This window comes from Epinephelus fuscoguttatus, linkage group LG5, assembly GCF_011397635.1.
Source record: "Epinephelus fuscoguttatus linkage group LG5, E.fuscoguttatus.final_Chr_v1".
Taxonomy (NCBI): Eukaryota; Metazoa; Chordata; class Actinopteri; order Perciformes; family Serranidae; genus Epinephelus; species Epinephelus fuscoguttatus.
The window spans coordinates 20,087,322-20,374,676 of NC_064756.1; the positions used below are offsets into that span (position 1 = coordinate 20,087,322).

Here is a 287,355-nt window from a genome sequence, read left to right on the forward strand (position 1 = left end):
GATAAGACGCTGTGACCATAAATGTGCTCCATAAAGATAAAAAGAAAATGTGATGAACAGGAAAGTCATTAAAATCATAACTAAAATGTGGTGTTGTAACTGGATTTGGTCTTTTTTTCTCTTCTCTGAGGTGAGAAATGGACTTTAGCACCTCAAAGTCTGCTTCATAACCTTTAAACCAAGTGTGTGTTAATCATTGTGTCACTCCTCTGTGTACAAAACACTGTGTTTCCACTTTTTGATGAGTACCAAAGAACTTGTTGCTTATAGGCAGGAGCAGGACACGCTTAACTTATGTTACCCAGGGGAAGAAAAATCATCGATACGGAAGTGTTTGTCTGAGGAACAACACAGCATGTACTGTTGTACAGGCTTGACCTTGAGGCTATCAGGCTACAACTCAGCAAGAAGTTGGGATTACGTTTATTGGAAAGCACTGAATCAGCGAGATGGGTTGTCACGGGGAGCAAGTTATTGACTGTATCTCAGAGTACACAGAGAGAGGACAGGCGTGCTTCTAAAACAGCACTATCGTCTTCATGTGACAGACTTAACATGACACAAACATAAAATGTGATGCATCAGTGGATGAGCACTTCCACTGTGCTGTCCGGACGTGCACAGATACAGCTGAAAAGAGATCAACATCCTGCCCTCTTGCTTCAACATATACAGTACGGTGTTATTTCCTGTTCAAAATGCTAATTTATGTATTTTTTAATCACAATTTTATTAATGTTGCTCAAGAAATGACAGAACAAACATGAAAATAAAGATATACCACTTAAATTGGCACCAAGGTTTTATATGAGTTTTAAAGGGACAGTTCAACCCCAAATCAAAAATGTGTTTTTCCTCTTACCTGTAGTGCTGTTTATCAGTCCAGATTGTTTTGGTGTGAGTTGCAGAGTGTTGGAGATATCAGCCAGAGAGATGTCTGCCTTCTTTTGCAGTGCTCAAAGCGCCCACAAAAAAAAATCAACATAAAACTCAAAAGCAATGTTCAAATCATGGAATCACAGACCTTGTTGTGAGCAGTTTCATGTAGGGACTATTTTCTTTCAACCAAACTACACCCACCAACTGTATCACTGTGCAGGAGGGGGCATGAATCTACTGCTAGCTCACCTAACCCCACTGAGCTGACTAACGTTACAGCTTAGCCGAGGAGGACAACATTAATGGTTACATCTAATACTTTTATGAGCATAAGCCTCTCATCGATGAGTAGATGCACACTTCCTTCTGCACAGTTATATGATATGATTATATGATGATGATCTTGAGTAACCAGGTCATGATTTCTGGTCTAACAGAGGGCAGACATCTCTACGGCCAATATCTCCAACACTCATATCACTACAGGTAAAAGGACAAATATGTATTTTTGATTTTGGGATGAACTGTCTCTTTAAGACAACGACAAACACTTTAATGTCTTGGTTTTCTGAATCTTAAAATATGATCCTCAAAAAGGTACATTGTTAATTTGTTTATATGCCTTTTTAAAAGTAAGATAAGTATAACAATGCACCTGTTGCACACACAACATCATCACGAACATGCCAGCTGACCTACCATCTTCAGAATTCCCCCAGCATCTGGGCAAATTGGACGGGATGCAGAAGAAGAGTGCAGACATCAATATGGCCACGGTGCCGTCTGTGACATACCTGGTGAGAAAACATAGATAGAGCATTGATAGAAAAAGACCCTTCCCTGTTTTCTCCTCCTACATTTGTTCATTGCTTTGTAAATTCTTCACTTCCTTTCTTACCTAGGAGTCATGAAAAGCTGTGTGACAAACAGTTGTACTCACGGTTTGTCTTTGTTGAAGAGCACAGTGGCCCAGCCGGGGATGAACCCAGGCTCCCTGGTGAACCACAGAAGAACCAGCAACGTGAAGATAACCAACACGCAGCTCTCAGCGAAGTTCATTCTGCCCAGCTTCTTGTACTCGTCTTTGATTACCTGGTACGCCTCCCTGTCGCCATCTTTCTGTGAGCCACATCCAAAGGATTTTTTCAAGCTGGAATTACAATACATGAAAAAGATGATGTTATAATCTGGATGCTTTCACAGCAACAACAAAATATCAGAACAGAGACTGACGTAAAACTTACTCAAAACCCAAAAACATAAACTGCAGCCACAACCAAGACAGGGCAAGCATCAGTATCATGTTGGGGAATGAGAAGCCAAACCAGCTGGCAAAGTTGATAATGCCTCCGTTTCCTGGGAAAAGTCTGTTGATGATAAAACATTGAGATCAGAAAAAAGTCCACAACTGTCAGCAAGTTACAGATCTTTTTGTCTTCATAACGAGGAAGTTAGTCTTGTGATTTTGGCCATCAAACCACTTTTTCAATAATTTGGAATATGGCATTGCCCTTGTATGGCGCCCGTCTAGCCTTCCAACCACTCAAAGCACTTTTACACTTCATGTCACATTCACCCACTCAGACACACACATTCACACACTGGTGGCCGAGGCGACCATACAAGGTTGAGGAGGTGGGAGGAAAGATGGGGGACAAGAGAGACAGACAGATAAGAAAGCATATGTGCAGGTCATACTCATCAATCTGGCCTTTCATGATGACATTGGGTGTGGTTCCAGTGAGGGTGGCCGTCCCACCTATGCTGGCAGCGTAGCAAACGCTCAGACTCATGCCCTTTGTCAGCTTCAGATACTTCTGCTCCCTCGTCAGTCTGCGCTGCTCGGCCTCTGGACTCCTGTCACAGATTTCTGGAAGGACAGAGGCAATACTATCAGCATTGCAAAGACATTTTAATTGTTGGAGTGTCAAATGAATTTACTGCTTGGGTGTCAAAGCTTTACCAGTTTCTGTAATTGCTTAATTTAGTGACAAGTTGTTATTGGATTTCAAGAGTTTGTGAAAGATTACTTTGACAAATATTGTCAGAAGCTCATTTTTTTGCCAAATAAAAACCTGCAGTACTTAAGCTCCTCTACCTCTCTGTTCTGTTGACCTTTTATTATTGTTTTCTAACCAGGCTGTCACTTCAAAGACAAAGTTAAAAAAAAAAACTTACTTGATTCAATGTCTTTTTCCTTGATTTCCTTCATGTCTTTACTGTCACCATCTTTAACTGAAAAATACCATCAGAACAACAGTAAAAAAAATGGCGCCCAAAAAGCTGAGAAATATTCTCTTCAATTAGTTCAATGTAAAATTTAAAAAGAATTTAAAAACGATCACTGTCACACACAGACGTTGATGCTGCTGTCCTTTGGTTTGACCTCTTTGCTCTCTTTGGTGTCGTCCATCTCGAATGACTCGTTATACTGACCGCCCTGGTTGTAATCCCTCTCCTCAGCGTTGGCCTCTGTGTCGCACAGCTGCTGCAGCACAGCGTTGGCGATGGGCAGCATCATGGCTGTGGAGGCTGTGTTGCTGATCCACATGGACAGGAAGGCTGTGGTGCTCATGAAACCGATCATCAGGCTGGAGAGGGCGCAAATAAATGATTAGATGGGAAGAGAAAAAGAAATGATATGACACATGATGTGTCCAAAAGTATGTGGACACTTGAACACTTTAACAGGAATTTGCTCCCAGTGAGCCTCTAGAGCATTACTGGTTCTGATAAGACCTGTCTACCAGTTGCGTTACCAGTTAATCTCAAAGGTGCTGGATGGGGTTGAAGCCACTCTTTGTCCACATATGACAACAGGGGTATCCACACACTTTATACTGTAGCTGCAGTATGTATGTGTATGTCTGTAAAGAATTACGTTTCTTACAGAGATGGCTTCACGCCCACAATAAGCAGCACTTGAAGGGCGATCCTCCTGTGCAGGTTCCAGTGCTCGACAGCGATGGCCACCAGCAGCCCGCCAATAAAGAGCATGTTGGAGTCTTTGAGGTACTGGATACAAACCTGGATAAGGAATGCAAAAGTGAGAACTCAAAGAAATTGCTTATTGAAATGTGTGTACACAGATACAGACGTGTACTACCTCGCCTGATTCCATGATGCCCATCATGGGGAAGAGAATGACAGGCAGCAGGGCGGTCACAGCCAGAGGGATACACTCTGTGCACCAGTACAGCGCCATGAGGATTATTATAAAGCCACATTTTGCCTCCTGCAATGACAGAAGAGGACTGGGTTGATTAACGTGCTTAATACACAGTACATGTTACACATAAAGAGTAGCACTCAGTAATGCCTGGCAGGAAGCTACAACACACCATAAACTTTTAACCTTGGCTAATTATAGTCCAGTTAGTGTGGTTAACCATTCTCTGATAACTGTGAGTACATTTGTTTGAACTGGAAGAGGCTGCATGTGCACTTGTTGTTGAAACATTTGCAGCCAGTCATAAAGAATTACATAATAAATTTCATAATACATAATAAAATTACACAATAAATTTTAACATAAAAAACTCCAGAATCAAACCACACAACAAAGTAATGGCTGCTTGACTCCTTTTTCTTTAACATGACTACATTTTATTTCTTGTTTTGCTACATTACATTTGTTCCATTTAGATTCTTGAACTCTTGTTAAGTTTGGAGCTATATACATAAGTGTATTTTTGGTTTGTTGCATTCACATACATGGTTTATAATTATGCTATACAGAGAGAGAACAGCCAAACAAGAAAAAATCAAAGAGCCACAAAAATGTTCATCTTTTAAAGGGAAAGTTCACCCCCAAATCAAAAATACATATTGAGGCCGGGGTGCGGGGGGCCTCCTACCAGTGGGCATCCAAGAGGCATCCTGATCAGATGTCCAAACCACCTCAACTGATCCCTTTTGACGTGAAGGAGCAGCAGCTCTACTCCGAGCTCCCTCCAGATGTTCGAGCTCCTTACCTTATCTAAGACTGAGTCCAGCCACCCCACAGAGGAAACTCATTTTGGCCGCTTGTATCCCCGACCTCATTCTTTCGGTCATTACTGAGAGCTCATGACCATAGGTGAGGGTTGGGACGTAGATTGACCAGTAAATCAAAAGCTTCACCCTCCGAGTCAGCTCTCTCTTCAACCATGACAGGCACACCAAACCGTAGATCAGTCTCACGCTCCCTTCTACCCCCACTCAAGATACTTGAGTGCCATCTATCTAGCTATCACAATCGATATCTCAAACACTTGCCAATCACACAAAAACAATCTGGATTGAAAAATAGAAATACAGGTGAGAGGAAAAGTATGTATTTTTCGATGTGGGGCAAACTGTCCCTTAAAATCTACAGGTAGAAACAGACTGTAGCCTTTGATTTAATGGGACTGACTGAGCCCCTGTACATAATCCCACTTTTCAATTTGTCAGTTAAAGATTAGGCTACATGGTGACAAGGGTCACTGACGGAGGTTTTCCTGGACATGTTGCAGCTAAGAGGACAAAGTAAAGCTTGTTGCTTTATGTCCTTCCACACTGACCCTTTTTGATCACCATTTTCATTCTGTTGCAGTAGTTTCGGTAAATTTGTCTACAGACTTGGATACAATACTATTGGAACCCTATTTTTCTTTCTCAAATACACGTTGTGGATTGAGAAATTAATTTGGAAAAACAAACAAGACAGGGCAGAAAATAGATTCTCATGTATAATCAGTTTCTGAGTGAAATTCTATTTTTACAACCTCTCCCAGTAAATTGCGTGTTATATGTATTAGGAAATACTGTATTATGTTCTAATACATCAGTGACAGAGCAGAGACTTCCTCACTAAATATTAAAGTTTCAGTCACTGTTGTCTCCAGCATCCCCTAAATATCATGAGTGACTCCCCTCCTGAATATTTCTTTGGCTGTCTCAGACTTGAGCTCAGCTGCTGCTGTTTGTTTAACGAGTCTCTGCTCTTCTCTCTCCGGACTCTTCAGTGGTAGAATGATATTTCCAATCACTTATATCATTACAGTCATGTGCAGCAGAATTAGCACTGATTTGCCTCATTAACATCTAAACAAATCTTCAAATAACACCACCAAGACAATCTCTCCAACATATTTCCTTGCGTGTCATGCATCATCAGTTTTACAACAGAGTTGTATTACATCTAAGGTCATGGCACTGTGGCCTTTGCACTGTTTTCTACTAGTTATCACATTGCTTCTGGGATTTTAACCTCAAAAATCTACTGTTGCAGCCACGTATGAGTTTATAAACGAGCAGTAAAAGACAGCGATGTGGTTAATGTGTGATTATGTTTAGGCACAAAAACCACTTGGTCATGGTTAGGAAAAGATCTTATTTTGGGTTAGAAAGCCCAGTTTCGGTGGCACAAGTGCCGCTAGAAATGCTGCAATGTCTCGCTTAAAAACAACCTGTTTTGGTCTGCAGCTTGCCTCACCTATGTGTCCCACCATCAGCCATCCGCTTTACCTCCCAGTGACAGTCAGCTCATGTAATTCCACATGTAATTGAAGACTACTGCACATTACTTTAGAAATGCTGACATGATAGGCGTGAAACATATATGTAAAGTATCCGTGGTTTGCAGAAACATACAATGCCAACATTTCCTCAGGGTGTCTACAGGTATCAGACATTTAAATTTAATACTTTTTAAGACCTTTTAAGATTATTTTTAACCATATTTAACACTGATTTTTTGCCAAATCCATTTTTCTTACAAAGGCAAGTATAAAGGTAAATAGTATACATGTGGTCTTGTGTGCAGGTAGGTTATATTTGGGAATACAGTTATTAAGGTGACTAAGGTTGATCAACCTTTTTGCCAACAGGTAAGTGCACGTACAAAGTAAATATTAGGTTCAGTGGTAGGTTTAAAGACATAACATCAGAAATGTGGACTTTCATGTAGAAGAGCACACTTAATTTTGACAAAAAGAAATTAAAAGATGGATAAATTAAATTAGATAAAATGTGCCAATTAAAACCTCACAGATTCAAACTGAAGGTTATTTAATGACTTTTACAGCCTAATATTTCTTATAAAAATTGAATTTAAGACCTGCAGACACCCTGTTCCTCCGGGTGACTGCGCTGTAAAATATCTGAGGCCATGGTAAGCGGGACCTTTGCAATGAAAATTGATGTTTGTTATCATTGGCAAGAGATGAAGGTCGAGCATAATAATGAAACGGCTTCTTCACTCAGGCAGGTGTGTGCACGCGGCCACCTTAGCCCTGCTCAGAGTTGCACTCTGCCTTTAGTTGCACATATTGTACATTATCATTTTGAAGGCTCTCTAACTTTGTCACAAACAGTTTGGGAGAAGCATTGACCATGTACATGACATCTCAGTCGAGCCACCTAAACATCAGAGACACATATTTAAGCCTTTATAGACATCCATGTTAGGTGGCATTTGAAGGCTCTTGGTGTCATAGCAGTGACTATATTATATGTTGTGTATCAGCATGAAGTCTAAAATATGTTTGCAGATATGTCCTGCTACAATAAACAAAAACACATGCACATGCTGATTTTCTTACCGGGGTCGGGACGATCAGGGGCAGAGGCAGAAGTAAAAGAGGTGTCAGGACTATTACAATGTAATTCCTATACCTCCACAGCCCAGAGGAAAAAAACCCAGCCATGATCCACACAGTGTGATCATCCAAAGTATTCAAGAGTCAGAAAGAAAACACACAATTAGTGACACGACTGTGCTATCTGAGACACAGTAGTAAAGTCACAGTATATATAGTGGTATATACAGTATGTGACCCTGAAAAAGGGATTAAAAATTAACTTTATAGTGAGGGTCCAGCATGTACAGGGTGTGTTTCCATGTGTCGGGAAGGGGGTAGGTAAGGTAAGCAACCAGGAGCAATAATCTATGGAAGCAACTTACCTTTTTTTATCTTGACTATAATATGCAACAGCTGCTTTGTCTGTGTGAGGTGTACAGTGGTGATTATCAACTTACTATTTCATACCTATGGGCACTTCATGTGGCCACGGACGGAATAACATTAAATCACTGGTTGTCAAAGTGAGCCACACACACTGCACAAATTCATGACACTGCATATTAACCCCAAAGTAAACCAAATAAAATTATATCCCTGACTACGCCTGATAGGAACTACAAAGTGAGATGTCAAATGTCTTGCTCAAGGAGTATTAGGACAATCTGTAACAACACAGATCCATTTCATAACAGGGTTATTGGCTTTGTAAATAGGTCGCGTGGGTGTAACGTTAATGACACATGTGATTCCTGCGAAAAGCCACAGAGGGTGAAATGTTGACAAACCAGATCATCCTCCTACTGTGTGCGTGTGTGTGTGTGCGGTGTATGTGTGAAGATAAAAGGTCAAAGGGAGTCACGGGAGGGTGTGATGATGAATGTTTGAGGACATCCTGAGGCTGTATCAAGTTATGGGCTAAGTCCCTGACAGTTACTGCACAGGAACAAATACGCTGAGTAAAAAAATAATTAGTAAGTCATTTGTAATTTAACCAAGTGTAATCTAATCTTCCTACAGACTAAAAAATAAATAAATGAAAAAAATATTGCAGGGGGCTTAACAAAACAGTGGTAGGAAATTATTTTAAGGAAATATCAATAATCAAAAAAGATACGTAAATGTGACTAAAACAAAATAGGACACGTGCGTTTACTTGGGTGGGATTGTGGGTTGTGATGTATGATATAAAACAGGTGTTTACGGGCAAAGTGTGGATCAATGAGGAACAACAAGTTCACTGTAAATAAGACTGTAAACAGAGATACCACATAATATTTTTGCCTATACAAAATTCTCTTAAGGGTCATTTATTTACACATGTAGACACAACATTTGTCACTGTGTGACCTTGGAGTTAAATCTTTGTTTGCTTTTAGAGTGGTTTTATGTTGAGCTATGAAATATTTCTTTCCACTTTTGACATCCAAAGTGATCAAAGATCATTTTTTAAAATGTATAGTTCAAGTGACACACAAAAAGGTACATCACAAAGGTAAAACAATAAACTCTTATGTCTGTAAATAGAATAATTCTGAAATATGTGTAGTTTATATAGTTAAAAAATTAAATACTGCAACAAAGTTTTTCCTTTATTTTCCACATTTAGACAACAAAAGATTCGGAAAATAAACAGTCACAGGAGAGCAGGATGGACTCTTGTGTTTGAGGCACATAATACTCTTTTTAAATGGCAGAAAAAATTATTTAAAAAAATAACACATTTACAAATTGCTGTTTTTTTATCTGGACAACGAGGGAATGTCCCATAATGACATAATCACTAACATCTTAACAGAGGCCAGATTTAAGAGGCTTGCACTGCTTTCCCCAAAGTGCCCTGTCTGCACTTACCACTGGTCAGTGGGGGTGGGAATCACCAGAGGATCCATGATAGGATATTATCACGATACTTACGTCACAATACAATATTATTGCAATTTTAAATGTGTTACAAAATGCTGAGTCCATCAATCCATTCAACTGTTTTCATCCGCTTATCTGGGGCCGGGTCGCGGGGCAGCAGGCCAAGTAAAGCACCAAAGACATCGCTCTCCCCAGCAACGCTTCCCAGCTCCTCCTGGGGGACCCCAAGGTGTTCCCAGGCCAGACGGCATGTGTAGTCCCTCCAGCGTGTTCTGGGTCTGCCCCGGGGCCTCCTACTAGTGGGACGTGCTCAGAACATCTCTAACAGGAGGCGACCAGGAGGCATCCTGATCAGATGCCCGAACCACCTCAACTGACCCCCTTCAACACGAAGGAGCAGCGGCTCTACTCCGAGCATATTACCTTTTTTCAACTCTAAATTATGTCTCCAAAGAAAAACTCTGTCTACGTCTGTTTTATCTAACAAGATAAAGTTTCACTCTGTTCATCACACCTCAGCCATTTTTTTTTTTTGCAGCAAAATGTATCCAGTGGACTAAAAACGCATTTGATTATATCATTCTAGTAGGCTACCTTAATTAATTTGTATGTGTAATGTTAACGACTTTTATAATAAAAAAAAATCGATACATGACAATGTGTGACGATATGATATTGCCACACAAACAAAACGTGATCCTACCCTGTATCAATTTTTTCCCTGACCCCTACTTGTCAGAGGGATCCTGAGTCAGCATCAAACCTCATGAAAAACCATTAAACACTGCTGACTTCAAGAATCTCTCCACATTAATTAAAGAAATTATAGAAATGAGCATTCCACTGATTTGTTACATAAAAGTCTAGAGTATACCTGTGAAGGTGATGGAGGTACCTTTTCTGTTCCCCAGCCCTGCCCCTGAAAGGGTCGCTGCATACAGGTGTTCATCTTGTTAACTCTCACCTGTGGAGCAAACAGAAAGACATGTGGTCTTATTGTCATCACAATGTGTTTTTGTTCCTGCCATCATTTTACAAAAATATAATTTTTCTGGTCTAGAACCTTCACCAACCTACCTCACTATACATAGAAAGAGATCTTATCCTTATAATCTGATATATTTTTATCGAAAAAAAATATAAAAACATGCTTTCCATGCTCCTCCAAATATTTCAGTTCTTCTCTGAAGCTTTCGTAGTGTGGATTTATATCAGACATCCATTTTTATGAATTAAGCGATATATATGAAGTTTATCATCATCATCTATAACCAGCGATTACCATGATAATAACATTTTGTTTGGTATCTTAATTTTTTTATCTGGTGTATTCTTACATGAAAAAGAAACTGATTTGCCAAAGAACAGAGTTGTTATTGTCATTCTTACATTGGTGTAGAGTATCAGATGACTGAGAACAGATTTAGTTACTAACTGGAGGATTAGTACACATAAAAGAGAATATCCATCAACAAGCAATTATTGACTCCAAAACTGAACTCGCGCCAAGAATTTCAAAGTGTAGGCCGCCTTCACGAATGCAGCAGTAGGGTGTGTTCAGCTTGGTTATTCTCGTTAACTGTCAGTGGATTCCAGGGAATTGAGTAAAATTAACCACATTTATTTGTAATTTGTCAAGTGAGCGTGCCAAATGTGCCTTCCTCCTAAAGTACTTAAAATAGCAGCTGTTGGTTGCTTTGTTACATTTACAAAACTGACTATTAAAACACATTGTCTTCTGCTGCTATCTTGTCTGTCTTTTATCTGCCCTCTGCTCTTCCTGCCCTCCACTGCATGACGTGTGTGATATTTATCAATTTATATCCAGGTATATTTTATAAATATGTAATATTCTAGCTATTTCTAGAGTGCCTTTTAAACATCTAGCATCTAGACTACAGATGCAAAAAAAAAAAAAGGTCATGCTTTATAGGTCAATTTTGGCTCATTTCACTTTTTTCTGTAGATCAATGAGCATCAAATAAGCCAATAACTTTCACCCCATTTTTCTAAACTGGTTGTGGGAGGAAACTGGAGTACTTGGAGAGGGCCCACACTGCCATGGGGGAGCATGCAGGCTCTGCACCGGGGGGGCTCCCCCACCCTGGTTTCGAGCCAGGAGCCCTCTTGCTGTGAGGTGACAATGCTAACCACTGCACTGCCATGCCACCCCAGTATTTGAGATTATAGAGTTAAAAATATATTGTGGTTATTTAATAGGTGGATTCCAGTGTTTAAGACTACATTGGAGGGACAATAAGACAGGCTTCGAAACATTAGACCTTCTGAAGTCAGGGACTGAAAGGTTTGCTGCTGTCTTTTATTCAGTTTCTTATTTTTTGAGCAGCCTTCTTCTTGTGCACGTATTCTGAATAAACTGACATTTTTTGGCATTGATCTCAGCCTGTGAACCTTTTTTCGTGACTGCCCAGCCCAGTTGTGTTGGTGTGTGGGGATCTCCTCTGCCGTCCTTTCTTGGTTGTCTATTGTGCCGAGGCATGCAATACCCCCTTTACACCTGGCATTAACATCAGTTTTTGTGATCGGATTGCAATCGGATTGCTCTTGACCACATGAAAGTACAGGTGTAAATACACTTGAAACACATTGAGGATGGATTGTTATCCGATCTGCCAAACCACTTCTGAAGGTGGTCAGGGACGCACTGTGACCACATCCAGGGGCGGACTGGCCATCTGGAGGTTCTGGAGAATCACAGAACGGCCAGTACTCCAGGACGGCCGGCGGCCGCTACACAGTCATCACCGTTTTTTTTGTTGTTGTTTTTTTTCTTTTTTCTCCCTGATAATCTACTGTTCCACGTCCAGTCCGCTAGGTGGCAGCCTTTAAATTAGATGCCAGCCGGCCCATAGATATCTATGAGCCGGCCGGCCGCCAATCAAATTGAAGAAGGAGGAAGCGCATACCATATGCGCACCGGTTGTTGTGGGCTGGGCCGAGTCAAAGTCCAGGGCTGTTTTTTAGTCTCAGTCCGCCCCTGACCACATCGGACACAAGTGTAAATGCAAATGCGTCTCCAATCCACATGCAACAACTCTGTGGGCAAAAATACGTAGGCAAGGTGCGCCAGCTGGACGCAGGAAGAAGGAAGAAGACAACAACAACAACCCTCACCAGGTAGCGACTGCCAAGATAAAGAAAACATGGATGATAGCCGAGGATGGAGTAAACGAGAAGAAGTGTCTGCTCTGAAAAACAAGGAGTCGTTGTTGTTGTTTTTGTTGTTGTTGTTGTTGGTCTGACGTCAGTGGGACGGATCTGGATGTGGACACCGGAGACTTATGTTAATACCAGGTGTAAATGTATGGGGTCAAGCACTATGCGACTGCAATCAGATCACACAAAATGCATGTTAATGCCAGGTGTAAAGGGAGTGCAAGACAAACTTTTTTGTTGCCCTAAGCAGGTGCAGTTTTACATCTCATCTTTATCTTTCTAAAGTTTTGGGTCAGCCCCAAGACTTTGCAAAGATAAAATACCACACATTTTACCAAAGAGACTACTCTCTGATTTAATACAAGTTACATAGTTCTAGTTTCAACAGTATCAGTACTAGGGGTGTAACGATACATCGATCCACATCGATACATCGATTCATTGATTAACGATCCGATTATATCGACGCAAAATGAAAACATCGATCCATATAGTCATCTTAAAGATACACATTTATTTTGAAATTCACATAGCACGTCTGTGTCACCATTTCTGGGCAAGTGCGCCTCCTCTCAAACAACAAACAGCTCAGAAATAAAATGGTCAAATCATATTCTAGTTGTTTTTGTCAGGGCATATGATATCACGTCATATTGATCGCAGGCTCCTGAATCGAATTGAATCAAAATCGTATCGTGACAGACTTTGTGATATCGGCAAACATCGTATCGTCATCCAAACAAATCGATATAATATCGAATAGTGATGAAGCTGGTGATTTACACCCCTAATTAGTACTAATCAAAATATAGACTTGGTCCTAGAAATTACTTTCACAATTGAACAACATTGCTTTGGCTGTAAAATCTGCACACTTCTTTACACAACTATTTAGTTTCACATGCAAGGTCAGCTAATAGAAATGCATTATGACTCATAGGTCATCACTTTTTGGTGCAAGTGTTGCTACACAAGACAAGACTGTATTAGTCTTGTAAAGAATAAAAAGTTGTAGTTCACAACTTTGTCCACACGATGGTGCTGAGTTCATGTCCCAGCATCGCTTCTGCTGAGCTGGTGGATGTGTTGTTACCTTCTGCCTAGTTTCATCACACTGGGACGTTAGTAGCGTCAACAAGCTAGCGTTAGCATGTTCAGCTAGCTAGCTACACCGCTACACAGAGCAACTCAATACAGTTAATGTTCACAGTGGACTCGGGTCGACATGGACGAGCCGGACACCGCGGCCATCCTCCCCGGAGACGTGCTCAGCTCCACATCAACTGACGACGACACCACCGGGTCAACTGGCCACAAAGACGACGCTGATGTACCGACCACCCGCTGCGTTAGACCGCCGTTCACATGCTCGCTGCCGGTGTCTGTGGAGCCAGTGATGTTCCTGTCCATGTTTTCTCTGGCACTTCAGGCGCCTCTGTCCACACAGTATCTGTGGGACCGCATCAGCGAGGACCTCGGCTACAACGGCTCCAAGAGCTCCGGGTGCAGCAACGGCTCCGTGCCGCCGGACCCCCTGCAAACGGTAGTCCATGTCTCTAAAGAGTTAATGTTAGAAAGCGTTTACTCCTGTTGATCTGACCCGCTGACAGCCATTTAAAATGTTTTGTTAACAGGAAGCTGACAGGTAAATCATGTTATCTTCCTCTGACAGCCACAGCTGCTGCTCAGGTACACTAATTAATCACATGCCAAGTGCAGATAATTACAGTCAGGGGAAACTCAAAGCCTTGTGATAAAGTTTAATAAGTTACAGGAGCTATCCACAAGTCTGAAGTAAAGGCATTACACTTACAGACACTATAGGTGTGAACCAACAGGCTGGATTTCACTACTTAGTTAATGAACAGGAACATGCTGTTTGTCTTATGTAGCCCCAGGACAGGTGTTGCAGTTACCCTTAGAAAATATAATAATAAAGTTAAACAGGTATCAAGAAGAAGGAGACATGCTTTATTAATCCTTTAACTCTTGTCACATACACACTGATGCACAATCAGGAACTACACACAGAGATGTCAGAGCGAGAGGGCTGCCCATGGACAGGTGCTCTAAGCAGTTGGGAGCCCACTGTCAGTCCGCACTACATATGTGTTCCAGACAGGGGCTTGAGATGGCGACCCTCTGGTTCCCGACCTAGGTGCCTACAGCCTGAGCACCTGGCGCCTCGAAAGAGCTGCATGCAATAGGTCCAGTAAAAGAGCAGAGTAATGGTGTTAGATTACAAGCCACTGAACATTCACCACAAAAGCTTACAATACACAAACAAAAATCAATACATGACAAACACAAATCATTGTGGCACAGTAAAAGCAAGGCCACAGTGACAGACATGAGTCCTGTAGAACTTCAGTTAATACCCGGGCTGTTATTTGCTTAAATCACTGAACTCACCAGGCTTATATTTTGGGGAGGCCTTTAATTCCTTTTGCATAAAACTACAATCAAATTGTTTATTTGAACCAGTGTAAAAATTAGGCTTCGAATAACATATCAACCGCTTCAGAGGAAGGGAGTCACCACTTGTGTTTTTCGGCATGCCGCTAAATCTGAATGAACTAAACGAACTAAACGATTGAATTGTGGAGAATCTAATGGAGCTAACACTATGTAGCATCATCATATTGACAAAAGTTCAATATTTATCTCTATATTCAGGATCTAAGCAGCTAGCTATCATTATCTCCAGTGGGTAGTCAACAATCTCGTTTTAATCACCCAAAGAACTAATATAAAATTGAACTGCTTGGCAACCAGACCAGGCTTCTAACTGAGACAGGCCTGTATTTATCAAAATGTGTAGCCACACTCGGCCAGTAAAAGGAACTGGGCTTTTAACTGAAGTTTTATGTTAAGTATAGAGATCCAAAGAGAATGAATCATCCGTGCCTAAAATGCAGGTGTGTAGATAGGAAAAGAACCACAATGCTTTTTGGACGATTGCAACAAAGAGGAACAGCAGTCACAAGTTGAATCTAAGCACATTGGAATGATGAACATGCACATTTTGGGCCAGTAATAGCCGGTGCATTGATCAGCAGTTTTCATTCCTGTTCACCAGAACCCTGATGATCTGTCATACACATCTAGTTAGGGACCAAATTACACCTAGGCTGCAAGGTAAATATGATTATGGGTGGGTTAGGGGACCAAACTGTAATAGTGTCAGTCTCTTAAACTCCTGTTCACTAGATTGACTAGATTACACTTGTTTTTTTTCCAGGAGGTGGAAACCTTGACAGCCCACTGGAACCTGTACATCAGTCTTGGGGGCTTCTCTGTAGGCCTGCTGGTGGTGCCTCTGCTAGGCTCATGGAGTGACCACGCAGGTCGCAGACCAGTCCTCATCATCCCCAACCTCGGCCTGGCCCTCCAAGCTGTGGTTTATTTAGTGGTGATGTACCTGAAGCTGCCTGTGGTCTACTTCCTAGTGGGCAGGCTGCTCAGTGGCCTTTCAGGGGATTTCAACGCCATCCTGGCTGGCTGCTTTTCTTATGTGGCTGATGTCAGCGACAGAGAGTCCCGCACCTTTAGGGTGGCAGTCCTGGAAGCTTGTCTGGGTCTGTCAGGGATGCTAGCAAGCATCATCGGAGGGCAGTGGCGGCGGGCACAAGGGTAAGAGATGTGTAAAAAAAGTGTCATCAAATTGAAATCTTTGCAATCTGAATCTGTTATCATTGCCATTATATTTTTGTGTTTCCATTTAGCTACATCAATCCATTCTGGCTGGTCCTGGTCACTAACTTGGCCTCAGCTCTGTACGCTTACCTGTTTGTCTGTGAGTCTGTCCTGCCAGACCCAAGCACCAGGCTCCTCACATGCCGCCACCATAAAACTGTCTGGCACCTCTTCTCGACAGGAGGCAGCAGCAGCGAGGCGGGTGGAAGACTTCACAGATGCAAGCTGTGGCTTTATATGCTGTGTTTCTTCCTGGTGGTGACCATACACTTCGGCAGCAGGGAGTTGTACGTGTTGTATGAGCTGAGCTCGCCACTGTGCTGGGGGCCGGCCCTCATTGGCTACGGATCAGCAGCTCAGCACCTGGCCTATCTGAGCAGTCTGCTGGGGCTGAAGATCATGCAGCGCTGCCTGGAGGACTCCTGGGTGGCTCTCGTGGGTCTGGCCTCCAATATCATCGGGCTGGTGGTCTTCTCTGTGGCTAACACCACGCAGCTCATGTTCACAGGTGAGGAATCTGGAGAGTTAGTGACCTCCAGATGTTTTGTTAACAATTAAAATTGAGTATTTCAACTTATAGTTTTCTGTCTAAAAAGTTTCTGCTCATAAAGAAAAGATGATTTCAAGGTTACTCTTTCATCTAAGCATTATAGAGCATTCATGTCAGCATACGTGACCAACTAAAATCCTTTCCTGGGATTGTACCTAGCAGTAAAATTGCAGAGTATATTCTTCAACCACCATTTAATAACATTACACTGATATTTAATATGATCTTTTTACTTTCATTATCCTTGTAGTTTGTGCTTTATCAGCTCTACTGAAAGGATTGCAAGCATGCACGTTTTTTCAGCCACAAGTGAAAATAATACCACATTATCAGGCAGATGCTGTCAAGAGTGCAGCTCAGCAAGTGTCAGACTGACCAGGCTGCGTGCGAACAGGCAACCTTGGACACCAGACAATAAAAAACTCTGCTTGTAGCCTGTGGAGAATAATTAACATCCTCAAGAGTTTAACTGTGCAGCGGAGTGTGGTGTTCAGAGATTGTAAAGTGGTTGCACAATAATATATGGAGTATTCATGCCAGAACAAATGCATACATACAACTTAAAATATTAACAATGGTCACTGTGTGTTAATGTTGTTTCACAGTGTACAGTTTACCTCTTTAGCTAATACTTAACTGCCTGAGTTCTTAATTCATATCAAAGTTCAAATTCTTTAATTTGTCCGTCACCAGGTTACGGCCTGTGTTTCCTCTTCATGGCTGCGACGCCTGTGATCAGGTCAAAGCTGTCCAAGTTGGTGGACCCATCAGAACAAGGTCAGTCACGAAGCATGTACAAATACTACCTGTGTGTCAAACAACCAACTTGAGCCAACTTTGCAGTGATATGAAGATTGTATATAGAAGAAATGTAGAAGTAATTGTAGTAAATGGTTAGGACACATCTGGAAATGAGAGCTGGCTCTGTGTCAGCTGTGTTGTCAGCGAGCTTTAATTGTTATAATTAGATCAGTATGATGCTACAGTGCAGTTTAATTTGAAGCAGATGTCCCTTTGTCATCAGGGACCTGAAGCATTTATGTACAGGAGGTCTGCAGTTCCCTAATGATGTCCCCTTTAATGTCTTAAATTCAGTTTGATAAATATTAAAGCTTAAAAGTAGTTAAATAGTCTTACATTTCGATTTATGTGGTCTTAACTGTCACACACATTTTATCCATCTTTTAACTGATTTTTGTGAAAAAGAGTCAAGATCTCCTGTGTGAAAGTCCACATTTCTGACGTTACAGTTCTTTAATTCTTTAATTCAGTCTTAATCTGGTTAAAAAGTATCTTCAAAAAAGTCTTACAAAGCATTAGATTTAGGTGTCTGATACCTGTAGACACCCTAATACATACATGTGTTTGTACTCTCTCCCAGGTGCCCTGTTTGCCACTGTTGCCTGTGTTGAGAGCTTGTGTTTTCTGGTGGGCAGCGGCGTCTTCAACTCCCTCTACCCAGCCACACTGTACTTCATGAAGGGCTTCCCTTTCCTTCTTGCTGCCATCATCCTCTTAATCCCTGCAGGAATAATCGGGTGAGTTCGCTCTTGCCTCATCGGCCAAATGAACATTTCTACTCCTTTCCACTCCTTTTAAGAAGAGCAAAATAAACAGCTGCATTTCCAGCAAACAGTTTCGGTATGGTACCCTCAGAACCAGTATGTAACCCGCATAGACATGTACCTAAACCCTAGATCAGTCAATTGTTAGCGGATAGCGGCATCACTGCTCCATCCATCTCTTGTTGTATTTCGTCTTAAAAGAGCGATGCAGAGCAGTGTGGATTGTCCACACAATGGGATTGCACGCCAACATTTTCAAAACAAAAGAGACCAGGCTGGAGTGTTTACAGTCTTTGTCACAATCGATAGAATATTAAAAAATAGCAGGTTTGTGCACTGAGTCCTTGTCAAGCAAGAGTGATGATTCTATCTTGAAGAATCAACTGGTTGCAGTGTTTCTAGCTCCACCTTTAACATGATTAGTGTGCTAGGTATATCATATTGGTACCATCCCCAACTTCTGACAATAGAAAACACAAAAATAGCCGTTCTAATGTATAACGAACTGAAGTGAGCCAGACTGTTTGGTGGAAACAACTCTAATGATTCACCATTTGTCTTTCTAGGACCCTGCAATGTTTAGACCGCAGGAGAGACCACAGAGACTCCACAGCGTCCTGACGTAAAGGGAGGCACAGAGCAGGACCCTGTCAGAGAGCTAAAGTGCATATGTTGTCACTGTGTAAGGTGAGTAGCTCTGACACAGAGACATCCATCATGTCCTTGTGTGGTGCTTTGAGAGACTTTTGATCTTAACACAGTGATGGGGCAGCTGCCGAGCTCAGCAGTGGCATTATTCGTAATCACACCAAAGTGACTGAGACCAGAGGATGAAGAATCAACCTCCTCCTGACTAACTGATGACTGTAAAACCTCTTCTGTCCTAATAATTAGAGAACGGAAACTTGGGTTTTGTCAAATCTTTGCTGGCCTTAAAAACGAACCACAGTCTTTTGCTGGTCCCCTGACATTTATAGAAATGGTGTAATGAAACAAGATTCGATACTTGATTTTCTTATGTGATTTGGTACATTTTAAACACAGAGAAATCAGCACCAAAGAAGTGCCGTACATTTCCATTTTGATTGTTTTCATTTCAGTAGCTCTAATGGCACACTGCAGGTGACGGTGCTCACCATAAAATCAAATTCTCAAATTCCTCAGTTGCTCTAAAACATTTCAAGCATGCGTGCAATATGTTTATTTCAGAAGGTTACAAAGGGAGGTGACAGATATAACCTAGTCTTGATTTTAGAAGTGTTTTAGATCTACAGATATCGTTCATCCTCGATCACACAGAATAAATAAAGGTTGGTTACAGGTGATTTGTTTGATAGCGAACATTCTTGAAGTAATCTCTGTGTGCAGTGATGGAAAGTGTTTGTGTATTGTCTTCTCCTGCACTACATTTCAAAGACAAATATATTACTTTTTACGTCTTACATAATTTACGACTTAAGTTGTAGCTTTTTTATAGGCTCAGATGAGACTTGCTCGATGCACAGGGGGAAATTTACAAGCTACTCAAAGGGTTTAAAATGAGCCCAACCTTTGCCAGCAGCAGCATAACATAATGTGCATGGTATCATCCAGTACTATAATTAAAGTTCTTTTACTTTTGGTATTTTAAGTATATTTTGATGCTAATATTTGTACTTTTACTAACGTAAAATGTTAAATGCAGGACTTAGTTTATGAGTATTTTACACTGTGGTGTTGCTACTTTAAAGTCAAAGATCTGAGTACTTCTTCTACTGCTCTGTTTGCACATTTGAGTGTAGAGTATGCCATGTTAAGGGCTATCCTAAATCTGTGGAATTCATGATATCACACTATGCAGATAGATCACCTGTGCCAAACATGTCCAAACCTAGCTCTCAGTAATCCACAGCAGCCAGGGATTACTGAGTTACACCTCGACCCCCCTCCACAGCCCAAACTCCCTGAAGAGTCCCCCCTCCCACCACCACAAACAACACTAGATAGTCCCAAAGCGGAGGCCCACAGCCAACAAGCGCACAAGGGTCAGATCCTGGATGCAGAGTGAGGGAACAAGAGCTGCTGAATCAGCTTTAAAATGCACAAAGGGAAGTTTAAAGGTTAAGTGAAGTATTAACTCTGCTACTGTGAATTGATCAGCATCAAGATTATTTTTTAAAGCCATTTTGTAACAAAACTGATCTGCAAAACTGTCTATTCTCCATCATAATAAGTTGTGCAATATTTATAAGTTGCATTCGTATTTTTTTTATTTTTTTTTTAATGGAACTGGATCGTTTTGGATAGTTTGTGATAAAGACGATGGTTAAATTTGTATGTTTACATGTCACATGGGATTAAGTAATAAATGATTTTACTGTCAAACACATTTTTTATTTTCAACCATGTTTGTCACACTGAGACTTAGAACTGCTGTGAAACTGCGCCTACTAGGGCAACAGAAAGGTTGTCTTGGTTGCGTCGGTACAATAGACAAACAAGAAAGGACAGAAAGAGCAGCCTTCTTTTTGTGCACGAATGCCCTAAATAAATTGACTATTTTTTTGCATTGATCTCAGCATTTGGACCTTTTTTGTGGCTGTCCAGCCCAGTTGCATTGGTACGCGGGTATCTCCTCTGCTGTCCTTTTTTGTTTCACACTGAGAACTTTAAAAAACATGATGATAAAAAATGAAATTACACAAAACATGTTTAGTGATATATTATGCAGGATTGTCAGTTACTGTTTGCAAACACGCTTGCCACTGAAAGTAAAAGCCAACCCCAGATTTAGTGTAGTGACTCACGTCGCTATATTTACATTTTTTTTTTCCGCGCTGTGTCTCTTGGATGCCCGCTGCTTACAGTCTGACACCTGTTCACTTCCTTTTTATGAAGCCCCAGCCTCACCTGATACCTGTCCGTCCAGAACACATAAAATAAGAAGAAGATTAGAAAATACCATCAGAGGGCAGAACCACTGCAGAAAAATACACCACTGTATGAGTCTATTTATTGTTTTTAGGAAAATCCTGCATAGTATATCTTTAATAAAAGGTTTGAGAGGGACATTGGAGTTGAACAATATAAAGGTAAGGTAGACAAAAGCCCTGCAGAGCAGCTGTAGCATTCAGGCTGTAATTTAACAGTAATCAACACATCTTGATGACTGCTTTGAGAAAGAAGAAATGCTTCATCACATAGTTATCACAAAGGTTTTTTTTTTTAACCTAATTTGTGATGTACGCAGGTGCACAGGTGCAGACGTAATCTGCCTGTCACCTTTAATATTTTCACAAACCTCAGTGTGTCTTGTATATTGCTGGATTTCTTTTAGTTTCCATTAGATACACTAAGGAAGCAAGGAAAGCAGATAACACTGATAACAAAGAAACCTCAAGTCAGCAATCTTAAATGGTAGTTTAATGTAACACACTATGTTTTAATGGCAGTCGACAAGACACTCTAACACAGATGGAGTCATTTTCATTTGCATTTTTGACTTCTGTAAGTTCATATACGTTAATTCAAAGTTAATTATACAGAAGGAAGAAAACATTTAATACTACATGGGTATTTGTCGTTGCCTGTACACTCCTTCGATCTTTATTTGGTTAAATAAGGGCTGCAGCTCTGCAGCATGTAGCTCGATTATTTCTGTACAATATGTCATTCCTTCGGTTTAGATTATGCCACCGTGGAAACTGTCATCATGAATGATCCAATGCATCAACCCGAACATTAAACACAAATATGCTTTGGTCCTGTGAATGTACAGTATGAGTTAAACGAAAGCTGATTGCATATAATGTTAGTGATTAGTGAATTGCTATTGATGATTTTGCTGGGGCGCCACTGATGGCTGATCTATCACAGTTATTTTCCTGAGAGACAGAAGGCGTGTACGGTACCTGATTACACATGTACAGCAGTATGAGGGTACTATCATTAAAGGCTTACAGTTTATTATATACAATCTGAAATCCCCTTTCAATCTCCTCTTAATGTTTGCAGTATATTAGGTCTTTCTTTGAGCATGTAAGATAAACACAATCAGATTCAATTCACATGCATTGGGGCAGAGCAGGGAAAGCTGCCGGCCTGTTCACCGTAGGCCATGTGGAATTTGGCATCAGTTAAAGTCATTATAGGTGAGATCAAACTGTTCATGTCGGTTTATTTCTTCTTCTGCGCTTTTGAGGCATCTGCGCTGTCGATTTGGTCATTGTGTCCTTTCAGAAAGCGTAGGATCTTCTCGATGGTGGCCTCCTGATATTCATGGGACCATCTGTGTCAAGAAAAAGGCAACAGGCGTTTGATGAAATCCACTGTCTCTAAGGGATGTATCACAGATCAGCTAAACAGGGATCATAAATGATAAAAATGTAACCCTTGTATTCATAAATTATTCATTTAAGAAATACAAAAGGCTTTAAAATATTAATAATGTCAGCATGAGCATGTGTAGTTGATACAGAACCACACATCAAACTAAATCAGCCGTTAAACCTGAAGAGAAAGGGATTTCCCCTCCTAATTAAAGCTAACCGTGGGTGTGTACGCCACACAAACATGTGGTCAGCAATGTGAAACTGTCCTAGTTACACAGCTGTGCCAACCAATAACAGCCTGTTTTTCACAGTGGTTTATTTGGGTTTTTAGAGCGTACAGCGACTCACTTGATGCCGTTGAAGTTGAGGATGGCTCTCATGTCCTCTGGCAGAGACATGGGGTCGGGCCACAGGAAATTATCTGTGACAGGAACTATGTTCTTCTTACCAGCCAGGGCTGTGACAATCTCCTGCAAAATGGATGACAGTTCCAGTGAGTCTACAAAATACTAAAAGAGCCAGACTTGTTACAGCACAGATTGAAAACATCTTATCCCTTGTTGTAGTTACAATATATAAATGTGATAGGTAATTTGAACAGACAGCTCAGACAGAGTGTATGAATGCGACAGGGCTATGATTACACAAACAGCTGTTGCATCAATATAAATGTAGACTATCTCGACAAAGGCTTAAAGTGCAATGGAGTTAATGTTTTAATGAGAGCTAACATCTCAACATGGAGTCCTTCACGTGCAGACAATGGAAGATGTCTGACCTTATGCACCCAATCCTTCATGTCAGTGTCACCCATGCACTTGTCGAGCGCATTGGCAGAGAGAACCAGGATGAAGTTGCGCGCCCGCTGTACACTCTGGATCAGTTTGTCCTCAAATTTACCGGCCTCCAGCTTCTCCACATCTATGAACACGCTGTATCCTCGAACCTGCAGGTGCACCTTCAAGAGGCTTGGGACAGGGCGGACATGAGAAAGTCAGTGAAAATGCAGTGAATCTAATTTAACCCATTTTATTTTCACACTAATCCTGTTTCAGTTCTGACCTGGCCAACTGGGAGCCAGTGGTCCGACGGTAGCTGATGAACACGTCAGGCCCTGCAGGCTGGGCGTCTGTGTGGCATGGTTTTAGAGGCCTGCGCATGGCAGAGAGTATTTTGGCTCTGTGGACTCCGTTGTGTATGTGGCAGTCTTGCTGGAGCTGCACATCATTTAGGTTCTGGACATTGTTGCGATCCACTCCTGACTGGACCAGGCCGTAGGTGTACTGACGGAAACGAGGGTCGACATCTACTAACCAGTCAGCCATGTTGTTTGGGTCACATGTGGAGTAGTTGGCATAAGTCTTCAACACACGCAAGTCTCTCAGAAACCTGCAGGATGAGACAGAACAGATAGTTAGACTGGTGTCACATTGCTCATGTGCTGAAGAGCTTTGTACCACTTGCCTCTTGCGAGTAAGGCCTGCAGTCATTCCCAGATCGGCTCTCAGCTCCTCGTCTGTGATGTTCAGCAGCAGGTCTCCATCCACCTGGAGCTCCTGTGCAGTAAGAGAGTGAGAAATGTCAGACATGTTGTTTAGTAGCTGGATCTTTTTGCACATATCTATCTCTGTGTTAGTTATTAAAAGTGTTAAACACACCTGGAATCGGTCACAATAGGCACTGAAGCCAACCTGCTGCAGCCACGTCTGAACTTCACAGGTTTTCCAGTTGGGCACACACGACAGGATACGTTTGGGCACTTCCTCCCCCATCATGCTCAGTGCCCGCTTGGCGAGGGAACAGGCTGTGCCATTACTGGAATACATCACAATTCTTTTTAAGCTCTGCACCGCTCCGATCTCTTGGAATATCTTGAAGGAAACACATTAAAACTCAGTCACAACAAAGCAACCAGACAGTAGTACTTAAAATTTTGAGCAGCATGGAAAGTGAGTGATTGTACCTTGGTGTTGCGCTGACGAGACTTGATGCTGGTCTCAACACAAAGGTAAAAGGCCGCAATGCACTTTCCCTCCAGTCTTGTACCATCCAGTAAAGGCAAAAGATGCTGCAGATCAGCCGCTGTCTTCCCCTGCATGCAGTCTGCACTGTCCAGTAAACTGCGGGCGAAGTCATCCGGATCCAAAGACGCGATGAATGGCTCCACCAGTTCCAAGGTTCCAGATTTCACCACCTCCTTCTCGATTTCTCGGTTTGCAGCTAACACAGTCACAGCCAGACACGCATGGAAGCGAATGAGTTCATCCTCTTTGGAAAAGGCCAGCGGGAAAAGCCACTCAGCCGCCTGTTTCTCAATCATCCATCGCTGGCAGCGGTGGCCTCCGTACATGGCACAGTTTGCCAGTGCCACAGCGCAGTGGCGCAGCACAGTGGGATCTGTGCCTCGGCACCAGTAGAGGAGGGCATCCAAGGCTCCGTTAGAGATGAGTTGGACAGATGTCTCCTCGGTGTGTTTGAACATGTGCTCCAGGATTCCAGAGACGCTGCGAGCCAGCTGTGCATCTTCCTGATGTCGAGTCAGGTTGAGGATGACCCCCAGACCTATACGGGCTACATAATCTCTGCCAAAAGAGGTTTGTAAGATATTAAAACCTACAGAATCAAAAAGACTATCTGCAATTCTTAAGTGAAGTGTAAACAAATACTCCTGAACAAATGAGGCACAAACAGGTGTGACTGGTAACAAGGGCTGAAACAACAATGAATGAAATTAAGCCAGCCTTACACCAAATGACTTCTTGAACAAGAAGCAATGGGGAGTTGTGGAGTGACCAAGTGTCTGTGCTTAATTTGGTGTGTATCTGATCCACCAACCAGCACTTAATTTAGTTAGAAGTCTGAACTTTTGAACCTGTTTGTCTCTCATTCCCACGGACTCCCCCAGCTAAAACACCACAGTTATTCAGTGGAGGCTGGTGTGAGTTGAGGCAAAAATTCCAAAATGTAAAGTTTGCACGCAAATACAGTTTCTTTATAGATCATACTGATGTCGAATTGACAAGAATACTGTTGACATATGACGCCTTCTATCTTGTTCTGCAGACACATAAGGAATTGTTAATATGCCACATTTCTTAAAGGGAGTTTGGCATAATATTTTCCATCAGGAGCAGGATGGGAATAATCTCAAAAGAAATCTAGTTGTAGTTTTGTAAATAATGACCCTGCAAGATCCCCAGTCTTTGCAAAATCTTATTATGTGTGACTTAAACCTAACATTGTCTTTAGATGTGAGAAAGTGTTAGACTTAAGTCTTTTCATTTTGCCTACTACTAGTGTATAGTAGGCAAAATTCTGTTTTCAATTTTGACAATTGATTATTTAGTTATCCATCAAGCAAGAATGCCAAACACTCTTTGGCACCAGCATCTCAAATGTGAAGATGGGCAGTGTTTCTCTGTTATATTTCACTGTAAATTAAATAACGTTTTGTTTTGGACTGCTGGTCAGACAAAACAAGTCATTTTAAGACATCACGTTAGCTGAGACTTCGATGGTAGGTGTTTGTCACAGTTTTCAAACATTTTATAGATTGAACAATGAATGGAATAATCAGAAAAACATGCCATACGTAGGTCAACTTGGATATATAAGGAGGAGACACAAAAACATGAATACTACCATTACCATTTACAAAGCAATAAAAACAGCCTGGCTGTAGCCTTAGTTGGAAGTGGAACAGAGTCAAATTCAATTTGGCAAATTTTAGACTACATCAGGTGCCACTCTTAAGACAGAGGCCTCAAAGTTGTACTTCAGTGCAATGATTTTTTTCACACGTGAATTACTGCCTCAAACAGGCAAAACTACAATAAAACCAGTAGAAAGACTGAACAAACAGGTGTTAAACATTGGATAAACAGTCAAATTCATACCATCATCATAAAATTTCAACAAAAATATGATCAAATTTGACGATATTTTACTTGTATATAAAATTCTTCATGGCCTGTCACCCCCTCCACTCAATGAATTTATTTAACAATAGCAGAATTCATCTACCAGATCTGCTTCCAGAAAGGAATTGTAAAATAATAATAATAATAAATAATACTTTATTTATATAGCACAATTCATGCATGAAATGCATTACAAAGTGCTGAACAGAAAAGACAATCATGACATTTGTTAGAAATAAAATCAAAATCAAAGCATGAATAAAAGAATGCCTGGTAACAGCATTTAATACATAAAAACACTTTTCAAGAGAAAGCCACGGTGAAAAGGTGTGTCTTAAGATATCGTATGAAAGTTTCAACAGATTTAGAGGTCCTAAGACCCCCAGGTGGACTGTTCCAGAGTTTAGGGCCATAATAAGCAAAGGCTGCCTCTCCATGCCTTTTCGTTGTAACCTTCAGAGCAATTAAGAGATTTGAGTCTGAAGATCTTAGGGACCTTGAAGGCACATATATTTTGAGCATGTCAGACAGATAAGATGGGGCCAGGCCATTTAGAGCTTTAAAAACCAATAAAACAATTTTAACATGTATTCTTTGACTGACAGGTAACCAATGTAGTGATTTTAAAACTGGAGTGATGTGTGCCCTCTGTCTGTTTTTAGTCAGAACACGTGCTGCTGCATTTTGCACAAGCTGTAACTTAGAAATGGCCTTCTTGGACAAACCAGACAGAAGAGCATTGCAATAGTCCAGTCTGCTGGAAATAAAAGCATGAATCAATTTTTCTGTATCTGCTTGGGAGAGAAACGGTCTGACTTTGGCAAAGTTCCTTAGGTGATAAAATGACACTTTAATTACATTTTTAATGTGGTGGTCATAGTTAAGATCCAGATCAATTATAATACCAAGGTTTTTTACATGTTCTTTGGGTTTTAATGCAAATGATTTTAGATGGTCAGCTAGCTTTTCTCTTTCAGTTTTTGCTCCAGTAACAAGAACCTCAGTTTTATCTTGGTTAAATACCACAGAGAAAGTCAGCGTTTTCCAGTCAAGCTGCACACAACTGGAACACTGCACCCACAGAGCTCAGGAACGTCACATTTCTCTGGACAATCAAACATGCTGTCATAATCTGAATTAGTGGTAATGTCCTCGTTTCATTACTGTATGTTAGGGCTTATGTGCTTATGTATAGTATGTTGTGTTTACATTATGTGCTTTGGTTTTATGGTTAACTGTCTTGATGATTGTGCTTGTGTGCTGTTGTCCCTGCTTATGTGCTTTTGTCTATGGTTATATGCTTGCCCTGTGCTCATGTGCCCTTCTGTGGACATGCAATCAATCTGTTTTTATCTGCGCCTAGGCCTATGTGTTTCTGTGTGGTTTTGTCTTTTTCCTATATACACATATACCATCAACCTGCCAGGGACTGCAGATGAAAATTAGCCTGTATGGCTAAATCTGGCACATTTATGTGACTTCAGCGAGCATGTTTATTATTGTGCTCTGTCCCCTTCTAAACATAAAACATAAGCTTATTATGTTGGTGAGTTGTTTCTGTTGTTTTGTCCTGAATAGATCATATGGCAGAAACACCTACTTGTTTATTTCATTGTATAGCATGGTATGCTACTCCTGTACAAAATTCAGAAATAAATAAAGGCCTCAAAAACCACATGAGAACAATAATCTTAACAGAAGCTGAGCATAAAGGGGTAACTTGTTTGTTTATGGTACAGCTGCTGTATTACACTTCATCATACTGTCAAAGTGTTTGTCCATACACACTGTACCTGTTCTCTGATATGAGTATCTGCTCCAGCAGTTTTGCAGACTCATAGGTGATCTCCACAGCAGGTGTCTGTTGCAGCTGTAACAGCAGCTCCAGGCCTCCATCCAGTCGGATCCTGTTGCAGATCTCCTCGGCCACCTGACGGCCTACGGTGGGCAAAACCCAGGCCTCCTCCACCAGCTGGTAGAGCTCAGCGATGGCCCTGCGGGTGTCATCTGAATCGGAGGTTTCCTTGGCTGATTTGAGCCTCCTGATGGCGGAGCGCAGGGCGGGGAGCGCGCTGTCCAGGACCGCCTGGACGTCGGCGTTGATCCCCGGAGAGACTGCTTTGGGATCGGAGCCGGAGCCGCTCCTTCCTCTCTGCAGCCGGCTGACATACTCCGGGACTGTGAGTCTGTCTGAGCTGAACATGATGGAGAAATGTCGATAAAGCCTCAACAGGAAGAGCGTCAGAGACAAGAGCATCTACCGGCGGAGGCACAGTGGATGCTGAGATGTGTTTGTTTACAAAGGCCTCTTATTCCTCTATCAGTGGTCTCCAGGCTGATGCCTCCCAGAGATGCGTCAGGCAAGGCCTCAGCTGTAAATCACACTTGTAAATCTAAAGTGACAGCTTTCACAGAATTGCATCACCTCTCTGTGCCGATGTCATCCCTGGCAGTAAGCCCGTACAACACTCATATAAGCAGATCTTGAGCAGGTCACAGTGTGTCTGCGCATATCCAACAGCTGCTGCTTTGTCTCTTTATCCCACCGACCCAAAGATGACTCAGTGCCCTAACACAATCTGTCTGCACAAGTGTCCTTGAAGAGGCCAAAAGGACCTCAAACTAAAACAGCAGAGAGCAAATCCTTATTTCCCGGAGAAGAAAACAGACTATTGTTGTCTGTCTTTTGAAGACAAAGAAGACCTGTTTGTCTCTTACAGTTGTCCTCCCACCTTATCTGACGCACTGTAGCGGCTCCTCTCCCTGCACAAATACAAAATGTGATACCGCTCTAAAATAGCTGCCCCCCGACCAATCGCATCCTTTGGTCAGCATCCGCAGGCTGTCGGTGTCTTCAGGGGTCTGCACCGCCCACCGGCTCCAGATACTGCTGGGGATGAACAGGAAAAGAGGCGCCCCCTCCTCCACCTTCTCCTCCTCCCCTCACTGCATCACAGCCGGTCACAGCTCATCACGGCCCGGTGATGACTGTAAACACAGCAGGCCCTCTGCTGGAGAAGGAGAGGAGTAACACCTCTGAGCCACAATGTCAGTAGGTTTCAAACTCAATAGGAGCATACAGTGCCCAAAAAAAAAGTTTCAGCTGCTTTGGTGCAAATGAAAGTGACAACAGGTGCCATGAAGAGGCAAAAGCAAGACAGAAAGGGAATAATTTTACATGTGGTGGTCACAGACTTGCTCTCTCCTCATCCTTCCTGACTGATTCATCTCTAGTTTTGTGTTCTGCTGGTGTCCTTGTCACTACTGGTAGCATGATGCGGTACCTGCAGACCAATCAGCTTGCACAGGAAGTCCAGCTCGTCCAGGATGGCACATCCATACATGCTGTGTCTCCCAGCACAGTCTCAAGAGCATGGAGGAGATACCAGGAGACCGGCTGTTACACGAGGAGAGCTGGACAGGGACGTAGAAGGGCATCAACCCGGCAGCAGGACCGGTATCTGCTCCTTTGTGTGAGGAGGAACAGGAGGAGCACTGCCAGAGCCCTACAAAATGACCTCCAGCATGATACCAGTGTGCATGTTTCTGACCAAACTGTCAGAAACAGAAACAGGTCCGCCATTGGTGCCCCGTTCTCTTCACAGATGAGAGCAGGTTCACACTGAGCACATGTGACAGGCATGGAAGAGTCTGGAGATGCCGTGGTGAGTGTTATGCTGCCTGTAACATCATCCAGTATGACCGGTTTGGCGATGGTCTGGGGAGGCATATCCTTGGAGGGTCGCACAGACCTAAATGTCATAGCCAACGGTACCTGACTGCTGTTAGACCTTACACTGGTGCAGTGGGCCCTGGGTTCCCCCAGGTGCAGGACAATGCCCGGGCTATGTGACCAGAGTGTGTAGGCAGTTCCTAGATGATGAAGGCATTGATGCCATCGACTGGCCCTCTCGTTGCCCTGACCTAAATCCAACTGAGCACCAGTGGGACGTTATATATCAGTACATCCGACACTGCTTTGAGTGTTTTACAGGCTTACAGCCAGGGATGACAGCGACACAGATGGATCAATGTATCAGTGCACCCAACACAACCAAGTACCACCACAGATTACTGGGGTACTTCAACCATAAAATGATCATTTGTATATCAGCAGTGTTGGGCAAGCTACTTGGAAAATGTAGTGAGCTAAGCTACCAGTTAATCTACATCCCAAAAAAGTTTCACTACACTGAATATCCCTAGATAAATGTAGCAACCCAAGCTCCCGAAAAATGGCAAAAGTAGTTTGCTACTTGCAAAGCTACTTTTATTTTCTGACTTTATGTCAAATAGTGGTGAGGAAAAAATGGCAGACAAACAAATAGGTAGGCAAAAAAAATGTTCAAAAACCTCTTTTGTTGGGACATTAGAACATGAACATGTACTGCAAATAACACGTGGCATCAGTATGTCATTGTTTCTCCTGTCTTCCTACTTAATACTGTTCTCTGTCTCTCAGCTCTTTTCTCAGCCCTTGTTGTGTGTATTTCTGACGTTGTACACTACACTACTGAAAAAATGTACTTAAGTTAGTAAGGCTACTGCCCAACACTGTATATCAGTTAGTCAGGCCGTGTTACCTTGAATTCATGAACAAAACAGGGGTTTTTTTGGATTTAATCTGTCAGGCCCTGACCTGCCAACAGTAATCCCCATCATTTTTTGATTTATTCAGTGCTCAGTGTGACTGTGGAACTTGCTTGAACCTTGGATTGTGTTCAACAAAGCAAAAAACAACAAATGTTCTGGTGATATATCTGAGATACTGTATTAAATAAGTGCATTGAAAGGCAAGTCTGGGCAGAGTCAGGTCGGATGATCTACTTACATGCTGCCAGATTCTGCAACATTCAGTTAGGCCCCTTATATCTGCCCCACCACATCCTGCAGTCTGAGGGACGGGGACAGAAAGCAGCAGAGATAAGCCTGTGAAATCTGATCAAAATGCATTCATCTGGTCTCTTGTTTGCACCATAGTTTCCTCTTTTACATTGTATATCTGCAATTGTTATTATGACTGAATTCTTTAGTCTCATTTATTGCATCTCCTGTGTCTCTTATTCTTTGTTCTCTATCCCTTCCATCAGTTAAGAGAGCCAGTTTTTCCCACCCTCATATCTTGACTCATTGAACTGACTTCATGTGATGCTCTATTGTATCCATGTCACCCAAGGATATTGTGATTACTAGGAAATTTGTGGCGTAACTAAAAAAACAAGGTTTGGCTCATCTGGCCTTGGTCCCAGGCAGGTGCTGTACCCGTTGAAAGCCCTCCAGCTTTGACAGAGGCTGCACTTCTGACATCATCCACACCCCCATCACTGCAGTGTCCAGCTATGCACAGCCAGGAAGACAACCTTTATCATCAACATGTCCATAAAACTTCTATAGCGTGTGTGTGTATGTTCGTGAGGCCCTACAGGGGCAATCTTATTATCAAAAGCTCAGACCAAACCCACAGACAGTTCTTCAGCGCACGCCCACTGTTTATGTGGGTTTCCTTACTGAGCGTTAAGTGCTCACAAGGTTTCACTCAGAGCTGCAAGAAGCATCTGAGCACACAGTCTCCAGTATGAGTCTCCACGGGCGCTGCCAAATCATCTGTGCGGTTGTGCTGCTGATACTGGCACTAGTCGGGATTCTGCTGGTGGTCATTCCAGCTAAAGAGATAGAGACACCACCTGAGAACATGGTAATGAGAAGAATTTGCCCCTTTTTTTAGGCTGAAGGTAGGGCAGTCTGACTTTCTGGAGGGTCTTTAATTTTTTTAGATTCTATTCCAGCTTTCCTTTGCTTTATACATCACTTACTCGCACCATGGGTCATAAAGATGTGTTCTGCCAAATGCCGAGGACACAGGTGCTGTCCCACTGTATCAGGGTTTCATTAATGTATACGTGTAGCTCTGCACATTAGAACTTCCCTTGAGATAATAAAATGTATATTGGTATTGATGGTTAAAAGGGCACTTTTTACAGTCAAGTCAAGAGGAGCGTCCAAAGAAAACATTTCTGTGGTCTGAACTTGCTCAGCTATAAATCTGTGTGTATCAGCTCAATGCTCAAATAAGGAACGTACAGCTTTTAACTCTTTTCCTGCTCTGACATGCAGTAGGTTCGATGTCAGTGTCAGCAACGGTGTTTAGCAGAAGGAAGTGATGCAAAGAACCAAAAGACGGAAGGAAACAAAGGGTGTGACATTGAAGAAGCGGTTTGAGGGTTTGCCATGAAAGCACCTTAGGGTGGATTTCTTATGTTAATATCACAGACACATGAAACTGCCATATGTTGCCTTTGCTCTTTGTCTACAGAATTACACAATAAAGTACCCTATGTTATTGTTATATGGTATACTACGTCTTAAGCACTATTGGACGGGATTAGTTTTAGGTACGTGGGGTAAAGTAATAATTACCATAGATTTTAGTCCCGTCCGAATGTGCCATGTCAGTGATAATTACCGCACAATGTCAGTAAAGATTACCGCGACTTCTACCTTCTGTAAAAGGGTCCCGGACAATTACCTCAGGTAATACTAATCCCGTGCGAATAGACCAGCAGTAAATATGTGTGTTAGGGCTGTCAAAAAAAAAATCTAAGTTCTAAATATATTCGAATATAGCCTAGGGTAAGTTCAGGGTGAGTGGGACAGTTTTTGGTTTTCTGCATTGTGTGAGATTTCTAGCTGTGGATTTCAAAAAATAACCCAACATATGATACATTTCTGTAATGCTGAAGATGTTACCTATCCATTTGAGGAGGAAAGAAAATCTGATTATGTTCCATGGATGCATGGCATACCCTTTTTTGTGAACTGACTAAAATTCGTTTTTGTGTGTGAGATTTGGGTGAGTGGGACAACACATTTGTTTAAATTTTTGTTCTCTCCCTGTACTTTTCTTCTTGCCTTCTCATCCTCTCTGCCTCTCTGGTGCCATTTTTTCTGCAGTGGATTAATCAGGATTAGTTTGGAAAGAAATCAAGTCTAAACTTTGTATAGGTTGACACTTGATGAACAAATGTTCCCTACTGTTGTTACTTTGAAAAGCCTTTACATCTGCATCTAGTACACATATTATCTGATAACTGTGTTGCATTGTATTGGCAGGGGTGTGTGTGTGTGTGTGTGTGTGTGTGTGTGTGTGTGTGTGTGTGTGTGTGCATGCGTGCAGTTTGTATTGGCTGGTGTGTGTGTGTGTGTGTGTGTGTTCCTCTATATATCCTATCATCAACAATAGGCTTGAACAGTTGGGGACAATTTGCAAATTAGATCCTGGGAAATAATCTGTTATCATGCATCCCTAGTAGGCTGGGTACACTTGCTGTTTATGCTAGCTGTTTTGCTAGCTAGGTAGTCGGGCTAGCAATAAAATTGAGGTGCTCCATCAACAATTGTATGGTAGATTTTGGGTCTGCACACACAAGAAGCTTAGGAACCATTAATCTGGAACATATATAATGATTCCCTATGGCAGGATTGATCATTTTTATTCATTAAGAGTGCCTTTTGGTACTTTGGTCCCACCCACCCAAACACAGTTTGCCCCCCCCCCCCCCCCATGTTAATCACTTAATCACTTATTCACTGTTTTTGAACTATGAATAAGTCAATATGTAATTTATTCCATTGAAATATCATTGATGTATTATAGAAAAGTGTTTTATCTTTTTATAAATGACAAAAGGCACATCTGCCTCATTTTTGCTGTGGTATCGTGATACTACTCAGAACAGTGATACTTTCACTGGTATCGTACAGTGGGATCCAATTTTGGTACCATAACAACACTAGATGTCATGACCATTCTATTCGGAGTTGCGCAGTGAGGCGGCTCGGGTGCCGCTTAAAAAAGTGTTCCCCCACTTTTGGGAGTGGGGGAACACTGCTCTCTCAGAGGCCCAAAGTGTTCCCCTACTTCTAATTTTACAAATTAAGCACTGGTTATTAGTTTGGCTAAGATAAGTCTGCAAAGATATTGTCTCTGCCATTGATTTGCCTGATATTAAAATAAGACGGAGCTAGCTAATATGTGTGCGTGCCTGCCTGCATAATTGAGCTACAATTCTTAGAAATGTTTTAGCATAATATTTGGACAACCACCGTCATTACAATAAATTAAATCTGTAGTCATTTAATACTCACAGGCCGACATTCAGCAGGCCTATATTTTGTGCTAGAGTGACGCTATGTCATATGAAACATTAACCATGAAAATTAACCATGTCATGTTAGCTTGTCGGTAAGGGTGTTAATTGTGCTCCAAATTTAGGCTAACGTTTAGCATGGAAAACAGGGCACGAGCAAGGGGTCCCTTGTTCTCTTACTTCAAGATACCTGAATGAAAATGTTTTCGTATGATAAGCGTTACCCCTTTACAGACACATCCACTTCACTGTAATCCCTTGCAGTTTTGTGCAAAACCCATGCAGTTATTTTGCGTGTGGTATTTATGTAATTTCGCCTATTCTATTTTATTATTCCTGCATATTGGGGTCCTTAAACAGTATTACAGTTGGATAAATTGGGGCTGACTGGAAAGCTGTGACTCTTGTGGAGTCAGTGAGCCCCTTGTATTCATGTGTGTGCCATGTGTTTACACTCTTGCCTCATAATAGGCATATCATTGCAGTAATTTCACTGTATAAGGTGAGCTGTTTTTAATATTTTATACAGGTGAATCGAATCAAATGCCTACTATTGACGACACAATAAAACATCCATCGGTTAAAAGTAATTAATATTCTGAGTAGTTTTTGAGAAGAGTACTTTGTACTTTTACTTAAGTATTTTTTAAACACCAGTACTTTTACTTGTAATTGAGTACAATTTAAGCAATGTAACAGTACTTGTACTTGAGTACAAATTTTCAGTACTTTTTCCACCTATGGAAAACAGAACTTCACACTACCCAGCAGGTCACCAACATTATTAGACGTCCACATTTGGTTGAGTTTAGGTCATGACGTTGGGTGACCAAAGTTCAATGTCAGGAAAACGTCTCATGCCAACATCTCTAGAATTAGATAACAAAATATAGATGCAAGGTATGGAGAACAAAACCCAACGTCAGGAAAACGTCCACACAACATTTTTGAACATTTAAAATATCTTCAACCCGATTTTCATTCCAACCAAAATGTAACATCTGTCCAATGTAAGAGTGTAAGGTCCTTTTGGCGTCATGTTGACGTCTGGTGCCAGCTAGGTAGTGTTTTTTCACAGATGTAGTCTGTGATACTGTGTTATGAGAGGTGCACTGAGGTACTCAAGATGTCATATCAAGTCTATGTGATACATCAGCAAAGCAACATACTGGGGTAACTCCATCGATGTACATTCTGAGCAGCATTGATAATAGCTAAAGGTAATGGAGGTTTGCTGTATGTTCTGCTTCCCTATTGTTTGTTTCTGACTTTAATGCTCTGTGTTTCAGTATGGAATTGTTCTGGACGCCGGTTCATCCCACACCTCCATGTACATCTACAAATGGCCAGCTGACAAGCTAAATGGCACTGGTATTGTTAGCCAGCACAGCGAGTGTCATGGAGAAGGTGAGCTCCTCCCAGTGGGTGAGAGAAGGCTGGCTTAATCGATGCTGCATCACTGCTTTAGAATAGTGTTTGCCTGGTATGAGCTTTAAAGGCTGATAGTGACAACAAGATGCAGGTAGTCATGTCAGTATTTGATTGGTACAGCTAGTTGTGGTCAGCTAGCGGCCTGGAAGGAAGTACTGCCCGAGAGGTCCTGTTTTTATGGTAGATCTCAGGCTAACTCTTTATTACCGTAACAGTTGTTACATGCATATTTTCATTTACTTCTCGTGGATTCTAGCCATGCAGATAAGTTTGGTTTAATTGTACCTGGTTTTGAGATCCATCAATTAATCTCTCAGATCTAAAATTCATCACAATACAGTACAGGTCAACTTGCAGGGCTCACAGCTTAAAAAATGACACTTGTAAATGAAAATTTAAAAAAAAAAAATCCATTCACCCCAATTACAGATTTCAAGAGATCTACAAAGATATTTTTTAAACCCTGGTCAAGTTAAACCAAAACCATCTGGGTAGCTAGATAGAAACCAAGGTAAGTGTAATTTGCCTGAGCTGATGCTTTAACCCAGACTGTCATGGTGGTAAAGTTCTGGCTTTAACTTCTACATTATCATCCTAAAACAACTTATCCAATGACGTCTGCCATCTTAGTAACTGCCAGTTGTTGCTTGTGAGATTTCTTCCATCGAGCTTTTTGAGTTTTCGAGAAGGTCAGAAGTTCTTAAAAAGCAGAACTAATTTCTCTTTCTGTCAAGGTGGAGGGATATCCAGTTATGCAGGTGCTCCTGGTGATGCAGCAAAAAGTCTGGACGCCTGTCTGAAACAAGCTGTGAAGGATATCCCCAAATCCAGGCACCATGAAACTCCACTCTATCTGGGAGCTACTGCAGGCATGAGACTCCTGAAGTCAGTTGAACTTCCTGTTTAGACAGTACATGGCATGGATCATGGAAGGATTTAATATTGTTTGATTCTCCATTTAAGTCTCACCTCTCTTTAATAGCAAAGTCAATGCGACAGAGTCTCAGCGGGTGCTGAAGGAAGTGGAAAACAAGCTGCAGTCTTACCCTTTTGATTTCAAAAATGCGAGCGTGCTGAGTGGAAAGGAGGAGGGGGCTTACGGTTGGGCCACAGTCAACTACTTACTTGAGAACTTTGTCAAGGTGAGCTCTGACTTTTCAGTTCAACACACAGGAAGTCACAGAGGCAAAAATCCATCCTAATGTGCTTTCATGGCAATTATATTATTATTATTATTAATTATATAGTGCATTCAATTCACGTTGGTTGCATGACTGAAAAATTCCACACACAGGGGCTTTGGAAAAGTGTTTTTGACTGGATTTTTTCTAAACTCTGTCCAGTTTTGGAAATTTCTATTGTCCTACATCAATTGAAATTGTTACATCTTGACATGTCCTTTCTTGTCATTCAGTATGGTTTTGTCGCGCGTTGGCTGAATCCAGGCAGAGAGACAACTGGAGCTTTGGATTTAGGCGGAGCTTCCACACAGATCACTTTTGAGACCTCGGAAGAGGTGGAGGACAAAGACAATGTGATGGAGCTGAAGCTTTATGGACGAACCTACAGACTATACACCCAGAGCTTCCTGTGCTACGGCCAAGTGCAGATCCTGCAGAGGCTGCTGGCTCATCTTATCACGGTACCATTAAGTGTAAAGTCTGTTACATATGGCTGTTGTTGAGAAATATTGAAATGTTCATGATTTCTGCCCTAAAGTGATGGTTCTGATCTTTTGAGGTGGGGCTGTATGAGGTACTTATCCCTAGTCAGTGTATTACCTACAGTAGATGGTACAGCATGCCCCACTTTGGAGAAGCAAGTAGGAGTATGCCACAGAAGCTTGGCAATGCTGTTTTGACACCTACAAAAACCACAGTTTAAGTGTTCGCCATATTTTCGCAGCCAACTGTTTCTGATGGGGATGCTAGTAACGGCTAGCTAGTTTCCCTTCTGTGCTCTTGTCAAAGCCAGTAGTGCAGTACACTTGCTAACAACGATATCTGCACCAGAGTGCCTTGGGTGAACTGTATATTTACTACAACAAGCTGCTGCACCAAGCTTGCTCAGAGGAATACTTTGCATGAAAACAACTAGCTATTTCCCAAATTGTCAGAGAGTTAGCAATTCTAATGTCTTTTCTTTGAATGTGAAGCTGGAGCCAGTAGCCATTTAGCTTAGCTTAGCATAAAGACTGGAAATGGGGGAACAACTAGCCTGACTGAAGGGGTCAAAATGTATCTACCAACTTCTGAACCTTTTTGGAGTTTCCACTGGTGGCCTGGTAATCACACAGTGATAAGATGCTAGGAAGTCATTGCTCAAGGCCAAGAAACAGTCGCATACCACAAATTGTTATTCTAAACCTTCAGGTTTTTTTTTTTTTTTTACAGATTTGGTAGACATCATATACCATGTCAATAAGTGAGCTTTAGAGGTGCTGGTACATAGATTTTACTGCCATGGGACAGAGCCAGATTAGCTGCTTCCCCATGTTTCCAGTCTTTGTGCCAAACTAAGCTAACCAGATGCTGGAGGATTCAATCTTATGATCTAACTCCCTGCAAAATAGCTAAAATTTCCCAAAATGTGAAAAATATCACAACAACCTGATGCTGTATAAATAAAGGAAGTATTAAGTATTTGGAATTGGTTGGTTGTCAATCCAAAGGTAAGCCTATTTTTTTGTAATTCTCAAAAAGTTGTAGATAAAACTAGCAATGTAAGTACGTGCTCTTCAGTGAAATACATAATGTATGATCGCACATAGGGAGTATAAATACTACCTGTCAATATAAATTGCTAGTAAATTGAGAATGTTTACCTGTTCTACCACATTATTTAGAATTAAACTTGTCGTATGCTGCATTTTCCTTTCATATTTACCAGGAGAATGTTTCACTTTTGTATTTATCGCCTTGTACAGACTCAGGGTGTGAAACCGGTGGTGTTACATCCCTGCTATCCACGACAGTACAACACATCTATCAAGCTGGGAGAGGATGTCTTTGATTCTCCGTGCACTAAGCGCTACAGACCAGCCCAGTTCGACCCCCATATGTCTGTATCAGTGGTGGGCACAGGAGATTATCAGAGCTGCCGGGACAACGTAAAATTGTTGTTCTCCTTCGACAACTGTTCTTACTCCTAGTGCTCCTTTGATGGAGTCTTTCAGCCCACCCTGAGAGGAAGATTCATGGTGAGGAAGCTTTTAGACCCAGACGGCAACAACATATAGATGAAGGGGCACATTTCAAAAGAGTGTCCAGCATGTCAATTACTGCTCATGAACTGTGGTCAAACTAGGCAGTGCTGATCAAATATGAATCAAGACTCTGTTACTGCAGATGTTTTCAACTGCTTTCAGAAACATATTTTAGTGTACTGTTTAGCTGTAAAATGAGAAAGTTAGTGTCCCAGTCACCAAGCTGGAAAAGGTTGACGGACTACCAAGCACTGCCCATCAGCCACACTGACTTTCTCATTTTACAGCTAAACAGCACACTGAGATATCTTTCTGACAATATTTGAGGGGAGAAAAAGGCAATGCAGTAACAAAATCTTGATCTGTATTTGATCAGCGCTGACTGATTTGATAGTTTGCCCGCAGTTCATGAGCAGTGGTTCACATCATTGACAGCTAAATTAGAGCCTCCTTGACTCTTATTGTTTTCATTCATATACAGTAAGGCCATTAGAAGCCCTATAACGCAATAGAGTAGGCAGAGAAATATAACTTTCACATTTTATTTGTCTTATTAAGTGCTGTGTGAATATAGTGACACTTTCACCTACAGCTTTAATTCACAGCTTGCTGAAGAACGTCATATACATTGTGATAGAGTGGTAAGATCGTACAGCACTGAGAACCTTTCAATTTACATTTTTGCCATTTATATGTCCTTCTTGACATTTTTTCTTTTCATTCTCAAACCGGAACTTGTGAAGCTCAAGATTATTTAAGGAGAAACTTAAAGTTCCACCCCATGTTAGTGTCCTCATTTAATCTTTTATTTTTTTTATGAAAACTAATCTTTCCTTGCTCGGGAAGAGTGTGTGACTCTGTATTGATTCAGTGCCCCATCCTCTCCACAGGCATTCTCTGCCTTCTTCTACACACTTAGCCAAATGAACCAACTCACCAACATCTCCATCACATCCCCCAGCCGAATGGAGGAGGCAATCATACGAATCTGCAACATGACCTTCTCTGAGGTACGCTCACAATCACAGCTCCCTGAGCCCCTAATAAATAAGGATTCTCAAACATGTTCATGTTTAAAACCTTGTAATGAGTCAGTTGACTCTTATTTCAACCCAAAAAACCCACGTTATCTGCTATTGAATAATCTTTATCACAAAAAAAAAATATATATATATATATATGTGTGTGTGTGTGTGTGTGTGTGTGTATTAACCCACTGTGTTTCCACCCATAGTTGACTAAAAATCCAAACCTGAAGGAGAAATTCATAAAGCATTCCTGCGCCATGTCCAATTACATCCGCGTCCTCTTACTGCAGGGCTACGGTTTCAATGAGCACTCCTTTTCTTCCATCTCTTTTCAGATAAAGGTGAGGTGTAAAGGAAGTAATGAAACCAGTATATGTTCAAACCACTGACACTTACCAACAGAGCTGTCTGCTGCACTGACATCAGTAGGCTTGGCTGTGGTGTGTCTGGTTTCACTGGCTCCTCTCTTGTGTGTTTTCAGGCAGGAGGAACATCTGTAGGCTGGGCTTTAGGGTACATGCTGACTCTGAGCAATATGGTACCAGAAGAGAGACTTGGGCGAGTGAAGGCTCTGCCCATAGGGCCCTGGAGTGGCATTCTCTTCCTCTTCATCGCCATCCTCCTTATTGTGCTGGGATACCTACTGATGATGATCTACAGGAACTCAAAAACTAAAGAGGGCATGGTGTAAGAGCAACGGTGACCCACCTCCCATACCAGTCCAATTCATATTCCTCTGAGAGCAGATGTATTCTTTATTGTCCTTTTCCAAGGAAATTTGTCTGATCACAGTCTGCACAGAGCCTCACATAAACAGGAATACACACACCATAACTACACGAAAGACATCAGATACATCTACATTAATAAATATACACACATAGCACCTACACACATGACAGTTATCTGCGTGAAGAATGGGTTGAGGGGGAATCATGGGGTCATGTATTTTGGTGTGTGCTCTGCATGTGATGGCTTTGCTATTGAAGTCTGAGACGTTAGGGGTGGGGAGGTCAATCTATTTGTGGCCATTGTGTGTGATTTGCATGAGTTTCTGCTGGAGGGAGTTAAAGAGTAACTTCGGTATTTTCCAGCCTGGACAATATTTTCCCTTTTTTGTGTCTAAGTGACTAATTAGGACAACACTTTTTGAAATTGGTCCACCGTTGAGCAAGACCGCTGCAGCGGCGAAACGACTGCTGCTTGCTTATCCCACCTGTGTTGTGACAGGTCAACTTAGGACCCAAATGCAAACACAACCAGGAAACTGGATGGTTAGAGGCAGTTTATTGTAGTTCATAGAAGTGGTGCTGAAGGCTTAAATGAAATGATGGCTGAGGCGGGCAGGGAGTTCATCCTAATATCCCTTGTCGGCTCCTCCGTCCTCTATCCTCGATCACTTGACCCGAAAATTGATTGAGACTCACCATCTTGTAGGACGTCTCAATACGTTAAATGCACTTGGAGGAGTCGAGGAGTTGGGGAGAGGGGAGGCTTTCAGCGAGGAGGGAAGTGAGTAGCCTATAGACGAATTCGGCGAGCGATTTGTGTATGCCGCCATCTTGCAGCGGCGCCATTGCTGTGGTGACATGTGTCAGTCATCAATTCATTATGCTGTCAGTGTGAACCATATGACACCATCATGAATAGCTGGATTGATGATGTTAGACAGTGGCCTCTGGTAACTGATGAAGGTATCTTAAATGAGTACCGATATTATTATAGAAATTAATCATTTGTTTGAGAGATAAGCAGGAAAGATTAGAGTAATAGGGAGATAACAGACTGTATCATTAAACACTGTGTAATATAACGTTAGCATACGTTACGTGTGCTGACGTTAGCAGCGTGACATTTAATTATTGTGGACAGGCTACGTGACCATCACATCATTGAAGGCGATCATTCACCTTCAATATGATGTGATGGTCGTCTAAAAGGCGGTGTAAAATTTGCCCGACCCATCCGCAGCTCAAGTGATTTTGACCCTCAATCAGAGACCTGTAATTGCCGTTTTTTTGGTCATCGGAGGCCAGGCGATCAATAAAATATTCTTGAATACCTAAAACAATACCTGTTGTTGTTTTTAGTCACATAGCCTGTCCATAATGATTAAATGTCACTCTGCTAGCTTGCTAACGTCAGCACACGTAACGTTATATTACACAGTGTTTAATGATACAGTCTATTATCTCCCTATTACTCTAATCTTTCCTGCTTATCGCTCAAACAAATGATTAATTTCTAAATTAATATTGGTACTCAGTTAAGATACCTTCTTCAGTTACCGGAGGCCACTGTCTAGCATCATCAATCCAGCTATTCATGATGGTGTCATTGTAGAGAGTCAGTTCACAATGACAGCATAATGAATTGATGACTGACACATGTCACCGCAGCAATGGCGCCGCCACAAGATGGCGGCATACACAAATCGCCCGCCAAATTCATCTATACACAAGTGCAGACTTCGCAGAAGTCTTTTACTCACAGACACACACCCCTAATAGGATATCAGTTTTAGATTGGACAACTGATCTGACTGATCGGATACGTTATGTCGTTACGTCTGTTGGCAGGCCCGTCGCTGCTGTCGTGGTAGTGTAGTTGGTCGTTCAGGCGCCTCTGCTGTTGAATTAGGTTGCGTTATTTTTGTGGATCGGGTTGTTTTTATTTTTATTTCCCTATTCCGGTATTGACTCTGACTGAAAATGAAAATGGCCTTTCTGTTAGAATTTACATCGCCACCTACTGCTTTGGCATGTGTATTACATCACTTGGTAGCGGGTTTTGCAGTTTCGTGTGGACATCATATTTTTTTATCATACCACTCATTTGGACAAATTTTTTTTTTTTGGAAACCGGAGCCCGAAAAACTTCAATTTTAGAAGTAAACGGGTCCATGTGGACTAGGCCTAAATGATCCGACAGAGTGTGGCAGCCTGAGCCAGGGTTTTATACTGCAGCAAACTGATTGTTGGCGAGACTCAGGTGTGCAGGTTAAGCAGGTGCTGCCACTCAGGAGGATTAGTAGGAGGAGGGAACCAGGAGGCCACGCCCAGCGAACACACAGAAACTGACTGAAAAAAAAAAAAATCTGAGCTTGTCAGTCAAAGCCAAGCACTTTTGGTGGCCAAAAATTGACCCAGGCTCCATTTGCCACAGAAATTTCATTGCAGTCAGTTTCACTGCTGCTGGCTGCAGCAGTTTTCCTCAGTCATGGACCAATTTCAAAAATGTTTGTTTCCGTTTGACACAAAACCATGGGAAAATTTAGTCCATCTCTAAAAATACCAAAGTTACCCTTTAACATGGTGAAGAAAAGAGGTAACAACAGAGGAGAATGGGTTGAATGATAGTTGGAGAGCAGCAACGGAAGGTGCCTTGAGTTTGCAGATGGCAAACAGAGAGTCTTTTGTGGCAGCATGTGTGGACGTCAGTAGTGTGTTGGCCAGGATGAGTCTGAGATATTAGAAACACTCCACCATCATAACAGTTTCAGTAACAGTAACACTTGTGGGCTGTGCTGTGTGTGCTGTGCTGTGTGTGCTGGAGGTGTTAATCATCAGTTCTTCTGTCTTTGTAACACTGAGCTGTAGGTCACTGATCATGGGTGGGTGATACAGTCACTGGTGTAGGGGGTGAACAGGAAGGGGCTCTGAACACAACCTTGCCGGGCTCTGGTGTTGGTGATGAAGGGTGAGGATGATGTTGTTGTTATATCTGTCGGTGAGAAAGCTGCTCACCCAGTGGACGAGAAGTGGGGGGATGTTGAGGTGATGGAGGTTCCTGATCATCTGTCTGCGCTAAACAGTGTTCAAAGCAGTAATTCTATTTTTTGTTTGTTTGTTTGTATTGTGAGTGACTATATGTTCCTCTTGGACAGAAAACATGTGCCAGTATTTAATAATATTTTATAATATTCATTTGATATTGTGTCAGGTTAGGGTTAGAGTTAGTGTATGTAGAATTTTTTTTTTTTTTTCATTTTAAAATGTAGTATTGGTATTTAATAAAAAAGATGTGCTACTGAGTAGCGTTAACCATGTAGCCAAATGTGTGATGTACGTGTGTTGCTGTGTTAAGAGTTTTAAAAAAGTATCTTAAATGTACACGCTTGTTAGCAATTGATAAAAGCTAAAAGGAAAGTAATATGCTGATATGATATCACCTGAACACATATAACCACCTTTATTTCTCTCTGCACAGAATGCTTCCTTTGCTGGACAAGCCTCAGGTAGTAAATAATGAATGTAACAAGCTACTATTTCCCTGAGAAATAAGTGAAGTGTCCTCAGTATCCAAATATTTTTCCAAATGTCTTGAGCTATGTATTACCTGATATGAGACATTGCACATAAGCAAAAAAACATTTATTCGACTGGCTCTGAATTGAACAGCTACAGCTAGAACTAATCCCTGATGTGTCTTTACTGCTTGACATGACTGCATGGAAAATGGCTGCCAACCCTCCAGTCTGCTCCTCCCTTCCTCGACATCCACATAACACCTCAGCTGGAGGTCCGCTATTCTGTCTACAAGTTTTGAGGAAAGCTGATGGAGCAAATCACCACTGTTGTGAAGATTATGTCTGAGAGGCCGTTTACACGTTGCCAGCTATTTTCATAAACGGACATTTCACCGTCTCTGTTTTCAAAAAGATCTTCGTTTACATTTACCCGTGTATATATACACAAGAGCATGCCAAACCTGTAGGTGGCAGTGTAATGAGAAGCTCAAGCCTTCCATGTATCCATTGTCACCATAGTAACATAGGTCGCACTTTTGACACAGGCGCAAGTTCCGGTGCATACTGTGACGTCGGCTGCCGATAACTCTGTTTATCTCCGTTTATCTCAGTTTACATGCAAACGCGCAACCAGAGTTTTTCAAAATCTCCACTCTGGCCGGAGTTTTTAGAAAGACTCATTTTCAGGGGAGAAATCTCCGTTTGCGTGTAAACGAAGGGCACAAACGAAGGAAGATGTCTCCGTTTATCAAAATCACCATGTACGTGTAAACGGCCTCTGAGGAGCAGGACGGAGGAGGAGCCTGGCTTGATTGAGAGAGATTGAGTTCAGGTGTGTGCAGGAGAGCCTTGGGCTCAACTGCTAATTAATTGACAGAGTAAAAATGTGAAGTTTTCTGTTTGAAGTACCTTGATGTTTAAGATATGTAAAGTTAGAATGATTTTACATTGTGTTAACTCTTGTTAGCAGGTAGCAACATATTTGTTCCCTTTGTATTAGATTCAGTGAATGGTCATTAATACATAGCACATTTTCTGTTTAGATAAATCCAGCAGTGTTTATTGGTGCCATACTTCCTCGATGTACTACTGCAATAAATCACAACTGACGTGGATTCTTCTGTGTCTTATTGTGCCTGACCATACAGCCATAGTGTTCATCCTTGCTCCTGGTAACCAGAAAACCAGTTACAGCTCTGATAAGAGAATATTTTACAGCCATCACTGCAGAGGGCAAAGATGAAACTAGGTGTGTCACTGATTGTTTTTAACTTTGGTGTTATGCCCCACCCTTAGGCAGCCCTATGGGGTGAACGAAACTCCAACACTGACCCACATGAACGCCTTTAAAACACTCAAATCCATGGGATTTATTAGAATGGAAACAAGACAACAAAAATACCACGGTGAGAGGCAGCAGGACCAGCAGTCCCCACACCAGGGGCCTCTCTGCTCTGCTGCTGCACAGGAGCTCTTAAGCACCTCCTCCATGCACCTCGTTAACTAATGCAGCACACCTGGGCAGATCTACAATGGAGGAAAAAGGAGCAGCAGCACAGAAAACATCCATAACATTTGGTCAATGCGCTCTGAAAGAAACAGCTCTTCTTACAGATAAGGGAAGCTTGAAGGGCTTTCCTCTTGTCAAAATGTCACCCATACAGCCAATGCTAATAAACGTGGTGGAGCGTCAACCTAATGCAAGTGACTTCAGGGCTGTTTCTTTCCTGTTAAAGACTAAAAATTACAACATATAGTATGTCTAGAACATAATCCCCTTTCAGACCATGAAGCATCCGTGGTTTATCTACATGGGTCAATGGGCTATACGTGTGTCTTTAAATGTATAAATAATATTAGCCTGTATCATTATTTTATTAAGTGGAATTAAATACACGTCATAAGGAGGTCACTAGACTACACATTACAGTATTTTAGAGATGGCCAACACAGTTTAATATATTCATGTGAATATCAGGAGAGAATACACTCATAAGATACAGATAAGTACCCAAAATAAGATTTAAAAAATGCTGTTCATCTGCATCAAGACAGCTATGCAAACATCAATCATATGTTCATGTGAAATATAAAATATCCTTTTGTGTTGGTGTTCAAGGGGAAATGGAAATTTTAATTGGATCCAGATTTTAATTTGTTTATTGTATTAGTTGTAATGAAATAACAGAAACAAAGGATTTCGGCTTTGACAGCAAACTTGTGATTGTGATTTTTGTGAACTGCCCACAGACTCATCACATGACCGCTCTGTGTGCTTGTGAAGATGGAAAGAAAACCTGCTGCTTAAACATTACACACATACAAGTGCACACATACACACAAAGACAAAGATGTCTGCCATCCATTTGTTGCGCTTTAATGCGGTTGTCAATTTTCTTTACCAGCTTGTAACCACTGTTTTATGAGACGACACAGCATGCTGAGGCCTCAGTGACACCAGATTACAAGCCAAACTCATGTCCAGTCTTGTCCTGAAGGCTGGTAATGAAATAACACAGGGTGATGTAGGGTGATATTGTTGACTGAGTAACATTACTGATACTGCAGACAGAGAAAACCACATCTCTGTGATCACTTCATGAACTTTAGGTTTAAGTACAAAATGCAACAGTAACACAGTCAGAGGTCAGCAGATGGTCACATTGCCTAAGCTTTTGTTCGACCTTTTTTCTGGCTGTGTGTCTCTGTTTATTTGCTCCAGTAGAATGAAGTCCGCAAATAAGGTTAAAGTAAACAAGGAAGCGGGGTGACTGACACATGTTTCCAATGATTGTGAGCACGCGGTCCGTCATTACTTTCTCATTCTGTCCTCTCACACCACAGAGGCAACATGAGGCTGTGGGCTGTCCTGCTGCTCGCTCTGCTCGCTCAGACTTTTGCTGCAGAGGGTGAGTAACATCAAAAATCACTTTCAAATTTTAGTTGTAGTTAGAATATAGAGGAGTGTTGCTGGTTGTTGTTCATCCTTCAGTATTATGTTGCAGTCAAACTTGATAATGGAGCCACTCTGTGTCCTAACTGTGTTTGGTATTGCTATTAGCAGCTATATTGGATATAGAAATTGACATTTAACATCATCATTAATGACATTTTTTCTATTTATTTAAAGGTCCTTTGCATTGTCTCCATTTATAAAAATGGTATATCATATTCATCACTACAGTATGTTTTCATTGGTTTATATTCATCTGCAAATAAAAATCATGTTTTCATGAATGAGCTGTTTTATATCCACATAAAGAACTGGTCTCCTCTCACAGAGTCCACCATGTTGTTCCACAGCAGCCCAGAACAGACAAATTAAACATAAAATAGGGCCATTCATGTTTTTCTGTTATCACATTTTAACGTTTTTGTGTCAACGCTGAGGAAAGCCAAATGCTGAAACGCATCCTTTTGCAATACTGCTATGCATTATTAAAAGACTGACATATATGGTATTTGTGAGTGCTGACATTTGGATTTATTCAGTTTGTGAGTTTTGGGTCGGCACCCTGTGATTTTTCAGACGGTGAGTCGAGCATGTCAATTCTTTTGTTTTGTAACGTTTTTGTGTCAGCCACCATAGTTCTTGTAATGCTTGGCGTGCGGGAGAAGTTTCAGTTCTGTAACCTCACTGCTTGATTCCACCAAATTCTATACACTGGACCTTTAACTAATCGGGGTATGAAGTTTGGGTGCTCTGTCTACACCTGTAGACATACCGAAAAAAATTCAATTAAAAGCCTAGTCCCAGTTAAACACCCAGTCCCTTTTACTCGCCCTCTGTGGCTACACATTGTGACAAATAAAGGCCTGTCTCAATTAGAAGCCTGGTCTGGTTGCCAGGCAGTTCGGCTTTTGATTTTTTGTTTTATCTAAAGAACGTTTTCAGATGTATAAAACCAAATTGTTAGCTACCTCAAATTATGTGCCCATTCCTCGATTAACCTGTAAGTTATTCATATTAAAAATTAATCTAAGTTGTGAGTATTCTTTTGACATGATAAAGTGGTGTCGTGTCGGTAAGCCAGGTTCCATAATCATTGAGAGAATCCATCGAATCCACTGATGCACTGTTTGTCGAAGCTTGATCAAATGAATGATAATTGATACAATATCTGAAGCCTTATTTTTATAAAAGTAATATTCACACTGATTTCATTAAACAATTTGATTGTATTTCCCGATCATTGCTGAGCAACCGTTTTGTGTGAAAGGAATTAAAGGCCTGTCCCAAATATAAGCCTGTTGATTTCAGTGGTTTACGCAGATAATAGCCCGGCTATTAATTGAATATATATATTAATTATATAGTATATAGTACAGTTAGGACTGCAACATTTATATTAGTTTTCTATTAATCTGATGATTATTTTTACAGTTACCTAGGTAATTATTAAGTCTATAAAATGCCAGAAAATATTCACAAATAACTAAAATATGAAGCAATGTATTCAGATTGCATGATTGTAAATTAAAATGTATTCAAATTTAACAAGTTATGGTATTTACTGCGTTCTTGGTTAATAAATGACTACAACAACTAAGCCAGTATCAGAATTGTTGCTATGTGTTGATCAATTAATCAATTACTGCATGACAATTCAACTATTTGTTTCAACACTATTTGCAATAATGAATACAAACAAGACACAATAAGCAGCCATTTAATATACAGGGTTAGCTAAACTGATCAGAAAATAGCCATTGCTATTAATGATTAAAAAAAACCCCAACATATCCCATGAGTCTTAATCAAAGCCTAATGGGACCTGTAATCAAAACAAAGCCTAAATTTAACTTTTTTTTTTTTTTTAAAGGAGGACATTCATTTGGTCAGAGGTGTAGAGAATACACAAATGAAAACTATAGAAACAATTTACATATTGTCCTTTTCTCTTCAGAGTCCTGTATGGACCGCTGTGAGAATGGCTTTGACTCTCAGAAGAAGTGCCAGTGTGACTCCATGTGCAAGTACTACAAGAGCTGTTGCTCTGACTATGAGGTCATCTGTGGTATGACGAGTAAGAAACCTCTCTGCTCACTTAAAGACACAGTAACGTTGTGACACAGTAAAAACGGTGCAGGGAAATTTGTCATAGATGTCACTTTTCTCCCCCAGCTCGTGGAGACACATTTGTGTTTGCAGAGGATGATGATGACGAGCTGTTTGAAGGTATCACTCCGACACCTGCCACTGTTGCCAGTCGTCAGCTGAGGCCCACACGGAAGCCTGCCTCAGACTTCGCTCGCAGGCCACATCAACATTCAGAGACCACACTGGAAATGACCAAACCCCCTCGAGTGATGGATACCATACCTCAGAATACACCCATTTCACAGACAGTCTCACCTGCGCAGGATCTCCTTAGCACAGCTGAACCCCCTCAGACTCACACAACAGCTGAGACGACCACTGTTCCTGTCACAACAGCCACCACCGCAGCCCCTGACCCAGACGCTGTGGCCTGCAGCGGGAGGCCTTTTGACTCCTTCATGCAGCTAAAAAATGGCTCCATATACGCCTTCAGAGGTGAGTCATCCCCTAATACTTAACTGTATTAGATACAGAGCAAAACTTGCTTCTTAACTCATGTTATTTTTCTAGGCGAGTACTTTTTTGAACTGGACCAGAAGTCGGTGCTTCCTGGTTATCCAAAGCTCATAAAGGACGTGTGGGGCATCACCGGGCCTATTGATGCTGCCTTCACTCGCCTCAACTGTCAAGGGAAGACGTATATCTTCAAGGTGGGGACACAGGAAATGATCTTGTATTAATAAATCATGTACATCAGCCCTCTGCTGTGTTAACAATCCAAACGCTCATTAGGGAGGCAAGTACTGGAGGTTTGATGACGGTGTGCTGGATGACGACTATCCTCGAGATATCAGCGTGGGCTTTGACAAAATTCCTACTCATGTGGATGCTGCGTTTGCTCTGCCCGCTCCGGGTCACAATGGAAGAGAGAAGGTCTACTTTTTCAAAGGTACAGTCGGACATTACACAACACATCCAGATGTTTCGACAGAATATTTGCCCTGGAGATACTTAACACGTAGCTACCCATATGGAAATGAAATGTATGTACATGTAATTGTGTTAAATTTTTCACACTTACACCCTCAGCACAGTGATGATATATATTTTATTTTAATATTCTAATTTTTATATCTTAAGTACTAGTGTAAATATGGTAAAATAATGTACATTTTATTTTTATTGTAATGCACATTTCATTTCTACTTTATCTTATTTATTGCTTTATATTTACACACTTACTTACTTACTACTCTCACTGAAGACTTGTCCCAACCAGGACTTGAACCCCAGTCTCCAGCGGGAAAGCCGGTGCTCTTACCTGCTAAAATTGAATATATATTGTTAACGTATATGGTTGCAATATATAATACCATATAAAAATTCATCAAATAGCTTCCTGATATATGTACAGATATAATATATACTTATGTAATAGACGTATAAGTTATACACATATAAATCCATCCCAAAACCCATCAATATAATGTTAATATTACATATGTAAATATAATCTCTTGCCTCTTGGGTCAAAAATTAATTTAAAAAACATATATACGCTACAGACTTCTGTATATACAGTATGTTCTTTCCATAAACCTGCATATATATAATTAATAACATAATGTTAATCTTATATAGTAGCAACATATAATACAGTACAAAAATTCATCATGTAGATTTCTAATAATGTACAGATATAATTTATGCTCATATTATAGACGTATATGTTATGTACATATATATCATCCCAAAACCCATCAAAATAATATTAATATTACCTATGTAAGTATTAAAGTATGGAAGCATATTGCATTCACTTGACAAATTTAAAAAAAATCTGTTTTATTGAGTAATTTTTTCTGTTTTTCTGAGTAATTTTTTTATTTTTCTGTTTTTCAGTGTAATTTTTTTTCCTGTTTTTCGTGGTAATTTTTTCTCTTTTCTAAGTTAAGAGAGCAATAGAACAACAGACGCTTTCATTCCTTTCTTGAGAGCTCGATATAATGGAAGCAAATATGACCCGCTTGTTTAGTTTAATCCAGTTTTACTTTGTTTTGGGTTTGAGACACTGGGACATACTCTTGTCTTTAAGTCATATAGATGGTGTTATCATTAGTTTGTGGACTTTACGCAGGCACCATAAGACTTTGCGGTTGTTCAGACGAAAAGCCCATTCAGATCTGCTGGACATTGCAGTGTTTCTCCAGAATCAGTTGGACACATAACCCAAAACAAAGTAAAACTAGATTCAACTAAACAAGCGGGTCATGTTTGCTTCCATTATATCGATCTCTCAAGAAAGGAATGAAAGCGTCTGTTGTTCTATTGCTCTCTTAACTCAGAAAAAAATACTCAGAAAAACAGAAAAAATTATACCGAACAACAGAAAAAATTACTCAATAAAACAGATTTTTTTTTTTTTTTTTATTTGTCAAGTGAATGCAATACGCTTCCGTATAAAAGATTGGCGTTTATGTCAAAAATGTATTTTTAAATAAACACGTGTACCGAATTTTTGTATATACTGTATGTTCTTTTTATAAACCAGCATATTTAATTAATAACACATATGCTTGACATGCTTATAATATAGACATATATGTTATGTACAAACAGCCATCCCAAAGCCAATTAATATAATATTATATATATAAATATAAATCACAGACATGCATGTCAAAAATTAAGAAGAAAACATACATAAGCATATATAGGGTTGTTGTATGTATGCTGTTTTCATGAACTTGCACATATAAATAAATATATATTGCTAAAATATATTGTAGCAACATATAATACCATATGAAAATGTATCAGATATTTTTTATATATGTACATACACATATTTTACTGTGGGTATTTCATATATGTTAGAAACTTATATCCTCATATATTCAGAGGATGTATATATGTGATGAAAAAATATATCACCCTATAGGTAACATATATGGCAACTCACTCTTGATATATGGGCATATATGTCATATATTTCTGTATGGGTGACATAAAACTACTTATGTCTTTTTGGTCTCTCCAGGGGATCAGTATTACACGTATGAGTTTTTGCACCAGCCGTCCCATGAGGAGTGCATCAACCTGTCTGAGAGGTCGCCGTCCGCACTGTTCAGGCGCTACACTGATGTATACTACAACAACTATGAACGTGTTATCAGCGAGCTCTTCTCTAACAGTGAGTTGTGGTGTTATAGGTCACCTGTATGTGTTTGGTAGATGGAGGTGGGTGTTGTCATTTGTACAGCTTAATGGTTTTCTAACCTTCTTCAGTGCCTCAGCATCACGACAAACACCACTTCATTGACAAGGACTGGAAGGGCCTCAAGTCTCCACTGGACGCTGCCATGGCTGGCAGAATGTATGTCCCTCCCTGGAGGCCTGCACCACGCCGCAACGACGACCAGCCTGACCAGCGGTGGGGTCAACAGCAGGGCCAGCAGTGGAACCAGCAGTACCAGCAGTATGGACAGCAATGGGACCAGCAATACGGACAGCAGTGGGGTCGTAGGAGGCAAAGCCGTTCACCCTTCTGGGGGTCCATGGCTGAGCGGGGCATGAACATGGGCCAGGACTTCGCACAAAGGGGGATGGAAATGGGTCTGAGGTTGGCAGAGAGGAGGATGGAGATGGAGGAGAGGCTCGGACGAGATTGGGACAGACTGTGGAATCAAGACTGGGACCAGGGCCGACGGCGGGATGGTTATCGGCAGAACAACAGAGGGAACTATGATTCAAGAGACGAAAGGTGGCTCTTGGGGTCCATCCAAAGGAGTATGCCCATACAGAGCGTCTACTTCTTTAAAGGAGGTAACACTGCAGGGACCGATTCATTAGCAGTACAGTTTAGGTTAATAATAGTCAAAACATTTTAACGATACAAATGCTTATATAATGATCATTGTTTCATAGGTTTAAAGGGTAAGGTGGTCAAATAAGTAGGAGAAGGTACCCAGGAACATGTGTCAGCTCCTTCAGACAGACTAATGAAAGAAGACCTTTGTTAGATGAGTTACAGATGTCGAGAGCAGACAGGAATTCATTTGACTAATTTTATCAAACATCTCCTGGCGTCATCCAGCCACAGAAGGCTGATTATAACTAGTTTCACATGCTGTTTACCAGTCCACATGACAAAGAAACAGCTGCCTAAAATCACCACAGTTCCGCTGCCTGTCATCTTTAAAGGGACAGTTCACTCTTAAGTGAGTGTTGGAGATATCAGCCGTAGAGATGTCTGCTTTCTCTCAAATGTAATGGAACTAGATGGCACTCAGCTTGTGGTGCTCAAAAAAAAAAAAAAATACATTTGAAAAACTCAACAGCAATGTCTCTTTCCAGAAATCATGACCCAATTACTCAAGATTATCCACAGGCCTTGTTGAGAGCAGTTTCATGAAGGAACTATTTTATTACTACCAAAGTACACCCACTAATGATACCAACATGCAGAGAGAAGCATGCATCCACTGCTAGCTCACCTTGCACCACTGAATTGGCTAATGTCAAGGGGGTTAAAGAGAAGTCATGGCGTCATGTCAAATCATTGGGATGAGTATATGTCTTATACGAAAAGTAAAGATATGGGTGAGAATTACAATTCTGCGATTATTAAAAAAGTTCTTAATGAAAGACCTTAAACAAATGCTCTCTATATAAAAACCTTCTCTTGTATATCAGCTGACATCCATTTGAGTGTACCCAAAAAATTCTGTCAGGCCAAGCGTAGAAGAGCACTCCCAGGGAGCACCTGAGTGGACACACCCCTTAATTTCTAGCGAGAGTTGCTGTAACCCTCCTACATGTGTAACACCCCATAACTCCCATGGGGTCAAGGAGTATGTCCCAGCTTTCTTTCAATAGTCGTGGCCAACGAAACAGCTCAGCAAGGACCCATTACTGTTTAAATCTCGCACTGTCACAAGCACAAACCTCTTGTCCATGAGTAGATGCACACTTTCTTCTTTCGAGGCAGCTGTGGCTCGTAAAGTAACAGGTCATACAGTAATCAGAAGATCAGCCGTTTGATCCCCAGCTCCTCATCCTTGAGCAAGATACTGAACCCCAAATTGCTCCCGATGGCTGTTCCATCGGTGTGTGAGTGTGTTGAAAACTGAGTAGCAGGTGGCACCTTGTATGGTAGGTATGAATGTGTGTGTGTGTGTGTGTGTGTGTGTGTGTGTGTGTGTGTGTGTATGGGTGAATGTGACTCGTAAAGTAAAAAGTCCTTTGAGTGGTTGGAAGACTAGAAAGGTGCTATACAAGCGCAGGTCCATTTACCATTTACTTTGCGGTGACACATACAGTTGTTGGGTGTAGTTCAGTGGAAATAAAATAGCTCCTACATGAAAGAGCTCACAACAAGCTCTGTGGATTATCTTGGGTAACCAGGTCATGATCTCTGGAAAGAGACGTTGCTGCTGAATTTGTTTGTTTTTGGGGGGGGGGGCGACCATGAGCTGCTCCACAGAGGGAACATTAATGTCTGTCTTCTCTGTTTTCCAGATGCATACTACAGAGTGGACCTCAGGACCAAGAGAGTTGACTACGCCATGCCTCCATACCCCAGATCCATTGCCAAGTACTGGCTCGGCTGTTCAGACACCACTGGGGCAGAGAAGTAGTTTCAGATACTTTAGGTATTTTAATACGCTAATTTGGGGCTAACTTTGCACATTACAGATTAATTTTACCTGAAACAGGCCGTGTTGGCTGTTGAACGTGTGACACACTTATTCATTGTACTACATAACTGCTCGTCAGCTTTAGCAAACATTGGAGATCAGTGAAAGTCCACTCACTGCGGCTCTCCACAGAAGTTGGCCTCAACATGGCCAAAGTTCAACTGGTTGATTTAGGTCATCTCATGTGTTCAAAACATCGGCTGCTCAGTTAAACACAACTATGATGAAAATTTGCTACTGAGACAGAAGGTGGTGTCAGAGCTGACAGCAGTCTGAATTTTAGGCTACGTAACAAAGATTAAACAGCTTATTTTAAACAGGTTTAAGGTTTTATGTTTTACAGATTAATAGCCTCAGTAACTCAGTGATGTTTTCTAAATCATGTATCTACAAATGTTTATTTTCTCCTTATCGATCATCAGCATATATATATATATATATGTATATATATATATATATATATATACATATATACATATATATATATATATATATATATATATATATATATATATATATATATATATGTATGTATGTATGTTTAGGGAATAACAAAATATAACACAGGGTTGATAAGACTTTTCATCCACCACACATGGTCGTACAGATTTTCCTGTGAGTAGTGCAAAGAGAAATCCCTAAATTACAACAATGGAGGTTCTACCCAACAGCAGCATCAGATTTTCCCATGAGAAATCTTGGCAACCTTGATGAATTTTAGCAGCTTTGGACAGACATTTGACGTTTGAGTCACATTTGATTGCATATTCACAACCTCTTTTCTTGCTTGTATTTTCCTCCATGACAAATAAAAACATCAATGAAAAACAGAGTTTATGATGCTTTACGACTATTATGATGTTTTTTGCAAGAATTTACTCTCCTCTTCCTGGTACAACCCAGATGTCAAAAATTTCCATTCTCTTTATTCTGTGTGTGTTTATCTCAAGTCGACGCACACACAGGCTCAGATATTACAGTACTTGTATGTATACAATTAATACAACATGCATCACTGAAGGTTATCTTTGAGCCTAAAATATAAATTTATGTGTTACATCTATATTCTATAGAATTTAGGCTAAACATTAAAGTATTTTTTTTAATAACACATGCTTTTAAATGTTAATATGCAAGCTGCAGTGGTGCATAACTTTAACAAATAACACCATAATTCAAGAGTTTTCCCTTTGTGCCTGTAACATTGTATCTGCAGAGTAAGAAACACGCACTTGTGTTTGGATCAGACCTGCTGACGTGTTGTCTCTCAGAGGTTAAGAGGATTTAATCATGACGTTCTCATAGCAGGGTTCATCACTCGCACTGACCACTGCACCTTCATTGGTGATGACCTCGGTGAGACTCACAGCGTCTCCTGCTGGTCCCACAGTCAAGTAGGTGCCCTCAGTTTTTCCTGCACTGGAGTCGCCACCGTCCGCCCGCACATCTGACCCAGAGTCAGCTGAATTCACCTCTGGCACGCTCTTCAAAATGGACGACAGAGGCCTTTTTGGCGTGCCACTCTCTTGTGATGGAGTGTCATTAGCACCAGTCGTGTCAGGGGCGTTGAGAGAAGAATGCTTTCTCCTGATTGGCTTACAAATACCGACCTCCCCTCCAGTCGGGCCTCCCTGCTCCCACACAGTCGCCCGAGCTCCGAGCTTCCTCCTGGGTGGTTTGGTAATTCCCTCAGCTGATTTAGGCTTGGACCTGCCAGAATCCTGCTCTGTTTTTCTCTGGAGGCTGCCGAGTCGCCGCAGCATGGCCTGAACGGGGCCTTCAGAGCTCGTCTCCGTTTTAGACACGGGCCTACCTGCCTTACCCACCGTCACATACACTGTGGTGACCTTATTTAAGCCCCCCGCCTGAGCATCAGAGGCAGATGTTGACAGCTGGGTCCCTTTATGAGCAGCTGTGTTGGACATAGTCCGCCTTCGTCCTGATGCCCCAGGGACCTGCAGGGTGACCCGGGAGGGGGTTCTGTCTACTTCCTGGTCCCCTGCCTCACAGCTTGTTTCCTGATTGTCTGTCTCCTGCGTATCCTCTTCATCTTCCCCCTCCTCGCCCTCAGCTCCATCTTCCTCCCCAGTTCTAGCTGCACCTCCCTGACTTTGGAGGGAGGACAGCATCAAAACCCCCCAGGGTGACTTTGGTTTGTTGCGTGGGTGTCCTGGGAGAGCGCCAGGGTCCTGAGCTGAGCCACGCCTCTCCTTAGGGCTGAAGCGGGTGCCCTCAGCAAAAGACACAGATGGGCGCTTGGACTTGGCAATGCTGGAGGTGCGAGGGATGTTGAAGGGTGAGGTGATGTCCTCACTGCTGAAGCCGGACGGGTCTAAGAACATGTTACACTTGGAACTCATTTCCTGGAACTCACCGCCTGCCACCGCTGGGATGTCTGCCAAAGAGACAGAAAAGTCAAACGATATAAGAAGACGTGGAGGGGAAGTTTTCAGTGGTAGTTTTGCTCACCACCAAAAGAGGGCAGTGTAAAGTCTGGTGTTCCTACCTTCTCTTGGAGGGACACAGTAGAGCGCCTCTCCCTCCTCCTCATCACTGTCAAAGGACGAGCCCTCGGTCACCCAGCCAGAAGAAGGAGGCTCAATGAAGCTGTGGTTAAACGTCAGCTCTGGGTCATGGTGAGACACTGTGTGTGTGAGACATGACAAATAGATAAAATAATAAAAGATAATGTTAGTCAGATCCATACAAGGTTTGTTCTCTTTTAGAATATTTCAGGATTTTAAGAGACACATATAATTTCCAGAGAGCTCAGAGACTTTTCATTTAACATATTCATTTTAATGTAAATATATTTGACACTGACAAGACACTTGGTCACTGTTACCCTGAAAAACAAGTGATTTGAAGTTGTGGAGTTTGTACACAGTCCATGAATTAAATACTGTGTTGTCAGACTGACCAGTGACTCGAGGCAGGCCAGAGGACCAATTAGAAATACAGGGGATGGCAGCACCGATGTTAGCCAGGACGCTGTAGACGTGATACTTCATGCGAGCTGACAAGCCTCCTTCAGCCACAGTTGCTCTGGAAGACAGAAAGTATACTGGAATAATTTAACACTCATACACAGTGCCATTGATGAATTTGTGTCGATTGTACAGTTGAACCTCACTATTTAAAATCTATGGTGAGTATCTTTCCACGACCTGAAATGTCATCATTGTAGCATTGCCGGTGTTAAAGGTTAATACTATATGGGATTTTAGACTAAGGCAGAAGGAATCTCTCTCAATCGTCACTTATGACCCACTAACAGAGTGTGGTGGTTTATTTATTTCCAGAGACTTTGCTGTGTTCTGGATGTTCCTGGGAACAGCGTGCAGGTGAGGTGAACTTGATAACAAGGTAGTGACCAGGGGCTGAATTCGCAACCATTCTGAGAACTCTCAGAGAGCTCCTAAGTTAGACTAAAAAAATTTAGTAGCTTAGCTTAGGAGTGATTTAGGAAAGTTCTCAGAGCAGCTCTGAGCAAGGAAGGGACAGAAACTTTTACCTTAGTGAGGAGGTGTCGCTGACCCCCTGTTGCTAGGTATGACACATACTTTTAACAGGTGTGATTGGTTGTCACAGACAGGCCCTTTTGTGAGTCTGCAAGGTGTGGACACCCAGTGGAAATGATATAAACTACGTCGCAATATGAGATTGAAAGTGTTGTCATTGTTGGTGTGATCACTCTGCTGATGGAGGTTGAGACAGACTTAAGTCATCACTGCTGCACTGTTGCATTTTTCCAGTTTTTCAAATATCTTAGTGATCATTTTGTTTCTGGCATTATAGTGTTAGGTGGGAAATGTGTGCGTATCCCAAATGAGATCGACCGCAAACATTACCCTCACACAATCTAATGTGTGGCATTTCATTCACTCACTGTCATCCAGTGTTTGGAGAATATTTCTCTGACCTCTTTTTGTTTCCACCATTTTCTCCTCTGCTTGGGAAACTCCTTAGTCTCTCAAATGTCTCCTCCCTACTCCTAACCGTTTTTCACCTAAGGAGCTCTAACTAAGCTCGAGAGTGAATAGGGGGTTGAATTTTTACTTTCATAGTATATACCTTTAAGGAGGAATTATGAAGTCATTTCCTCTACATTCTGGGTCTTGTTACATAAATAAGGTTCTGTTCTTTATGAAGATGTAGATAGAGAGGCTTACAACTTGTCATGGCTCCAAATCCAAATAAAAGCCGTTTGTTTAAACCGCTGACAAATCAAAGTTGGCAACGTCTGCCGAGACTAAACTGTCTCCAGTCTAGCTTCAGACAGTCAAGTGGTGTTTGGGCTTCCACAGTATGCTATGTGACATGATATCAGCAGAGTGAAGTGAGGTACAGACCTGTCTTTGCCATCAACAGGACCTCCTCCACAACACAAACAGCAGCAGAGCACAGCGAGGAGCAGCAGGAGCAGAGGAACCAGGACACCAGCTAGTACAGCCGCTCTGCCACCTGAAACACACACACACACACACACCAAGAACATGTGATGCCCTTCATTAACCCATGGACCAGTATACAGGGATGGATGGACTGATGGATGTACGTACTGTTAGGGCAGACACCAGTGACCGGGTCGCAGCTGACCCCCTGTCCACAGTCACAGGCAGAGGAACAGTTGAGGCCAAACTGCAGGGCGGGGCAGCTGCTGTTACAGCTGGATAAAAAACATAGAGTCATGCAATGACATCACCACCACAGACAGAAAATCCTGTGTGTGAAGACTGAATCATGATCTATTTTAGTGTACAGTGAAAATAAATGTATTGACTACAGGAACTACCACGCTGCATCACAGAGACGAAAACTAAAAGGGGCCATAATGGAGGTTTTGTATGTTTAACCTCAAATTGCATATACAGTATCGATACTGCCGAGTATTTTCCAAGGCATACTTTGTTTATTTGCTTAAATTATATGACTGTCTGGGTTTGAGAAGTCCCCTTTCTCAGGTTTCAGAAACCAATTCACGTGAATCTTTTTATGTTTACTGAGTGTTTGATTTTATGAGAACAGTTTATGACTGCAGGGCTGTTTAGAGTTCAACTGTTAAATCACAGAGGCCCTCACAACTGCATAAACAATAGTAATGTAAGTTTGACAAGAATAAAGCAGTAATGTAGTTGTTCATGGGTTAAAACATGCAAAACTTCTAAAAAGAAAAGTATAGAGTAGCAGCCTAAAGCAATGTTTGTCAGGGTCAAATAAAGGCCCTTATCAATCTGGGGACATGACGGCCATTTTCAGGTTCTCATAACACACCAAACTAACTAAAAACACAGAATGACACAGTTTCAAATGTTACTTTAAGCTCACCTCTCTCCCTGATAGCCTGGCTGACAGACACATCTTCCTGTCACGTGATGGCAGTTACCGTGGAAACAAGGGCTGCACGGGAAGCTGCAGGCGTCTCCAAACGTCCTGTTGGAGCAGGCCTCCTCACACCTGGGCAACAGGGAGCAATGACCAGGGACACAAATGAGCATTTCACAATTGATTTCTAATCCTAAAACTTGATCTCACTACATGTACAACAGTTTTAACTGACAGCCCCACTTTTGTGGATATTGTCCCACACAGATTAGCACTTATGGACGTAGGCAGAAAAAAACATACTTGTCTGTCTTCCAAATTATCCCATAACCTTCACTGTGACTTCAGAGCCACGTGATCAAAAGTGCTTATATATGCCTCTAACATGCATGCCCACCTGGTTCCAGTCCATCCAGGGTCACACCTCCAACACTCTCCAGTTTTTGGGTCACAGGGTTCGTTATTCCTGCAGCGTGAACACTTCTCCTGGCAGCCATCACCATAAGAACCAGATGGGCATGGGCGGTTGCATCGTGTCCCGTTCCAGCCTGGCTCACAGGCATCACAGGCGCCATCAGTGGCAGAGCAGGGTTGGTTGTCTTTACAGTAACCACATCTGAGGACGGGGGACACAAACAGTTAACAGTAAGATACATGTATTTAAACAAACAAACCTATCTCATGGCACGTACCTCATTTTACAGCCGCTGCCGTACTTCCCAGCTTCACAGGGCTGGTTGCAGTAGTCACCATAGTACCCTGGGTGACACACACACTGCCCGTTTGTTGGGTCGCAGCTGCTGTGTGTGAAGTCACAGTTACATCGCCGGTCACAGCTGGATCCCCACCAGCCTGGTTCACACTCACACACACCGGTACGCTGGTTACATGAGGACAGGTAGCAGTTGCAAGTGACGGGACATTTCAGCCCCCAGTGGCCCCTGTGGCACTGACACCGACCTGTAAGCTGGTCACAGCCGGGGCCCTTAGAGCCCCCGCTGATGCATTGACACGGCTTGGTGCAGGTTGACGTCCACCAGCCTTCGTCGCAGGTGCAGTTTCCGTAGACGGGGTGGCAGCGGCCATGCCGGGCGCACTTGCAGGCGTACTGGCACAGTGGACCCCAGCGGTTGGTGTTGCAGGTGCACTCACCGGTGACAGGGTCACAGCGGCCGTGTGGGTGACACGGACACACCTTGCGACAGTCTGAAGCCCAGAACTCAGGAGGACAGGCTGGTAACAAGCAGACAAACACAGGGAATACATTTAACACTTAAAAGAGAATTAAAAGAATATATGGTGGAACGCGATCAAGCAAAACTAACAGCTAATAGATCTGGCTATAAATCAGACTGGCAAATATACTGCAAATTAAGGAATTTTGTAAGCAAGTTAAATAAAAAGAAGGAGAAATTATATTATGAAGGAAGGATTAATGAGATTAAAAATGATAGTAAAAACTTTGGAATACACTGAATAATTTGATGGGTAGGAGTACCAAACCAACCCCATCTTTTCTGGAGACGGAAGGAAACTTTCGCACCAAACCAGTGGAGATTGCAAACCATCTAAATAATCATTTTAGAAAGAAAATAGATAATTTAAGTTATAAAGTATGAGCAAAATAGATAATGAACAATATTACTTATTAATAAAAGATAAAATTATGAGAACTGTAGTTTTAAATTTGATAAAGTAAGTAAGTAAATATATTAAAGAATTGTAAAGACAAACCACCAGGTGTTGACAGCCTTGATGGTAATCTTCTTAAACTGGTGGCAGATTTAATTGCCCCAGTTGTCTGTCACATCATCAACCAAAGTCTGAATGAAAGTGTATGCCCTAAAGAATGGAAGACGGCAAAAATAACACCACTGCCCAAAAACGCAAGATTACCTTTCTCTGGGTCAAATAGCTGGCCGATAATTTTGCTGCCTGTGCTGAGTAAAATTATGGAGAATGTGGTATGTGAGCAGATTAGAGCTTATTTTTCCTTGTATGATTTAACTACCGATTGTCAACATGCATACAGGGAGGGACACTCAACAACGACTGCTTTAACTCAGATGACTGATGACTGGCTGAGAGAAATTGAACAGAAGAAACTAGTAGGAGCTGTCCTGCTTGATTTTACGGCAGCTTTTGATATTCTCGATCATGAAATATTATTGAAAAAACTAGAATGTTATGGTTTCTCTCAGTCAGCAATATTATGGATGAAAAGCTATTTAACAAACAGGAGACAATTTGTCTATTTCAGTGGTAGTTATTCTGATGTTGGAGAGGTCAGCTGTGGAGTGCCCCAAGGAAGCTGTCTCGGACCATTGCTATATACAATATTCACAAATGATTTACCACTTGTTTTAAATAAGGCTACCATATCGATGTATGCAGATGATTCAACTATATACGTGTCAACAACCACATCTTTTGAGCAACTTTAAACACATTGCTTGTCTTGGAGTTGCGATCGGTGGTTGAATGGATAGAAGGAAACAAGTTAGTTCTTAATGTTTTAAAGATGAATAGTGTTATATTTGGCTCAACTCACACCTGTCAACCTGAGTTGAAGCTCTGCATAAATGAATTATCAGTTAAACAGGTCAAAGAAACCAAACTCCTAGGTGTCATTTTATACAGTAAATTATCATGGACAAAACATATCAATGAAAGGGTTGCTAAAATGGGAAGCAGTATTTCAGTTGTTAAAAGATGTGCAGTATTTATGTCACAAAGCTCAACTAAACTAGTGATTCAGTCTCTAATATTGTCCAATCTAGACTATTCCTAGACTACTACTGCAGTATGGTCTAGTGCTACAGTGGAAAATATAACAAAGTTGCAAAAAGTACAGAATAGTGCAGCTCGCATAGCGCTACACTGTGGCTATAGGACAAATGTTGCTGGAATGCACAATTATTTACACTGGTTACCTGTTAAAAATAGATTAATTTATTAATTACTAGTATTTTTTAAAAATATATTTCAGCAAAGAGTTGAGATGTTTATGAGTTGTTAAACGTTCTACCAAAGCAACACTTCACCTCTAAACTTCCCAAGAGCTTTCTTTTGAATAACAGAGTAGGGCCGAACAGGGTTTAATTATTATTTTCTTTTAAAGCAAAGATTGAGTGAATAAACAATACAAACTTGAAATAATCTAAAATGTACTTTATAATAACATATCAGTCATGGGGGCAATTATTCTGCAAAATGAGTACTTTTACTTTAAGTATTAGCCTAAATAAAGTTGATAAAACCTCTGTGGTATTTTTTAGAGTGTACTGTATGTTGTGCGTTTGTAATTTTACCTAAAGGAGGTATATGTGACATCCAGAGCATACCCATGATTCAGAGTCAGATTCAGGTTGTCTCTGCACACGGTTCTCAACATGGAGGTGTAGCAGCTAATAATGCTGACAGCATGAACAGTGCTAACAATTGCAACAGTGCTGACAGAGCTAATGGTGTTAACCTGGGGGCGAACCAGAAGGTGGGTGTTATGTTTTCATGACGACGCAGTCATTGTTATCAGTGGTAACTGCTGTATGAGCGCAGTGCAGGGCAGTGGTGATTAGTGTACCAGTAGGATGCACACCCACAGACCCACATGCACTCAAGTGCACAAACGCCATGTCTATCACAACAATAAAATGAGAAGGCCGCAATGCTACAAACACACAGAGGTAGCGTGACTTCATTCTCTGCTCAGGACGCTGTTACTCTAATATATCTTTACATGGCAAATAGTGGTTTGATGCTGTATTATTGTTTCTAATGTCTCATACAGCACCTTTAAGTTGAAGACCTGAATACATCTACTGCAGGTTTCACACAAAAAATGACCTTAATTGACCCTTTGCTAAGCCCCACCCCCCTTAGTTACTGTTGCCACGTCCGTCAAGCTTTCGCTTCTAGCATAAGAAATATGGAGTTTTCAGCGATATCAGTGAGAGATATTCCAAAGGAAATAACATCAAATTTCTGGAAAAACTGTTTCGAGATATCAGAGAGAAGCCGACAGAAAGGTCTTCAGTACGCATGTGAGAGCTACCTTCACAATATCATCTGCTGGCAGAGTATAAATCATGAGAACATTAAAATAGAGGGGAAAGCTCACCAGTCGCAATGCAAGCATCAGGCACCCCACGTGTTGACACTTCACGTGAAGGACAAATACAGGAACACAGAAGGTTCTTGTACAGCAGGGTAAGTCAATATACAGTTTAAATTTAAGTTAATGTTGAGTTGTATTCCCTCCTTAGGGCAGACAGCTAGCACACAAGGCAGCTAGCACACAAAGCTAGCGTTAGCTAATGTTAGTTAGCATCTTAACTTGGGACAAACGTAGGTGTTTTTATTGATCTTTGCTGGATTCAGCTGTTCGTGTGGTCTTCCACACTGTTTTAGCCATATCTGGCATCTCCTTGGGCTTGGGGAAGGGGAAAAATTCAACACCACCTTCGACACTTTTTGGGTATTAGGTGTCGGACTTGCAGGTAGCTACCGTATGCACACCGCTTCGGCATATTAGCTTCTGCTGAAAGCTTGACGGACCTCTCGGTTGCTACACACGGTTGCTAACGTAGGATTGGACAGTGACTGTTTAAGGGAGGCTTAGTGAAGGGTCAATTGCCATTTGGTGACAGTGACGCATGATTTTGTGGTTTAGTATTAAAGGTCCAGTGTGTAGGATTTAGTAGCATCTAGTGGGGAGGTTGCAGCACTCAAACTTCTCCCGTTTGCCAAGCGTTTGGGGAACTACAGTGGTCAACGCTAAAGCGAGTCTCTAGAGCCTTGATTTACTGTAGAAACAACATGGCAGACTCCACTGAAGAGGATCTGCTCTGTATGTATATAAACGTCTCAATGTAAGGCAGTGAAAACACAAGTCTTATTTTCAAGTGATCACAAACTAAAGAAAACATAGATACAGATGCTCCTAAATCGTACACACTGACTGGACATCTGAGTAAAAGATTTAAATACTGTTTTTTTCTCCACTAGTTTTACACAAGAAATAAAATTTAGTTACAGAGGCTCATGTTATTTTGGTGTAGTATTAAAATTCTCTGACTTTAGAAACAGGGATCAATGAGCCACATTGTACAGGAACAGGTCACATTCAATTTACGAGATACATTTACAGGTTTATGAAGACATTTTGCGGAAACATGCCATGTCAGTATCATTATCAGATGACCCTAAACGGCCTCTTTCACACATTAAAACTAAAATATTTGGCGCATTATGAATCAAACTGAAAAAAAAAAAGACACATCAATTCATTGGTGCTACACAGCTCCTGCTTTAATGTGACTCACGTGTTTTACAGTGAGCTCCGAAGAAGCCAGGTGGGCAGCGACACACTCCAGGATACACGCAGATCTCATCCTTCTGGCAGGCCTGCTCACCCTCACAAACAGCTGCACACACACACACACACACACACACACACACACACACAGCACACAGCACACCAGTGAATGGGACACCAGGAAACAAAGTAAAAATGTCGGCATTAAAAGCACAAGTGCAGATCGCTGTTCATGAGAACAGTTAAACTCACGTATGGTGCATTCATCTCCCTCTTGACGCCATCCAGTGCAACAGACGGGGGTTGAGGGGTTCCTGAGTTTATAGAAAATAATAAAACACTCAGGAAAAATCAAACACAAACACCAGCAATAACCTGAGAAAATAATTAAAAGGATAAAATTGAGCCTTTATTCAAACTAAGGAGCTGTCCAGCACGATCCTGTACTCACTGAGAAGGTGGAGCTCCCTGAGAAATATCTTAAGGAACTACAATGAAAGTAGACTTGTACCTGGTATTATAGCAGACGTTTCTCCCAGCAGGATCTAGTTGTTGTGAGGAGGACAGCGAGCAGCAGAGCAGAGCACTCAGAGCTCTGAGGAGAAGCTTCATCTCCACAAAGTCCGAATCCAAACCTGAGTGTCCAAATATCTTTCTCTAACGTCTGTTCCTGACTTTCTACTCAACTCGCTCTCCGTCCAGTCAGAGGGGGCACAATGAGAGGCAGTATCTCTCTCTCTCTCTGTCCACCCACCACCCCTCCCTCCTTCTTTCTCTCCCATGAGTCGTCTTGTGGCTCCAGCACAGCCAGAGAGGTCGAAGCCCCCGGGTTTCCTCTTCCCATTTCCTGGGGAAGTCAGAGCCACTTCCTTCTATTCAGCCAGACACAGAGCTTTTTAAAGATGGTCGAACACTAACATACAAAACTCGCCGCACACACTGGCAGGGCTCGTACAGATGCAAACACACGCCCCTGATGTCCACCTTGTTCCCAGAATCTATTGTTGACGGTCTTCCAGGAGATGATGAAGAACGCCTTCGTACTCCTTATAAGTCAGTACAAAGACGACCACATGATCACTGAGTTTTCATTCAAGAGCAGCAACATTTGCCACTTTTGAATCAAGTGTTGTGTCTTTTCTTCTTGAATTATGGGGAAAAATGAGATCAGTTTAATATTGAATTGTGTTTAATGGACTTTTATTGAATCTTGAAATCTCAATTTCACAGAAGATCCACATTTTGAATTGTTTGTATCACATCATCGATAAAATTCACTCAGATGGCAACTGACATCTTAAATCTGTATTGTCAGAACTAATAACATGCTTATAAAAATAAATTACAAACAGTATTTTAGAAAACATGATCTGATTGGAAGGTTGTACATTGTCTCTCAACAAATACATCACTGGTCTGTCATTGTCTGTGTAGAGTTGACTTCAGATATTTAGAGGGGACAAAGGGATCAGACTTTATGGTAGAGCTTTGGTTCTCTGCCCAAACCAGACTGGGCCTGACCTGAACCCGCCGTAATTTCTCATCATTCACCTGGGTTTGAACCAGGTCGGGTTCTCGCCAATCTCCCGGAGTTAGAATGTTGTATTTTCACATGATTCACTTTCACTGTGCTTGGCGCTCTGCTGCTCTGTCTCCAGATTTCGCTCTGCAGCTCCAAGAGTGTAGTGTTCTGACAGAACGGTATATTCCAACAGCAACCCAAATTTATTGGTCCAGTTTGTGCCAGAGTGCACTCTGGTGCTCGGAGTGGCTATTTACAAACGCATCCCATGACACAAATGTCCATGCTACACTAAAAAGACTTAAGTTGACTTTATCTTATAATAAATGATTCAATATCTATATAGATATATATATATTGTATTTATTTTTTAAATTTTACCATGGAAATCCAGGTTTTAAAACCTGCCGTGGTTCAGGCTTGGGTCAGGTTTGGACAGGTAGGTCGGGCCTGATTTTTTGGGCCTGATTGAAGCTCTACTTCATTGCAACTTTTCAGCCAATAGTTGTGGGAACCAAAAATAAAAAATGCCATTTCTCATCTCTGTAAGAAAGCTCATAGCTTCCTTTTTAAAAAAGCAGTGTGTAGGATTGAGGGGAGATCTATTGACAGAAACTGAAGACAGTATTACTTGTGTTTTCAGTAGTGTATGATTACCTGAAACAAAAACTTATTGTGTTTTCGTTAGCTTAAAATGAGCGTTTCATATATACATAGGGAGTGGGTCCTCTTCCAGGAGGTCTGCAATGTTTCGGCAATAGCCTAGAACAGATAAATTACTGGCTCTGGCTCTAGAGAGGACCTTTCATATTTTTGCCATACCTGAAGGCCACCGAGGAGTGAGTGGAGGAGGTGCAATCTGCAGCCCCACCTTCAAGATGCCACTAAATCCTACACACTGCTCCTTTAACGTAAAGCAACCAATCACCAGAGGCTGGCACATCAGCTTGAATACATGTGCTCACACACATATACACATTTATGGCACAAGCATCAAACATAATCTGGCCAAAGGCTTCGACTCAATGTCTAAAAATTAAGAAAATATATTTTTAACAATATAAGCAGGTGAGTTAAGGCTCAAGGGGTTAAAATGCACTCACTGCTGGAAGAGACCGGTAATACGACGGCAACTTTCTTTTCCTGTCCTTGAGAATAAAAGTGCTTTAAATTATTAAAAATACACGAGTGAACACATGGCTTAAAAATTCCCCTAGCGAGGTAAAGGTTACATCATACATCTGTGGTAAAAGCTTGATTGTTAAAAATGAACCAGCGCCCTCTTGTGGCACAGAGATGAAGAGGGAGGGAAGAGTTTCACCTTAGAATATATAGCCTTGTAATGTCTTTGGTTTCTGTTTAAAAATTTTGAGGATCTGTATAAATATCTGCTTAATAACCTGTTTTTCCACAATGAAGGATCAGATGATCTCTTTTGCAGTGAGTTAAAAAGTATCCCTCTTAATACTGCGGTACACTGTACCATTTATACTGTAGTACTAATATACTGTATGTATTTATTCCTCACTTCTGTTAAAATAATAAGGGGATTTAGGGCAAGAGATACAAAAGATACATAGTGCTTTTGTGTTATATATACTGGGGCTGAGTCCCAAATGTCCTCGTAATCAACTTCCAAAGCCAAAACCACATTTTCCACTAAATCATGAGGGAGAGGTTGCGACTGAGGGAAGAAGGGCGTCTCACAGTGTGAACTCCATGATACTGTGGTGAGTACCAGGCTCAAGGGGACGGTTGCCCCGTCTCATCAGCTGCCTCTGAGTCTCCGATGATTTCCCAGCTGGAGGCGGAGTTGCTCATGTGGGTGGGGCTCCGGCCGCTGCCCGACCGTGTCAGGAAGCCAAAGCTGTAGACGACAGAGTAGAAAAGACAGGCCCGAGGTCAGATCTGCAGCCAGGGATTACAGCTAAATATAGTCTAGGATTGACTAAATTCTCAGGACAGTGACAGCGGCAGCAGAGACAGAGGGAGATGAAACAGATGCTTTATTCTCAGATTACATTTATAGAGAGCTATAGTGCAAAGTGCTTCAGTTGTTACAATTAAAATGACCATTCTTCTTCATCAATGCTCTCTACTTGTTTCTTTTTGGAGACTCTAGGCTAAAAAATATATTCTTTTATGTTTCTTATTGAATTGTAAATCATCAGTAGCAGAGGTGGCAATGCTGTATGCAAAATAAATACATTAGACTGGTTGTCTAATAAAGCTAAGAAGCTCCCTGACACGTCTTGACCAGCTGTATGCTCAGTTCATGCCAGAAAGGAGTCGTCAAACACATTCTCCACTTAATCAAATACTCAGTCAAGAGGCTTTCCCAGTACGTTCCCAAAGTCGCTGGGTAAATAAGATTTCCTTAGCTCCTCATAGTTCACAGTCTATTCTTCAAAGCAGGTAAACATCCTCTATCTCAACACGAACATGAGTAATATGCCCACTTAAAATCTGTTCTGTTGATTTGCTGAGTTACTACGACATGTCTCTCTCTCCCTCCCATGCTTCAAGCAAATGGGATTAGGAAAATCCTGAGCTTTTCTGTCAAGACAAATATTAGTCTGATCTCTGTGTTGTACCGTGAGAACACAAATACCAGAAAAACTGTACACATCTACTGGCCTACATAAAAACAGTCTCTTCTTTGGACATATTACTAAAGAGAAGCACATTATATCAGGGTCCAGCATGCCAGTCACTGGAGCCATGAGGAACACAGACCTTTATACCTTTATACCTTTAAACGAATGTCTTTCTTTTTTTCAAAGCTTATTTATTGGGCCTTTTTATTGACGCTTGGGCCTTTTTGTTGACGAAATATAGATGAAAGAAGAATATTTCGTTGGATAAAAACATGTTGTGAATTTTGGAAATTATTACATCTATCCTTTTTTAAATTAACTTTGACTTTGGGACTTCACAACTCTCTGGAGTTACTGGAAATGTTTCGATCACACAAGTCAGACACAACCCTTAACAGCCACCTCTGGAATCTAATTTTAATTATCTAATTATAGTATAATATTAATAATATTAGCGTAACTCGATTTTAATCTGCAACCGTGCAGAAATAACAGGCTAAACAGAATGAATAGAAATGAAAGAAAAAAAACTGAGCAGTATTCCAATGTTGATTTAGAATTACAAGGTCAGTGTTACGAATTAAGCTTCAAAGCTCCGACCTCTTGGGTACAGCCCTGATTACAAACACTGTAGTAAAAGGAAGGAGGATACATCACTCGACACATCTGCTAAAGTCAGAGGAAACACAAACAGCTCATGACCTTATGCAGACCTCAGATCACCTCAGTCAGTTTTCCTTTCTTTTCTTTTTTTTAAATCAACACCGTAAAGCACTGCATGCAAGGAAATGAACTTGTGTTTTTCAGAGAAAACACGCAGAACAGGTGCTGAGTAAAAATACCAAACCCCACTAACATAAGCCTAAATGAGGGCATCGTTTCTGCAGACTGGCACTGTGGTTTCAAATCCGAGCGATGCAGCGTCGCATTGTAGGTCGAAGATATACTCACAGGTTTCGTATGCGTGACTCAGCTGGTTTGTCAGTTCCGTCAACTTCAGTCCCGTCTACTTCTGTCTGTCCAAACAGAGAGCTCCTCTCCTCCTCGTCACTGGCAAGAAAACAACCGTTAAAAAACTGTCAACAGGCCCATTTTTTCCGCATATGATTTTGTGTGTTGGCTGTGTTTAAAAGAGACCTGCTGCTGCATTCGTTCACAGGAATCCCGAGCATCTTTGCCTTAATGAGCTTTCTCCTTTTACTGATGGCGGAGCGGACGGCTTCTAATAGGAAACCTGGACACCTCTCCTCACTTAGGATCTCCCTGCAGAAACACAATCATTTTTATTTATATGTAGAATCCCTAGGAAACTATACCACCTGCAACAGTCAATGCATCTGCATTTAAACTGACCTAATTTGCAAACAAGACATGTCTGCAGATATAGTCAGTACACCCACCTCTGATAGTAGTTGAGCTCCTCCTGCACCAGGAAGAGGTTAGTTTTGAGCTCGTTCCTCTCGAAAATGATGTCACGCACCTCCTTCTTGGTGAAACACGGCTGATCTGGATCCTTCTGGTCGACTGTCGACTTTTTCTTGGACACAGGAGCTGTTTGACTTGAACTGAACTGATGGGAGAACAGAGAGACCTCAGGTCATACTGACTACAAAACTACCTATAACTGAGCCCATTAGACGAGGAAAGGTATGCTCAGAGTCTGTTTTGGTTGGAGTAGGCCTGAAAGCAGCTGTTATTTTATCAGCAGCACAACCTTTAAATTCACTTTTTAAATCTTCAAATGTTGTCCAATTTAATACCATAAATAAATGTAAAAGCATCTCTGAATTCCTGAAGCAAACACACTTTAATAACATAAAACAAAGGAAACATAAATGAAGTATATATAAGGGTCATGCATACAGGGCCGTTGCTGTTGGTTCTGTTCAGCTGTGTTTGGAGGATTTCTATCTCTTTGCTTTTCTCCTTCAGGTCGGCCTCCATGTCGGCCTTCCTCTCCACTGTGCTCTTCAGCTGGGTCTGCAGTACGTTCTGCTTGTGTCGCAGCTCCGCATTCATCTTCATGAAGCGCTCTAGCTGCTCCTGGAGCTGCGCACACACACACACACACACACACGAAGTATAATTTAGGCCCAATCCCATTTCTACCCCTTAAATCTTCCACTTGGTACTGAGTGCCCTCGTTTGCGAGATAACCCTTGATGAGGGAAGTAAGAAACATTAGGGTAAAGATCTTTCCCTAAGAAATGAGACACCACTTCATGCAAATCAGCGTGCCCGACATGCAAGCATACTATATGTCACGCGTAATAGTGACGCAAGATACCAGTAGTCATTCAGGTTTGAAAATGCCGGCTCCAGCGCTTGTGTTGTGGCTATGTATGCTATGTTTATTCTTCTCCGTCTGATGAATCAATGGAGAAGAAATGCTGAAAACAGGGGGCACCTACAACGTCTGCTAGTTTTGATCGATTTTGTTTGGGTAAGTCCATTTGTTTAAATATTTCAACGCTGTGTTCAACTGAGTTGCTGATGAGTTGACGCTAGTCCAACCCCCCCCACCCCCCACCCCCACCCCCCCCGGTCTGCATCGGTCTTCATAGCTTAGCGCCACAAAAGGGTGTAAGCTTCTTGTGAAGATTGATGCACTGTTAATCTTGCAGTCAAGTATTTTATACCCATAATGCGTGGTTGTGACCGTCACCCACCCTCCCTTGACACTAGCCTAACAGCCTTTATTGGAAAAACTTCCTAATATGAGCCAGAGAGGGCCGTGATACACCAAAGTGTGTCAAGGGGAAAGTAAGGAAACAAGCAAGGGGGAGGGGGCAGGTGCTTAAGTCCTGAGTTATATAGCAACAGTGCATGCGGAGAAGAAGGAGGAAAAACAAACAAACAAATAAACAAACAAACAAAAAAACAGGGGAGAAACAGGCAGTGTAGCTGATGTATTGTGGCCTTGAGGTGGTTGTGCTCCATGCAGATTATCAAAAATAAACATATACATGTCTACTATACTGTACTGAAAAACAAAAACAAAAGAGAAGTTTATACTGAACACCAAAAATGTGAGAGTCTTGGTGGAGGGGGAAAGCCCGATTGTAGAGAAGAGTTGCCAGCGCGGTGTGGTAGGTTTGAGAAGCAAGTGGGCCCCTTTGGAGTGATCCCATCGGTTCTTTGCGATGCGTCACGGAGCTGAAGTATCGAACATGCATGCGTGTATTTGAACCCTCCCAATGTGTTTATGAAAACCATCACCAGTAGTCCAACCATCTGTTGTTTGTATAGCCTACATTCCGATCGTACAGTAACAAATTGTTTTCCAAAACTTGCTGAAGTTGCTGACTTCGCAAGGTGTTCTGGGAAATTTCATCTTCCACTTCGTTGTAAGTGTGGGTCGGGGCTCCCTTGGAATCTAGGGTGGGTTTTGAGTATTGTAAACCACTTCCACTACCTCAGTTCTGTTTTGGGACACCACTAGCCTAAACGTGAACACGCACAACCAAGTGCAAGTGGGTATTTCTAGGGGAGATGTGGGTATTGGGACAGGCCCTTAATCATGAGCTACAGCAAGTATAAATATGGAAGAGGTTTAAAATCAAACAGACAGTTTCAGATTTCCCACCAGGTATAAATTTAATTGAACGCAAAACAAGTCAGGGTTGAACCAAAGACACAATCCATCTGCATCTGGCTAATGATAGCAGCAGGAGAAGAGTGGGGGTGAAAATGTGTCCATGCATGGGATTTGGACCAAGAGTCTGGGGGAAGGCGAGGGCAAAGAATGAAACCACACAAGTGTAGCATTCATTTTAAGGATGGAAAAATCCCAGGCATCCATCTGAGCAAACAGAGAAACTAGTTCAGTTGACCATGAGCTGTTTTTTTTCCAGACTCAAGTCAACTGACTGGAGGCAAAAAGCAAAGCATTAACAAACACACACACACACACACACCCTGTTATGGTGACTATTTAAATCATGTGGTATACATGTCTTAACACACATACAGACACGTGCAAACACACACATAAGAACCCACACACACAAAGTGGCAGTGTGGGGGTGAAAACTCTGCCCAGACTTGTGTTAAGTGCAGCTTAATCCTCAACCAGTAACTATGTGGATAATCGCTGCACTCTTCCCTCTTTCCCAGTCACACTTTCTGTCTTCCTGTGCGCTTATTGGTGTGGTTTATATGACGTAACATCTGATGAGCTGATCTTTTGATGCTCCCTGTGATACCTGATTGTGTAGTGTGTGTGCAAATAGTAAAAAACTTACAATCTTATCATGACACAAATATAATAAACACTTGTTTCTATGAGAAAAGCCAGCGTGCCTTAAGGAAACTGACCTTTGTATCCACAGCTATAAATATTATAATCCTGTTTGTGTGTCCAAGTGTTATGCGTGTCATGCCTTCCAGTAACAATGACAGCTTGCTGTGCCTTAATGTGTAACTTTGAATGACAGTGTGTCAGCATGTATACACAAAAGAATAGTCATAAACGTTTGTCTCCTTACCGCCTCCACCTCTTTGGAAATGGTGGTTATCTCCTGAGCTTTGGCTCTTAGCTCGTCTCTCTGCTTGTCCACCACCCCCTTAAGCTTCAGCATCACCTCTCGCTCCTGCCGCTGGACTCGATCTACACACACATAAACAGACGTTGTAGGTCAAGAAAACAGTGGCCCTAGACACGTCCTTTTTGTGAAACCATTTTCTGTCCCTCTTTGAAGTGATTAGTACACTTCAGGCTATGTTTCTTGGTATACTGTTACATTACAGATCATCAATTGATGACGATTTTCAAAATATGCTGCGTCATGCTGTTACGTTATATACCTGATGATGGCTAATGAAGCCACTTTACTGATCTATAATACTGAATAATTTATCATGTAATAAACTGAGCAGGTGCTACACACAGGGTATGAATTTATACAACAAAGCTGAATACTTTCATTACAGCTCAGGGCTTGACGCTAACTTTTTTCCCAAGGAGCACATGTGCTCCTAAGTTGAAAAAGTAAGGAGCACACAAAGAACTTTAGGGGCACAATGTAAATTGATCAAATAATGTGTTTTTCGTAATAAACGTGATGCAAATAGACATTTACAAGCAAAATTACTTAATGAATTTGTATACAAAATGTACAGAAAGGTAAAATCATCAAGTTTTGAAAAAGTGGCCTATTGCAATTTAATTTTGTCTTTAATGTTATTATCTTATATATATTGTCTCTGCAATATGATGATCTTATATAATGTTATTACTATCCTAAAACATTCTCCAGGTCATCTGAAACTCTGCAGGACTTAAGCCTCTTTCACACAGAGCTTTCACGGTGCCCACCGTGGGGTAGGGCGCAGAGAAGAGGATTTGGGGAGTGCAGGCTCATTCAGGAGCTACAGCTCCATAGTGACCGCTTCCAGGTCTACTTCAGGCTCTTCTCTGCTATTGGATGCGTGGTGCCGAGGTGTCGTCACAGCGCGTTGCGGTGAAATTTTAAAAAAATTCAAATCGAGCGCAAGCTGGCGGTGCACAGACACTCACGCCGCTCAGCTCGGCGGCAGAGCAGTGCGCTCTTGCGCCGTGGTAGCACATACACAATGCATGGGTTCGTCGGCGGAGGTCTGCGCTTTGTGCGCTCTGCATGAAAAGGGCTTCCAGCAGCGGTACCATGGCGACAAAGCGGCACCGCTACCCTTGGCGTCGCGCACCGCTCTGATTTTCCGCCCAAGCACTGCACTCAGAGTTGAAATTATTTGAACTACAGGGAGCACGGAGCAGGCTTCCCCAGAGATCCACCTGGTCCATCTCCTCCACACTTTGACTTATTTCCACGCTGCCGACAGTGGGACTTATATTCATTGTGCCGACAGTGGCTTGGAAAACCGCCCATAACTGTGTCACACGGGGAAGAGGGAAGAGGGAAGGCTGCTGAAGTTCCTCCAACATTTGCGGTTAGATTATCAGATTTTTTTATTGACAAAAATATAGGCTGCTTCGGCTGATTTTTTAATGCGCACATGTGCCCCTAAATATTTTTTACAGTTCGCACACACCTATTTTTAGTCGCAAATGCGAATGAAACACTCGCACTGTCGAGCCCTGCAGCTATTCCTTCTACTTACATGGTGACAAAATATGTTCAAAGTAATTGTGCAACTGACACAGAGAAAATTTTACCATGTAGGGAGGTCAGCAACTAAACCAAGCCCTCTTCTCCTTCAAGAAATGTACATATGACTACTACTGACAGAGAATGCTGCACACAACCTCAATATGTTTTACTCAGACTTCAAGGTTCACTTCACCCACATTACAAAAAAAGTACTCTGTATCTCTCGCTTGCTTCAGGTGTTTTCTTGACCTGCAAGTAGTTTTGCTATTTATGTTAACAGGTTTTGAGATATGTATCTTTAAAATTAAACCACCATCCCAGCATGTAGAGGTTAATAGATTTAAATTTTAGTCCATCCATCCATCCATTTTCATCCGCTTATCCAGGGCCGGGTCGCGGGGGCAGCAGGCCAAGCAAAGCAACCCAGACGTCTTTATTCCCAGTAACACTTTTCAATTCCTCCTGGGGGACCCCAAGGTGTTCCCAGGCCAGAAGAGATATGTAATCCCTTCAGTGTGTTCTGGGTCCAACCTGGGGCCTCCTACCAGTGGGACATGCCCGAAACACCTCCAGCGGGATGTGCCCAGGAGGCATCCTGATCAGATGCCCGAACCACCTCAACTGACCCCTTTTGACGCTAAGGAGCAGTGGCTCTACTCCGAGCTCCCTCCAGATGTCTAAGCTCCTTACCCTATCTCTAATGCTGACCCCACATTTGTATCCACAATCTCATTCTTTCAGTAACTATCCAGAGCTCATGACCATAGGTGAGGGTTGGGACATAGATGGACCAGTAAATCGAAAGCTTTGCCTTCCTGCTCAGCTCCCTCTTCACCACGACGGACCAGTGCAGCGCCTGCATCACTGCAGAAGCTGCATCAAATTACTGATCCATCTCACGCTCCATTCTACCCTCACTTGTGAACAAGACCCCGAGTGAGTTTAATTTTAGCGCCAAATACAAATAAAAGACATTTGGAAACTTCAACAACAACATTTTTCCAGAGATAAAGTGCCAGTAAATTACAATAATCTGCAAAACTCGCTGTGAACAATTCTGATAGGAAACATTTTTTCACCAAAAGGCAAAACAGTTCACTGAGAGGTCTGTGGATTATCTAGAGTGACTGAGACACTGTGTTCAGAAAAACATTTTACTGTTGAGTTTATGATAAATTTCTTTCATGCCTACATATCGCAAATAACATTCCATTCACCTCTATTGTACTGGAGTGAAGGGAGGAATCTATGACGTAGATATCTCACAACCCGGGCAAATGAAACCAAAGCTGTCAGACAGATAGATAGCATTCATGGCAAGATGTTTTTTGTTTGTTTTAGGACTGACCTCGTAGACATCCTGCCACTGCATGAAAAACAGGTGTGTCTTTTAAACCCCATACTACAGTCCCTTAAGAAATAATAGTCTGCACAACTGACCCCATGTCAGCTGAGTGAGCATGGGAGTCAGCAGTCACATTCATCACACAAAATTAATGATCACAGTCATCTGCCACATGGCCTCCTGTAAAATAAATCACCTAAGTATTAAGAGATCATGTTTTTTTCCTGTCAGTACAAAAAAAACAGCAGAGCAACTCCACCCTCTGATTCACATTACTGTGGTATGTTATCTGCATGCTGAAAATAATCAGCAAATACAAAAGATGGAAAGGTAATGTCTTTTCGTTTCACCTTGTTAATTATTAAAATAAAACCGATTAAGATATCAAATGTAAATTATGTGCACCAACAAGTAATTATTCAGTCAGTTAGCACTGCATTTACATTTTTGTCTTTATGTTTGCAGGGTAAGAGCAGCCCTCCTCCTCCTCCTTCCTGTGACAACTTCTGCTGCTTTACCTCACAAAATAACTGCACTATAAACATTGCAACGACCAGTTCGACTGCTTTCAGCCTCAGTGCCTGTGACTCTTCACCCACTGCTTTGAATACGCACAGTAATGATGGGGGAGAATTTTCATGGAGTGTACGGTTTCAAACATTTGCATTCTTGGACTCGACTTAGAAAACTACGTAACCAAATGGCCTCAGTTGATTTGCTTGTTTAGATACAGTAAGAGCTAATGGCAGCCTTGGATGAATCTTAGTGTTCTAGGGATGGTAGGGCACTAGCACCAAATCCAGATCAAATTCTCAAGCAATGAAGTGTAAAGCATGCTAGACTGTTTCTGTGACATTTGGGGATTGAAAGCCCCTAACATAGGCTTTCACATTTCCAGTTTCAATTGTCCACTGAGCTCTGACAGATGTTAAAAATCACCATGATTACCTCAGGCTTTATAAAAAGTTAGTGTGGTAGGGACTCTACTGTAGAAAAGTGAAAGTATTTTCTAACTGATTTTGGGAAGTAATTTAACAAACCCACAGCACATTGTACATTTAAGATCTTGGGACATACCCTCCTGTGCATGGCTGCCCCTCAGCCTGCTCTGCAGCTCCTCCCTGTCCTCCTGGAGCTGCTGCACCTGGGCCTGCAGCTCCTCACACCTCTTCCTCCACTGCTGCTCCTTCTGCTGCAGCTCCTGCTTGAGGGGAGAGGAGACAGGCTGTAAAACAATAACAAGACCTGATGTAATAGCCCTGGGTGCTGATAAAATCTCTCGAGCATGTAGGAATTTGGCTTCTGCAAATTAGGCTGTGTCCAAGCGGGTGTGTCATTTTGTTGTTAAATCATTACAGATGTTTAGTTGATATGTTTCCAACAAATCTCAACGGCAAACTCTGACTTCTGAGAACCACACCTTGTCATTTACTTTCTCAGCCATGATAATGACACTGTCTTGTCTACAGTGCACTTATAGTACAGATTACAGTGTAAAGGGTTAGACATGCTGATGGACGAGTGTAAACAAAAGAGATTTCATATGATGGAGAACTGGCGACAATGTACTGTAGGTTAACAGCATAAAACAAATACTTTGTTAAGACTTTAAATTGCAAGATTGGTTCTCAGACAGTCTCACAACAATGACACTATCTGGCGTGTTATGAGACCTAACATACACAGTACAATGGCAGGCTCCTGCTGTGGAAGTACAGTACAAACTTCCCTCTGGCTGCACTGTAACATTACTTGTGTCACAGCAGCATTTCACTGTTCCCCATGTACTTGTTCAAACTGCAGTTCACACTTTGTAACACTGTAGCATGACTTGTTTGCAACATAACTAAAGTCAAGTATTTAAGTAGCAATATGCACCTAATATTTGTAGTTTTAGAACACTGGTATTTGAATAGCTTTTGTTTATTTTGTGACACATTATACTTAAATGTTTATTTGCAGAATGAGGTTTCACATATTTGGCTATGTGGAACAGACACATAGCTGGATTAACCGGCTTTGGAGGATGCAGGCAAAATTGAGCTACTGAGGCCATGTTAACTCCTGATGTCACACTTTAGAGTGCATATTCCCAGTTCAAGTATTTGTTAATTAAATTTCCACAAACCACTTACAGTACCCAGTGGCCCACTTTGCACTGTTGGTAGGGGTAGGGTAAAAAATCTGTTACATATAGTATTACAATATTTTGCGTGGGAATATATTCTATTTATTCTGATATGTAGAAAAAGCATATAATTTTGTTTTAGATAGCTATTGACTATTTAAAAAAAAAAATAAAAAAGGAAATGACGCAGATGGGTTTGCCTTTTTGAGGACTTATACAGGAAATGGCACACTTTTTAAATTAGTTACATTCTCTTTTTATATTAACTTTATCTTCGAACAAAGATATATTTCCAAGGTGGTAATCTTGCCCACCCTCTCTATAGAGTGCCAAAGTCACGCCCCTTCCCTCATGGGACCTTAGATCGGAAAAAATATGAATGGCAGTGAATGGAGAGAGCAATATTATCTTTTGTTCCCGTTTGAGTTGCGACATGAAATCTAAATATGTTGTTAATGAATTTAAAACATAAATTTTAAGCTCAAGAAAGTCATACTTTGTGGTAAAACTGTTGAGATATAAGCTTTGTAATTAGAAAGACTCAAGAGTACACAGGCGTATATGACGTCATAGCTTTCGCTTGCTTCCTGCCATCCTGCAGCTTGGCCTCCCGGCTGAAATTCCACTGTTTTATGATTAATCGATTTATGATTGAAGACTACAGTCACTCCAAGCTGCTGGAAGCGAGCGAAATCTATGACGTCACATACGCAACCGCCTCCTGTGTAGTTTTTCAAATTATGTTTTTTTCAAAAGCTTATATCTCAACAGTTTTACCACGAAGTATGACTTTCTTGACCTTAAAATGTATGTTTTGGGGGCGTCGGTGGTTTAGTGGTAGAGCAGGCACCCCATGTACAAGGCTGTTGCCGCAGCGGCCCGGGTTCGAATCCAGCCTGGGGCCCTTTGCTGCATGTCACTCCCTCTCTCTCTCTCCCCCTTTCACGCTTGTCTGTCCTATAAAATAAAGGCTAAAAATGCCCAAAAATATCTTTAAAAAAAAAAATGTATGTTTTAAAGTCATTAACGACATATTTGGATTTCATGTCGCAACTCAAACGAGAACAAAAGATAATATTGCTCTCTCCATTCACTGCCATAAGATAATATTTCTCTCCTCATTCACTGCCATTCATATTTTTTCCGATCTAAGGTCACATGAGCTTCACCGGAAGGGGCGTGACTTCGGCACTCTATGGGCTCCTCCACCATAGGGGCCCCAGTGCAAATGCACTGCCTGCACTGTCTATATTTACGCCCCTGATACCACTTTACATAGCTAGCTGGATTCTTTTTAGCTAGCTTACGTGTTTATGTTTTGGCTACATTTGGCAGGCGTCAACCATGTACTGCAGCTGTTGGCTCCTCTGCTCCAGTTGATTATTCTGCATTCACATAAAAGCACGACTAAGTTAGTCTGCTTTAACTTCGATAGTAACACCATGTGAATGTATAACATGCTAACGTTACCTTACCTAAGTAAATGTCTGACAATATATTTTCCCTAGTAGGCAGCATTGCTAATTAGCTAGCTAGCTTCTTTTTAGCAAACTAACTTAGTTGCTAACATTAGTTACAATGCTCATTACCGTTATGTCATATTGACGTTATGTAGCTAAAAATAGACATTTTGCATACTGTTATTAACTTATACACGTAAGAAAAAACATTAAACGTTGTAAAAAAAAAAAAAAAATTTCCCCAGTGTTAGCCGTTCAGTTAGCTACAACACCGCATTAGCCTATTAACTGTCATGCTGCGGTTGCCCTGACAACACATGGCAGTTGGCAGTGCTGGTATTTCAGGTTAACGTTAGCGGGTTAATACAGTTAGCCATGAGTCACAGCAAGGCACAATAACGTTAATACTGTTTGTATTCTAGACAACGCCAGGCCCAGACATAAATACAAAATACACAAAATATAAAACAGCTCCATATGACCCTTCAGTATCTTTAATGTTTATGTTATGGCTACATTTGGGAGGCGTCCGCCATGTACTGTAGCTGCCTGTCAACTAGCTAGTCTGCTTTTAGTCACGACACACAGTACGTTACTGTCTGGTGGTTACAGGTTGTTTACAAACCCCCGAGAGGATTAAAACGCTCCCACGTCTCTCACCCGTATTTCATGTTTCTCGTTGCCCTCCTCGCTGTCTTTCCCTCCACGTTTCTTCTGCTGCTGTAGCTGTATGGTCTCGAAGGTTTTGAGCAGCTCCTCTTCCCTCAGTCTGTGAGCATGGTTCCTCGACGCGAAGCTCTCCAGCAGCTCCAACACTTTAACTATCTTCGGCACCAGCCCCACGACGCTGTCTTTGCCACAGCCGTCGATGAGTTTCTCCACCTCGGTGCCGATCTGTTTGGCTATCTCATACACATCGTCCACGGTTAGAGCTGAGAAGGTCCTGTGAAAACAGCCCTCCGTGTTTTTGGTGTCCGTGTGTGCTTCAGGTGCCTCCATGTCTTGAGTCGCGCCAGCTCACTTCACATGCTCTTCTTAATCTGCTATCGAAACCAACAGTCGCTTGTCAGCGCGACATGACAGCCAGCCGTAAAACGAGGGCTATAAATGTGAAAGCAATACAACAGTCCAGGTGTGAAGTTTAAAGTGCGCACATTGTTGAGCCCACGCTGCAGACACGCCTGGACCTGACTTACTCCTCTTCCAACACGTCATGCATCTCTAATGTTTGCTCACATAAACACAGCCTACCAAAAAAAATTGCAAGAACATCGAGTACTCCGCTGTGAACTATAATACAAAGCTGGACAGTTCAGCACAGTGATCCAGCAGCCTACTTGCTGCAGGATCCTCCTACTTTTCTGACCAATGTAATTCGAGTACACACACACACACAAAGTACATGCAGAGACTCGCCTGCCAGGTCGAGCATACTGATGCATGCACCAGAGCGTGAACATTGAATTTCCTCTGCAGGTCTGCAATCAGAAATGCTGACCTATAACTGTCCAATACATGTCAATCACGTAACTAAAATTAAAACTTATAAGGCATAAAAGTACGTCATAACTTCAGTGTATCAGACTTTAAAGCAGCAAAGAGAATATCCTTTAATATCAGACACTATTTACCAGATCTTAATGCCAAAATTGCTGACGTGTGCTTGAGTACTTCACTGAAACAAAACCAAGCTGGGTGCTTCACTACAGGCAGTGTTGATGTCTGGTTTCTGCAAAGAGGGAAGCAAGCCAAAAACTTCCCCTGCAGTCTAAATTAACATCACTACTTCTCTTGTGGCTACACACGGTTTTATCAGGCAATCAGAGTGACAACACATTACACTATAACAAGACAAATGTTTATAAAAATGGTGATCTTTATTTAAACCCAAGCTACAATGTCACAGGATGTACAGCAACGACATCGCAACGCGGCATGACTGGCATGAAAATACAACTTTCAATTTCATTTCTCAAAGAGCTAAGGGGAAATGAGTCTTTACCCTTTTCAAACAATGTTCATTATCAAATGTTACCAGAAGTTTTGTGTACTGAAAACTACACACAAATGCACATACGCTTTTATGTATCACAAGCCACAAAAATCAAAGACTGCATCTTCTTGAAGAAGCTTTACTGTACTCATGGAGGTAAGAAAATGGGGAACAAAACAAAACACTTGTAGAAAATATCCAAAAAAAGAAATTAACAGGTTTCTAAAAAAGGTCCTAAAGCCTTCACATAACAAATTTCAAACATCACAGTTACATGTGTTCAATATTACAAGATCTGTTCAGGACTGATTCCACATAGTTATCTACAAAATGTGTTCACAGAGCAGGACGTCTGCTCTCAGGCGTACATGTCCTCACGGTCTGCGTTATAGATCTCACCCTCCTGCAGTGAGGCAAAGTTTAGGAAGTGCGAGGGCCGGTGGACTTCGTGGTAGAACTCCTTGGGGTTTGCCAGCTGCAGGTCGTACTTCATGTTGGGGTCGTGGCGCACACCTGGAGCAAGACAAGTAACCAAAATTATTACAGGAACTTGTCTGTCTTTATAAGCCATTGGTTAAAAAACATGTAAATAACAACATAGCGTGCATTAGTAGAGGAAAAAGGAAAAGCTATGGATAGCTATGGATTTTGAGCTGTGAAGCACAAATGCACCATAAAATCAATCAAACTGACACAGAGACAGATCGAAAATACCAATGTACAGCCTGTCACAAATAAAAACACACAGAAGAATTGAGGATATGACAGATTCAAACTTTTTAAGTAGAATCCTTTAGCTAATCTCATAAAATGGCTACTGACCCATGAAGTTGTAGTTCCAGGACACTTGGCCCGGCACCATGAAGAAGCCGAGGAAGCGATCAGACAGCAGCATCTGCACTCTTTCATAGTGGGACGGCAGGTAGCCTTTAGGGTTGTTGCCCTTGTCTGTGTTCTGCCGACCCCACTCATATCCACTGGGTGTCAGCTTGTAGGCTGTGAGCGTGCACGAGCCGGGGGTGAAGCTGAAAACAGGTAAAATGCATTTTATTACCATTCAACTTACAGTCCATTGACATAATGATGACTGGGCTCGTATCAGTAAGTAAGCAAACGTTTTGGCTCCAGGACAAAGTACACAAAAACTATTGGGTTGTTATTAAACCTACCTGCAAGTGATGATGATGGTCTTCTCTCCGTCCCAAGACGGGTTGTCAGCCATGACCTTGGCATGGGTGGTGACGTCCTGTGGGGACAGCTGAGGTGACTCATTAGGCTGAGTATGGATCCAGCCGAGGGGCTCCATTTCCTGTTGAGGGGAAAGGAAGGAAATGCACTTTAATACTGTTGCAAAGCAGCGAGCATCCATCACGAAATGCTAGGAATGTTGTCTCTAACTGCAGATGTGCCTTACTTTAAGGTATTCATGACCAGGCAGCTGGTTGGGCAGGTGGACAGTCTGGTGTGTTCCCCACTGTGGCACCATGACGATACAACGGATCTCCTTCACCTGGGGGTTGTCTGGTGGACTGGTGCCATACAGGTAGCCAGCAATCTGGAACAACACAGTGCACCATCAGTATCTACAGGCTAAGGTTGTTTCTCTACTTTGCACAAACGTTATTTAGGGACCCTCAGGCAGAGATGTCAAGGTTTGCCTGAATATAACTGAAGGAAATAGTTTGTTTCTAAACTGTGTCAGTAGGTATGCCCCACATACCTGTGCTCGCAGATCTGAGATGCAGATAAACTTCTTGAGGACGTTCTTGGGCAGGATGTAGGTGTAGCCTGTCTCCTTGATGTCATCAGATGACACATAGATGTGGTTGGTTCGGAGGTGGAGATTGGCAGCAGATATGGCCCTGACAGAGGAGGAACAAGAAACATTACAGCCAAACATTATGACTGCCTTGTTACCCATTTACAACATGCTATGGAGGTTATTGTTCTTTATGGCTCATAAACTGAGTCCTGAGTGAGGACATGCCCCAAAATAAAGTCTAAAATCAAAACAAGCTTTCTGCTTACCTGACTCTCCATTCAGTCTTTGAGGAGAAGGTCTGGGTCTCGTAGTTGGAGGTGGTGGAGGTGATGATCTCGTCACCGTGCTTGTTGACGGTTCGGGTCTGCGTGGCCGTGAGCTGTGACTGCTCCTTGGTCTGCTTCTCAATCTCGGCAATCTGCTGTCGCTGCTGTGATGGAGCTGAGATCTCCATACCCAGGATAATGTCACGGATCTCAGACTGGGTCAGTGAGGCCACGTTCACGCTGGATGAAGACAAAGAAGCATTGGCTACTAAATACAAGTCTGACTTTATTCTGTTCTATTAAGTTACAATAAATTCATATCAAACATCTATCTGAGGAACATATTACATTCATTTTAGGCAAATATTCAGTCCATGAATTAATACTCACTTGTTCTTTTTGCCATAATCTGCCAGAATGAGATCTTTGAGTTGCACTTCCACCTTGATCCACTCCTCATCAGTGAGCGTGGGCCAGATGTGATGGGGCTCGGTGATAGTTGTTTTGTCAGGTTTCAGGATCACTTTGGCGCGGTCATTGTTGACATGGAGCGCTCTGAGGATCAGGATGAGTCGGGAGAAGGCCTAGAGATTGGGGCAAACCACCAAACACAAACTATTTACACAGGGGAATAAGCTGATGTCACCAAAATTAAAGGCACTATAAAAACATTTGAAACATTTTATCCTGGTCTTAGGGCTCCTGTGGGATGGTGTGAAACTCACTGTGTAAGACGAGATGGTCTTGAGCCAGTCGTCATAGAGGTTGAACAGCACCATCTGAGGCTCTGTAGCCTTCAGGATCAGGTCTCCAAACTTCTCCACCTTCAGACAGGCCTGGAAGGGCAGCTGCAACTCAGAACCTTTGATCACGATGTTGGGGAAATCGAGCAAGTGGACCTGCACAGAGAGAACAACGGCATCTGATCTGAAAAGCATTCAAGTATGTATCCAACTTTCAGGAATTACACAGAAATGATCCATCAAGGTTTGTTAAGGCAGTTCTTAACACAAAAGAGTCTCACCTCCAGAGGATCCAACATGCCCTTCCTGGTTACAATGATCTGTTTCGGCTGCTCCTCCACAGGGAGGGAGCGAATCAGGGCAGCCACTTCTTCAGCTGTCTTCCATTTGGCCAGCTACAGAGACAAGGCAGGAATAAAGTTTGTCATGCAGGAAGGAATGAACAAAACAAACCAAATATACATTTGCAAAGATTGAAGAAGGCCTTTTTCCCAGAACAAATAATTTAAAATTAACATTATTAAGAGAGTTTGAACAACAAATAAGAATAAAATAAATAAAATAAATAAACACAATACAAATCAGAATAAATCAATACAAAAAGCAGAGCTGATGATAACAGAAGTGAGGAGTGGTAGAGCAGGGCCGTACCTGTCCAAGACGTTTCTGTCCGGCCCACACAGACGTGTGAATGATCTTCAGAAAGAGCTGACCCGTCCTGGGGTTGAAGATGAAAATAGCTCCATTGATGGGCTTCGTGGTCAAGTTACCCTCAAAGGTCTGTTGAGATAAACGGAGAATACATGTGACTAAACTGAAGGATAATCCTAATATATCTCTATGCATAAGCAGTATATTCAGACACTTTATTTACAACAAACCGTGCATCATTACTGCATGACAACAGTGAGTCTCACCTTGTGGATGGTGACTCGGTACACGTTGGTGTCATCCACAAACCAGATGATCTGGTTGGAGAAGAGTTCACCATAGTTCTGTGAGGACAGGTACGGCTCAGTGGGCTCGGAAGAATACAGCTGCAGACCTTTGCGGATACGCTCCCTGAGCACATACAGGGCAGGGTTGGCCTTCATGATTTTGGCCATGGCCTGCTGGATCAGAGGCTTGCTTCCAGGGAACCAGTTACCATAGGCACTGAGAAGGAGATAAAGGCAGATCAATTTAAATACTAACTTAAGATGGTTATTTTTCATCATCCTTTCCTTTGTTGATACTTAGAGAAAATCACTACATCTACCAAACAACCATCTGAACTGACTTGCTATTGAATGTACTACAGTTAATTTCTGTCAAACAAGTTAGGAAGGTAGTGTGAGGACTTCAAAGGCCACTGCAAAACATATCTGTTGACATGAACAAGTGGGTGCCAAAATCCAGGCAATGCTGTGAAGCAATTGCTGCACAATGTTCTGGTCTATTTTTATACACCTGTAACAAACTGGGGCTCACTTTAACTCACGGCTTTGTCCTCTTCAGCCACCAAGTATTGCCACTTGGTTACCTGTAGCCAATGTGGCACCATATGTTAATGTTTCTCTTTTACCTACATCAGTTAATATCTGCCATCATACTGATCATGTATCCATGCTGGTAACACTGCTCACCTGTGGAGGTTGTAAGCCAAATCGATAGCAATGAGCACCCCTGTAGGGGAGGGGTAGATACTCATGTTGTCGGTGGTGTAGTCCAGGAACTTGGCCCTGGCGTAACGCTCGATGTCATGCGAGTCGTAGTCACCCCAGCGCAGTTGGATGTCGATCCAGTATTTCTGTGTGGTGGTGCTGTCCATCACGTCCCTGTAAGAAGAAAGGCACATTTTAACCAACAGAAGACTAAATAAAGGAGCTTTAAAATGCTGTCATCAAGACAGAGCTCGCAAAACCTATTAAGACTTCAGAGCACCTCATGTAACTTGAACATATTCAGTGAGATTTTATCTGAAAGTGAAAGTATGTTGAGTCGTGTAACTTCAAAAGTCATACTTGGAGTCAGCAAGCAGAGATGGTCGAGAGACATTCCACTTGTATGATGCAAAGAGGAGGATGTCTGCACAGGATGAGTTCATCTTGTACGACTTCCTAGGGTGGATGGTCTCCTTCTGCACTGTCTCAATCTCAAGAGCATCCAGTTCCTGATCAAACACCTGAACACAAAAACAGAAAATAATTATTATTATTATTATTATGGGAAGAACAATCAATAATAGAGCAGGTATAGAGCTATTTTAGTAACAGACTTCCGTTTGCTATCTTTTTGCCATTCTGCTGAGTGAAAAGCTCATCAATAATGAGGTTACAAAAAAATAAAACCAACCTGACAGAGATCCATGACGATGCTCTCATGAATCTTCTGCCACAAGTGAGCCCTGAAGATCTGAATGAGGGAGATCTTCAGAGTGGGGATCTTGCCGTGCATGAAGATTCCTGTGAGGTCAAGTTGCACCTGGAAACCCACGTACACCTAATGAGAGGAGAGAAAATGTAGGCCAAGTTAGACCTTTTTAAACCTTCATTCTTCATTTAAGACACAGGAACATAAAAAAATCAATTGATTCAGAAAGCGATACATTTACAAATATTCGTTGTACTAACATTGGCTCTGTTGATGGTGGGCGACCACCAAAGGGTGAAGCGACGGTTGGGGATTTGGTTCAGACCAGATCTCTGGGCATTGGTCAGCTTCTTCCATTTCATGGACTCCTCAAAGCCACTGGCCTTTTCCCTACAACCCAGAAATTAAGACAATTGATGCTTTGTAAATGCAGGAATAAAACAAATCTACAACTTCAATCAGTTCCAAGCATGTTAACATTTGGTGATGGGAAATAGAAAACACACTTACAAAGCACAACAAGTGTAAAAGTATTTTGGTTGTGCATATTGTTTTGTTGACTGAAGTACATTTTCTTCTTGAGTCCTAAAATGATTACACCTTTTATATTCTTGCACTATAAGTGCTCTTAGTATCTCACCAGAAGAGACCCTCCCAGGTGGGGAAGTAAGTGCCTTTGAAGAGTGTGTGCTCCAGGATGCCCTCCACACCGCCCAGAGCCTGGATCATATCTGTGCGGTAGTTGTTCAGGTTCCACAGTTTGCCATCGTGCCTCTGATGGGTCCACCAGAACGGATTCTGCTTCAGCACCTGCACAAAGTCAAGACAGAGACATCAATAGATATTATGCAATAGATTTTGAGTATATGGATACACACAATTATGCATGTTAACATGCAAATTGTGAAGTTTTCTGGTAGTAAATGTTAGAATTAGACTCCAAACAACTGATCACTGGTACATAAAAAGTATACACATGATTTCATCCCAAAAAAAGTTTGCTCTTCAACATATCAGTAGTGTCTTCATCATACCTGGTACTGTTTGAAATCTGTCCTGACTCTCCAGCCTTTGTCGTAGGCCAGTGTGTGTCTGTCCTTCTGGAAAAGTGTGTTGATACGAGGGATTCCTCTGTCCCATGAGTCCTCCAAATCTTCAAGGGTCAGACGCCTGAAACAAAGGAAACACGTTGCTATTTGCCTTGTCTAGTTTCCACTCACATTTGTGAAAAAATAAACACTGTAAGCCTAGCATAGAAAAGCAGATCCTGTATCTCCAACAAAGGTTATCATTGACAAACTGATGTGATTGAAGCAATACCTGTTCTGGGCGATGGCCTCCTGTCTTTTGAGGGCGTACTCAGCCCAGACCCTCTGGGAGTCAATGAACTCACTCTCCCATGGCTGGATGTAACGATACAGGTTAGGAATCAGCTGGTCTTCTTCGTGGCTCATTCCAGACCTGAAGTGGGTGATACCCACATCTGTCTGCTTGGACCACCTGGTGGAGAGGGAGAAAAATTAAAGCCAAATTTGCTAAATGAATTTACAAGACAATTTACTGACAAGAGATTATGACAACAGCAGCCTGCATACTGACTTACCGCAGGTCTGACTGTGGAATTAGCACATGGCCCATGGACAGCATGCCAAGGCCACCTAGCTCTTTGGGTGTGTAGAAGACGACAGGAGGGAAGCGGCTAGGCATTTTGGAGTTCAGGCCAATCTTAATACGTGTCTGGATCTTGTTCTCACACTTCACCAGCAGGTCCAGGAGCTCCTGGGTGTTGACCACAGCCTCACGGAAGTACGTCATCAGACCGATCAGAGCTGTGTTCCATTTGTTCACAATCTAGACGTAAAGAGGGGAAACACTGAAATAGTCTGACACTTTGACTTTTCATTTTTTAACATTAAATGCTACGTGCTCTGTTTTTTGGGGCTATGGTTGTCTGCTGACCTTGGTGAATGTGGTGGATCCAGAGGCCATCAGGATCTGACGCACTCTGTTGTGGAAGCGCTGCATTGATTCATCATCCACACGCAAGAAACACTGCGCTGTCCTCTCTTTGGTTACCTACACATGCAAATACAATGTGAGAACTTAAAAACAGATATATGATCATGACCATTTGAATAAATATGCCCTAATAAGATGCAAGTGTCAGTATTGTAATGAGACATATACAACATTAGCTGTCTTTTACTGTGAAAGGACATTATGGACACTTACTTTGGGCATCAGTTCCTCACCTCATTCTGCAGGTTCCACACACCATCCTTATGAGTAAACTCCTCATAGCTGGTGCGGCACTTTGGCAGGATGCGGCACTCAAAGCCACACATGTTGAAGAGCAGGTTGGGGTTGTCTTTGCTATAGACAGAAACAAAGCTGTTCTCCCACTGGACAGTGGTCACAGATCTGGGCAGGCGGTTCTTGATGTCCCAAAACACAGCACGTCCACTGGAGAAATATAAGATTAGAAAAGTTACGTTACCACATCTGGTATAAAAAAAAGACTATAATGTTTAGGATAGAATGAGATTTTATAATACAATGAAATACTAGTTGAAAAGTCACAATCTTGAGTGAACTCACAGGTTGACATCGTGCTTCATCAGTCTCATGCGGGCATCGCGGGGCCAGCACTTCTTGTTGTTGTAACCCACTATGTTCTCGTTGTTGGGGTCTGGATGCTCCGTCAGATACCTCTGAATCAGATCCCTGGCCTCGTCAGCAGAGAACCTGGTGGGCGAATGAGAAAGCCACATAAATCAAAAAATCCCCTTTTTCACTGCTGTTAACAAATTTGTTCTGTTTGGCAGCAAAGACAGAAACCAAACTGTAATCAAGATTTAGTCATTTTAAAAAAGTAAGACCATTTGTAAACCTCATTCTGCCGTTCACAGCTTGTGTTACCAAAGAGAAATATTTCCTAAAGCCAAATGTTAAAATGTCTTGATCATTTTGGTGAGTCAGTCCCACCTGAAGAAGATGTGGATGCGGTCGATGTAGCGGCAGTACAGTCTGATTGGGTGGGCACTCTCTGTGGGTGTGTCCTGGAAACTGAGGAAATCGTTGGGCATCTGAGGTGGGCCGGCCATCTCACTGGCACGGTGCAGACCCAGCACCAGCAGGTCCATCACCAGGCCGTAGTACTGTACAATGAAAGAGGCAAACTGGAGCCCCCTGATGATGCCGTAGGAGTTGGTGTGGTTCATATCCTAGATGGACAAAAGACAAAGAGGTTAACATATAGATCAAATACCAGTAAAAACTTAAGTTCTGAAACAGTAACACAAGTACGTCTATACGCTGAGCGAGATATTACATACATGAGAGGCCTGAGTAGTTATCTATAAAGATAAATAAAGAATGAAATCACATATAAAATGAAGAGTGTGTTTACCTTGTAGTTGATGACCACGTTGTTTTTGGCCGTCATGTAATCAGCGATGTTGTGGTCAACGATGAGACGCAGCAGCCTGTTGAGCAGGGTCAGATCGATCTTCTCATACATCTTCTCGTAGCGGGACTCCAGCATCACGTTGCACTCTCCCTCAGCAGTCTCCCACACATCCTGTAGGTTGTTGATGCCTGAGGAGAATTAACAAGATGATGTTTGAGTTTTGATCCAGCCAACATGACGGGCATCATCAGATGGGATGCATAATATTAATTCCACATAAATGCATAAGATGATCAGCGTTCCTACAGTCATCCCTCTTATTGAAAGCTATTATTGGCTCTGACCTTGGCACCACTTGTAGACCAGCAGTGGTGGTGGTTCAGTGTCAGCAGGTTTGATCCATGGTGGGAAGAGGCGTCTCTTGTCTGCCTCGTACCACAGGTACTGGTCAAGGTAGGCGTCGGTGATCTTCTCCAGGGGCTCGACATCATACACGGGCACCAGGTGACTGTACAAGTCCATGAACTCGATACCAACCTGCAAAAGAAGAAATACTTTGTTAAAGCAAGAGGGTCCCAACCATGGATAATAATTTCAGTGTAATATTTTCCCCTATACCTTATAGTATATATTGTAGTGTTTTAGTCAACCCTATATTTTCAACCAGTGCTTTGCCCTTAAAATTCCATGTCTGACAGTGGAAACTTCACTGATAAATCAAAGTATCTTGGTCCTGACCTCTTTGAAGGCTCTCTGGGTGAGCAGGTGACGTTTGATCCTGGACAAGGCCTCGTGAGGATTGTCGTACGCCTGCTCAATCAGCCCCAGCTCCTCCCTCTGACTCTGGTTCAGACGAGACTTCACACTAGAAGACACAGAAACACAAACTTATTATGGAGGGAACAATATTCTGGCAGGTTGTGTTACCTGGTGCGAATGAGCATTTGCTGATAAAGTTGTTCATGTTGGCACTGTGTTTACCTGTACGCCTCCTTGAGCCTCTCCAAGGCCAAGATCAGCAGCTTGGTGTCGTGTTTGTAGGACAGTGGAGGGAAGGGGATGGGCGAGAACCGCCGACTCTCCAGCCAGTGAACAGTGGTGGTGTAAATGGCTACGGCCTCTTCAGCTGTGATGTAGGGGCCATCCTGTCGGCAGAACATACACACTTCATTAAACATATGGCAAAACGGGGTTAATTTACTCTGATCTAATGTCAACTTTTTACTGTAAATTGTTGTTTTACTTGTTAATTTTTTTTGTATCACTGTTAGCATCTGGGATTAAGTGTCCACGTATTTAATAGCTAATACAAATAAAAGGCAATTAGAAAAGCTTAATGTAAAGAAAAATGTAGTGTTAAGACAGTATAATTATAGTTTAATTGATAAGAAGCAATATCTGAATGGTGAGGAGCCAACTGCAACTGCAGCTGCAGCCAGCGATAATGACAGAAACACCATTCATTTTAGTGTTCCTCCAGTTCTTACGCACAGGCAAGCAGACCAATGCAAGTGCGCCTTTGTAGGAGGATTGCATTATAAACTTAAATTCTAATTTGTTGTGAGCTCATTATATTTCTGGTAAAGGCAGTAGGTAAATAAGCCACCCTTAATCTATAAGTAAATACAGATGTGGGCAATGTCTTTAAGATCATTGGCCAAAGAGCACTGAAATATATCTCATCAATGCACCAGTTTCTAAATATTGATAATGAAAAATATAACACAAATATAGCTTATTTCCTTTTTTAACTGTCTTTCTCTGGGTGTTACCTTCAGGTAGTTGTGCTGCCTCTCCTGCTCAGCCTTCAGGTACAGACGGGTCAGTCTCCCCAGGTTCTTCTTGCACACTGTCTTGTCCACAGTGGCTCCACGGCGGATTCTCTCACGATTGTAGTGGGCAGTGTTGGTCCACCAGTCAGCTTTAGCCTTCACGTAGCGCAGGATCATGTTCTCAATGGGAGTGGGCAGGCCTGGCACCTGTGATGAGGGAAGAAATTATCAATAGTCCATTAATTCTTGCTCAGCTTTTAGTGGTACAACTGTGTCAAACACTATTATGTGGTTTGTTTAACTTGTATTATAAAGGAAATGTTCCCTGTTTAGGTCTTTAAATAAGGAAGACACATTAATTTCTAACCCTAATTGATGCATATACGGAGACTTCAGGGTAAGCTGTCTGCAGTGCTTACACTGCACCAAGTGCAAGGCAAACAAAAACAGACCAGAATAAAACTTCAAGTGCTGAAAGCTTAAGCAGTCTAAGCAATATTACACTTTCACTTTCAGACACTTGACATTTTACTTGACTCACTAGAGTCAAACAAATCCTAATTTCAAATGGAGCAGGGCTTTAAAGATTCTCTGATTAATCTTTGTCTTTCAATAACAAACCATTCCATCACTCTTAATGAACTTAGTCACAGTGAAAGCGATTTCTGTAATGAACTGACCTTCCAGGGGATGTTGGCCTTCCAGCACCTCCAGGACTCGCTGAGGTGCTGCAGGATGGTTCTGGCTTTGTTCTGTTTGATGCCCTCAGGCATCATGTCCAAGATGTCGTGCATCACAGCAGCACGCAACTCCAGGTCAAAGTGACTTAAATGGTTTGTTAGTTGCTACAGATGCACCATAGAGATTGTTGCTGAAATAATAGTGGCCACTGCAAAAAACATGGGACAGTGTGTATGCATACCTTCAAACTGCCTGGCCAGCAGATTCCCTAGCCACCTCTCCAACAGCGGAGTGATCCCCCTCATGAAGAACAGCCACACTCTCCAGCCGGGAGCCCAAAAGCCACAACCTGGACCCTTGCCCACAGGACCCTGATAAAAAAAAAAAAAAAAACACACAGAAAATCACAATGAGTTCAAACTTCAGGTGGAAAGCTAGGAGCATTTCGTATCATTTGTGGGAAAAGCTTTCTCCAATACACAAACATTTGGAAAACCCAATAAAACACGTATGTACTTACAGTGTTGAACCGGTAGTAGATGAGATGCTTTAGATCTTTGCACATACGGATTTGTCTCATCAGCTTGTACTTGTAGCGGTACATGCCTGTCAGCTGACCCACATGAGCGAAGATGTACTGCAGCCCATCAGCCAACTACAATACAGAGGCGAAATTCTGAGATTAGCAGAGTGTGAAATAATAATCCATTTCCAACTAATGTTATAACATCACCCCCACTAACACACAAACCACTAACACCAACACCACAATTTAACGTCATAAAAGAACATCCTTGTGTTGTACATTTCAAGTGTTTCAGATGTCTTAGCACCCTTGCCCTGCAGATTAACCCTTGTACTTTAACTGCAACAGAAACTCATATGTCCTTTGGGTTTTACACTTCCAGGGGGAAAAGGGAGAATGCAGGGGTAAGTGGAGAACTAACCTGGAAGGCATCAACATTTCCCAGTCTGTACTGCACGTGGCTGTCTACCACCAACTTGCTGAGACGCAGCACCTCTCTGCACAGGTGAAAAGCGTTACCGAATCGGGACTTCTTTCTTTCCTGTGGGACAAAAAACACAAACAGCTGTACGTCAGCACTGGTGGAATACTGTGATCTTGGCGCAGAATACAATAAGACATCTTGACACTAAAACAGCCTGTAATCTACAATTTTAACTAAATTTGGAGATTTTGATCTCAAGTATTTTGGTGCGTAATGCTTCCAACAAAAGAATGACGAAAAAAATTCTACATTTACAGCAACATTTAACCTACATTCCTGTTATTTATTTAGGCACGATACAATCTCAACAACAACAGGCAGATCGTCCCTGGAGACTGTACCTTTGTGGTCAGTGTCTTGACAGGCTTCAGGTTGAAGTTGTAGTCAAGATGCAGGTAGTTCAGGTTCTTACGGTGGATGAGCAGATTGAGCATGTTGTAGCCCTGTCGGCAAACCTGCAGGCCAACCTCCACCCAGTCGAGCTTGGTGGACTGAAAGAACTTGGTGGCCTTGAAGGAGCGGAACAGATACCTGAAAGAAACACATGGAAAATCATAAGAGAAAAAGAAAATCACTCATAAGCAAAAAAATATAGCGTAACAGAAAATCAAAATATAAAGTGTCTGATGATGCTCACCTCTTCTTCTGGGCCTTCGGTGGTCTGTGTTTGAGAGCATTCAGCACATAGTACTTGAGCAGTTTCTGGTATGACACACGCACTTTCACCGGCTGTCCTGCAGGGCAGTGCTCACGATACCTGTAGAATGATTTAACACCTGCCATTTAGACTTTCTCAAAAATCATCCGTCTTTTTTTAATAAGTAAATTATGACACATTTAGTCTGGTTCCAAAAATGTTAGTAATATGCTCACCAGTTCTTGATCAGGGGGATATCAATGGCACGCCTTGTGCGGCCTGATCTGAGGTTGAAGGGCCTCGGCGCCCACAGCAGGGCGATGCCATTGGCTGTGTTGTCTGTGTAGAGTGGGGTCTCCTTGAGGAAGGGCTCCACATACTCAGGAAGCTCAAATTCCTCATCATCATCAGGCAGAGGCTCCTGACTCTGCAGGTGCAGAAAATTACAATAAAAACTATGCAGTGAGTTCTCATTTCTGCTGCCATTTTACCCCAAATCAATCTGAACTCTCAACTTTAAATAAGAAGCAGTGTCTGAATGATGGAGGCCCAACTGCTACTGCAGCTAGTGATAAATAAAAACCACCATTCATTTTGATTTTCCTCCAGTTCTTACGCACAGGCAAGCTGACCAATGCAAGTGCGCCTTTGTAAGAGGATTTCATTTAAGGATCTGCATGTAATTTGAGGTGAGGAAACTAGATTAATCTTTCCACAGCTGCCAAAGATGGAGAATCAGCCACAGTCATTCAGACTTACCTTGACAGAGTGTCTGTGTGAAATGGGGTTGATCAGTGGGTCAAAGTAGAATGCTGGGAGATCTGGATCCTCTGTCTTGATAAACACCACATTGGGTGTATGATACCTGCAGAGGCAGAGTCATGAGTGTCTGCTCAGTTCTTACAGCCAATGTAAAATATATTGGAGCAAATTTAGTAATGGGATGAGCAAAAATGTTCAAGGGCATTTCACACAAGTTATATCTGAATTTTTTGTTCTTAAATTAATTCAATTAACTTTTCAATTAACTGTAACTTTAAAAAATAACTAACTTGTAAATTTCTTACCAGGTGAGGTGGACGTGGTGCGGCAAGTTGTTGTACAAGTAGGGGAAGGCAATTTTGTACTCTGTCCTGATAGGCTGCCGGATGATGATCTTGTTGATGTCATTGAACTCATTCCAGTCTTCGTCCCTGCAGGAGACACAGAGATGGATGAGCTGAGGCACAAATCATCTAGCATCTATTCTTACTTGATGTTTTGTTTGGGGTAAAACAGGATTAATATTGCAGATTCTGAAAGTATGATGAGACACAGTCTAACAAACATTTTCACACTGATGAGCATAAAAAATGGTGGTAGTTCCAAGCGACCTCCACAATCTAGTAAAATTGACAGTGTAAAATCTGTAGTTCTTTTATTTACTACAGGTGAGAAGTCCTTACTGGAGGTTGATGTCTCTGACCAGTGGCTCAAACTTTGGTCCCCCAGGAATAGCCATATTCAAAGCTTTGGAAGTGAAGAAAGCCTTGAGGTCAAACAGGTAGAAGTAATTGAAATCCACCAGGTCGGTGAGCAGCTGATTGGCCAGGCGGTATAGTGTGGACATCATGGGCAGTGTGAACTGCCAGCGACGGTAGGTGGTGCCATTCACAAACCTGAAAATCATACAGATAAATTACTGTTTGATTCTGCTAGCTACACATCAGAAGAATATGTAAAATTTACAATGTTTGTCTTTAAGGAGTGAAATGGTAGCTTACTTGGCAGTGTCTTTGAGGGGTTGGTGCTCATAGAACCACTCTGCAACTGAAGAGTCCTCCTCAGAGTCAAGCTCCATCTGGATGGCCTCCAGTGGCTCCACATCAAGGATGTTGTCAGCGTAGTCCAGCGGCGGCTCCTCATCATCAAATGGTGGAAAACGCATCCGCTTGAAGTGCCGACGATCACGCTTCTCACGTCGCATCATGATCCACATAGTGCTGAGAGGAGAATAAGGAATAAAGACAATTATAAACTATTTTAGAAATACAAATGGTGTGATGCACTTAATATTCTTTCTCACACATATAAACACCATGTACTACAAACATGATAACATAAAATCATGACCCAAAATCACTCTCTCTCTCTTACCCCCACTGGGCAATGTAGACAGGCTCTATGACCCAGGGAATTTCATTCACAAAGGAAATAGCTCCAGTGATGTGGTAGAGGACGGGCACATCTCTGATCTGTTCCCAGGGCATGGGCATGTTTTCCAGCAGCTTCAGTACAGCGTGAGGCATGTACTTGAGGGCACTGATTAACAAAAAGAGGAGAAACACTGTGAGCTACGTGACAGATCTTCTTAAACAATTAGCAAAGATTTAAATGTTTTTAAAAAACAAGAAATTGTGCACAAAGATAGTCACTTTAAAGCCTATATGTGCACTGCATTCTACCCAGAGTGCGTCTAAAGATTTTCAGCAGCTAAGAAATTTAAAACTGACACATTAACTATGGTATAATTAATGTATGATGAATTTTTACCCGAGGTACACCCTCTTGTCATGGCGAAACTTTCTGTTGGTCATGTCTCCATGGTCCCTGATGATCTTGCGGACATGCTCGGGTGGCATGTCTTCTTTCTGAGCATCCACAAAGCCAAACTTCCTCTTTTCTGAGTAGCGCTTTGCCTGCAATTGCTGCCATTTTCTTGCTGTAGAGTTGGAGGACATTTAACAAAACCACAAAGTTAATCACATCCAGTTGTTGTACTCCACTTCATAAAAACAGTGTAGTTTCACCAACACCATGAATGTGCAACATTGACTGAAAACCAACATACCTTTCTCCTGCAGCTTTTCCTCAGACATGTAGTCTGGGACGGGCACAGGAGGGGGGACACCTGGTGGCAACCCTGCAGGGACCCCTCTGTAGGGGAAGGTAGCTGCCATGGTGCCTCACTACTGTAAACAAAATCACAACATAAAGCATTTCTGTAAACACTGACCCTAGATAAATGAATTAGAATCAAAATAATCACTTTCACATTAGACAGACAGGTAGTTAAGATACTTTTATTTGACCCCTTAGATAGACTGGCTTGCAGCACAATCACAAATGTATAACACCACACCACACAAAGTCACCATAAACATATACACAAAATATTACTAACATAAAAGCTCGATTGATGGACAATTCTCCATTACATCAGGACATTTATGAATGGCTCTCTTACACGCCAGTGTCACACGTAATGTTACTCTTCCAAACCATGGAAAGTTTGAGAAAATCGCTGGAAATTACATTTAAATGAATGGTGCTGAATCAAGAAAAACTGCTGAGAGTTTCTTTGCACTTTCAAAATGCACTACAATGCACATTTTCTTGGCTAAGACATGCTAGCATTACCGCTCGAGCCGTTGGCTAGCAGTTAGCTAACATGGCTTCCCGTGCGGTACAAACTGTAACGTTATGTACAACTTTAAAGAACAGCAGACTTGATTCAATACGCAGTCGCTAACCTTCACAGCACAGATACGATAATTTCATTCTTTACCCACGCTTAGCACAAAGTTTGCAAAGCATTCAGTCGAGGTTGGAACTCTATTTGTTGATTAGGCCAAGCGTGGATGAAGCGGTAAGCTAGCCAACTGCTAAAACTAGCATAGCAGCTAACGACTAAATGCTAAGGAACAAAACCGTAAATTCATGCAACACCTCTCACCTGGCTACCTTCACTCCCTGTGTAATTCCTTATCGTCGATGACAGCCGTGTTCAGACACAATCAGCTACCACCACATTTCTCTTTAGGAGTAGTTTTTAGTCCTTTTTCGTTTCACTGTTGTGTTGACTCGTCTTCATAAAACTGCATCACGCACCAAGAACGACGGCGGCCACACGATGAGCGCAGTTCAGTGGAAATCACAGACAAGAGATACGCCAGATATAATTACGTCCTACCGCTGTACAGAATGGGCTCTACGTCGAAAAATACGCAAACGTTGGACAAGCGCAATTTTGCAAGTACCCGGATGATTCAGTTTCCGGCGCACTACTGCCCCCTGCATTGTTGGAGTGAAGCCTGCAGGGTTTCAACTACAAACACAATGGCATTGCATTGTCCATGCACCAAAACAACAAAGCAAAACCCTTGTTTGTGAAAACCTACTTTTCTGATTCAGTTTTTGTATTCCTTTTTCTCAGCCAACATGCTGAGATCTTTCATTTCTTGTGTCACACACTTTTAGGGGGGTTACTGGCTTCAAAGCACTTAAGCACTAAATAATTTTCTACCACAGCATAACACTATTTTAGGCTTGTTGATCATGTGCTGGTGTAACCTAGACATGTTCAGAGATTAATGTCCATTTATCATACAGTTGTGTACCACATCTCTTAAATAATAAATAGCCTACATTTAGAGCATTTTTTTTCCTTTCCAATTTTTTAAGTCCCCCCAGCCTTGTTAAACTGAAACATCAAATTTGAAGAAAAATAATCCTGCTATAATTTAAAAGCCTTTAAAAACTGCAAGGGCTTTGAAATTGCAAATATCTCAGAAACTGTGCAATATAATTTTGTTATTCTGCTCCAATGACTCAGTAATGCAAACCTTGAAAATCCATGGACTATCTTGACACACCATGAGCTTGATTTTGAGTTTTTGAGAGTTTATGCAACTAGTAGATCTACAAGAAAACCCCATAATACATATTACAGCCATATATCTGAAGGAATACATACTTTCAAGATAAGAGATGTGGAAGTGAATAGGCCCTACTACTAATAGTATTTACTGCCTAGAAGGTCTGCTTTGATTTTTCTTAAACTACTTAAGCTTACTGTGTTCTTTAACTATAGACCTACAAATTTGTTACATAAGGTGAACTGTACAGTGTCCAATTTATTTGAAATAAAATAGCAATAGCTGTTTTGTTTTTTTTATCAGGGATTGTTTGTTACTTATGAGGGGAATAGGAGTGATTAAAAAAGAGGGAGGCATATAAAATATTTTTTAAGCATTGGGGAAGGACTTCTGTTTTTTATTCTGGCTTAGGGGAGGGCCATATAAATTTAAATAACTGTATTTTGTATTCATTTTACAAGTCAATATTTAAAGAAAACGGGCTGGTTTGGAAGACATGATTTCTTTAAAGATCACCAAAATTACACCATTTCTCGTAGCCGGAAACTGTAAAAACAGAAATTATCTTTGGATTTTCACAATTCCAATCGTCCTTGGACACACATGGGCTACCAACACTTCCATCAGGAAAAAAAAAACTATCAAATCTGATCTTAAAATTGTGATATTAGGCCTACATCAAAATAACTTTATTCTATGTTTCAATTACATTTGCCCAAAAAATAAACCATTTGCATGAACTAACGAGCGTACATGACAAGAGTGAGAAAACAAGGCTTTTTTCAACTCCAGGATTACATGTCTTCAACTTTTAAGTAGAAATTTTCAAACATAAAATTGTAAGTTAAAATCGAATAATTAATTTATGGCGCAGGGAGGGTCATGCATTTACCCTAGTCACTCAGGGAGTGGATTAAAAGATTATTAGATTAAATTAAAACAAATTAAATTAAATGATGGAGAAATCACACCTCAGCAACCCTCTCCTCTGACTAGACTAACAGTCCCTAAAATACATTTAATGTCCGCTATGTGTTTCTATGCTGTAAGCTTTTATTCTGAAAAATTAAACAGGCCGGAAGAGCAAAGTGCGCTGATCGTTAGAAAGAGGGGGGGCATATCTGACCCACCCACATGTTATTTGCATAGACTGTATAAAATAGGTTATTTGTCATTCATACTGCGCAGCGATTTGATTTAACAAAGACTGTAACCAGTGTTTTATGTTGTTGAAAGGCTGTCGGATCTAATGGCGACCTGTGAGGACGTGCGGGAGAGTGTGAAGGTACTTCAGTTTGTTTCACACTGTTGTTTTGTCTTTAGTTCAGAGTTCAGGCTTTCTCCTGCAGCTCTGACATTGCATAACAGTCTCAGTTCAGTCTCCTGGAGTTATAATACTGACGTTTCCTCAATCAAAACCTCAGTATATTGATCAAAACAAATGTACAGAATAAAGAAAGGCCATACTTGTTCTTCATGTATGACCCTTGTAGTGTGAAATCACTGCCAACTCTAGAAACTATAAAGTTAACAGTAGGTGATGGTAGTGAGGATGTGATTTTTGTTGCACTAGTTTCCATGTGACCATACTAATAGTCCCATAAAGCTATGCAGTTAACAGTTGTTGACAATATGTTGACTGTTATGTGTGCAGAACTATTATGGCAGCCGGCTGGAGTGCTCTGCTGACCTGCAAACAAGCGCTGCTTCCTGCAGTTTCTCCTGCAGCTCAGTGCCGAGGAGTGTGACAGATGCACTGAGCCTGGTTCACCCGGAGGTCACCAAAAGGTACTGAGTCCAATCATGGCTTACCTTTACTACTGCATCATATACATCTGCCTAGGGAAGTATGCAATTACACTCACTGGCCACTTTATTAGGTACACCATGCCAGTACCAGGTTGGACCCCTTTTGCCTTCAGAACTGCCTACCTTAATTCTTCATGGCATAGATTCAACAAGGTGCTGGAAACATTCCTCAGAGATTTTGGTCCATATTGACATGATAGCATCACACAGTTGCTGCAGATTTGTCAGCTGCACATCCATGATGAGAATCTCCTGTTCCACCACATTCCAAAGGTGCTCTATTGGACTGAGATCTGGTGACTGTGGAGGCCATTGGAGTACAGTGAACTCATTGTCATGTTCAAGAAACCAGTTTGAGATGGTTTGAGCTTTGTGACATGGTGCGTTATCCTGCTGGAAGTAGCCATCAGAAGATGGGTACACTGTGGTCATAAAGGGATGGACACGGTCAGCAACAACAAATGTGCCAAGAAAATATCCCCACACCATTACACCACCACCAGCCTGAACTGTTGATACAAGGCAGGATGGATCCATGCTTTCATGTTGTTTACACCAAATTCTGACCCTACCATCTGAATGTGGCAGCAGAAATCCAGACTCATCAGACCAGGCAACGTTTTTCCAATCTTCTATTGTCCAGTGTTGGTGAGCCTGTGTGAACTGTAGCCTCAGTTTCCTGTTGTTAGCAGACAGGAGTGGCACCTGGTGTGGTCTTCTGCTGCTGAAGCCCATCTGCTTCAAGGTTGGACGTGTTGTTGGTTCAGAGATGGTCTTCTGCAGACCTTGGTTGTAACCAGTGGTTATTTGAGTTACTGTTGCCTTTCTATCATCTTGAACCAGTCTGGCCATTCTCCTCTGACCTCTGGCATCAACAAGGCATTTTCACCCAGAGAACTGCTGCTCACTGGATATTTTCTCTTGTTCAGACCATCCTCTGTAAACCCTAGAGATGGTTGTGTGTGAAAATCCCAGTAGATCAGCAGTTTCTGAAATACTCAGACCAGCCTGTCTGGCACCAACAACCATGCCACGTTCAAGTCACTTAAATCACCGTTCTTCCCAATCCTGATGCTTATCTTATCTTATCTTATCTCATCTATGTGGACCTTTCCTCTAGATTTTTCGGCTGTGGCCTTCCCTTCCCAGCGAAGCTCGAGGGCTGCAGAGTCCTGGACCTCGGCAGCGGCTCTGGCAGAGACTGTTTTGCCTTCAGCAAACTCGTCGGGCCAAGCGGACATGTGACAGGGATCGATATGACCGAGGCGCTGGTGATTACACATGCATTTCCACACACTGTTTGACACCTGACTTCTGAGCTTTCTACTGATCTAACTTGCATTTCTGTAGATCGCAGCGTCTCGTCAGTACATCGAGTATCATCAGAAGAAGTTTGGCTATGAGAAGCCCAACGTCACTTTTGTCCAGGGGTACATGGAGAAGCTCAGTGAAGCTGGCGTACAGAGTGACTCAATGGATGTTGTGCTGTAGGTTGAAAGCATGGATATGAGTCTATGGTCTGTGACAGCCTTGACTAGCTAATTAACAAAACTGTTTTCCCTCTAAAATAAATCCAGATCCAACTGTGTCATCTGTTTGTGTCCTGATAAAAAAGCAGTGCTACAGCAAGCTTACAACGTCCTCAAGGTTAGTCTGAAGAATTTCTACCAACTGCATTAAAATTGTGTACACAGCAAGGTGTTCATGGTTCTCATCACACTCTCACTTTACACAGGAGGGAGGTGAGCTGTACTTTAGTGACATGTACGCCAGCAAAGTCATTCCTGATCACATGAAAGGAGATCCAGTCCTGTGGGGTAAAACATTACATCGTCAACCTAAAATCAGTATAGAAGAGCAGAATCCCTGCACCACTGCTTCACAATCTCTTCTGGCTGTGACCTTTATTTTCTCACCTACAGGTGAAGGAATGGGCGGCTCCCTGTTTTGGCAGGATCTCATTTCATTGGCTCACAGCATAGGTTTCAGCACTCCACACCTTGTCGCAGCCAGTCACATCGTGATCCACAACTGTGAGCTCAAAGCAAAAGCAGGTAACAAAAATGCAGTACTGACTTTAATGACATGTGAAGATCATTTTTACTCTACAACTGAGCCAGTTCTTCACTTTGCAGGTGATGTCAGCTACGCTTCAGGCACATACAGACTCTTTAAGCTGCCCAAAAGTCCAGCGGTGTCTGAGGCAACGGTGACCTACAAAGGAACTGTGCCAAATTTCCCCGATCAGCTGGACTTTGATTCCTCCCACTCTTTCAAGGTATAATAAAAGCCCAAGCAGCCCAGTATCTATTGATTTATCAATGTTTACACAAGAGCATTCATTAAATTTTGGCGTCTTGTTTTAACAAAAGGAAACGTGGGTCTATATTTTTTTAATTTTAAAGAAAAAGAATCCTGCATATTCATATTAAAATATGATCTGTTATGATATTGTTAAGATTGTTTTCTTTTGTGCTACATACAGAAAGACGTGGCAGTGCAGGTAAATGGAGAGATGGCAGCAATCCTCCAGTCATCTCGCTTCTCTCCGGATTTCTTAATCCAGATTTTGGATCGACCTGAGTCTGGCTCAGAGTCAACACCTCAGGTAGCTGATGGCCAAAATGCTTTAATTTTGAAGGGTTAACACCATAGACTGTATAACACTGACTGCATTCAGAAAGAGAATGATGTGACCAACGTTTTGATGCAAAAATTTAAATACATGTTGCCTCGTGCTTTTACAAGTTTTACAGAAAGAATAACTCTTTGTAGCAACTGCACAGTAAAAGCTTTGATAATGCTGAAGAGTTGTTTCAGTATCATGTGACAGTAACGTGCATTTTTCTTTATTTGTTCCTCAGTACTGCCACCTCAACCCATTTCTACTGGCAGACAAACTGGGATCCTCAGTGAGACAGTGCTCCAAAACAAGCAAATAAAGATGTAAATGAGGAACTTGTTCTGAAGACTGAGTAGAACAGCTGCAATGAGATTGAGTTTGATTAGTAGATTTTATACAGTAAGTCCATAACTTGAGACTAATCATTTTATGTGCTAGTAGTCTCTTACCTCTTGTTATATTGTTAATTTTAGATATCATGGTGTTACGTTTTTTAGCAGGATAATGGTGTCGCAGTAATATCATAATAAATAAGTGTCCAGATACTAAAATAACATTTTTCTAATAACCGTTCTTTGTTTCAGTCTACTAAGAAAAAGGTTCTGAGTGAAAATGACAGTAAATGATCTTACTGTGTTCTGCTGTCATTGTGCATCATGAAAGAGGAACTTGTACCAACAGGTAGAATTTTAAGTATCTGCAGCCGGTGATGCTGGTGATGTGAGTAAGCAAAGACTATGGAGCTCTGCTGTCAGTTATGGGGTTGTTTCTAAAATGTTAAGTACACTCTCATTTCACAACAGCACAAAATACAGAAGCCCTGAGAGGCAAATGAGGAAAAAAGATGAAGCGATACCGCTTCTAAGTCTGATCTAAATTGTTTCCTCTACCGTTTTTATTACTTAATAAAGGAAGTGTGCAAGATTTAGGGGGATTTAGTGACATCTAGTGGTGAGGATTGTAGATTGCAACCAGCTGAAACATCTCCTTGTTGGAATTTCTTTAGTATTGATTGTTCAAGAGGTTTTTACCAGGAGCCAAATTATCTGCAGAGGTCTCTACCTCTCCAAGACAAATGGTAAAACCAGTAAAAACACTAGCCCAGCACCAGCGAATGTGTGCTCACCTTATTTCTGCTCCAGATGTTCAAGAGTTTCTTACTGGGAGCCATATTATTTGCAGAGGTCTCCTCCTCTCCAAAACATCAGACCATGTGATTAAAACCAGTGAAAACACTGGGGGAGCGCCAGGATAAATTTTCTTCTTTTTCTCTTTACTCTTTTTGTTCCCATTTGAGTAAAAAGATAAAAAAAAAAAAATAGTATTTGCAGGTGATATTTTTGTTTTTTGTAATACTTATTTTGGCCACAAGAGGCTGAAGTGTTCTACTGTCCCATATTCTCAATAGGACTAAAAGCATCCAAGTTTTCCTCCTGGTGAGTCGTTCTTTCTCTGTACACTCTAAACACAAAGGTTCATATATTGTGTTTTAGAAAGTAACATAACATACATACATACTGTCATGTCTTTCTTTGGGCTAGAAATATATGTACTTTAGCCTCTTGCTGCTGAATAAACTCTTGAAAAATTGCCCTGCCTAAAAAAACACCTTTTAAAACTTTTCCACCTGCAAAAGGAGCTTATTAAAATGATCTAAGCAAAACTTCTTTTCCCACCTGCTCTTAAGTCATAAACACAGGAGGGGAAATAAATCAAACTTAGAAAATGAATCACCAAAAGCCAGTTTGACAGAAACAGGTACAAGAGTGGAAATAAAAATCCAAGACCTAAAATCACTCTCTGATGTTTGAAAAATGTTTCATCTACATGTAGAGATTATTACATTGTGTTTTGTTACGTTAACATTTCAAAAGCAGCTGTCAGAGGGTCAAAATATGAAATAAAGTAGTGAAGGTTATCTTCAGATGAGTGATAGTCTCACCACCAGACAATCAGAGATCTCCGCCTTCTGATAGTTAAGCAAAGCGTCTAAAGACTGACTTGTGAGTCTAGATGAGTGATGGTTTATTGTCAGTGTAACAATTTCAGAGACAGAAAACACATCTTCACACTGCACCAACAGGCTGACGACAGGAAGTACGATAAGGTGTAGATAATCTGTGGTGTTGAAACAGATTTAATACCTGAGCTTTAGTTATGCACCACAAGGCACCCAGACTTTATTACTAAGTGAGTGAAAGTTAAGATTACACAAAGTGCTTTTGTTTTCTCTTCATGTGGGATTGACTTTCAAGTTAAAAGACTTAACAATAAGCTACATCTCTGCTGTAAACATTTATAATTAAATCAAGCATTTAAATGATAATGAAACAGGAGGTATTGATGATAAAATTTTAAAAAATTAAATCAAACTGTCAATAATTAACACATTCATCACTGTGTTTTTTGAATGCAGGACTTTAACTGGCCTTTGTATGTTAAAGTTTTAAAAGTTACTCATGAATATAGAGTAACTAAAACACATGGAGTGGTGTGTGTGTTTCAGAACTGAATGTTTATGGATTCTTTTATGGATTAATTTATGTGGTGTGGTTCGTATTAACCACAGACTGTGGCCTTTGAGACGACCCACTTTTAGTCCAGCTGTAGTTAAAACTTAGGATGAACACAGGTGAAACTGCTGTGTTATCTAGATTACGCTCGTTACACAGAGATCAGATAAAAGTGCAGAGACGTTTGCTTGCTGCTATGGTTACAGAGCAGAGGTCTGATTGGCATTCAGACACCCTGAGGCAGTAAAGAGCAATTCAATTTGGCACTGTTTCAGGGAGAGACAGACATTAAAGAGAAAGGCGACATCCTTCGTCAGTGAAACGTGTTGCTCCTGGATGCAGCAGCCCTCGGGTTACATCTGCAGCCAGCTCAGGTCATCAGCCCTGAACAGACGAGGAAGTGAGACAACAAATATTCATGGCAGACAAACAAAGCTAGACACAAGCTGGAGAACACAGTGGAGCATTTAGCAGCTAAAAAGACAGATAATTTTCTCAAGAGTTGGTAGAGACCAAAAACAGAGATAAAAGACACTGAATATTGGACTGAAATTCACCACATTGACAGGGGCATGTCTTTAAATGAATATTAATGTTGCTCTGTGTCTACTGGATGTGTTATAAGCATCACTTGCAAACAGGGTCTTCTTATCAACTTAAAAAGTTGATATGTTCTTGTTTCTGCTGCCCCCAGGTGGCCAAAATTAACAATAAGAACAACATTTACACCCTGGGGAGGTAACACAGCTGTGGGAGTCATCATTATTTTGTGCATACACTATATAAACACCTAGCCTGGTTTGTGTGAATGCAGGATGACACTCACTGAGCCTGTGCCTTTGTTATGATCTGCCCAGTAGCCATCAACTCTGCGAGACGGGCCACAGCAGGGTCGAACATCAGGCTGGCCGCAGCTACCACCACCTCTTCTCTATTAAAGGAGAAACGAAAGAAACTGAGCACAAACAGCATAAAGTCGTATTCAGCTGTATCAGGAGTTATTCTGCTGCCGCTCACTTTATGTAAAACGCCAGGAACTTCCTTTCTTCCACTTTGCCTTTGAATATGATTTCTGTGTATCCTTCTCCGTAGCCTAGAATGAGGAAATGAAAGGGGGAAATGAGACTTGGTATAGAGGTTTATATGCATTTAAATATTCTGATGCAAGCGGGACATTTTCCTCTGAATGTTCTACCTGTGTATCGGATACTCTTCCCAAGCAACACAGTCCAGAAGAAAGGAACAGAGTCACATTTGGTCGGTTTGTTCAGCATGTTCAGGGCAGCTACTCTTCCTAGGTAAACAAAAAAAACAGCATATGGTTGCATGCATGATTATCTTAAAACAGGCATCAAATTAATCTGGATTAAAAACTACAGACTTCAGCCTTATGGGCCACGTGCTGTTGTGAATAAGGAGCTGTGGCCCTTTGAATCCTTCAGTCTCACCTTGAGCTTGTGACATTTGCCAATGGCCAATGTTGACTCTTTGGTCTCCACGAATGGTCAGAGGGAAAGACGTAACATCCCCAGCGCTAAAAATATCCGGTATACTGGTCCTCATGTACTGATAGAAAGGATAAAGGAGTTTACAACATCAGACATACGAAATGTACAAACATTATATTTACACAGCTGTTAATTTCAGTCATCTGGACACAGTTAGCTGAAGGATTCAGGTAATATACAATGTTAATATGGTCAAAAGCAACCACTGAGAATGAACTGTATCCATCAGGCTGAGTCATAAATGTAAAACCATGTTTATGCCTCATTAGTCATGTCAACATCATAGTGGTTAATGTTTGGCGAAGACTGTGTTATCCAGCGTGTTACCTTGTCAACAATCACAGCGCTCCTTGAATCCACCTTCAACTCACTTCCTGACAAGAAGTCTGAATTGGGGATTACACCTGGGAAAAAACAGTTTGATTTTTGCAGAACTGCACATTAAAACAGTCCCAAACTTGATTTGTGTGTAATAATAACAAAAAGTGTACAGTATATAACAACATTGAAGTAGAATAATAAAACTACCAATTCCGACAATCACCACATCAGCCTCCAGGACTTCACCACTCTTCAGCACCACCGCTCTCACCTGGAAAAAGGAAAAAAAAATCTAGGGATTAACAGTAGATTAGACACTTTTCTACTGTTTCTCATTTATTTATATGTGTATTTATTTATCTGTTTGTGTTTTTAGTTAGTTAGTTAGTTAGTTGTAATGCTGTTCTTGCTATGACAACTCAAAAAAAGGCCAGTGCCAGTGATAATCAACTCGCAGCCCATGGGCCAAATTTGGCTCATGATAGTGTGCTGGGTGGCCAAGCAAAGCACCCCACACGTTCTTCTCCCCAGCAACGCTTTCCAGCTCCTCCTGGGGGACCCCAAGGCGATTCCTGGCCAGATGAGATAGTAATCCCTCCAGTGTGTTCTGGGTCTGCCCTGGGGCCTCCTACCAGTGGGGCATCCTGATCAGATGCCCGAACCGCCTCAACTGACCCCTTTCGACACAAAGGAGCAGCGGCTCTACTCAGAGCTTGTTACCCTATCTCCAAGGCTGAGCCCAGCCACCCTTCTGAGAGACTTAATTCAGCCACTTATATCCACAATCTCATTCTTTCAGTCACTACCCAGAGCTCATGACCATAGGTGAGGGTTGGGACATAGATGGACCAGTGAATTGAACCTCTTCACCACAATGGTCCAGTGCAGCACCAGCATCACTGCAGACGCTGCACCAAACTGCCGATTCATCTCACGCTCCATTCTACCCTCATTCGTGAACAAGACCCCAAGACACTTGAACTCCCTCGCTTGAGGCAGTAACTTTCTCCCAACCCAGAGGTGGCAATCCACCGGTTTCCAGCAGAATTCACAATGAAAGCAAAATTATTCACACTGGGAATTTTTTCTTGTATTCTGAATGTCAATAAGGTGCCAGAGTGCACTGAAAAGCATCAAAAATAGAGCTTGTTTATCAAAAAAAGTGGCGGGGTAAGATCCCCCGCACCACCTGACAGAGGTCTGGGTTTAGCCCTGAATGTCCTCTAACCTAAGACGCACCCCTATGTACACCTGGCCTGTGCAGGGCTGCTGTAACTGGCCCCTGGCCTCCTGCCATATTGCCCCGAGGCAAATCAAGCTGAGTATCCCTGGTTTATGCTGACAGCGTAAAAGCAGAGTTACCTTGCCGTTCTCCCCATGGATCTCAGTGACTCCATCACTCATGTAGAACTTTACTTTTTGTTCCTCCAACATCTTAAAAGAAGAAACTGCGTTTTAAAACTCTGTTTCATTTTTAAAAAAGTGAATCAAATCACATTCAGCGATGATGATGACAGACTACCATCGTCATTGTTTCTTACTTGCATGCTCATTTTGCCGATCTCTGGCCCCAGAGATCGCTCATACGGGTATCTGGAAGCGCCGACCACAGTCACGCTGGCAGCTTTGTCAGATAAGTAGGAGGCCACCTCCATACCTAATGTGTAAAAGAAAATGTGTAGAAAAACACCTCAGCAATCTCCTATATCTTATATTTGTGAAATATTTACATAGCAGATTTTACATTGAGAGAGGTGGCTTTGAACGAGGTAGTGACGCTTGATAATCAAACAGAAAAGCTAAGATAGGCTACACAACCCATGATTCATCCTGCTACGTTAAGAGAAACTGAATCAGGTAACCTATGAAGGAGGCTCCGATCACAACAGCTCTCTGGCCCAGGCAGGAGCTGTGAATCTCTTTGGCATCTTCATATCTCTGCAACAACTTTACTCCCTTCAGGTCCGAGCCAGGACAGTTGAGCGGCCGCGCTCTGTGAACAAAGACAGGAGTTTCACTGTATTTTGCTGTTGTCACATGGACATTCTTTTTCCATGAATGTTTCCATTGTCTTTCATCTGTTCAGTAAGTCTTATGACACCCGAGTGTGAGCAAACAATCTAAAAATGTGCTTTTATTTGTGAAACATTTGAGAAACAGGACGATGACTCTAACCTACAGCCAGTTGAGATGAGGAGCTGGTCGTAATGCTGCAAAGTGCCGTCGCTCAGCTTCACCGCCTTATCAGCTGGGTTCACCGACACCACCTGCAACACAAAACACACTTCTTGATAAGACCAAAGAGAAAACCCGTTTTTCCTCAGGACTGCGACAACATATCACAAATGCGTCTCACCTCCTTCTGTGTCCACACCTCAATTCCATACTTTTCATAGAAGTCACCTGTCCGGAGAAGGATGCTGCTGCTGTCCACATTCAAAGCCTGAAAGAGACAATGTATTTCTGGTTTTCTGCAAACAATGACACTAACAGTCTGCTTACTCCAGAAGACAAACAAGGCAGGGTGATTACAGGTTTCTTTCTTCTCTGATTGAGATCTCACCTTACTCAGTTTGGGCTTGTCAATTGGAGGCAGGCTGTCTTTGGTTACCATTATGATTCGACCTTGGTAGCAGTGCTGCCGCAGGGTTTCAGCACAAACCAGAGAGGCAGGGCCTGAAATCACAAAATTCATATACAGTGTGGAATTTTTCAGGGCGTTAATTCAGAGATGGAGTTTAAAGGAATACTCTACCCCCCACCCCACCCCCATATGACCATTTGTATGTCAATTACTCACCCTGCATTACATTGAATTTGGAAACTTTCTTTTGCTCGCATGTTGCATTGGATGAAAGAAACAGGGAAAAATCTTGATGAATTGAAGTCACAGGGGTCCAGGTTTAAACATAGCACAACTATATCAAAACATCTGTTTAAAAACTCTCACACAGTGCGAACAGTATAATCTAAGTCTCATTTATCCAGCTGTGCTCAGTACTTTCGTAAATGACAGCCCTTTTCGTCTGGGAATTGAAAGGAAAGTGAAAATTATCTACACTCCCTTCAAAGCCAGACTCCATTGACAAAGACAGTAATTTTACCTCACTGATCATTGGAGCTGCTGGTCTACCACGGCCTCGATTAGTTGGTTTGTTTGTGTTATTTTGTGACTTTAGTGAATTCAAACTAACCCTTTAAAACACCGAAGTCACGCAATAACACAAACAAACTAACTGATCCAGGCAGCGGTGGTAGACCAGCAGCTCTTGTGTTCAGCTAGTAAAATTACTCCATTTGTCAATGGAGTCTGGCTTTGAAGAGAGCATAGATAAGTTTTACTTTTAGTTCAGTTCCCTGTCTGAAAGAGCTGTCTGTTTGGGAAGCACTGAGCATACAACTGGATAAATGAGACTTGGATTATAAGGCACAAGTTGCTGAGTGTTTGTTATTAACAGATGTTTTGATACAGTTTTGCTTTTGTTAAATGTGGACCCCCATGACTTCAATTCATCAAGAATTTTCTCAGTTTTTGGATTCTACGTTCACCAGAGGCATGCAAGAAACACAGAGTTTTCCTCATGAATTCAACAGTACACAGGGTGAGTAACTGATAAACAAATGTTCATCAGTACCCAGCAAGCAATAGTCGTGATTTAAACGTATTGGCTATATTTAGCTCCGTCTAGCTACATCTAACCCAAATCTAGCCGATTTAATTTTGAAATTGATTAAATGTAATTTTCGCCATTGCAGATGGCGTGCGGTATGATATTCAATCACATATGGAGAGTCAACAGTAATTAAAATATGTTTATCTCCATTTTTTGGACATGGTCTCTACATAGTCGTATAATTGATGACGTCTACACTTTGGCTATGGTTAGGCATCTACCAAATTTCCACTGACAGCCCAAATTCAGCCGTGATTTAGCCTAGATGTCAGGTCTTCATGTAGACGGCTATTAGACATTTTTTAAACCAAAAAATGCTTGCTGGGTAGGGTTAAGTATTCCTTTAAATAAATATGGCCGCACTCGATCACCAAATTCTCTTCTGTAATCCTACTAGCAAGGATTCATGAGCCCTCAAAACAACATTTACATTCATATACTATTTATTACTTGTGTGTATAACATCTAGCTCTAACCTCCTCCTATCAGAAAGATGGTGTGTTTGATGTCTGGCACCAAGCTGCACATCTCCTTCACCCGCCTCGTCAACTTCAGGGACTGAGGGACGCAAACAAACAAGGGACAGGTTAAAACATTGTATTTTACCAAAAAATAAAAGGAAAATTTTGATAATTACTGTTTATTCAACTTTACAAGACTTACATTTTTCTTGATGGACACATACACCTGGCCATCCTCGACTTTTACCTGTAAAATTTAAAGAAAGAGGGAGATAGAAAAAGATAAGTTTAGATACTGAATGTGATTTTTTAGATTACAGCATAATGGGGGTCATTTATTTCTGAGGCCAAAATCAGTGTTTCAGGACAATGATCTGCAGCAGGTGAAATGTAGCGTCCATCCTACAAAAAAAAGAAAATGCCGGCAAGTACTCTAAACAACAGACATCTGGTAACAGAATTACACATGGAAAGAGTCTATATCAAAGACTGAATAAATACAGCGTACTCTTTAGATGATGTTTAATCTGAATTTGCTTACATAATGACAGGTATAAATGTCTGGTAACAGCTGATCCTCTGTTTGAGTCGGTTTGTAAATGAGACTAGCTGAAAATTAGATTTATTTACATGCAGGATCCATCCGCGGGGGTGAATTTGCAACTTGTCTTTCTGACTGACTCCTTTGTTTGAAAAGACAGCTTTCAAGCTTCAATCCACAGTTAAGATACAGAAGTATTTTTTGTATAAACAAATGTGACTGAATTTTAAACTACAGTGTACCTCTCCTGGATTTACTGACGTTAAAACAGCTGTTAATTGCCATTAAATATAGGTCTCTACCGATGTGTTTTACCTTATAACACGGCAGAGAGTCCAGACCAGGATACTCCTCAATATCTCCAGTTCTGACATTAAAGCAAGCACCATGAAACGGACACCTTACTCTGTCACCGACCAGCGCTCCTGCATTATTAAAGACCGTGAAATTAACACTCATCAGATTCAATGCAAAACAATTCATGAAGTTATTACTGGCTTACAGAGACTGAAGGTTTACCTTTGACAAGAGGAGCATTGTAGTGAGAGCACTGGCTTCCCACAGCACTGTACTGACCCTGAGTACGGACAAGCAGCACCTTTTGTTCCCCCACTGTAACTTCCTTCATCCTTTATAGACACAAAATATGGATGATGAAAAACACTGACAGCTGTGGCTGAACCAAAAACCTGATCCATTTACAGTAGGAAGAAGCGTTGTGACTTACTGTCCATCTTTCAGGTCGGCCTCCTGACACACCATCCCAGTCACCTCCTCCTCCTCCTGCTCCACACCTTGACCTGGTTCTCGGCACTGATTCATTCCTGCAATACATGACTATTGTTCAGCTGACTGCAGAACCAGTTTATGGTCCACCCAGAGACATTTGTAATCCCATCCAAAGGACACACAGGGTACAGGTAGGATACAGTGTAGTTCATTTTTAAAGCAAATTAGGTCAACTCTTTTTTTTTAAAGTCTTCATCTTAACCATAGGGCCAAAACAACCATCGATTGATAAGCAATATGTGATGGTACAACATTTATTGACAGTCTGTTCGCTATATATTTCTTTGTGCAAATAAAACACTTTAAATTCTCACAAGGACAAAAGACCAAACCAACCATACAGACTTATATAATAATGCAAGATAAACAACAAACGTGCACATTTATCACTTCTCTTTTCTCTTTCTACACTGCAGTGAAGCTGACAGAACACATGAAGTGATCCTAAAGGTGTAACAGCATCACAAACCCGGCTTTTTAATAATCTCCCAGTCGCATTAAACACGAGCCTCTCTCCTCGTGTCAGACATTAGGTGCAGAGTAATGACTGACACCTCCATGTAGCACCGCTCACCTGTTTCCTTCTGCCGGTAACAGCAGTCAGGTCTGATGCATCTGTCGATACTAGGCTCCTCTTTTTCCGCAAAGGAACAAACAAACCCGGGTCGTTAAAGAGCGAGCTGAGGAGAACTGCCCGCGTGACAGGCAGCCGGAGTGACGTCATAAGCGCCAGCTCCTCCCACAGCCAACCACAATAGAGGAGGGATGGAGGTGATTAGATACACTGCTCATGGGAGAGTAAAATCTCCCTGTAACTTCTGTAGTAGATAGATAGATAGATAGATAGATATTTCCACCACTGCTTCACAACTCTTTCATACACAGTGGTCACTGCAGTGGACAGCTATTTAAAAGACATTTTCTTGTATATGCATGGCTTTTGATGCTGTAGTGGCATTTAAGTCACAACTAGGTTTCACATGATATAGGCTATATCAATTTTTAAATTGGTTTATACTTCTTCAGTTGAAAACATAAATGCATGCTGTCCACCTGAGTGGACATGTGAAAAAGTCTTTGAAAAATGCATGTTTAAAAAAATTAACTTTCTAGTTTTTTCCATGCCTAAACAGGTCGTAATAATGTATGCATGAAAGGGTTAATGATAAGGCAGGGACTTTTATATTACAGAGAGGGAATACATTTTGTGTCAGGTTGTAGGGGCGTAAATATAGACAGGGCAGGCAGTGTGATCGCTGGGGTCCGTGGGGTGGAGGGGCCTGATCGCCACCTGGAAATATGCACGTGTCAGAGAAGAACTTACGTTAAATCAAAAATGGTGCGATTTTCTACACATGCCCTCAGAAAGGCAAACCCATCTCCATCATAGTCTATCTATGACAAAACTATTTGCTTAGTCTACATAAACTATAAAAAAATATTTAGTTAAACTAATCCTTTCCTATTTTCTTTTGTAGTCTTTGGTCATATACAGATATGTAGTGATGATTGCTCAGTAATATGTGTGTTGATGTTCTATATCTGTTTAATCATGTAAGAGACAATACGATTTACACTAGCTAAGTGCAAAATCTCTCAAGACTGACAAGCTAGGAAATAAACCTTTGTGTGCAAAAGGAATGCCGATGCCCATGATAGTAGACCTCTCCTCCTGAACAATTACCTTCAGTGTTATTTTGCAGCCTTGTTGTGTATCTCTGCTATATTTCTATAAAGTAAATGTATTGCCAAGTAAAATACTTTAGAAACTCTGGGCCTTCAAACACATCAAGATGCCATACTTCACTCCAGTGACATGTTCAGGTGAAATGGGACCATCACGTTTGTTTTTTGTTTGTTTAAATGGTTAAATCAATTTATCAGTTCAGTCATTAACTCATCAAATCATTAATGCAACTTAACTATACTTTAAAAAAAAGGATCACCCAACTTTTCTGCCATGCTGTCCCTGTTCTTCAGCTGCCTGTTTACTTGATGCCATATTGTCTACAACAGACATGCATGTGTGTGTGCTTGCATGAATGTAACAATGATGGCTAATGTTGGGCTAGTGTGGCTGACATAGTCCTGCTGCATCATCTGGAATATTTTTTAACTCACAAAAATGTCTGTAATATTACAGAGTGACACACAACAGCATATTATTCATGATTTTATGGCAACCGATGCCTGAAAACATGCTGGTTTCACTTCAGAAAAATCTCCCATTTTAGCTTCATTTTTTCCTCAAATCTTACCTGAACGCATTAAGTACTCGCTTAAAGCCACTTCCCCATGAAAAGTAAAATATATTGTAAAAATACTTTGATTATAAGTCAAACAGTTAACAAAATGCACCATCCTGCAACCATTTCATGTTGTCCACTCTTATTGTTTTAGCTGCAGTGCTCTTATTACCAAAATGAGAGAATCATTTCAGAAATATCTGGAGATCCTATCAGTAAAGATGATTAACATGTCAGCTGATACCTGTGGGTCTTATCCTCGCCCTCTGTGCTTTATATAACTGTTTATGCTAAGTGTATGAACATGAGACACAATATGATGTGGTGTGAATGCCAGGAGGATTGTGCACGTCCTTTTCTTTTGTCTTTATTGTTCTTCTTTCTTTTAATGTCCTTTAACCGGATGGTGGCGCTGTGTCACCAAATATCACAGCACTCATTCATGCCCATGGTCGCACTCTGGCTTGAATGAGCACAGCGACTGTTTTTTTTCCACTTCCACTGAATGAAACAGCAGCGAAAGTAAAATATTCATCGTGTTTCAAGGTCCAGTGATAATATCAATCAATGCTGGTGTATAATAGCTGCTGTGATATTATGTCATGAGTTACATATTCTCCGGTTACATATGATATAAACTTGCCTACTATTCCCATAAATCCTTGGTGATTTGTGACGGATGGAGGTGGGTAGAAGCAATGCTGCCTTCAAGTGCTTTTCGTACTATGCAGCTTCCTCAGTCACATAGTAATTTGTGGTGTATCCTAGTCAATCTGCAAGAAATAAAATATAATGCAACAAACCCTACCTTGGTGGCTGCTGTTTTATTTGAAAACGAAGCTAACAAGCACTGAAGACAAAACATGAAGGTATTTTTTTATCATATCTTTTTGACTATTGGGTTTCAATACATGGTCATTGTCCCTATTATATTTGTTTATTTGTTATCTTTTTTAATATGCAACTTTTTTTTATTTCTTTATTTTTTCACTTTCTCTGTTTATCTGCACTATTGTTGTCTTTGTGCAGGTGCAGCAACCTATTTTCCCTGCAGCTGATCAATAAAGGTTTATCTCATCTGTTATCTATATTTTAAAGATACCAGTGTGTGGATACCAGTCCTTAAAACTTAATGTGCGTGTGGTATTGAACATTGTTGTCCCACAATGCAATGTCCAACTGCTCACAGTGGCAGGGAAATAATAGACAGTGGTGAGATACCACTGAGAAAATCTAAGAAAATAAAATGTGAAGCATTAAATCATTAGAAAAACATTTGTGTCCTTTTTGTCAGGTGTAACTGAAAGTATCTTTTCAAAGTCAAATGTATATTTTGATTTCAGGCCCATTGTTGGTGCATGTTTTGTATAATTTATTAGTGCATTAATTTCTTAGGTTATATACTGTTAATATGTGTACATTTTTCGCCCACTGTGTAGCACCGGTGTTATAGATTATGAACCTTTAATATGTGAAAGCATTACATTAATGCACTATTTCTCCTTATGCACATATTGTTTGTACCATGTACTTTAATATTTTGCACTTTGGTGCACAAAACTGTGCACTCTTCCACCTTATATTATTTTCATATTTTCTATTATATTTCTTTCTGTCATATATTACATCTCTTGACCTTTGCACTTATTTAGTCCATTGCTATGCACCAAAACAGCAAGACAAGTTTCTTTTATGTGCAACAAGGTTATTATAGTTAACTAAAAGTGAGTCAAAAAATAAAACTAGGTGTGTAAAAACATTTTTGTTGAATGAAATAAAAATAAAAACTAGACTTTAGAAGATGAAAAAAAACTAAAATATATATATATATTTTTTTTTAAATACATAAGAAATGTCTTTAGTTTTAGTATTTGGCAATTTGATCAATTGATGATGAGGTGGGTGTACTACTAAGCAGATGTGTGACTTTTTTTTTTCTTTTATCTTTTTTTATCTCACCGTATTTGTAAGATGTGTCTTTATAATGAATTTTGTCTTTTTGGAGAGAATACTTTGTGATGTTGAAAAACTTGGGATATAAAAAAAGAAAACTGGGCAAAACTTCTCTGAACACATCAACAAGAAATGATTTTAACGTGTTTTTTTTTTAGTCACAACAATGTAATGAGTGTGATTCTGTGCAAAAACAGGAAGCAAAGTTGATGCAATAGGCTATAAAAGGACATGCAATTTATAAAAGCACTAGAGGCAGTAGAGACATATTCCCATATAGAACAACATTGCAACACTGGCAGGACATGTTAGTTAAAAGAGGTTAGTGCTTATATGTGCTTGTAAGTGGATCCCAGTTTCATTTATTTTTATAAATCGAGAAAAACTGTGAACTGTTTCTGATTCCAACATTTCCGACAGCACTTGAACGCAACACAACACATGGAACGTGCTCGTGGCCACGCCCCCTTGTAGTAGGGCGGGGAAACGGCGTCGTTTGGTTTCTGTTGATGTCAAAAAGTTACACAAGCGCGACATGAGGCTTCATAACAGGACGGTGTGGCACCTGTAGACGAGGCTACACGACTGCTCTCATCAGCTGAACCCACCGGTTACACCTGTAGAGACCGAGCTGTCTTTTATTTCACGAAAATATCACAGACATCCAGTCCGTAGGGAGACACTGGACAGACCCGTCCACGCCTTCTCTCTGTGGACAACAACCGCGAAGGAAACACGGTGGTAACGTTATGTTAACGTGTTTGTCTCGGTCGCATATAACAAACAAATAACCTACGGTCATTATCTGTGTGTGTGTGTGTGTGTGTGTGTGTGTGTGTGTGTGTGTGTGTGTGGGGACCACAGCCGTGTAAACCGCCCACAGTTGGGGGGGACAGTCGTGACCTCAAGTCTTCACCTATCACCAAAAATACACCAGCCATGGAGTTGAGTTCAGTGATTTTAACCACCGGGAGCTCCGTGGGATTTTTCAAACTTGTCAACATCGCGGTGGACAATGTGCCCATGCCTGAATCTGCCCGCAGGAATGCGTGGAAGTGGAGAAACATCTCGACATCCTTCGTGCATAGTTTCATCACTGCTATTTGGGCAGTGCTCTGGTGAGTTATACAGGGTTATCATTGCATCTGAGTGGGAATGAGTGGTTTACATGTGTTTAAATACAGACTGGTGTTGCGTTCAATGTTTTATTTTACTGTAGTTTGACTTTTTTTATTATCCTGATTGCTTTGCCAGATCCTCCATCATCACCAACTCTTAATCTCACTGGGATTAGATTTAAACATATCATGTACATGTAGTAAAACTGTCACTGACGGCCTAGATCTAGTTAAGTGTATTAGCACAAAGGAAATGATAAAAACAAAAGTGTGAGTCTGACCAGATTAAAATGCAACACGTGCTTGGAGGAAATAGTGTCAGAGCCATAGCTCAAGATATGCAGCAAAATATGTCCTCCTCTTTTCCTTTAAAATGAATGTCTAAGCATTTGTAATAATGCATTGTCGTTAACTGTTTTTAAATTCTCACTGTCTTAAGTTTTAATTGTGCTTTGGCAACACATGAGAAATGTCATGCCAATAAAGCTTATAGAATTGAATTTAACAAAAGTATATGACAACAAATATGGCATAGATTGTGCAGGAAAGATAGGGAACATCAAGGGGCTTGTACTTAAACCTCCACTCGAAGATTTCCAATTCATCCACATACTGTTTTTATTATCTTAATATAATGAGATAAACAAGAAGTACAAAATAAGTTAGTAATAATAACAAGAAAAACAAAAATAAATGCCTAAACACACATACTGAGCACATCAACAATGCCACAGGTGGTTTGCGAAGTACTTACAACATATGTGGTCACCAGACTATCACAGGGCTGACACATAGAGACAGACAACCATTCACACTCACAGTCACACCTATGGACAATTTAGAGTCACCAATTAACCTGCATGTCTTTGGACTGTGGGAGGAAGCTGGAGTACCTGGAGAGAACCCACGCTGACACAGCGAGAACATGTAAACTCCGCACAGAAGGGCTCCCCCATCCCGGGGTTCGAACCAGGAACCTTCTTGCTGTGAGGCGACAGTGCTAATCACTTTACAATAAAGGCATTATAAGCACTGAGAGCTTCATATAGAAATAGACTGAGCATAAAACAGAACTGATTCATAAAATAATCGAGTGGTAAAACTATAAATTATAAAATCAAGTGCGATTTTAAAAGGGTTGCAGCAGCATGGAGCGTATATTGAAAGTAAAAGCGTAAAAAGAAAGAGTACCATATCAGAAAGGCTAAAGTGAACACATATGTCTTTAGTATTAAGCGAGCTAGCTTCCCTGAATATTTCCCTCAGTATTTAAAACCTGCATATACATTTACAGTTATCATAGCAGAGGGCTTTTATTTTGACAGATAAAAGACATTTACACCATAAACTGGTGCGTAAAATATCACTAGAATGCAAGAAACTAAGTGTTCAATGCTTAAAATATCCTTTGGGGAGGACCTGTCTGTTTCATATGTGTCCCACGCAGTGTCGAAACCACAGCTACGCCCTTGACTGACAGTGATAGGCAGGTTTTGATAGGGAGGGAAAGGTATTCCACAATGATGGTGGAGTTTTAATAGAGAAGATGTCTTTGCTTGTTATCTGCAATGAAGTTGACTTTAATAACTGTTAAGGTTACTCTCAATGTTCTCAAACTGTAAAACACACCCTTGAAATGATTTATCTAAACTACTGTGTCTTGCGTTTTCAGCTTCTTCCTCCACCCACAGATGGCGGAGGACTTGATAGAAACTCACTCTGTGTTTTCCCACAGTTTGGTGTCGTTTTCGATTGGTGAGTGGCCTGTCTGCGCTTGTACAGTTCTTATTGCTGAGTTGCAAATTGTGTCCTCCTGTGTCTGAATGGGCTGGTGGTGGTGGTGGAGGGGAGGGCTGGAAGACGGACTGCACCCACAGGTGCTGCCATCATAAGGGGGAAAGAGGAAGTGACAGTATTCATCTCAGCTCGTCTCTCTTCCCTACATGGTGTCAGGGCCGTTATAAATCAATGTAGTTGATGTAAAACATAAATTTAAAGCAGCTGATACACGTCTTAACTTGTCAAGTATTTATTAGTTTAATCAGCTGGATGAGAGGCTACAATAATAAGAATTTAATTTTAATAAATTGCACAAACATTACAGTGTTTGCATTGCCTGAAGCTAATATGTAAAGCACACTGTCTGCAAACTGAGCCTTTTTACACACCAGTGCCGCCCTGAACACTCAGTGAATATGCTGCTGACATGTTTACATGCTCAGTTATTCCTCAACTCCCATAGCTACTTATTGTTTATTGCTTCTGCCATTGCTATTTACCATATTGTAATTGTTCAGGGTTCCCACGGTCACAAAACTCCTGGAAAAGAATTTAGAAAAACAGCTTACCTGGGAATGGGTTGGCAGTAATGGAGTTTTTGGAAAACTTTTGAATATACATTGTTTTGACTACTGCTTAAAATTAGGGTTGCAGCAGTATGAGATTGTCCCGGTACGATAACTGCCTCAGAACACATCGTGGTATCATGTTAGAGCGGCTAAGCCTAAAGTTAAAGCCACTGAGGGGCTGCATACACTGGCTACTTATTAACTGACGTGCTCGCCTGACCAAACCAACCGCTGGTGAAAACAAAAAGTCCACTTCCTCTTCTTCTTCTTGGATGCATAATTTATTCATCACCGTTGCTATCTTGAACGAAACTTGCAAACATTCATCGAATCTGTGTCCATAAACCATCAAAATACACAGACTTTCACCAATACATAGACCACCTCACACCTCACTCACCTCACTCACCTCACCATACACCGGCGTTGTGGTCAAAAACTCTCCGTCTAGCAACACAATCTTTCTCTCAATCAATGGTTCCTACCTATATTGGCAGACACCCATGACAATACAGTGACCCCTACAGGACAAATGAACAACTCACACACATTTCACACCATGGATGGCTCCTATACATGGTATAAAGAACTTATATTATCAGTCAGAGTGACCCTTAAAGGAATGACAACACAAGGGTTATTGTTGGTTGAACACACATTTTATTACTACAAATGAAACATTAAACCATTTTGTTAATAGAAATATGTGTAAAAAGTCTCCCCTTAGAAACCAACTAAAATAAAGGGAGATTCAACCTCTTTTTTTCAGTATCGTAGATAACCATCAACTTATATATCATGTTATACCTTGAAACCGGTATATCGTTGCAGCCCCCTACTAAAAATATGTTCTTAAATATACCAAAATATGTCCAGTGTTATGCGAAATACATTCCTTCTACAGCGAGTTGGCGGCAGGAATGACTAACAAGCAGGTCAATTTAGCAAACGCTAACAGTTTGTTTATCTGCAAATGCCCAGGAAGTGCGTGCTTAATAATGTATGGCTTCTATATAACAAAGATATACATGACTCAAGAGAGACACAGACTCTTGCTGCGCAGATTATAGGCTGTGCATCAAAACGTTTGACATCTTGTCTGCCATGCGAAAGGTTAAAAGACAACCAAAAGGCTGGTCAACAGAGTGTCAGCATCAGCACATATTTCATGCCTGCTGTAGACAGTCCAAATGACGTCACCACTTCTACCTGCAAGGCAAGCGTCAGGATAGCTGGGAGACAACTTCAGCCGATGCTCTACCATTGTATGGCCATGTGAAATGATCTATTATCCATTGAAGTGATGTGAGAATTGAAGACAATGGACGCACATTATTGGTACAGCTTGTGTGCTAACACAGGTGAACTGAGTTTCCCAATAGAATTTAGTGTTGGGGAATCAAAGTGTGTGTACCTCTCCACAGTTGGAATTGCACTCTACTTAAAAACACTTGAAAATGGGGTAAAATATTATGGAAAAGTTTTTAAAATTCATTGATAAAAATATGTTGGAGCCATGGTTATTGTAATGGTAAATATACGGGTGTACCAGGGTCTCAACTGTAAACATTCTCACTGACTTATCTAAGAATGAATTAGAGATGGATATTATTAATTATGTGGTGTGTTTAGGGTGAGCGAAACCATCCTTTATTTGGCTCTGACCCCATTTACACCGTTTGGTTTGACTGAAATTCACTTGTCTTGTAGATTTTGCTTGATTTCATTAAGATTTCTCAGACCTTAGAGAACATGCGACCCAACATTCTTAAAATAGCACCTCGCCCTGTTTTCACTTTTTCTCATTAATCCACAAAGTATTCTGGAGCAACCAGTGGCACGTGAGGTCTCTCAAATCCACACATTTATTGGATCTGTGCCTGTCAACAAGGGCTCCCCAAGGATTCCCAGGATGTTTGACATTCTTTCAGGAAGCCCAGCCCTTGAAGCTGGCAAAGCGAGGGGCAGCGTCGGTATGTGAAGCTCAATGGAGGGCATTATTATCAGGCACCAGGCGTAACCCCGTACAGTCATGTGACATCACCAAGACAGTAACTGCGCAAAAAGTCAGTTGATTTATGCGAGCCGTGCTTGTCCGGTGCCAGTGGTAACAGAAAGGGGAGTCATTCACACAAAAACAAGTGGAGTGCTTCTCCCGAGCCCTCCCACTGGAGATGTGGTGTGATTCTGAGGCCTCAGCGAGTTGGAGGGAGGAGTTTTGTTCATCAGATCTGTGCATTCAGTCCGGCTCGCTGTGATACCACGCTGCAGACCTTGCAGTGACATACCATGAATGATTCTCCTTTTGTTGAATGAAGACCTTGTGCTAGAACAATGTCTTGAAACCAAGAGGCAACTTCCAGAGCTGAAAAACTGCACTTCCTCTAATGGCCACTTGAGGCTGGCTCCAGAAACGAGTCAGTCCCCATAGACCCCCATGTTAAAATGCCTGACTTCACAGCAGAAATAAACATGTTACAGCCTGGTACAAAAACAGTTTGGTCTCTACATAGACCAAATCACTGTGTCATCATGCTAACAACAGCAATCACTTGGGGTAAACAGCTGGCAGCTGATTTAAATTGCGCAGATATGTGAAATCAGCACACTTGTTTATTTCTTTTGTCATTTTAAGTCATAACTGTAACGTTTAAAGATGTATAGTTAGACATGGTGGTCCGTCCTATCCGATGTTTCTGCTGTGCTTATTTTATGTACTGTGTTGCTTTGCTAGCATCTATGATAAACCAAATGTATTGTAACGGGAGCTAAGATGGGGGCCGCAGCAAAATGCATCTTAGCCACGTAAGAAAGACCCTCATAAAATAATCAATATGAGTTTAATTGTATGCTATTTTTGGAATATTTTTACAGGTTTACATTAGACACTAACCAATCGAGGCAGTGGTAGACCAGCAATTCCTGAAGTAAAATTACTGATTTTGTCAATGGCTGGTGGCATTGAGGTAATGGCTGCACTTCCTCGTTAAAAAGGGCTGTCTGACTGACATAAACTGAGAATCTTCGTAGGTGGCTAGAAACGATCCTATTGAGGCAGCGTTTGCTTAGTGCTGTTTGATTTTATGTATGTGACATGGGGGTTTTCTACCTGAAAGTTGTTGTACATTTTGATTTGGTCGACAGCTAATTTCCCTGTTTATGACAACTGTACAGGGGTGAACTTTATTATAAAGCTCACTTGTTTAAATTTGTCCAAATATGGTATATATAATATCGGGTCACTTTTGGCCCCAAACATCGAGATGGTGACTGCCAAAATGCCACATTTGAGGCTTTAAACGAGAGACTACAATCCCATGGGTGACATCACGGTAGCTACGTCCATTATTTTTATACAGTCTGTGAGAGGAACCCAACTATAGTTAAGTGTTCATGTGTGTAATCGTACTTCTTTCATGTGCCTTTAACACTACATTCTTCATATTGCCAAGGATAACCACTGTCAAGAATAATTCTCTGTGCCATTGGTGTTTCACCCTCAGGATATAATAGGAAGTTACCTCTAATACAGAAAACATCACAGCACTAAGATGTTCTCATGCCGCAGTAACGTGGCTTAATCAGGTTTCTTATACTTTACAAGACTGTGCCAACAGAGATGTTATGTTTTATCAACCTGAAACCTGGTTGTTTGACTAACTGGTTTCAAGCAAACATGCCAATGAATATCACTCCTCAGGATCTGGAAAAAGCAAATGCATTGCTTTGGAGGATTTCACAAGATTTTTTCTTCCTGTTCAGGCTTTGGTTGGTAGCCACTGGAAAGTCATGTAGTATCTGACTCCTTTGTTCTCAGTGTAGACATTAGCTGTGCAGAGTAACGGGCTTCACATTGGCGTCACGCCCATGATGCAGAACATTAAGGATGTCTTGAAAGAAAGCAAAATCCATTTTTGTTCTTCTTTGTCACGCAGTAATTCATCTTTCCACCTGAATGTTTTTTTATACAGATGTGTCAAACAGTACTGAACGAATCATTATGAACAAACTAGGGCAAGAGATGTCTGTTAGTTGACGCTTTAATTCAAGTCACATGCTCCAGTTGGCTGTTTATGGCTAAACTTGACCCAAAGTTGACCTCTTGTGGAAAAAAAGCTATTGTTGGAAAGACGACATTGGCGTGGAGTTCCCGCCTGCCCATTGTCAGTCCTCTTATGTAACAATATCATCTATTGTTGAAACCAGATAATGCAAATAAACCAATCAAATGCCCGATAACAGCTTTTTGAAATTCATTTGTTCTGCGGTTGGGAGCAAGTACGTGTGTTTACGTTGAGATGAACCCAAACACTTCATCCCGTCCACAAAAAGGGTTCCGGTGTCAAATTTCCACCGTAATGAGGTTAATTCCAGTCTCAGCAGCACCCTGAGCTCCCTCGCACCCCTTCGTCCCCTTCCTCAACACTTCCATTATTTTTCCAGCATTGTGAATAGCTGTCACCATGGATACGGCTGGTGGTGGGGGGAGGGGGTGCGGTTAGTGGATATGAATAGTCCCTCTCCAAGACACATCTTGGTTGCCATCGCTGTCGTCATGGAAGCAGGGTCCCCCCCTGACTCACTTGATATGCTCGAGGCTTCTCTTGTCAAATGAATCTGTCATGTTTTGGTCGAGTAATGAATTGCTGAACCCAAGGATGTCATTAGCGTTGGCTAAATGCTCTCTTTCCTCACAGGTTACTTCATCTATGACTTCTTTGACATGATCACGAACCAGAAGCTGAGCCAGGCCTGGGAGCTTCTCTTCCATCACATTGTGGTAGGTCTTAAAAACAAGCTATGGTTCAAGATTTAAGCAACAGATGTTTCTCCACAACTAGATCTAACTTAAGAATCATCTACCTGCACCTTCCCCTCCTTATGAATTTACTATATAGCAGTCACTGCTCACATAAATCAGGCAGGAAAACCCCAGTGCACATGTCAAAAAACACATACACAAGAGAAGGACAAAATACCCGTCTTTCTTGTCTGGTGATAAAGGACAAGGGAGGGAGGAACAATGAGACAATCATTCCAGTGTGACAGCCTCTCCACCAAGCATTCAGCCTCCCTTCATTCCTTGAGAAACTTGAACTCCACCCAGCTCCCTTCATATTTTGCCATCCACTTAACCACAGTTAACTATTGCTACCAGATTCCCATCAGAGCCAGTCACCTTCATGCTGTGGCAACCCTCAGCACACTGGTCTGATGGGAGATAAGTTCCTCAGGGAAGAACAGATCACTTATCCTGCTTTTAAACATGAGGGAAAATGACCTGAATTGGAATATAGAACTACACCCTGATTTAATATTTTCCCCCTACGCTTACGACTGCGTGACCTACATCCAAGACTGTGCTGATGTTGTGTCGTGCTTTCTGTTGCCAAGCTCTTGTCTTGTTATTACTCACCTCGCGAGAGCTGTTTATTTAAGTTTTTATTGGAAGTGTGTCTGACAGGATTAGAGTGGGTTTGTAGAGTACAGGAGCCACGATTTATATGTGTGTTTGGGTGTTAATGCAGGCATGTTTTAAACCCAAAGTATGTGGAAATATTTCACTGAGGACGTGGCTTGTGCTGCATAGAGGAAAAAGCATGATGTATGCTGACGCTCCAGTTACAGATTTATAAAAGAAAAATGTACTAATAATGGTCGTATACTTAATATACTAATATGGACATACGATTTATAGAAATGTAAACATACACTGTAAAATAGACTCTACTATATTCTGATAAATATCACTAAATGAGTTGCATCCTGGCATTTTGGCGATATAGATATAGATATTTTCCGGTACACTTACACACAAAACAAATGTCAATAGGAACCACTTTCCAGTATCTCTAACACAAACACACTGAGGCTGGCACTGTGCCAGGAAACCAGCAAAAGTTTTCATCAGCTGGCCCACATTTCAGGTTTTGGTAGTTCAATGGCTGTGTGATAAGATAGGGGAATTCTTTGCAGCAGACACACAGCATAGTAATCACCGTAACACACCACATGCAATATTTGTGCACAAGGGAATTATACAAAGCTAGAAAATAGAGAACATTGGTGAGATTTTCCTGTGTTGGTTGCTCATACACATCATATCAGCATTTCTAAAGTGACATAGTTCAGATTACATTTAAATGAGTTCTCATCAGGAGATAGAGGGGATGGTGGATGGTGTGAGACTTAGGCGCAATGGCTGCCAAACAAGAGACCATTTAAGACAAACAAAGCACAAAAGCAGGTATTTTTAATGCCATGATATTTCCAGCCACATTTGTCATGGCAAAACTGGGTGTTTTAAGCCAAAACATGATGTTTTCTTAACCTTTACCAACAGATTTCTGTACCAAAACATAACCACAGTAACCACAGAGTCGTCACAACATGATATTGAAAACTGAAATATAAAGTTTCAACACATCCGCTACATATGAAACTTACAAATGTAACATATGCAGACATGTACAATGCCAACTTTAATTCTGGCGATTCAGTTGTTTGTTGTGAATTTTGGTAACTTTTGCTCAAGTCAAATGTCAATATTCGTACTCCTCAAGACGCTCCTGGTTGCCTGGGAATGGACCTGATAGTGACTGATTGTATGAGCCTGTGACATCAAGAGTCCCTTTGTTTCTAAACAAGGTTAAAGGCACACCTGAGTCAGTTTTTGGCAGGTGAGACCCAGTGTTTCAGTGGTGGAAATGCGAGTCATTCAGGATTAGTTGTGGGAACGAGCTCCAACACTGCCCTGTTGTTAAGAAGATAACTGCATTGTCTTTTTTTCTGAAAGTCCTGTTTTTTTTCTCCTTCATTTCCTGGAAGCGTAGTGAATGGATGCTTTGGCCAGACCAGCAGGCCTCAGATTGTCACTGAAGTGTGGGAGGATGAAGACTTCTTCCTCATTCACATGGCTTTCTGTGTTTCTCAGCGAGCTGACTCTCCTGCCCTTCGTTTCCCCCATTGTACCGTCACTAAGACTTTCATTCATTCTTTTCTGTGATGTTTGCTTCCTGATTTCCACGTACCTCCTTCAGAGCTTTTGCAAACTGTCCTCATCTGGCCCCCTGTCTTTTATATTTTGTTGGCTTCTTTTTTGTTTCTCATAAAGCAACAGAACCAAGGCAGGGCTGGATTTGCAAATGTTAGTGTTCCAGGAGTTTTCCCAGAAGTTCCCATTGATCCAGCTGATCATAAAGTCAGTAGCAGAAGGCTGATCTCCAGTCAATCTCCTCCACTGACTCAACCTTGAACCCCTTTTCTTCTGAACACCAGTGTAAAATTCTGCCTCTGCTTAGACACAGTAATATGCAAACTAAAAATGTAAAGGTGGAGATATAACTGAAGAGACACTCTTTTGTAGATAGATGAAAGACACAACTTGACATGATTGATTTAGTTCCAAGCACAGTCCATCCTTATGTTAATATGTGCCAACCCAGCAACCGTCACATACCATGCTGCATGTAAAGCATTTACGTGTGACTAAACAAACAGGGTAGTTCATATGACTGGAAAATCAAGGTGGAACATATAGGCGGGTGTGTCTTGAGTGGAAAATTTTGAACACCGTGTCAACAATTGAGGATAAAAATGACGGCTCTAATTCAAACAACGTATAGCGCATGGTCTAAAGTCCATGGTGCAAGTGCATTTAGGGTGTGTCCAACTCAACTTCTGCTAGTTGAACTGTGCATAATCTAGGCGCAAAGTAAATGCAAGGGGCAAAGGGGGTTGTATTTACTTCCTGAATTAATCATAGGTGTGTTTTGGGTGTAACATGAATACAACAGGGGTCATCTGCCATTCCCTGTAAAAGTAAGGTGCATCTGCAGCTGACGCACTGCAGAGAGTAATGCAGTAAGAGCACTGCAGCAGGTATTGTGGGATGTTTAAGCAGCCAAACTAAAAACTGTAGTTAAAAACATAACAGAGCAACCAGAACTAAACTTTTAGCTTCTGAAATAATCACTGAAGTTACCCTGCTCCTCCTGCGTAAATGTGCACAGCGCCTCTCAAGTTGGGCAGCAGCTCTGCTCTGATCTCTGCTACATTCACATTTTAGAGAATATCATCCATATTTTCTTCATTAATGATAAATACTTTACTAACCCTCAACCCATCCACAAGTTCCTGTGTGTGTGTGTGTAACTAGCAGAGTGTATGTGCATTTTTAACCCGCCTATGCAGGCTCATCTCTTTATCTGAATAATGTGCCCTTTAAATAGCAGGAAAATACTGCGCTATGGCTGTAGACCAGGTTTGTGATGGTTAATGTTTCAGTCGCTTTCTGCTGCCTCAAAATAGCAATACACCAGTAAAACATGCCTAACTGCACCTTAATTTAAGACCTACATGGACATGGGTGCACAGATGGACGCAAGTGCACTTGCTATTTACACAACGTGGGTGCTAGGTGTGAAAATAACAACTGCACTGGTCTGAAATTAGCAATGACAGATGCAGGTGCAAGATTGGACCCTCAAAATGACATCAGTGTTACAGTTCTTAACTAAAGGCTCTGAGGGAAGAGGCAAGTTGTAACAGACTCGTACCTCCTCCTTTAGTGTGTTTGCTCAAACGCTAATTATTTTTATTTTGCATCTTAATCACCTGTGAGGATTTCCTCTGTTGCGTGTGGTGAAACAGCACGAGGTGTAACACAAGGTTTGCTGATCCTTGTTGTCGACGTCCAGGAGAAATAACAAAGTCTGACATTCCATGGAAAGTATTTTTCCCCTTCTTATTGACTGGAGTGGAGATTACAGCTTCTTATTTCTGTCTGAGAAGCATGTGGGCCCTGCCACAGTCACTCATGCCTGATAGGATCCTGTCAGCCATAACCTCATACTTCCTTTGGAAAACAGGAAGTCCTGATAGTTCTGCCAGAAATAGGTCGCCTCCTTCTGTCTGCATCAAATATGTATGTACCCACTATATATGTTTATGTTTATGTTTATTTATTTAAGAAGGGACAGTGCACATTAATTAACATGATCACTTAAGTCACATAAATGTGCCAGATTTAGCCATACAGGCTAATTTTCATCTGCAATTTTCATATACATTGTGTATGAAACATAACATGCAGGGCTTTTAGTAAGTAATCAGACATGTGTAGCCTGTTTTTTAAAAGAGATTTAAATGGAAGTTTTTCCATTGTTTAAGCTGGATTAATTGCAGTGTGTATGGTTAATGTAAAACTAAGGTTTGTTTGCCGTTCTTGTAAAATACTCCTGTCCCCGTGTTGAGTCTGTTTCAGCCTCGTTCGCCCATGCCTCTCGGAAATAGTGAGCTTGTAATTAAAAATATGAGCCAGAAGAGAAGGATGCCAAGCAGAAGGGCAGATTATTTTTTCCACGAAGAACGAAAGCATGTGAATAGCAGTACGTCCAAAGTTCCCCTCTGAGATGTCAGTCCATAATACACAGTGGAAACACCAAGCCTTGCTCCTCTGCTCTCTCTTTGCTCCCTCACAGGGCTCTGAATTTTTGCAGTGTGTTTGCCGTTTCCTTCCCTAAATGTCTCCCATCCATCTCTCATTAAGCAGAATTCAATTATCTTCGCAGAGAGGGGCCGTGGCCGACACTCCTCTAAAACAGATCGGGGCTGCTCAGGTTAATCAGCTATTTGAGGATCCGTGCTGTTTCCAATCACATCTGCTCTTCCTGGTCTTCTTCTAATCCAAAGCAGTGTTCTCGAAGGCTCTCGAACATTCACTCCACTGTGCTACTTACATGGATATTAGTCGTGTAACATTTCATCATCATTTTTACTCCAACTAGTGTCAGGGAATACTGAAATGCACAAGTTGCTCTTACACCCACTGATGAGGACTGACACAATCCTGTAACAGCCTGGGGAAGTAAACAATTTCTCAACTGCCTTCTGTTATTTCCAAATTTGCAACAATCAGCCTATGAGACGTGTGACAGTTAATTATTAATCATCAGTTACATTTCCTCTGGTCTGAAAGAGGTAAATTAGTTGAGGAGGAATAGAGGAAATCCCCAGAAAAGGCTTTAGTTTTTCAGATTTTCCTTCCAGACTAAAGCACAACAACATTCTTTGGTAACTTTTGGTTGATGTTTGGACCCCCTCCCCAAACCGAAAACAGACAGTGTTTGCCTTATCACGTGTATCTACTTTTATCATGGGATAACAGTCTTTGCTACACATAAATAAAAAATTTTTTGGTGATTGACGTTCTTATTTTAATAATGACAGACACATACTCTACATACCTTTTTGAATTCCAATTTCCTCTTCAGTTCTCTCCTATAAGTCATGTGTGTTTAAGTTTATCCATTTTTAAAAAATGGACAAAGATATTGACAAAATCTTTTCTTCAGTGTGTGCAATAACCGCATTTTTACGCATTTTTTCTGTTCCCATTGTGAAAAGTTGTGGATGGTACCAATGGAACTGTTGCGTACAGTCCCTATTTTTGGTCCCCCCTCTGTTGGGGTACCTAGCACACAGATCTGGTAATAAAAGGTGGAGCTGTGAACACTGCAGTCTGTTGATTGGTCAATAGAGGACGGTCGCTGTGCTCAGGACTGAGTTGTGGCTGGTTTTGAGGCTCATGTAACCACTGTTCATACTGCGGAGAGTCTGATGATCATTTCTAGAGAGGCAGACGCTGTCCCTTTAAGAGAAGCCTACGCTTTTTAGTATTTTCGATTTTGGGGAGGAGCCAATCATCAACCAAATAAACTGATTTTGCAGTGTATTACTTTTATACAACCATCCATTTCCAAAACTAGACATGTTAAAGTTATGAAAAGACATGGCTGGGCTTTGCTCTCTCTTGAGTAGGGGTATCTCAGCTTTTAGGGGCCTCAGTTCCTCTTCTAAATGTATTGCACAAATCCGTCAGTGTTTGCAGCAGTAACATGTTGCTTCACCTGGCTGAGGAACTTCCTCCGATCAGTTTACAGAGTGCAAAAGTTTTCATCTAAAGTTTTGGTTGATCATCTCCGAGGACGTTCATATTGTTTTATGAAGCCATTTAACTGTCTGATTAATGTCATTGTTGCCAACTTTGTGGCACTTAAACAAGTTCCCAGCGAGGATATTTCTGCATGGTGTTCAGATCATTGTTGCGTCTATCAATAAACGAGTCCTTGTTAAAAATCTTAGCCCCATCATGAAGCTGCCACCATGCTCCATTGGAGAGAAGATGTTGTAAGCCTTGTAAGGCTTTTTTATTCTTAAAAAGAGGGTTTTAATCTCCACCCACTTCCTCCTGTTCATGGGTGGTGTACACTATATTGTCAAAGGTTTACTGAAACAACAGCACATGTATCTGTGCATTTGTATCTGTGTAACTTGGCAACCTTCTTAGGTGCTCGCACACTCATATTTGCTATGTTCAACCTCAGTCACATTTTTCGTCTTGCAGTTCATCTTGTACCAGCCGCAGATAGGAATGGAACTTGTCTCAGTTTACAGGCATGAAAATAGATATTTGCAGGAGGAGCATGAAGCTGTCTCACGTAGCCAACAGGGATTGTCACTTTTGGCAGCAGGAACATACTGTATATGGTTGTTGGCTACGTTTTCACTGCTGTGACACCACATGTCACTGAAATGCCACAGCTGCCACAGGTACATCTGTAACTCTGCAGAACCTGATTATCCTGTACGCCTGCATCTGTATCACTCACCTTTTCCTTGTTCCTGGCTACTCCTTCCACTAAATGCTGGTTGTCTAAAGAGGTGGACCAGCAGCCTAATGTGACAGCAGTAGAGTCAAATACAAAGAGGGGCCAGATTTGTAATCCTTAAAGCCTCAGTTGGTTTGAAGTCTGTAATGTTGCTGAGGTGGCCCTGTTGTTTCAAACATATCCAAAGCTGAGCAGGTCTTTTTCCTGATGGTTGTTCTTGCTCCAGTCTTTAATCTTGCATTGACAAGAGCGATACTAAGCATGTTGTTGAGTGATAATGTCAAATAGAAGTCTAAAGCATGGTTTGTGATTCATGACGGCCTATTATAAACATTGTAGGTTAAAAAAAATACTAATAATACTAAGCCAGAGGAGGGGGGTAATATTTTGTGACAAAAATAAGAATTTCCAAGATTAATGTTGTTCATTAACAAGAAAAATACTCAGATATTCACTGAAATTACGTCACAAATTTACGAGAAAAAAAAATCTGATATTCTAGATTTACGCCATTAATTTATAAGGAAAAAACTTGGTTATTCTCTGAGGTTAAAGTGGTAAATTTAAGAGGCAAACCAGAAATGCGCTTAAAATAAAAAGAAATTGAAAATCCCTGAGATTAAGATCACAAATTTATGAGGAAAAAAACTTGTCTGAGATCAAAGTGTAAATTTATAAGAAAAAATCAAAAACTTCCGAGAGTTAAGTTGCAGATATACAAGAAAAAAATCAAAATTCTCTGAGATTTACGTCATAAATTTACAAGAAAATAATCAGATATTCTCTTCGATTAAAGTTACAAATAAAAAAAAAATAAAATTATTTATTATCTGAGATCAAAGTCATCAATTTATGAGAAGAAATTTAGGAATTCTCTGAAACAAAGGTCACAAATTAATGAGAAAAAAAGGTGGAAATTCCCGGAGATTTAAGTTGTAAATTGACAGGAAAAAAGCTTGGATATTCTCAGAGATTAAATTGGTCAATTTACAAAAAAATCAGAAACTCGCTGAAGTAAAGTTGTAAATTTACAAGAAAAAACCCAAAACTTCTCTGAGATTTAAATCAAATTTGCAAGAAATCCTCAGGAAATTCCTGAGGCACGAATTTACAAAGGATGAAAACAGAAAATAGTGTTTTTGGTTTTGTTTTGTTTTTGGGTTTTGTTTTGTTTTGTTTTGTTTGGTCAAGGAACCACATCACTTCACTTGCAAGGTTAGATGGACCTCACCACACCACAGACACTATCAGTGGAATCCCATCAAACACTGAAATATTTAATGACTGTTGTTTAAATGTCCAATGAGGACGTCACATTATGGTTCAAAAATAGTTCCAAAATTAAAGTTGTGCCAACATCCAGGATGTCACCTGGCTATCAGTTGGCTATCAGATGGATGTCCTTCCTGAATATCAAATTAACAATGATATGTAGCTTTAACAGAAATGGGCAAATCAGCTATTCTGATATTCCTAAATACTGAAATCAATAAGTCAACAAAGTCTGATACTAATAAGCCAAAGCTGACTCACATAGAATATGAACCCCTACCCTGGTCTCTTGGGAGAAAGTCCTGTGCTTAATCCATTCATTCACAACAACTTTGTGGGCTTTGTTTGTCATTATACACTGCTTCCCAGAAAATTTATGACTTAATAATCTCAGAGAATATCCAGAGGGTTACGCGTTGATAGATAATGAATAAAGTAGATGAATAGAATCCCAAATGTCCCTGCTTTTATCATCATGTAGTGATAGCAGTAGTAATAAACCCTCATGTCGTCTTCATTGCTTAAAACATCCAAGGCCTCTTGATACTTCATAGCCACAGCTGATGGAGTATGTACAGTATGTTTTTGTTTTTCCCTGCCAGCCCACATATATATTTCCAGCCATCCATAATCTGTGGGCTCTGCCACTCCTCCTCTTTGACCCACACTTTGGTGTGACAAACCACATGGAGCGAGGGTTGCTGTTTAAAATCTCCAGTGTCAACATCATGTTTGCAAACCATGAAGTGCTGGAAGTTTTTGCAGAACGTACAGTCAGCTGAGTGAGCGACTGTTCCAGACAACAACATCATTTTTCACTTTTTTTGGCGGGGAAAAATTCGTGATGTATCCATGTACAGTACAGGCCAAAAGTTTGGACACACCTTCTCATTCAATGCGTTTTCTTTATTTTCATGACTATTTACATTGTAGATTCTCACTGAAGGCAGTAAAACTATGAATGAACACATGTGGAGTTATGTACTTAACAAAAAAAGGTGAAATAACTGAAAACATGTTTTATATTCTAGTTTCTTCAAAATAGCCACCCTTTGCTCTGATTACTGCTTTGCACACTCTTGGCATTCTCTCGATGAGCTTCAAGAGGTAGTCACCTGAAATGGTTTTCCAACAGTCTTGAAGGAGTTCCCAGAGGTGTTTAGCACTTGTTGGCCCCTTTGCCTTCACTCTGCGGTCCAGCTCACCCCAAACCATCTCGATTGGGTTCAGGTCCGGTGACTGTGGAGGCCAGGTCATCTGCCGCAGCACTCCATCACTCTCCTTCTTGGTCAAATAGCCCTTACACAGCCTGGAGGTGTGTTTGGGGTCATTGTCCTGTTGAAAAATAAATGATCGTCCAACAAAACGCAAACCGGATGGGATGGCATGTCGCTGCAGGATGCTGTGGTAGCCATGCTGGTTCAGTGTGCCTTCAATTTTGAATAAATCCCAACAGTGTCACCAGCAAAACACCCCCACACCATCACACCTCCTCCTCCATGCTTCACAGTGGGAACCAGGCATGTGGAATCCATCCGTTCACCTTTTCTCTCACAAAGACACCGGTTGGAACCAAAGATCTCAAATTTGGACTCATCAGACCAAAGCACAGATTTCCACTGGTCTAATGTCCATTCCTTGTGTTTCTTGGCCCAAACAAATCTCTTCTGCTTGTTGCCTCTCCTTAGCAGTGGTTTCCTAGCAGCTATTTGACCATGAAGGCCTGATTCGCGCAGTCTCCTCTTAACAGTTGTTCTAGAGATGGGTCTGCTGCTAGAACTCTGTGTGGCATTCATCTGGTCTCTGATCTGAGCTGCTGTTAACTTGCGATTTCTGAGGCTGCTGACTCGGATGAACTTATCCTCAGAAGCAGAGGTGACTCTTGGTCTTCCTTTCCTGGGTCGGTCCTCATGTGTGCCAGTTTCATGTAGCGCTTGATGGTTTTTATGCGACTCCACTTGGGGACACATTTAAAGTTTTTGCAATTTTCCGGACTGACTGACCTTCATTTCTTAAAGTAATGATGGCCACTCGTTTTTCTTTAGTTAGCTGATTGGTTCTTGCCATAATATGAATTTTAACAGTTGTCCAATAGGGCTGTTGGCTGTGTATTAACCTGACTTCTGCACAACATAACTGATGGTCCCAACCCCATTGATAAAGCAAGAAATTCCACTAATAAACCCTGATAAGGCACACCTGTGAAGTGGAAACCATTTCAGGTGACTACCTCTTGAAGCTCATGGAGAGAATGCCAAGAGTGTGCAAAGCAGTAATCAGAGCAAAGGGTGGCTATTTTGAAGAAACTATAATATAAAACATGTTTTCAGTTATTTCACCTTTTTTTGTTAAGTACATAACTCCACATGTGTTCATTCATAGTTTTGATGCCTTCAGTGAGAATCTACAATGTAAATAGTCATGAAAATAAAGAAAACGCATTGAATGAGAAGGTGTGTCCAAACTTTTGGCCTGTACTGTATATGCGTCCCAGCAGTCTCTTGTTTTTGGCGGGGAACCCCAGGAGATCCCCCCTGTTCTGAGTATATCCTGACAGGAGGACAGACATCTGGTCTCCACATGAACCTCAGGCTCTCAGGAGAAAGACAGACACACACACAAACACACACACACACACACACACACACACACACACACACACACACACACACATGCAGCTAACCCCCTGCTTCCTCAGAGGGCTTCTGCAAATGTGTGCACCCCCTCAAAACATTTCTGTGCTGCAGCTCCACTCTATATATCACACACGCTGCCTTGTTCTCAAACCCTCCCCACCATCATAGACCGCCAAACATCTCCCCCATCCCCCCTCGTCCACCTACTCTCTGCAGATTGTTCCGCCCCCTCACATCGCTACAAACCAATGAGAGCCTCCGTGCTGTGGTAGTATTATATCTCTTTTTGTGTTTTTTTCCCTCTCATGTCTGACATTGAGGAATTTCCTTGTCCTTTGATTTTGTGTGAGAAACATCGAATGCAAGGGCAACAAAGAAAACATAATCCACTGATTGATGGGCGCAGCATCTTGCCTCTTTATAAACCACAGAAATGCTGCTGTGAGGCACTGAGAAGAAGTCGCTGTGGGCAATAAGGAGCCTGAGAATTGTGGTCAACTTTTAGGATGTGTATTTATGTCTATTTATGTCGAGTAGATATTTGATGTCATGATGTTACAACACAGCGGCAAAGTATAACTGAGATCAAGACTCATTTCCATGCATAGTTCAGACTGAGAAAGCTTGCATAATGCATGCCCATTCAAACTGCACATTTGTAGCAGACTACTAGAAATATCTCTCAGGGCCCAAACGCACTGGAAGTGGTAATTGGTGCACCTTATTTGACGTGTGTCAGTGGATGCTTTTATGGTGCAGACTTAAGATTCCAACATCAGAGAACCAGCAGTATATTGGGAAAAAGGTCACTATTTATATGTAGACAGGCACAAGTTTGTAAGGGGCCAGCCGCCTTGTTTCATATTTTATTTCTTCTTCTCCTAGGTGGGTGAAAGTCGCATAAAGCACAGCTAATAATAACTCTATCCTAGGTTCATTAATTGCTGTTGTCAGGTGAAATTTTATGCCCAGTAGACTCTAAACGTGCATGAAACATAGATAATACGGGATGGACATGTAAAGAAATAGGAGGTACATTGTGTGACTAGTGGATCTTTTTTTAACTGATGTTATTGGGTAGGAAAACAGTTGCGAGCATGTGTGGAAAAACAGACTTGCAATATGTTTGGTGTTCATCACATCTCAGTGCTTTTCAAGGCTAAGGATTGCCAGATTTATCATGCAAGTGCCATCCATCCTGAGCAGCACAGGTCGGTGTGAATGAGCCTTATATTACACTGTCTTCAGCCTACAGTCAGACCGCAGTAAAAGAGCAGTCTTGTTACACACTGGCACACACGTGCCATGCTTTCCAAAGAGCCTGGAAAGGCAGAGTGCCCCAAAAAGGAGGTGACATTTGTTTGCAGTTGGCATAACGACCAGGAATGCTGTTTGTAGAGGCATCCGTCCCTCAGCAGGTTTTGCAAAAAAAAAAAAAACAACAACACAGGGAGTTGACACTCCGTGAGCTATTTGTCACTGCCGAAAAAGCAAGGTGGGGCAAAGTAGGAGCTGTGCATTTGTTCTCCCTGAGTGACACACCTAATGGCCCCGAACCACAGCACAGAAGAGGTCCAAAGCAAACTTGGCTGAGATTCAGCTGCAGTGAGAATACCACAGTACTTGCGTATGATTCCAAAAGCAGCATAGGCGGGTGTGCAAGCATGTAAGAGTACTGTACAGCGTAGGAACAACCTCACATTGAACATCTGTAGTAAGTGGAACTAAAATGATGTTTCACACCCAATGAGATTGTCAGAGGTTTCCAGAATTCCTGGATCTGATAGTCCTGTGAATTCGTAACCAATATTTTGTATACTGTTATCTATAGCTGCCCAAAAGATTGATACAGCTCTCAGATACAAATCTGCTGATTAGCTTAGCACAAAGGGGAAAAGAAAGCCTCTAAGTGTATATCCCAAAATGCCAAACTACTCCTTTTAAGAAGATCCATTTGATACTTAACTTTGGATATGATTGTGCCATTTTCCATTTCGTAAGAAGTGTGTATTCTTTGCACTCAAAGATAAACGAACGTTGCAGAATCAGGTCTCGGTGCTGATAGTTTTGCAACCCATGAACAATCGGGAATATCACCAGATCTCAAGAGCTTCCTGGTGCTTCCTTTGTCTTAATGAGCATTAAGAGCATTGTAAGTCTTTCCCTTAGCAGCTCTGAGAAGTGAGGTAATGGCTGAGACATACAGTACACTCAAGGCTGTGCAATCCTCCGCTCCTCCCTTCACATGCAGTGACTGAATATTGCAAGTGACCGTGATTCACCACCTGTTAACCGTCAGAGAGCCTCACCCTGATATCTCATGTGAAGATGAGGTGGGATACTCTCAGCTTGTGTTTGAAATGCCACACATGTAGCTATGAATGAATACACACACAAGGGTAATTGATTATATCTGCCCTAAATAGCTGTGTTTGGCCACATCTGGTGACTTTCTGACGAGATGTTTGTGGCAGCGAGGCACTGAAGTGGCCTGCTGTGCTGTCAGCTGACAGGAGTTAACACAGGTCGCATGATAATAATTAGGACCGCTATCCATCAGTCCTCGTGTGTGTGTGTGCGAGCGTGGGTGTGTGTGGGTGTGTTGAACTTTGAACTCTGTGTGTGTAATCATTACCGTCTCATGTTTCCAGGCTGCACATCTTTCCCCTCCATTTCCTCTCGCAGACTTGGAGCTTTCGTTAGGCCCTCCCACCTGCTCATCACCCCACAGCTGGTCTGCCTATCACCACATGACTAACAGCTCTCTGTTGAGCTTCCTATTAGTTTCCTCTCCATCAGCTTCGCCTGGCCATTTCCTATCACTTTATGACCCTTATTAAGGAAGCACTCCCTGTTCAGTGTTGTATGTTAGGAAATATAGCAGTGTTGTGGTGTGCTCGTATCTTAGGAGGACAGAGAGTAATGCATATGTAAAATAAATTTATATTCAGCATCACTGTATGCGCACTGAAATGCAAAGATTCAGCCACTGTTTGTCTACGTCCCAGATACTCACAGGTGCATCTACGAAGCACATAGTTCCACTTGTGGTATGTGGTAGGGCCACCAAGTAGTAGTCTCTTCATTCTCTGTAACCCTACTATTTCTGCACAGCTGTAGATAAAGATCAGGCTACACTACTGTTATTAACATTATACTATTTGTAGAATTTGAACCAGTGGCGGCTGCATGGGATTGTTTCTGGCTCGTATGATCCGAACATTTCCAATTACTTCAGAGCTTCCAAAAATCAAAATGAATTCAAGAAAGATTCACCAACATTCACGACGTGTTTTTATCTAACAAAATATTCTGCTTCAGTCCATATTTGTTAGCGTTTAGCCATTTAAAAACATTTTCACTGGGGTCAAAAAGCTGTTAACTCTACTGCTTGCTGCGCACACATGCACCTGTATTGACGAGGAAGTCTAGCAGCAGTCTAACAACCCCATAAATTACATTTATTTCATTAAGTAGAGCTCACATTCACACCTACGGCCAATGTAGAGTCACCAGTTAAACTAGTCTGCATGTCTTTGGACTGTGGGAGGAAGCCGGAGTACCTGGAGAAAACCCACACTGACATGGGGAGAACATGCAAACTCTGCACAGAAGGGCTCCCCCACCCTGGGGTTTTAACCAGGAACCCTCTTGCTGTCAGGCAACAATGCTAACCACTGCATTACTGTGCCACCTAAATTTGCCATAGGTGTGAATTTGAGGGTGAAGGGTTGTCTGTCTCCCTTCTGGAAGTGCTCCGGGCTTTGAAGCCAGGTTTTTTAGTTTTTTAGTTAGTTTAGCCAAATTACAATTATCCAGTGATGCTTTGGGGCCCAAAAAAGACTTCTCCCCATAGGCTTACATTGCAAAAAGACATCTATTTCATTGGATATATTTTTCGCAGTGTCACAATCCCAGTGAAATGACTTGTTTCACAATCAGTATTTGGTCCATTTAGTCTGATAACATTTGGAGAGTCGCACGATTGAACCATTTGAACCAGAAGTGGCCAGCTTAGAGGGCACAAGTCTCCAGTGTGCCTGTCCTGGTAATTTTATACATGTGTCAGCCCTGTGATAGTCTGGCGACCTGTCAAGGGTGTACCCTGCCTCTCGCCCAGTGTCAGCTGCGATAGGCTCCAGCCCCTCGCGACCCCCAACAGGATAAGCAGTTACAGAAAATGAATGAATTAAAGAGAGCTGATTTAATTTTCTTTTAAAAAGGCAAATTTATTTCATCTGATAAATCACTTTATTCAAATTGAAAATTTTGTTCAAGGATTTTTTTATAGGGTGATTATGTCATAAAATATGATGACAGACATGCAAAGTTTCATTGTAAAATCTCAATAGAAGCTTCAAATGTTGAAAAGAAAAGTCATTTGATCATTGCCACTATGAGGTATGTATGCTTGCTATAGTTAGTTGTAGTAAGGCCTGACTGCCTCTTTTCTTGCCCAAAAGAGCATCTTTGTCCATGTGACGAACTTCAGCCAGAAAGTTGCTCAGTGATGCTCTAGTGTTGGTTTCACCTTCATCCCCTTGTGTTGCAATCACGCTACATTACTAATGTGCAGACAGGCCGGGCAGATGGAGAGTGGGCCAACATTTCTTTAGGCTGACTTCATGAACAATGAAGTTTTTGCGACATAATTTCTTAGAGTTTTTTTTTTTTTTTTTGGTCATGACATCTGTATTTTAGGACTTTATTTCCCATACTGGCTTCATATGCAGGCTGCAGGTTGACAGCACTGACACCTTTTTATTCCAGTTCAAGCTCTGGTGAAAACCTGAACACTAAACTTTGGTGGAATGTGACGACGGACACTCTTTTCCATGTGTCAGACTGCTGATGGTGTCATATCTTAAATGTTTGTGGTTTGCTTTTTCTAATGCTTGAATTACTCCCGAAAAACTGCTACTGACTTTGTCTGCGGTGGTTTTGCTCTTCATGCGCTTTCTAACACACACAGTCACGAGGTGAAGTAGGTAATATCTTTGGAATACATTTAATCAACAAATATGGGTGTGAATGTGGTTTTATGAGCTTCTACAGTCTGTCCTGCTTTGGTTCAGGTATTGAAAATACTGCTTTCTCAAACAGGTGTGAATCTGTGTTAGTGTTTGTGGTGAGACCGGTTGCTCGCTGTTGAAGCCCTCCTGTTTTGGGGCGGACTGGGCTGTAGCCACCACACCTGTTGATACACCCTCCGCACTCAGACTCAAGAGAGGCAGCATGTTTTTAGACTAAAGGCTGGTATAGACTGTGAACCTCCCAGTTCAATGACCTCCCTCGCCTCTTCATTCAACACTCACTCTGTATGTACTGGTACCAAACCTGATATTCTCCTTTAACTGTGCCAGCAAGTTTTCAGCTGGAGGCAGGGAATCTGGTATGACATAATGTCCTATAATAACCTTTTGGTGCCTGCTTTGACTATTGTAAGAAAACTCCGCCCGTCTTCCCCTCTTGTCACACACCTTTAATTTTAAGTAAGCAACACTATTAAGACAAGTTCACGCATAGGATGTGAATGTCTGATGCATTAGTAGTGTAAGGCGTGTGTGTGAAACCAAAACCTGAAAATGTTTAGCCTTGGGGTGACAGAGGAAGACTGAGAGAGCTGGCTGGTCTGGTAGAGGCCCAACAGGTGCTACGACATCAGGCTAATGACCCTCAGCTTTGACAGGAGACGCCTGAAAATCCTGTAGGCGTAGAGGAAGTGACATCACACCACATACTGTAATGGTGAGGCCAGCCATTAGGAAATATGGGCAGGGGGACAACATTTTCCAAATTGACCCCCCACTGTCTGATGGACTGAACCACTTCCTGCGGGAGGTGGGAGCATCAGATGTTGAAAAAAACATTTCGCATTTCTTTTTCATGTAAATTCATATAACTTATTTTCTCAGTGATTTATGTCAGTGAGTAAATTGTTATTTGATCTAATTGTAAGGTCAACCATAAACTTTTTCATGGCCCCTCCCTCCTTGGCTCTGAGCCGGGGTCATCTACCCTTTGACCCCTCCGACAGTTAATGATACTCACACATTCCGACCTCCCCACTAGCATTGCTTGTACTCCATCACATATTGTGGTTCATGTTTGAGAGGTTTATAGGGAACCAATCTAAATGCAGGTGTGTAATTATTCTACAGCCACTACTTTTACTTCATAATGTTAATTTAAAGCAAAAAAAAAAAGTCTATTTCCACTTTAAACAAGTATATTAGAGGAAATATAATCTGTGGGAATTGTCCTCCAAGGTTCAGTTCTCGGTCCCCTACTTTTCCTCCTGTACCTGTTCCCCCTTGGTCACATAATCTGCTGTCATGGTCTCCAGTTCCACTGCCTCGCCAGTGATATCCAGCTCCTCATCTCCACCAAGACAATCACCACTGCCACACTCTCAACCCTGACAAACTGTATAAATGAAATAAAATCCTGGCTTCAAAGCAACTTCCTCAAATTAAACTGCAACAAATCTGGAATTATCATCATTAGACCAGAGGCACTCATCAAATCCACCAATAACTTCACCCTCAACATCAACGGCTCCTCAGTATCCCCCTCCCCTCACATCCGAAATCTTGGCATCATCTTCAATCTTCACCTCAAGAACATCGCCTGCGTCCGTCCATCCCTCTCCTCCTCATCTGCAGAGACCCTCATCCATGCCTTCGTCACCTCCCGTCTGGACTACTGCAACAGTCTACTCTATGGCTCATCTTCAAAACCCCTCAATAAGCTCCAGTAAATCTAGAACTCTGCTGCTCAGCTACTCGCCCACTCTTGCACCCGTGATCACATCACCCCCGTTCTCCATAAGCTCCACTGGCTCCCCATGCCCCAGAGAATCCACTTCAAAATCCTCCACCTAACATACAAAGTCCTCAATAAACAGGCCCCACCCTGCCTGTCTGAGCTCCTCCATCATCATTCTCCCACCTGCAAACTCGGCTCTGCTGATGCAAACTATGAGTCAAATTAAAAAGAGTAAAGACAACAAAGCTACATTATACTCTGAGTATTTTTTAAACTTTTTAAAAAGTAGACAAGATGCAGCTGTTTACCTTCGCCTGGTACCTTGACCTCGTTATCAGCCACGTTCCCTCTGAGGTGTTAATCTTTCTTTGCAACTCTGTTTGAGGTTAAACATAACGTTCTTTATCAGTTTCATCTCACCCTGGGTTTCCTTTCAGCTGGTCTTGTGCATACCCGGTGAGGAAGCAGCTCAGTGTTAATCAGTACCTGTCATCGTGACACAAACTTTGTTATCTAACGAACTTTACCCCAGTTTTTGGTCCACCTGAGGTCAGAGTGTTTGTTTCCTTTGATGCTCACAGTCAGAGTTAAGGATGGGTTTCGCCATGTTTATACATGCTCATACCACCATTTACAGCACTTTGCACCCAGTGGTCTCCCCTGAAAGTGGGACGAGAAGGTCCCTCACCAGGGTGCAGAGAACGTCTAATTGAGCCCACAGGGAGAAAGCGCGGGAACAAACACCTACACTGCCTTGTTTTTCTGCCCTTTGTTTGGATTTTATCCAGGTGGCTATAAGCAGTTAGTTAATGTATATAGGTGCAGGTGGAAAACACCACCCAACTCACTGCCCGTAACAAGAGGTATGAGACTATCTCAGTTGAGTTGGAAAGGTTATTCTTTGAAACATCTCACCACAGCATTCTTAAGTGGCTGTTTTGCAGCTTTCGATTGTTTAAGATATTTTCCTCAGACAATGAAGTTTGCTCAGTCATCAAGAAGTTCAGATTTTCATTATTTTCCTTTTTTTCATCAATGTTAAATTAGATTGAAAGATCGTTGTTACCTTGGAAATAGATTGTTGGCAAAACTATTAACTGTTCTGGTGCCTTTAATCAAATCACTCCCTCAGATTTAAGAGCTAAACATTTTATTTCCTTCTTCAAAACTTCCGCGTTTCAGCCCTTTCAGTAATTTTTAAAATAAATAGACCTAATAATGTAATGAGGAATCTACTAAGATTGAATGTATTTGTGTTAACATCACGCCACTGTGGTTAAAGTCCTGCTGGCAGCCATGTGTGATGTGACAGGTGTCACACTCTAGTTGGCTGCTACGTGTGAAAGCAGAGCTTCAGCAGAGCTTTTCGAGACAAATCCAGCTAATGCTGAATCATTGCAATCATCTGATAGATCCAGGGGGCTCGATGGGGGGATTATTGTGATGCCCTCTCCGCTCGCAGTGCTGACAGCAGTAACAGGGTGTGGGAGTTGGACAGAGGCCTTTTCTGTTCTCACTGAGAGCAACCAGGGTTTTGGCTGCTGGGTGAAATGGGGTTGTTGTCCCCTGATGGTAACCTGGTGTGGTGAGATCAAGTGGTCACTGTCACCTCTTATGAAAGTGAATATTCCACCAATATTCCTGTTTACATGCAGCCGTGCGTACTCTGATTTACATGCCCTAAGATGGCATTTATCACGTCAAAATATGGAAAGTGGTTGTCCTGCTTGTGTCACTTTGTTTCCTAACATCATGATAGGATTAGAGTTTAGATAGAGTTTTCTATCGATGGCGAACTTGTTGGACCGAGCGAACACACCCTCCCTCTTTAATTCCTTCACCTTCTTGAAAAGGTTGGCGATATTTGCGTATATTCAAAAACCTGTTGATAGCCAACTCTTTAGAAGTGTGTTTCTTCTTCTGGTCAGAAATGTGGGCTTTTTTTTGGGGGGGGGGGGGGGGGGGGGCATGTTATCCAAATAGTTTGTGGACAACTTATCAATGACAATGTATACATGTCCAACAAATGCTCCTAAAACCCAAATAATACTGGCACCATACCCTAATCGAAAAATGCTACATTCAGAAAAAAATCCAAAAATTCAAACAGTGTCCCGCTTACATGACCCATAACAAATATAGAATATCATCATAATCGGGATAGTGGTTAAATATTGGTGCACCGTGCGTAGTCAAGCGCAGTCAGTCACATAACTCTTTATGGTTCATCTCTTGTACATTGACTGTTGTACAACTTTATTGTGTGTCACATAGTGTGTGACCCTGTGAGCCGCAGTGCTATCACTGTTTGCACCAAGATAAGGTTGAATAACTGTCAATGGCTGATAGGAGAAACGCCATAAAAGAGAGATGACCACCATAAAACTAGACACACGTGCAGGAGGAACCACACAGGATCCCCCTTTTTAAACTTAAAAAACTGAAGCAGAGTCTTCATATTTTGTTCAGATGTAACTCTGATCTGATGTTGTTCAGCTCCCTCTACAACATGTAAAGGAACACACAGTCTTTGTTACTGAATTCATCTTTATCATCTTATCTTAGCGTTGTATAAGGGTTTGTTTTGACCTTCCCAGTCCCACGTTCTGTCATGTTTTATCTCCCCAAATCAGATTAGACTGTAGATTAGCCACGCTAAAGACCACTGGTTGATGGGTTTGCAGCCGTGGCCTGGCCTTGGTGTGTGTGTGTGTGTGTTTGTGTGAGAATATGGTCTTGTTTTTGCATGCTCATGGTAACAGATGAGGGTCCTAAGAGTTTTTGCTGCCTTTGCTTTGGGTTTGAACCAACATGGATGGATGTTTTTATAACACGCACACAAACACCACCCCTTCACGTGCTGTCTTTGCTACAGGTGAGTGCATGCACAGTATATATTCTCTGCTATATATGGCAGAGAACATATACTGTGCATGCATGTAAATATATATTTATATATAGTCTCGTCATCTGTTTGCTCTCATCTCACGTTGCTTTCAGTGTAAAGAGGAAATTGCATCTGTGTAGTGTATGTTACAATCATGTTTAATGCCAAATAAGAGGTTGTGGATCTCTCATCGGAGCTGCTATGGCTCAGAGGGGTCGTCCATGAATCAGAAGGTCAGCGGTCGATCCCCAACTATTCCAGCCCACATGTGGAAGCGTCCTTGAATAAGATTGGTGTGTGTGCGTGTTTAAAAACTGAGTAGCAGGTGACTCCTTGTATGGTAGCCTCAGCCACCAGTGTATGATGTGTGTGTGACTGGGTGAATGTGTCTGGTAGTGTGAAAAGCACTTAGAGTGGTCGGAAGACTAGGAAGGACATATACAAATGCAGGTCCATCATTTCATTTTAACCCAAAAACTGCTGCTAAATGATCATTTTGATTTTGTCCAGAACTGAGACCCATTATTTGTGATTTTAATACTTAAATCTGATGGACTCATTGACTCCAGTGATCACAAACCATGTGACACTTGTTACCAGTTCAATCAGATGATTAATTTGTTGCTGTGTGCCGCAGTGACTTTAATAACAGGGTGTCATGACACACCTTGTTTACCCAGCAGTTTGCACTCACCTGTATCACCACTCATACAGGCACCTGTCGTGCCACCACAGTGAAATGTCACAGGTGAATGACCGGTCCACGCTGCAGCCTGACCTCACATGGCTGTGAGTGTGTGTGGCTTTGTGTTGTGCTGAAAAGCCATCAGTCCTGTTGACATAACTGTTTTCCCTCTCAGGGTGCTGATCGTGATGATGCGGGCGTTTTGTGTTGCTAAATACGGTGCTTTCACTGTCATCATTGTGATTGTTCAGCAACATTGTTTGTCATCAGTCATCGTAACCTGACAACAGGTGAAGAGTTGATTTGTACTGTGCATAATTTAGGATGTGTGTGTGAGTCAGAGTCAACCCTCAAATCACTGTTTTTATTGTTCAGCTACAGAACAGAATAGAAAGTCGTTATTGTCACTGTACAGAAAACAACGAACTGACCAGTGCAGTAAAAATGTCACAGGAAAACACACACAGAAGTCCAAACACGCTCAACCCTCAGAAGTATGAATCCTCAATGAAAAATGTAAAAAAAAAAAATGTGTACAAATATTATAATTGGAGTGCTGTCCTGTACCTTTTGTACACATTTTTTACAGGAAAACACACACACACACACACACACACACACAAAATAAATAAATGAATAAATAAATATCCACAGCCGACAACACAGATTCTAAAGTACGAGGTAAAAGAAACACCCCCTGTAAAATTACACTAGAATAAGATATGTTTATTTAAACAGTACCATTCAGACACAAGGCAATTCAAAGTGTTTGACAGGGGTAAAAAAAAATACATAAAATATATTGAATAGAAAATGTTAAAATTGCATTTAAATAACAATAAATACATATATTTAAAAAAAAAAAAAAAAAAGGAAAACAGTTTTTAAAGATGATTTTTAAAAAAGCAAAAACAAGCAAATAAGTAGTTGCAGATTTAAGAAAAGGTATATTTATTAATTAATTTTATTATTTTGAATTTAATTTTTTACTTTTAGTAATTTTTTTTCTCCTTTGCACACAGGAATATGGTGATTACTTCTTTAATGATGCTGTGTATTAAAAAAAAACAAATAAATAAATAGGTAAAAAATGAAAAAGTCATGTTATTGGAAAGCCAAAGTGAACTATAATGTTTTAAGCCTCGATTTAACCCTTTGAAATCTTTGAAAATTGGCTTGATTTTATTTTTCAGAAACATGGAAATTAGGCAATGAGAAATTCATAAAATGGCCAGAACATTGGCAAGATATTAAAAAGTTGTAAGAAGTTTAGTAACAAAGATATTACTCAAAAAGTAACCAAAAACAAGAAAAGTTAAAAAAGTAAAAAGTCACAAAAACCCATAAAAATATAAACTACCTGAGAAACATTGCTAAAAATTGATTACATTTTCTGGAACATCATTTAAACATAATTTTAAATAGATATTTAGAACTTGACATTTCCCAAGTTTTTTGATAATTTTCTAATAATAATAATAATAATAACACCTTTCTAATAATGCTCATTCCTTTCTTCCCCCATGTTTTCAATAGAAATCAATCCTTTTTTTTTTTTAGGTTTTGATGTTTAAATGCTTGTGAAAGGAACCTGAACGCAGCACATGAAATTGAATGTTGATCCAGGTTTAAAAGGGTTAAATGAGTAAACTATTTTAGCAGACCTCAGATATTCAGCTTGTTCCACAGGTGGGCGAGCATTGAGACTAAATGTAGTAAACGTGTCCCAGATGACCTGAGGGGGCTGGATGCTTCACATTTTTACAAGTAAATCAGAAATGTATTTAAGCCTGAGGACATTTACTGCGTTCTAAAGCACTTTAAGTATCGCACTTCATATTGTAATTCACAGTGAAATCAATGTTTACCCAGACAATAATTTAAGGATGGTGATGGTCTGTGTGTGCAACACGTCAGTCCAGGTTGAGATATTACGAAGAGGATTATTTGTGGACATTTTAGTGACCCGTAGCTCCACTTACATGTCAGAGTTTTCTCTTGACTAACACTTCAGGCCGTGACAGGATATCTTGAAAACAAATGGTCAGACTTGTCCAGGACCCCGTGTTGGATCAGTGCCACTCCAAACCAGTCTGATGACTGTTTGACTTGTGGATGTGTTTTGGAGGAGGGTGAGCGGTGCGCTTACTGTACACTTAACAAGAAATACTGCCAAGACCAACAGCTCTTTACAGCTATGTGGACTTCCAGGAAGTTTCCAGTGTAGTTTGAACATTTGAGTCAAGGACACACACATTACAGTGGATACACAACAAGGGCCAGTGAGGGATAGTGTGCTGGTGACTTTCCTCACATGCCCTGTTGCCTAACCCATTACAGTGCATCACATGACTGTTTGTTTGGTGCATTTCAGAGGGCATCCTGTGACCTTACACATGCACAAACACAAGATGCTTCTCGAACTGAGCCATGACTGACGGTAAAGATCATTTTCTCACACCACAGTGTATCCCGTGACCTGTAACAGAAGACCTGGCTTGCTTTAGACAGTTTTCTACTTTTAGTGCTCCTGCACTGCCACCGTCCACTCCTGATTCATAAACATGGCAGCTTAGGTGGTGAGAAGCCTGAGACTAGAGGACAGTCTGTCTGAGCACAGCTTGTCCTCATGCTTCACTAAGAGAGTGCTCTGAGTGTGAATGAAGCTGGTGAATGTGGTGGTGGTGGTGTGAGAGTGGGTGCAGGCTCCTGTCGAGAGCTGGCCGGACAGCCTGTTTTGGTATAAACACAGTTCTGTCGCCCAGATTTTACACCTGCAGCACAGCTGCTGTGTGAGTGTGTTAGACGGCAGCTTTCACTTCTGTCACAACATATTTTAGATACTGTCAGTAATCAGTAATTCTGCAGACTCCTCAGTGTAATGTCGGTGGAAGGGGTTTGTTGAAATGTATTTCAGGTGGTTGTGAGTGATGTTGCTGCCATCTTGTGGACATTTCTTGTTAGTTACATCACAAACTTTACTAAGCACTGTTCTGAGGAAATGAGTCATGGGGTGTCCTTCCACATGGTCATTGAGTAAAATACTGTCAACAGTGAATGGAACTGTTTCAGCAGGAGCACAGAGAGGGAGCTGAAGTATGGAAATTAATCTTGAACACTGCTACATTTAAAGCAATCTCCTTAATTTAAAGACATTAGATCAGAGATGCATATGTCTGCATACTATTGTGTAAGCTGATATTACTATATTTGTCACTTTTAACCATTTACCAAAAAACACTTCCTGGAGGAAGAAAACTTTGTTTTTCCTCGCATGTCTCCACGGTGAACAAAGAATCCAAAAAGAAGAAAATTCTTAGTGTAGTATAATCTAAGTGTCATTTATCCAGCCGTTTGTTCAGTACTCTCCAGATGCATGCATTTTCACTAAAACCTCATATTTTAAAACAGAACTGACAGTGAAACGTATCTATCCTCTCTTCAAAGCCAGACTCCATTGACAAAAACACCAATTTTACCTCACTGAACACAGGAGCTACTGGTCCTTCACTGCCCTTGTGAGTTAGTTTGTTTGTCTTTATTGTTTGACTATGGTGATTTAAAGAGTTAGTTCGGATTCACCAAAGTCATAAATAACACAAACAAACGAAGTGATCGAGACAGTGGTAGACCAGCAGCTCCTTTGTTCAGCATGGTAAAATTGCTGTATTTATCATTGGAGTCTGGCTTTGGAAAGAGCATAGATAAGTTTCTCTGTCAGGTCAGTTCTCTACCTAAAGAGCTGTCTGTCTGGGAGGTAGTGAGCACACGACTGGATAAATGAGACTTGGATTATACTGCACAAGTGCAGTGTGTGCGAGTTTGTAAACTGATGTATCAGTGTAGTTTTACTGTTGTTGAATGCGGCCCCCTGCGATTCCAGTTCATCAAGAACGTACGCCTTTTTTAGATTGTGCGTTCACTGTGGAGGCATGGGGGCTAAAAAGTATTCTTCACAAATTTAACATAACACAGTGTGAATAATTCATACACAAATGGTCCTTTGGGGCTTGAAGTATTCCTTTAAAGCTTAAACTGTACCTTCTCACCACTGTTAATAAATACGTATATTTGCATTGGAATCATGTAGGAATATTAGTTCATATTTGTCAGCTTTAGAACACCAGATGTAGTATAGGTCAGTGATTCCCAACTGGTGGGTTGTGGTCCAAAAGTGGGTCGTGGTCCGCAAGTGACTTGCTAACATGTCAAGTTTGTAAAAAAACATACTTTTTTTTTGAAGTATGGTGAATTTCCAGGACACAGACTGTTATTTTGAAATGCGGTTTCATGCTGTAGAGTGAGTGACTAATGGACAGCTACTTAACAGAGACAGCAAACTAGCTCGACAGCATGGTCAAATGCAAGTATGACATAGAATGTATTAAACTTTGGGGACCTTGAACTAATAACTAAGCCCAAATCTGGACCTTGTGGCTGGACCAGTTGGGAACCACTGGTACAGGTGATGTCGTAGCCACTCCAGTGTCTTTATAGTATTGAAAAGGTTTTATTTATATGTTCGACTATATCCATTGTAACCCTCCTCGTCCTTGTCCTCTTTCTCGCTGTCTTCCTCTGCAGGTGATCACCTGTTTCGGACTCTCTGTGCTGTCCTACCGCTACGTGGGCTTTGCCGTGGTGGCCCTGCTGGTGGAGATAAACTCTGTGTTCCTCCACCTCAGGCAAATGCTGCGTATGGCCAGCAACACCAAAGGCACGCAGTACCGGGTCAACAGCATTATCAACCTGGGCACGTACGTGGTGTTCCGCATCAACACGCTGGCCTGGATGACCCGCTGGCTGGTGCTCAACAGGGACAAGGTGCCCCTCCTGGCCTACACGCTGGGCAGCGTGGGTATGGCCATCATGACAGCCATGAATATTGTCCTGTTTTATCGGCTACTCAGGAGCGACTTTCTGAAGAGCAGCACTCGGGAGACCAAGAAAGAGAAGGAGATGTAGAGAGGAGGGGACGCAAGAAGGATTATAATTCACAAACACACTCTCTAATGTATGTTGATGCCCTGTGGCTGAGATTTGGTACTTGTGTGTAATATACTCAAAGCTTTATCTCTCATACTCTACAGGTACATGCACACAAGGTGTAGTCAAATGGTCTTACTTCAAACACAAGTCACACACAGCCATTGTGTTAAAGCTACATTTAGCTGTAGTTTTAACTTTAGGCTCGTGTATGTGTGTGTGGTCCAGTCATCCTTAAGCACCATTAGTGACTCACTAATGGTAGATCCTGGGATTCTTCATATATACAATGTAAGGCCTTGCAAAATGACACCAAACGCCTTATTTCCCACAGGGTGTTTCAGTTACATCTGTTCTATTTACTCTAAGTGAAGACGCACTGTTTGTAGAACGAACCTACCAACGCTCCTGTATGTTGCCATATCAAACATAGCAAACAAGTACGAATATTTTAAGAATATCTTTTTAATCATGTATATTTACATACACTATTGTGGGCTATTTAAACTCTCACATGACGTTTATACACCTCTGAGCTAAAACAAAAAAAAACAGTGAACTCAAAACTCTTTCAGCATAGCAGAGGTGAATATCTCTCCTCTTTTCCAATAAATCTCAACTCAGAAAAACACCCGCTACCTCAGAAAGCTCGTACCTATTCTTTGCCTCTCTCTGACACAGGCTGCGATGTCAGTGTTCAGCAGGTTCTTTGTTATAAGAGCAGGAAAACATAAAGATAAAAATCATATTGAAGAATTATGTTTGTAAGAATATACAGCAAATGCTAATCCTCACTTAAAGGAATACTTCACCCACAAAATGACCAACTGTATCCTAATTTCGCACCACATTACCTTGAATTAGTGAAGAAAATTTCTGTTTTTTTCTGGCATGCCTCCATGGTGAATGGAGAATCCAAAAAACTTAAAAAAAATTCATAAGGGTCCACTTTCAAAAACGGCAATAATATATCAACACTCAGTTACTCCCCCTTTGTTCTGTTGAATTCATCGAGAAAATTGTGCATTTCTCGTCTGCAGAAGAATCCAAAAACGGAGAAAATTCTTGATAAATTAAGGTCATAGGGGTCCGCCTTTAACAACAGCAAAAATATATCAGAACAACTGTTTACAAACTCAGTCACTCCCCCTTGTTTTGTTGAATTCATCAAGAAAGTTTTGTTTTTCTTGTATGATTTTCTTTGATAAATTAAAGTCATAGGGGTCCATGTTTAATTGCAGCAAATCTATATAAAAAAGCTGTTTACAAACTCTCACACAACTCATGCAGTATAATCCAAGCATCATTCAGCCAGTCTTACACTAAGTTATTCCTCTTCTTTTTGGTCTGTCACTAAAACCTTAATATTTAAAACACTTTCACATAAGCGTTCTCACACACAGACAGTTAACACCCTTGGGCTAGTGTGTGCGTTTAAACTCTGCTCGATGGCATGAGCAGAGTTCAAACGCATGCCCGTGCCTAGCTGCGCTACCCATATGCAGAAGTGTTTTAAATAATAATGTCTTAATGAAAATGCACGTTCGGGAAATAATGAAGATACGGCTGTATAAATAAGACTTGTATCGTACAGGTCATATGAGAGTTAAACAGATGTTGTTATATAGATTTGCTGTTGTTAAACTAGGACCCTTATTACTTCAATACATCAAGATTTTTTTCCGTTTTTGGATTCTTTGGCGTACGAGAAAAACAAAACTTTACTGGTGAACTCAACAGAACAAAGGGGAGTAACTGATGTACAAATGATCCTTTTTTGTGTGAAGTATTCCTTTAAAGAGTAAATAGGTTAATAGGGTGGTGGGTTAATGAATACCTTGAAGACGCATGTAAATAAAACACCAGGTTTTTATGTTGATGCCGAAGCAGAACAGCGTGATATTTTGTAGCGTAACAGTTGTGGCCATTTTGTGTTTTGCCAAGTTGTATTAAATTATCAAGGAGAAAAAAACAGCTTGTGCCCCTCAGATTGGAAACTGTGCTGGTCCCTGTGTCAGTAAATCTTAGAGGAACAAAACAAAATCAAGTACATTCTGACTTAATTGGCTCGTGGATCAATTTCAAGCCATCACCACTGACATCTGCTTACATCAGCTTTCAGTAATGGATGGCACAGCTGTCCGCCGTATTTGCAAGTACTCTGGAAACCTGTCAAATGACAGAAAAGCAAAACAAGCTAAATGACAGACAGCGCTGCCGTACAAACTTACATTTATCTTTTTATGGTCTGTATATACTCTTGTAGTGGTCTGTGATGGTTTATAGTGTGCAGCAGCTCAGATGTTATTCTTCATTTGGCCTTCGGAGGACAGCACACTCCTCAACATCACATCACTGATCAGCCAGAGGCATCTTTATTTTGCCTCCTGCCTTTCAATTTGAAATTGACAATAAGCACGGAGAGATGCAGAGAAATTCCTGAGGTCAGTGTTGGAACAAACAGGTCTGAGATCTGTGAATACAGCTGTTACACACACACGGCTGCCTACTTCTACCACCCACATCATAGCAATACAGTCCTCGCACGGCATGGAAATACTTGATGCCATTTATGTTTTTCTTTATTTTTTGTGCGTGTATAATTTGTGGGGTTAAGTTGTGTGTATTTGTAATTTATTTGACCTAGAAAGAAGTTGTGGATTAAAGATAAAACGAACACAGTGTTCAATGGATGTCCCTGTTGTGAAAAACACTTGATTACAGTGAAGCTGATGTGATTGCGTATGTATGTGTACGTTACCCGATTTCTACAAGGGCAAGCTCATCGTCGCCCTAAAACCAGGCTGTCTAACCATATTACAAACAAGATAAACAGAGGCAAACATACTGTACAGATAGAAATTGTAAACGCAGCTGATTAAATGATACAAACAAAAATTCAACTCTTTGTCCACGATAAAATCAAGACATCACTGCACTTAAGAAAATCGCACTGTTTGTGAGGAAGTTGTTTGTTCGTTATTGTTGACATGGTTGATTCCCAGACTTTAAGATCAAGAACTTGAACGTGAATGTAGATTTGAATTTTATTTTCTTCAGATTTTTAGGGCAGCTTGATGTTGTGGTTGTAGTGAAGACAACTGGTGACAACTGAAGTTCTTTCTAACAAGCATAATTGTGAATGTGTCGTATAAGGTTGTAATGTTATTGGAATTATACGTTACGTTGCTGTGTGATTTTTAGGAATTGTGATAGCAGCCGAGTCGGGATGCTCCTCTCATGAAATGTCTTAATGATGCTGAGGGACCTCTGGCCAAAAACAAGCTACAACGTCCTTTATTTTTTTTTTTTGTTTTTTTGCTCTCTGTCTGGCTTTGATTTTTAACTATGATCGTCCCGAGGAGGTCACAGGATCATGTTGTGGTTTTATATTTGTATGTAGTTGATGATACAAGACAAACTGTTTCAGGACAAAGTGGCAGCGGTTATGAAGTCACGTTGCCACACTGCAATCATAGACAGTAAACATGGTGGTTTCTTTTCCACAACCAACAAATAATACCAGTTTTATATCCTTACTTTTTCATTTATATGTTTCCTTTTGTGTCCTGGTGGTTGGTGAAAATGTTCTATTGATAAAAATGACTTTCATAACAACAGTGAAGACGATACTGACACTGTGCAGCATGTCAAGGACTTTATAACCCTTCATTAAGGGGAAAACACATGGAATACTTCAGCAGCCGAGACCAACTGAGGTCACCTGCCATGTTTCACAGAACTTTGCCTTCAGGTGTAAATATAACAGTTTTATTTTTTCATGTTTTGACAGATTGTTTTGTAATTAAAACTCCAATTTATATGTTTATATATTAACATTATTTGTTTAAATGTGAAAATAAAGATCACAGGAACAAGTGTTGTGTTTTTCTTTCACTGACACAGTCGGGTTTTACTTTGACAGCTGAAGTTACTGCAGATTTTGGAATTAATGTCCTCCTGAGACCTGAACCTTTGTTTGGTATGCATTTTTAATTTCTCCTAGCTATTTGGAAACAGTAGGACCTGAAGTCTTAATGTCCTTCAACGAGCTGATGATAAATTCCCAATGTCTTCAAACCGCTACTTTACAGTGTCTTAGCTTGTTACTGTTGCTAAAATTGGAAAAAAATGTATATGGCATATCAAACTATGAACATAATTAATCATCAGTAAACAAGTCTCAACCATAAAATTTGATCAGGTTTTGGACCTTGTCCACTTTCGTCAGGATCAGCTGCAGACTGACTTGACAGACATAGCTGCCAGCTTGTTTTTACATGGATTAGTGTATTGTGCTCTTACTACCACTAGATGGCACAAAAAAGTGTCCATAAACAAGGACAACAGGTGTTAGAATAAAGTACAAGGTGCAGTAAACCCAAAATGTGATGTCACTGAAACGGGATCTCAGGAGGATGTGTAAATAATCTAAAATACTTGTCAATGTCTAGATACAGTGATACTTAAAAATACTGCAGAGAAATACTTTGAACATTTAAATGAAAGTAGCCATACCACAATGTAAAAGTAGGGATGCATGATAATATCTGCATGTCATCTGTATCAGCAGATATTGGCCTAAAAATGAAATATTGGCCAATATGCTGATAATATTGGTACGTCATCAGTATCGGCCAATATCTGCTTTATTATTAACTAATAAAATAGGCCGACATGCTTTTTTCTTAATTGGAACCATAAATGAATATCACATACATTGAAAATCATTGTATTTCATGTCTTCACCTGCTGGTGCGCCATCAAGATAAAAGTATTCATGTATAATATGATGTTAATATAGAAGAGATTTGATCACTAAAATTAGGTGGGGAAAAAAGTGGATATATCAAAATGGTATTGGTTATCGGTCAAATGAATTGTTAGATATTGGATATCGATGTCGTGCAACCCTAATTTAAAGTACTCAATATGCAGGTTTAATATTCCCTGTCATCACTATTTTATCATAGCAGATATATTATTACTTCTATATAAAAGCTGAGAATGACTGGGCTTGCAGTTGTTTTTTAACAGCGTTATCTCAAGATCACAAGTTAATTATTTAGTGTTCATGTGGTAATGGGTTAATTTAAATAAATTCTTGCAAAAACAAAAGGCAAAAGCATTCCCTCGAGACAACGTGATAATTTTTCGCAAGAAATGCCTTGTTTTCTCAAGATCACAGGATAAATATGAAGAACTCAAAATGAGTGTCTTTTTCATTTGATCACACCTGATTTCAGCCTTTAAGATAAGAAAAGACAGACTTTATTGTCCTAAAGGAAATTTGTTTTAAACACATGCGGTACCTGCTGTTAAAGGATGCAAAAAAACCTTTATACATACAGTTCCCACATCTATACAGTCCGTACACAGAGCTGTCGCTATTCACAATCCCATACGCTCAGTGCCTACAGTACATGTAGACTGTCATCAGCAAACAAAGTGGCTGTTTACATTGTCATCATAAAAATTACATGGTTATATTAAAAAAAAGTAAATATATATATATGTGTACATTTATACACACATACTGTACATACTTACACAGATTACTGTCATGACTGTCAGGAAGGATTCATAAATGTGTAGTTGCAGCCAAACTAGTCTTCTCCAACAAGGGCTGGTCTGAATGTGATCTCTGACAGAAAGATGCTTTGGCAATAATGTCTTTGTTGTAATTGTACCAAAAGAGCATATTGAATTGAATCAACACACAATTTCTGGCTGTGTTGGACCTTGGCTGAAGTACAGTCTGATACATTTATCAACAATAGGTTCCCCTTGATCTGACATTCTTCTCAGTTTAAATCAGTTGCTACAGTTGGCAAGGCAAACTCCCCTAAGCTCCCCACCACTGCCGCCAGTGCCCGAATGAACACTCCAGGCGAAGCCAAACACCGTTCATCTGCACACACTGTGATGCCACACAGCTGGTTCAATATCAGCAAAGTTTCCCTTTATATTCATTGTCTTGTGTGGCAGCAGTGATGTGGTGGTCCACTTTTACACTGTGATCTGTAGCCTATAGTTCGGCTTTAGCTTCTAACTATCTTTGTCTTTTTAACCTGTTGTTGCTGCTGAGTTAGTCTCGCCACCAGACAATCAGAGATCTCTGCCTTCTGATAATCTGGGGACACTCCTTTCTAAAGTGTGTTTAACACACCGGCAAAAACGGCCGGCAACAAAGCAACGCCTCTTACATTTTTGAAAAGGACACGCTCCCCCTTTTCTCGTCCGCAAGGAAACAAACACACAGAGAGCTTGAAAATGGATGCCGAGAGATTAAACTCCGTTTTATCAAATGTGTGCTCATCTGTGAAGAAAATATTTTTTCCAGCGGATGTCTTAGTTACAACATGATTGAGCTAACTGGAGTAGTTTCATGTCGTATCCGACAACGGGAGGCTTTTAACAGATGACGTCCTGATGTTAGCTTTGCTGCTGTTAGCTGTCCCTGTCAGCTGCAGCCACTGATGCTTTCTAGACATTGTGATTTCCCAAAACTGAATAAATACCACACATAGCAACACAAAACTGCTTTGCTAGCTCAATCATGTTGTAACTAAGATATCCGCTGGAAAAAATATTTTTTTCACAGACCGTTTAATGAGTTATTACCTATTACAGACACCGCTAACGGCTAAGAAATAGTAATGTTTGTTCAAACATTGTGTTTATAGACTTTACAAACATCGGATTAGTCTAAACGGTGATACAGTGATGTGAAAAATGTGATATATATAAACCAGCAGAGCTTTTAGCTATATATAGCTATTTATACAGTACAGGCCAAAAGTTTGGACACACCTTCTCATTCAATGCGTTTTCTTTATTTTCATGACTATTTACATTGTAGATTCTCACTGAAGGCATCAAAACTATGAATGAACACATGTGGAGTTATGTACTTAACAAAAAAAGGTGAAATAAATGAAAACATGTTTTATATTCTAGTTTCTTCAAAATAGCCACCCTTTGCTCTGATTACTGCTTTGCACACTCTTGGCATTCTCTCCATGAGCTTCAAGAGGTAGTCACCTGAAATGGTTTTCCAACAGTCTTGAAGGAGTTCCCAGAGGTGTTTAGCACTTGTTGGCCCCTTTGCCTTCACTCTGCGGTCCAGCTCACCCCAAACCATCTCGATTGGGTTCAGGTCCGGTGACTGTGGAGGCCAGGTCATCTGCCGCAGCACTCCATCACTCTCCTTCTTGGTCAAATAGCCCTTACACAGCCTGGAGGTGTGTTTGGAGTCATTGTCCTGTTGAAAAATAAATGATCGTACAACTAAACGCAAACCGGATGGGATGGCATGTCGCTGCAGGATGCTGTGGTAGCCATGCTGGTTCAGTGTGCCTTCAATTTTGAATAAATCCCCAACAGTGTCACCAGCAAAACACCCCCACACCATCACACCTCCTCCTCCATGCTTCACAGTGGGAACCAGGCATGTGGAATCCATCCGTTCACCTTTTCTGCGTCTCACAAAGACACGGCGGTTGGAACCAAAGATCTCAAATTTGGACTCATCAGACCAAAGCACAGATTTCCACTGGTCTAATGTCCATTCCTTGTGTTTCTTGGCCCAAACAAATCTCTTCTGCTTGTTGCCTCTCCTTAGCAGTGGTTTCCTAGCAGCTATTTGACCATGAAGGCCTGATTCGCGCAGTCTCCTCTTAACAGTTGTTCTAGAGATGGGTCTGCTGCTAGAACTCTGTGTGGCATTCATCTGGTCTCTGATCTGAGCTGCTGTTAACTTGCGATTTCTGATGCTGGTGACTCAGATGAACTTATCCTCAGAAGCAGAGGTGACTCTTGGTCTTCCTTTCCTGGGTCGGTCCTCATGTGTGCCAGTTTCGTTGTAGCGCTTGATGGTTTTTGCGACTCCACTTGGGGACACATTTAAAGTTTTGCAATTTTCCGGACTGACTGACCTTCATTTCTTAAAGTAATGATGGCCACTCATTTTTCTTTAGTTAGCTGATTGGTTCTTGCCATAATATGAATTTTAACAGTTGTCCAATAGGGCTGTCGGCTGTGTATTAACCTGACTTCTGCACAACACAACTGATGGTCCCAACCCCATTGATAAAGCAAGAAATTCCACTAATTAACCCTGATAAGGCACACCTGTGAAGTGGAAACCATTTCAGGTGACTACCTCTTGAAGCTCATGGAGAGAATGCCAAGAGTGTGCAAAGCAGTAATCAGAGCAAAGGGTGGCTATTTTGAAGAAACTAGAATATAAAACATGTTTTCAGTTATTTCACCTTTTTTTGTTAAGTACATAACTCCACATGTGTTCATTCATAGTTTTGATGCCTTCAGTGAGAATCTACAATGTAAGTAGTCATGAAAATAAAGAAAACGCATTGAATGAGAAGGTGTGTCCAAACTTTTGGCCTGTACTGTATATATAGCTAAGTTATATATAGAGAGCTAAAAGCTCTGCTGGTTTTCTATCCGGAAGTATTTGTAAACAACAAGGCGAATCCCTCTATAGTCTGGCCGGACGGATGAGTCATGGCCTTGTAAAAGATTATGTTTGTTTCTTTTAGTTGGCGAGAATGTGTCACCGCAAACACGACAAACATCCACTAACTTTGACGGCGTTTTCTGCGAACACGGCTGAGCCATTTTGTACCGCTACATGTGTTTCTAGTGGGACTATGTTTACAAGCACAAGAGTTCAGCGAGCCACCGAAAAACCGCCCTGCAGATTTACTATTGGTTCTGCAACGTATGGAGTTTTTTAAACTCTGAAATTGTATCCGCCCATCTAAACACAAAATCAGGGAGAAAGTCATCAGTCTTTAGTTAAGCAAAGCATCTAAAGTGCTGACTTGTGAGTCTACTGCTGAGTCAGTTTGACATGCTGGATATATCCTTCAAACACAGACTGTAGACCGGACCCTCTGTCTGCTTCTCTCTGGAATCACTGGTTCATTTTTCCAAAAATAATAATAATTTGTCAAGGAGTGCAGTTAGTTACAGTGTGGGCTCCATGCTTACCCTGACAGCTTGTTGGACCATCACAAAGAGGCGGGGCTTAGTGTCAATTATGACAGAAATCTATTTTTTTTTCTTATAAACGTTACCAGCGTCTGCTTTAACCTCTAAGTATTTTCTGTGTTCTTACTTTTAGGACTTTGCCACTCAGGTCCCTTGTGAACTAATTAACGCCCCCGGGAGGTCCGCGGCCCTCAGGTTGAGAACCACTGCAGCATCCTGGGATGTCTCTGTCCATGATGCAGAAATCACACCTGTCTAATAAAGATGAAGTCCCATAATATAAAATGTGACTGATTTACAGCAAGTGGAAATTAAGATTGTTTGTTTTCAAGTCACATTTTGTTTTATTCTTTTCTCATGTCGTGTTTTCCTTTGTAGCCTATACTCCCACGCGCGTGCTTTGTATCGATCCTCATCAGAGTCTACGTATGGCTGATTTGGGCAGGTCCCTCCAATCAGCTGTCCCGCTGCCTCCGTCGTACGATGTTCTCGCGTGTTCTGCTCACGGTGCCTTGTTTTCATCACCCCAGCCTCAGTCCACAGCAGCTCCGCGTCTCAGTCGGTGGGCGAGGAGGATGAAGGGTGCGCATGTTGAAAAATGGACTGCGCACTTTCCTCGCGGGCTCTCGCATCGACGCGTCTGAAAACGTCCCCTCCACGGTGATGCTCCATGTTGCGGCGAGGAGCGGTTTTGCGGGAGGAGCGCGGCGCCAGGCACCGTGGCGGTTTTGCATTTTTACGCAGCGGTCCAGCCTCTTCGTCCTCTAATCAAACGGCGTCACATGCAGCTGGAAAGCACTTTAACGCTTCAGATAAAATGTGTTTGGGTGAATGCCGCAGCCCACAGGATTTGGAGCAGCACTGGAGGCCAGCATGCGCGGATCAGAGGACGTTTTTATAACGCTTGCGAATCATATATAGCAGATTTTGGCACTTAACGTAAAATCAAAGGTAAGCAGAGACATCACATCTTTATTATCGATGTTGACTGAAGGTGCATGCTCTTTCCCATTTCTGCAGATTTCCCTGGTCATCAATACCTTATTTATAGCTCCCACATGACCTCAATACACAACTTGCACTCTCCTCTCTCTGTGGCTGACATAAGCAATGTTCCCACTGTGGGAAAGTGACATTTAGCATCAGGAGTTCAAGCTGAAGTTGGAAAAGGTATAGTGTGTTGGAGACAGGCCGAGATGGATGCTTAAAAATCTGTCAGAGCCATCCTCCTGATTCCCTCCCTCTGTCCCTCCAGACTCAGCCATGGGTGATGAGAGCAACCTGTCTCGGCAGATAGAGAGTGTAGAGAGGAGCATGGTGTTCCTCAGACAGGAGCACCTCACTTTGCTCCACGGCCTCCACCTGGAGATCCTGTCCCTGCAGAAACGATGCGCAGGTGAGGGACACACTACTACTGATGTTACTGTGACTGTGTGTGTGTGTGTGTGTGTGTGTGTGAGGGGGCCAAGAAACTTTAAAGTGACCCAAAAATGTTCACTAACACTTCCTGACTTATTTAATGTACTATTCTTCTGTGCAACAATGTCGACACTATGCATGGGTGGATCATGAGACAATGGGCCCCTGGGTGCAGATATTCAAAAGGCCCCACCACCTGTCCCACATAGGAGCAAGACACTAAGACTTTGTGGTGGTTTTGCCTCCTTATTGTTGTTGTTTTGTGTCTCTTTGTAGTGTTATCGATCTTTTCATGCTTTTGTGTCTCTTTGTGGTCATTTTAGAGTCTCATTCCAGTCATATGTCTTAATTTGAGTGCCATTATTGTTTCTTTTTTAATTGTTTATTAATGCTTTATAGATAGATGAGCTGTAATGATATATACCGTTACTTGTTATCACCTCCAGGGCTGCGACTATTATCTGCTAATGACAATTTCCCCCTTTTCTGTCCTATAAAAATGTCACAAAATGAAAAAAATCCCCTCAATTTGATGTACTGAGACTGTTGTATTGTTCAAGCAGCATCCCCAAACTGAAATATATTCACTTCATTATTATATATGATGGAAAAAAGCAGCAAATCTTCACATGTAAGAAGCTGGAACCAGATAATGTTAGGGATCTTTCTTTGAAAGTCTTTGTTAATGACTGAATAATGACTTCAGCGCTAATGAGAAGGATTCCTGTGGTGTCTTTTTTTGCTGCTGTAATCAGCGCGGACCCCTCTCATTGACCCCCTACCCTCGGAGAGAAGATTTGCAAAGATGTTTAATTACAGGCGTGATGTATGATTGGAAGGAGGCAGTTTTGTGTCCTTTTCTAATCTATTTTTTTTTTTTACTTAATGATAACCAATAAAGCCTGGTAGAGCCGTGGGTAATCTGCAGCTCATTTTGAATGATTTCACCTTCATTTACTGGACGAAATGATCAATATTTATATTCAGACGGAACATAAGCTGTGATTGTTACTGCATTTATCGTCATTTTCATCTCAAGTAGAGAAACTAAATCTCTCCGTGTGCATACAGGCCTCATTGTTCATCTGATGTGTGTGTGTGTGTGTGTGCACCATCAATCAATGCCAGACAATGACTACATGGTGATGTCATGCCTCAATTCCTGTAGATTACATCATTTCCTGTTCAGGCCTAATGGATATGCCGTTCATTTAATCAAGTGGGCAAGTGCACATGTGATCATGCACACACAACACATGCACACACACAGTTGCATTACTATAATTGTGGGGATGTTTTATTTAATTCCCTGGAGGCTTTGCTGACCCTTTTACTATTACACTCACCCTCACCTAAAAACATGTATGTACCTTCAGATACATATTTAGCCTTGTAGGGGGGCAGGTTTGTGTCCCCAGAGCAGAGGGGAATCCCCTTATGTGACTGAGTGAACACACATGAAAACACACATACATACAAGTCTAACACAATGCACACACACACACACACACACACACACACACTATACACCCTCAGAGAGATGTGTTCAAACATATCATCCATCAGGGTTAATCCACAGATCCTATGTCTTTAGTAATCCATATGAACGGGATTGTGGTTAACAAACACAGGGGGGAGAGCAGGGGGAGGGGTGTGTGTGTGTGTGTGTGTGTGTGTGTGAGCTCAGGTTGCCATGGTAATGTTAACTCCTCAGTGACTCCTGGCTAAGGCAGTTAATCTCATACAGATTTAGTTGAAGCACTCCCATCAAACTGCTGGTCCTTCCTCAAACACAATAACTCAGATCATTTTAATTTGTACACCCTGAGAGAGGGGACAACCTGAGGAATCAGCAGTGTGAAATTTGTGGCTGTAGTGTCAAAAATGTGAGCGTGGTCACAGGTTAGAAAAGTGGCACGATGTGTTTGCTTCCATAGCAATATTATAGCAGATAATGTTGTCTCATATTGATGGCAGGCACCTGAATTGAATCGTATCGAGATCATATCATGGCAGACTTTGTAATATCAGCAAATATTGTAGCGTCGTCCAAAGAATCAATATATCGTATCGTGATAAAACCAGTGATTTACACCCCAAGTTTGAAAGCTGCATTGTGAATAGCTGGTGCTCCACAGCAATGCTGACTTTACACGTTGAATAATGCCATTAATACATTAATGATGTGGAATATTGAAAAGGTGATGCTACACTGCAACGCTGGTGCTAATGTGTAAGAAGAAGGTGAAGTAGTAGCAATAGTTGGAAAAGTGTGAACAGGTTTAATCAGTATGAATGACACTGAAAAGTTGAACGATAACAATACTGTGGAATAGTTCAAGGTTTTAGAAAAAGCTGAGTGCAATGCTGGCTTCAATGTGTAAGAATGAGGTGAAGTGATACGAACAATTGAAAGAGTGGAAATGGGTCCAGTTAGTATGAATGTCAATGGAAAGTTGAATAATACATGAAATATAGAAGTTAACTTCAGAGATTGAGCTGAGGCTCGTCTTCCATGTTTAAGCTTTCCGGTCAAAAACATAACATAACATAACTTAAACATAACTAACTCCTGCTTTTACATAACATTGTGAGAGAGGGGGGACACCCTGATGGACACTGTGTGAGAAATTTGTCTATGTTGTGTCAAAAAATATGATCAGGGCAGCAGGCTGTCCAATTTTGTTTGTAAAATGTCTTCAGTCTGTGTGTGTGTGTGTGTGTGTGTGTGTGAGTGTGAGGGAGAAGGGGAAAGGATGAGATGGCTCAGAGCCAATGTAACCAGTTGTGTAGAAAATGACCCCCTCCATCACCTCCGTCACTCTGTAGCTCAGCTGTACAATCACATCTGGTCAATAAAGCTGTGCATTGTGGTTACGGTGTGTGTGTATGTGTGTGTGTGTGTGTGAGAGAGAGAGAGAGAGAGAGAGAGAGAGAAAGAGATAGAGAGAGAGAGGTAGACAAAGAGAAAGACTAGGACAGAGAGATTTAAGCCCAGTTTCCACCAAGCAGTACGGTACAGTTCAACATTTTTTCCGTTTCCACTGTGAAAAGTTGTGGATGGTACCAATGGAACCGTTCCGTACGGTCCCCATTTTTGGTCCCCCCTCTGTTGGGGTACCTAGCACACAGATCTGGTACTAAAAGGTGGAGCTGTGAACACTGCAGTCTGTTGATTGGTCAATAGCAGACAGTCACTCTGCTCAGGGCTGAGCTGTGGCTGGTTTTGAAGCTCATGTAACCACTGTTCATACTGTGGAGAGTTTTATATATATTAGTAAACCGTAACTATAAGAGCCAGGAAATACAGTGAGTGCTGGATGGAGCAGTGAGTGTAAACAACCCTGCCCACATTTAAGGGTACTGTTTGTGGTGGAAACGCTAGGGTCTACAGTAGGTACCATGTCTGAAGGATTACTGTTGGTTCCAAAGGTACCATACCGAAAGTGTTTGGTCAAAACGGGGCTTTAGTCTCTCTGACCTCGTCAGTCTTTGTCTGTGTTTCTCTCTCTCTGTGTTAGTCTAACACACCAACACCACTGTGTACACAAAGAGCAGCTCAAACGGTGCTATTAAAGATTGTTGACAATCTGTGGTCCATGGGGCTTAAAAGTTAAGTGTATGTGCTCTTTCTGCTCCAACAAGGGTTCGCTTGTTTGATCCGCACCAGAGTTTGAATCACACCACTCCAAACAAACCGAACTATCTGTGGAAGCGGACCAGGGTTTGTTTAAAGTGGACCAAATAGCGCCAGTGTGAATGGGTCCTCACTGTTTAAGCAAAGTGTGAGAGACAGAGGGGCAGATCTCCCACTACTACTTCTATACTCTTTGAGCCTGTGGCGGCAGGCCTACGAATATGCGAAGTATCTGTTGTTCAATTACAGCCAACCGCCCTAGAGCCAGAGTTGTCCAACAAATTTGAGCTGGTTGAAAATCAGCAAAGTGTCCCTTTGAGGCTCATTCCTTTAACATCTTTCAGTTTTGTAAGTTGTACATGTTGTTAGGGAGGGTTGTTGCTAGTTCTCCCTCTCAGAGCTGTCAGCACCTGTGCTCAACTAAGCACAGGTGTTGATTAGGCGCTCTGCCTGGATGGTAGCGAAGGCCAGGCAGTAGCGTAGTGTAAATCTCAACGCTCTTCTCTGGCTATCACTCATCCTCCCAGGAAAATGATTTACTTTGAAATCCCAGAGAGGATTTCAGATGTATTGCTTCCAGCCAATCGCACATTTTGTCAAAATGTATAACTTGTCATCCTCTCAGTTTTTGTTTTCAAAGAGGTTCACAGATATAAACCGAGGTGAGGAATGGAGGTCTGAAGGACGGCTGTGAGACGAGGTGCAGATACAGTCTGCAGGTGTGGGAGGTGTTTGCTGCCAGTTCACTAACGTGCAGCCTGGAAGGATGATGCAAGGTTGAGCTGCTGATGTTGCTGTGACAATAAGCTCTGACTTTGTCCCGCTGACCTCTATTTTATTGTTCTAAACTCTTATCCTCATCACCACAAAGGCTCCTCTGTCTCCTTGAACAACGAGCTAAATCAATTTGTGTTCTGTTTATGAAACTGGGGCTTTCCCTCTGATATCATGTCTTTATTGTGTGTCATAGAAATCAATTAGGTCTGTGTGTGTGTCCTTTAAGATATGTTGGCGACATTCAAGGTCAAGCCATGAAACAAAAACCTTGAAATGCTCAATGAGGCTGCACGAGATAAGCCGGACCTACAAAGTGTTGCACACACTGAACGCTGCAATGTGCTGAGCTCCTCGATTTCATTGTTTGACTGTTGTTTGAAGAAATAGTTTCTAGAGCCGACCGGCGGTTAAATTAACTTCATGAGTGATTCTGGCAGTTGTGAATGAAGACAGAAAACTGGAGCTCTCACAGTCTTCATTATTTGGTCATCACTTTGATACTTAAAAAGCAATCAACGAGGCTGTCTGTCTAGAACTGCCTATCTGGGGTTCCTCTATCCCTCCCCTTCCTCCCTGCTTTCCTTCCTCTCTTCCCTACTATCTGTCCTCCCACCCTCTTCATCCCCTCTCTGTCTTTTCATGCCAGCTGCATGGGTGGGCGTGTTATGCTGACTGCAGAGGAAAGGAGAAAGGGTGTGACAGGGAGAGCAGGGGAGAAGAAAGGCTATCTGCTGCTCTACATTCTGCTTCATATTTTTTTGTAAACATCCAAGCAAGTGAGTGTCATTAGAGTTAATTTAAAATGATGGCTTTCTCCTTTTTTTAAAGAAAATGAAACTAGTTTTTAATCGTCACCCGTAGTGGATTGAAGAGTCACATATTTCTGGCTGTGGGAAATTAAAATAGGACAAATCTATGCCACATTCATCTAAAAATGACTGTAGCCGCACACATGCAGACACATTCCCGTGTTTGAGCGCGGGCTGAAAGCTCAATGTCGACATTTCCCTGCAGTCCAGCCGCCCTGAATGACCATCGAAATGACTGACAGGACGTAAATGACTGGCGGTCCAACCTTGCACAGCCCTCTAAGCTGAAATGTTTTTATCCAGGACCATCCAGCCCTGCTAATAACTAAGTACCATACACCAGTCTGGTACATTATCGACTCAAAAACATAAACCATTAGATGCTGTAATGCACTTACATGAGATATAATCCGTCCAGTATCTAATACTGCTGGCATGCCAGATGTAATATCATATCACGTAATATTTGGATAATCATGTTGGTGGGGTAACTCACAATGATGTCATTCAGCTCTATAAATACATCCTGCACTACTGAAAAAAAGTTATACAGTCATTGATTTATTGTCCAATCTAAAATTCAGACATGTGGGCTGCTGATTGTCTGCTGCCTGTTGTCTGTATTTTAGTTTGGTTCCCAGGATGTAGAGCTTTTGTTTGCATTCATGTAGCATCAGAATAATTGGAAAAATTAGCTCCTGACTTGGAAAATTCATATGAACGCTCTCTCAAGTTGGGAAACAACTAGGAACGTCTGTTGCTGAGTTGATGTCATATGCACAAACATAGCGGGTAAAAGTAAATTTTCAGTTGATGGTGATGACCTTTTTGTTAATTTACACAGTGCACGTCAATTTTTTGCTCCCATGTCATTTCTAATATGGTACAAGGTTGTAACTGTCAGTTGATGTCCATGTAGAGTGACCTAGATTAATTAGAGAAGGTATTAACATTAGTCAGGTAAAGCTGACCAACAGCCCCCACTGTACACAACCAGAGATTCGCTCCCGTTCATTGGGTGCATGCTGGGAGACCAAGCTGGAAGTGCGATGAGAGGGCATGACAAAAATTCATACAGTGCTCACGTCAACACAGACAATCAAGCTGCAGTCACGAGTGACCAGCGGGGCAGGGCAGTCAGCGTTTTTGCAACTCGGTCACGTATAGTGGAGCTGCACCGTCAGACAGAATTCTCCTCCCCTTCTGATTCTTCAATGTTCCCATTTTCAAAATTCCAGTTCCTATGTCAAACTTGCATAATCAGACCTATTTCCACACTTTCTTTAGCACCATGCATAAAAACAATGACCATCAAGCTAGCAACCCACACGCTGAAATGCCTTTAATGGTTTACATGGCCTTGTTTTCCAGGGTTTTAGCCATTTTTATCAGACACATTGATGGACTCACGAATGCAGACTGAGACGCAATGTAAAGTTCAGGGTTTTTAATACAGTCCGGGTCAGTACACAAAAGGCAGTCAGCTCAGGCAGAGGTAACCAAATCAACAGGCAAAAGCTCCCTGGTCTAAATACGAAAAAAAAGGTCAATCTCACGAGGAAACACGCACAAGGAGAAGCATCAGAAAGCTCACACGAAGACAAGACAATCTAGCAGAGAACAAAGGGAAGACGTAGATCTATATGCACTCTGACAGGGGAGATAATGAGTCGCAGGTGAACAATCAGGGAGGTGGGAAACTTGACAGGACATGGGGAGACAAACAACAGACTTTCAAAATAAAACAGGAAACAGAACATCACATTCAAACCCTGACAATTTTAATGCCAGGGCTGGATTTCCCACATGCAAATGTTACACCAAAACAAGTTCCCTCCTGACTCTTTTAGCAAAAGAGCACTGTTGATGCATCCTGGGCTCAATGCTGCCAAAGACTGTGATTGGTGTAGAGACATAAAAACAACCCAGAGCTTTTATTTTCCCCCTCAGTGCAGAATTGTGATGGGTTCAGCCCAACCTTTCTCCAGTGCTGACACTGCACTAGAAAGGTCCTGCTGTGCAAGACTTTTTATTTTTATGGCACAAGACAAATGGAAGAGCATCCACTAATGCAAGGCAATAAAAATACCTACAATGTGACACGGACAGTGTAACAGTATTCAGAGGAAACACAAACTACACAACAGAAAGTCAACCTCATATGTTGCACAGCACACAAATCACTTGAGAACATTTGCATTGACCAGTTCTCCAGAAAAAAATCATGCATTACCTGTCAAATCCATCAGTCTGCAGAATATGAAAATGTAGCTCTGGGTAAAAATGTTGAAATCTGCAAAACAAAGTGTAAAGAGTTATTAACCTGCATTACATGTTGTGATGAATGTAGCTCTGCTTATGTTGCTTAATGGTAAGCATTCTGTATTTTACTCCAGTTTTTTCTTGGGGGGCGACTTCCTATTTGTTTAGTTTGCATTTCCTCGAACCCCATTTCCGTATTGCACAGCCAGTAGTTTTTCTTTAAGTGAATATTGATTCCAGTGAGGAATGCTAATAATGCTAATATGTCTTATTGAGGTCGCAGTGGAGAGAGTTTTTCCCCAGAGTGTGACAGGTAAATGTAACATCATCGGTCAAGTCTCTGACGTGCAGTCTTTTATGTAAAGTTTCATATTTAGCTTCATGAATTATGTATGAGCTCAGTGAGAGCGTGCTGCAAACTGCATTGAGCATCTGTTTTGTTAACCAGCAGCAGCAATAGTCAGCATACAGCTGTATTAAGACATTTCAGCACCACTGAGCATCAGTGTTTAAGCTCTAATAATATGATTTCATGTGTTTTTATATATATTTATGTCTCTTAATGGTTCCCTCCTGTGGTTTTGTCTCTTGTGTTTTCCAGAGTTGACAAGTGAACTAAAGGTGAAGCCTCCGGGCAGAAGCCAAATAGGTATGTAAAAAAAACCATCCCCTCAATGCTCGTCACTTTTTCCTCCTCACAAACCTCCATCATGAATCAGCTCTCCGTCTGCACTGAAGACAGAGAGACTCTCCTTGGGCTTGTTTGTCTTCGCCGCGCTCAACCTCAACCCCCAATCCACCATAACTCGCCGCCCGCATCCCTCTCTGCCTCCCTCTGTCCTTCCCACCCTCCCATCCCCCAGGGGATAGATCCCTGTCAGCTCCCCTCCTCCCTCTTCCCTCTTCTCAACCCATACCTCCTTATCTCTCTTCCTCTCCTCACTTCCTTCCAGAGGACATCATGGGTGCAAAGTGCGTCTGTGTTTCCTTGTTTTTCCTGTGTGAAAAGAATTGGTCACAGCTGCACGGGAGGGCTACACAAGCTCGCTGCGAAGACACTGACGCAGCTGCAGAGACAGCATGCCTCAACATATTTGGCTCATAGCTGACATTTGCAGGACCGTTTGTGGTGTCTGGGTGCAGGGATGCAGAGATAGGCACCATTTTGTCACAGCAAATTAGAGACGGAGCGCATGAAGAGAAGTCAAAAGGCTGTGCGAATGTGCGTGTGTGTGCTTGTTGATAGATAAGGAGTGGTGGTGTGTGAGTTGTGCTTGGCTGCATTACTCAGCCATTAAACCCCATCTCCTTTTCCAGGACAGGTTACCCCCGATCCATCAATATAGCGCGGCCCTCTGTTCTCCTCCCACCCTGACAAATTGATCCAGCCTCTTTTTCTTTTCCTGCTCTCGTTTTTCCTCCTCGTCCCAGAGGGGGTGTCCACTTACAAGACTTTGCTGAGAACGAAGAGAGACGTAGGGCCAGAAAAAGGAGAGAGGAAGAGGTGGAAGGAGAGGGGTAATGAGAGGTAGCAAGGAGAGAGATTAAGGGAAAAGACAAGGCGGGAGAATGCGGTCAGCTGCAGACATGGAGGAGGAGGAGGAGGAGGGGAGAGGGTATGGAAGGATATGAAGATCACATTAGGTTCTGTAGTCTATAGTTAGCATATGAGCTCAAGCTGGGTGTGGTGATGGGCGACAGAAAACCTGAGGCCGATCGGTCCTGAGAGGATCCATCCTGGAAGACAGATCTGTGAAATAGAAGAAAGGACAAAGATACCAGAGAAAGACAATAAAGAGAAGTCATGCAGACGAAAAAAATAAAGAAAGCTAGTAGCAAGTGAAAAAAGTAGATCATAAAGCAATATATAGCAGCTTTAACCTCAAACCCAAAGCTTTTATTCGTGTATGAAGCACCTTATTACATTTAAGCCTAATATGGATTCCAGGCTTTATAGTTTCACCTCCAGGACTCACCAAACCTCCCTCCGCCCTTCAGGATTCTCGTACCCTGCAAGCCTGACCTATTTCTATGGGCAGGGGCATCAGTCCCAGCCTCTGTGGATGTAATCTCCTTCTCCTCTGGCGAGCTCCAGCTCAGTCAGCCCTGAGGTTGCTGCACTGGCTTTTCATCCATACCTCCCTCTCCTCCGGGGAATTTTATTGGAAGGAAAGAGCACAAATGTTGTCTACAGAAGCAAAAAGAAAAAAGAACAATAAGCAGAATATTGCGTTCAGCCTGACCTTGGCAGGGAGGTTGAAGTTCATGCAGAGGGGAGGGCTTAAGTAGTCGTTTTTGTGTCTCAACTCTTGGGAACAAATCAGCTCTAGGTGATGACATAGAATTTAGCCAATGGACGAGATTCTATCTGACTGCAAAGGCGAGCTTTATGTACAGTGTGTGCAACATGACTGGGCTGCACCTTGCTCTGTGTAGTAAAAGAGGGTTTGACTTAAAACAACATTGTTAAGTGATCTGTGCTGGCTAGTTTTTCTCTCCGTTCACCCCATATATGTAAATCCTGATGATTCATTAATAATCTCAGAAAATTTTGTTTTGATTCACTGCCAAGGAATACAGGGTCAATATTGCTGATATTGATAACGTTACTGATGCTTTTTAAGTGGTTTCTATACTTTAATGTAGAGGCGAGCAGTGTGTGATCATTTATGAGGTGAATAATCAGTCTGCTAATGTAACAGCTGATGATAACCAATTAGTTTGAAAATGCAGCATTAACCAATACTGAAGATCCGATATGACTAAAATATTAATTTCACTACAACATACTCGGATATTCCTCCTCGGATATCCTCTCTGAATAGACTCTGCCAGTAAACTGCGTGTCAGGGGTCTGGATGCTGAGGCATTTCCCTCCTCCTCCATTTCTTTCTGTTGCAGCTCTAAGTTCAGGCTGTGCAGTGTGCGACTGCAAATGTATGTTGTTTGAATGCACATTACACGACAACAGCTCTGAAGAAGGAAAGAATAGTTTAGTTTATTAGTTTATTTAATAGGGGCCATGTACAACACAACTATTGAGCCATTCATTCAGAACGTTCTTCACACTGACAGTTTTACTCTTGATCTACAAATGGGTACAAGAAACTCATCTCTTTTTGGTATTAAACCTATAGACATTAGAGCCTATCTCCAAAATAAAACGTAATGTCTGCAGCATCGATATTTTGGCGACAGTCCTCAAACCACTACTCTCCAACTATTGCATACTGCAGTATATTGGGTTAGGCGGCAGTAGCTCAGTCCATAGGGACTTGGGTTGGGAACCGGAGGGTCACCTGTTCAAGTCCCTGTCCAGACCTAAATATGGAGAGGTGCCAGTTCACCTCCTGGGCACTGCTGAGGTGCCCTTGAGCAAGGCACTGAACCCCCCAACCGCTCGGAGCGCCTGTCATGGGCAACCCCACTCTGACATCTCTCCACTTAGTGCATGTATAGGTCCTGTTTGTGCATGTGTGTGTTTGAATGTATTTTTAGTAAATTACTTAAACACATGAATTAACTTAACTTGTAAACCTTACATCACTATATTTGATGTTGTGTTTTTAATTGTTTTTTAAACTCTTGTGAAGCAATTTGATTCACCTGTGGTCGTTGTAAAGTGCTATATAAATAAAGTACATGACATGACATGATATATTGCCCAGCTCTAGTCTATCACTTGGGGGAGGGATGGAGATTACCCTTTCCTTATATGTGTGTCATATCAGCTCTAAAGCCACCAGACTGAACCATTTTCTAGCCGGCTTGGTCCCATTATCCTCTTTCATATCTGTTTTACTGAGTGGATCTCAGACAAATTATGATCTGGACAATCTCTGAGTTCTGCGTCTGTGGTCGCACAGTATGTGATGAGGATTAGAGGTCGTGTGGCCCAACAAATGCTCAGCTCTGTGCTTTGAGGCGAGATAAGTAATCTGCCTCTAAGGTAATGCACAGCATGAATTAAACTGTGTGTAAATGCTGTGTATGGTTTATGTGTATGTGCTGATTTTGTTGTACATTGTAGTAGGTTTTTATTTTTGTGAATAGACTTTGCAGCAGGTCATATATGTAGGCACATTTTAAAGTGATATGGAAACTAACCCCTGCAGATATTTAACACTCGTATTTCTGTGTCAGAGTTACAGGAGGAAGAGGAGCTCCTGGAGGCTCGGTGTTGGGACCTGGATAGCCGTCTGTCCGAGCAGGAGTGCACCTTAGGAGAGCTTCGTAAGGAGCTGAGTCACAAAGGGGCTCTGGTGGGAGCCCTCAGAGCCAATCTCAAGGAAAAGGAGCGCCATTTCCTCGAGGAGCTCAAACGGCGCAGCCACTGCTCCACCATCCTCAACACGGAGCTGCAGAAACAAACAGAGGCGGCAGCATACCTCTCGTTCCAGCTGCACGCTGCCAGGCAGAAACTGCACCACCAGCGGATGCAGCAGAGGCAGGGACTCCTCGCCCGTGCCAACAGTCAGGGGGCCCAGTATAGTGCCGAGCAGAACTCTGTTTCTCCACAGATGCCATCAGGAGCCTCCCCTTCGTCTCCTGTGGTCAAACCCAAGCGTAAGAGCGCGAGGGCGTCTTCGAGAGTGGAGCGTGCCCGCGAGTGTGTGCCCATAGAGAAAGTGATGGGCCCCGCAGAGCCCACAGCGATGCCAGACCCTGCACTCTTCCTCCACCCTCGAAGGCACAGGGCTCGCTCCAGGCACACTGCAGCACAAAGACAGCCTCCACTGGGGCTAGAGAAGGAGGATGAGGAGGAAGGAGGTGGAGAGGGGCCAGTGGAGCACCAGGGTGAAGCTGCCAGACTGGTGTCTTCAGCCGCAGCGCCCCCTGCTGCTGAGACAAAGGCAGATTAGTGACTACTGTGACTTGTGCTTTTAACTGCAGTGTGATCACTGTATGATTATCTCCTGTCAGACTGTTAATGCTGTTAACTGTTGTTCTGCACTTTGACCAAATTGATACTGAGACTGGTTTTAGCTATTGAATTACATCACACTTATTGTAGACACTTTTTTAAATATGGACTTTGATATAACCTTAAATAACTTGCAAAGCGAAACTCAGTGTCACTTTAAGTCGGTCTGAAATGAAGTTAGATGAATTATCTGTTTACACTGGTGTCACATGCTCAGTATACTGTGGCAGCCCCTTTTTGATCTGTGGTGACTGAGTAGCAGCCATTTTAGGTGGGCTACAAGCCGACGTGTTGTGTAGCCCAGCCGACTTTGAACTTTCAAGGCCAATCGTAAATCAACCATGTGACCAAACATTTGTGTGGCCCCCCCTGACCGAGTCACAGCTGAAAATATCTGATGTGGCATGCACGTCTGTGTGAGTCCTCCAAGTGAAAAAATGTTGATTGAAAAGAGGTGTGTGGCCATTACTTTGAAAAAATACAATTAGAAATAGTAACTTGAGATAACTTTTTTTTTCTGAACTTCAATCCATGACCACTGCACTGCATATCGCTCTGTTAAGCTCTACAGCTGATAAATTTTATCTGTATTACGCCTCTTTATACCTAACACAGTAAATTCATATGTGATTTTGCCAGAAGAGGACGTATAATGCCAGTGTTGGGTCAATATCCTAGCCCCAGCTGTAACCTCAAATGCTTAACTCTTTAAACTCACCATACATTAAAGGTATAGTGTGCAGGATTTTCCCTAAATATCAATATATAGAGTCATACAGAAGAAATCCATCTTAATCATCACTCATGACACACTACAAGTATGTGGCAGTGTATGTTTCTGCAGAGACCTTTGCCTGTATTTTCTTTGTTTCTTCTTATTGTCTGTGTTTAGGACGTTCATGGGCGTGTACCCTCACAGCACTCAGGTGAGGTCGGGGCTTTATTAAAACTTAGTAGCCAAGTGCTAGCCCTGTTTCCACCAAACACTTTCAGTATGGTACCTCTGGAACCAAAAGTAACCCTTCAGACATGGTACCTAGACCCTAGTGTTTCCACTGCAAACAGTACTTAAATGTGGGCGGGTTGTTGTCACTCACTGCTCCGTCCAGCACGCATTGTATTTCCTCATCACCGGTGTGAGAGATGGACAGTCTTTGTCACACTGATATTTTCAGAATGAAATAGAGCAGGCTGCAGTGAGAGTCTCTCTTTATAAGATATTTAAAAATAGCAGGTTTGTGCATTTAGTCCTTCTAAGGCAAGCTCAGGGGTTTAGTGTCGCAGTAGCCCACAGGAACAACGCTCCACAATGCTTTTTTTCTCTGAGTGAGGATTAGAATATATGCAGTTAACATAACCAGGTCGAAATTAATATATATAAACACTGGAAGATCCACTCATTACTAAAAGTGTATGTCATATAAAAACTAAAGCAATGGTCCAAGTTGACACAGTGAAATTTATAAGTTTTTTTTTTTTTTAATATTTTTTGGGGCATTTCGGCCCTCAATGGACAGGACAGACAAGTATGAAAGGGGGAGAGAGAGAGGGAGTGACACGCAGCAAAGTGCCACAGGCTGGAGTCGAACCCGGGCCGCTGTAGCAACAGCCCTGCACATGGGGCGCCCGCTCCACCACCAAGCCACCGACGCCCCGACACAGTGAAATTTAAGGTGTGTTGACTGATTTACGTCATCAACTCATGCATTGAGTAACATTACAAGTTAATGTTCCACCTTAAAAGTTGTCGGCAGTCGGCCCAGTAAATTAAGTTAATTTTTTCTCTGACTCCAGCTGCTGCAAGATGCAGCAAAACATCCTTTCATTTTATAGTTACAATAATAAAACTCTAATCGGTATGAACAGTGGTTTCAGCAGCCTCAAAACCAGCCACAGCTCAGCCCTGAGCAGAGTGACCGTCCTCTATTGACCAATCAACAGACTGCAGTGTTCACAGCTCCACCTTTTAGTACCAGATCTGTGAGCTAGGTACCCCAACAGAGGGGGGACCAAAAATGAGGACGGTACAGAACGGTCCAATTGGTACCATCCACAACTTTTCACAGTGGAAACAGAAAATAAGCGCACCAAACTGAACTGAACCGTACTGTTCGGTGGAAACAGGGCTTTGGAGACACAGCACCGAAAAATGAAACACAAATGTAGCAGGGCGAAACACCAAACGAGTGCATCTGGGGTTGGCTTTTGCTTTCACTTGCAAATGTGTTTACAAAGAGTAACCGACAATCCTGCATCGTATACCTTTAACAAAACTACTTGTCGTCAAAGACAAAAACTGACCTGTTTTTTCTCTTCAAATTGCAGCGTTTGTTTCTTTTATCAGTGCGTCTCTTAGGTGAAGGACAGATCAGATAGCAGTATTGTTGGCCATGTGTAAACTTAAAGTCTTGGATTAGCTAACACAATATTTAGAGTCTGTTTTACTAAAGGATCCACATTGAGGCACATGTGTGCTGCTTTGTATAAACAGGTGGTGATGATGACTTCTGATGCGTTTGACCGTGTGTTTCACTTGGGTGTGGTTTGCGCACTAAACACACACGCACAAACACACACTCTGATTACTTCAATGACTTTGTGTTTGTGGTTGTGTTGGGGTTTCTTTTCACCTCAGGAAAAATGGACAAACGAGAACAAGACTGGAGGTTTTGGTTTTTAACTGAAGCCTGGTTGATTTTCAAAGTGTTTATTTTTCATTTTGCGCAGTGTATCTGTGTCTAAATGCACACAAGTACGGTGACTGTGTGCTGTAACTGACCAGAGGGCAGGCGCAGCCGAAAGCTGTGTGTATGTGTGTGTGTGTGTGTGTGTGTGTGTGTGTGTGTGTGTGTGTGTGTCCTGTTATCAGAACAAATGCACATGGTGGCCCCTAGCGTAACAAGAAGCAAACAGCAACTTGGGGTAAAAAAAAAAAAAGCAGTAAAAGAGAAGATCAAATTAACACTTTGACTTTATTTTAATGTAGGACATTTTACTTTTTATGTTACTGCTTCACTGTCCATTCTACTGTAATTACTGCCTTATAATAGAGGAGCTGTGGGTAGAAGAAATGCAGTGTGGAAACTTGGGACATTACTGATGTATAGTGTCCTTTGGTTTCAGAAATACTTTTTAGGACTCTTTGGGGTTTGCATATAAGGGTTTACTGTACGTAATATGGCACCTCAGTTACTTTTGATCCAAAGTCACAGTTGATTTATACTTGAGCCATGACTTAACTGAGCATCCGTGTCTTTGAAACGAGCCTTCCTACAAGACTGGATTCAATCGTGATTAGTTGCCGCGAGGCTTTTCTCGCCTGCTGCAGCAAACTGATTAGAAGTTTAGCGTCATGTTTTAGCAGTATATCCTCAATAAAGCAATATATCAGTATATTTATATATTCTTAGAAGGTCACGCCAGCTGGATTAAGGACACTTGAGGTGTTTAAAATAGATTTTATGATTGTTTAACTTTGTATTTTGTAACTGTTGAGCTCAGTATGTTTTGCTTAATATTTTTCTGACTTGTCTAATGGATTATTTCTGTTGATTGTCACTGACACTTGATTATCTTGACTTGATTAAATGTTATGTTACAGTTCACAGGAGGCAAGTGAGGAACCTGACATGCTGCGTGTGAAGCAGCGTTAAGCAAATGGGCATATTATTATGCCACATGAGACTGTCTGGATGAAAACGAACTTTGCCCTGTCTAATTTTTTAGCTAAAATGCAAATGTGACAAGGGTCTTCATTCACGCCTCAGCTGGTAAGCCATTAGCATGACGTGTGCACTATTCTATCCTGTAAGAGGCAGCCAGGGATGGACGTACAAAGCTGTCTGTTTGAAAACTTTTTTTTTTTTCCTACCAACAGGAATCCTGAATTTAGACTGTTAGACTTCATCACTCTACGTCATCCAAATGAAGCGCCAGGTAGATTAAACTCTCCATCCACCTCTCATGGTAATAACTCAACACCCTGCATACCACATCGCACATTTCAGGTGATTGAGAGCTTTGGTGTTATGTAACAACTTGGATTAATCACCCAAATCCAGGTTGCTGCATGCAGCTACAGACTGTTGACTTGTTTGTCTGCTTTGAGGGAAAATGCTAATGAGCCAAAGAGGCCCACCACTAAAATTAACATGAAGGCGAATGGTGTGATGCCTTAACGAAGATGTCTTTTCATGAATATTTCAGCTAAAGAGAGTAAATCTTCACCGCCTGGTTTGCTTTTTCTACTTTTTGGAGCAGTACATCTCACAACATAGCAAGAAAGTAATTCACTCAGACCCACAGGAAACGTCTTCCATCGCTCTAAACGCCTTTATAATAACCCTAATCCTCATAATAATAACAAATGTCAGCAGCTTCTTGTCCAGGTTTTGTCCTCGTTGAGTTTATTTTGCATCTTCAAGAAACATTTCAGAGGACTGTATGTTGCACCATGAAGCATTTTGTTTGACATGTTATGTGGTCTCCAGCAATAACGCGGTGTGGTACCCAACATGAAGATGTTGTTCTGGGTTGTTGTATGGTTTGGTCCTTGGGTGAGCATAAACTGTTGACTGATTACCGCATATACTGTGTTAGCTTCCTATAGTGATCTACTGTACATGTAATTGGAATAAAAGGAAGGATTGTCTAGTCTGCTGCCTGCTTGTTATTGTTGCCTGGAAGTTTATCAGAGAAAACTTGTTTTGACAGAAGCAGTGAATAAATCTGCAGGTGTTTAAATTAAATGATTTCCCTTTCCACAGAAATGCTTATGTCATTCTTTTTTAAATTACCTTTAATGAAAAAAGGAGCCTAAAGTTCACGTCAGTGTTGTAGACATGACCAGACTGTCCCTCACTGCAGGACAGACTTAATAATAAAATGTGGAACATCCAAACAGGCACTCCAAAAATTGAATTGACAAATCCACATTCTTATAAAAACACACAGAGAAAACAAATAAAGATTCCTCTTCACTCACCTCTTCTGTTGGCATGCTGTATATACATGCATATACATACAGCCAAGATATTGTTCTGCAGCTAAACCTTGGGTCCTGGCATTCGTGTGTATTCCACCTGACACGCTCCACCCATCCAAACACTGTCACAGACCAAATAAACCCCCTCATGACAGCAGCACTCCCTGATGGCAGTTGCCCCCCAGCAGGACAATGCACCATGCTACACGGCTATAGCCTGAGGAACGTGACAAAGAGCTCAAGGCATTGATCTGATCTCCAGCATCCCCAGATTACAATCTGATTGAGGATCTGTGGCACATGACTGTACCCCATCTAACAGCCCACAGGCCTCTGTCCCGGTGTCAGGCACCATAGAGGTCCTGCATCCATACCTTGACAGATCTAAGCCGAGTTCAAGCCAAGGGGGCTCTACCATGGATTGGGTGGACCTCTGGGGCACTGGCATGTTCCACACAAATGCTGGAGGCCAGGTCAACACCATGAGCTTTTTGTCATGTTCCTCAGGCCATTCCTGAGCAGTTTTTTTTCCAGGTGTAACTCGGTGCATTGTCCTGCTGGGGGGCAACTGGTATTGGGGAGTGCTGTTGCCACAGGGGATGGGGGGTGCACTTGGTTTGCAATGGTATTTGGGGGTTTGGAGTAGGGATAGCCCGATATGGATTTTTTAGGGCCGATGCCGATACCGATTTTTTCCATCACCCTTAGCCGATGACCGATTATGGGCTGCTGATTTTCTTGAACCGATATTTGGGGCCGATACTGCTTTTGCTCCCTCAATTTACATCAAAAAAATGACACAATGATAACAAATATTACAGGTCTCAAGTTTAAAATAAGAAACATTTATTGAACAGTAAAAAATACTAAAACAAGATGGAAAGTTGAGGTAGAACAGGTAGAATATTATTATTGTTATACATTCAAATAAAAAAAAGAGTTCAGTGCTCTTAAATCTTCCAGTAATGTCTTTATAAAATAAACAAATATTTAAGCTGAAGCATAAATAAAACAACAACTACTGTACACAGTAGGATTCACTGCATGTGCGCTGCAGTGTCTTCCGGCAACACAGAGCTGGCTGTAGATGCCTGTCTGTAAACCATGCCAGGGAAAAATAAATCCGTGAACCCATGCGCGTATCGGCCGATACCGATACAAGTAAAAAAACTCAAATATCGGCCGATATATCGGCCGGCCGATGTATCAGGTGACATCCACATGAATGCCAGGCCCAGCAGATCATTGCATTATAACACTGATGAATGTTATTCACGTCACCTGTCAGTGGTTTTAATGCTTTGACTGATTGGTGTATGCATAAATGTACCATGAGAAATATCTCAATAAAATAATCGACAGGCAATGCAGAGGTGAAAATTATGTGTGGGAATTTTCCTTTGTTTTCTACGAGCAAACAAACACCAACACTTTTTTGCAGAAACAATTTAGGGACATCCTCACAGTTGTGGTCTTGACTGGTCTTGAAATAAAATCCTGAGTCCTCTTTGCCTGAGACCACCTCAAGGCCAAGTAAAAAAGTGACTGAGTCTGAGATGTGACCCTCAAAAAGTGGCCTCGAGACCAAGATCTGTCTTGAGTAGGACTTTAGGAGGACATGCGCATGTTGTTTGCGTCCATGATATTACCTGCTCCATCAGGACAGCTTCAACAAATGTGTCATATAAAAAAGAAATAATAATATGAGTGTAAAAAATATGGTATCAAAATGATTTTCATTAAGATCTTTCCACACATGACTGTACTTTACATTCTTATCTACAGTATTTCAGGGTCATGATTCATACTGAGGTGATGAAACTATTTAAATATGTACAATTTGCCATGGCATAGTCATCAAAGTAAAATGCCTTCTCAGAGAGCACTCAGGCCAGACTAATTTTTTTCAGTATTTCTTTGTAGGAGAAGAAGCTTTTATCTCCCAGAAGACTCATAATACTATTATCTGCACCCTGCAAAATGTCCTCTTTATTACATTAAGAAAAGTATGTGTCAGGCCCAAATTGGCTCTTTGTTAGGCAGAACTGACTGGATTCCTCCGTACTTTTCTTAATAGAGGTTAGAAAATTAAAGAGACAATGTTGATGTGAGTACTTGGCGTGACAGAAATCACAGTTTGTTTTCTTGGTGGACAAAACGTGTGTTTATACCCACCAAAGTAAAGGTGCTTACACACTTTTAGTTTGTAAAAACTATTAAAGTTATCACTGAATGAGTGTGATTATGAATATTGATATTATTGACAGATTGTATCTTTGACACTTCACATCAGGGGACTGCATCTGCTGTGAGATTTGTCCTGCAGCGCTCCTTCAGTACGCTTATTTACAGAATGACTTAATTGTGCTCACCTGTCCGTGGCAGAGGGAGGAAGCAGGACAAAAGAGATTACAGAGAACTTAATGGTATAATTTGCTTTTGCTGGCTCTGATTGTCCCTCAAGGTTGTGACACTGAGTAATGAAACTAACCTGGCAGCTGTTTATCATGAGTTTAATCTGGTACGAACTGCTCCTACTGCAGAAGAAAATCATATTCCAAGCAGGCAACTGGCCCAAATAGCTCAGGGCTGTACGTCAACTGGTTTGCACTTCACATCTGGGAGTGCCTGTGTGCATTAGTAGAGTATCAAAAGACATTAAAGGCCTTAATAAAGTGAGTACTGCTTTCAATATCTGCTCTTGTGGAAGGTCCCCGTGCTGGGCTGTGAGTTTGATGATATTATCTCGCAGCAGATCTGGAGATAGTCAGTACTGTAGCACAGTAGAGAGAAGTGCAGGGAGAAGGGGGGTTACACAAGGAGTTGTGCACGGGCCACTGTTGTATTGGTGTCAGTGAGCTGCATCTGTCTCAGTGTGGAGGTTAAAAGCCAGTGTGACTGACAGCAGCTGATGACATCAGAGGTCAGTCAGGTCAATGATATCTCAGTCTGTGCTGTTACCTTGGTGTCCACTCAGCCATTCTTCCCATTTGATCTTCCAGTACATAACATTAAGTCTACACTGCCAATATAAAAAGAAAAAAAAAAATCAAAGTGGAGTTTGTGACATTTGTCACATGTGGCTTTCCGTAGCGCCACGCTCGGTGGGTGGGGAAGTGCAACGCAAAGGCAAAGAGGTCAAGGGGAGGGGAGGAGAAAACCACGTGTGATCAGCACCATGTACAGCACTGTCCTTCCTCGGTAGACTTGTTTTTGTAAGCTTGTACCCTTCGCATGTAGCCAGCTAGCCTGCGTTAGCCGGAGAAGCAGATTTTTGTATTTCTACTACAGACGAACATATTTAAAACACCGCTGCTGGGGTATTTCTGCTGCCACACTGACTGCCGACCATGGTGAGCAAGACAGATGACATCCCGGCGTCAGTGCCTAACTGTAATCCGGTTGATCTTGCGGATGAAGCCGGGGATGGAGCCCAGGACGGCAAAGAATCCAGCAAGACACGTCTGAAGGATTCCTGCGGTTGTGGTGAGACTCTGCAGCAGCTTGATGCATATCTGCTGTTTTAACACCTAACACACACTACACACACACTGATAACACATATCATAATGCACACATTGACACATACATCTTCATATAGCCAGCATCCATGTGAATTACCTGCTGTCAGTGTCGTTTATTTAATATTTTGTTGCATGTGTCTCTGCATACCATCCACCAAAGCTAATGACATTTACCTCCATGCTTTGTTTTGTGACTTTAAAGTCCTCAGACCCAAGGTGGTGGTCTGTGGGGTGCACCCCCTTCTCCTCCCAACCATCTCCTTGGTAGCCTCTCCAAGTTTAGAGGGTCCACCTTGCACCTAGCAGCATCCGCTAATTAGCTTGCTACTGTTCATGTGTGCTAAGTAGCAAGCTAGCAGTCTCCACTGGATCTGATCCATTTCTACATCCATGGGTCATATCTATAAGTATGTGCTCCAGCTTTACACCCACATTGCAGGCACACCAGACTAACCCCCCAAAAAGTTAGCTGGTATGCTAACACTAGCCTCCGCATAAATGAGTATGCGGCTAGTTAGCTAACTGGCTAGCCAGCGAGATAGCTAGCTAGCTAGCAAGCTGCCGCTCTTGTCGCAAACGGTGCGTCGCTTCAGTCCCAAGCACGAGCATAAGGAGCAGAAAATTGGTGTTTTCTGGTAAAACACAAACCGGCTGTGTAGCACATGATTTGTTCACGTATCACATTGCACCAGCTCGTGTTGTGCTAACTCGTATTGACGCACATGTTCGGTAACAGCATGTCAGTGGAAGGTCACCTTCAGTGGAGCTGCACACACTCCACATGAACACAGGGGGGTTCGTACACATGGTGTGACTTTATCTAACGGATATGATGTCCGATAAGCTGTGTGAAAGATACGTTGGGTGTTTTTTTTGTTACTATTATGCAATTTAAGAGATGACAGTTGGATGAATAGCCGGCGGGGGTTGGTAAACACTGTACGCGGCCCCCCTTCCTCCCCGCCGGGGAGGATTAGATCGAGTGTCCCTCCTCGACCGGGAAGCGGAAGCTGGTTGTCGTAGAAAAAGTCATGATGGTGCATGCACAGTGAGAGGGAAGGTTACGCTAATTATACATGAGCAGCCGTGAAAGCAGGTGAGTATACGGAAAGATAAAAGTAACAGTGGCGGCTCGCAGCCGAGCAGCAGCAGACTGGTGTCGGTAGAGGCAGATTACACAGGGAGGCGGACTGTCAGCCGGTGAAGTTAACGTTACACAACTTCTAGAGTCAGTCCTGCAGTGTCTGTGTGTGTGTGTGTCAGTGACATGTGGGACCTTGAATTGTCTCTGCCTGTCAGTTCATAAGAAAAGTGTCTCACTGCTGTATCTGTGAAGGGATGAGCGTGTGCTGCTTTGTGGATAAACTGCTGAGCTGGTTGCTGTTGAATTCTGCTGGTTATGTGGCTGGATGATGTATGTGCACGAGCCCACATGGAGCAGTGGATGCTCCATTTGAGCTCTTTAACAAATAGTCCATTAATTGATCAGCCAATGGACAGAACAATGGTTAGGATCAAGTTCATTATTGAAGCGAAATGTCACATATTCTCCAGTTCCAGCTTCTCAGTTGTGGTGATACGGTGCTTTTCTGTGACTTATGTGATAACAAAAGTAATGTTTCATCATGATAGGTTGGTTGGTTAAAACAAGCAAGCTAATCTTGCACTTTAGGAGGTTGTCATGAGCGTTTGATGGACATTTTGCAGCATTGCAGGATCCTGGTGTCGCTCAGACAAACGTGCAACCAATGGATCAATCCTGCTTCCATCAACTCAGAAACATTTCAAAATAAGACCATTTCATTCCACTAAAAAATCTGGAATCCATGCCTTCATAGCTACTCAGGTAAACTACTGTAACTCCTTGCTCTCTGGCCTTACTTAAAAAAAAAAAAAAAAATCCGTCTTCAGCTCATCCAAAATTCTGCAACCAGGATTTTGACTCTAGCTAGGAAACATGACCACATTTCACCGATCCTTGCCTCCTTACCCTGGCTACCTGTTGCCTTTAGAATAGATTTTAAAACATTATTGATTGCTTACAAAGCCCTGAGAGGCCTTGATCCAAGTTATCTCATCTGTTGTTGCCCTACGTCCTTTCTCTCATCCTGAGATCCTCAGATGGGTCACTCCTTGTTGTACCTGGGTCCAGATTAATTCAGAAAGGTGATAGAGCCTTTGCAGACAGAGCTCCTAGACTTTGGAATAACCTGCCTGAGGACATCAGGGCTGCAAACAGTGTCTCGACTTTTAAATCTCTTTTAAAAACCTGCTTTTTTTAGAATTGCATTTCAGGGATTTTACTTAATTTTAATGACATTTTAATTGTCTTACCCTGTTTTACTATGTGCCCAGTGTTTGGCTGTTAGTTCATTTCGTTCTTTCTGTGTTTAAAGTTTATCATTCTTATTTTATGGCCCAAATGATGAACAAATTAACCCAGAATTAGTGATGAAAATGGTCACATTTGCTGCATCCTACTTGCAACCTCCCTCAACTGCCACATATGAGAGACAGGGATAGGACTGATAGTCTAAACATGTCTGATACCAAAGTTACCACTGGGCTGTCAGTGCAGAGTTGTATCAGGACATACAAGCAGCACATGGCAGAGCAGACAGATTGAGGCAAGGGTCACTGTTAGGTGTTTTAAGGGGCTTAATGCTCCAGTTGGGTGAAGAGTGACCTGGATAATCTCTGGAGTCATTGACATCCTGGCACTACACCTCTTCTGGCTCTGTCTTCCTCACCAGTCCACAGTCAAAGCTTTTGTATTCCGTTTCTGTCATCTTCATGCAGCTTCATGTCACAAGGCGCATGTGGGAATGTTAATATTATCATTCATTCAGTGATTCATGTTTATAATGCCAAACAGTCCTTGTATTCAGTATTTGCAGCAGTGAAATCCCATTGCATGACTCAGATTCTGTCCGTCCACCAGGAGGTTTCCTCCGTGTGGTGCAGCAAACATGATTACAGACAGACCGTGTGTGTGTTGTTGTTGTTTTCAGGGTTGTCTGGCTGCTAAATGTTGCCATGGCAGCAGCCAGGGTCCCCATGTCAAGGCCTCAGAGTGGATAGATAGCTGGCTGCTGGATTTATTATTTTGTTGTTCTCAAGAGAAGCAGAGAGAGCTGCATTTCTAAGCATTACATCACCTGAAAGAAGCTGATGTGAATGATCACTATGAGTTGGCAGTTTGACTCAGAGAAGTGTAGTCAGAAGGCAGATGGGTCAGTTACAGTGTAAACCTTTGCTTGCTGTAGAGTTTCATTGTGTCTGGTTTTTACCTCACTTCTGTCTTTATCTGATCGGTGTTCTTGTTTCAGTGGTTCTTTACCTTCATCTTGAGCACTCCTGTCTGGTTACCTTGTGATGGTTTATGTATCTTCCCACGATAAAAAATGCCAACCAGAAATATCACATTTTGGGCACTCCTGCGTCTCCTACTAGATTAAATTGCTGTGTCGCTCAAGCCTCAACCACCACCATATTATATCTCACCACCGTATCTCATTTCAACAGGAAATGCATTAAGGAAAAATCTCTATGCTTGTCTTCTTCCTTCCCTTTAAAACAATAGCAGGCATGAGATTTGTCCTGTTTACTTTTGATCGTCACCATTCCCCTCTCCCCGCTTCCCACTGAACCTTCTTCCATTAAAGCAAAAGGGTCAGTTTTGCAACACATGGGCTGCAGCTGGATTGCCTCATCAATCACAGTCTGAAATCTGGCACTTTGTACCTTTGCCTGTCTAATGTGGCGAATGCTACAAGCTAAAACGTTTAAACTGTTGTATATGATATTGCTCATTAAACACCACCTCCATGCTTTGTCCTTTATAACTGAACCACAATTTGTTGGAATAAGTTCAGGGTTAAACCACAAAGACGGTGTTAAAAGGTCACTGAAGTATGGTAACTGTAAGGTCCAATGTGTAGGATTCAGGAGGGTTTTGACATAAATGGAATATAATATCATAAGTATGTTTTCTTTAGTACAGTGGTTCCCAACTGGTCCAGCCATGGGGTCCAGATTTCTCCTTAGTCAGTAGTTCAAGGTCCACACAGTTTAATACATTTAGTGTTGACTTGTGTTTGGCCAGGTCGTCGAGCTAGTTTGCTGTCTCTCTCAAGTAGCTGTCTGTTAGTTATTTACTCTACAGCAGGAAATGGCACTTCAAAATAAAAGCTCTGAGATGGAAATCCAGTGTTCTTTAACAAACAAGACAGCTTTTCAGGTCGCTTGAGGTCCAATCAGAATTGAACCATGTCGCACGTTTGGACTGACCCACTGCTTATAGTGTATAATCACTGGGGGAAAAAGGATAGTCGTGTTTTTGTTACCTTAAAAACAAACCATTTATATCTACTTAGGGAATTGGTCCTCGTCTACGGAGATCGCCATGATGCACCGCCATTTTTTTACATTAGCCCAGAACGGACAAACGAAACACTTGCTCTAGATGGGGACATTTGTGCTTTAGCATTAGCCACCACAGTTAGCAGCCCCTCCATGATGAGCTGAACCGTTTTTATTGGTTTTAATCACCTTGCCCGTTTGTTTTGGAGAAGAAGAGACCCTTGCGGATAATTCGGCTCCTGGTAAAAACCTTGTAAACACTGAACAGTGAAGGAATCTAGAGCAGGAGTTCATGCCTGGCACATGGTAAAAGTTTCAGCTGGTTGCACTCTCCAATCCTCACCACTAGAGGCTGCTAAATCCTACACACTGTTGCTTTAAATTGGCTATAATCAACATTTAAATAGTATAATTCTATGAAATGACAAAGTGAGAGGGGTGACTCAGCTCATTTTCTTGCTGTCTGGTCCACAACTTTACTGTTTTGGTTCACTTTCACTGCTCTCATTGCATCGTTTTCCAGGGATTTAGCTCCTAAAACCCACTGTGCGCTACTTTCTCAGCACTGAACAGCAGGCGGACACAGTTAGAGACTAGCTGGTGAACATAGTGGAGCATTTAGCAGCTGAAGAAACAGACTAGAGTTCTCTTAGGTTTGCAGGTCTAAGAACGAGAATAACTGAAGCTGTTAACATGACCTCAGCTCAGATCTGATACTGTACTGATACTGAAAACAAATACAGCTTCACTGAAGCACTTGACACCGAGCCCTCATTCTCTAATGGTTCTAACACTGTGAACTTGTGTGTGTGTGTTCTGAAGCTGTTGTGTTTGTTATTCAGAGCGTGGCTGGTCGCCTTTCTCTCCTGTGCTTCCTCCCCCGCTCCTCCACCATTTCGTTGCATTCGGGGGTCGTGGTCCAGTTATGAGGCTCCACCCCTCCCTCTGGCCCCCTTCTCTTCAGTAACCCTGACGCTGTTTACCCTTGACAGTGACCAAGGACACACTGGCTGGCAGCAGTTGTGTCCCAGCGAGACATCCACACACTCAGCCCTGCCTTTTTTGAATCAATGCTCCCGGGAGGCTCATTCTTATTCATGTCATTTTCTTCTCACCTTAACTGTTACTCACTCTGGAAAATATAATGCATGCAAACCTCGTATAATGAGATCATTCATGAGCTCAGATTTTTTTTATGTCATTCTTGTTATATAAAGATAATGAGTAACTGTCATGTAAGAGATTGAATGTTCACAAAAGAGTAACGGCAGCTGCTGAATGGTTTCTTAGCTGCCTGCAGGTATTATATTTGCTACAATCAGCCAGGCAAGTGACCAGTAATTCCCTCCTGTGAATGCTGAAATCTTTTGTATTCAATCTCTCAAGGCTCTCTGGCTAAATTCCCTCTGGTGATGCAACAGTGTTGGTTCCAGTAGGTTGCTGTAGATCAGCAGAAATGAAACACTGCTTAGTTTCATGTTTTTGATATGAGATCTGTGTGTTTTAGTTTCAACTTTTTAGGAGAGTTTGTACTTGTTCTGTGATGCCACAAGGTCCAGATCCTATTGCCTGTATTCTGCAAGGTTGAATGACATATAGGAACACCACGGCCCTAACATGCTGTACCTAAGCTTTGTCGGCTCTGTTCATTCATTCATAAATATTTTATGAGGTTATCGGTTAGGTCATCCAGCCTCTCGGTCTGTGTGCTTTGTTTGTGACATGGCTGCCAGGTAGCGTCTCTGTAGAAATGTCTGATGGTGTGTTGTCAGGACGGCTTGCTTTGCTCGACTGACCATCTTAAGTTGGTGCTCCCTGTTGATCAGATTATTTAACGGCAGCTGTCGATTCCTAGAGAGTGGAGCTGTTCTGATACTCATTAAAGAATGTAGATTGCTGCTTGTATTGTTTCAGACTTACGTAAAGGTGGTTTAAATGCCCTAAATGTCAGATTTAAAGGAATACTTCACCCATATACTGAGAACTTGTATATTACGTGTTATGTTGAATCCATGAAGGAAACTTTTTTTGTTTTATGCTTCATGATGAATTAAAATTCTTGATGGATTGGAGTAAAGGGATCCGTGTTTATCAAGAGCAAAGCTATTTCAAAACATCCATTCACAAACTGTCTCACACAACTTGTGCAGCATAATCCAAGTCTCATTTATCCAGTTGTATGCTGGGTACTTCCCAAACACAAGCATGTTCCCTAAAAGCTTACTATTTAAAACACTTCTGCAAAAACAGTCTCGCACACGGATGAGTAACCTCCTGGGCAAGTGGCCGCAGTTGAACTCTGCTCATTGAAATGCATGAGCAGAGTTCAAACACACATGCTAGCCCAGGCACGCTACTCGTAGGCGTCGAAGTGTTTTAAATAGTAAGGTTTTAGTAAAAATACATGTGTTTGGGAAGTACGAAGCATACGACTGGACAAATTAGACTCCTGCATGTGTTGCTAGGGAGTTTGTAAACCAAATGTTAGATGTGGACCCCTATGACTTCAATTCATCAAGCATTTTCTCCGTTTTTTGGATTCCTCCTTCCCTGGAGGCATGCGAGAAAAACAAAGCCTTCTTCACAAATTCAACAGAGCACAGGGCGGGTAGCTGATAAACAAACTGTCATCTCGTGGGTGGACTGCTCCTTTAACTCCATCGCTAGGTGGAAGCTTCACTGATGAGCCTGTGTGTCTCTTCCTTTGCAGGGCACAGTGCAGATACAGCCATGGTGAACGGTGACGGGGCTCACGAGCACACAGAGGAGGCCAAGTCAAAGCAGGATGGGAACGGTGAGGCGGATGGAGGAGAGGAGTCTAACGAACAGGAAGTGATAGTGATCCAGGACACAGGCTTCACTGTTAAGATCCAGGCACCTGGAACAGAGCCATTTGACCTACAGGTAAGGATTAGCTCTTCACAGGCAGCCGTTCATTAGCCCAGGTGTACAGAGCACTGCTTACAAAAATGAACTCTGTTATTCATTTCAAGGAGGCTGCTGGTCAGTCGAATAAATGCATGTTCTTCTTGTTACCTGAACTGGATATTTTCCCAATTTACCTGCAGTGTGTCATGACAGAGAAGGAAATAATGACTGCCATATTAACTTAACAGTTGTAATATCCTTCCTCATAATATAAAACTCATAGGTCTAAGACTTAAACTTACATACCTGGATCATATGAGATGGAACCTGTACTGGTTGTTGGTCTGAACACTGGGTTGTGCTGCGTTATCATTAAGAATATGCAAGCAAACCACCTTCAAACTAGAAAATAAAGACAATTTGTCTGAAACAAAACAGGTTATACATCTGAAGCTACAAATCAGTCTGAAGCTGGACTTGTCTCTACCTCCCTCCCTTTCCTCCGTCAGGTCTCTCCCCAAGAAATGGTACAGGAGATCCATCAGGTGTTGATGGACCGCGAGGACACCTGCCACCGCACCTGCTTCTCACTGCAGCTGGACGGAAATGTGCTGGACAACTTTGCAGAGCTCAAGTCCATCGAGGGCCTGCAGGAGGGCTCGCTGCTCAAAGTGGTGGAAGGTCAGAGTCATATATTTTTTCTCTTCATACTTGGGTTTGTCTGCTCGTGGTGGTGCAAAAAGGAAAATGAAAGCTTCCTTCACGGCTTATAAAAAGGTCAAGCTGTGATCACATTACTAATGCTGCTTTAGCAAAGTATGTAGAGCAATTTTACCCGTTTAAGAGACAGTAATCACAGTCACTGTCTTCACTGGGAAAACAAAGAATGTGATAAATGTGGAGAGTGACAAAGTACATTTAGTGACGTTCTCTCCTGTCCTGTTGAGATCAATGATCCCTTACGAGGGAGACCTGGCCAAGACAGCAGCATAAAAAAAAGTTACAGCCAAACAACCACACAATAAAAAAAACATAAAAGATATTCAGTAACATGCAGAAATATTAGAACACCTCCACAGACTGACAAGACCCAACCGATTCATTCAACCTTGAGAGCTTTAAAATCAGGCAGAGAGACCCGTTCACTTTGTTTTAACTCTTTTTGAAGGTTATTCCAAGTGAGAGGATCAGAGCACATGAAAGCTTTCTTTCCCAGCTCAGTCCGTGCACTAGGAACAGCGGCAAAACCAAGTCTTGAGATCTCAGACTGAAGCTACAGTTAGATCTCTGTTCAGTACAAATGCCAGAGGGCGTTTACCCAGCATGGCTTTATAAATGAACAAACACCAGTGACTGAGCCTACGAACGGTCAAAGATGGCCAACCAGCCCTGGAATCAAGCCTACAATGATGAGTGAGGGCTTCACAGTTTGTAACAAATCTCAGTGCACTATGATATGCAGGATCTAACATGTGCAAACAACGTGCAGATGTATTCATGTATAGCTGATCACTGTAATCCAGCAGCAACCAGTCTTTTCTGGTCTCAAAGGAGAAAGTGGACCTGTTTCTGGAATAAAACCCAAACTTCAGCCTCAGCTTTTTCAGAAGATTATCAGCCTGAGGTTTAAATGAAAGGGAGTCATCAAGCTAAATACCGAGATATTTATAACAAGTGACAACCTCTAACTTGTTTCCCCGTGCAGTGAGAACATCAGGAGAGTTGACAGGCCTCTTTCTAACATTTGAGAAATGCATAACCTGAGTTTTATCAGCATTTAAAACCAGCTTTAGTCGTGAAAACTGAATCAAGATAATGTTAAAGACAGCCTGCAATTTGGCTACAGCCTCTTTGAATTCCACATTTTCCATCTGCAACATCAAAACAGTAAGTATCTACTCATGGAGGAGAAGCTCGTGCTCGAGACAGTGTTGAGATATGAAAATGAGTGGTTGCGCTTTAACGTTGGCTAGCTCAGTGGTGCTAGGTGAGCTAGCAGTAAATGCAGGCTTCCCTCTACGCAGTGATTTGGTTAGCAGGTGTAGGTCGATAGAAAGAAAATAGTTCCTACATGAAACTGCTCATGACAAGGTCTGTGGGTTATCTTGAATAACCGGGTCATGGTCATTCTGGTAAGAGATATTACTGCTGAGTTTTTCAAATGTATTTCTTGGCGAGAAGGCAGACATCTCTACAGCCGATATCTCCAACACTCAGCAACTCACCAAAATAATCTAGACTGATAAATAGCTCTACAGGTAAGAGGAATAATATGTGTTTTGGATTTTGGGTTGAACTGTCCCTTTTAACTAAAAGATTCAAGTACTTCTTCCATTACTGTGTAGTAATTTAAAAACATTAAACATAAATTAAAAACACTCTGGATTCGATGTTTTACCCTTCATCTTCAGCGTGATACAATATCTTTCTTGTTGAGATCGATGTGTAGCTGCTGGCACAAGACTCAACACAATTGAGTTGTCGTTCATTTGAAGTGTCCATTAGGCTGATCTGTTACACGTCAAACCACTCACTGCCTGCTATTTATAACCTCTCCATTTCTCCTGTCTCTCTTCTCTCCAGAGCCCTACACAGTGCGCGAGGCCCGCATCCACGTGCGTCACATCAGAGACCTACTGAAAAGTCTGGACCCCTCAGACGCCTACAACGGGGTGGACTGCAACTCCCTGTCCTTCCTCAGCATCTTCACTGATGGAGACCTCGGAGGTATGACACCATATGAGACATTAAGGGTAGATGAACAGCCTGTGTCCTGCACAGCCATCTGGTACAGTGTTAATGTACAGTGTCACGCATGAATGTAGTAACAAGGGGTGTAACGACTCATTGATTTGGATTAATGCATAGATTTAATGATCCAATACCAGCAATACCAAGTGAAAACATTGATCCATCCCATCGTCTTTAGGATACGCCTTGATTTATTTACTCTCCCCTTGGAAATAAATCAGCAGTGTGGAAATATTTTGGATTTCAGAGAAAAGACAGGTCAACAGACAAAGCACACGCTGTACGTAAACAATGCTGTTACAAGATAAAATACTTATAAGACAAGATGAACCTAGCACCTAGCTGGTTATCTCACATCTCTAACTTCTCGCAATGGTGACATCAGCTGCTGCTAGACGAAGAAAATGTCCATGCAGGCAATTTAACCGTGCTCTTCTGTCAGAAGTTGCATTGAGTAACTACTGGATGAATTACTGAGTAAGAAAAGTTTACCAAATACATGTAATTTAAGCTATTAGTAGAGGAAAAGTCTGCTAGCCGCTAGGCTAATTAATGCATTGTAAAGGTGCCTGAGCTAATAGTGGGTTACTAGCACAAAACAGTTGTTTAGTCTATGAAACTTGACAGTTATTACTGAGCTAAATTTAATAAATTTGTGAAACTCATGTTTTTATGTGTCTTCATTGAGTCTGTTTAAAGGAAACGTTACTGCAATTAACTGGCTACAGTTATTTACAATTATTTATTTGTTTTCTTCTTTTATGGTTAAAAGCAAAAAAGAAAGGGGTGGCAGCTTCTTTTGTAACTGATTGTGTTAAATGGGCACATGATATCATCTCATCAGTCGCAGGCTGCTGAATTGAATCGAAATCGTATCGTGACAGACATTGTGATATCTGCATATATCATATTGTTCAAAGTATTGATACAATATTGTATCGTGATGAAACTAGTGATTAAGACCCCTAATAGCATCGTGGACTGCAGACATTCAGTGCGCTTGTTTTTATGTGACTTCAGATAGTGGTAAGCGGAAGAAAAAGGGCACCGAGCTGGAGCAGATCGACTGCACCCCCCCAGAGCACATCCTGCCCGGCAGCAAAGATCGCCCCCTGGTGCCCCTCCAGCCACAGAACAAGGACTGGAAGGTGAGTATCAGCGCTTTTCGGGCACTACGTGTTGTCCGATTTGGAGAAATCATATTTTTGTGAAAATAGAAAGTGATTACACAAACAATACCCTAAGTGTCAGTAATGGAATAAGAGACTGATTTTTTTTAAATGTATTTCCTTTGACCAATGATTTTAACACCTCCAACAGCCTATGCAGTGCCTGAAGGTCCTGACCATGAGTGGCTGGAACCCTCCACCAGGAAACAGGAAGATGCACGGTGACCTCATGTACCTGTACATCGTGACTGTGGAGGAGCGTCATGTCAGCGTCACCGCCTCTACACGCGGCTTCTACCTCAACCAGTCAGTCACCTTTTCAGCTCATTTCAACTCTGTATCTCATTACAGCTCCCTGTTTTCACTGCAGTGGACTCTCCACCTTTAAGCCCCCATAATCACTTCATACGTAGTATATACACAAAGCATTTGGCAGTCACTTGGCATTAACAGTTCCAGGATCCTAATTTTGGATTAGTTTTAGATGCCAACAAGGACTTATCGGTCACACAATTGGATTACATTCAAAAGTAGATGTGGGAGAGATACCATGGCGTGGAGCAGGGTTATCCCTCTGTTTCTAACAACTTGATATCAGCTATTACAAGCTCCTGTCATGTTTATTGTTCTGTAGTTTGGGAGACCTACATTGCTACAGGGAAACTACTTCCTGTTCAGGCTTGTTTAGTTGTTAAAATTTTGTTTCCAGTTAGTAGACTTGTTACAAAAAAATCATAATAATAATATTAATGTGTTTATTTCAGATCTACTACCTATACCTTCAACCCTAAGCCAGCCAATCCCAGCTTCCTGAGCCATTCTCTGGTGGAGCTGCTGAGCCAGATCAGCCCTGCCTTCAAGAAGAACTTCACTGCCCTGCAAAAGAAAAGGTAACAACTTCCCTCTCAGCTTCCCTTCATTGTTTTCTCCTGTCAGTGGTCAACTTCCCTTCATACTGAATGACTGTATTGTATTGGGGCAATTCAGAGCGACAGAGTTGATGCTCATCCTCTGTGGCAGGATGAAAATGTACCTGTAATACCTCAGCAGCAATGGAAGAAGTATTCAGATCTTTCACTGAAGTAAAAGTACTTAATATCAAACTGTGAACATCCATTAAAAGTAAAAATCCATTACTTAAGTAAAAGTATTCTCAGCAAATGTACTTAAAGTAGAAAAAGTAAGGGTCTTGACACACCACACCAGCAGTTAGGTGTTGCTCAATTTCAGGCTGTTGGTGAGTGTCTGTAGTTTTTGCAGTGGGTCACACACCGTTTGCCCTTGTTGGCCCTTGTTGGCTTTTTCTCGGCTGATTCAGCATTTTAAATTGGCATTGCAGCCGGTGGAGCCAATTGGTGAGTGAAATCACTCTGATTGGCAGTTCAGCTCAGTGCACAAGAGGAGAAACAAAAGTGAGGAAAGTAAACAAAACACTTGAGTCAAGAAGGCATGAGATCAAAACAATCTTGTTATATGAGATAAGATTCTTTTTTTGTTGCCATCGAGCTCTGAAGTAGAAATGATTCGTAATTGTTTGTGTTATTGTTTGCTGGCACATGGTAAATATCCTTTGTTCTTTCAGCACCAGGCAGTGTTGTTAATGTTCTAAGTGGCTAACTAGCATCTTGAATCCATCCTGTTGGTTTCCCTTTCTGAATGACGAATACAGAATATTGCCGCCTGCTGCTATGGAGTTATTTCCTCTCACACAGGCGCAAAATGTACTAGTGGGCTGTTGCATGTAGACTTTGTGGTGTGTTCAGATGCAAGTGGTTATCTGAGACACAGGCGTCGTGAGGCGGTGCAACAGTCAGTGCAGTAAAATAGTCCCACATTGTTTTATATAAAGCATGATGTTTTTAGAGTAATGCTACTGCTGCATCAGTGTATCATGCATTTTACTGCTGTAGATGTTTAAGGTTGTACTTATTTCAAATAATACTGCTCACAGGAAGTGTATGAAAAACTTGTCTGAAAAATAACTAAAGTTGTCAGATAAATGCAGTGGAGTAGAAAGTACAATCTGTGTCTGAGATGTGGCGCAGTTCAAGTATGAAGTTGCATAAAATGTAAATGCAGTTAAGTGCAAGTACCTCAAATGTATACTTTAGTACATTACCTGAGTAAATGTACTTAGTTACACACCATTACTATAGCGCAGTGTCTCTCTGCTCAGATCTGTCCTCTGTGCTGTACAAAAGCTTCTCTTCTTCACTCTTGTGCGTTTGTCCTGCGATCACTCTAAAGTTCATTCATTAACTTTATTTAACCAGGTGAGAATACATTTTTTTATTGTTGAGACCTGGACAGGAGGTCAAAGTCTCAAAGCACAATAAAAAAAATTAAACTAAACAAGACAAAATAAATATAAGAAATGAGGTCAGGACTCAGTGGTTCTAGTCTTTCATTTGGTTATAATGTTGGTGATGTGTATGAAAGAAGACCACCCATATGATGCTGTTTTTTAACTGTGTAATGTGTTGTTGCTGCAGGGTCCAGAGACACCCGTTTGAGAGGATAGCCACGCCCTTCCAGGTGTACAGCTGGACAGCTCCGCAGGTAGACCACGCCATGGATTGTGTGCGAGCTGAGGATGCCTACACCTCCCGCTTGGGTTATGAGGAGCACATACCTGGACAGGTGGGCACAGCTGACCACTGCAGCACATCAGGCAGACAAGTAATGTAAAGTTTTTACAGTGTTAATAGTTTGTGTACTGATTTTATCTTCAGACCAGAGATTGGAATGAGGAGCTGCAGACCACCAGAGAGCTGCCGCGGAAGAACCTGCCTGAGCGCCTGCTGAGGGAGAGGGCAATATTCAAGGTACCGCCTTCACACATTTAACAGCAGAGACCAGATGATGCTGAGTCACACAAACTGCTGACTCACTCTGTTAATGGTCAATGTGTCAGTGTGTAACTTTTTAATGTGTAACAGCTTCTTCTTTTAACCCACTAATGCCTCCTTTTTTTCCTCCTCCAGGTTCACAGTGACTTTGCAGCAGCTGCCACTCGAGGCGCCATGGCAGTCATCGATGGCAACGTAATGGCCATCAACCCCGGCGAGGAAACGCGCATGCAGATGTTCATCTGGAACAACATCTTCTTCAGCCTGGGCTTCGATGTACGGGACCACTATCGCGAGCTGGGTGGAGATGCCGCCGCCCACGCTGCGCCCACCAATGATTTGAATGGAGTGCGGGCTTATGGGGCAGTGGACGTGGAGGGTCTATACACTCTGGGGACAGTAGTGGTGGACTACAGGGGATACCGTGTCACAGCCCAGTCCATCATCCCTGGTATCCTGGAGCGCGAGCAGGAGCAGAGCGTCATCTATGGCTCCATTGACTTTGGGAAGACGGTTGTGTCTCACAGCAAATACCTGGAGCTGCTGGAGAAGACCAGCAGGCCACTCAAGGTCAGTAACACGGCGATCGTATCTGCTTACCTGACTGTATGTGTATTCACAGTGCATATTTTTAGTGTTAAATGATAAGTCTGCTGTTATTCTGTTTTTTTTGTCAATACATCCAATGAAAAGACCGACACCAATAATGAATCAAAACTAATAAATATTTCCTGTGAAGCCAATCCCTCACACAGCATACTCCTCTGTGTCCTCCATTGATATCCAAAAAACACATCAATGAATCACACCATTACATCATTACATTTTAATACGGGGCGACATGAACAAGGGCGCTCTAGTTTATCCTAAGTCAGTCCCATATACACATCGTGCTGCAGTAAATACTTGCCTGAGCATGGAAGTATGCTTAAAAAGTAAGTGGTATGGACTTGAATTTGTGTAGCGCCTTTCCAACCCCTCAAAGCGCATTAACACTACATGCTACATTCACCCATACACACATTCATACACTGATGGCTGAAGCTCCCATACAAGGTACCACCTGCTCATTATTTAAACATTCAAACACTCACACACTGAGCAATTTTGGGTTCTTTATGTTGCCCATGGGTACTTTGACATGCGGACTGGAAGAGTTGAGGATTAAACCACTGACCTTTTGATCTACCTCCTGAGCCGCAGATGCCCCTAGAGGTACTTTGTAGTAGTGCAGGGGGCACATTTTCTTTAAATGTTAATTAAAACATATCAGTCATGCATTATTTCTAAAATAATTATACTGTAATGAGTTCAACAAGTAGTGTAAAATGTTCAATAAACCACATTTTATGTTCAGTAGTAGTAGGAGGAGGATTCTCACTGGCCTGACTGGAAATACTTAAGAGTTGTTATTTTAAAAAGCAGTGTTAATACATCCTTTGTCAATGCAGATCATCATTTAGTCAGTGAAAGAAAGAAAACCCACAAAAATAAAAGGGTAAATAAAACCAATACACAAATAGAAATAATAAAAACATATAAATAAAAAGACGTACACCCACGTATAAAAAAGGAAGGTTGCAAAAAAAGAATCTCAGTATTCCTATTTTCAATGCAATCATTAACTGCTGCAACTAACACAATCACAGGAAGCCAGCTTTGATAAAGAATAAGAAACGAAAATCAAGAAAATGGATTTGTTGTTGAAATGTAGCAGCAATCCACTTTTACTTTTTAATACTTTGATTCTCCAACAAGTAAATTTTTCTGTTCACTGGGTGTAAATTTTAGGTCCAGAGACACAGCGTGCTGAACGAGAAAAACGAGACAGTAGAGCTGTGCTCTTCTGTCGAGTGTAAGGGCATAATCGGAAATGACGGCCGACACTACATACTAGACCTTCTTCGTACCTTCCCTCCTGACCTCAACTTCCTGCCTGTGGATGGAGAGGAGCTTCCTCCAGAGAGTCAGCGCCAAGGCTTCCCCCGCCAGCACCGCCACCGCCTGGCTTGTCTACGCCAAGAGCTCATAGAGGCCTTTGTTGAGCACAGGTAGGTGTCTGCGCTGGTGTGCGTCATCACATTTCCACCATTAGAAGAGTTTTTAAATGTGTTAAATGTTCCGTGTCTCCGCAGATATCTTCTCTTCATGAAGATGGCAGCATTACAGCTCATGCAACAGAAAGCAAACAAGGACGCTAAGACTGACACACCCGCCATCACAGAAACAGCGGAAACACCCACAGAAAGCAACACCGACACGACACAGACACAGACACAGACACAGACCACTGCATCAGATAGTTCCAGTGCAACAGAGGTCTCCACGGACAGTACAAGCCAGACAGACACCTCTGCTGCCTCACAGGCAGCAACTGACGCTGAAGAAAACTCCATGAAGCCCGCCACAAACGGGCCTCTCGAACCAGCAGCCACTCAGAACGGGGAATGCAAGAGCCCACTGGAGGGTAAGGAGCTTGAGGAAAGTATTCCAGGATTAGCTCAGGCCAAAGAGCTGGCGGAGACCTTAGTTGCCGAAGATGGATCTTGTATTGGTACGTCCAAAAATACCCCAAAACGTGAGGCCAGGACGTCACAGGGAGAGCTACTCTGGTGGATGATTGCATAGACAAAGTAGTGTTTGTCAGAGAAGTGATATTAAACCAATTACTGTTTTCTGTTGTTGTTAGTTGTAGAGAATGTGTGTGTCCTTAGCAGTAGAGTAGTAGAGTATCACATAGAGCATTATAATACAAGCACTGGGCTTTAGTGGCTTCTTTCCACCAGGCTAGCTGTCCCTGCTCAGTCCTCAGCCTGCAGTGGGGACGAGTGTCGGCCCCCAGTCAACCCATCTCTTAATGTCCCCGTCTGTGATGCGTCTGCTGTGGGATATGACCCAATAAACTGAATAATCAGCTGCTGTGTTCATTAACTCAAATGTGTTGGGGAACGATGAAATAATCTCATGTTCAACAATTTGTGTGCTGCTCAGTTGATCTTAAATCTAATCTGTTGTGTGTGTTCGTCGACTGCTTTGAATCGGTGGTGGGTACTCGGCAAAGGCCATGTCTACAATGAGCTTATTAAATCATTATTTTATGCTTACAACATCAATGATAGTATCCATATTGTGTGATCAGCTGTCTTGACATTTCAAAAGCCAAGACATCTGTTCAGTACTGCGGATGAAAAGTAGCCTCTGGGCCAACTCTGGCACATTAAATGTCTATTAATGTGCACTGTCCCTGATAATTAAACCAATTAATGAGATAAGTGATCACACAGAGAGTTGGAAGTGACATCAAATTGGTGTCTTTATATCATTGAACCAAAGCAAACAACTGCGTCTGAGCATCATGTCTCTCTCTTAGTTTTCCGGTGGCTGAATGTGGACATGGTTTCTCTCTACTGACATGTTGCCATGATGTGTCTGTCGCCGTTACTTTTAACAGTTTTCCACCTTTTCCTTGTATTTGGTCCTAATCACAAACAGATCCCAAAAGCCGCGAGGTCGTCCTCAACGCCTGCAAGGCAGTCGGCTCCATCAGCAACACGTCGTTTGACATTCGCTTCAACCCTGATATCTTCTCTCCAGGTAAGCACAGCAGCGATGATTAAAGGGAATCTTTTATGCTCATTTACAGGTTCATACTTTTATTTTGGCTTTCTATTAGAACATGTTAACATTTTTCTCAAGGCTGAGTTGTGGCTGGTTTGAGGCTCATGTAACCACTGTTCATACTGTGGAGAGTTTAATCAGTAAACTGTAACTGTTTTATTTACTTAGATGAATTTAATTAAATTGAATTCACTGCCGGCAGCTTCTAAGGTGGAACGTTAACTTGTAATGTTACTCAATGTACGAGCCGACGATGTGAATCAATCAACACACCTTAAATTTCACTGTGACAACTTTGACCATTACATTTGTTACTATATGTCATACTCTTTCGGTAATGAGGGGATCTTCAAGTGTTTATATATATTAATTTCGACCAAGACATCATATATCCCAATCCTCACTAGGAGAAAATAAAATGTTGCAAAGCGTTGTTCCTGTGGACTACGGCAACACTAAACCCCTGAGCTTGCCTTAGAAGGACTAAATGCACAAACCTACTATATGGAGAGAGACTCTCACTGCGGCCTATCCTGTTTTGTTCTGAAACTGTTGGCGTGCAGCCTTGTTCTGTGGACGATAAACAAGGTGCAGACTTCCATCTGTGTCACTGGTGATGAGGAAACACAGGGAGTGGACCTAGCAGACCTAGGGTCTAGATACCATGTCTGAAGGGTTACTTTTGGTTCCAAAGGTACCATACCGAACGTGTTTGGTGGAAACGGGGCTTTTGATTGGTTCCAAGTCTTCAGCATGAGCAGCTGGGGGAATGATTGTAATGCAGAATAGCAGCACTCTTTAACCCCATGGGAATTGAAGCTTTCCAACAAGGCCAAGCACTTGTCGGTAGTCCAATGTTTTCACAGCGAAAAAAAATGATAAAGTTAGACTAAAATTATCTATAACAGAGCTTTCATACAACTTTGCACACACATTACTCTTAGATGGATTACTTGCGAATGCAGGGTCGCACAGAAATGCCACACATATCATATGAAGGTGCAGGACTAGAGCTTTCCGAGGATACCACACACATCATTGTGCTGTCATCCCATCATGCTATAAATACAGATAAATTGTCTAAAAAATAAAAACCTGATGAATTTCTTTACAATCCATTATACAGATCTTGTTATCAGTCACTTCATATAGTGAGGAATATCGTATCTTACCACGTCTTAGGCTTGCGTGTGTTTCTCCCTGTCTATCCACATTTGTAGTCCGGCTTTCAAGATGCAAATATCTCCATATTGTCCAGTTGACACTCCATCAAACTTTATGACAAGACCAGCCACTTGACCTTTGCACACCCAGACAACTGTAGCCTAATTATGCATGCTGACAGGGCCGTAGTCACCATATACACTGAGGGGGACATGCAACAACAAACTTTGTTTACTGCAAATAAAGTGGCAAATATTATCTTGGAGGACATCATTGCACTTGGTTGACTATTTTTCTATTATCTTAGATGTAAATATTGCATGTTTCTTTCAGATAAAACACATTTTTGACTTGTGAATGAGTCAGTGGAATTTCTTGCAATAATGAAAAAATGCTGGCAGTCATGTCCGCCTGGCACAAACCACATGTTTTGGACAGTTGTGAAGTGACAGAATGTCCCACCATCATGGTTCTTATATTGCCAGATTCCAGAGAGTTAGGGTTAACAAGACGTATCACCAATCAAAGCTTCTAAACCAAAATCTTGACAACCAGATATTTTCCAGCAGGAATGTGACTAAATCTGGGAGAAACTAACATTTGCAACCAAGTTTACATGTTTCCCTGACATTATTATGTAGCAGCGTAGACTCTGTAAGGTAAACACTAGTGTTGTGCCTGAAGCAGATGACCATGTAAAGAAATATGTCACTAAATGACGTCAGCTTGTCTCAAAAGCAGAAAAACATTGGAAACAGAGAATTCATAACAGTCTGAAATGTGTGATTCATGCTGACAGACACTACTACATATGTTTACCTCATTATTTGAATCTTTGGCCACGTTTAGTATGAACATCTGACACTGTAACATTATAGAAGATACAGAAAAGCATAATAGATTCACTTTAATATGTGACCTATGAAAAGCTTGACAGTAGTTGTACAGCATATGGACAGTGAAGGCTTTATCTACAAATGGTTTTACTGATGTTGAAATGAGCTATGCAGCCATATAAAGGAGGTAATGAAGAATCAAATATAATCGTTCTCATTGACATATAAAGCCCCCAGAGGTTGAGAAATACATGGTGAAGATTTTAGGACAGGTTTAGATTATGTACGAAAAAGGCTGAAGTCAAATAGAAATAGTTTTAAGACCAAACAATCTGAGGCAAAAAAAATTAAAGCAGGTGACAGTGTGCAGCTGAATATATTTGTGAAATGATGACTGTTGTGAGGTGTAGAACATTATGAAACAGTGTGTATAAGATTAGAAAATAATGAAACCATTTAGTAGAAGAGCAGCCAAGATAGCTGTGGTTCCATTTTCACTCCCTGCCGTGTCAAATTTGTCAGCATCTAATCTGCTTCTTGCTCGTAGTTATTTTTAGCACATTTGGCTCCAAATGATCGTTTAAGTGTTGAGGGGAGAATGTAAGCACTGAGCATGTTTGCATGTGTTGTTGAACCAGGAGTGCATTTCCCAGACGACAGCGCGGACGATGTCCAGAAGCAGAAACAGCTTCTCAAAGACGCTGCTGCCTTCCTGGTGTCCTGTCAGATCCCATCGCTGGTCAGTGACACAGATCCAGATCCACGTCATGAAGGGTTTGAATGATCTTGTTTTTGTGTCTAATTTTACAGTCATGTATGTGTGTTTTATGATCAGGTTAAAGACTGTTTGGATCACAGTGCTCTGCCCATGGATGGAGCCACACTGACCGAGGCCTTGCGCCAGAGAGGCATCAACATTCGCTATCTGGGCACTGTTCTGGAGTTTGTGGACAAGACCCCCGCCAAAGCCCAGCTGGAGCACTTCTATGTGAGTCTAAAGCCCTGAATACAACCACCACTGTCGAATGCTTTTTGTATTTATGTTTTGTCACTCTAATATTTCCCTTTTTCCATACCTTAGAGAATAGGAATCAGTGAGCTGATCACCAGATGTGCGAAACATATCTTCAAGACATACCTCCAGGTTGGTAACATACATTATCCAGCCTCTCTCAAAAACAAACCCACATTTATTTTCGTGTAACATAGTTTCAAATTTTTCCTCACATGTAGGGTGTGGAGCTGTCTGCCCTCTCCGCTGCTGTAAGCCATTTCCTCAACTGCTTCCTGAGCTCCTTCCCCGATGCTGTCGCCCACCTTCCACCTGACGAGCTGGTGTCTCGCCGTAAAAGCCGCAAACGTCGCAACAGGGTCCCCGGCGGTGGTGACAACACGGCGTGGGCCAGCCTGACACCCAGCGAGCTGTGGAAGAACATCGCTTCAGAGGCCCAGAGCTACTATCATTTCACCATACAGTGGTGAGGACCCCATCTGTTGATGTGAAACCAGGGTGTCTGCAGGCCCTTAACAAGTCTTTAACTTTAAAAAAATGGCCTTAAAATTCACTAAATAGTCTTAAATTTAAATTTGTGAGGTTTTAATTGACCCTGTGTGAAGTCCCGCCCAGGACACAGACTGCCCAATCATAACGTAACATCGGGCCGGCTCAGACCAGGGTCCAACAACACCACAGCTGTGCTTCATCGACTCTAATGCAGTCATTGCAGATTTCCTGCATTGTCAGGCTGGTTTTGTGGATTTAGAGCTAAATGTTGTGCCTGGGGCACGTCGCGTATTAATGATACTCGTTACCTGGAGAGGTTGGAAAAAGATAAACGTTTCTTCCCTGTTCCAAAACCAAAATCAAACCCTGAAAAGTGTAGGGTTAGCTAGCTAGCTACTGAAGATATAGCCTACTGAATGTATACACATGCTGCTTTTGCTTTGTAATGATTATAACAGTGAAACAAAGACCGACCCTGCTGTACAGGAACCAGTGAAAGGAAGCAGGGAGACTTTGCTGATATTCACCCAGCTCCCTGTCATCGCAGATTAATGTTTGACTTTCTCCGGAGAAGAAGCCAAACACCGTTCATCTGCACACACTGTGATGCCACACAGCTGGTTCAATATCAGCAAAGTTTCCCTTTATATTCATTGTCTTGTGTGGCGATCAGCAGTGATGTGGTGGTTCACTTTTACACTGTGATCTGTAGCCTGTAGTTCGGCTTTAGCTTCTAACTATCTTTGTCTTTTTAACCTGTTGTTGCTGCTGAGTCAGTTTGACATCCTGGATATATCCTTCAAACACAGACTGTAGACCCCTCTGTCTGCTTCTCTCTGGAATCACTGTTTAATTTTTCCAAAAACACACTTTGTGTGTTCAAATTAATTGGTGACAAATGAAATGTTTTCTTGTGCAGTGAAAGTGTCGACCACGTGGTGGAGAAATACGGCCTCCAGAAAACCACTCTGCTCAGAGAAATCTCAATCAAAACTGGCATCCAGGTAACACTCATTTAGTCTATAGTGACCCTGATGGTGCTTGACCAAATGGCCTTCGTGAAACATCCTCTCCTTTTTGTTTGCCTTCTAGATTCTGATAAAGGAGTACAACTTCGACAGCCGCCACAAGCCTGCCTTTACAGAGGAGGACATCCTGAATATTTTCCCTGTGGTGAAGCATGTGAACCCCAAAGCCTCAGATGCCTTCCACTTCTTCCAGAGTGGACAGGCCAAAGTGCAGCAAGGTGCAAAGAAAAGATTGAGTCGTACATAACATCTGACAGAATGAGTGGAAAATCTTTTCGACGTCTTTCTTTATCTGACTTCCCTCTCTCTACATTCCCAGGTTTTCTGAAGGAGGGCTGTGAGCTGATCAACGAGGCTCTTAACCTCTTCAACAACGTGTACGGAGCCATGCATGTAGAGATCTGTGCCTGCCTGCGCCTGCTGGCACGCCTTAATTATATCATGGGAGATCACCCTGAGGTGGGCAGCAATATGGTGACAACCCTCACTTTGTGTGTCTCATTGATTATATGTTGCTAAATGTCGCGTGTGTTTACCCACAGGCCCTCAGCAACCAGCAAAAGGCTGTTCTGATGAGTGAACGAGTCCTCGGCATCGAGCACCCCAACACTATTCAAGAATATGTAAGTTATCACACCAGATGAAGGAGATGTTTAGCTCTTGCTAAAGATGATTTATGTCCCTTTTAACCAACACGTTTATTTCCTGTTTGTTTCCAGATGCACTTGGCTCTGTACTGCTTCGCCAACGGCCAGCTGTCCACCGCCCTGAAGCTGCTGTATCGCGCCCGTTACCTCATGTTGTTGGTCTGCGGGGAGGACCACCCAGAGATGGCTCTGCTCGACGTGAGTGCAGTCTTTACTTGACATTTATATAAACTATCTTACGTCTTTGGTGAAACCCAACCTACAATGGGAAGAAGACTGAAATAGAATTAATAAAGACTGTTGTTCTCGGCTGTCCTTCCACAGAGTAACATCGGGCTGGTGCTGCACGGTGTGATGGAGTACGATTTATCACTGAGATTCCTGGAGAACGCCTTGACCATCAACACAAAGTACCATGGACCCCGATCCCTCAAAGTGGCCCTCAGGTGGGGAGAGATTCACTGACCATATGCATATAGTAGGTATAATACTGTCTGACATGATGACTCAAATTATGTGGGCCTTGTTTTTCCAGCCATCATTTAGTCGCAAGGGTTTACGAGAGCAAGGCTGAGTTCCGCTCCGCACTGCAGCACGAGAAGGAGGGTTACACCATTTACAAGAACCAGGTGAGCCCCTCACAACTCTACGCTGCTGTGAGCTGACACTTCTCTTTATCAGTCGCAATGAAATGATATCTGAAATGTTTCTTTTCTCTTCTCAGATGGGCGAGGCACATGAGAAGACCAAGGAGAGCTCAGAGTACCTGAAGTATCTCACCCAACAGGCCGTAGCTCTGCAGAGAACCATGAATGAGATCTACAAGAACGGCTCTAACGCCAGCATCACGCCCCTCAAGGTGACTGCTCGCATTCAGGACGTGCTTTTGGGCTCCCAGCTATTTGAGCTCCACCATTAAACAGTGATGCAATGTCTTTATGTCCTCCTGTTTGCAGTTCACCGCTCCCAGCATGGCGAGTGTCCTGGAACAGCTCAACATCATCAACGGCATCATCTTTATACCACTCAGGTACATAATGCCCTGAACACCTGCAGAGACTTAAAAAAAATACTCCAGTGACCATTTATGTAACAGTAACTCATCCTGTGTTATGTTGAATTTGTGAAGAGACCTGTGTTGTGCTTGCCCTAATGAATACAGAATCCAAAAACTGAGAAATTCTTGATGAATTGAAGTCATAGGGGTCTGTGTTTTAATAATAGCAAGAACGTCTGTTTATAAACTCTCACACAACTTGAGCAGTTTAATCCAAGTCTCATTTATTCAATCGTATATTCAGTACGAAACTGACAGCCTTTTTTAGATGGGGAATTGAACTGCAAATGAAACTTATGTGCTCTCTTCAAAGCCAGATTCCATTGACAAAAACAGCAACTTTAACTCGCTGAAAACAGGAGCTGCTGGTCTAGCACTGCCTCGATCAGTTAGTTAGTTAGTTAGTTAGTGTTATTTGGTGACTTTGGAAAATTTGAACTTACTCTTTAAAACACCAAAGACACACAACAACACAAATAAATTAAATGATTGAGGCAGAGGTAGATCAGCAGCTCCTGTGTTCAGTGAGGTAAAATTACTGTTTTTGTCAGTGGAGTCTGGCTTAGAAGAGAGCATACTCAAGTTTCACTTAAAGTTAGTTTTATGTTGTTAATTTTTTTTTTTTTTTAAGAAAAAAAGCACGTGTTTGGAGTACTGAGCACGTAACTCGATGCATGGGATTTGGATTATACTGCACCAGTTATGTGAGAGTTTATAAACTGATGTATTGGTATAGTTTAACTGCTGTTAAATGTGGTGCCCTATGACTTAAATTCATCAAGAATTTTCTCAGTTTTTGGATTCTTCGGTCAGCAGAGCCATGTGAGATAGACAGTTTTCTTCACAAAATAAATATAACATGGGGTGAGTTATTGATACAGAAATGGTCATTTTGGGCATGAAGTATTCCTTTGATATTTTCTTGACACAACAGGAATTACATAATAAACAAAGACTGGAATTATGCAGCTGTTTTAAATTTGATTTTATTAAATTATTTCAGGAGGATATCCCTGAAAATAGCTTTACAAAAAAATTCAGTTTATTATGATGACTCTGTCTGTCAAATTTAATTTAGAACTTGACTGTGGGTTTTAGTACATTACAAGAGATTGGAGACATGCGTGACAGCAACATCACTGACTGAGGGGATAAATGAAAAATGGTCAAGCCATACCAAACATTTCAAAGGAAGTCAAGTATTGATTTGTTTTCTTGGGGTTGCATTTCAGCCAAAAGGATCTGGAGAACCTGAAGGCAGAGGTGCAGAGGCGGCAGCAGCTGCAGGAGCTTGGAAAGAGTGAGGAGCCCGCTGAGGACAGGCCACTGGAACTAGAGGACAAAATCCCCATTGATTAATGTCTAAATGCCCTCAACACAGCTACTTTCTGCTACGGGGGGCGGGGAGAGGCCGTGACGCAACAGCCATGTCACTGAGCCTGTGGACCCGAGAAGCGAGAGGTCTAAATCAGCATTGAAATAAACAGGGGGAGGGATGGGTCAGGGCAGTCCGGAGAACAAAACTGTATGAACTGTAGGACAAAGGAATACAGAGCGGGACTTTCCTACAAGGTAGGTAGGAAGGGAGGGAGGAGAAAGTACAAACATAGAATCAATGTTACGTGCAATCTGAAAAAATCCCCAGCCCAAGAACCTGGTGGCGTGAAGTCACTCAGGGTGTTAGCTGCTTAGAAATGTGAATGGATATGAAAGAGTGGTTGCAGCTGGGGGGAGGGAGACCAAGGATGACCATGACATTGTATACCAGAGCCTTATCCACTGTATCATACGACCCCAATATTCCTTCTCAGCTCAAACGTCCCACAGCACTGTTAGGACCACATTTCGCCCCGCCATTCCCTAAAGAGCCTCAAAGACCCCCGGGCATGTAGCCACTCCCCGCTACGGTGCTCTAAATGACAAAGCACCCACCCTGTCCTAGAACTCAGGGGTACTTTCTACTGTGCACTAAAACCTGAATACAGTCACCAAAATTAGAGATATCACAAGTGGGGCTCCAGAATGTAAATTCCCTTCGTAGTGGTTTCTTTGAGCCGCTCTGCAGCAGTCACCCATCACTCTCGCACGTCCCCGATGGTTAATTAATTTAATCGTTCTATCATTTGTACTTCCGACATCCCAGGTGGGTGCCTGCTGTGTCCTATGGTTCCTGTTTCTCCAAGCAAGCAAAACAACACAGACACATTAGTGAGCTTTCAACCAGTTTGATTTCTGTTGCTGGATTTTTTTTCCTAGTATATAATGGATTTTGTAAAAGCGCACAGGAGAATTAAGAAGGTATTTTAGGCCTGTTGATCATAAATTAATTTAAGCCATGTCTGTTTTATAGAAAATGTATAGAAGTGGGGAAAAAAAAGATGTATAAATCTCTATCTGACTTAGACAGGTACTTGATTAATGTTTATGGAAAACGCAGATTTGAAACGTCCACGTTTAGGCAGTAAATTTATCTATCTATATACTAGCTGTGTTCAATCTTCTATTTTTACACATTGAAAGAATATGTGCATGTATGTTTGTATGTGTGACAGTGTGTGTCTTTGTGTAGTCCCAACAGAAAATCTTTCGGCCAGGGTTGTCGCCGCTTTTGCTGCTGCATAGTTCGAATAGAGGCTGAGCGCACATTGGCTTTCCAAATGCTTTATTTTTCTACTCATAGTAAACCTGTTGGATGGCTGATGCCTCTTTTCTTAAAACATTCATGGCCACCAATGTTGTTGATCTGTTTCATGTGTGATTTGGTACGGCGCCAAACCTCTTCTCATCATCGGACAGGTGCTCAACATTGGCAGTAGTGACTGATTCATTGTTGATGGGTGGGGTTTTTGTTTTCCATTGTTGGGTCATCTTTTCATATGTAACTGAGATAAAAACCAGCCAGGAGTGTCTGTTCATTGAGCAGTATTTAGTGCACTTTCCCGTGCTGTTTCGGACGTGTGAAACGTCCACAGCACAACCAAAAGTGGGCGAAAGAAGGGCTGCCTCAATGTGATGTACCAAAAAGACTGATAAAGGTTTGCTTGCGCTTGTATACATGCAATGTATCCCTCCCATGGCAATTTGTTACTTAATTGTTGCCGTGTCTAAATGTATGTGATTAAAGCAATAGAGAGATGGTGCTGGAACTGATTGTTTTTCGAAAATTGCAGTTTGTACTTGGCACAAGACATGCAAGATGGACTACTTGCTGTACGGGCTGAATTACCTGGAAATAAGGGAGCGGTATTAAAAAACAAAATACACAAAAGCGAGCTCTTCAGACTGGTGAATCAGTTATTACAGTGATTTTCCTGATTGTGCTCCTAAAACATGATGTCATGACATCAATAGCACAGTGTGGTGTGTATTGTGCCTATTATTTATGCTTCTGAATGGAACCAGGGTGATAATAGAGAATAACTTTACTCCTCCTGATTTGTTTGCTGGGTTTCTTTTATCCTGTATTTTTTTCACTTTTTAATTTGACTTTTTTCAGTTGCTCCCCAAATCATGCTGTAAAAAATAAAACCATCAGTGTCCACAAGGTGGCACACTAACATTTGTCTCGTTCTGAAGGACATACATTGACCTGAATGACAGGAGATGTAGCAGTACAGGTACATATATATATTTACACACGTGCTTCAGTTGACTGTGACAAATTAGGATAAGTGATTTTTATTTTATTTTTCCCCCGAATATTAGTCATATGGCCCAAAAGTACAAACACTACTACCTGTTGAACATCTAAACCTGTTGTAATCCCAACAGCAGGAAGTCTTTTAATAGTTCGTGATCTAGAATAAACTCATTGAGAAAGATCAAGCTATTTGTCTGCAGAGATACTCTGTTTATACTCTTGTAACACAGTGCTTCTGTTTAGTCGAAAGGCACTAATCTCACTCCACTAGAGTTCAGTGTAACATTTCTGTTTTGAATAGTTTAGCTGTTTAAATGCTCGAAATGTTATTTCATGTTATTAGACGTTAGCATCAGAAGAGGAAAAAAAAAGAAGAAATGTGTAATAATACAAAACAAAGTGTATTCTTTCACTTTATTTGCATATCTTACATTTGCAGTTACTTTACAATCTGAATGTCTGAAATACAAAGCAAGTGTGGGATATGCATATTTACTGGAATATTAACACAGGAAAAGATGTTCCTTTAATTTCAATATAAGGTTCCTGTGCAAAATAACTATTAAAGGTATGTGTGTGGGGGGGGGAGAAAAAGAGTCTAATATCTACCCCATAATATTACGCACTTTGCTGCCCATCGGTCCAGTTGCATATATTGTCTTGAAATGATTGTTTGGGAGTTTTGTGTTTCTCAGCTGATGAAATTTCTTCTGCACAAAGGCTTCTTCGGCCACGTGTTTGAGTATGCTTCCCCTGATGATGTGTGGTATTGTGTGTTGCTCTTTACAAAATACGGTCTAATTATATTTTGGTTTGAGTATGCTTTTATATTAAAATGAATAAAATAAAACTCGTCAAACTTTTGTTTGGGTTTTTGATAACTCATACAAGTAGATTGTGGTCAAACAAGTATTGAAGTAGTAATACTACATTTACTGAAGTGCAAGTTCAAAAGTATCACAAATACAAGAATTGGTCCTTGAAGTGTATATTTTGTACTTTTACTGATGCATTGCCATATAAGCAGCACTTGAGTGGTTTAGCTGGAGCTATCTTTAGACTACTTACTATAATTTATTAGGTAGTTTTATTTATAATGATATTTTATTGGCTGATCACGTTTTACACAGAAATTATTAATTTGCAAAGTGGCTATAGATGGCAAATAAAGTGTAGAGTGGAGTAAAAAGTACAATATTTACCTCTGAAATGTGGTATTGAAGTATAAAGTACTATAAAATGGAAATATTTATTTAAAATAATGGCCTATCTCAAAAGTACAGTACTAGTTATGTTCATGACTGCAAATTGCATTCAGCATAGTGTAAGTCATGGGTGCATGATAATTATTGATATGTCATTGATATCAGCCAATTTTCACCTTAAAAATCAGAATTAGACAACATGCATTTTCTTATTTTGTACTTACATTGAAAAGCATTCTATATCATGTCTTCATCTGCTGGTGGGCCATCATGACAAGAGTATGCATGCATAATACAATGTTATTTTCACTACAGAAGAGACTTGATCACTAAAATTAGTTGGGGGAAAAAGTGGATATATCAGTATCTATCGGTATTGGCGTATCGGCGAAATAAGTTTTTATATATTGGGATATCAGATATTGGTAAAAAAAAATGCAACAATAATCACTGCCATTGACAAACTTGGGTCACAGACTCCCTCTGACATTGCAATTTAAATAGGTAGACTATAGTCATCATCATCATCATCATCATCATCATCATTACGACACAACTAGAACCAAAAATACAATCTCTATGTAAGGACTGACGGATACCCTTACACTTCTATTGAAAGTCTAGTCCCAATTAAACGCTTAGTCCCTTTTACTAGCCCAGTGTGGAGACACATTTTGAAAAACAGACACCTGTCTCAATTAGACGCCTGGTGTGGTTGCCAGGTTGGAAGTTCTTCGGATGTATAAAAGCAGTTTGTTGGCTACCCCAAATTATATTATATTATTATATATATTATTATTATATATAATTATATATTATACATTCCTCCATTACCCTGTAACTTATTCATATTCCTTTAGTCCGTAAGGGTTGTCAGATCAAAACAATCAAAAGGGTTTTTCATAGAAATTTATCCAAGTTGTGAGTATTGTTTTAACAGGAAAAAGTGGTGTTGCGTCAGTATGCCGAGTGCCATAATCCTAACTCTCTCTCTCTGATGTGTTGTCTGTCAGAGCACAATCAAATGAATGATTATATGAAGCCTAATTTTTTTTTTACAAATGATATTCATACTGGTTTTAATAAGCAATTTGATTGTATTTTCCAATCTTTGCTGAGCAAGAGCTGAAAAGAATTAAAGGTCTGTCCCATATAGAGGCCTGTTGATTTCAGTGATTTAAGCAAATAATAGCCCGGGCTAATAATTGAACTTTTATGGTATAAAGAAGTGTGAGTTAAAATAAAGGATAAAATACATTATAAATAAACTGTGAAGTGATATAAATCAGTAGTTACATGCAAAGACACTGGAACAGAAATGTGTTGTAGTAAAATGTTCATATCAAGAGTGTAAATAAATATATAAAAACCACTAATGTTTTTGCATGTAGGCTACATAATTTGAGCCAGTGATGGCAATTCCTTAAATCCATCACATAACGCTTAAATATTGTCGTATTTGGAGTTATTTCTGAAGTTTTAAATGATGTCATGTCAAAGTTAAAAGTCAAAAACGTATAAATCAAGCATAGGATTTTTTTAATCTATCAAGGGCGTGCGCGCTCCTGTTAGACCGTGAACGCGAGCGTCGTGCGCGACCACGCGCTCCCGACTGAAGGCGAATGCGGTAGCCTACGAAAAAACAAGCAGGCGCAGCGCCGGAGAGACAAGACGGGCACAGTTTACCTCCACATCACAAGATCATATTTTGGAGCGGAAATTTCACGCCCTGTCGGGTCGTGTTACTGTTAAAGACTGCTGAGGATATCCACGGGCAGAAACAATAGGGTGAGTCCACGTAGTTTTCAGTTATGAAGCCGGTCAGGGTCGAAGGAATCTGGCGTTAGGTGGGGAAAATGACGATGTGGCTGTAATTTTTGCACCTCCTTTTTATGTCTCAAAATGGCGGATAGGCCGCTTGGACTGGAGCAGCAGGTACCTTGTCAGCGGAGTTTATCCTTGTGTCCAGATAAACAATCTTGTGCACTTACTCTAATTCAGGACGGTCGGTGTTAGCGGTTATGTGAGTTAATTGTAGATAATTCAGCTTGGGTGCACATTATGAGCCTGTGGTGTCCGTTAGAGTCAATGTACGAGCTAACTTTCTGACTGCATCGCCGGGAAGCTAACTTGGCTAACGTCAACTTTAGCTAACATCAGCTAACGTTAACCGGGCATACGTTAAATAACGTTTGGCTATCTTAACGGCTGGCAGTGTCGTTATGTCGACCAAAACCATCAGTAGCCACATGAAAACATGTCAGTGTGTGAGGTATGGCAGGGCCAACGTAAATTACAGCTGCATTTGGCGTCTACCCCAGGTTAGTAATAATCAGTAATTAGCATAGTTTGAAGCAGCGTTAGTGCAGCCTGTCAACCGAGTGAAAACCCTCGACAACAAAATCAAATGTAGGTCACAAGACGGTACCGCTGGCATCCTGTGTTAGCTCTGTTATTGTTGGCTTGTGTGAATTATTTATTGCTTTCATCGTGGGGATATTTTGTTGTAAATTGGCGCAGTCGCTGCAGCTTGACACCACTGCTGTATCCAGTGTTAGCATTAGGAGAGGGCGTAAAGTGATATTCGCCATTTGGTTTGCGTTGTATACTTGCTATGAAGACATCGTTGTAATTGAGCATCACACAGCCCTGCTGCAGTTTTCAAACGTGACATGCTCCTGTGTGTATCCCCTCTTGTTGTTTGTCGCTGTCATACTGGTGGGTGCTCGCAGATGGCTGCTGCCATGCTCAGCTGAGGCTCCCATCATCTCTGCGAATCGGGCTGCTTCATGCGGTTTGTTGGCACAGTGTTGGAAAATCAGGGTGGAGCACATCGGAGGCGATGAGTTTGTATGTATTGCGTCTGCTCATGACTCAAGTGTCTGCCTTGTTTTCCGTGTGCACGTTGTCTCTCATTGTGTGGATGTATGATTGAGTGAATCGGAACAGGAATTTGTGGACCGAGCGCTTACACTGGGATTAATGCAAATCGTCGCCGTGGTGGCTCACAGGGTTGTGCACTGAATCCGACAAGCGAGTCCCCCTCGTAATTTTGGGCCACCTTGTCATGATATTGGATATAAAGCACTGGTTTAAGCATGGATACTTGGTGATTTATTTCTCACAGCCACGCCTCTAACGACTGCTTTGCAGCTGATCAACTGGAATTATGGGATATTGATGAAATTGAAAACAGTGTTCAGCTTAGAAAATACATGTTGGCTGTGTGCTCTTCTCTCAGGTAAGAGTGTTTGTGTTTAGTCTATGACTTTTTTGAACTGACTGAAATGTAACCATCTTTTAAAGGAATGTAATCCCCTCTTGAGCTAGTTATTTTGAAGGCTATAATCACAGCAGTTGTTAGGGCTTTTGTGAATATAGCAATGCTATGTTAACATAAACACAAACCAAAACAATTTCGCTGTTGAATTGATTCTGCAGGAGCAGTATTGATGCAGGTTTTATTCTTAAAATCACTGATCAGGACTATCTTGCCAACTTTGGGTGGGTCAAAGTGGATCATCTTAGGTTTCCTCTCTGTTTAAATGTTGGTTTATGCCTTTGTCAACCTATCAAACGTATATTTAGCCCTGATATATGGACTACAACTAGACACATCATTTACACACATTTGTTAGCAAAAGCTGTCCTGTTTCTGACAACATTTCACATGTCAAAAGTCAGACTGACAGACTAACTATGATGTTGAAATGGTTCAAAGTTCAAACTACACTACACTACACTGCACAGTACTCAAATTGTGTATTGCCTGACTTATTTTCTGTGCTTGACGAGTTGGAAAATGCTCATATGAGAACAGCAGCTTTCTGTCTTTGAAAATAAATGCATGCTTTATTTCTCAGTTTACTTGAAAGTGTTCTTCGTAATTCTTGATTTTTATCAAAAGTTGGTTTGAATAAGTGCATCCCGGCAGCCAGGCTCTATTCAGTGCTGTCAGCAATGGAAACACAGTAACACCAATTGTACAGGCTTCGGCCATTGCAAGAGCTGCTTCGCTGGCACTTGTTGCCAGTTGGACAACTAGAGAGTCAAGCAGAGGACAGCCATAGATCATGTTGGGTGTTGCTTTCTAATGTCGTTGGGGTAGTGAAGACTGAAGTGTTACCTGAAAGGAGCAGAATATACAGTTTTGCCGAGGGGGCCTCCTCTTTATTATGTGTCAACAGATGATGAAAGTGAGAGGCTGTTTATTTTTGAGATTGTGGTAGGCTGAAGGGCATACAGATACCTGTATGACTCTCCTTGTCTGAACTGACAGTAGCAGAGAGGTTGACCTTCCAGGCAGGCTGCCCACCAGTGAGCTGACTGGTCATTCATTACTGACCTGCTGCCCGTCAACCAACAACTGACCGCGTCGATTGTGAGGATACATCTGACAATTTTGGCATGACACTATACTACTATCAACAAGGTCTTGTCTAGAGGCTGTTGAATATAATTTTAGCAACCAGTTAAAGGTGTTGCCAAAGTAGCCTGGAGAATTTAAGGGTTTGATTTGAGTATGCTTCATGCCAGTTTGGCAACAATAACTGACAGACTCAGCATACGCCGCTATAACACAGTCTAAATATAGATCTATAATAATTTAAACCAGTAGCTTGTTGGCATCAAGTAAATACCCTGTGGAGGTGGAACAAGCATCTTGTGGTATGCCAAGTGGAACTTTGCTTGCACTGACCAATTAACTTGAACTTATATGAAGGAAGGAGGCTAACTAGTCTTCATTGTGTTGTTCCCACCTGTGTGTGCAGGTTGGCTCAGGCATGCCATTGATTTGTTGTTCCTGTGTGCTTCCTGCTTGCTCAGTCTCGTCTTCCTCTGTGTGTGGATGCGGGCCCTGATCTACTAATCAGGCCTCTTACATCAGGTAACGCGCCTGACAGGATGATGGCCTGGTAATTTGACTGGCAACACACACTTGAGAGATGTGTACATATTCCATCTGGGGACTGAAGTGTTTGAAAACATATGAAGGAATAGCCAAGGTCGGTAATTACAGAATGAATTCCTACATCTGTTGCCGTGTTGTGTAAATAGACCCTTCTTCTGTTAGCCACTGAAGGAAGATGTCAATAGCCGTGTAATTTGATAAGGTTAGCTGATTGTTACCAACCCACATAACTGACCCAGGCACCTGTCGGGTCGTTACGGCTGCAGATTTAAAGCTAAGCCAGATGTTCACTCAGTTAGTGATAAAGCTCTTTGGATGATTTCTGTCTGAGTGCTTTTACCAAGAACAATCTTTCAAAGGAACTGGAGATGATTTACAGAATATCCAGCCTCTCAGTCCCGTTGGTTGGTTGGTGGTTGGTAGTTTAAGAATCAGGCTTCAACACAGGCTAATGTCAGAGCTGCATCACATTACCTACTGCATTACTTGCTGTAATAAATTATCCATGCTTATCCAGCTGATACAGCACAGTGATGCACTTTAGGCATGTAAAATACTGTTTGTGCAGTGTCTCTTGATAGGGACATGTTATGCCACAAAATATTTTAACAGTTTAATAGTGTTGGTGCCAGTGCCTGAACCACAGTGATGTTACTTTCCTTGTGTCCCATAGGAGGAAACTGTCTGAAAATTGATGCATCAAAACCAAACATTACACCAGAACACATTACATTTTTAGAGTTATTTTCTTTTAGTATAATAAATGATCTTCTCCCATATCTTTGTCCCAACTTAAATCGCTAAATGTGTCAGCTAGCAGATCACATGACGGCTTTTTGTTTCAGAAAGTTTATGGCATTTTAACCTGACAGCCAAATAATTAAACCATAAAGGAAACTGAAAATTGCATTTTATCTTCCACTTGTATTGAACTGCAGTGTTTTATCAATATGCAGAGAACATAAACAGTGTCATGTAATACAGATCACAGGCGATGAAGTTGAAGTCATCAACAGAAAATGAAGGCACGCCATATTCCAGCTGTTTGAGATGCTTGCTTTTGACAGAGGATGATGACATAATGTTGCTAGCAGAAACCTGTGAAGAAGAGGTGGCAGCGAGGAGATAACTGTCAGCATTGTCAGCATTGTTGTCATGGTATGTTGTGTGTTGAGCTGCTGGGACACACTATCAGTTAGACTAGTTCAGACTCCGGTGTATTTATTTTCATCCTCTTGCACTTCATTCCTCAGGGGCGTTTTCCTTTGTTCAGACACATGTGTTGACTATCAGAATGTTGTACACATACTTTGTCTGTCATACTTGGAAGGTGTAATATTGTACTGCTGTCTGACATGTTACCTTAACCAGAAACATTATTTGTTTGGACATTTACAATCTTCAAAAAATGGCCAGCCTGACTTACATGTAAGTTTTGAGGGTTTGTCTCAAACTGTTCTAGTAGTGAACAGCTTTTCTGTAACATCCTCTTTATAAGATTTGCTGACACATTACTATGACGTGGGTTTCTTATTTTAGTTACTTGAATTGATTTGAGTGTTTTGACTGAAATCGTATTTTTTTGCTGGTCCACAAGTTTTAAATATGTTGGTCCTGTTCATGTTCTTGACTCTAAACAGACTGTGCACAGACAATGATACAAAGGGTGTGGTTCATTACAGTTCTGACTTGGGGCTTGGTTGCTGCATTCTTAAACTCACAGAGACAGAGGACGTTTCCTTTATTCATTAAAAATGACATTTTAACAACAGATAAGCTGTGAGGACTCATCAGGAAATTAAACAACATCTCTCAAAGCAGTCAGTGCCATTACTGTAAGGGCCCCTTTTTTATTGTGCAGTTCCTGCTGCTACACAAAGACAGGAGAATCAATGGGAGGAAGACACGTAACCATTATTAACTGTCAGTAGGCAGATATATAGATGCACCACGGCTGCAGCCCATTCCAACATCACACAACCACATTTTGCACTGAGCCAATTAGCCTGATTATGTGATTGTGCAAACATTTTGCTCAATACTGGAGCCACAAATGAGATTTGCAGAGAGGGGAGTCTAACACATTAATGGATACTCACAGCAATGACAGCTGCCAGCAGCACAGAGGGAAGTATCAATATATAGTAGATGACCTCATTTCATGCGCTACAGCAGTTTTACAGGTTGATGTTGAAGGCTCATGCTTGTAATGGATGTTTTGTATGTTGAGTTTTAGAAAGAGCCATTTTTAGCTTCAGTGCCATCGCCGGATTGTGTTGATCTACTGCTTACTGCTGTGACCCTGAACCACGACAGAGAGTAGTTTGGCAAAAGGCCGGAAACCCCCTGCACACTGTAACCCACACATAGGTGGAGGTAAGCAGATATTTGGACTGCAGTCACACCAGGTGTGGTGTGGTGACATCAGGGTCCAGAGGATAGCTGTTAGCTACGTCAGGTTGCTTTTACAATGTCAGATATGCAAATAAACAAACGAATACCACAGTTTCACCTTATCAATGCATCAGAACTGACATCCTACATCTACAGGTGTTCTGTTTTGAATAAAGAAGGCCCCTAAGCATCTCTTTTAATGCTAACAAAAGCAGGAGTGAAAGGGAGGAATGTTCCCTTGTGGAAATGTCACTCCTGCATCATCAGCTGAAATAAGTAATGTGTGAATATTCCTTCATTGCAGCTTCCCAGGGTGTTTCTAGTCCTCATGCCCCCGCCAGACACACCTCTGTGTCCTTTGCTGCTTCTCTCTTGTGCAGCAAATCTCATGCCTAATACACATTGTCTCCTGGACATGTGTGCCAGGATGTAGTTTGGTCAGTTTGTTGCAGGTCTGTAGAAGGAGGTATATTGGCTGTGTTTGTACCTTTGTTTACTGGTCTGGCAGAGATTTAGTCAGGCTGGTCCCAGTAGACTAAGAGGCTTATTGTAGCTCACAGTTAGTATTCTAGTGGGTATCTGCTTTGGTAAAATGCTTTTCAAGACTACGATGCAGTGTAAAAATAGACTTCATCACATTTTTGTTAACTGCGTTGCATTTTGTCAAAATCTATTATTGCTCACATCAATACTCCACTCCTAAAAATGTATTCAGTTTCACACATACGCTAATAAATCTTTAGCTACTGGTCATAGTGATTTCATCTTGGCATCACTCAGGCCAGCCAGCATCTTATCGAGGAGTTATCGTAATGAGACGATAAGGTCAGGCAATTTGACAAGAGCACAGCCGTTACTCGAGCCCGCTTGGCTGCGTCTTGTTTTTCTTTTCTGTTGGCAACCTGGGAAGAGAAATACGTTGCTCAGAGAATGTGGGTCAGCTCTTGTATGTTCACGGAGAAAGGAATTTGCTGCAAGAGCAGACCAGGGCTCTCAGACCAGACTGGTGACATGACAGACAGATTACGAAGGTAGATAGCAGTGGAGCTGAAAAGCAAATGAAGGAATGGCTCATGGGAAGAAGGTGGTTTTTATGAAATGTCTGATGGATGGGTTTATGCTGTCAAATTTTCTGTCTGGTAGAAAATAACAGTGTACATCTTTGCTGCTTCTGTTATTTTTTCCATTGTTGACAGAATCTTCAGCCATTTTATCTGCATATAAACTGGTGCAGACATTGATGCACTCCTCCTTTGGCCTCTAAACATTTTCATCTCCACCCACTCTACATGTTATCTGTCATGCATACCTAATGCTGACTTTGCCTCTTTCTCCTCTTCAGATGCAGTTTAGACTTGGCTGGTGACTGGTCTACAGGCTCTCCACTTCTCTTGTCCCTGGAGTCAGCCAGTTGGGGGGCAGATTCCTGCGTTCCCTTTCTCTCAGTCTGAGTCTTTGTCTGGACAAAACCAACTGCCCACTATTGGAGTACACAGCTCGTCCTCGCCCGTGTTGCTTGGATCAGCACAGCTCATCTCCTGACTGAGGAGAGCGCAGCAGCTGCACAAGATTCACCTTTTACCAACTGATCCCTCCCGGCCCCGCCCACACTGCCCCCTCACCATGGTGCTGTCACAACGGCAACGAGATGAACTGTAAGTCATCAACACACCTTTCATACATGTGGCTGAGATATGAAGATGTGTGAGATTATATGAATTCATGGATTTATACTCTGTGGTTTAAATGTTGAACATCTGTTGCATCATGTGATGAGACAAGTTTAATTTCTCCTTCATACCAGATTCACTTTCATGTTCATACACATGTATTGCCCAGTACAACCACATTCTTTTGATGTTGCTGTGCAACTTTGAAGGAGTGAACATGGTTAGGTGCTTTTCTCAGAGTCACTTTGAAGGTGTTTTCCATAGTAGGGAAGTGCAATATTCACTTCAGAGCTGCAACAAGTTATATTTGTTATCAGTTCATCTGGTTCTTATTTCCTCAAATATGAAATAATCACTTGATCTACAAAATGTAAAAACAGTGAAAAATGCCCACAGCAATTCCTTAAAACTAAGATGTTATTGAATCTCAACGGACCCTCCCAAATCCAAAGGTAATCAATTCATTGCCAATTTGTTTTCTGTCAATTAGAGTAATTGTTGCAGCTCTAATTAATTAAGAATAGTTATATATGTGTGTATTTTATGTGTCATCCTAAACCAGACACAAATTTAGGACAACTTTCAGCCAACTACATGTAGATGGTTAAATATTTTAACTTTTATTTTCATTTAAGGCAAAAAATGTGGGCTCAAACAATTTAAAGTTAAACTACAACCAAAAATCATGTGTCTTTTGTTTAGGAATTTATTATCTTTTATCATAGAGTCGACATTCAACATGCTACAAACGTCCTCTGCCAGACATGAACTGGGGCTATTACAGTTCGTGGTTGAAACCATAAATTTTGAGGTGAACTGGGCACCCCAAGAGTAACATTTTTTGTTGTAACCACACTTTATTAGAATGTTAGGGGCACCTCAACATGTTTGAGCCATTAGATCTCTTCTTATTCTCGTCATCTTTTGGTTGCTGACATTTTTGTTGACATGTTGTGGCAGCCCGTGCTATTCTGATTCTCATCTAGTCAAATGTGAGTGTCAACCTGAATCAGATGTTTCTTGAAGCTGCCCGGTGACATGAGTCACCAGGGCTCAAGCAAAAAGAGACTCTACTCCCAAACCACTGATTTTTTCTTAAATCCTGTTTTAATTATCCTTTTCATTGCTTTCAGGCAAGGATGTGTATTGATTACTAGAATCTGTTTAAATAGGGACGTTTTTGTTATTTTTTCTCCTTGGTACCCCTTAGGAAGAATCAATGCCTGGTTTAAGGTTCCTGAGCTCCCTTGAGGTCTTGCAGCACAAATGTATTGATCCTCCATCTACCATACCTACCCCTGATAATGTTTAGTATTCACAATTTGCCCTATGTGACCTTTAGGAGAAGCTTAGAGTGCCAAAACAGGGACCCAAAGTGTTGTAATAGGCTTCAAGCACTTGCTTTGTACACACCGTCAGTGCTCTCAGTGATTCCATAGGCACTGAAGTGGCATGCACACAAAGACATATCTGCACATGTGCTGTGTGGTATATATTGAGCAAGTGGGAAAAGTAAGAGACTGTGATAATGAGGGAACTGTAACATGGCCCTGCTGAGTCTGTGGGCTTGGTAATTAACCCCTGAGGCGGGGGATAAAAAGTTAAGGCAGCTCGATGTAAGATACAAGGTCATGAGAAGGAGATGAGATGATCTTGCTGAGCTCTAGTCCTTAAGAATTCCCTTTTACTTAAGAAGTGAAAAAGGCATATTTTAAAAAGGATATAATAGAGGCTTATGTTTCTGACTTGAAATGAGACAGTGACCCTGTTTATTGTCACCTCTGACCTGTATTGCACTGTCATTGAAAAATGCATCAAATGACAAGGCTCTTAACATTCCTAACTATGTTTCTGTGTTTTTAGATTAGCGCTGTGGGAGGGGTCTGTTGGTATGGAGAGATCTATTGGAATGCTAATCTTTCATGCTATTTGCTATTCAGAGGAAGCTGCCAGGGACCCCCCTTTACCCCTCTTTTCTTCTCTGTAGCACAAGTCCCTGGCCCCATAGCTTACAGAAACTGGTGTGGGACCATCGCACCACTTGAGCCACATTCAAGCATCTGTTGCATTCTTCCTGTTGGAGATGTCGCTTGGCTCAGTTGGTGCTCTCATTGAGCTTGTCAGCGATAAAGTACCCCTAAGATCTTATTTCCTAACTGGCAGTCCCATTGTGAGAAGACAGCTTGAAAACCCAGTGGATGATTTTGAAATGTGCAATATAAGTAAGTAGAGGGAAACTGACAGACCTGCACTAACTTTAGTGTGTGTGACATCAGAACAAATGTTTTGGACATTTAATTTTGTTTTATGCAGTTTATCCCTCTATCTTGTTGACTTTGACTTCCCAGTAGATACTGAGCTGCTCTCTTACAGGAGCCAGAAACATATAACACTTTTATTACTGGTGTGGAACAACATAATCTAAAAAGAGAAATCATCTTTGTCCCCTAAACTGGTGCTTTTTTGCCAACACGGCAGTCAGATGCTGTGATTGCGTAGCATCCTCACAACAACTCTATTTTTATGAGCATAGCCAATGAAAAGCTTACTTGTGTTTCTTACCAGGGTCAGGGGACTTGTCCCCGCTGGCATGTCATAAAAATAGACACAGAACACACACTATCTGCTCCCCTGAAAGACCTGGAGGCACCCATGTGCAGATGGGCCTTTGCTTTTGAACTCTCTCTTTGCTTAACAAAGAAAATCCCCTCAGCCTTCTCCATATCTTTGGTTACAAGATGGTTCATGTGATTTTTTTTTTTTTTTTGTCCTTTTTCCATCGTCCCCTGGCTGTGAATGTGGTGACATAACAGATTAAATGCCAAAGACCTCTGCCGTTCTGAAGACATAAAGGTGACATAAACAATGAAAGACTGTTGCATAGTATAGTGCAGTCAAAGCATGACATGAGGAGTTTACACTGGCAAAGGATGTCTGTTTTATTCACTGGCTTTAAACTCAGAGACTAACAGGTATTGTGTGTGTCCTCCTTATTTGGGTATTCTGTTTATATGGACTCTCCTTATATATCCCTGTCTTCATATATGTGTAAATAAGCATCATCCTCTGTCCAACTTTACACTTGTCAACAAAAATAATAGGATAGTGCCAAGATTTGAAATATAGCTGTGCAAGATAAAGATAAAGTAGACTGATTTGGTATCTTTATAAATTAGTTGGCCAACTTTATTTGTGCATACCTTTTTGAAATTGCCACAGCACTGTCAGTTTTAAGTGTCAGTGACCAGATTTGTGGGTCACAGCCAAAGCGTGTAACTTTTTTATTAACTGCACTGATTGTTTCGGTTATTCCCTACTTGGGCCCAGAGATGCAGTATTTCTAATAGCTGTCATGTATCTGTGGAAGCACTCCAGTGTTTGGGTGTGACAGGTCCCTCCTGAGGGGGGATTGCACACAGACATTTGTTGCTGGCACACACAGACACTCAGTCTTGCATGTTCAGTTCCCGAGCCTCTCCATTGGTGCTCAGTGTAGTGAACACGGCCGGGAGCATCTGCAGGGGGTCTTTCAGCAATACGGATCTGATTTGGCCTCGGGACTGACACACAGATGGATTGGCATGGTAACAGTGTCTGTGTTCTGGAACCATCATCCCATATCAATCATTTACTGTCCCCCATATAAAAAGGACTTGGTTTTAGAAAGAGGAAGGATGTAGAAACCTTTGAGTTTCAATGGTTGCCTGGTCACAATGAATCTTACTATATTTTGTTCATCCTCATTCATTGTGAATTGAAGGAATGCTGAATTATGACAATCGTCCACATCTTTGTTGTGAATGTTGTAAATGGTTGTGTTTTTTTGGGGGGTGGGGGGGTATTCTCACTCACAGTGAGAACATTTGAATCCATTAAGACGAGAAGTAGAACTATTAGTTATTCTTATTTGCAGCTCTGCCCAAGATAGCATTAACACAAGGAGGAAATTTAAAAGGACTCCCTCCTTATCACATGTTTTGGTTAATAACAAACTGTCCTATTACCCTTTTATATTTGCGTGATGGGAAGCCTAGTCCCACGTTTGTAGTCTGCCCATCCTTGTTATCCTTTGTTTATCCAAGCTTGAAGTATACACACCATCATGGGATTTAAGAAAGTACACTTAACTCTTCAAAGCTTCGACTTCAGCTCGACCAACAAAGCTCCATCATCACTATGTGACAGAAAATGTGTGCATGCGACACGCCCATTATAGAAAAGTGCGTGACTTCTTTGTGTATTTTGCTGTGTAGATCATGCTGCTTTCTGATCTGAAACCATACTGCACTAAGCACACATGCACCTTCATTCTACGGAATAGTTGCTGTTGTACTGAGACTGAATTCAGTAAGAAGACAGTCCTGAATTGGACGTTTACTCTTCTATGGATCCTAATGAGAAAGAGTTTCCCCTTTTGAAGTCATCTTCTGGCTTAAGGGTTGATCCTCACTGCAGCGCTTTTAACTTATCTGAAAGAAGACTGCTTTCTTTCTCTCACAACCTACCTGTTTCACATTGAAATTAACAGCATTATGATAATCACTCCTCTAAGAGGCTTGGAGGTGACTGAAAGTTGGGTAGTAAAGGGCAGAAGCTTTTATGGGTACGCCAAATTTTCTCTATTTTTTCCTCGAAATGATGTGGTAGATTTACTGTTTGGTTAATCAAAGTAGTGATTACCTTCAGGAGATGTGCTTCATGTCTCAGTGACCAATGCCTCTGGCTCCTCCTCATCAGTCAAGCAAGAGAAATAGTAGATTGGTTGCAGTTTTCATGGAGGTCCAACTGTAACTGAGCAATTATGCAATCCCATCATATGATTTTTGTGGAATGCTTCTCCCTTGAGAAGTTGTTCAGTGCTCAGCTGTTAAGACGAAGGAACAAGCTTAACCTTTAATGCTGTCCACCTTCCTGTTTCTTCTCTTAACACACCCTCTGCTTTGCTGAATGTGTCTTGTTACTTTCACATGCTGAACCTTCCAGCAGAGATAGTGGTTCATTTTCTGTAAAGGTTAAAGTTTGTTTACCCGTGACATTAAAGTGCTGGACATTTGAGATGAAGCTGGATGTACCTGATGTAGGGTACTTGGTGTTTCTCCTGCTGTTTGCAGATTCTTCTCGTCCTTTGTTTCATTGAGTGGTAGCACTGACATCTTGTGGTTCTTTCAGTTGTCCAGTTTGACAAAATGCTCACCTTACAGGTTTTTAGAATTTACACCATCTCCAAACAAACACCTACCTTGGGTAAATTGCAGGACTGTCATTCATACTTGAAAAGGGAGAACTGCAAGAATGACATGGGAGTGTTGACACTGTTTACACCCGAACATGAAAAAACTTGGAAAATATCCAGGTAAAGCTGCATGCCTGGTAGAATTAGCTCTGTTTAGTCCTGGAAGGATGTCCCACACTTTGCGAAGTTAGCACAGTCTTTACTTGAAGATTATGAAAAACGTGAACGGAATAAGCTGTCAAATCATTGTCTCTAGCAGTACTGCCATGCATTGCTCATTAACTTAGCAGAGACAGTGGTTACATCACCACGCAGCACTGGCCGGTCCTCCTCTGCTGTTAGTGATCATCGAAGAGAACAACCACTGGTACAACCTCTGCCAGCTCTTTTGGAGCACAGTCAAGGCCACCAGAAAACCTTCACCCTCATCAGAAGGTGGTAATGTTTTCTAATGGTGCATGTCTAAGGGTGTGGGCAATTCGCTCAGGGTACAAAAGCTGTGACTGTGATATATGCCTGTGAAATAATCCATAGGAAGTGAATTTCATATGTGCCGAGGGACATGTCAGAGGGTAGGCTTCAGCTCCTTCCTATTAAACATTAATCAGCAGTTTTGAAAGATTGAACAGGTCCATACATCGTGTGATCTAGAAATACTAAGGGTGGCGCCCATAGACAGATATATGGCACAGGGCATTGGCCTGGCCAGGCAAGCAAAATTCTCTCCTCTATAAGATTTATTAGAGCATTTAGAGTCCATCTGCAGATGATGAGAGTGCTGTATGCACTGTATACATGTAAAGGGCTGTGTTTCTTTAAGATTTAGGCAGAGTGAATGGGTAGCCCAACATGTCTATGATTAAACGTATCATAAATGATGCTTTGACAAGAGAGTGCTGATCTTGTCTTTGCTGGATGATTGTATTGCACTTTGTAAGTCAATAAAATCAGAAATTAATTGGCCATTTAAATATATGAGCATTGTTTGAGATTTATACGTAGGCAAGAGAATTCAGCCATAGCATCAAAGTGTTAGCTTTCAGACATTTAGAAAACATTGTTGTTCTTGTGAATATCTGATGGACATTTGTTATTGACTAAAGAAAAAAAAAGATACATTGGCAGAGATAGATGTTGATATTTTTAAGCACTGGCCCCATGGACCATCAAGCCCCTACATTTGGTGGCCACAATACATTTTTGGTGGCCCAAATCTAAACTTACAACACCCTTCAGAAACTTTGTGGAGCTGTGACACTTCAGTAAATGAAAAGGTGTTAACAGGATGAGATATCTTTGAAAACATATGGTATATTATATGGTATCTCTTAATTCAGTCTGTTGTTTCTTAACCTTGTCATATGTAGTTGTTGTCAGTGGCAGAATAAAAATGCCATGAAAATGTTGAGGAAATACTAATATTTTGGTAGCCCTATAGACAAAGTCATACTAAAAGATGCACTATAAACAAGATTGGTTTTAAAATAATCAAGATTTTACCTGAGGTAACTGTTGCTTCTTATTGTTTTGTATTTAGTTGATGTAAAGCAGCTACATACAGTTTTTGTTATCAAAGTACAAGTACCTCAGCAGTGTACTTCAGTATAGGAGTAACCGTCTCTGGTAACTTTAATCTCAGTCAGAAGTGGCTGTAACTCCAGACTCAAAGTACTTTTAATGTTACCTCCAAACTGTACTCAGGCGATGTACTTCAGTAAATGTATTTACTGTAAACTTGTTGTGTTGTCATATTAAACTGTAGTTCACAGTTTAATGCTTCCCCTGTTCTACTAAACAGAAACTCTCAGTTCTGCTGTGTTTAGCTCAGTTAGCTGTAGCTTGGCTAGCTTTTTTAGCCAAACACACCACAGTAACTGGCTGTCAGCAGCTGTCAACAGCTAACTAGCTCTCCTTCCAGTGAGAAAAGCATGAAGATGTGCTGTGTTGTGGTTGCTTGGTTCAGTTTGTCATTTGCTAAGCAATAGTTATACATACATAAGAAAATCCCTTCCTTCCTGAAGTCATCCCCAGGGAAAATCTCTGTTCATCCCAGAAACACTTTCTATCGCCCCAGCACGACGGGATGGTGTAAGTCTGGAGCCCTGGCTAGCTAGCAACTAGTACTATTCTCTGTTTTCAGGCCTAAATGAATCAAGATGTTGGTGAAACTGTAATGTTGTGTTGGAAAAGGCGTGCAGTATGCTTTTTTAACTATTTATTTAACCTTTATTTAGAGAGGTATTCTCATTGAGACACACAGTCTCATTCTCAAGAAACCTGACTAAATTTATTGGCCGTAGGGGGCCACCTACACGTGATATTTAATGGACACAGAGTAACTCTGTGGCCACGGGCCATTGACCATGGTTAATGTCAAACCCTGATAGGACATAATTGTTAGTGGCATCCCTCATATTGTGCTTTCAAACAGCGAGCAGTCACCACCTCCATTGTTTTCAGTGTTAACACAGCAGCAGCCGTGTGGCCATGGTCTTACTCTGATAGCGCTCAACTGTACTTTTGGCCATACCAAAAGCACAAACATGAGTTAATGTTAATCCAGTGACCACTGAAACGGAATGGCCCAGTCACCACCAGGTACAGCGTAATCTGTTATGAGCTACATGAGATGATGTATTACACAGCACACTTCAAACAGCTTAACACATTAAGATGTTTTAATTACTAAAACTGGTCACGTCTCTGTCATTAACACAGATTGTAGTGAAATTAGGGAAAGTGTGGAGGTTCGGTTAGTAAGTGTTCATCTTTAACATAATGTGAAAGTGAATGATCATGGAGCAGGAATTGGGAGGAAGTGATGTCACTGGCAGACATGCTGGATGGCTGACTCACTGCTCTTCTCAGAAGGATGAGGTCATGCATCTCTCCTTCGTCTCACCCATGTCTCACTTTGTGTCACAGGCTGCAATTTCCCTCTCACTCCATTATCAGTTTATTGTACGTCAGAGAGCAGCTCTGTAGCAGAGGCCTGACTGACCGCAACACAACTCATGTGAGACTCACATAGGCTTCACTGAATGAAACAACATTTCTTGCACTTTTGAAAAGACATTGCAGTTGTAGTTTTTGAGTAGTTGGTGAGCGATTGAAGCTGTTTTCAGCCTTTTGATCTCATTGAAACAGACCAAGTTAACAGCTGCAGATGGTCTGTCAGGCTCTCTATTGTTCTTTTTCCTTCATCTATCTGTCCTTTCTGTCCACGTACTCGCCCTGCCCTCTTTCTCACTATCTCCCCATCACGTCATGTAGCTGTGGGCCGCTAGTAACCATGGAAACCAGCTGGTTTGCTCTCCTTCTGTCGACATTGGTATACATCTTTTCCCCTGTTTCTATCTCAGTCTTTGGGGACTGGATATGAAAACTGCATGTTTGTGTGTGTTTTTGTTATTTTGCCACATGTAGGGTGTAGTGGGGGTCAGGGGAGCGGTGAGCACTGTGTGTTCATGTCTGCTTTCAGCACTGCAGCTCTTTGACAGAGACCCACTCTGACAATATTGTCCTCTGCTGCTTAGCTACGCTTTTGAGTGCTTAATGTTTGAAACAATATGCATTCAGAAACAAAAACAGGAGGTGCTGTGTATAAATATTAGACCCCATTTTATTCACTTTCTTTGCTGTGTGGCTGTGCTGTTTGTACAAATGGTATAGCATGTGCGCTATTGTTCTTGCACCATGCAGAAACACCTGAAATATACTAAATATGTTCCATGATTACCACCTCATGTCCTGAAGCTACTCAAATAAACTGATCCACCATGGAGTTTGCACACAACACCATGCAAAATAGAAAGTGAGGCAAAAATCTTACATCAGAGTGACTTTTTCCAATACCATATGTTTTCTTTCTGCAAATGAGATTAACTGTGGGAGGCCGACCTCTGAAGCTATCTGTTTCTTATAGATGTACTAGAATCAAAGGAGTCTAATGTGGAGTAGAATCATGTGCTAGTTGCTTGTATTCCCTATAGAGCTACATGTAACTCAGCAAATTCCTGCAAAGTGATTTAACTTCCCAACCTCATCGTGATACCCTATCCTCTTAATTAGACTCTATGGCTTGTTTGACATCTCGTCGTTGGGTTTGATTGAAGCAGACCTGCTCATACACACCCTCCTGACACACCCACACCACATCAAAGCTTCCTCTTTGCCTCGGCTTGTCTCACCTGCAGCCTCCCTCGCCTGCTTATACAGTACACTTTCTCAGACATGCGAGCACACCTCGGCCCTCCCCTCTTGTGTTTTCTAGACTTGCGGCAGGCGGGCTGTCAGAGGAGAAGATAACCTCCTGCTAACCTTGAGCTGTAATAAGGCCTGCTCCTGTTGTCATGGGGATTCAGGTGGGCAGAGGGAGACGGGGGTTTCAGTGCTCAACACTGACCGGGAGGGCACAGGGGGCACAGGCTGGGCTGACAGATTGTACCCCCCACCCCCCTCATATTGGCACCTCAAAGGCTTGCCTGCCTGACAGCTTGTCTGGCTTCTTCTGGCATTAGTGGTGGGGTTCGCTGTTCGTGAACGCAGGAGGGCTGGAATCAAGGAAATATTGTATAAATAGAGTAAAATAACATTTGTATCAGACATTCATGAATTCAGTGTCTTTTTACCTCATTTTTTAGTCTCTCTTAAGTTGTGCCAAGCCTGGCATGTAATACAAAAACAAGTGTACAACTAGTAGAGTGTGTATTATGGCTGCTCTGTTTGAATGTAGGATAGTTAAGGTTATCACTTGATAACCATAACTTACTGACCACAGTGATATGGCTGTGGTCAGTATGTAAAATCAGGAGACAAAAAGAGGATGAGTCAAGATAGTCTCCTTTCTCCTCACTTTCAGTTTGGCTGTCCAGTCTATTGTCTGGCCTATATTGGCATCTCTCTTCACATATTTGAAATAGTAGGAGAGAAACACACTCTCCTATCATCCCCACAGTCTTTTTGTCGGCTTTTTTAAAGGTGTGGTGTCTTTGAATATCTCCTTGTGTCTGACTGCAAACTTGTGCATGAAAAGTAGATGAACTGGAGTAGAACAGTATCCAGAAGCTTTTCCATGATCTATCTGTGTGTGTGTGTGTGTGTGTGTGTGTGTGTGTGTGCGCGTGTGCGTGTGCGTGTGTGTGTGCGTGTGTGTGTGTGTTTGTGTGGGATGGTGGGATGTTCACTGACTCTCATTTCCCCCATATCTACACCATGGGGAGTCATCCCTTCCCATTATTTGCCCACAGCAACAAGAGCTCATTATAAAAGCCAGACAGATGTGTTCTCGATTTGTGTCAAATGGGAGGAGAGGGGTGTGTGTTTGTGTGTGTGTGTATATGTCTGTTTGTATGAGAGAGCAGGAGACTGTGTGTATTGTTATAGATAGCTTTAGACTGCGTTTATGCATACCAAGCATTTTTATTATATAGCTAGAACCATGATAACACAATCTGAACGTGTTAAATTTACATCTTTGTCTCAAACGTTTCCTGAGCACACTAATTTTCTGTCTTTGTTTTACAGTGTTGAATACAACTCCATTACTCACGCCGTTCCTGGTGGCACTTTAACAACTATCTTGTCTGCTAATCAGGAGAACTAATTACGGGTCCTCTTTGTCTGTTTCAGAAATCGAGCGATAGCCGATTATCTACGTTCCAATGGATATGAAGAAGCATATTCCACTTTCAAGAAGGAGGCGGAATTAGATAATGTGAGTAGATTAAGGGTGGACACACACATCCGCACAGCCAATCAGACCAATTTACACAAACAATATGCCTTGATTTCCACTTTATTTCTCATTTTAGTCAACACGTTCACGAGTGTGACCGGGAACACCTGCACCCAATTATGGTGGTCTGTCTGATTAGGGGGTCTCTGCTACATGCTGCTGCTAATTCACCTTGAGAAAAGCTTTTATTACTTGTAAATAGTGCATTTACAATAGCACTGTGATGTATGTAGGTTTCTTATTATATTCTTAAATTATGTTATTTATGTATTGATTTTTAAAGGGACAAGTATGTAGCATGAAACCATGGCACACACCACAGCATTTAGGCCTATAGCCGAAGGTAATTTGCAATGCCCGTCCCAATACAATCATATGTTTTAGTTTTAAGATGATATATAGCTGTGTTGTTGCACTGTGCTACATTATATTGAGAGCTGGACCCCCTCATGTATGTAAACAGGGAGAACAAATTATAGAAACACCTCAATATTTGTCTGATGATTGCTGCACAGTACATAATGAATTTGGGAAAACGCCTATAAATATCGATCCATCTTCATGATGTAGTCCAATAAGACACCATCTTGAATTATGACCTCAATAATTAACATATAATTGACTCTTTACATTTCTGACAATGTCAAAAAACAGAAAATTATAAACTTCGTAAAGGTAGAGGTCATGGCAAAGCTGTTGTATTGAATGCAATAGATTGTACAGGTGTGCCTAATAAAGTGCCCACAGAGTGTATTGTACACAAAACACAGCACGTGACACTGTATCTGGACAATGGCTTTGTTTTTGTTTGTTCTTTTGTAGCTGACCTTTTCTTTTGTCCCTTACTTTTGTAGTAAAACCATTTTGTAGCAGTGCACAACCCATACAGGAAACCAAATAAAGAAACAGTGTAGAACTTGCTAAGTAGTGAAAACAGTATTGTTGTTTTGGACTAAGTATGAGTTGAAGTGTGTTAACTTTGACTTTAGGGTGTTCACATTCACATCAGAAAGAAGGTGTAGAGATTGTAGCTCTTCAAGTAAATACTCCTAAGTCATATAAAATATTTGCCATTAATGCTTTGCAGTCAGGAGCGATCTGAAATCTGTGATGTGCAGACACTGGCAGACCTTGGTGAATCAAGTCTCCACCAAGTCTACTTTTTGCTTTTTGTGGGGGCTTTTAGCTTTTCATATGATCCTAAACAGCATCTAAAACACATGCTTAGTTGGATTGAGACTGGGCATTTTACTGTGTAGCCTTATAAAACTCCTTAAATTGCCTCTGTATGTTCATTATTATTGTCCTATTGTCTTTAAATGGGGGGAAACTATATAGAAAAATCACCCTTAAAGATGGAAGTCTGTATTTATACCTCATATTTGTTGTTTAATGTCATATAAAATTTAAAATGTGAATGAAAATGTGCACCACTGGAAAATCAAACCATAGAGGCAGGAATGTAAACTATTTCAACAAATTGTGCTCCTAAAATTTGATTCTGTGTCTCATGAGTTCCAGACGCTACAGTGCTCATTGGAAAATTGTTAACTTGTACTCCTGTTTGTAACGTTACCACTGCCTCATCTCCAACCCTTTTCATAAAGCGACCAAGCCAACAGTTGGCTCTTGGACGATTCGGGCCGTTAAAGAGCAACTTTTGCCCTTGTTTGTGTGGTGTGTCCTGGACCTATACTAGTACTAGTTTTGGGCTTTTTTTCCGGCAGATTCAGTATGTAGAATGGTCATTGGAAACAGTGGAGATGGTTAGTGAATGAAATCACTCTAATTAGCAGTGGAATTTAGCGCACAAGAAGAGAAACAGAAGTGAGAAAGCAAGCAATTGGATAAAGTCAAGAGGGCGTGAGCTCAAAACACACTTATATTATTTAAGATAATGTTTTTAGCCCTTAAGCTCTTCAGCAGAAATGGTTTGTAATTTTTTGTGCTATTGTTGGCTAGCGCTAGCTTGTGTTGTTATGTGCTAGTTAGCTAACTAGCTTCTTGAATCCGTCCTTTTGGTCTTCCGGTTTCTCCTTTTTTAAACTATAAATACTACTGCCGTCTGCTGATACAGAGTTAGGTGCAGACTATATGTGCTTGTTTGCGGTTGGCTATAGCCTTTGTCTTGGTGTGTTCAGGTGCTACTTTTTTGCAGAGACACAGGCGACCTGAGGTGATGCTACAGTCAGTCTTGGGCACTACTAGTTCTGTGATGTTGGTTTGATGTGTCTGGGCCTTTAAACTCTTTTTCCTCTGCCTCTCTGTAGCACATCTCCTTTCACCTTGTGTTCACTTGAAACCCCGCCACCTTCTCCTCTGTGTCTTTATTCGTTCTTCCAGACGTTTTCTCTGTGGCAGCCCTGTGGAAGCAGGCTGAATAATAAATGAATGGCACGGAGGGATAGGTGCACCCTATTGGGTATAAGCGCTCACCCACACACACACACACACACACACACACACCTTGCAGCACCGTGCCTAACAACCAACTGACTTTTGGCACCATTTCCCTGAGATCACATTATGAGGCATTTATTATGAAGGTTTTTTTTAACATCTGTTAAATGTGGTTAGATTTTGTTAAGAGTGAATTGAATGTTCTTAACCTTGGACCTTTGTGGCTACTTTAGTCACAGTGTAAGGTTAATGCTCTGTGAGCTGATGTGCATCAGCAGGTTTTCACAGTACAACTAGTAAATTAAAGGTCATGCTCTAGTTTCTTTATGCCTTGTGAAAGAAAATGTACATACCTGCATTTATATACAAACACATGCATGGTTACTGTCCACTGTCAGCAGACTGGCAGGCTGTATTGAAGTCTGGCACTTCTCATGTGTGTGTGTCCGTTGTTGTGTGTGTTGTGTTGGTGCAATGGCAGAGTGTCCAGGCAGATGGCAGATTGGATGGTGGCAGTCTTGTCCAGACTGGGTTCCCTGCTCTCCCTCTATGTTTTTGTTTCTCCTCCATTTCTCCGCAGTGTCTCGGTTAGAGTCTTTGTCCTGTTATACACCTCATGACAGTCTGAGGAATCACCTCTCGTCATTAAGACGTGTTAAATATAGGCATTGGTGGTGCCTGCAACTCTCCACACCTCTAGGTCTGCTTTTGTTTCCAGCCGAGGCTTGAGGAGCTAGCTGTGAAATTGGAGCGCAACGCTAATTTTCTCCCCCACTGACACTAGTGGCTGTCTGTCAGTGTGGGTTTTTGATGCTTTGATAGTTGGAAAAAGCCTTGAGGCATTTTTATACACGCAGTGGTATCAAAACTGTTGTATTGGGTGTTGTGTTTTATTCAAGGGAGAGAAGAAAGCCCTGCTGTAATGATCATATTTCAGAATGTTTCATTGTTGTATCTTGAGCATTAAGAACTTAGTCTGAGATTGAGACCTTCATGAATATTAGCTAATTTGAGTTTTTGGTTTTATTTAGAGCCAAAACAATTAGTCAAAAGGGAAAAAGGAAGATATGAAGATTTGATGCTTTTGTCTGTCTTGTGTAAAGATAAATTAAATCTCATTAGATATTTGACTTTGACTGATATTTGATTCTTGTTTGAACAGAGATAGTAAATTGAAGCCATCCAGTCCGTTCAGGATGTTCGTGTGCTCTTTCTGGGATTGTTGTGACCTTTAATACCCAATTTCACAACGGTTTTGTTTTTTTGTTTTTTTTATAAATATTGCAGTGCATCTTGTTATGTTTTTAGGCCTTTTTTGCAATTAAATTGAGGCGACCAGTAAAAATTGCAAAAATAGCACTTGATGAGTTTTGGTGCCTGTTATTATAAGCATTCAGTGTTTTCCTCAGAAGTAGAGTCTATTTGTGGTGGTGGTGGTGGGGTGGGTGTGATGATTGTACCTGGTGGCAGAAAGAATTGCATAGTGAAAGCAAGGCTTATCGGGACCCAATCTAATCGTTGATGGTTTCTGGATTCTATAGCCATTACATTGTGCAATCAACATTTATACATTATGATAAGTTAAAACAATAAAAACTGTTCTATTTCCAAGTGAATTGATAAAGAAAATAATTATTGTTGCAGCCCCAGTTTTATTTTAGTCTGTATGACGCGCCAGAGGAAAAATACCACCACATTTTTTTGTTTCTTGGCACTAACAAACCACCTGTATGTGCCATGAAGTCCATAATGTAAAAGCTAGTGGCCAGCTCGTGGTATTAGCCCCATAGGTGGAATCAGGCTTGCGTCTGCCAGTACTGCCACAAGTTAACTTCCACCGCTGCCTCCAGTACCGGGTGTGTGGCTGTAAGCTGCCTAAGCCTTTCTTGTCTGCAGGAGATTAGCTTGTGTGAGAAGGATTAGGACTAGGATGTGTGTTTATGTGTGTGCACTATGTATGTTTGTGTGCGTGTGTTGTACAGTAGGTTGGCGGTGTCTGGCAGTCAGTGTTGGCCTGTGAGGGGTGTGTAAATAATTCCCCGTTCTTTCTTACTATAGCTAAAGACCTCAGCATGCCACCCCAGCTGGCCCCCCTCCCACAGGCCTCACCGATTATGCTGAGCCCACGACTTTGATTGGCTTTCTTTGCATGTTTGCCTGATATCCTTTTTTTTCTGCCCCCCCACTTTTCTCCACAGAATGAAGAACTGGATAAGAAGTACGCCGGCCTTTTGGAAAAGAAATGGACCTCAGTCATCAGATTACAAAAGAAGGTTTGTGGGGCTTTTTTCTCTTCAAAGAATGCTTGTGAGGTTTGTAGTCTTATGAGGGTTCATGACATTACTGCTGTTAACTCACTGTTAACATTGAAATTAAGTCAACCAAGGAATAGAAAACATTAATCCAACTGTTGATATATAATAATTAGTTTAAAACACAAATTTAATACCCTTAAAACCTATGTTTTATGTATTCCCTCCCTGATGTAATTATCCCAACATTATGTGCATATTTCTGCTTCTACACTGTCAACTCGTACCTGTACACTCTGGGCAGGTGATGGAGCTTGAATCCAAATTGAATGAAGCGAAGGAGGAGATCACCCTGGGTGGGCCTGTAAGTCAAAAGCGAGACCCCAAAGAGTGGATCCCACGTCCACCAGAGAGGTACGCGCTGAGCGGCCACCGCAGTCCAGTGACCCGCGTCATCTTCCACCCAGTCTTCAGTGTCATGGTGTCGGCTTCAGAGGACGCGACAATAAAGGTCAGTGCAGTGGGATGGTGGGAGTGGCGGTCTGACAGTGGATTTGTTGCAGAGCTTGCCTTCAAATGGAGCTGCGGAACTAATATAGTTAATCTTTTATTTAATATGAAATGGTGTATCAAGTGTTTTTCAGGATTTTGAAAACCTGTGTAGAGCTGGGAGTCTGCAGGTTTTCCAAGTAAAAGCTGCATCATGTGATTTCACTGATTAGTTTATTGTCTTTTGGCTGAAGATGTGCAGATCAGCAAAAACGGTGCTGAAGATAATGATCACGGTCAATTGTAATTAAACCCATCCTGAGGTTTTTAGGATTTTATCCACTGTGGACATACGATTGATCAAATGGCGCATAACAGTTAACTGAGTGGGTTTGACATGACTTATTTTTGCTTCAGGCTTATTTTACAATTCAGCAAAATATTACCAGCTGTTTTGTTTTCCTAATTTTAACTGGCGAGAATAACGATGTTGATGGTAAGTCTCTGAAATATCTGGTTGACTGGTGGTGTGAGTACCCTGGTCATGGAGGCATAAAGAAGTTGTCAAAACAGTCAGCAGGCAATTTGACCTCAGTGTTTTTCACTGGATTTCTCTTCATGTGCTCGATAAACTGGCAAGTGAATATTTTCCTTGTAAGTCTAGTTTTACACTCGGAGCATAAACAAACCACTGTCTCCTTCTCCTTCTCCTTTGTCTCTCAGCATCTTAATTCAACATGTGCTGCCATTTCTCTCAGGGAATGTAAACACAACTCAGCTGTTTTGAATATCTGGTTGCTATAGTAGCAGCTGATCTATAAATACACATCTGTCAAGGTGGCGACAAGTTGTCAGACCGTAAGCAACACTTGGACATAGCACCGAAAAAACCCTGCAAATATAGGCAGGCAAAACACCAAGCGGACAAAGCTTGTTGGAGCATGAGAGCAAATTTGGGGTTGGCTGTCAGTAACCAGCAACCAATTCCTGCATAGTATACCTTTTTAAAGAAGGAAACATTTTTATTAGTTAGTGCATGACTTCTTCCAGCCACACATACACATCCAACACCGAAAGCACAGCTGTGTCTCTGCACGGGTAATATTTGAGTATGCTAATGTTTTCATTGGAGATGTTTGGGCTAAAGCAGGCGTTGATGTTTATTAGAAATGTTCAAACATAATATTTCGTGTATAGTCTGATTTTCAAAGACAGAAAGACTTCATAAAGATTTATCTGTTGTTTGATTTCGGAGCTTCCTCTGTTTGCTTTTGAATGTTGGCCAACTAGAAATGAAGACATGCTGGGTGTAGTTCAAGGTGATTATAAACACATCATCACACAGGCTGCAGTGTCCTTTTTGTTTGTTTGTTTTCACACCTCCTCCCCACATTACAATAACAGGATTCAGCTTTTAAATCCACAGAGTGGTCTTTTTTAATTTAGCGCTAGCTTGGTGGCAGCTCTGCTACACAGGCTTTTGCTGCTCCCCTCTCCTCCTCCTTCCATCTATTATGCTGCGCTTTTAAGCATCACCTCCACTGCACTGACTCCCCTTCCTAGACACGCCCTGATTACACAAGTGTCTCTTTCTCTCTCTGTTGTCTGTGTATCCCTAGATTCCATATATAAACTCCATAGTCTGTCTCTGGGCTATTTTTGCAGCAGCAGCTCTTTCTTGCCTCACTGCACAATGCCAATACTCTGTTGAGCTGTTTGTTCTGTATATTTTATTCATGAGACAATGAGAGACACATGTACATATCCTCAGCTACACCCACACGGCAGGGATCCCTCTCTCCGTTTTGGCATCTTCCTCCTTTTCCAACTCCACCCCTCCCTCCGACTGCAACCCTGCCTCCCAGCATCCTGCCTCCTTTATCTTCCACTTAAAGCATCAGCTGTCTCACCATGACTACCCGCCATCAGAGGAGTCAGGCCTGGGCCCAAATCTAAAAATTCAGTCTTGCTTTCTTGCACTTCTTCTCCCGGCTGCCTCCTCTCTCTGTGGCCCGGCCTCACTCCCTGTGTCCTACTTTTCTCGTCCTGAACAGCTCTGTTAAATTTTTAACAGGGGTGTAGACATCGTGCTCTTTACACTGGCTGAGAGGCTCCTCGGCTTTCCTCCTCGTGCCACTGAGGCCATTTTGTTTCATTTTATGTATTCGGCATGACATTGTACTCAAGTTAGCCTTTTCTTGTGAGTTTTTTTGTTATGTTTTGCCCAAACCAATTAGCAGTGAGTGACGTCTTGATCCGGCCAACATAATTTTTAGACAATGCAAAGTAGCGGTTGCTAGGAGCAGTGTTGAGGTGAAGCATTTAATCGATTATACAACAAGTTATTCAACAATAAATAAACCTATTTAACTATATCCAGGTTCTGATGTGTGAGCATTTGCTTTGTTGTATGTGCTGGTTAAATATCTTGGAGTTTTGGGCTGTTAGTTGGACAAAACAAGTTATTTGAAGATGCCCCCTTGAGTTTTAGGAAATTGTTATTTTATTTGTGTGTTTAATTAATTAATCTCAAGTAATTGTCATTATCTATAATGAAAATAATCAATTGTTTCAGCCTCAGAGCAGTGTAAGCGGTAGTTTGACATTCTGGAAAATACATGTGTTGGCTTTCTTGCCAAGAGTTTAATGAGAAGATTGATATCACATATCTGTACGGCAAATATGTAGCTGGAGCCAGCAGCTAGTTAGCTTAGCTTAGCATAAATACTGGAAACAAGGGAAAACAGCTTGCAAAGGTTGCAAAATCCACCTCCCAGCCCTTCTAAAGCTCACTTATTTATATCTATCTAGTGTGTTTAATCTGTAAGTATTAGTGTAAGTAAAAGTAATAATTTCGGGTTGTATGACTGTTTCAAGAAAGACATTAAGTTAATATTTCTGTCAGTCGACTTACAGCAACCTGTACAGTTGGGCTATCTCATCCAGGCTTGTCACCATTTTTGAATGAGTTTTGAGATGCGGGCAACGAGTCAGGTCTGAAACAAGGCTACGGACTGCCTGTCTTTTCCCTTATTCAGTGAATCCTCCTGCTATTTCTCCTTTCATCAGTTTGTAGGCTGTTAGTATCACATGATTTTGTTTTCTACAGTTGAGCCATTGTTCTTCCCCCCTGTCTTATATTACTCATTACACTGTTTGTGTTATCCTTCACTCTTTTAGTTTTGCCATTTTCTGGTCCCTATCCTCCCCCTCTTTTACCTTGTCCTCTCTCCTTTGCTATCATGGCAGATCTTTGCATGGCAAGATGTTACCTTGAATTCAGCTCCAACCTTTCACTGTATGTAAATCAGCAGGTCCTGGGCGCAGCACTGTGCTCACTCATGTCATGTCGACCAGAGGCTGGGTTAATACTTCAAAAATGGCATACAAAGAAGGTGTTATTGTTGGAAGTTGAGTGACAAAGATTCAGGCATTTCCTTTGAAAGAATATAAGCTATGAAATGGGGCAAGTTTTCTGCTTTAAAAATGCCCTGGAGGAGTGCCAGTAGGAGCCGTTGGTGAGCCAGCATTGAGTTACAGGTAGTAATGGATTATGTGTGCTTTGTCGTGGCTGCTAAATACCATTTTATGTGTGTAAACCTGGTGTACCTCCAAACACTTTGAGTGCATTGATCTTCCCCAGGATAAACCCCCCCTTTGCACTTTGTACCTCACGGCCATCTGCACTGTCTGTAGCTTCCACTGGGTGGGGGGGGGTGGGGGGGGTGGGGGGGTCTCCTGTCACCGTCTGCCCAAAATCCCCCACCCCAAGAGAGGAACCAAGGAGGGTTTATCCCTTCCGTGACAAACCGTCTGTCTGCTTGATATCCAGAGACATAACAGCTTTCTCAGGCTAGAAAATGAGGCTTACTACTGTTCACTCCATATTCTGATATTCTGTCTGTTCTCCAACTGGCAGCGCCGTATTCAGCACAATAAACTGTCTCTTTGTTTTTATCAGGCCTAACTGTAACCCTAATCAGCATCCTGGCGCATGCATCCCTGCCGTTAGCAACGGCAGTGCGTCACAGATTCAGTGACTGAATGTACAAAGACTGTGTGGTGCCTGCAAACTGAGGCCCGTGTGAGCTCTCAAGGCACCTAATAATTTTTAATCAATCTACCATCAGCATATTTAATTGTTTGCACCGTTATGTGACTTCTGCGGACAGCTTGGTTCTCTCTTCTCAGTTTGTTTTGGCTGTTCAACAGTGAAATGAGATGACACGGGGCCACAGATGACGTGACATTTGGGGGATTTGCTGGGGTTTGGAGAGGGATTCAATATGAAATACACAGCACATGTGTTTCTCAGTAATATACAGACTAGTATGTTAGCTGTGACTGTTTTGTCTTAGATGGAAGTTTCTCTAAAAGTAATGTGTTAATATGTTCTATCTAGGTGTGGGACTACGAGACAGGGGACTTTGAACGCACACTGAAGGGCCACACAGATTCAGTGCAGGACATCTCTTTTGACCAGACTGGCAAACTGCTCGCATCTTGCTCTGCAGACATGACTATCAAGCTGTGGGATTTCCAAGGCTTTGAGTGCATCAGGACCATGCACGGTAAGAAGATTTAACAGTTTCTTTTTTTAAAAAAAACAAATACCACTTTTTTGACAAGAAAGACCTGAAAGATGAGCTCTGGCAGGAAGTTGCAGCTATGCATCACAGCTTCTACTGTTTGTGTTACCTATGTGAACATGCTCTGTTATGGTTTCCGCATCATTGCATCATAAATGTAGCTTGTGACTGTATGTGGGCCTCAGGTGGTGTCGATGCCGTTTGTTATCACATTTGATGCTGCTGATGAGCCTCAATCTGCTCCAATTCACAGCACCCGATGCTGACATCCACAACCAGCTCTGACAAATGGACAGTTTTAGTCATGTGGTCTCTATACTAGTACAGGCACTTGGATTCAGCTCTTCTTGTAATGTATCATTAAAATTATAAAGAATAGGTTCAAGTGTTTTTAATAAGCGGATCTACATTCTCTGTTTGTCTTATATGAGAATCTGCGACGCCACTGGCCATGTCTTCACTGTCTTCTCCTTATGCATACACCCCCCACTTTCACACTCTAATTGCCAAGTAAATGATGGCAGCAGTCTACATGTGCCCTCAGGCCCTGCTGATTTTGAGGATATTTTTTTCCTTGTTGAAATTGTAAGAAGGCCCCCCCACCAACCAGTCGGCAGCAGCCCAAACAATATGAAGCATTTTGTTCTCCTCATCACAAGTCTGCTCGAAGTGCCCATTAATGTCTGACTGTGAATCAGACATGAATGAATATCATTGAAATAAATAAGCCTACTTAGCAAACAGACGAGAAGCACTCTGGCATCCTTACATTTATGCTGGAGTTGTAAATCCTGCATCTTGTGCAAGTGAGCAACAGATTCCGCTGGTTGCCAACCTTTTTTTTTTTTCTTGTAAAGGAGGGTGTGAGCTCCTGGCACACATCTTCAGACAGACTAGCTGCATTCACACCGTGCAGAAAAAAATCAGTGTGCGTAGATAGCTGTCTAAAACCTTCTCTTAAATTAAGCCTGCTTTCCACTTCTGTTCCATTTCCCCTCCATCTTTTTTTGTATCCCCATCTCCATTCACTTTTAATTCATCAACTCAACCGTTCCTCCTTTTTTTTTCATCCACTCCTCCTTTTTTTTTGTACATATTGAAAAAAACACGAGGCCAACTGGTGAAGTAGATTAGTGCCGATTTGGACAGCAGTTTAATTATCCTCTTCAGCACCAGATAGCACTTTTCTGTGTAGCTGCCACCTATTATTATAGCCTGATGGCATGTGTATGTGAATGTGCACGGGCGGACGGACACACACACACACACACACACACACACACACATACAGTTAAGCTGTCCTTTTAGAGTACACTTACTGTTGTCTTCATCTGTTTAGCAGCTTAAATATGGCCCAGCGTCTAGGTAATTAGGCATCTCTTATTCTCCATGGAACAAAGTAAGCCCCAGCAAATTGGCTGCCTCGCTTGTCATTTAATTGGCTAATTACGACCAAACCCATCGTTTTTTTGGGCGCTGTTGGTGACTGGAGACGTGTAAAAATAAAAAATCAACTCTGAATGTTAAGTATGATTCTTATGTTTAAAGTAAAGAAGGAAATATGTGTGCTGTTGTCTAAAATGATAAGATTAACTTTCAGATGTTGGGTTGTGTTGCTCAGAAAGCTTTCTGTCTCTTATTGAGATCTTGTTTTTGTCTTTTCTGTTTTCCAGGACATGACCACAATGTTTCGTCTGTAGCCATCATGCCCAATGGAGATCACATCGTTTCTGCTTCAAGGGACAAAACCATAAAAATGTGGGAGGTGGCAACTGGGTACGCACCCTCCACAGAACATCCCTAAAACCACTGTTGTTGTTTTTTTAGCATGATATTTGATGAGTCCTTACTGTTTTCTGTGCATTAGCTACTGTGTGAAGACCTTCACAGGCCACAGGGAGTGGGTCCGTATGGTGCGGCCCAACCAGGACGGCACACTGATTGCCAGCTGCTCCAACGACCAAACCGTGCGTGTGTGGGTGGTGGCCTCCAAAGAGTGCAAGGCTGAGCTGCGGGAGCACGAACATGTGGTGGAGTGCATCTCCTGGGCACCAGAGAGCGCCTACCCCACCATCCAAGAGGCCACAGGCTCTGAGGTAAAGGATCGCTCAGACCTCGTCATGTTTCCCTGATCTGGGACTACAAGAACAAAAACTGTATTCTAGATCAGTCATACTTATAAACTAGAAGCAAGCGTGGGTTACCCAGTGTGATGAATCATTAAAGCACAGTGGTACAGTCAGTAGACCTGTAGCAGATCATTTAAAGTGTGCCAACTGGCCGTTCACTCGTAAAAAGCTGGTGAACTAAAAACATATTATCCAGACTCTGGCCCACATGACACAATAACAGACTGAGCTATTGGACAATCATTATTATACAACCGTAACACACAAAGCATGGCGGTGGTTCTTGTGTGAAAACAGACCTTAATTTTGTGTCATCACATGATGCAGAGCGTGTTCCCTCTCCACATGTGTAGCCATATCAGTTGGGTCTCATACGTCACTGCTCAGACTTACAGCCACGTGAACGGGCCAGCTTGAAATGAGGAGTGTGTGCTTGCATACACTGGCTGAATATCAGCATGGCCTAGAGTCAGCCCAGACTCCCTCCTCATGCCTTGTGATCTCGAGTGTGTCCAATCGTAGCCTTGTCAGATTAAAACAATATTTGCCCTTGCAGCAGTCGTCCCAGTCTAACCTGTGTGCAGAGGAAAACACTTTTGGTGTTGTCTTGTTTCGTTACTGAAGTGAAACATGCGCAAAACGACCCCAGGTGTTTCATGAGGCATGTTTTGCAACTCTGTATGTTATGGAACAGTGATTGCCTAATGTTTTGTTTTTCTTATTTAAGCTTCAGCTTTATTAACACCATGGTAACATGACAAGAAAATCATTTGTAGTATATGGTTGATTTGTGTTAGCTTTGCACCATGATTGCCTGCATTTTACTTGTTCCCTTTCTGTATCTATCCAGACCAAGAAGAGTGGTAAGCCAGGCCCATTCCTGCTGTCTGGCTCCAGAGACAAAACCATCAAGATGTGGGATGTTAGCATTGGCATGTGCCTTATGACACTGGTGAGGACTATGTATATTTATATTTGGCTAAAATGTCTAGAGTGAGAACATTTTGCTTAATGAATGAGATGAATTGGTTTGCAGCTGTTTTTTAAGCAGTGTGTTTGTCTCACAGGTCGGCCATGACAACTGGGTGCGTGGCATCCTCTTCCACCCCGGAGGCAAGTTTATTGTGACCTGTGCAGATGATAAGACCTTAAGGATCTGGGACTACAAGAACAAGCGCTGCATGAAAACCCTGTGTGCCCACGAACACTTTGTTACCTCTCTGGGTAAGCAGCCCCTCACCCCTCCATCCCTGTTAGTGTTTGACCGGTTGGTCTCCTGAGGTGCAGCAGGAACCTCTTTATTCCACGCTCATCGGACAGTGGAGCTGGTTCACAAATATCTGCTTTAGCCAAAGGTTGAATAATTGTAAAGAAGCTCAGTGTCTCCACCGGCAGAGTGTTGAGCGTCCTGAGGGTTGCTGGCAGCTGGGGTTTAAGAGGTAGACAAGCGCTCCAGGATTTTCCCGCCTCCCCCTCCTCGTATCTGCAGATTTTCAGCAGATCAAGGCTCGGTAACTCTCTTGAGGAGCTCTTCAGCCAACTTTTCCTTGGCAAGCCGTTTGAAACCCGGTCCGCTTAAATCCTACCTCAACCAAGAGGATATCGCTGTGAGCTATTGATGTGATGAATTCTGGAGCGATGTGAAAAAGACAAAGCACCTTTGTTTGAACTCATCGGGGGGAAAATGTATTATTTTCCCCATTTTCTAAAAAGCATTGTCCTGTCTATACGAACAGCACAATACCAACTGCTTTTCCCTAACGGTGTTTGCATTCTACCTATAAAATAGCCTGATAATCAGACTGAACCGCTGTTTCACGAGCGATTATATTAATGCTGCTGACGTCATTTTGAAGGGCTCGAACCAGGACTGCTAAAAATAATCAGCGTCTTGACCCACCAGACAACCCCAATACGTTGACTTGCAACTGTACAGCTGCAGCGATCTCATCCACACTTCTTAAAATTTTTTGTGGCATTTTTTCTGTTATTATTTTAATGACATGCAGCTATTTTTCTAGCTCGCTTTCCCTGTTCCTCATGCCTACAAAGTGCCGATTGGTCAGTTATTCTCAGACTGGCAGAAATAACAGTCAGTGACTACCATTTGAATGACTGTAAGAATCTCTGATGTGGGTAATGATTCAGAGGTCAGGAACCAGGATACTTTTCAGATGATAAATTCTACGTTTACACATATGTCTATACAAGTATAGTATTGGCTGCCCATACGTACTTTGACTCAAATGAACAGCAGCAGAGGGTCATAAATTCCGTTTCCGTCGAGATGCTGTGGTTGCTTCTTATTGCTATGATAAGGAGTATCCGCGGCGCTAAACCTGTCTGTACTTGATCTGGATGAAGGAAAGGCTGTAGCATGTGTGGAGAGATGATGGACCCACCTATCTGTGTGGGTTCAGTAATAATTTCTCCTCCGTTGTTGTGCGAAGTGATGGTTGGTTTTTGTGGTATTTGTCCCAGCCCTCTACCTCTGTGATTAGACGGCTAGGTAAGAAATGACGTGACGAGCGGCTGCAGCATTTTATCCAAAGCTGAATATTTGTCAGCTCTCAGGGACCAGAAAAAAGGCAAACGTGCAGCGCTCAGTGTAGAATAGACACTCAGCGACTTGTCACGCTGCTGGTATTTAACCTTGTGGTTGCTTCCCATCTCCTGTGGATGAATTGTCTATAGTGTGGTATTGCAATACACCAGTTATTGTGACAGCTCTAATCTGAGCTACGTTCAGAGACCTCTTGTGTTATTGTGATTGAAATGGGTTTTCCTCTCTTCTGCTTTGTTCTGATGATCTTCTGTTTCCCCCGCAGATTTCCACAAGGCTGCTCCCTATGTGGTCACTGGGAGTGTAGATCAAACAGTAAAAGTGTGGGAGTGCCGCTGATTTGGACCTTGGAGGATTGGACCACCACCCCCAATTACCCAGGCGCTCCTCTGGATCCCACCTCTCCTCCTGCCATCCCACCTCCCCTCTCATCCCCACTCCTCCTCTCCCCTCACCTAACCCAAACCTCACCCGCTCATCATCTCCTCCGGCTGCACTTACCACCATGGTTATTTACCCATCGCGCTCTCTGGTCCAATAACTATTGTCCTTCTATGTAAATTATTCCTGGATGTAGATCGAGCTATTAAATGTTACACAAAAAAGTATTCTTGCATGGTAATCCAAAATTGTATACTGTAAATTTACATAACGTCTAGAAGTACCATAGGTTTACCACGGGGCTGGCCGTCTGTCACGCAGCCTTACCGACCAACCGAAGGCAGATGTTTTTGACTGGGTGTAAAATGTAGGGCACTAAAAACCGATAATTTAAGAAATGACAGTGTCTTTATGTGTAAGATTTATTTTTGTCTATTTTTTTATTTAGGATTTTTTTTTCTGTTATTTCTCTCCTTCACTGTCGTAGTCTGTTGGTGCCTAGCTTGGTGAAACGTTCGAGAGATAAGGCTGGAGAAGCATATACGATGCGATAAGATACGATTGTCTGTGGGGCTTTGTTATTGAAATAATCTGTAGCTTTATAACATCACTTCTCAAGTGTGCATACCATTTCTCTTCATGTGGAACTAGGTAATATTTTAATGGCTGTATATACGAATGTTTCAAACTGTTGTCCTTGGACCTCGGGGGCTTAAACACAGCTTTGTACTCTTGTCATGGTGGCACATGAACCACTGCTAGGCTCTAGATAAATGATCCCACTTAATGAATCTGCAGCGAAGAATTAAAAAGATGAAATGTATAAAAGTGGCTTTGTGGATAACCGCACAGTTTTTCCACAAGATGCCCAATGTAGAGAGCAAGTGTGTTTGGCTTCTGCTGTCAACGAGCGCCCTGGGTGACAGAATCACCTGAGCAGAGTTCAGGGATTACACCTGATTATTCTCTAGCACTTGATAAACCTCGGGTGTGTCTCCCGTAAGGAGGCGATTTCCTGTGACCTTGCATGCGAGACTTATTAAACTGAAGCCTCTGTCCACTTCCAGTCCCCTGACCGGTCAGTCTCAGCGGGGCTCAGTGTAACATAGGAACTGTGTAGATGCTCAGTCGTCCCTCGGCGCCTCTGAAAGCTACAAACAGAAGCCTTGTGTAAAATAAATCTGCTAAACAGGAGACATTAAGTAAGGCATGAGGAGTCAAAGTGAGCCCCCTGGGTTTGATATCTGGGATGTGCAAAGATCTCTAATTTCTGAGGGGTGAAATATATGTTCTGCATAATAAAAAATGGTTTTGATTAAAAAAAAAAAAAAAAAGTTTTCTGTGAAAATATGAAATGTAAATTTAGCTTGTTATCAGGAGATTTGGCAATTTTGTATTATCGCACTAAAGGATGAACTGGATGGGAATTTAGGGTTAGTGAGGAAATGCTAGCAGCAGACATGCTAAGTGATCTGTGGGTGCTATTTTGGAGGATCTCTACGGGCACACCCCGCAGACCACCTCACACGTATGCAAACGTCTTCTGAGTTGCTTTCCTCAAACGTTCAGCTTGTGATCTTCGCCGAGCTGTAACTGAACGACTGGAAAATAACTGTAAACCAGTCCACGCTGTAGAAACAACCATTCCACTCCCCTCGAGGAGGACAAAAAAAAAATGAACCATCTTGCTAACTGTAGCTGACAAGGTGCTTCATTAATCTTGCACATCCCTGTTTTCACTAAATCTTTGGTCCTTTACCGACGATCAAAGACGACATTAAAATTTAAGGATGTTGATAAATGCATAAACCTTATAATTTCTGATTAGCCGTTTTCATTCCAATGCAGTCTTTGGCTAATAAAGAATTCCACTGCTTAACCGACCTTCGCTTCTTTGCCACGTTTTCCTCTTCCTGTGTGTACTGGATGTGGTGATCTGCTGCTCAAGCTCCTGCTAGTGGCTACTGTGAGCCTAACGTGACCTGTTGATGTAGCACTGCTGCATGTAAACCTGCGCCAGAGGCAGAGTTGTCGGAACGATAGTTTAAATGCTTAATTACTGGATCCTTTCAGAGACCAATTGGTTTGAATAAAGTGGTGGGAAACTGTCTGTGGAGCCTACTTTTGAGGAGTATTTGCTGAGGGTTAGTTGAGAATATATCACTCTAATGTACAGTGTGTGCTGTAGATATGAAGCCAGTTAGCTTAGCTTAGCATAAATACTGGAAACAGAGGAAAACAGCTAGCGTGGCTCTTTACAACATGAACAAAATCCACCTAGTAGCACCATGTGCTGGACTACTTCTTGACTGGAACCAGTGACTTGATGGGAGTCTTCACTAGTTGCCTGCTAACAGATGCTCATTTATAATATTTGTAAAGATTTTAAAGGACTCCGGCAAAAAGTTTTGACTGCACCTAACATGGATGTTCTTTGAAAACTGACATTTGTGAATTAGGAATTTTGAACTAGTAAGGTGCTTGAGTCTCCCTGGTTGCCTGGCAACTGCCCCATGTTAACCAGTCTTAATGCTAAGCTAACTGTCTCCAGCTACATATTTATTGTACAAACATGAGTGTGATATCAATTTTCTCGCCTAGTCTAACTCTCTGCAAGAAAGTGGGTAAGTGTTTCTCCAAATGTCAAACTGTCCTTGATCAGCCGGCTCGATGAGTTCAGACAGCTTTGTTCATTGGTTGTGGAAAAGGCTGGTTTTGTTGTGTGTGATGCTCTTCGAAGGAGGTCTACCTCCTCTTCTGTTAATGCAATGGGATTGTGGCAGACTAGGATGTCCCAAAGGAGAATACCTCTCTTTCAGGGTATAAAACTCATGTCTCCCTTCGCTGTGTGCCCCTTTACAAATGTCTTATTTTTTTTCTACAAGCTGTTTTCTCTGTCCTGACCTGACGCAAAGACTTTGGGCGGAGAATCTGCAGATTTTGTAGTACAATTTGGCATGATTCATGAAGATGCCAGTGTGTTAAATGTTCTAGCTGAAGCCAAAAATGGAGACATTTGTCAGTACAATCTGGTTTAGCTTGAGAAATCAGCCTCCTTTTGTTGTTGATAATGATGCTAGTCTCCTCAGGATCACGCTATGACATGCCAGACCATAAAATGTAAACTAAAACCTTTCTGTCCTTGGTTGTACCCAAGGAAGGTGGTTAATCAAAGGTCAGGACGATGTGTGTTCTGTTTCTTTTGTAAGAATCGGTGGAAACAAAAAAGCTACAGCACAGCTGGTGGTGTTGTAGGCAAGTGTGTGCCCTGATGAAGAAAATCCCCTTTTGCCATTCGCAGGTCCCAAGCAATCCCTGTTCTGCTCTGGTCTGGTGTGTGAAGGGACTGACAGACACGTTTTGACTGTCTGTGGGTCGTTTCCTCAGGCCTCAAGTTCACCTGTACTCTGTAACCTGCCTGTGAACCACATCTGAGGGCTTCAGACTGCACAACAAGCTCCTACAGGAGAGCTTGTGATGTTTTCGCCACTAAGGTCTCACTCTTCACTCAGCAAACTGTTAACAATATACCTGGATGTCATTATTGTTTGCGATATAATAAAAGAAGAAAATCTGCACCTGTGTTGTCCTGCTTATTTGTTTTGAGGAGCTGCTGGTTATTATACTGAAGGTAAGGTGGATTTATTGGGACAAAGCTGAGCTAAATTTCAATTTAACACCGTTGAGATTGTTTGAAGTGGGGTCAATAAAATTAGGGGGAAGGGGTGTTGTTATATACCGGTATTGACAACAATGATATTTAAATGGAAATATTGATATTGTGTAAATAATACAAATATAATAACATTGTGTAAATAAATCCAGCACCTCTGAGATCATTTCAGTTTCTTTCCGCTCACTTTGTCTCTATCTAGTTGCCTTTTAACTATTTAAACTGTATTAATAATTGTATTGTTATTGTGTAATTGCTCTTTTTCTTAGTTTGTGTACAGTCATGGTTACAGACTCTTCCCACCTCACACCACTCCCACATTGAGTGTAATAAATTTGCCAAAAAAGGGCCAAAATGCAAAATAAACAAAAATTAAAGATGTAGTTTACAGATTTTTTTTTTTTTTTTTACTTTAAAATTTCTATAGATTTTTGTGATAATATTAGTTATTGTGGCTAAACCAGTTTACAATAATTGTGTAGTGAAATTCTGATATGCCTGTCTTTAAGTTGACAAACACATTCATTTCATTGTATATTTCCAAAATTTAATGGACCAGAAGATACTTAAAGTCTGCCTTTATCGTAAAAGTTTTAATGTAAAGGGAAGGTACAATAAACAAATACTTATATATGGTAATAAAATGAAAACAGCAATAATAAAGACAAGAACAATAAAGAAAAAGGCAGAAAACAAAATTGAAAAAAATTGTAATTTTACTATTTGTAAAGTTATTCTGCTTTATTTATGTAAAGTCATGAAGGTAAATGGTAAATACAGTCGGTAAAAATGTTAATGAAATATTCCCAGGTAGACAGACGGGTGAAAATACCGTTAATAATGGTGAGCAACAATAAATTAAATTAAATGAAATTTAAATAAAACAAAATAAAATGAAATAAATAAAATAAATAAATAAAAGTAAAATAAACTAAAATAAATTACTTTTATGAAAGAGATTAACGAGCGATTTTCCTTATTTTATCCACTTCTTCAGTGTGTCAAACTGAAGAAGACTTTCTGTCGAAACGTCTGTGTTTCTGGTAACGCCACCCAAGTTGGTTTATTAAATTTACCAAAAGGACATTTGTGAGTGCTGGCTTCTTCTCTTTTTTCTGCTGCTTTTGTCCGTGCACCTGTTGAGTGGATTTATTTTTGAGAGTGCTTGCTTCTTTCCTATGTGACTTATTTTATCCATTCCAATAATCCAGTTGTAGTTTTCATTAATGACGTCAACGCGTACCGACGTAGAGACGTGACGTCGCAGAAATCCCGGAAGAGAGTTGCAAACTGAGCAACGTTTGAACAACGTGAGTTGTGTGAGTTTTCCCACACAGTTGTTTGGTCCAGTGAAGTCGTCACCAGTCCGAAAATAACAGCAGGCTTCATCACAGCTCGGACAGTATCACAGTAAAGGTAGGCAGACACAAATACTGGATACATGTTAGCTTAAAATGTTAGCAACTAGCTTCACAAGTCAGTTAGCTGACTCAAATTAAAGTCCAGCGAACTTTAGTCATGTACAGTTACAGTTACAGCAGTTAATTATCTACTGTGCAGCAACATTAACGTTCATATTGTCACCCTGCGACCTGCATTAAAGTCAACTTCGTCTCCAGTCTGTGCTCATATTAATGTTTATATTAAGTGTGTGTCTGTTGTTGCTGTAAGTTCGGCCTGCTGTATCCTCATGTCTCTTTCCTCTGTCCCTAAAATCAGTGCTGTGATCATGGCTCTGAATAAATCCATGCATCCCAGGAACCGTTACAAAGACAAGCCCCCGGACTTTGCTTACCTGGCCTCCAAATATCCAGACTTCCAGCAGCACGTGCACACCAGCCTCGCGGGAAGACCTGTGTAAGTACCTGGAGCCAGTTGCACAACAACACCCTCAGTTTTCTCCTTAAATATGACACTTAAGGCTTAATTTTTCTTAAATTGATGGACTTACTTAAGGGTGGTGCACAGAATCCCTTAGTGTGTTTCCTTAGTAAAGTAAAAATGTAAGGCATTTACTGCACTGAAAGATTCCACAGTGGTAAATATTACAGTTTCCATGACAACCATTTCTTTGCTTGTGCTCGGGCTTGTTATACCTGAAGACTTGTGTGCAAGGGTTTAACTAACCTTAAGTATAACCCCAAAATGAGAAAAATTGAAATATTTAAGTGAACATTTTAAGGAAACCTGAAGGAGAAAACATGTTTTGTACAGCTGATTTTATTTTATGAAAGCCTTTATATGGACTTTAAGGACACTCTTAACTTGAGGTCTTTTGTGCAAGTGGCCCCTGAGACTGTGCAGAATATGTGTGTGTATGTGTTTAGTATTTCAAATTAGCCTGCAGTGTATCCTATTGCCCATCTTTGATCTGAAATATCCCGCCATTATCATATTTATTCCACATACACACTGTATAGTCTCTGTCCACATACTCTTGGACTGTCTCATCTTTGTCTCTTTGTATTAACTGAAGCAGAAAAAAACTTTTCCTGGTCGCAGGAAATGTGTTTTGTTACTTTGCATGTGCCTGTTTTTCGCACCCTACAGTTCACTAAGAGGATTTAAGTGACAGAAATGTCCCAGTTATGGGGATGGTGTATAGGTGTTCGCATGTTTGCAGAGGACACGTTGCTTCGGTGTTTAGAACATGTACATTTGTCCCATCAATGAAAACATGAAAGTGACAGAGGACTGTTACTGTGACCAAATTCAAGACATGTACACCATAAATTGATGCAGAAAAGAAAAGGTACAAATTGCAGCATAGAAATTCACCAGAGTGCAGGAAATAGTGTTTGATGCTCCGAATTTTCTGGCGGAGGAACCCCAGACACCCTGATTCATATGTATTGTTTCTGGTCCGTGTTATCCATGTTATAAGTGTCTCAAAAATCTTGTCCCAAAATTGTCCCATCCTTGGACATGCCCAAAATGAGTGGAAAAGAGTTGCTGGGTCCTGATTACACCATTGACAGATTGGAGGTGCAGTGGTTAGCATTGTTGCTTCACAGCAAAAGGGTTCCTGGTTCAAACCTTGTGGTGGGGTAGCACTTCTGTGTGGAGTTTGCATGTTCTCCCGTGTCAGCGTGGCATTTCTCTGCGTACTCCGGCTTCCTCCCACAGTCCAAAGACTTGCAGGTTAATTGGTGACTCTACATTGGCCATATGTGCGAATGTGAGCGTGAATGGTTGTCTGTCTCTGTAACCCTTTTTAGATGGGAATTGTACAAATTTGCAGGAAAGCCCAATCAGTCTTTTTCAGCATTGGCATATTAAAAACAAAATCGGGGAGTGCGGCAAAATGCCGCCTACCTACTTTTGTTTATGCAGAATGTGCCTTTTTCGGGGCAATGGGAGACGTGAGTTAGTAACAAAACGTGTTGCTCAGTGTGTGACATTTAGTGACGTGGAAGTAAGTCCTTCGGGAGCTCTGTGCTTTCTCTCGTAATTCGGCCCGTTCTTCACCGTCCCCGTCATCTGACAGTTAATGGCCTCTTCCTTTGTGAGGACAGGGAGGGCGTGCGATTCTATGTCTTCCCAGTTGCTCATCTTTACAGTGTCTGTCAGGTTTGCATTTCCTTCTTGCTACTAGCTGCTTGCTAATTCCTGCTATCAGCTGTTTCCTCTTTATCCACCGCCAGTGGGTCTCACGTACGGTGTCATCAACAACTCCTCCCACAAGTCATCAACAGCCCCTCCCGTTGCGGAAAGTGGCCTTTGTCTGTTTAAACTAAAAGGGTCTCACCAACATGACTACCCTACGAGGCGGAAATAGTGTTTGATGCTCAGAATTTTCTGGCGGAGGAACCCCAGACACCCTGATTCATATGTATTGTTTCTGGTCCATGTTATTACAATATTCAGTGTTGCAGCTATCAGAATAATTCATTCAGTGATGGCACGCTGCCAGGTTTTAGCACTACAATGATCCCTGGCCTGATTCCAGTGAGCTCTGTGCACTGACTGAGCCTTTCAGATTTTAAATTTAGGAAAAAGAGAGCACTGGTATCACAAAAAACAATAGAGATGGGGGGATATAATCGATTCTTAAATGCATTGGGATGTGGATCTGAATGATTCGGCAATAGTCGATTATCTAAATGTTTATTAATAAGGTGATGTTGGAGGAACAAAATAACACAGCAGAGCATGTCACCTCCCCCTTATGTTATTACTGTTATACAGGCAGGAGACAGTAAGGTGCTTTCAGATGAATTAATTAATTAATCAATGCAGTTAACTTTTAAAATAAGAAGGCTGCAGACCACTTATACACCGGCACGTGAATTGCAAACAGGACCTGGACAAGAGCCACATTGTTTGCAAATAAGTTAATCTGTGTATTTATTAAGGATCAAAAATACAGTGTGCTATGTTTTAAAAAATATCAGGTAGTCACAGTGAGAAAAATAAATCATGTATAGACTTTCTTTCTTTTTTTTTGATGCATCAGTAATCATTGTATTATCCAATTGTTGCCCTCTGAATCATAACCGAGCTGATCCAGAACATGCTGGAGGGATTACATATCTCATCTGGCCTGAGAACGCCTTGGGGTCCCCCAGGAGGAGCTGGGAAGCGTTGCTGGGGAGAGGAACGTGAAAATGAAAATAGATGGATGGATGAATAATGCATAGTGTTGTAAATGCATAGTATTTTTAACCTGACACAACCAGCTCTCAGTTTGATGAATGCTATCATATACAGGAGTAAACATATAGGAATCTGTCCCGCCTTGACCATCCATCCCATGTAATGTCTATGCAGCTAGATTACAGGCTGTTTTAGATATTACTGTTCATATGTGTGGATATCAAATGTCTGTTTAGGTTTCCGCACACTTTTAGCCATATGGTATGAAACGGTGTACAGAAACACCTTCTCACCATTATGCCCGAGATCCAGTCCTGAGGACCCCCTCAGCACCTCTCAGGCCCCAGCTGACTCAGTCTGATCTTTACTGCTCGTTCAGCTCCTGGCAACAGCAGGAGGATGAAGCCTGGATGGATGATTAATGGACCCAACATCAAAAGATTTTCCTTTCTTTTTCACTCCATCAGCTTTTTTCATTAGAGACACTTCACAAAGTATGTTTGAGTGACGGTTTTAAAACAAACACCCAATTTTAAAAATAGACTGGAGTGTCAATCAAAAACTGCCCAGTAAGCTGCCTGTGTTTCACTGTGTACTGGACACAGTTTGAATGACTGAAACACTGCTTGTGTGTGTGTGTGTGTGTGTGTGTGTGTGTGTGTGTGTGTGTGTGCGCGCGCGCGCGCGCGCCCTTGCCAGCTAGATGCTGCTGTGGAAGTCATGATGTGAGAAAGTCCAGCCAGGAGAACAAAGGAAGAAATATGTCTGGTGGGATTAGTGGTGTTGACGTCAAACAGTGTGAGCTCATGATTGCTGCTGCAGAGGGAAAGAAAGAGGAACTGGGTTCATTTTTAACTAATTAAGTCCTAATAAATGATAAAAGTTGATGAGTTGGAGGAGAATAATTACAGGAATACTACGCAGGATTGTCGGTTACCCTTTGTAAACACGCTAGCTGGCGAAAGTGAAAGCAAAAGTCAACCCTAGGTTCACTTTTATTTGGCGTTTCGCCTCACTATATTTGCATTTTTCAGTGCTGTGTCTCTTGGACGCCTGCTACTTACTATCTAGCACCTGATCGCTACCTCTTTATAAAGCCCTTACCCCACCTGAGTGCTGTGAGTCTCTGCAGAATTATTCAATTATTTTTTGTGTTTTTTAAGAACAAACAAGAAACATGGAGCATATACACTCTGAACCCTCAACATCCAAAACCCACCCCGCCCCTCCCCAAGACTGGCCTGCACGTACAAACAAATGAACACCGCTAAATACACTCAATACACATGAATATACAAAACATACAGAGTCAAGACAGACTGATGATAATAATCAGGCATTGCAAGTGAATTAGCAACAACAGAATGGACCTGAACAAGTGAAGAAAGATACTACAATATTGAACAAATCCACTTTTTACGTCCGGAACAATGGGCTTGAGATGCACCCTCGTTAAGGACTTAGCTCAGATTCCGGGATTACTCTCTTATCCTGAATCTTCCTGAATCTGATTCCATATGATTCGGAGGTGGGTACCCCTTGTGACTGCATGCCTTTGCCAGCAGGATTTGAACCCTGGACCTTCCGCATGGAAGATGAGTGCTCTAACCACTACACTAGGGAGGCCCCAAAAATATCACAATATCACATTCCCATACTTAATAGGCACACATAGGCATTGAGCTACATTTCTTAAAGTATAGACATTATTATAATAGTCCAGGAATGGTTGCCATACTTTATGGAATTCATTGACTGGTCCGTCAGTAGTATATCTGAGCTTTTCCAACTTCATCATTGACCCAGTGGCCAAACAGAGGGGGCAGGTTAGACTTCCAGTTGGACAGAATGAGATGTCTTTCTAGCAATGATAAAAAAAAAAAGGCCAAAGCACGGGCCTGGGCTCAGGAGAGACCCAGATCTCTTGGCCACACCAAATATTCCCAACTGCGGCTATGGGTCTATGGTTATATTATATATGTACAAAAGTGTCTCAGAAATCTCCTTGGACATGCCCAAAATGAGTGGAAAAGAGTTGCTAGGTCCTGATTACACCGTTGACAGGTTGGTGGTGCAGTGGTTAGCATTGTCGGCTCACAGTAAGAGGGTTCCTGGTTCGAACCTTGTGGTGGGGTAGCACTTCTGTGCAGAGTTTGCATGTTCTCCCCGTGTTAGCGGTATGTTTTCTCTGGGTACTCCGGCTTCCTCCCACAGTCCAAAGACAATGAGGTTAACTGGTGACTCCAAATTGTCCGTAGGTGTGAATGTGAGTGTGAATGGTTGTCTGTCTCTGTGTCAGCCCTGTGATAGTCTGCCGACCTGTCCAGGGTGTACCCCATCTCTCCCAGTGTCAGCTGGGTTAGGCTCCAGCTCCCACATGACCCCCTAACAGGATAAACAGTTACAGAAAATAAATGAATGAACTTAAGTACTGGTATTCTGGCCCTATTTGTTCTAGCTGAACAAGTACCCAGAATAGCATTCACAGTGTATGTTGGTTAAGTTGGTCCTAGTCTCTTTAGCAACATGTCAGCTTGTCATTTTATAGATTTAGACTTTTTTTTAAAAAATTCACCACAATTGATACAAATGTCCGTCAAAACAAAGGGAACTCTCAGTGAATGCAGGAGCTGTCAGTAATTGTGAACCTCGTATTTGAGGTCTGCTGTTCATCTGTCAGGACGGAGACGCTCTCCTCCCTCTGTGTTTGTGTTTTGTGAAACAGGTACCACGTCTGCTCGGTGAGGAAATCACTTGTTATTGTCTGTGTTATGCAGATGAATGCCGACATGGTGTCGCCGCAGCAAGTCTGAACATCTGTGTGTGAACGTGAACATATTGTTGTGGGCTGGTCCTTTGTGGATGTGAGGTGGCCACGTCAATCATCTCACGGCGGGCGAGCATGTGCATGTGTGGGCACGACTGGATGTCCGTCTGTGACAGGTGTTAATTATCACTTTGTGTTTGTCGTCTGTCTGTCTGCTGGCGAGCCACAGACAGACAGATGACAAACAATGGGCTTGTAGAGCTGGGACTGGACATCCAATGTAGAAATTTAGACAACTGGGGAGTCATGTTCATCAAAATGTGAAAAGACACAGAAGTTAAATGTAGATTACTGTCAGTGAAGCTGGCTGAGGAAACAGAAATTAAAGTGTAAATCTCTTGTGCCGACCTTGTGACTCTTGTTGCATTGACAGTTGAAAGCATACAGGTTTACTTGCTTCATATCATCACATCTTACTACCAAACATCGTGATATGGAGCTGTAACGTTAGCTAGCTTCGTGGTGTAAGGTGAGCTAGCAGTAGATGCATCCTTCCTGTCATCCTTCTGTTAGGTGACACAGTTGTGTTGCTCGATAGAAAAAATACACGAAACTGCCCACAAAAAGGTCTGTGGTTTATCTGGAGGTACTTGGTCGTGATTTCTGGAAAGAGACACTGCTGTTGATTTTTTTTCAAATATTGAGCACAGCGTTAGTTCGGACAGGACACGATGTCAAGCTCAGCTCACATCAGCTGATCTCAAAGAGCACAATCAACTGATGGAGCTGCTGATTGATGACAGAGAGTCAGCTGATAGATAACTTGATTCCTTTCTATGCAACCAATTGGCGAATCTCATTCAGGGTGCCCTATTTAAACTGCTCTGGCCTGCCTACTGTTGCTGCTTCCTCTGCAAGCTGCTTTGCAACCCGCCTCCACCCCAGCTCCTCCTTTTCATGTTGTGTCTGACTTATCAATGTCATTTCTGTTTGTCGTTGATGCTGGCTGTGTTCTGTTCCCCGGGGGGGTCTTTGCTGCTGCTCTCCCTGCATTAGGCTTTCCATGTAGGCGCATGGAAGGGCAGAGAGGTTTGCTTTCTGTGCCTCAGGTTTTCCACATAGGTGTGTGGAGGAGGCTTTCTGTGTAGGCCCAAGGAAATGCAGAGAGGCCCCAGAACAGAGCCATATCGCCGAATATAATACTGCAAATGGAAATAAAGGGTTTTTGACTAAAGTGTTCCTGACAGAAGCAGCTTTTTAAGGCTTTGAGCTAGAGCTCTGATAGGGCCTGAAAAATCAAGCCCGACCCTACGTGAACCCGCACAAATTTGAATTCCTACTGTCAAAAATATATTATATTTTATATATTATAATGTATTTTTTTTTAACATTAAAGCATTTATTACAACTTGGCGCATCTTGTGCACATGGCTGCCCATGGCGATGCAGGGCGCAGATGATGATCTTCACTCTTTGCTGCATGTTTCGCACATCTCTCCCACTGCAGGGGAGGCAGACAAGACGACTGCCAACCAAGTCACCTTGCGGCCCCCCCTTCTCTTGTCTGTCCTCCCTCTTTCGCACACGCTCTGTCTCTCTCTCCTCCAGTTTTCCTCTATATTGTTCCACGTTTGGTCACTTTCCCACCGTAAGTCGCATTCCCCCCTCCTTCTCTGTCTTTCCTTCCTGATTCAGTCCAAACTCTCCTGCTATTTACACACCAGAACTGCCACTTTCATAAAATCAAAGTCCCACTGATAAATTGGTGAGAACCTTACTCGATTTAATTACAGCCCTGTTGAGCGCTACTTTTAGCACCACAAGCAGAGTGCCATGTAGATCCATTGACTTTGAGGCACCCTTAAAGGCCGATATCTCCAACACTCAACTCACACCAAAACAATCAAGACAAATAGCACTATAGGTAAGAGGGAGAATATGTATTTGTGATTTTGAGGTGAACTATCCCTTTAAACAAATTGTTTGAGCAGTACATTGCACGATGATCAGACATCGACTCAGCTGCCAGTTTGTTCTCTTTGCCTGCTGCATGAACGGATGTCCAGGATTTGCGTCTCCCTTCGTGTGTGGTACGAAGCTCTGGTTAACCGTCTGCAGAAATTTGGCTCCTCTTCCCCTGTCAGTCTCTCACTCATTCCATCAGTGGAGGGATTAGTGTGGTTTTGTATTTCCCAATGAATTCATCTACTGGGTTTTTAAGTATTTAAGCAGTGAGTTGGGGATAAGAGTAATCTTGGGGAGACACTCACTCAATCCTCAGGGGAGATACGTATCCCTTCATTTAGGGATCGTCAGTGGGGAGGACTGATAGCAGTGGGCAGAGAGTCGAGCCCAGACAGAGGCAGCAGGAGGAGAAATATGGGGGGTGTGATTGGAATTGAAGTAAGGAAGAGATAAAATAAAAAATAGTCTGGATTGTTTCAGTTTTTGGGGGAGAAGAAGGGGGGCTCAGATGAGCATTTGGAGGGGTTTGGGATTAGGAGGCATGAATGGGTATTAAAAATGCAACAGCCTGGGTGACATTTAATTTGGTAGTCATATTTTTTATGGGCTGCAAGACGATCATCTGTGGAGGGATTCTCACTTCCGCAATTAATGAAATGTTCAATTTTCACACCAGTTTTGTGTTCAGAGGTAAATTATTAAACGCGTTCTTGGCATTAGAAGAAAAATGAATGAATAAATATGACCTCTGATGCCACATTTTAATTGATAAATGCAAACCTGCGATGATCAGCATCACTGGAAAGCCCATCAGAGACTTTATAATGCAGATACGTTTTACTTTGTGATGGAAGAGAGATAAGAGAGACATTATGTTTTGTACATATGTCTCTCACAATCTGCTGTGAAGAGGCCATTGTCAGCTGTGTGACGTCTGTGCCGTGCCTTTAATATCAGGGCACAACCATCACCATACCCAAAATTATTTATCTGAATACCAGTTAAATATGAATTATAATTTGGGTTGTGTTCTGGCCACAAAGTTTCTGGTAAGCAGCTCATAATCAGCTTTCTTGAGCTGAAGTGAACAGATCCCACTAAATAAGTCAGAGTGATTGGTTAATTGGTTGTCAGCTGTTGAGTAAAGTTCATCCCAAAACCTGAGCAAAAGATATCTTTCTTTCGACTGTCCTTTTTCACTTAAATGAAAAAGACATTTCCAATTAAATCTAGTCCACATTCATTACTCAAACACTGTCGGATTGTCCAGCGTGTTGAAGAATCACCTTCCATTGTTACATTGAAAAAGAGACATGGAGACTGTTAAATGTTTGTACTCTCTACCTTTTATTTTTTCTTTTTGTTTGAATACCTGAGGGTAGGGCTGTGCGACACGACGATATATATCGTGTGACGAAAGAAAAATGTCTATCGTTTAATATTTTGCTCTATCGTTTATGTCACTGTGACGCAAATTACACTTTTTACTGCAATACTTTTCGTCACTTTTTATTCCTTGGATTAAAATGTGCTATATCGGGATAGGTATCGTTATCGGGATATCGGGATATGAGATTTTGGTCATATCGCCCAGCCCTACCTGAGGGCAAATGCACCTTAACACCTCTGAGATTAAACAGACACTGCCAATTTTCAACCAGCTCTGTATCACAACAGTGTGGGTAGTATGTGTAAAGTAGCAGTGGTAAACTTCCCTCCATTGTACCAGTGCCCAGATCTCCCTGCTCATCTAACTTTAGGGCTAGTGCTCGGACAACAGATTGCACTTCCTTATTTTCGTATGCCCGCCACCACAGCCACCAAGAGTGTATAAGTGGATCAAGAGAGAGACACCCGCCCCTCTCTCCCTCAAATTCAAATCAAATGGTAAAACAGGGCAGTGCTTATCAAATATGAACCAAGATTCTGCCTATTTTGTGCCTAAATTTTAGTGCACTCTTCAGCTGCAATACAAGAGTTTGTGAACAGGAAGTGGTGGCTACACTGTCTGCTGTATTGTTGAAACTGAGGCTGAAAATACTTAGATCAAACGGTAAAACTAAGCAGTTCTGATCAAATATAAAACCAAGATTGTGTTACTACGTTTCTCAACTAAAATGTTTTTAGAAACATATTTCAGCTTAGCGTATAATTGTAATTCAAAATTGTTTGTTACGAACTAGCCATCGTAAATGGTAAATGGTTAATGGGCCTGCACTTGTATAGCGCCTTTCTAGTCTCACACAACACTCAAAACGCTTTTTACACTACGGGTCACATTCACCCATTCACATACAGTACAGGCCAAAAGTTTGGACACACCTTCTTATTCAATGCGTTTTCTTTATTTTCATGACTATTTACATTGTAGATTCTCACTGAAGGCATCAAAACTATGAATGAACACATGTGGAGTTATGTACTTAACAAAAAAAGGTGAAATAACTGAAAACATGTTTTATATTCTAGTTTCTTCAAAATAGCCACCCTTGCTCTGATTACTGCTTTGCACACTCTTGGCATTCTCTCCATGAGCTTCAAGAGGTAGTCACCTGAAATGGTTTCCACTTCACAGGTGTGCCTTATCAGGGTTAATTAGTGGAATTTCTTGCTTATCAATGGGGTTGGGACCATCAGTTGTGTTGTGCAGAAGTCAGGTTAATACACAGCCGACAGCCCTATTGGACAACTGTTAAAATTCATATTATGGCAAGAACCAATCAGCTAACTAAAGAAAAACGAGTGGCCATCATTACTTTAAGAAATGAAGGTCAGTCAGTCCGGAAAATTGCAAAAACTTTAAATGTGTTCCCAAGTGGAGTCGCAAAAACCATCAAGCGCTACAACGAAACTGGCACACATGAGGACCGACCCAGGAAAGGAAGACCAAGAGTCACCTCTGCTTCTGAGGATAAGTTCATCCGAGTCACCAGCCTCAGAAATCGCAAGTTAACAGCAGCTCAGATCAGAGACCAGATGAATGCCACACAGAGTTCTAGCAGCAGACCCATCTCTAGAACAACTGTTAAGAGGAGACTGCGCGAATCAGGCCTTCATGGTCAAACAGCTGCTAGGAAACCACTGCTAAGGAGAGGCAACAAGCAGAAGAGATTTGTTTGGGCCAAGAAACACAAGGAATGGACATTAGACCAGTGGAAATCTGTGCTTTGGTCTGATGAGTCCAAATTTGAGATCTTTGGTTCCAACCGCCGTGTCTTTGTGAGACGCAGAAAAGGTGAACGGATGGATTCCACATGCCTGGTTCCCACTGTGAAGCATGGAGGAGGAGGTGTGATGGTGTGGGGGTGTTTTGCTGGTGACACTGTTGGGGATTTATTCAAAATTGAAGGCACACTGAACCAGCATGGCTACCACAGCATCCTGCAGTGACATGCCATCCCATCCGGTTTGCGTTTAGTTGGACGATCATTTATTTTTCAACAGGACAATGACCCCAAACACACCTCCAGGCTGTGTAAGGGCTATTTGACCAAGAAGGAGAGTGATGGAGTGCTGCGGCAGATGACCTGGCCTCCACAGTCACCGGACCTGAACCCAATCAAGATGGTTTGGGGTGAGCTGGACCGCAGAGTGAAGGCAAAGGGGCCAACAAGTGCTAAACACCTCTGGGAACTCCTTCAAGACTGTTGGAAAACCATTTCAGGTGACTACCTCTTGAAGCTCATGGAGAGAATGCCAAAAGTGTGCAAAGCAGTAATCAGAGCAAAGGGTGGCTATTTTGAAGAAACTAGAATATAAAACATGTTTTCATTTATTTCACCTTTTTTTGTTAAGTACATAACTCCACATGTGTTCATTCATAGTTTTGATGCCTTCAGTGAGAATCTACAATGTAAATAGTCATGAAAATAAAGAAAACGCATTGAATGAGAAGGTGTGTCCAAACTTTTGGCCTGTACTGTACATTCATACACTGGTGCCCGAGGCTACCATACAAGGTGCCACATGCTGCTCCATTTTCAACACACTCACACACTGATATAATAGCCATCGGGAACACTTTGAGGTTCAGTATCTTGCTCAAGGATACTTTGACATGCGGACTGGAGGAATATAATATGACCACGCCCGATGTATACAGGCTATGTCCTTGCTGCAGCTGCTGCAGGTTCGTTTCCGGCATACGGCCCTTTGCTGCATGTAAACCATCCCTCTCTCCCCTTTCACGCTAACACTGTCCTACTAAATAAAGCCAAAAACAGCTCCCAAAAATAATATTTAAAATGGCCAAGCTCACATTACAGCTGTAGCTGTGGGGTCGTCCACTTATCAGAAGATCAGCATTTCGATCTCTGGCTCCTCCAGTCCACATGTCGAGTATCCTTGAGGAAGATTCTGAACTCCATGTTGCTCCTCATGGCTGTTCTATTGGTGTGTGTGAGTGTGTTAAAGCTGTGTATCAGGTGGCACCTTGTATGGTAGCCTTAGCCACCAGTGTGTGAATGAGTGAACGTGACTCATAGTGTCACATTAGTGGTCGGAAGACTTGAAAGGGGCTATGCAAGTGCAGTCCGTCTACCATCACCAGCAGGAGCATTTATTTGTCCAGTGCAACACAGTGCATTCTGGTAGTTGTAGGTTTTCTACCTCTTGTGCAAAGGCAAATGCCACGGGCTAGTTTTTTATTTTTTCTCAGTTTCAAATGTATTTGTGTATCTCCACTGAATAGATAGCCAAGTTTTGTGAAAAGACCATCTTTCCAGCAGTGAAATACTTTTTAAAGTTTTAATTAACTCACCCCAGCTCTCCTGTGCTTGTTTTGTGTCTTATGTTTTGTGTTAAATTTAGAATAAATGTTAAAAAAAAGGACAAAAAACATTTTGACAACCTGCAAACCCCAATAAATAAACATCTAGAAAATTATTTAAGACATAATTGCTGGTTGTTATTGGGAACCCATTTTGTACAGCATCAGCACATCTGCAGAAATGCTAAAAATATAACTAAATAAGCTCAAAGATATTCACTCAGTTTAGCTTTAAATACATGTTGAGTTTTTAAGAGATTATTTTTGCTCTCGTGAGGATTAAAAAAAAAAAAAAAGCACCTGACACAGGAAAAGAAGCTGTTGCAAATCAGCACAAAATTTTTCCCAGCACACTCAGAGTGGAGTAGAAGTACATTGAAGGTCACCTCTCTGTGGACAGAGATTGAAAGTAAGTGTGTGTGTGTGTGTGTGTGTGTGTGTGTGTGTGTGTGTGCGCGCTACATGCTGATCATGTAGCATGGAGGTGAGAGCGAGCTGTTTGTCTCAGCAGCAAACTCCCCTCCGGTCTAATGATCTAATGATGTCGTCCTCTCCATCCATCTGCACCTGAACCCAAAGACTTTTCCTCGTCTCAGCATTTAAATCTCTTCTTCCTCTTCACCTGCAGAGTCTCACTGCACATCTTTATCTACTTCTTAAAGCCCATTCCACCTGATTCACCTGGAGTTGAATTCTGAATTTATTCCCACTTCCTAATCCCCCCCCCCCCTTTCCAGCTAGTCTCATCACAACTTTTTCACCCAGGTTTGTCCCACATTGTGTCCCGTCGGCCACATTAATGTCGTAAGCACGCAGCGGCGCACCTACGTGGCAGCACAGGCGTAAATTGCGAGCACGCTCACGCTCCGTCTGGCATCAGCCATTGCTCCAGCGTGGCCGGATTTGCGTGCTCCCCTCATCTGTTCAGTAGGTGGGGTTGCCATGGAGACGTGGCATTCGCAGTGCTGCTGATGGGAGTGATCGGTCTGCATTGCACACACACACACACACACACACACTCACGCACACACACACTCATCACAGGCTAAAAATAGAGGGCAGGCCTGAGCAGCCTCCCTCTCTGAATATTGATCCTTATCTAATGATGCCTCAGAGGAAAAATGAAAGAGGGCAGAATATCTGAGAGAGGCAGGCTTTCATTTTGGAAAAGACTGAGCGTTATGCTGATGTATCACTTCTCCCTCATTAGCCCGGTTCCTCCCTAAAGCTCAGGCCATTTTTAAAGTGCAAATTTCTTCACCGGTTCGTCTTTTGAAAACGTGTCGTACACCCTCAGAGCAGGGCCAGGTGTTCGTTTTCCTTCAGGAGGTCACACTCCTTCAGCTGCTGATTAAACTGGACCATTAACCTAATATGTTCATTAGGTGAGGAGACACAGGGTAAGATTGATGTCAGGCTCTACAGGTAAATCACTTCTCATTTGTATCCGTCTCACACCTGGAGGGTCATTTGTCTGTGTTATCACTCTTGGATGAAGATGCAGAGTTCAGTGGCCAGAGGCACCTCAGCAATGAGGCAGGTTCCTCTCGTTGTGCACTCAGTCTTTGTAAGTAGTTTTAGGGCCTTTTATGGCTTCATTACCCAGCTGACAGTAGCGACATTATACGGATGACATGCAACATACAGTAGATGCCCAGCCAGGGATATTGTGGCCCACAACCAGCGCCTAAAACGAGGCCCCTTACCTGTATTTTAAGCTTCAGTTGGTGTGGATCAAAGACTGTATTTAAAGATGGATGCTCAAGCCAAAAATATCCCAACTACGGCTGCTGCCATCTTGCGCTGGTAATATCATTTTTAGGCCAGAGTCTGCGCAGAGCAGCATCATTGATCACGAGCATGCCAGTTGGCACACACAGCTGTTAATCATGACATCAAACCCCCTTTTTATAGCATCAAATAACTAATTAAACCAAACTTACCAGAAAAGTGAGCACTTGGACATGCAGCATTGTGATAAGACCTGCCTAAAATGACTGAAACCATCTTTGGGGAAAAAAGTTTTTTGGTGTGTACTTAGTTCTTTTAGTTTGGCCCATGTCCCATTCACTGTCATGTCATTCATCCTTATTATACAGTCTGTGGTTCGATTAATGTATAAAAAGATACACTGCCAAAACACATGGAGTAGGACACAAGCACAACAAACCAACTTCTGTTCACTTACTGACTGATCGAGGAATATCCTGGCACTCATGCCTTGACCTGCAAATGTGTTTAAACCACATGAAACGTATTCTACCCCTCTGTATCTGTTAGTTTGTGGTGACTTTGTTAATAACAAATACATTTATGGATGTGCACCATGTAATTATTTATCATTTTAGCTTTAAATTGTGCTTTAGAGTTGCATAGAGTGACTTTGATCCTGCAAAGAAGGTGCAATAGCAGAAGGCTCCCACAAAATTTACAGGGTTGCACGGCAAAAGAAAAAAATAAGAATCAGCCAAGTGCATATTCCCGGCAGATTGCTTCGTAGCATGAACGCTGCATTTCCTCTGTCTGCCTTGTGATCATCTAGACCAGGCCTATTCAGTAAGCAGCCTGCAGGCCACATCTGGCCCTGAAGCAACCTCTGAGTGGCCCGGCTAGGGATGTGTACCACGACTCTGTATGAAACAGGACCTTAGTAATAATAAGCCCCGATGTTATCGTCTCTTCTATCGTTACATAAGTTTGGATTTCATGTTGCAACCTCTCCCCTTCTATGTTAGATATGTTTGATTTGTTTCCAGTGAGATATTATTGACTTTATATGGTGACTTTGCTGTGGTAAACATTTCAAATGTTGCTACTTTCACTTCATATTTGCCTGTCTTTAAAATTTGCCATTGCCAAAAGCTAAAAATGAGTTTTCAATAGGTTGCTTGCTCCTGAAAACATCTGGCAATTCGAAATTTTCTGGTTTTATAATCTGACCCAATTTAATTTGTAATTGAGTAGCCCTGATCTAGACTGATGGGCGGTTGTGGCTCTTCACTAATTGGAAGATTGCCGGCTTGATTCCCAGCTTCTCCAGTCTGCATTTGGAAGTATCCTTGGGCAACATACTGGGCTCCCAATGGCTGTGCCAGAGGTGTGTTAGTGCGTGTGATTGTTTGAAGTGAGTAGCAGGTGGCACCATGTGTGGTAGCTTGGCCACGAGTGTGTGAATGTGACTTTGAGTTGCTTTGAGAGGTCCGAGGACAAGAAAGGTGCTGTACAAGTGCAAGTCCAGAAAGATGAAATGGATGCTGTCATGAGAACAAAGTAAAATTCTTCCTCGTTATTATAAACTGCAGTGCAGTGTTTTGGCCTCTCGGAAATCTTCAAACTCTTGTATCTTGAGCTCAGACTTGACTTCCTGGATAGTATTTCATGTCTCAGCGGTATCTGAAGCAGCACAGCGCTGTTCCCACTTATTAAATAGGCCTAGAAGAAAGGAAAAATTGAAATGTGAATGCCCTTTTATTTGTTGTGAGGAACCACCAAAGGCGAGCTGAATATTTAAGGAGCAAAACATTTCAGCTCTTCATGTGTAATTGATTTGAGAAGGAAATAAAAACAAAATCAGAGGTTGACTGCTTTGTTTCTCAGAGTTATATCTCCATCTCTACCAGCAGTACTTTTTTTTTTTGCTCACACCAAACTGGTGAGGTGCCAGACGCTCACATCACTAGGATGTGTCTAATTACATCTGCCAAGGTGCGAAAGCGCTCAGCGAAGCTTTAATTATACCTATCTCGCCCACTCGTTCTGTCTGCTGCACTCGTGCCCACTTGTGTGACAGCTGAAATCATTAAACATGTCGAGAAGAAGACGGGAGAGCCGAACGAGTGGGACTGAGAATTGGGAGGAAGAAGTGGGAGGTCTTAGCAATGTTGGAAATGTGAATTTCATTGTCATTAGCAAGGGATTGTGAATTGATGGGCTGCTTATCTCCCTATTGTCCTTTGTGTGTGTGTGTGTGTGTGTGTGTGTGTGTGTGTGTGTGTGTGATGTGGAGTAATGGGTTTCAGTGCTTAGAGCTGCAGCAGGCTGGAGGAGCAGAGGGTTAATGAAGTGCAGTATTAAGAGCAGTTTGGTAAATTGCTGTCAGGTCGTCTCATTGGTAAAGCAGGAGGATCAGTAAGTCACTAAATTGAAATCATCCTTGAAGGGAAATTCTGGTTTCATACATTTGTTTTTATTTTTGTGGCTTTGGTCACAATTCGTGTCAGTGATAACAACCCTCAGCTTAACGTTAACCAGAGTTATTTAGAGGAGAAAATGAAGGTGAACCAACAGAGTTATTGCCAGACTGTCTGTTCTAAACATCGATCTGCAGGGCTGGACATTTTTTTGAAACTTTTCTCATAAATTGAGAAATTTGAATGTGAGATTGTTTCTGTTTTGTTTGTACAAACCCTTTATTTAACAAATGAAACCAAAATTGTTGGAAGTTAAATGCTGTCTTAAACACTAGCAACTGTACAAAAAATTACAACTAATTAAAATAGTCTAAAATTAGCAGAGTTTAAAAATCGATACAAGTTTTAGTAAACCTAAATTTTCCTTTGTGTTACTGTAGTATTTAAGGCCTAGACACACCAAATGGACAACAAAGAACCAGTAGCAGTGAAGGTGGACTGTTGCGTTGCCTCACGTTGCCTTCGTCTCAGCCAAAAAGTTGCACTTGAACACACCACTACTTCAGCCAATGGCCAGCTAGCACATATGTTCTGCATCTGCGTGAGAGGAAGTAACGCTCAGTACCAGCAGGCGAGGGTAGTCTGTTTTTATCATTGAAAATAGGAAACGAGAAAACATCCATGATGGACTCAAGACGCTAATTAGCCAGTTAGCACATTAACAACACAACAAGATGTTAAAAGAACAAAGCATATTTATTGTGCACTAGCTAAGAATAAAAAAGTAATTGCGAACTGTTTCTGCTAAAAATTCACTGGCTAAAAAAAATATTCTTACCTTCGATAACAAATTTGTTTCGATCTCATGCCCTCCTGACTTTAGCTGTTTGTTTACTTTCCTCACTTCCATTTCTCTTCTCGTTCACTAAGCTGAATTGCCAAACTGCTAAATGAGTCATTTTACTCACCGACGGGGTCTGCCGTCTCTGTCTCTTATTTAATGGGCTTAATTGGCTGACAAAATGCCAGCAATGGTTGACTTGTGCCAGCAGTGGACACACTGCAAAAACTAGAGCAACAGATGATAGTTGGGCCATTGGCTTGGTGTGTCAGGGTCCTTAAAAGGCATGAAATAATTCAGTCACGTTTGTTTCTCCTCCAGTGTGAATTTCAAAGAGCCGGAGGCGGTGCGAGCGCTGACCTGCACCCTGCTGAAGGAGGACTTTGGCTTGACCATCGAGATCCCTCTGGAGCGTCTCATACCCACCGTACCGCTCCGCCTCAACTACATCCACTGGGTGGAGGACCTCATCGATGGCCAGAAGCAACCACGCAGGGGCATCGATATTGGTACCACCACTTCTGTTTTTGTCATTTGTTTCTCATCTTTTACAGCGTGTGTAATAGGTTTTACTTCGTGGTAAGGATGCTGACGTTACTTTTCATGTAACAGAGGAAAAAATGACGTATTTGTTCACATGTGTGTGCCCTATTTAGTCTGCGTTTGAGACCCGTGCTCTTATTTATTCTGGATGTGGCTGCCAGCAGCTCAGAGCGGCACACGAAATGTCAGTTGGCGCTTCCAGCTGGTACGCAAGCCCAGTCATTCCCAGTGTTCCCAGCACTTAACAGCCAAATCCCCATCCACATGTCACAGCGTGTTTGCTGTTCTGTCTCTCAGAGAAAAGTCTGTCTGTCTTTGCATGTGGTGATTGTGCCTGCAGATGTGTGTGTGTGTGTGTGTGTGTGTGTGTCCTCTTTAGGACCTCAGGTCACTGATTGGTGACCCTGAATCTCCCTGTAAGCAGATTGAAACAGTCTGCTCCCTGATGGATCACCACTGGGCGTTTCCTTCACTAACTGGTGCCACTTTATGTGAGCCTGGACTGAATTATGCAGCCATGGTCGCTGTCGTCATATGTGGATGATTCAATAACAGCTGCTGGAACTGACATTTATTGTCTCTTTACCATTTACTTTAAACAACATATTTACATATTGTCCAATGAAAGTCATAACCATTCATCATCTTAATGAACACACACATCCTCAGGCTGCCAAGAATAAATGTGTGTGTGTTTCCTCAGGCACCGGTGCGTCTTGCATCTACCCCTTACTGGGAGCCACGATGAACGGCTGGTACTTTTTGGCCACAGAGGTGGACGACATCTGTTTTGACTACGCCACAAAAAATGTGGAGCAGAACAACCTGTCTGACCTGATTAAAGGTAAATGTGGTTCACTCATCCTGAAGAACATTTTATTATTTATGACACTGGTGCAGTTAGACAGCAGTTTTTTAGTGTATTGTATATTGTTTTATCTAATCTCTCTGAGCCTACGTAATTTTGTTTGAACCATATCTACAAGTAACAATTTATGGGATAATGGTAAAGCCAAATTGTAGAGTACATTTACAACAGGCAGAGAAAAGTCATGTCTACAATATCTATCTAAAGAAAAGATGGGCATTTTTTAGTTACTTCCATATACAGGTCCTTGCATTAAAATATTATAGTATACTAACAAAAAAAAAATCTGATGTGAGAATAGGAATGTAAATTGGCCAACAGTGTAAAAACAAAATACAATGTGAAATTCATTCAATGAACAACCAGGCTTCAATTAGCTGATTAAACCAAAAAATTCAAAGTTATCATAAGAAAAATAAGCAAACTTTCTGTTGCTGCCGTTACATAGGTTAGACAGAGTGCTAATGGACTGTCTATGGAGTCAAAAACCACTGTCCCAACATCTGCCTCGTTAGCACCAGCTAACACAGCAGCAGCGGCTAACATCCGACAACACCGAGCCATTTAACAGTCCCAACAAACTCACGCCACCTCGAGAAATGACTGAACTCTGGTTAAACCCATTACTAACTTTTAAGTAATGTTAGGCGTGCGATGCTAACAGTTTGCACTGACATTGTGTGTGCAAGAGACTTTTACCAACTGTCCCCGGCACAGAGCTCACACTCTTGCAGCAGTAGTCCTCTAGTGTCTCATGATGAATGGAAAGAGAGCAACAGCAGGGCAACGAAGCACTGGGCGAAGCAAGACATTTAATACACCACTACACCAAAATAAGATTTTACCAAATTTAAATAGTATAGAAACATGTAAAAGTCTTGGTCATGTGGGAGGTTGGGCAACGATTACGCTGAATGAATACTAACGTCCAATTTGAGTAGTCATGCCCATCTCTAATATAAAGCTTGCTAACACTAGCTACCATCGGGGTGTCTGTGTTTCTCTCTAAATTCAGAGGATTTTGTGGGTCCGTGAAGATGCAGGTGAGGGGGAACTCTTGAGGTTTTTTTTTTTTTTTTTTTTACCTCAGCAGCAGTTTGTAAAGTTTGAGTCACGCGGTGGATAATTGATAGGTCAATTCGATTAGAGCAAGTCAGATCAATGGATGAGAGGAGCAGCTGCTGCAGAGGCGTGTGAAACTTTTAGACCCAGCACAATGAACAGTTAAGTTTCACTTTAATTGCACCTGGCGTTGTACTGCTCCATCTGTGCCCGGAGTACGCTCTGTGCTTTGAGCTCCCAAAATAAAAATTAATACAGCAGATGTTGTTGTTGTTGTGATCCGCCACATATAAATGAATGTGTGGAAAAGCCTGCACAGTCTCATAGTGTGAACGAAGGCTGTAGTTTTGGCCCAAGAAGCAAAGATTTTAACTTGTTTCTGTCATGACTGGTGACTTTTTTGTGGGAGAGCCTGAGTTTGCACATTGTTTAGAGTTCTTTAACCTTGTTGATTAGCAAAAACATCCAGCTGAAACAAATCCCTGCCTCACCTCACTGTGTTTTCACTATCCTAGTTGTCAAAGTTCCTCAGAAGACTTTACTAATGGACGCCTTGAAAGAAGAGACAGAGATAGTGTACGACTTCTGCATGTGCAACCCTCCTTTTTTTGCCAACCAGCTTGAAGCAAAGGTACATGTTCCCCTGCCTTTAACATTTTAGATGTCTCACCGGTGAACAGAGGTGTTTGGCTCATTGAGAGTAAACACTGTACTTGTTCCCCGTGTTTGTTTACATGATAGTAACAAGCTTCTAATAGGATTTATCTTAAGCTCTGTCTGCCTTGTTGCGCCTCTCCAGGGGGTGAACTCCAGGAACTCACGGCGACCTCCTCCCAGTTCAGTGAACACAGGAGGAGTGACGGAGATCATGGCGGAGGGCGGGGAACTGGAGTTTGTCAAGAGGATCATTCATGACAGCCTGCAGCTCAAGAAACGCTTGCGGTGAGCCGGACTGTGACCTGCAAAATCAAACCTGATTCAAAAATAATTTCTCCCTGTAGGTGCAGGCGAATCTGTTGTGAGTGTAAAACCAAATGTAAATTAATTTATTGAGCCAGAAACTCTCAAGTACTCAGGGTTACACAGCTACATATCTGAAGTGGCAGATGGATGAACAAGAGCACTGCAGTTTTGTGCTCTTTGGAGAGGCTTCAAGAGGTTTAAATGGCTGCTGAGAGCGCCAGTGAAGGGGAGACACCAAGAGGTGAAATGTGCAGATGGGTCGCTGCACATTAATGGAGCTGTCACCCACACTTGGTTTAATGATTCTGGCACAAGCTCGCCCTGCACTGTATCCGGGAGCCCACAGGGAACAGCTGTGTTTGGGTGGGTGGATGGGGGTGTCTCTAGCGGCCGTCACGTTACCCTCCCCCGTTACCAGGGCTGTCACCGGGGCAGCAGAGTGAGACACAGATAGAGGGAGCTGCAGAGTGGGGCTATTAAAACAGATTAGACATGCCACACCTGCTTTGCATCCTAAAGGGGAGTACAGCAAGTGTGTGTGTGCTGTATGCAGTGTGTGTTTGCATAATGCGTCACTGGAAAGATGAGCGGCCCTGAGAGGGACCCATTTTAACACCTGCCTGGTCCTGTGGTGCTCTGTGTTACAGTCGTGTCACAAGGAAAGGAAGTGAGATAAAAATCTAGTCGAATTTAACAGGTTTGCGGCTCGGGCCAAACCAACCAGAGCCGGCTGTCACTCCCAAATGCATGCTGGGACACCAGAGCCACCAGGTGTCCATGGAAACACTGCCAGCTTCACCGATTGGTCCTCTGAGACGCCCTCACCACCCCGCCCTGCTCCCTCTTTCTCTCCTCTTTTTTGCACTGAAGTGTAATTACTGTCAGACAGGGGCGAGATACCTTACATCCCAGAATAACACACATCCAAAACCCCAGTTAGAAATGAGGTAATACTCATTTATCACGCCATTGATATGAAAATTACTATCTCTGCTAATAAGATTGTAATCATACGTGCTTCACATGTGAAGAGAGAATGTGGATGCTGATGCAGCTGCACACTCTGGGATGTTTGAAAAGCTGCCGGTGGAGGAGGAGGAGGAGGGAAGCTGGAGAACTGCTTCGGGTGTTCCTCCCCACTGTGTTGAAAAATGGGGAACATCTGTGAATATTAGAGCTGTTCAATATTTCATTGTGTCAACTGAGGCTGACATGTTGCTCTCCCACTCCCCTTCACCCCCTCAGGGCATCTAACATCCCTAAACTGATTACAAATCATCGTCCCTTCTCAAGTCAAAACTGTTCTTTAAGATGTGATTTCATCAGTCGTTGGGTGTGACGTTGTGTCTTTTATATATTTAATAATATGGCTTAGGTTTCAGCTAAAGTTAGAGGTCCTTTAACCTAAAAGGAATAAAAATTTACTGCACTTTTGTGCATTCATATAACTTTAAACTGGTTATCATGCTTTCTGTACTAATGTGTATGTAAATAGCTGTGTTAATAATGAGCTAACGCTGCTTAAAATCCCATTTAGGTCCCTTGATGTATTTGCATCTTCATCACAAAAAACACAGTCCTTTACTTCATATTGCGCTTCAATTCTAGGTTTTTTTTTTTGTTTTTTTTTTTGGAGAGACATAACTAAAGCTTCAACTATTATTTTTATCAATGTTCATTCTGTCAATTATTTCCTTGATTCGTAGTTTATTCCATAAAATGTCAGCAAATTGTGAAAAATAGTCAAAATGAAAATCAAAATTTCTCTGTGACGTCTTCAGCTTCTTGTTTTGTCTCAAATCCAAAAATATTCACTATACAACAATATGGAACTGAGAAAAACATCTTATTCTGAAATTTTAGAAGCTCAAATCAGAGACATTTTTGCTTTGTAAATAATTTTGATTGATTATAGAAATGGTTGGGGAGGCACGGTGGTGTAGTGGTTAGCATTGTAGCCTCACAGCAAGAGGGTTCCTGTTTCAATCCCAGGAAGGGCCCTTCTGTGTTTGCATGCTCTCCTTGTGTCAGCGTGGGTTCTCTCTGGGTACTCCAGCTTCCTCCCACAGTCCATGTGTGAGTGTGAATGGTTGTCTGTCTCTATGTGTCAGCCCTGTGATAGTCTGGTGACCTGTCCAGGGTGTACCCCGCCTCTTGCCCAATGTCAGCTGGGATAGGCTCCAGCCCCCCCCCCCCACCCCCCCACCCCTGCGACCTCCAACAGAATAAGTGGTTACGAAAATGGATGGATGGATAGGAATGGTTGCCAGTTAATTAAGGTTTTAAAAAAAAACCCAAACAGAATCATGCAGAGGACGCTGAAGTACTCTTGTCAGCCCTTTAGTAGAGACTGCAGGCCTCCTTACAGGCTGCCTACGGCACTAAGAAGTGGAGAGAGTGTGTGGCCTGAGAGACCAAACACACACTTGTTGCTGCTTAGAAAACCTTACTGCAGTGGCCATATGTTTGAAGGCAAATCAGATGACTGTATCAACATTTTAATTAAGTCAGAGCTTCTTAAATCAGAATTTTAGCAGCTGGACAGTCAGAGTATAGTTTAGAGAGATATGATCAAAAAACTTTCTTGGATCTTTGTGTACCTGTACCCAGTTTGGAAGAAAATCTGTGTGCTTTAAATATCATATTTACAGTGTTTCTTGGGGTTGTTTTTTTTTTTTTTTGTATCCGGGCTGTGGTGATTAACTACTATGGAAGCCCATCTCTGCCAGCGTGATGGAAAAAAAAAGATCCTGTAAGTCATTAGAATGACATGTCAAAATAGTTTGAGTTTTGAATCTCATGATGAGATTTCTCAATAAAAAATTACATAGGATACAAGAATACAAAGACAATTTTTAAGATACTGAGTCATTATTGCAAGAAAGTTTCTCAGTATTTCGATTTGATTATTTTTATTAGTTTGAGATACTAACTCATTTTGAGATATTAAGTCACTATTTTGAGATACTCAGTCATTATTTAGAGACTGATGATAATAACTCTTTATTTTGAGATACTAATAATATTATTTTTACTAAAGCCACTACCTTGAAAAACCTGGGTCATCCCTATGTTCCCAGGGTTCTATGTTTCCCGGGTTCTATGTTCCCCACTTAACACTGCAAAAAAGGTTCTATGTTCCCTGCTTACACAAAAAAGGTTCTATGTTTCCCGCATGGTTGAGTGGGCAACATAGAACCCAGGAAACATAGAACCTTTTTTTGTGTAAGCGGGGAACATAGAAGCTTTTTTGCAGTGTTAAGTGGGGAACATAGAACCCTGAGAACATAGATACGCTCCCAAAAAACCTAGAGCACTCGGAGAGCGAAGACCTCCGCCAAGCAGCTCGGATTTCCCGCCATTTTATTATTTTATCCACTTCGCTTCAACCGATCACCACCAAAATTTTATCCACTGTTCCTTGTGCCATTATCAACATTTCCTGAAAATTTCATCAAAATCCGTTCAGAACTTTTTGAGTTATTTTGCAGACAAACAAACAGAAGAAAACATAACCTCCTTGGCGGAGGTAATAAGTCAATTTTTGAGATACTAATTTATTATTTTGGGATACCAACTCATTATCTTAAGATAATAAGACATTTTGAGATACCAACTCATTATTTTAAAATGGTGACTCACTATTTCAAGATACTAAGTCACTCTTTTATAAAAGTCATTTTTTGAGAGCTGTAGTCATTTAGAGAAACTAAGTGACTATTTTGAGATACTGACTCATTATTTTGAGGTACTAATTTATTTTTTGGGGATACTAACTCATTATCTTAATATGGTGTCATTTTAAGTTGCTAAGTCATTATTTTGAGATACTAACTCACTATTTTGAAAAAACAAAGTTGTTTTGCGTGGGTCTTAGTCATTATTTTGACATACTTAATACTCAAGATACTAACTCACTATTTTGAGAAACTAACTCATTATATTGAGATACTAAGTCACCTTTTTAAGATATTAAGTCATCATTTTTGAAATACTCATTATTTTGAGGTACTAACTCATTATTTTAAGAGTTTTTTTTATTATTATTTTGAGATAAGTCACTATTTTCAGATAAATAAGTCATTATTTTTAAAGATTGTCTCATGACTTACAACATCTTTTTTCTAATCACACTGGCAGCAGTGGGCTTCCATAAAATACAGACCAGATAATTAGCTTCCAATAATGTCAAGTGAAAACTAAACAAACCCTGAGAAGCTTTGTGAACACTGACCAGTCTTCCTTCCACTCCGCCTGCCTGATGTGTTTACCTTTCCTCCATCTTCCCCGACTGGACTCTGCTGTTTATTGATCAAGACCAACCTCTCCTCTTTATTGCACAGCAGAGATTATTGATCAGGCCTCCGTCAAGGGACGACTTCAAAACAGCTTTTCCTCCTCTGTGCAACACACACACACACACACACACACACGGATGTTTTTCCTGTCTCATGTTTTACTTTCTGTGTTTGAGTTGCTCCCAAAAGCTCACCTTGACTCGTTTGATCTCTGCTTGGTAGCTTGTGCCTGCTAACACAGAGACACACAGCTGGTTAATATGGATTCTTCTTTCTGCAGGTGGTACAGCTGCATGTTGGGGAAGAAGTGTAGCCTGGCACCTTTGAAAGAGGAGCTGAGGAAGCAAGGGGTGAGTACAAACCCAGGCAAACGCACAAATGCATCTGCATCCTCTGCAGTCAATCAGTTACAAAGCAGCCACAGCTTTTGATCTCAGTATGTTCATGCAGCAAGGTGCCCCTTCTGTGCAGGGTTTGATAATGGCTTGTTAAAACAATCTTCGCTTCGCTGCTCAAACCCCAACACCCTTCTAGGACTCTGTATTGACGTTAGGAGCACACGGTCGTCACTGTCAGGGCAGCAAACACACAGAGAAGTCAAACACATCAGCTCTTTCTAACAAGCCCACTAAGCAGTGTCACAAACGAGCCATGAAGGAGCTGATGTCTGGTAGCGGTGCATGACTGCATCACACGACACTCTGTAGCTAACGTGTATTAGCGTCATTAGCCTAACTAATAGCCCAGCACATGACTTCTGACTGCTGCAGGCCTCTGGTCCTGTGCCAGTCACTTCCCTCACATGCTCAAAAAACACAACCAGAATCTCCACCTGCCATCCCTCAAAGCTCCTCCAGAGGTTTTCGGGTGCTGTCGCTGCTCATCAGAGTGAGTGCAGCCTTGGCTAACGTCCAGAGACGAGACTGTTGCCTCTTTTTAAAGTGTGTGTAAACAGAAACCTGGCCTAGTTAATATGCTAATGCTTTTATCACCCATTACTCCATCTCCTCTCCGGTGTCTCCTCATCTCTCTTTGTGTTTTTTAATTTAGCAAATGTGAACGTCCCAGCTACAGAGCTGGCTGACCTCTGACCTTCAACTTAGTGACCCTCCTCGTCGTATTTACAGAGGCAGTCCTAAGAGACACTTAAAGTGCTCTGTTAGCACGAGGCTTTTCACACCACATGTGAGTCTTTCTCACATCATGGATCTTTATTTTCTCTCCCACTATCAGAGATGTGGAGCTCACTGAGGCCAAAACTCAACAGCAGGAGACACGTCTCAGTTTTCATCAGATTGTAATTCCCTCACCTTCACCAAACCTGCAGACTGAGCAGTTTACGCTGCATCACACTATCAAAGGGTGTCACATGTCAAGGAGTCAGTGCGGGCTTTCTAGAATGATTTGGTTATGTAAAGCTGTTAAATTTTATCACATAATGTTCAAACAGTGATATCAGACTGGTTCAGTGGCTCCAGCTGCCTTAAGTTTTGTTTATGGACAAAGGTTTTATGTTGTTTTGATCCATCATTTTATTCCATTAGTATTGAATTCATATATTTTTCAGTCAGCATCGATTGATAAGGATGCGAGCGCTGTCATTTCCATGGATAAGGAAGCAACCATATTTTCTTCCCATTGGTGTTAAGTTAGTTATTTTTTCCTGGTCATGTTACACAGGACTGTGATGGTGTGGATGTTTTTTTACTCGGGTGAAAAAGCAACGTATCGCAGTGGTTTGGTTAAAAACAAAATGATAATAACTGAGGTGATGACAATGTTCTTGTCACAACACCAACATTATGATTTCAATACGATACCTGCCTAAATATCTTGATACCGATACTGAAAGAATACCACTTCATAAACCTAAAACATTAGGAAATAATTTGACTAAATGGCCTGTACACTGCTAATAATCCAGGAAGGGTCAGACTTACAGTTAATATAATTTATATTTATTATTCACACTCAATACAATTGCAGTTTATGTGCTGTTTAGTGTTTTTTGTTTATTTGCATTTTTATGTAGGTTTGCTGTTGACAATGAATTAGTACATTTATAACAATAATTAAATGATTGTAAATAATTAGATCAAAGTCATTGTGTTATTAAAGCTTTTACATGTTACGCAGCAATCTGATGTCCCCTAGATGTCGGTGAAGATTCTCAGTCACCCGGGTCCTGGTAATCATAAGTGTTATATCGTAGGCTTGCTTGAGTTTCTTGAAGACGTTTCTCCTCTCATCCAAGAAGCTTATTCAGTTCAAACAGACTGGTGCAGAGTCACAGGCTTCAAACTCTGTGTGGGTGTGAACCCTCACAGAGTCATTGACCCACCCAGCCATCTTGTGTGTCAAGCCTGCCTGTGACTCTGCACCAGTCAGTTAGAAGTGAAGAAGCCTCCAAAGTCCAGTTGCCTACGATATAGCACTTATGATGATGTCCCTGTACTTGAGTTTATGTGATTTCTTTGATTTTGATGTTACATCTACAACCAGATATAATAATAATAATAATAATAATGATGATAAACTTTATTTATATAGCACTTTTCAAAACACAGTAACAAAGTGCTGCACAATAAAACACAAGAAGAATAAAACAAATAGCATGTCATAAAATATCAGCAAGTAAAAGATAAAATATGGAAGGCCAAAGCTAAAAGCAAGATAATAAATGGGCATTAAAATCAGATTGCAATAAAATAGATAGCTCAGATAAAGTCAGGATATGCTTTCCGACAGAAGAATGTTTTTAGGAGAGACCTAAACGAAGCCAGTGACTCATTATTATTACTACTCCAGGTCAGAGTGCATTTTCTCATGATAGAAAAGATTATTGACAAAAATGTACATCATGATTACCATATCAGTATTGATTGGGTACAAATTGATCATTTATAACTGGTGTTGTTGAGCTGCATACTTGGGAACCCCTGATTTTTGGCAGCATGCAAATTATGGTGAGTCAACGTTACCAGTGGGAATGTTTAGAGATGTTTGTCACTTTAAGTTAGCTAAGATAATAATAATAATAATAATAATAATAGTAAACTTTATTTATAGAGCACCTTTCATGCACGAATGCAGCCCAAAGTGCTTGAACAAAGCAATAAAAAGATCAAGACAAACAGTAATCATTGCCCTTAACTGCCTTGTCAAACTCTGATGGTGACAAAGGTTCTTGTTTGACTTGTATATCCGAGGGCATAGACACCGTTTGTTACCTGTCACATTCACTAACCTGTCAGCTTGTCTCTTGGTGAGACACTTCGCTAAGTTGGATGTGTCAGCTCCTTTGTTCTGTGAAGTAGGGTTGCAATATTATACCGTGGAATGAAAATTGACAGTTATCAAACCGTGTACATTTGCTTATGTATGATATTTGAAAAAGATTTCAAGTTTCAATTGTAATAATAAAACATTTATTCAACGAAAAATAACCCATCTCTTTTCTGTCCTTGCAGGGTTATTTTGTCTTATAGTAAAAGTAATCTTTTAATACTGGGTTACCGTGATACCATGAAACCGCGGCATTTTCTGAGATGGTTATCGTACTGTGAAAATCTCATACCGTTGCAACCCTACAGTGTAGGTTTAAAACATCTTTTACAGACGACCTTTGTGGTGTCCGTGGGCTTACCCTGACTGTTGCCTATGTCAGCCAAATAACGCTATATTTTCCTTCTTGCCTCTGTGTTGTCGAAAAGCCTTGAACAGTCTCCCACTATGCCTGCAGGAAGTGGAGGCAGAGCGCTGCACAGATACTCAGCAGGGTACTATTAGTGTGCATGTTGCGGCGGACCACTGTCGCACATTGACGCAACTCGTAGGAAATACAGCTTATTAAAACGCTGTCATTCTTAAAGTACCAACACTAATAAAATGGGGTATTGTACAATTTTAATGGCATGATATTGCAAATATTTTAGTGTCAGTATACAACACTAAATGATGGTTACAAGCTCAATACTTCAGTCATGTGGTTCTCGTCTAGCCCTAGTTACAAAGAAGAAAACCATATTTACCATTTTTTTTCAAAAAATCTTTTCCAATGTATTTGCAAGTTTTTATAATATGTGTAATCCTATAATTTGGAGTGCTGTCACACAGCCAAAAATAACAGAACATCTACATACTGAAATATAATTAGAGTAACACATTATTAAGCAAAGGTCATCAGTTTATCTGCAATAATGTCCATTGTATTCAATGTGTGGCTCATGTCATCACTAGTCTGGTGACTTTAGTATTGTAGATTTTAAAGTAAGCTGTGCCTTGTGAAGTCTGCGGCGTGCAGCGATCGAGGCAGTGCTGATCTTTTTATTTTGTTCTCAGGTACCCAAAGTGACGCACACAGAGTTCTGCCAGGGACGGACGATGAGGTGGGCGCTGGCCTGGAGTTTCTACGATGATGTGACTGTTCCGGTAAGTCTGAGGAGAAATTCTGCCCTTTTGTTCACTTTAGAAACAACAGTCCTGTTGCACATTTTAGGCTCAGCAGATTGTTTTGGGACCATTATTGCTGGGTAATTAAATTCAGCACCGATATGCATCAATGATACCAAGACATAGGCTTGACATTTGGTACCATAAGTCAATACGTAGGTAAGTAATCTCAACGGTTTTGGTCATTCTGATGCTTGAACCGGGTATTTCTAAAAACCTAAATGCTCCCTCCTCAATAATGCACCACCTCCATCCTCCCGCCCCTCTCTACACTGCATCCTCTCTCCCTCCAGCTCCGTTCCATTAGAAGCACTTACTCCTTCCTCCTCTGGGGAGATGTTTGTGTGATTTTTAACATGCTGTATCCAGGCAACAGTTGCCAGGGCAGGACTGTGTGCACACACACCAAACCATTGTCTTGTCTGGACAGTGAGAGAGTTGGAAATAAATAGAAAGCAGCGACAGTGAAGTCGCCACAACAGCTAGATCACTGATAATAGTGTTTGAGTGACAGCAGATTGAGGTGGTCAGCAGGTTCAGCAGAGGCTGTGGGACGACGACTGTTTGTGTTTTGTTGGTCTCTTCTCTGTTTTGGCCTTTTCAGCATAAAAGCAGTTGAGCAGAATGATTGGCCTACATTTCTCCTGCCACCCTCCTCCTCCTCCTTCTTCACTTTGACGCACATCCACCATCATTTACACTCAAGAGCTTCTCGCCATCATTGCTACACAGACCCCCCACCACCACCACCACGTGTGTGTGCTTACATGACAGTAGTTTCTGCATGTGTAATCCCTTACATGGTTGACTACCTAATTCTGCTTGCATGCATGTGTTCCTATGGACGTCTGGTATATATGTATGTTGATGGGGGTGCTCATTAAAGTTACATATAGACTATAACATATGTGACATGCATGCAGTGGTGACCTACTTACCCCTTTATTACCAGGTCAGCCTGCAAGCTACTATTACTACAATTATATTCACCTTGTTTTCTTCCCTGTTGTCAGGTTTGGTCAAACTTTATTTAACCACCCAGGTGACCGTTAAACTAAAACTAATGTACCAATCTAAATCTTTTTGTGGCTTTAGAGTGAACTGTGTGAAGTCTGAAAGATTGGGTGCTTTTTTATTACCCTAACTTATGCTTCCATGGGTCCACTCTTCTCCCGTGGCCCCCAAAATCATTCCCCCTTTGCCGTCATGGAGGATATTCCAGTCCTTTTAATGCACCTTGAGGAGATGAGGAGAGAAGAAGCTTTTGGAGGAGCTTAGAGCGAGGAAACACTCTTCCTGGCATCTCTCTCACATCCTTGCTGAAAGGAGTTAAAGGCTCCGATATTCCAAACAGACGTCAAAGAACTAGCGGTGATGGAGGCTGACTGTTGCCTCACAGAGCCTGTGTTTGGAAAAGTTGCAGCTTAAAACATTGCAAAGACTACAGTCAATGGCCAACTAGCATGTATGGTCTGCGTCTGCGTGAGAGGAAGTAAGTCTCTAAACCAGCAGCATACTAATTAGCCAGTTAGCACAATAACACGACAACCCATTGGTGAAAGAACAAAGGATATCAACCATCAGCTTGCGAACAATAACACAAATTTTTATGAACCACTTTTGCTAAAGAGCTCAGTGACTAAGAAGTAGTAATACGACAAGTTTGTTTCAATATTGCGAACTCTTGACTTTGGTCTTTTGTTTACTTTCCTCACTTCTGTTTTTCTTCCCATGCACTGAGTTGGAGTGATTTCATTCATCACCAGCTCTGACGTGATTCAGCATGCTAAATCGGCTGGAAAAAAAAGTTGACAAGGGCCAACTAGCGCCAGCAGTGACACACCATAAGAACTAGAGCATCAGGTACTGACAGACGGCAGACTGTCAGCTTGGTGTGTCAGGGCCGTAAGATGCGAGGGGAGAGAGGAGACACATTAGCATAATGAAAAGCACTGCTGTTTTGTAAATCACACCCATAGACTGTATAATAACGATAGACAACGTGACAGCTACCTAAAAGTGAAGCCAAATCATCACGATCGCCCCCTGGTGGCTGGCTGCAGTATAGGTTATAAACCCCGCCCCCTCCTTGTTAGTGGATGGGACATGTCAAATGAATTTAGATTAAATAGGTTGTTCTTTTTATGCTGCTGTATGTATATTTATTTATTTAACAGAGACAGTGCACAGCTACTTAGCTGCACCACAATTAGCTATAAGCTAATATTCATCTGTTGTCCCTGGGCAGGAATTCGGGACCATGTCTTCTTGTGTTTGAAATACATGGGCCAGATGTTCGAGTGTTTTTTTTCTGCTAAGTTTTAGTTAGTTATTTGTTACTAAAAAAGGGTGTTTAATGTCATGATTGACAGCTGTGTGTGCCAATTGGTGTGCTAGCAGTCAGTGGTGTTGCTTGCTGCTCTGACTCGAAATGACATCACCATGACAGGGGCCGTATCTGGGATATTTTGGCTTTATTTGTTTATAGCGGGGGGAAGTGGAGACACGTTGTGCACGTGGTAGTTACGATCTATGGTCACGACTGTCGACTACAAGTTTGAAAAGGAATGGTGGTTTGTCATGAAGTAAACAGACCTCTGTAGCCCGCTCAAGGCTACATTAGCTACTACTGGCACACAAATCACTGTCCGAACTGCACAGGAGTCGAGTTGCATTGTGGGTTATATAGGCATCATGTTTCAATGGGGAAGAAGAGTTGGGGGGGCAAAAAGGACGATATCTCTGGTTCTGCCGCATCGATTTTGGTTCTTTTTTTTAAAGCCTGATTTTAATTTTTTTTTTTTAATTTTTTTTTTTTTTAGATTATTTTTTTCAGGCTTTGCCTTTAATGAATAGGATAGTGAAATAGGGTGAGAGAGAAAGTTGGGGGGGGGGGGACCTGCAGCAAATGTTTGCAAGCCGGAGTCGAATCTGCGACCGCTGCAGCGAGGCATCGCCTCTGTACATGGGGTATCCACTACGCTACCAACGCCCCTAAAGCCTGATTTATGGTCCTGCGTTAAATCAAGATTCTCTCTCTCTCGGTCACCATTGTTCACTGTGACTGGAAAAGCCGGAAGCTAAACAAAGAATCAACTAGAGACAACGATAACCATTCAGGAAAGTAACGCAGCCCCCTGCTGCTCTGGCGGTGAATTGCACCGCGACAAAATGGAGTGACAGAGAAGTTCGAAGGGTTCACGACGGCGTCACAGCAACGACGTAGGTACGTCGTAGGTATGCCGCAGGACCATGAATCAGGCTTAACTGTTGATTTTGATCTGACGATGTTATACGAGTTTATTGCTAAATCAGCTGAGTAAATCTGTAAAATCAGTATTTGGTCATAGCGTTTATCTTGGTATCTGTCTCTTTCTTGCACACATTCCCCAGTATATTGTCCTATAGAGGCTTTAGTTTAGTGCAGCCCTAGAAAACATGAGTATGGTTTGACCACAGAGCAACACAGCTGTTGACTACGAGCCTTTTGTTCTTGGGTGTTTATGAAGTAATTCAATATTTAATTCTCCTTTTTAAAGGTGGGATATTATAAAGACGTTCTCATTACCAAGAGGGAAAGATGCAGAGGACGGATAAAATGAATTATAACTGAAGGAAACAAGATGCAGATAAATAAATCCAGCAAAAACAGACACAGGAACGGAGACTGTGGATGGTGAGATTAGAGCACATGCAGACAGAATAGACGGAGGCAGCCAGGTTTTATCTGAGCCCTGGGGCGTATTGTTGCTCACACAGGCCTCTGGCAGGAGGAGGTCCAAGAAGTCCAGAGTTCAGGAGTCCATGCAGGGGGTGCTCGGACTTGACAAGAAGGAAATGGGGGCTGGGAGAAGAGGGGTGATGTTTGCCTGAAGGTGATATCTGCAGCATGGTGTTTTTCCGTGTGTGTGCGTGCATGTGTGTGTGCACTCACCATTAAGATTGGTGATTGAATGACATTATATCTGGAGAGAGCAGCTCTTATTGGACTTGGAGGCTTTTACTGTTCCTAGTTTTTAAAATTAGGCCAGGCTTTCATTGTGAGGTTGTCATTTACCCATAGTGTGTGTGTGTGTGTGTGTGTGTGTGTGTGTGTGTGTGTGTGTGTGTGTGTGTGTGTGAGAGACTTGGAGAGCATGCAGTGAGGTGAGAGCGTGTAAGTGGGATTAATAATGGAGTGAAAGAGCAGCAGAGTCAGAAGAGGATGTGATTCAGTGGAGAGTTTCCATGCTCTTTGTCTGTGAGTCTTTGCATCGGTGCATATTGACTTAATGTGTGTATGTGTTTATATACTAATGTATTAGTGCATGAATTTGTGTCAAGGATGCTGCGTACAAACAGACAGGTTTGGAGTGATGGATTTTATTGATTTCTTTCCTTGTACAATGAGCTGCAGGGCCTGCAGAGCGTGGAGTAAAAAAGGGGGAAGAGACGTCTGTGAGAAACAATAAGAAATAAAAGAAGCTCT

The 287,355-nt window shown here is 41.8% G+C and overlaps 15 protein-coding genes across 21 annotated transcripts in view; 9 read left to right on the forward strand and 6 right to left on the reverse strand.

The window, feature by feature from the left end:
- Positions 1–7,550, reverse strand: part of LOC125888828 (solute carrier family 13 member 2-like) — an 8,869-nt gene extending 1,319 nt beyond the window's left edge. Inside the window, exons 1-9 of the mRNA XM_049576449.1 lie at positions 7,446–7,550; positions 3,986–4,114; positions 3,770–3,906; positions 3,235–3,470; positions 3,054–3,114; positions 2,578–2,769; positions 2,124–2,246; positions 1,820–2,029; positions 1,579–1,673 (exon numbers count right to left, since the gene is read on the reverse strand). Coding sequence (XP_049432406.1) covers positions 1,579–1,673; positions 1,820–2,029; positions 2,124–2,246; positions 2,578–2,769; positions 3,054–3,114; positions 3,235–3,470; positions 3,770–3,906; positions 3,986–4,114; positions 7,446–7,550 — 1,288 coding nt within the window. The remainder of the gene's footprint in view (positions 1–1,578; positions 1,674–1,819; positions 2,030–2,123; positions 2,247–2,577; positions 2,770–3,053; positions 3,115–3,234; positions 3,471–3,769; positions 3,907–3,985; positions 4,115–7,445) is intronic.
- Positions 7,551–13,001: 5,451 nt separating this feature from the next.
- Positions 13,002–20,646, forward strand: slc46a1 (solute carrier family 46 member 1). The gene is made up of 6 exons (XM_049577547.1): positions 13,002–14,010; positions 15,709–16,100; positions 16,193–16,671; positions 17,407–17,490; positions 18,095–18,251; positions 18,845–20,646. The coding sequence occupies exons 1-6, from the start codon at positions 13,693–13,695 to the stop codon at positions 18,897–18,899; spliced, it is 1,485 nt and encodes a 494-aa protein (XP_049433504.1). The 5' UTR covers positions 13,002–13,692; the 3' UTR covers positions 18,900–20,646.
- A 1,036-nt stretch (positions 20,647–21,682) lies between these two features.
- Positions 21,683–29,425, reverse strand: sarm1 (sterile alpha and TIR motif containing 1). Its single transcript, XM_049577545.1, has 8 exons — positions 28,302–29,425; positions 24,552–25,170; positions 24,247–24,459; positions 24,053–24,144; positions 23,651–23,977; positions 23,367–23,556; positions 22,937–23,058; positions 21,683–22,545 (listed from the first exon to the last, which is right to left on the reverse strand). The coding sequence occupies exons 1-8, from the start codon at positions 28,763–28,765 to the stop codon at positions 22,434–22,436; spliced, it is 2,139 nt and encodes a 712-aa protein (XP_049433502.1). The 5' UTR covers positions 28,766–29,425; the 3' UTR covers positions 21,683–22,433.
- Positions 29,426–32,049: 2,624 nt separating this feature from the next.
- LOC125889506 (ectonucleoside triphosphate diphosphohydrolase 2-like) lies at positions 32,050–41,987 on the forward strand. Its single transcript, XM_049577550.1, has 9 exons — positions 32,050–32,203; positions 35,945–36,062; positions 36,821–36,971; positions 37,069–37,228; positions 37,501–37,728; positions 39,013–39,285; positions 40,182–40,301; positions 40,526–40,660; positions 40,801–41,987. The coding sequence occupies exons 1-6, from the start codon at positions 32,084–32,086 to the stop codon at positions 39,235–39,237; spliced, it is 1,002 nt and encodes a 333-aa protein (XP_049433507.1). The 5' UTR covers positions 32,050–32,083; the 3' UTR covers positions 39,238–39,285; positions 40,182–40,301; positions 40,526–40,660; positions 40,801–41,987.
- Positions 41,988–47,388: 5,401 nt separating this feature from the next.
- vtna (vitronectin a) lies at positions 47,389–56,136 on the forward strand. Its single transcript, XM_049577546.1, has 8 exons — positions 47,389–47,477; positions 49,476–49,595; positions 49,694–50,104; positions 50,180–50,319; positions 50,402–50,558; positions 52,650–52,802; positions 52,898–53,434; positions 55,130–56,136. Exons 1-8 carry the CDS (start codon positions 47,420–47,422, stop codon positions 55,246–55,248), a joined length of 1,695 nt encoding a protein of 564 aa, XP_049433503.1. The 5' UTR covers positions 47,389–47,419; the 3' UTR covers positions 55,249–56,136.
- Positions 56,137–56,279: 143 nt separating this feature from the next.
- scarf1 (scavenger receptor class F, member 1) lies at positions 56,280–66,767 on the reverse strand. The gene is made up of 11 exons (XM_049577544.1): positions 66,462–66,767; positions 66,203–66,264; positions 65,958–66,059; positions 61,326–61,866; positions 61,031–61,249; positions 60,637–60,765; positions 59,871–59,977; positions 59,661–59,772; positions 58,229–58,353; positions 57,815–57,952; positions 56,280–57,703 (listed from the first exon to the last, which is right to left on the reverse strand). The coding sequence occupies exons 1-11, from the start codon at positions 66,560–66,562 to the stop codon at positions 56,583–56,585; spliced, it is 2,757 nt and encodes a 918-aa protein (XP_049433501.1). The 5' UTR covers positions 66,563–66,767; the 3' UTR covers positions 56,280–56,582.
- A 366-nt stretch (positions 66,768–67,133) lies between these two features.
- Positions 67,134–82,429, reverse strand: LOC125889505 (Rab interacting lysosomal protein). Of its 2 annotated transcripts, none has more exons than XM_049577549.1 (8): positions 81,752–82,429; positions 78,581–78,704; positions 74,557–74,678; positions 71,933–72,118; positions 71,470–71,639; positions 71,207–71,332; positions 71,021–71,119; positions 67,134–69,339 (listed from the first exon to the last, which is right to left on the reverse strand). In XM_049577549.1, the coding sequence occupies exons 1-8, from the start codon at positions 82,088–82,090 to the stop codon at positions 69,216–69,218; spliced, it is 1,290 nt and encodes a 429-aa protein (XP_049433506.1). In that variant the 5' UTR covers positions 82,091–82,429; the 3' UTR covers positions 67,134–69,215. The 2 variants fall into 2 exon arrangements, with proteins under 2 accessions (XP_049433506.1, XP_049433505.1); XM_049577548.1 differs by having other exon boundaries at positions 78,581–78,707.
- Positions 82,430–82,947: 518 nt separating this feature from the next.
- On the reverse strand, positions 82,948–99,612 carry prpf8 (pre-mRNA processing factor 8). Its single transcript, XM_049576180.1, is given in 42 exon segments — positions 82,948–83,597; positions 83,907–84,109; positions 84,254–84,393; positions 84,499–84,639; positions 84,805–84,946; positions 85,113–85,352; positions 85,503–85,696; positions 85,838–86,011; positions 86,137–86,250; positions 86,507–86,635; positions 86,773–87,010; positions 87,481–87,672; positions 87,859–88,019; positions 88,190–88,336; positions 88,468–88,597; positions 88,848–89,017; positions 89,242–89,377; positions 89,528–89,707; positions 89,811–90,058; positions 90,167–90,283; positions 90,460–90,670; positions 90,806–90,952; positions 91,193–91,431; positions 91,617–91,804; positions 91,961–92,153; positions 92,355–92,481; positions 92,598–92,761; positions 93,389–93,595; positions 94,069–94,440; positions 94,590–94,724; positions 95,017–95,136; positions 95,421–95,610; positions 95,717–95,836; positions 95,953–96,143; positions 96,476–96,581; positions 96,784–96,909; positions 97,162–97,374; positions 97,480–97,698; positions 97,853–98,017; positions 98,249–98,417; positions 98,547–98,667; positions 99,432–99,612. Coding segments are annotated over 41 exon segments (7,062 nt in total). The 5' UTR covers positions 98,656–98,667; positions 99,432–99,612; the 3' UTR covers positions 82,948–83,442.
- Positions 99,613–101,454: 1,842 nt separating this feature from the next.
- Positions 101,455–106,649, forward strand: zgc:153372 (uncharacterized protein LOC767695 homolog). The gene is made up of 10 exons (XM_049575988.1): positions 101,455–101,638; positions 102,008–102,141; positions 103,283–103,433; positions 103,513–103,649; positions 103,740–103,809; positions 103,898–103,979; positions 104,085–104,216; positions 104,298–104,440; positions 104,648–104,770; positions 105,027–106,649. The coding sequence occupies exons 1-10, from the start codon at positions 101,603–101,605 to the stop codon at positions 105,102–105,104; spliced, it is 1,086 nt and encodes a 361-aa protein (XP_049431945.1). The 5' UTR covers positions 101,455–101,602; the 3' UTR covers positions 105,105–106,649.
- Positions 106,650–106,793: 144 nt separating this feature from the next.
- aifm4 (apoptosis inducing factor mitochondria associated 4) lies at positions 106,794–115,298 on the reverse strand. Its single transcript, XM_049575987.1, has 19 exons — positions 115,167–115,298; positions 114,531–114,627; positions 114,323–114,432; positions 114,119–114,228; positions 113,465–113,509; positions 113,278–113,359; positions 111,691–111,803; positions 111,484–111,570; positions 111,303–111,394; positions 110,990–111,120; positions 110,669–110,784; positions 110,490–110,561; positions 109,335–109,398; positions 109,134–109,210; positions 108,747–108,864; positions 108,494–108,592; positions 108,316–108,391; positions 108,125–108,229; positions 106,794–107,682 (listed from the first exon to the last, which is right to left on the reverse strand). The coding sequence occupies exons 2-19, from the start codon at positions 114,623–114,625 to the stop codon at positions 107,652–107,654; spliced, it is 1,623 nt and encodes a 540-aa protein (XP_049431944.1). The 5' UTR covers positions 114,626–114,627; positions 115,167–115,298; the 3' UTR covers positions 106,794–107,651.
- A 3,989-nt stretch (positions 115,299–119,287) lies between these two features.
- On the forward strand, positions 119,288–157,043 carry tlcd2 (TLC domain containing 2). Its single transcript, XM_049575990.1, has 4 exons — positions 119,288–119,909; positions 121,582–121,664; positions 126,955–127,037; positions 152,762–157,043. The coding sequence occupies exons 1-4, from the start codon at positions 119,731–119,733 to the stop codon at positions 153,140–153,142; spliced, it is 726 nt and encodes a 241-aa protein (XP_049431947.1). The 5' UTR covers positions 119,288–119,730; the 3' UTR covers positions 153,143–157,043.
- A 4,595-nt stretch (positions 157,044–161,638) lies between these two features.
- ccdc92ba (coiled-coil domain containing 92Ba) lies at positions 161,639–178,854 on the forward strand. Of its 2 annotated transcripts, none has more exons than XM_049577223.1 (4): positions 161,639–163,129; positions 163,434–163,574; positions 171,684–171,731; positions 175,226–178,854. In XM_049577223.1, the coding sequence occupies exons 2-4, from the start codon at positions 163,442–163,444 to the stop codon at positions 175,942–175,944; spliced, it is 900 nt and encodes a 299-aa protein (XP_049433180.1). In that variant the 5' UTR covers positions 161,639–163,129; positions 163,434–163,441; the 3' UTR covers positions 175,945–178,854. The 2 variants fall into 2 exon arrangements, with proteins under 2 accessions (XP_049433180.1, XP_049433181.1); XM_049577224.1 differs by lacking the exon at positions 161,639–163,129 and adding an exon at positions 163,236–163,348.
- Positions 178,855–184,143: 5,289 nt separating this feature from the next.
- cluha (clustered mitochondria (cluA/CLU1) homolog a) lies at positions 184,144–211,924 on the forward strand. 3 transcript variants are annotated; one of them, XM_049576132.1, is made up of 27 exons: positions 184,144–184,476; positions 191,587–191,780; positions 192,254–192,425; positions 194,328–194,471; positions 195,516–195,643; positions 195,816–195,970; positions 196,429–196,554; positions 198,157–198,304; positions 198,397–198,489; positions 198,649–199,083; positions 200,305–200,564; positions 200,649–201,067; positions 202,006–202,107; positions 204,770–204,870; positions 204,967–205,119; positions 205,213–205,275; positions 205,365–205,609; positions 206,555–206,639; positions 206,728–206,881; positions 206,983–207,122; positions 207,206–207,286; positions 207,383–207,508; positions 207,635–207,756; positions 207,846–207,939; positions 208,035–208,169; positions 208,267–208,340; positions 209,600–211,924. In XM_049576132.1, the coding sequence occupies exons 1-27, from the start codon at positions 184,341–184,343 to the stop codon at positions 209,724–209,726; spliced, it is 4,212 nt and encodes a 1,403-aa protein (XP_049432089.1). In that variant the 5' UTR covers positions 184,144–184,340; the 3' UTR covers positions 209,727–211,924. The 3 variants fall into 3 exon arrangements, with proteins under 3 accessions (XP_049432089.1, XP_049432091.1, XP_049432092.1); XM_049576134.1 differs by having other exon boundaries at positions 200,649–200,980; XM_049576135.1 differs by lacking the exon at positions 184,144–184,476 and adding an exon at positions 185,506–185,610.
- A 2,880-nt stretch (positions 211,925–214,804) lies between these two features.
- On the forward strand, positions 214,805–251,539 carry LOC125888631 (lissencephaly-1 homolog). Of its 3 annotated transcripts, none has more exons than XM_049576108.1 (11): positions 214,805–215,000; positions 221,861–222,173; positions 233,053–233,137; positions 237,757–237,831; positions 238,115–238,321; positions 242,702–242,870; positions 244,562–244,664; positions 244,756–244,984; positions 245,868–245,969; positions 246,085–246,241; positions 247,846–251,539. In XM_049576108.1, exons 2-11 carry the CDS (start codon positions 222,142–222,144, stop codon positions 247,917–247,919), a joined length of 1,233 nt encoding a protein of 410 aa, XP_049432065.1. In that variant the 5' UTR covers positions 214,805–215,000; positions 221,861–222,141; the 3' UTR covers positions 247,920–251,539. The 3 variants fall into 3 exon arrangements, with proteins under 3 accessions (XP_049432065.1, XP_049432067.1, XP_049432066.1); XM_049576110.1 differs by lacking the exon at positions 214,805–215,000 and adding an exon at positions 215,125–215,147; XM_049576109.1 differs by lacking the exon at positions 214,805–215,000 and adding an exon at positions 216,433–216,453.
- A 1,364-nt stretch (positions 251,540–252,903) lies between these two features.
- mettl16 (methyltransferase 16, N6-methyladenosin) overlaps positions 252,904–287,355 on the forward strand; it is a 40,264-nt gene continuing 5,812 nt past the window's right edge. Inside the window, exons 1-8 of the mRNA XM_049576175.1 lie at positions 252,904–253,050; positions 253,354–253,491; positions 271,023–271,210; positions 271,948–272,088; positions 273,690–273,805; positions 273,974–274,116; positions 278,716–278,785; positions 282,777–282,866. Of these exons, the coding sequence (XP_049432132.1) occupies positions 253,364–253,491; positions 271,023–271,210; positions 271,948–272,088; positions 273,690–273,805; positions 273,974–274,116; positions 278,716–278,785; positions 282,777–282,866 (876 nt within the window). The 5' untranslated portion in view covers positions 252,904–253,050; positions 253,354–253,363. The remainder of the gene's footprint in view (positions 253,051–253,353; positions 253,492–271,022; positions 271,211–271,947; positions 272,089–273,689; positions 273,806–273,973; positions 274,117–278,715; positions 278,786–282,776; positions 282,867–287,355) is intronic.

Coding starts and splice junctions, on each gene's coding strand:
- zgc:153372 (XM_049575988.1), top strand. CDS start 101,603: ATGGCGACCTGTGAGGACGTGCGGGAGAGTGTGAAG. Junction 102,142..103,282: donor CACCCGGAGGTCACCAAAAG/GTACTGAGTCCA, acceptor CCTTTCCTCTAG/ATTTTTCGGCTGTGGCCTTC. Junction 103,980..104,084: donor AGGAGATCCAGTCCTGTGGG/GTAAAACATTAC, acceptor TCTCACCTACAG/GTGAAGGAATGGGCGGCTCC.
- LOC125889505 (XM_049577548.1), bottom strand. CDS start 82,090: ATGGAGGCACCTGAAGCACACACGGACACCAAAAACACGGAGGGCTGT. Junction 72,119..74,556: donor TTTCCAAAGAGGTGGAGGCG/GTAAGGAGACAA, acceptor GTGTGTGCGCAG/CTCCAGGAGCAGCTAGAGCG. Junction 71,640..71,932: donor GAACCAACAGCAACGGCCCT/GTATGCATGACC, acceptor TTCTCCCATCAG/TTCAGTTCAAGTCAAACAGC.
- cluha (XM_049576132.1), top strand. CDS start 184,341: ATGGTGAGCAAGACAGATGACATCCCGGCGTCAGTGCCTAACTGTAAT. Junction 184,477..191,586: donor GAAGGATTCCTGCGGTTGTG/GTGAGACTCTGC, acceptor CTTCCTTTGCAG/GGCACAGTGCAGATACAGCC. Junction 202,108..204,769: donor CCCTGATATCTTCTCTCCAG/GTAAGCACAGCA, acceptor TTGTTGAACCAG/GAGTGCATTTCCCAGACGAC.
- vtna (XM_049577546.1), top strand. CDS start 47,420: ATGAGGCTGTGGGCTGTCCTGCTGCTCGCTCTGCTCGCTCAGACTTTT. Junction 47,478..49,475: donor TCAGACTTTTGCTGCAGAGG/GTGAGTAACATC, acceptor TTTTCTCTTCAG/AGTCCTGTATGGACCGCTGT. Junction 50,320..50,401: donor GGAAGACGTATATCTTCAAG/GTGGGGACACAG, acceptor AACGCTCATTAG/GGAGGCAAGTACTGGAGGTT.
- ccdc92ba (XM_049577223.1), top strand. CDS start 163,442: ATGGGTGATGAGAGCAACCTGTCTCGGCAGATAGAGAGTGTAGAGAGG. Junction 163,575..171,683: donor CCTGCAGAAACGATGCGCAG/GTGAGGGACACA, acceptor TGTGTTTTCCAG/AGTTGACAAGTGAACTAAAG. Junction 171,732..175,225: donor TCCGGGCAGAAGCCAAATAG/GTATGTAAAAAA, acceptor TTTCTGTGTCAG/AGTTACAGGAGGAAGAGGAG.
- scarf1 (XM_049577544.1), bottom strand. CDS start 66,562: ATGAAGCTTCTCCTCAGAGCTCTGAGTGCTCTGCTCTGCTGCTCGCTG. Junction 66,060..66,202: donor GGGAGATGAATGCACCATAC/GTGAGTTTAACT, acceptor GTGTGTGTGCAG/CTGTTTGTGAGGGTGAGCAG. Junction 60,766..61,030: donor CCTGGATGGACTGGAACCAG/GTGGGCATGCAT, acceptor CCTGTTGCCCAG/GTGTGAGGAGGCCTGCTCCA.
- sarm1 (XM_049577545.1), bottom strand. CDS start 28,765: ATGCTCTTGTCTCTGACGCTCTTCCTGTTGAGGCTTTATCGACATTTC. Junction 25,171..28,301: donor ATACTCATATCAGAGAACAG/GTACAGTGTGTA, acceptor CTCTTTTGGCAG/AGATTATGTAGCCCGTATAG. Junction 24,145..24,246: donor CCTATTGTGACCGATTCCAG/GTGTGTTTAACA, acceptor CTTACTGCACAG/GAGCTCCAGGTGGATGGAGA.
- aifm4 (XM_049575987.1), bottom strand. CDS start 114,625: ATGAATCAGTGCCGAGAACCAGGTCAAGGTGTGGAGCAGGAGGAGGAG. Junction 109,399..110,489: donor TCCATGGGGAGAACGGCAAG/GTAACTCTGCTT, acceptor TCCTTTTTCCAG/GTGAGAGCGGTGGTGCTGAA. Junction 108,593..108,746: donor GCAAATGTCACAAGCTCAAG/GTGAGACTGAAG, acceptor TTGTTTACCTAG/GAAGAGTAGCTGCCCTGAAC.
- tlcd2 (XM_049575990.1), top strand. CDS start 119,731: ATGGAGTTGAGTTCAGTGATTTTAACCACCGGGAGCTCCGTGGGATTT. Junction 119,910..121,581: donor GCTATTTGGGCAGTGCTCTG/GTGAGTTATACA, acceptor TTGCGTTTTCAG/CTTCTTCCTCCACCCACAGA. Junction 121,665..126,954: donor TTTGGTGTCGTTTTCGATTG/GTGAGTGGCCTG, acceptor CTTTCCTCACAG/GTTACTTCATCTATGACTTC.
- slc46a1 (XM_049577547.1), top strand. CDS start 13,693: ATGGACGAGCCGGACACCGCGGCCATCCTCCCCGGAGACGTGCTCAGC. Junction 16,101..16,192: donor CAGTGGCGGCGGGCACAAGG/GTAAGAGATGTG, acceptor GTTTCCATTTAG/CTACATCAATCCATTCTGGC. Junction 16,672..17,406: donor CACGCAGCTCATGTTCACAG/GTGAGGAATCTG, acceptor GTCCGTCACCAG/GTTACGGCCTGTGTTTCCTC.
- LOC125889506 (XM_049577550.1), top strand. CDS start 32,084: ATGAGTCTCCACGGGCGCTGCCAAATCATCTGTGCGGTTGTGCTGCTG. Junction 32,204..35,944: donor AGACACCACCTGAGAACATG/GTAATGAGAAGA, acceptor TCTGTGTTTCAG/TATGGAATTGTTCTGGACGC. Junction 36,972..37,068: donor GCAGGCATGAGACTCCTGAA/GTCAGTTGAACT, acceptor TCTCTTTAATAG/CAAAGTCAATGCGACAGAGT.
- LOC125888631 (XM_049576108.1), top strand. CDS start 222,142: ATGGTGCTGTCACAACGGCAACGAGATGAACT. Junction 222,174..233,052: donor CAACGGCAACGAGATGAACT/GTAAGTCATCAA, acceptor TGTCTGTTTCAG/AAATCGAGCGATAGCCGATT. Junction 242,871..244,561: donor GTGCATCAGGACCATGCACG/GTAAGAAGATTT, acceptor TCTGTTTTCCAG/GACATGACCACAATGTTTCG.